Source organism: Pseudopipra pipra, chromosome 3 (assembly GCF_036250125.1).
Source record: "Pseudopipra pipra isolate bDixPip1 chromosome 3, bDixPip1.hap1, whole genome shotgun sequence".
Taxonomy (NCBI): Eukaryota; Metazoa; Chordata; class Aves; order Passeriformes; family Pipridae; genus Pseudopipra; species Pseudopipra pipra.
In genome coordinates, this window is record NC_087551.1 from 67,119,948 (window position 1) to 67,408,305 (window position 288,358).

The 288,358-nt window shown below is 37.5% G+C and overlaps 3 protein-coding genes and 1 long non-coding RNA gene across 5 annotated transcripts; 3 read left to right on the top strand and 1 right to left on the bottom strand.

Annotated features, from left to right (window-relative positions):
- Nucleotides 1-444: 444 nt before the first annotated feature.
- Nucleotides 445-129,327, bottom strand: NT5DC1 (5'-nucleotidase domain containing 1). Of its 2 annotated transcripts, XM_064649717.1 has the most exons (12): nt 129,056-129,325; nt 126,999-127,090; nt 125,291-125,362; nt 123,644-123,750; nt 121,913-121,992; nt 118,211-118,292; nt 48,930-49,104; nt 43,893-43,990; nt 20,390-20,508; nt 19,403-19,561; nt 13,186-13,354; nt 445-688 (listed from the first exon to the last, which is right to left on the bottom strand). In XM_064649717.1, exons 1-12 carry the CDS (start codon nt 129,146-129,148, stop codon nt 570-572), a joined length of 1,365 nt encoding a protein of 454 aa, XP_064505787.1. In that variant the 5' UTR covers nt 129,149-129,325; the 3' UTR covers nt 445-569. The 2 variants fall into 2 exon arrangements, with proteins under 2 accessions (XP_064505787.1, XP_064505788.1); XM_064649718.1 differs by lacking the exons at nt 118,211-118,292; nt 121,913-121,992 and having other exon boundaries at nt 129,056-129,327.
- On the top strand, nt 57,146-71,432 carry LOC135411729 (uncharacterized). The gene is made up of 2 exons (XR_010429269.1): nt 57,146-57,427; nt 65,945-71,432. It is a non-coding gene; the product is annotated as an uncharacterized LOC135411729 (long non-coding RNA).
- On the top strand, nt 105,300-111,988 carry COL10A1 (collagen type X alpha 1 chain). The gene is made up of 2 exons (XM_064649719.1): nt 105,300-105,438; nt 109,837-111,988. Exons 1-2 carry the CDS (start codon nt 105,300-105,302, stop codon nt 111,729-111,731), a joined length of 2,034 nt encoding a protein of 677 aa, XP_064505789.1. The 3' UTR covers nt 111,732-111,988.
- Nucleotides 129,328-144,011: 14,684 nt separating the features above from the next.
- On the top strand, nt 144,012-189,700 carry FRK (fyn related Src family tyrosine kinase). Its single transcript, XM_064649720.1, has 8 exons — nt 144,012-145,759; nt 163,914-164,035; nt 169,379-169,542; nt 170,168-170,336; nt 179,436-179,594; nt 184,921-185,102; nt 187,298-187,463; nt 189,350-189,700. Exons 1-8 carry the CDS (start codon nt 145,329-145,331, stop codon nt 189,541-189,543), a joined length of 1,587 nt encoding a protein of 528 aa, XP_064505790.1. The 5' UTR covers nt 144,012-145,328; the 3' UTR covers nt 189,544-189,700.
- The last annotated feature ends 98,658 nt before the right edge of the window (nt 189,701-288,358 follow it).

The following is a 288,358-nucleotide window of genomic DNA, read 5'->3' on the forward strand; positions in this document are numbered from 1 at the left end:
GTGAGGAGGAGAATGGCACTTTCATTTTCATTCCTCATCCACCTTGTTTTAAAGAAAGTTTTTATCAATTTTGTTCCAATTTGCTTTATGTTTCCCTTTCAATAAATCAATTCTTAATGTTAATTTGGAAATGTTGCATATTACTTACAAGATAACTCTTCATGAAATATGGCTGAGGGTTTGGTTTGTGTCTTTCCTGGGGTTTATGGTAGCAACAGCATCACCTTACATAGGGATAGTACCTAAAATGTCCTCAAAAATGTAGAATGTAACTTGGCATGAGCTAGTACTACTACATTTCTCTTGAAGGCTGTGGGCAGTGCATGAAAAAAGCCAATAGCCTATAGCACTTTGCAAAAGGTAGTGGTGGTTCGGAGATTTAAAGAGAAGAATGCATTGCTTATCTGTTTCAGCTGAACTAGAGAAAAAAGTGAAACACAAGTCTACACAGGAATCTGCTTTAATCCATCACTCTATTTTATGAAGCATCACACAGCATTTTCACCAATTAGCATTTGATAGCAGTTTAAGTAAGGGCCACAGGGTTATTTAAGGAAAAAGCCAACAACCTATTTCATAGTCACTGACTCCTCATTTGGCAGCAGTGCTCTTGGAGGGCTTGGATAGTACCCGGCAGTTGCAGAGCTATTTGAGGAAAATCGTGTAAATCTATAATCCAGCGGTAAATCTGCAAGACAGAAACATACCACATCTGATTAGCAGCACAGACTGTGTCACATAAAAAAAAAAAAGCCTGTGGTGAATAGCAGTACTTCTTAAAACCTTGAGCTGTTTGCTCACCAGCATTAGAATTCAATCAGAGTGCATGATTACACATTTATTTGATGGCTTCAGCTGTCCAAGGGATTGACTTTCAGAGTTTCAACTGCAGTAAAGCGTATTCGGTTCCTTGATTGCTGAAATAATGCTAATCAGATAAAATAATTTAATCTAATGCTTAAATACTAATCAAAAATCTTCATTGAGCCTAGATAGAATTTTCCTCCATGTACACCTTCAAGTCCATTCTTCAATTTGTCACCTTTCTCTTTTATCTCAGCAATCTACTCATAAGAGGGCTATGTTTAAAACAAAGAATCAGTTCCTCTTTTTTGTTTTTCATAGCTATTAAAGCAAGATTCTCCAAAGGCACCCACTCTTAGACCTTCTCACAATCCAGTGTTAACAACATAATTTTGTATCAAGCCCTCTTAGAAATCTGCACTTGTAACTTGGTGTACTCATCACTTCCAGTCTGTAAAGAATGCTGAATGCATTAAAATAGTTCTGAACAGTAGAAGCTTTCTTTTCTGTAGCTTTTTAAAAAAAGTCTTTGCTGCCAGCAGTGTTCCGCCCACCCTCACAGCCAGAAAACAGATACTTCCCGTTCTCACCTCTCAAAGTTCAAGAAACCAAATTAAAAAAACACATAAATAAAACTTCATTCAAGAAACAATTACCTTCACAATAAATGAAAAAAAAAATACATAAAACCCAACAAAAAAGGGTTAGCTCCTTTCCGGGTTGTCTGCTCAGAACCAAAGCAAAACACAAAAACTATTACTCAGCTCATCTGGATAGTAAGTTACTAATTACAACTTTTTTTTTTTTTTAATTTGGAGTGACTCTGGAGAGATGATATCCTGTCACTATATGCTACGTTGTTTTTTTTTTTTTCCACTCAGCAAGTTTTATGAAACAGAAAAATATAATTTTAGCAGTTCTGGCACAAACAACAGGAAATCCATTTCTGTTTCACAAGCGATTCCCAGGCAAGCACCAGTACAGCATACAGGTATAGAGAAACCATATTAAACATAAGTGTAGTGAGCAAATGAGTATTTAGATCAAGCTGAAAAATCAGAGATAGGCTGGAATAAAGTAGGAATAGGAGGTAACTTGATTGGAAGAGAATTATGCTTTATCAAGTGGGTTATTTTAGCTCAAAGAAGTGCATTTTCTCATTTTGTCCAAGTCAGGGGAATCTCTGGAGTTCGTTCTCAGCATGGAAGAACAGGCAGATGTTTTTTTATCATGCAGAGGGCCCAATGGATTTACAGGCTGCTGAGTCTATTTATGACAGCTCTGTTTAAAACAAAGGTTTCAAAAATAACAAATAATAACAAAAAAGAAAGCAAATATTTCTGAATATCTTTATAAGCTATAAAAATCAAATGCCATACAGCTACTTTTATATAAAAGCTTTTACTAGCTTTTTAGTCTAGCAGTCTGGAGTCTCCCAAGAGTAGTTTAATCAAAGAGCAACACAAATGGGGCAGACTTGCTGCAGAGTTGATTATTGCTGAAGAAAAGAACCAGTTGAATCAAAATGGTAATTTTATTGATATTTCCTGGTAAACTAGCTTTACACAATCAGCTTAAACACCAAAACCATTCTATATGCAATGCACAAGACTTCAAGAGAGAATAATCACATATTTACATATTCACCCCCCAATTCTATTAATTTAAATATTGCTTTTGTCTCAGCAAGCTGACTTTGAAAGATGACCAGAAGATATCCATATTTAAAAATGTTGCCCAAGGCATCACTAAAAATTGCATGAAGCATGAGACACATACTATTCTTCACCTATGAAGCAGATTTTATGTATCACATAGGAGAAAGCTTCCTGTATTTCAAATTTGTTTCCATCAGTGATTTTACGTCCTGCATCTGTTGTGTCTGCTTTGCCTAGAATATGTAACCTTTTATATATTAGTGTTTGATTTCAGTTTGATATATTTATGAGAAAGCTCTGGCCTGATCCAGAAAGGCATACTCGGAATCTTAGTGGCTATAAATAAATACACAGCAAGAAAGAAGGGCAAGTATACAGGGAAATAAAGATAGATTTTTTTAATTGCAAAATTTAAAATAAGTTCTTTGAAAACTCTTCAATTTAAAATAAATCACAGCTGCCCTAGATCAAAGAAGTATTATGTGAATTGTACAGCTTCTTATGTAAAAGGCAATGGTATCACTAGGTCCAGCAATACTGGCTCATCAACAAAGAACAACAATACAGGTCTGGAGTCTGTCTCCTGCACATACAAGCAATTAATTTCATGTCTATTCTTATTCCATGTTATCACTGATGATACAGGTGAGAAATAAGCGGCTTTAGGGGAAGCCATACGAGGAGTGGCTGATGTCACTTGGTCTGTTCAGCCTGGAGAAGACTGAGGGGAGACTTCACTGCAGTCTACAACTTCCTTGTGAGGGTAAGTGGAGGGCCAGGCTTCAATCTCTTCACTCTTGTGACCAGAGATAGGACCTGATGGAATGGCATGAAGGTGTGTCAGGAGAACTTTAGATTGGATATTAGAAAGAGATACTTCACCCAGAGGGTGGTTGAGCACTGTAGCAGGGCCTCAGGGAAGTGATCACTGCATCAAAGCTGACAGAGCTCAAGAATTGTTTGGACAATGCTCTCAGGCACATTTTCTGACTCTTGGAGCTGTCCCGTGCATGGCCAGGAGCTGGACATGATGATCGTAATGGGTCCCTTCCAACTCAGGATATTCTATAATTCTACGAGCTCCATTTTGCTAAAATGAAATGCTTGCACACACCATGGCTTGACGCAAAAGCATGCAAAAAATATGACACAGTATTTGATAATAAAGCCAGTCTCAGGAAAAGAATAGTTTCTTATTTCCAAGTTGTTGTTTTCCTAGTGTTTTTGCCAGTAAATTCTTCAGGTTTTGCTGCTATGCATGCTCACAGCTGCTGCTGTTGTGGCAGACCTTTGCATCTTGGCATCCATTTCTCATCTAACCCTGATGAAGAGTCATAAATTAGGCAGGGGGCAGACAACTAGTCCTCTCTGAGATATAATTTGACAGTGAGGCTTTAATCAGTCCTAACCTACACTGAAAATGAATTCAGCATTCATCCAATATTTCCATTATCATAAAAACAAACAAACAAACAAACAAACAAACAAACTTAAACAAACTAAATAGCTTGAGGCTGGAAGAATGAACTATCTGGCTGTACCCAATTGCTTCAGAATCACAGTCCCAGAGTTTTTCTATCATTCTTAGGTAATTTCATCCAAATTAATTTTTTTCCAAGACAAATAGGATATTCTCTTTTAGAGCCAAAGACTCCTAGAAGTCAGACATAGAGGGTCTCAAGGTTCCTTTTTAGATCTTCCAGAAATGCCAGTTATTAGATGCATAACCCTGCATTTCTGTCCCATTCCTTTCTTTCCTCCCACATCAGCCTGAGTGCAAGTGAGTGATGAAAACTGGTTTCCTTTACAGTGATCATTCAGTGTTACTAGCATTTCCCAGTGGCTTGGGCAACTCTCCCAGGTTATATGCCTTAGCCTCAGCTCAGAAGCAGAACTCCTGCCCTGTCCTACCTCCTTTACAGGACTCCAGCAGCCCTGGTGTAAACAAAATAACAGTGATGATATTTAAACAGTAACCACTGTCACTTACTGTGTTCCAGTTATCCAGAACCAGGTATTAAGTCACATTAATTACAACGTTATGTTCTGATGCTTATGTATACCCATATCCATGCATATACTTAGGTGTTACAGATGGATTTATATCATAGTTATAAGGTTGACAATACCTCAGTGTCTGTGTGCTGTGCAATTAGTGTAAGCCAACTAAATGAAAGCCACAAGCTTTTATCAGAGGAAGACTTGGAGTTCCACCCACAAGGGAGGAAAAGAAACCACACGAAGAAGGAAAAACGTAATATTCTTGATGAGTGATCAGGAAAATATTTGAGAAACTGAATGGAAGACAATTATAATCTAATCCAGACACAGGCCTGGTCAATAAACTTAATACTCTTGGCTAATCCGTGTGTTTTTTTTTTTTTTTTTTTTTTGGGATTCATTTGGGTTTTTTTGAGATTTTTTTTTAACAAACCAATACACTAAACAAATAAAATCTTAACTAAATGCTTTAGATGGAAAGCATTTTTTTTCAATTAAAAGCACAGTCCAAGACTGAAATGGATTTCTCCCAAAATACACAGCAGAAATGTCAGGAATCATTTTTCAGTATTGACCAACAAAAGCAAAGCCAACATTTTTATATCGTGACACCACAGCAGCATCTCCATGACGAGTGAGAAGCTCTACAGAAAGCTGAACTCCCCTCCCCTCTCTGAGGTCTGTTCCCTGCCAGTCAGCAGGGCTGAAGCCAGATGCTGCAAAAGCCGCCTAATAAACAGCAGAGATGTGTTCTTAAGTGAATCCAAATATATCCTCCTGATTATCAACAAGAAAAAGACCCAGGGAGGAAAATGAAAACCTTGTTAGTGATACCCAAGTTTGAAAAAATTCTTTCAACTGCTTAATTGTGTCAAATCTCAAAAACCAGAGTCAAAGCTCTGTCTTACATCCATCTCATCATCCAGATGGTGTAAACTGTAGGGGCAGACCATCAGCCAGTATAAATTCTTTTGCTTTTACAGGATTTTCCGTAATTTACACTGACTTAGAAACTTTATCATAAGTCTTTTACTGCACTTCAAAGTTGCTGTTGAAAGCAAATATTAATTTCTTAATGATAACAACTTCTAATAACAATTTTTTAACAGTGGGGTAAGAACAACTTCTGCAGGGGAATCCATCAGTTTGGATGTGCCATCAAGTGATCTGACTTGCCAGTCTGCAGGTAAATTGTAAAAGGCATTATTTTTTCTTAAATACTAAATGTTTTTATCTCCTGAGACATTCTATTTTGTAACAGGCAAAGTAGTGTTTGCACTAAAAGCTCAGGATATGAGGGAGCATACTAATGGCAAGAAGAAAAAAAAGCAAGGTTACAAGTAGATTTATCTGATAGCAGTTATTTTTAGAAAAATTTCTAAGGCTGATTTTCCTAAACAGGAGGTCAGATGTTTGCTGTACTAAAACAAAGCTCCTGAAAGAGTGAAGTCAGCACAAGAAAAGCTTTCCTTCTGTCAATAACATGAAAGTAATTGCTGCTGTCTGCATATTCTATGACTCAAAAGTTGGAGAGGAGGAGGGTATCCGTGCGGTGTTGTATGGGAAAGGGAGGACTCTTCAGTATAGCAACTCTCTATATATACACTCTATAGGAGAAAGATTCTGAGTTTAGATATAGTTGGCAATGTGCGCCACTGCAGTTTATTCCCGGACATGCATGAATAAAGATTAAAACTAGACTAAGTCAAAGGGCAGGTTTGCTGCTTTAATTGCACTTAAATAAGAGCTTTTGCCAACACAGGTGTATTGGTCAGAGATCATGCCTGTGGCACTGCCAGCAGACATATGAGGCAGGAGCTTGGCCTGAGCAAGAGCTTCACTGCCACTGAGGTTTTATCGCTGGTTACTCTTCTGTGGTATCTAACAAAAAAGACAGTGACATTGAAGAAAATCCAAGTGGCAAACTGCAGGCAGATGTGCAGCAGCAGCACCTTCACCACCAGAGTTTTGCAGAGGGATGGGTGCCTGGGGGGATGGAATGACCATCCCATCGTGGCTGTTGTGATTGCTCATGGTGTGCAGTTTCACTACCATTATCTTGGGAATAACATTCCCAAGAGATTGCTGACCCCTTCTTGAACAAAACAGCTGTGCACTAGGCGTGCACTGAACTCACAGCTGAGCCTGATAAGAGTCTGAAGTGAAGGAAAGCCTTAGAAATGCCTTTGCTGTTTTGGGTTAAGTGAGAAAACTCATTATTTGTATGGCAGGAAAATTTATCTCATTTTTGTTTTAGTTTAAATGGTGACTTTTAGAGATCTTTTAAGAAAATAGCCTTTTGTGGTTCTTTGCTTGATCTGGAACTGATCACAAGAAAATATCAGACTATGATATTTTTAAATATTTAGATGAAGTCTTAATCTAAAAAAATCCTAAGGGAATGCAAAGATCCTACTAGGAAGTGCTACTCTTTCAGGGATCTGTTAATTCATTTCTATGTGAATGACTCCATCTGGATCTTAGGGCAGTAGAAAGGGTTTTTGAGGTAAATCGAAGAACTTAGCCTGGAAACAAGCAATGGTTTGAACTGACATTTCTGACTGGTAAGAAAAGAAATAAGTTGCATTTTGACACTGTGAAGGAGCTATATTAAGACAAATGCAGAGATGATACACCCCTTTACTTTCATTTTGAGGTAAACTCACCAAGATCAGCCTTCCTCTCCAAATTTGGGTTAACCTCATCATGTTCTTGTAAAACAAATGTTTTCTTTCCCTTTCCATGATTTTTCCTCTGGATGGGTGACAAACACTGTTTACCATAAAGCAAAAATCCACACACAGACACACATGAAGACGAGGCCTATGTTGGTTTTTTATATGTGTATTACCATCTTAATCCAGAGGGCGCATATTAGGTGCCAATCCAGAGTACATAAATGCTTTTTCTTGCACATGAGAGGTTGCAGATTGTGTAAAATTTCAACCTAGTCAAAGTATTATTTCCAATACTTTCTGACTTACCTATTTTCACACTGAAAAATTAACAAAGTTTGTATTACAACCAGGTTTTTTAAAGCAGCAATCTAAACCCACCCCATAAGCCTGCAATCCAGTCAAAACCCAATTATAGCTTTAATTACAGCCTGCAAATGAAATTATGCTGCCTGAGTTGAAGGATAGCTTTAAAGCAGAAATGACTGAGTGGTTCTCCCTTTCTTAATGAGTTGCTCATGAGTTCTCCCTTTAATCTTTTAGAGGTGGTTGTACTTTGACATCTCACAGAGCCGGATAATGATGGCAGGAACATTTCTCTCAGCTATTGGCAAGGAAGTAATCTTTTGGGTTCTGCATGATTTGACATGGCCTTCAGGGGCACAAGTCAATACACCTTTCTGGAAGAAGGAAAGGCTGAACAAATTGTAATACACTGAATATTGTCCTTTCTACACAGAAAATTACTCTCAAGTAGTCAAATCCTGAAGTAAAGTTGGGGTCTCAAACCCTTAGGGCAATAGCTGGGTCCTGAAGACTTCTTAGAAGATAATTCTGATTTACTGAACAATAATTTGTTATGGTTAAAATGTAACTTGTTGTTGGTTTCAGTTGTATTTTGCAGCTTATATTTGTTGGTTGTGTTGGACATGTTTTTCTTTCTCTTAAAAGAAGAACATTGAATCTAGTTTCCTGGAACAGATGAATCTGATTTACATTATCTGATGCCTCTCAACTGACATATAAAGCAAGATGCTGTTCATATATACAGAACATGTATCTTCTCCCTAGTCAGTTATCTTTATCTGTTTTTTTTCCTTGCATGAAACCTCCGAACCAGAAAACCCCAGAAATGTTGCTGTTGTGTATATACACCAATTTTTCACCAGACATAAAAATATGTTTTTTAAATAAAAGGTTTAATTATAAAAATGACCTCTTTGGCCTTGTAGTAGCAACTATTATTTATAGCAGTTAAGACCCAAAGCAGTTTAAATTCCCAAAGCATTTTGATAAATTTAATCTTTAGATGTTATTGTATAGATACATTCTTACACTGGTAAGTAAAAGCACGGTTGTAAGAAAAGGCATTAAAGGTTACTTCTAATTAGCAATGTATAATATATATAGTTCTATATGTTTAAAGAAATTATTGTATTATTTGAATAAGAGTACATAATTATCAATCTAGTTACAGGACAGACCAATAGGAGCTGGATTTGACCTTGAATGATGTAATGTCAATGAAAAAAACATAGAACTTATGTGTTAAAATTTGGGGGATTTTTTGGTTTTACTTCAGCAACAATTATGAATGATGCTGTTCAGGATATAGAAATGAGTATATGGCTACATGCTTAGTGAAGTTCATGATTTCTGTGGTAATAGTTGATTCCTTAAGGGCATCCACCTTTAAAATACATATAGAAGATGGTGTGTGAAGTTTGCAATTCATAGTTGATCTGTGATGGGCAGACCTGTGTATTTGCAACCTACACACTGCCAGTTCTGGAGCCCCAGCCACGTCTGCCTTGGGCTTTCCATTGTGCAGATAATTTGCAACTCTAAGCAGAAACATGAACTTCTTTGTCATGGTTCACTGACAATTTTATCATTATTTTTATACAGCAAGCAGGATGATGACTCAAACTCCCGCAGAAAGTGGCAGGGTGCAGGCATCTTTAAAGAGACAGATTTGATAAATTATAATGGAGATTTTTCTCTTGTTCTAGCTAACTGAAATAACAATAATGCATGAAGAAAAACTTTTGCAGCCATATGGGCAAACCCTGATAAGATTTCATATGGCATGCAAGATTTAAAAAAATGTATTATCCTCATGCATGACACAAGCTTGATTATCAAACCTCCAAAGTGTGAAATGAACTCTGCCTCCATAAAACATTTTACATTTTACTTGCACTAATTCTTATCTGAAATGAAACTCTCTTGAGCCGCAACATCACTCAATCTCATATTCTTGCTTGCGGTAATTTTTAATCCTATAACAAGCCTCATCATTCAGTGGTTATGAGACAAGTTCAGGAGATTAGGTTAACAATCATGAAATTAAAAAAAAAAAGTTTTTTGCGTTTTTCTTATTAGGATTTAGAGCCCCCTTTCTTTAGCTTTTCTTTGCAATGAAGAACAAAAAAACCTTCCAAAATTCCCTCTAAGCTCTAAAACTCCTCCTGCAATTTTTTGAAGTGGGACTTTTATAAAACTACCAACGGTAATGAGATCAAAAGGGAAAGCATTAACTTGAAATATGCGTATCATTTTTGGTATTGAAGAACTGTTAATCAAATAACCATCTGAAATGGTACTTTTGAAATTATTGAAATTATTGTTGGGTTTTATTATGAGTATCTGGAAATTTGATCAAATGATCAAAGAGTAGTGGACACCTTCCTTGAAGTTAAAGTTCAGATTATTCAAGTAGGATAAAAAAGAACAATCCACCTCTACTTGGCTCATACCTAACTTTCTGAAGTGGAGAAGGACGTCTTAGAAACTGTGGTTTATGCAAAATGCTGTTTTCAGAGAGACCCTTACACCTTTTAATTTTCCTGTGGGAACTCTAATGTAACATTCCCACAGTAATGGATCCTGGTATGGAAAATCTGTTTTATGATATCATTGTGCTTGAAAATGGTCAAAATCTGTAAGGGAGCTGTAAATGAGGAGAGATTCAATAGCAGAAAAGTGGAGAAACAGATGGATTTGTGAATGAGACATGTGGAATAGGAGTAGGGGCATTGGTTTCTACTATTTTATTAACCATGTACTGTCAATATAGTCTGTATCTGATTTGGACCCTAAACTGAGAAATACACACAGAAGATCTCCTTTGGGCAATTTTAGCAATAAGCAAAATATACTTTCTCATGCACAAGGAAAATGCCAATTTCTTTCTCTCCAGGGACTCTCAAGGGTGTTTAGATGACAAACTGTGATGCAGTAATATGTAATCCCACTAATACTTTCCTTGAGAAGGTGAGGATAAGTTCAGCATTTCTGATGCATCTTTGAATGCAAACCCCTTTTTAGTCAGATACTGAATTTCCAATTTGTGTACATGCTTTGTTATTTTATACTTTGGATGGACAAGAACGCCAGCAGCAGCATTCCTTATAATACTCTTTTCTACAATGCCCTTTGGTAACATTGAGATTGTACACTTTAGTTACATGCATAAATTCTTCAGGTGAAATTATCAGAGGCCACCTGTACCAAACTTACAACATGCTGCTGAAAAAACAGGATGGTCAAAGTTTCTTCTATCCCGATTTCTCAATTCAGATCTATAGCTTATTTTTATTTTTTTGCATATTTCCCCTCTTTAAAAAAGAGGGAAACAGGTGGGAAGGGCTTTATTACCCAAAATTAATTTCTGATAACTCTCTGAATTCTCATATTAATTTTGATGAAAACTGAGTTATTTTTGTAAAACATTGCTAGTATTCAATAATGTTGAATACTTTTTGGAATAATCTTTTTTAATGAAAAATGCGCCTTGAGAAGTAAACCAAGTTATTCTATATGAACAAGATACATGTTGCACCCAAACAACAAGAACCAATTTTGAAGTTACCACTGCAGCAATTGTCTGCATTTCACCAAATATTTTTGAGGATCGCAAGCTGTTGGGATACTTACTTGTATGTGGCTATTACACTTGCTCACATAGATGTACAAAAGCCAGGTCAGACATTGCTGATAGAGAAGCTCTGGTCAAGCCCCAGCTCATAGGAGGCTGCAGCACATCTCCAGTGAGATGGCAGCTTGTTTGGAGGGGTCAGGTTGAGGCAGGTGCTGCCAAGGCTGAGCCAGCTGGTGGCCTGGAGCTGAGCTTGCCGTCAGCGCACCACGGGCTGGGAGCTGGGCTCATATGGGCAGCATCCAGATAACTAGGAGCTGGACTTGCATGGCCAGCATGTGGGTGACTGGGAGCTGGACTTGCATGGCCAGCATGCCAGCAGCCTGGCTGCATGTTTGGGCTGAGGGAATCTTAAGGAAAGGCTTGCGTTTTTGCAGCTTGGCAGTGGAAACTCCTCTGCTGGCAATTAAAGTAGATGAATAGAAAAGAGAAAGCTGGAGCACATCAAACTCACATAACCTGTTTCAATCTCTTCTAACTAGCTATTCCCAAATAGCTGCAGCTAAGCTATGAACTTACAACTGCAGCCAAAAACTTCAGGGCTTGGCAAAGCAGGGTCTTTCACAGCTTGCTGTGACAGGAGTCAGACAAGGTATTCAAGAGGAGTCAGAAATTCCTCAGCATCCATAATAACAAACATCTGCTCTTCCACACAAACAAACAAGAAATACCTCTCTCTGTAAGAAAGCAGCAATGTTCTTGTACCTGCAGCTTTGAGTCTGCTTTCGAGCACACAGCTGCAAGTTAAAAACGTTATTTCTCCCATGTCCTTTAGCACTGGGGTTTAACTTTCACAGACATCAGCCCCTGCCCCAGCAGTGGTTCAGCGCAGAGACAGACAGCACCCAGTGTCCCTCCTAATGGAGGAACAGGCTTTGCAAGAGCTCCGCTGCCGATGACAGGCAGCTGTCCTACTCACTAACTACCCGGATAAGCCCTTCTGGTTCTCACCCCTTCATCTGTAGCTGGAAAGGTGGTGGTACCTTTGTGGTTGAGAGCCCTTGCTAGTCCTGCAAACTGAGCTGTGTTTACAGGGAGCTGGTTGGGAGGCAGAGTTTCAGAGTGTGACTGACCAATGTGTTTTATCTTGGCCAACACTTCCAAAGCAAGCCACAGGATAGCCATGGAAAAGTATTAGATGGGAGTTTTACAGAAGTTATCCCTCTGTTGCCAATTTCGCTCGGTATATTTTGGCTTTGTACCTTTAGGCTGAAACACAGACTGCAAAATGGCAAATTATCAGAAGCATAAATAAATTGTACTCTGTATGGCTGCTCTGTTTTGAGATATCCTTAAAATGTAAGTGCATGTGTAAAATATGGTTGCAAAGAACAGGTCTATCATGTGTCCTGTTGTAGAAATAACTGCTGGGCAAGTCTGAAATGCTCTCTTGCAACAAACCTTTTACTCCTTGGTCTTATGCATGAAGTAGGCAACAGATGCTGAACAGAGGGGTTAGTAAACTAAATGCTTGCTGTGTTCTTCATACAGCTAAGCACCTCATTCATGTAATAATTTGTTTATCTCTTTAGGTACAGGTATCGACAAAATTCAGTACTGCAAAATGACGGACTGAGGATATATAGATAGAGGATATATAGATAGAGGGTTTTCACCACCCCTTCATGATCCACTGACATGTATGGCAGTTGAAAAGTTATAGTGAGCTGACTGAGGAAGTATAACAAGGCAGATTAGAGGGAAACATATTTGGAAGTATAAAAACCTCAAGTGACTTTGTATGTGTTTGTTTCCTAATCTAATTCACCATTGAAAGTAGAAACAGTAAGATACTTGGTCAGATGAAATCCTGACCAAGTTCAGGAACTCATCTACCATCTGTTAAATGTTGCATCCTATTTCTAACAGGACATAAATTAAACATCTAATATTCACAGAGACAAACAAAAAAACTGCGTGTATCGGACAACAATTAAAAGCACAAACATCAAAGTAATCAGTGGCCACTTGCACTGTTTCAAGATATGAACAAAGTATTTCCAATGTATTTTAGATACATGTAATCTCAAAATCAGATCTACAGCATTACCAATTTCCTATGAATACTACATGTTCATTAGGAAAAAAACCCCACCATCTTCCTTACCTGCTATTGCTTCAAGACTAGGGATTGCAATAGTGCTGTAAGTGCTAATACATTTACAGGACCATGTGTGAACTAAGGTTTCCTCTGCATTTTCCAGGCCTGGTACTCTGTCCATGAAGAAAGAGCCCCACTGTTTAGATACGAAGTAAGGAGCTTTGAGCTGATCTCCCTGAAAGAAAAATAAATAAATATGTAAGCTCAAAAAAACCCCCCCAAATAAAAAACAACCAAAAAACTTCTTTATCCATCCACAAGCATTAGTTTAAGGAACTCTAGTTTCTAGGAAACCTGTATTGTATCTCAGGAGCAATTTGACTTTAAAATGTAATGAAAGACAGTAACAGTCTTCCTCTTAAAAGTCCCCAAGCTTCTCTTTATGCAATTAATGGATTCCTTAGGACACAAAAAGTTAACTTTAAATATTTTTCCCTTAAAAAAAACTTCCATTTTCCCTGTTTTTCTCTTTTAGATAGTGTGAATTGCCTGCTGCCCTTCTCCGCTGGAGAGGCTGGGTAGCTGCGGCACAGACTGTAACACATCCTGGATGTCCTCCTCGGGGAAAAGGAGCTTCCTGGTGCTGGATGGAGTAACTGTGATGAATGGCATCTGTGTTATCTGTTTCTGAGCTGAAGAAAGAGTGAAAATAGAGCCACAGAACTCATGGAGAGCCACTCAGTTGCCTAGCAAATTCTGAAAAATTGATTTTTTTTCATGTATATTTTCAGAAAACAACATCTAGACTAATTATGTTTTAAAGAAAGCACTAACACAACATTGAGAAAACTGATTTTTTACCAGTTCCTCCTGCAACCTGTTATATACTGTCATGAGGAATCAGAGAAAAAAATCCAGGAGACATCTACAGAAAGATGAAAAACTGGAAAAAACCCCTGTGAACTACGCTACAGAAAATCTGTTAAAGTCATTTGAGTGCAAAGTAACTTCTCAGACCTTCAAAGCATAGAAGAACAAGTATCGTAGTGTGCCTCCAGATTTGTAAACTTTTGTACTTATTTTCCATTTAACCCCTTTCTTAATAGTTTTGAGAATCTGCTGGAATCATTTGTGTTTATAACAGAGGCCTGTATCTTTTGATGACAAGAAAGCTGTTGATCCACCCAAACAGACCATGTCAGCAAACACAGAACCATTCTTTTGTGAGTCTGTGTAACAGTTTTTCCTCTGAGCATAGCTGGGGGTGGGGAGGAAGTATGATTTCAACAAATATAGATATTAGTTTCTGTCTTCTGATGTAAATAAGTTGAAAAAAAACTTCTGTCTTTTGTTTCAAAGCAAGAATTTAATTTAAGTCCCAGGCTTTTTGTGTTTTTTTTTTTTCTTTTCCCCTTACACAAAGGGACAGCATCTCACTTTTTCTTTTTTTGCCAAATCTCATCTTTCCATGCAAATTCCAGGTCTCTACATCAGTTATAATTAAATGTAGATGCTGTGCTGACTTAAAATCCATTTGCCAGCTGGATGACATATGCAGAAAACTCTTCAGCTGTTCAGGTGATTAATCGAAACAGCAATCCCAATACTGGTCCGTACAAGCCTTTGCACAAAAAACAGGGCCTTGTTTATTGACAAGAGAAAAAATGTGAGGGTCTTGCTTTTTGAAATGCATGGTTGGTTCAGCAGGCAATTAAAAATGCAACCTTAGGACATGAACTGATTTTTTCAGAGGTTTGAATCTCACCATGGGAATTTCTTCCTTACTAAGGGGGGGAATTACGCCTTGGATTTGCAACCCAAGCCCTTAGTAAAATCAAATCCAATTAGATATAAGACTTGTTATCAAGTCACGTGGTAGAGAGCTCCCATCATCATAAGCCATTGCTACTGGCTTGTCTCCACATTACAGGGCAGGTTTGGCAGGCTAAATCTTGATTTCAAATCTGAAAAGAGCTGTCAAAACTTTGCCCACACCATTAGGAAGCATCAGACATCACTCCCACTGCCATCCCTACTTGAAGTCCATAAAGTACCCGTATCTCATGGGCAGCTCACATAGCCTGCAATAAGGACAGACCACATATTATGAATCTCTACATCTGTGAAATGAGGCAAAAGTCTACTCTCAACACGTCTACTCCTCACATGCCTGGAGGCACATGCTCAACAGTGGGGCTGAGCATCTCTGGAAGATGCACCAGCCACTCCTGCAGCCCCCAGACATGAGATTTGCTCTCACAGCAAGACAGTGGATCCTGGGAAGTGCTGAGCAAACCCTCTTTCTCATGTAAATCTCCCAGGCATATGGGTTTGCTCCCAAGTATATTGGTCAGACAGTAGTAGGTCAAACACTGATTGTATCAGTTGAGGGTACAAAGCCTCAAAGAAAAGTCTAGACTTCAAGCAAATGGTACCAGGCTTCCCCAAGTTGCAGGATCTTCCACTAAATCAAAACACCTGGAATACTTACTGTCACCTTTGCTTTACTAACTGCAGACAAATAGGGCCTGTTAACAGAGCAGACAGAATCTGTTAATAGGACCCTTGGGTAACACTAATTTGTCAACTTACAAATGATCTTTCTAAAATACAAGTAGGCAGGGAGCTGAGCTCCGAAGCTTTTGTACATCTGGTAAAGAGATGAAAAAAAGAAAGATGTAAGGGAGACAGGAGTGAAAAGTCAAGCTGTTTTTTTTAGTATTTTTTAAAGGCTTTATTTAGATGGAGATTTGCCATCTATACCATCAGCTTTGTACCAAGCACAGAGCATGAGGAATACTTCACGGCATCCAATATGATGGATGGTACTGATGGCTGCATGCTTTGTGCCAAGGTAGTAACACCATCACCGACTCCTGCTAGAAAAAAATCAATGCTCAAAATACAGTTTTACTGGTATAACGATAAGTATGTGAAATGTTGCTGCCAGCACAGCTGTGCTAGTCACAACAACCAGGTGTTCCTAAATAACACACCTATGCTGGGTATGCAAATGGACAAGTCAGCCACTGATCTGTTGCACAGAACCTGCACACTTACAAGTCATGTGCAAATATAAGACATTTCACCAATGATTATTGTACCTAAACTACCATATGGATCACTATAAGCAGACTTAAAATAAAATGCATTGCACTTCAGCATATTGCCTTAAGAACATTGCTTTAACTCACCAGGCTCCACAACAGCACATCAGGTTATTCCTGAAAGTACCGTTGGATTTGTGTTAAACAGGAATAAAGAGACAAACAGAGCCAAAAGGCACAAAGTAAATAGCCTTGTCTATGCTCACAACAAGAGAGTCATGGAAATTCAGAGGAATAAGGGCCCTGACCCCTACAACCAACCAGCCACTAGGCAATACTGTAAAAATTAAATTCTCCCTTCCAACTGCAAAAATGTCATCTATATCCACTAACAAATTCTTTGATTTCTGCTCCATTCATTCCTATAGCCCAAGATTCTTACAGCTCCTCTGCAACAATTTCCCTCAAAATCCTGGGACAAATTCCAGGTTTTCTTTGAGTTTTCATTGATGGAATTGATCACACATTTAAAGAACAGAAGGCAAAACCAAAGCCTCCAGTCAAGCAAACAAACCCCCGATTCCGGGAAGGGGGGGAAATCTTGTTTCAACACAATGCTTCATATTTTTTTTCCCCCTGCATGCTGCAATTCACTTAGGAGCCAAGTAATTGCATGAATAGTTTTTAATTTGCTATTCTCTTGCTTATTTGGTTACGACTCATACACTTAAAAGAATTGTAGTTGTTACCATAATTTCACAGTTATGTGTATCTGGCTTATATCATGCATGTAATTGAAGGGAAAAGACAAAAACTGCCAATAAAAATGGAAATTACAAGTCCCAATTTGTGTGTGAGAAGGTTGTTTTCTTCCCCTCCCTCTTTTAGTGATGAAACACCAGTCAAACAACTGGAAACAGATTTTTATAATTTCCTTTTGAAAGATGCAATTGCAAATTAAAGTAATACTTTATTTCTTTAATAGCATTTTATAAAGAGTGATAGAATTGAGGATTGTGTCATGTATTAAGTTTTCAGTCCCTCTCTGCACACACAGAGCAGTGTATTTTTTTTTATTGCCAACGCTAAGGCTGATGGATCAGATGAAATCTAATCTGTTTGTGACTAATTTGCCAAAAACACTTGACTTTGTACACTCATTTGAATTGGCTTTTCTCCCTTCCTAACCAAAGGGTTAATGGGAGAAGTTGCTTGGGGGAATGAAAATAAAACTTCCATAGGATTGTAAAGGGAGACCCTTTGAACTAGTCCTGTTAAGTTAGTGGTGTCCAGTCAACTGCAGAGATATGGATGTGACCTGTTGTTCAGACTCCAGTGAGCAGCGTGGTAATGAAATAACACCACTGACCTGCCATGGCCCCCCTGGTTCAGGTTCCTTTAATCAACACAATTCATTTCTCCCTTGCTTACTTGCTGTCACTGGTAGCGGATGTACACTGAACAGGGGTTGTGTGTGGCAGGGGTGGTGTCTCCCGAGACAGGAATACTATAGCATCAGTGAAATGTCAAGCACATGTCTAAAAGTCTCAATTTCCTGCTTGATAACTGATGTGATAGAGAAGATGGATCTTGTGAGCAGTTGACCAGAGCTGTTTCAATATGAGAAAACCAAATCATCATCATGGGCTTAGAAACACATTGCTCAATTACTCTTTCTTTGTACTTCCAGGAAAAGAAACATTTTCTGGCTGTCCATTTAAATGCTTAAGAAACCACGGTTGAATAAAATCCCACAAACCTTACAAAAATGCAGCAATGTAGCAGAATCTCCAGTCAGAGAATGAACAAAGTTATGGAGGAGAGTGAGTTATTTTTAAAGCATTAATTCCTCAAATCAAATTATATTGACCCATGTAGTGCTACTAATAACTCTTCCTTCCCCCCACCTGCCTCCGACCTTTCTTACCAAGAAACACATTTTTCTTGATAAGAGATTGAGTTTCTTTGTCTTAATTTTTGTTTTTCTGCAACCTAGGAAAAAGCCTAAACATCAATGATTACATTTCCTTATTTCAGTGACTGAACTGTCCTTGTCTGACCTTAGTTTAGAAATCAGGATAATAGGTGAAAATATAAGATATGTCTATTAAAAGTAGAGCAATAGGTATCATATCTATATTGTTTTAGTCCCACTGAAGATATCCTTTTCTCCATTGAAAACTGGCTTTTACAACACTTCTTAGTCAGATTAAAAACATAACTAGTATAAAACTACCTCCACAAATTTTTTTCTATCAGTAAGTTAACTTTTTAATCATAAAGAGTACTTATTTTAACAGAAAAATCAAGCCTAGTGCTTTACAAAGCAAAGTGCAAAAAGCACATACATCTCTCTGCAACTAGAAGAAAATGACCTATTTATTTAGCAGCATATGAAATTAAAACGCTCCAAACAGAGAGTGAAGCTGCACTGCAGTTCCTACCTACAGTGCTGGAGGTACAATGCTGCCACATCATCCATATGAGCGCTGTTCCCTATCTACTTTGTTCTTTGCCAGTGGAGAGGAGGATAAACCATAGTAACTTTTCAAGTTCTGTAGGAGAATTAAAGGGTGGCAGTAATGCTAAGGCCCTGCTTTCCATCTGCGATCAACCTCACAGTCACATAATTTATCTGAAGTAACTATCAGCAGTTTGCACTGGAACAATTTTGAAACAGTCCCTCTTATCTGAGTGCAGCTGTCACCAAAATAAACAACCTATGAGGTAAGCTGCAAATTAGAAGTTCTTTGTATACAAGGAAAGCACAAGCAAGCTGTATTTCACAGAGAAAGAAAGCAAGCTTTAAAACAATCTAATAAAAATTCCCCTGTGTTTACAGTTGGCCACAACACACAGGGAAATGTCATGAACTCAGCAGAATTCAGGTGCTGGACTTGTGATAAGTGTCCATGAAATTTCTCCTTGTAGGATAGAAGGCAGGTTCTTGTTACTAAAAAGGAGAAGACTATGCGTTGTTGCTAAGGGAGAGCACACACAGCTCTTTTGCTGAGATCCATGACTTAGGTCCAAGTAGAAGCTCCGTGTCACTCATGCAAGGCCTAAGCTGGGACAGAACAGCATCTTCCTGGTAAGGCAAGAAGGATATGTCTGTGGGGGATGCTGATGCTGCCAGCATGGTGAGATAAGCAGGTTCATTCTCAGTGCAGGTGGCATGAGGCTTTTTTGTAACTTACTTTATTCTGTTCCAGGAAACATCTGCAAGGAACCCTTACCTCATATTTTCCTTTCTTCTCCAAGGGCTCAGATTCAGCCTTTGCAGGCACTGTAACTTTGTCCCCTAGAAGCTCCTCTAAGATGAAGACAGTTTCCCAGTTGCTATAGTGACGAGCTGGGAAAATATCTGAGTGCATGCTGTCACCAAAATAAACAACCTACAAGGGAAGAAGCAAATTAAAAGTTCATTGTATATGAGGAAAACATAAGCAAACTGTATTTCACAGAGAGAGAAAAAGAGGTTTAAAATAACCTAATAAAAATTCCCCCACCTTTACAGCTGGTCATGACACAAAGAGATTTTATTAATATCAAGTTTGGGGTTTTATCTTCTACCATCTCCATAAGGGAAAGGCTGGCCTCATAACACCCTCCTCACTTCTGCCCTCCAGGGGCACTGAACAGGGATGCCTGACTGGTACTGGGACAAGGGACATCACTGAGTTTTTTGACTGACAGAAATAGCCTGACAGGAAGCAGGTGAATGACTACCAAGAAAATACACTAAACAGGAACGAGTTTTGGACTACATTGGAAACAAGAGAGAACATGGAGCATCTCTTGGTGACACAGAACTCTTCTGTGTCCAGAGAGGAGTTTACTCACTAGAGAAAATGTGGTCACACCATCTTCAATCGCATTTTCACCCATCCAGACCTATACTTAAACAACATAATCCTAGTTTTCACCTTTTAATCTATTTAATCTCTTTCCCCGGGGAGATTACCTGATTATAATCCAATTCTTCCTAAAGCTGCCAAAATGCATGATCATTCATACAGAATGAAACATTCAGAAAGTTTACATATTCTACTGATAAGAAGACTAATATGCTACTTCCAGTTCTGGGCTGCAGTCTGCTAGACAGCAGTAAGCTTAGCCAGAACAAGAGTTTGTGACCAATCACATCAAAAACCTTAATGAAAGCTTGTCTGGTGAATTCTTGACTGAAACAGTATTTACAGAAAGATTTACTCTAAATATACCTTGGGATCCAGCTTGCCAGTCATCTTCTTCAGCAGATCAAAGAGCTGGATAGAATTACCTTGGGAATACCAGCCGGGCTTGTCCAGTGACAGCAGAGCCTCCTGCTCCTCGTCATTCTCTGAAATCACCAAATTGCATGCTCTTAGTGAGACCAGCCCATCCTCCTGTATTTGTGACATGTGTGAGAAGTTGCCTGCGCACGACTGGTCTATTTTGACATTAAACCAGCTCCAATATCTGCCTCAAGTTCTGGTACTGACTGCAGATTCAGTCAAGGTGTTTGGTAGCTGGGAGTAGGTAGACATTTGTGAGAAAAGAAGCAGCTGAGCCTTGTCTGCATGGACTACAGAAGAGCTAAGGAATCAAGGTAATGAGCTTGGCCTCCCAAACACTACAGCATGAAGGTAGGAAGCCATATGGACTGTACAAATGGAGGAGCTGCTAAAAATGTAAGGTGAAACCGTGAGAGAAAACAGATCGTAAGAGACAACATGTACCTCGTCACACAGACAAATGACCTATGGTTTTTAAACACTGACATGAAAACAACAAAACAGACTGAAGTAGCTCTTAAGGGCATTCACCAGCCTTAGATAAGCAAAAACAATGAGCAGTTCCACTTGTCATACAGTTTTGAAGAAATGATGAGTGGACAATACTGCTGGTGGTGGTGTAATCCACACTGACATACATTGACACTGGCAGTGTCAGTGATTCAGAAAAATCAGCAGAAGCTGAAACTCCCTTGTCATCACCCAACCATGCCATAGGCTTCGTTTCTAGCTAGTCCCAAAGCAGATGGATCTGTCCTGTAACCTTGTCGCTTTTTCAGATCCATGTGCTATTGACAGATGAACTCTTTAGCTTCTTGCTGGAGCCTTAGTGAACCAATAAACTAGAATTTCATCAGAAATATTACTATTAATGTATTTTGTCTACTGAATTGGTGCAATAAACGGTTGATTTTGTTATTCAGTCTCAATCAAACATGTCTTAATTTTATACTAGAGACAGATGGGTTAGAAGCCAATATAGTGTTGAGATCTGACTTAGGTGTAACATCAGGACTTCAGTTTTTCTCCTGCTTTACAGAATTCTTCAAAGTACTCAAAATGTGTTAGGAATAAGAGTAAGACATAGAAAATTCACTTGATTAGAGAGTGCTGGAAGCTGGAATGCAAATTCTGGAGAACAGTGAAATGATAAGACAACTTTTTGTTTAAGAGCACTGAAGATGTACATGAAGCAGTACATTGGTCCTTGAAAGAAATTAGAAAAAGAAGCAAAAAGGGGGAAATAGGTATGTGGAGAGAGGAAGTAAATAATTATTTAATACTATGAATCTAAGTATTTGAATAAACACAGGATTTATTCTCAGACAAAACAATTCTATATTAAGAATGTTTTATAAACTAGGAAAAAACAAGGAAATTCAAAGTTGACATTAACAATTCATGTAGAACTTGTGTGGCAATGTCTTTTCCTTTGTTCTTCTTCAGGAACCTAACAATAATAATAATAAATATGATAGCATCCATTAAAAATATCTTCATTTCCTGACTTTTAAAATACATTTGACCAAACAACTTTTGATCAAACAGAAGTTGTCAAACTTCAGTAAATTTGTTTCATTTTCTCTGTATTTTTAGACATATTTGCATGGCTGGCTGAACGAGCAGACACAATCTTCAAATGACACAGACATAGAAAAAGAAACTTATGAAAACTCTTTTGAGCTGCTATCAAAAGTTTCTTTGACATTTGTGAAGGTTAGTGTAGTTATTGTCTCTCCATTGGGAGATAATTCAATCAGGAAAATACTGGAGAAAAATAGAGCTATTATGAGAGGTATTTTCACAATAAAAACATTGCATTTGAAAACAGGAGTCCTGTGTATTACAGCAACACCAGAAGGCTCCAGCAAAGAGCAAGACTCTGCTTTGCTACTTCTATGGAAAGGCATAAATGGCAGTCCTGACTGAAACAATTCACTCAATTAGAGTGTAGAAGACCTCTCACTCTGTGAGAGCTATTACTGTCACCCCTAGCAATGGGGTTCATCTCACTTAACCCAATGCATCCGGAATTTAGGCTTCTAATTTATGGTTACAATCTGAACTAATTGGCCAGGATCCCATGGTAGGTAAAGGAGAGTGCAAGAAGCACTTTCTAGAGGTGCCAGCTCTGGAGAAGGAAAGGATTTAATTAAGTTAGGAACTTTGCTTTTAGGCAGTGAAATGAAGGGAAATTAATTTCCCCTTAAGAAGGAGGCAGCTAACAGCATTGAGATGTCTAGTTCATTATGGGAACATTTCAATTTTGGAAGGAGCTTCAGAAATTTGAGAAATTAGGATAGGTCCTTTAAAATATTTGAGTTGTAGGGTCGTAGGAAGAAGACTGTGAACGGGCAAACCTTGCCTTGAAGCATTTCATGTGGCTGCTTGTGCTCACACATCTAGGGGTGACTGTGTCAATTTTATTTCTGCAATCTGGAGCAGGACTAAATGAACGGTGTTTCAATTGCAGTAAGCCATTAACGAGAACAGTTTCTAATTCACTTACATTTGCCCTGTGGCAAAATTTTAGCTAAAAAAATTATTAAACTGTCTCTTAAGGTTTCTTGTAGAAGTTCTGCCATGTAAAAATTGATACACAGCAACTTAGAAATCATCAATGACACCACTGGCTTTGATCTTGTATTGTATCTTTGAGATGGCAAGTCCAAAACAGTGCTGAAAAAATCTTAAAATTTCCTGAAAAAATGCTGCATAAATGTGGTTATGGTAGTTTCTAATATAGTTCCTAATATATCTTAGATATTCCAAGCCTAACACTGGCAACACTTGGTCAAGAGGAAAACTGCTGACCGTCTTTCCACTTTGCTGTTATTGATTCGTAGAAGTTCATTCAAAGGTCAGAAATGCTATAAATATTCTTTCAGCAGGAAGCAACATATATGTGTGGGGATGCTAATGCTTCAGGTCTATAAGCTCGGAGGAAAAGGAGATGTCCTGACAATTTCAAACAGACTGGAAAACAAAAAAGAATTTCTCAGATGATTTAGATAGAGTGACTTGCTTCCTTCTGAAGACTAATATATCACTGCAACCCAGATTCCTGGCTGTAGATTGAAAACGTGTCACAACAAGAAATGTAAAGGTAGCAAGCAAGTAAAATTAAAATAATTAAAGCCAGAAAATTGTTCTATTAAAACACTCACCCAAACCTAACAGTGATTCAGAGCAGTTTTCCTGAGGGGAAGTTACTGTTGCTGTTTAAAAACAACAACCAAAGCTTGACTCATGCTGGGACAACTTTAATATTACTGGAATGGCAATTTGCATATGGCTATGTCTAACAGCTTGGGAAATGGTTTCTGATTCAGAAATATACTCTCGTTACCATTACCAGATATGTTTTTTCAGATAAACTAATTCACTAACAAGACTTGCCTACCTTTAAATGTGCATTGCAGCTTTAAACACGGGCTGAAGAACATCTGTTTTCATTCTGAATGATTATGCAAAAAGTAATCAGTGAAGCTTATTCTCATTTAAATGACAACTGAAGGTAATTTACTTTGGCAAAGGGTCACTGGCTGGGAAAGACTCTGCACATGCTTGCTTATCGCTGCCTGCTTGGCTGTCTGTTTATGGGTTATACCTGCTGAGGCAGAAACCTGAACACATGCAGTTCGAGTGCTGAGGTGGTGTCCACACAGCATGTTCAGCCCAAGGTCTAAACCTGGGGATCCACCCCTAACCTGGCTAGCATTTACACTGTTAAAGCCCAGCCCATGGGACAGGGCTCATGCTTGGGAAGCACAAGGTTAAGAGAGAAGCTAAGAGATGAGCATGAATTTTTGCTTCAACAGTTACATATACTAAGCCATACCTACACCAGCTTAATTTTCATCAGCTCACCACCCTGAGGCACCACCCTGCACTGCTCCTCTGGCTGGGTGCCCTGCACTGAGTGTTGGTTACACGCTGGGCCAGGACCTGCAGGTGACTCACCAGAGAGCCCGAGGACACCTCGTATCTACTTGACTGGGCAGACACCAGGGTAAGAAAGAAATTCCAGGTGGCCAGAGGCCATGCCAAGCCAAAGATGTGCTAGGTTTAACTACAGTGTTCCTACAGTTCCCCAACAGACCCTCCTCCTGCCTTTCTGCCTTTCTCTTGACAGCCTTTTACTCGTTTCCATACAGACCTAGTCAGACAGCCTACTAGAGTTACTGATAGTTTTTTTCCTTTGAGCTGCACAGTAGAATGATAAACATGCGCCAACTCTGTCGCTGCTCATGCCTGTACCTGCTCCTGCCTTTTCTTGCCCATGGGCAGCTCTGGTGGGCTCCCACTGCCTGCAGGCACCTAGCACAGATGGGCTTGTGTTCAGCACACTGAAGCTCTGGTTATGACTATGGGGGTTATTGTAAAACAAGTCCATTCTGCAATCCACAACTATCATACTGATACACCTCTCTGCAGTTTAAAATAATGCCATTTCAGCCCCCAAGGGCATTAATATAAAAGATGGGTTATGTTCTGGTCTCCATTGCAAGCACAGTCTGATTCTGGATAGCATTTTGGGCTCACTTAAGAAAAGAAAACAAACTCTCCTTTCCTTAAGTGAAATCAGGGCAGGAAAACACAAGACAGAGGGACCTGCACAGGTAAAATCCTTCTGGTGGGTTCTACTTGTAAAAGTAATGAGATGGGATGATATAAGCTGTAGAGTTTCCCTGTGGGCATATTCTCCATGAAGAAAGCAAGTACTTACAAGTTTCCTGGAGGTAAAACTTCATACCCTATGGGCACCCTTCTTAGGGTACCACCCAAAATTCCTGTGTATAGACCAACCAACTTTGCTGCATGGTTTCCAGGATTTGCTCAGGTATTACTGTGTGTTTTGCCATCCCTGAATTCCTTCTGTGTCCTGGAAGCAGCTGTGAAATCCATCTGCCCAACATGTGCACCAGCACTTGCCAGTCCCTTATCTGACTGCATGACTACAGGGAAGTGATAAGGAATGAATTATTTCCATAGAGTGATATCCTGAAATAAAAGCTTAAGGCTTCCCAAAGTGACTGGTGATTTTGGCCATCTCCATTCTTGGCTGTCCAGTCTCTAGTGGGTCTTCGGTGGTGTGGGTGGGGTTTTTTGTTTGTTTGGTTTGGTTTTGTGTTTTTGTGTGTTTTTTTTTCTTTGTTTGGTTGGTTTGTTGGAATTTTTCTTTTTCTTATGTGTGTGTTCCCCCCACTCCTGTCCCCCCAAAAAACTGAAGTTCACTTCCCCTTCCTGCCTTTGCATCGTTCTGCATTTTTTTGTTTTACTTCTTTGTAAGAAAATCAGTAGTTCCTTTAGAGAAGTCAGCAAGTAAGTTTCTTTAGGAGTTTTGACTGTTGGGTTATAGGAACTGAAAATAACAGCTCGCTACAGATTTAGTAATTTGTTTTCAAATCTGTCAAACCGCTAACTTCATAACTTCCCCAAACAGTCTAGCTAATGAAGTATTTCTATTTCAAACATTGATATGATGAAATACAAGCAAGGTAATTTCTTCTTGGAAAAGGACAACTTTTTGGAAAACAATTAATCTACAAGTTCATTTTTAATTGTGATTCATATGCAAATTTTGTGAGTTTTTTTCTATATGTTTATTTAATTGTATTTATAAATCAGAAAACTTCTACTTTGAAAGGGTAAGAGGGACATATATATATGATTTCACTTCTTCATTGCACATATTTTTTTAAGGGTATTTTTGTTTTGCTTTGTTTTTTTGGGATCTTGGAGAAGTACAAAATGGCAATAAAGGAAATTCCCTCTCTAGAACAGTTTTATTCTGGACCTCATTAGTTTTGTAGGAAGTTCCTTATAAATGAGGAGCTCCCAATATTCAGATAAATGTTCCCATTTAACCATGTAAATATTAATATCATAGTCAACCTAGAGATCCCTATATAATTATGGAGAGAGACAGACCTTCCCAGAAAGCATTTTCACTTCAAATAAGTTAGGAAAGGTAAGGTAATTGAGGAAAAAAAATTGACATAAACATTCCAGAAATATGCAAGTCTGTTCAACCATTTGTCTCGAGCCTCTCTTACTATGGTGTACTTCACTGGTGTACAAAAATTTGAAGAGTGGATGGAAGTAGAAGATGGAGGGAAGCACAGAAGATGAGATGAAGGCCCAGTCAGTTCTGACCTAACCTATCACTTCAGAAAAATGTCTCAATTTCTGAATTAAAATAAAGTTGAGACACACAAAGCATCTTCTTTGTGCTGTGTAGTCTGTAATCTTTCAGTTTATCTGAATCCTCTCGGCCCCTCTAGTAATATCTACTGAAATAAAACATATTGAAATTTGCTCTTGGACCATCCTCTTCTCCACTGAAAATTGACACTGAAATGTAATGGGGAAAAACTTACTGCCATCATTTACTTTGGCTTCAGATATTAAATAAAAAAAAAAAAGAAAAAAAAAGGACAAAAGTTTTTTAATTCTCTGTTACTGAAAGGCTAAGAATTGTTTCCCCTGCATCTTAATACTTCAGGTATGAAATATATATGTAAACTGGAATAGACAATTTGATTCTGAAAAAATGTATCCCCATAAAGCAATATATGGACCCTGCTGCAAGGGGCCTTTGCTTTTTTTTTTTTTTTTTTAATGCCCTAAAATATGTTATTTCAAAGGGAATAATAATTGCAGAAGAGAAATGAGCATGCATAGCTATTGCATATACTCATTTGCCTGAAATACACAAGACATTTTCATTAACTTTTATATGAAAACTATTTATACAACCAAGTTGATTTATGATTTATAAGTAGTTCCATTCCTTTTTCCTGACCTATTACACTATATCAAATCCCTACTTTATTTTTATTGATTTACTCTGTCTGAAGTTCCAGCTCCAAATATTGGCTCCCTCTGAAAGGGGGAAGGTTTACATCAGCCTTAAAAGACTAACTTAAGATTTACAATTCCACAGACAAAGAAAGAAATTTGGGAATTAAAAATAAAAAAATAAATAAGCCCACACAGCTTTTTGCCTCTTGATAACTGTACAAGTATTCCATAGCTGCAGTTACTGGTTATTAAAACCTTGCTCAGCCTTAGTAATTAAAAAGAAGAACTTCAACCCAACCCAGTATTTCTAAGGAAAACTGGATGCCTTAGAATAATCTTTCTTTTTTTCTGGAAATAAAAGCTAACATCTGAGACTACTGAGAGAGGGGTTCTGACCTAAGACTTCTTTTTATCACATAGTAGCAGAGAAGCATTACATTACACATTTAAAAATCATACTGATTTTAAACCCATTTGAATATGGCTGTCAGGGAAGAGACTACCTTGGCATTGCTTCCTATATGTACTAAATTGTGAGCATTTTTATAGGTTATTAATAATACTTCAATTATTCAAGTAACAATAAAATAAAAACCATTTAATTATAATATAATGGCATTAAATAGTAATGGGCCTTTCTATTAGAAAATATGGAAACTGCCACTAATAGTTTAAAATTATAGATATGACAGAATATCAAACATACCCACAATCACAGTGGGCGGTCTTCTTCAGCAGCAAATAGACTTTTTTTCCTGACACATTTTTTGCCTTATATTCTGTTTCCCTTTGCTTATGAAAATGTTCAAGAAGCACCAAAAGACAGTTTGGGACCTAACACTGATTCTAGCTTCAGAGACTCTCCCCTTGGAATCATCATGTTCATGTATCATCAATGAATCCCAATGGGAATTTTGCAATTTTTTGCAACAAGGATGACCCTTATATGATTTCAGTACAGTCTCTACTGCATTTTATATTACCACTATTCCTTCTAGATAAAAAAAACATTACAAAACCTGGGGTTATGCAGTGCACCCTTGCCATGAGCAATGTGCACATTAGGGTCTATCACTAGCTCTAGATTTCTTATCTGACCTCGGGTGCTCCATACTTAAATAGAACTGTTAAAGCTCCCAGACCTCAGAAGTCTTATGAGTAAATATACTAAGGTTCATGAAGTATTTTAGCACAGTGGCAACAACAGCCATTTAAATGGCTTAGGGGGGCAAAGCGAGATGAGAGGGGTAGAACTGGATTTATATAGACTGGATAAAGGAACAAATAACTGCATTGTGACATTGCTCAGGCCGAGAATGTGGAGATGAGAGACAGCAGGAAAACTTCTTCTGGGGACCAGAGACACTAAAACATTTTCTTCTTCTTTCCAATTTTTTGTGCCATTTCTGCCCCCGTCTATGTAGGGTGTGCACACTGAGTTCCACATTGAAACCTGCGACGAACAGGGAGCAGAAGGGAAGGAGATAGTTTGTGCATGTGATATAGCACTTTTTGTCACGTCTCTGTCTTCTTTCTTGAGGTCTGGGGAAAATTTCATGGCCATGTGGATCACAGTCAGGGACGAATTCAAAGGAGGGACAAAGAGTATGACAGGGTTAGAACAACTGGCAGAGACTTTAGATGCTGTTTAAGGTCTGCTATGGACCCAGGTGTGCCAGGGAAAACCAGAATGAAAATCAAGAAGAAACTCTTCCTGTTCATATTTAATAAACAAAATGAAAAATGTTAGGAAATTAATGTTCTAACAAAGAGGAAGAGTTTCTATGTGAGAAACAGTCACTGTAAATCACAGAACAATGTAATTGGGCTGGAGATGGCAAGGAAAAATGGAAACTACTCCTTTCTGGCAAAATATGTTTGGTTATTCTTAGATGGGAAGATCAACATGAAAGATTCGTAGTAATGAGTTTTCTGAAGAAGTAAAAGAGAAATGGTCCCTATGACACTTCCTACAATAATTCCTAAGGCACATGGAGGACAAGGAGGTGATTCGAGACAGCCAGCACAGCTTCACCAAGGAAAAAACCCATCTGATCAACATAGTGGCTTTGTATGATGGAGCAACTACATCAGTGGGTAAGGAGAGGGCTACACGTGTCATTTACCTGTATTCTTGTAAAGCCTTTGACACAGTCCCCCACAACATCCTTCTCTTCAAATAGGAGAGTGATGGATTTGATAGGTGGACTGCTAGGTGGGTTAGGAATTGGTTGGATGGTCACATCTGGAGGGTAGAGGTCAATGGCTCAGAGTCCCAGTGGACATCAGGGACAAGTGGTGTCCCTCATGGGTCCGTATTTGGACCAGTGTTATTTAGTATCTTCATTAATTACGTAGATGAAGGGATCAAATGCACCCTCTGCAAATTTGCAGATGACACTAAGGTGAGTGGTGTGGTTTATACACTTGAAGGATAGGATGCCTTCCAGAGGGACCTATCCAGGCTGAAGAATTGGGCCCATGGGAATCTCATGTGGTTTAACAAGACCAAGTGTAAGGTGCTGCACCTGGGTCAAGGCAATCCCCGGTATCAGTACAGGCTGCAGGGTGAACAGATCAAGGGCAGCCCTGCCAATAAGGAACTGAGGGTGCTGTGGGATGAGAAGTTGGACATGACCCAGCAACGTGCACTCATAGCCCAGAAAGCCAGTGGTAACCTGGGCTGTATCAAAAGCAGAGTGGTCAGCAGAGTGGTTAGCAGGTCGAGGGAGGTGATTCTGCCCCTCTACTCTGCTCTGGTGAGACTCCACCTGGAGTACTGCAACCAGCTCTGGGGTCCTGAGCACAGGAAAGACATCAAGCTGTTGGAGTGACTCCATAGGAGGATCACAAAGTTGATCAGAGGGATGGAGCACCTCTTCTATGAGGAAAGGCAGAAAGAATTGGGATTGTTCAGCCTGGAAAAGAAAAGGTTTTGGGGTGACTTAATTGCAGCCTTCCAATATCTGAAGGGAACTTACAGGAAAGACAGGCAAAGACTACTTACAAGGGCATGTATTGACAGGACAAGGGAGAATGGGTTTAAATTGAAAGAGAGTAGGCTTAGATCAGATATTAGGAAAAAATTCTTTACTGTGTGGGTGGTGAGGCACTGGAACAGGTTACCCAGGGAAATTGTGGATACCTCATCCCTAGAAGTGTTCAAGGTCAGGTTGGATGGGGCTCTGAGCAACCTGGTCTAGTAGAAGATGTCCCTGCCCACAGCAGTGGGGTTGGAAATAGATGATCTTCGAGGTTCCCTTCAAACCCAAACCGTTCTATGATTTTAAGATTATATGAATACCTTTCCCATTTCTTATCTGTGCTACTCGTATGATTTGCAAAATCACTCAGTATCTACATGAAAATATGCTTTACCTTATTTCTCAGAACCAAGAGCATTGTGCCAGATCTCACTATTCAGGAATTTCATAGATAAAATCTTTTGCTACTATTAGTCCACATAAAATAATAATCTTGGAGCATTCAGCCTTAGTCTGGCAGTATCACAGAGGCAGCAATAATACATCTGTGGACAGCAATAATACATAAAGTGGTTTTACAGCAGATAAGAATCCGGATAGAATCAACATGTTTACTAAAGAAGAGAAAAAGTCCTGGGGTTGCTAACTCTACCTAGAAAAAACATGCAAGATACATATTGAAGTTTAAGACATGTGGAGCCAAATATGAATAATAAAGAAAGATTGAAGAACAAAGATAGTGAGGAAAAAGTTGGTACATTACTTTAACCTTTTTTGGAGCTTTCAGCTTGCAAGAACTAATTCCTTTCTGAACATTAGCTACAGAGGACTATATACTTACCTAAACACTGCAATGTCCCAATAAATGTCCATTTTTGTATTCCCTGACCTTTAATTTACTTGTACTAGCTGAGGAAGGCAGAGCTGCTTCTGAACAAGGCAATACTGTACACAACTGAGATTTCCCCCATATGCAATAAATCCACACCTGCTATTTGTTGCCGCTCTCCTCTGCGACTGATCACTTTGCAGTTCTCTTGGGTGGTTCATAAACACTGGGTAAGCTGTAGTATTCAGAAACTGGGAAACTGAAGCAGAGATTAGCTGTCATATAAAACTCAAGCAGATCTCAGCTCAAGCTTTGGTCAGGATTCTTCTTCATGTTCTCAGCTCATTTTTACGTCTTCCTAACCAGCTCCTTTCACTGCTTGCTTCCAATAGCAATTTGATGCCTGCAGTACAAAGATTAAAATGTGCTTTCTGCAAAAAACAATTCTACAGGCTAACCTTAATAAAAGCTTGACATTTTGGAAGAACACACAAGAGAATAAAGCTCCTTAATGAAAACCAGCACATAGAGATTCATGGAAACTATGCTGAAGGGAAGCTTTCTGCACTGGTTGCCAGCTCTTGCTCTGCTAGGAATGTACCATACACGACTCTATTTTTGCTCTACTACAAACTGCCTCAATTCCAATTTCCAAATTAATTACAAATCAAATCACAAGGTAACTCCTTATGAAGTTCTCTGTCTAATCATCTACTTCTTTTTGAATTCTACAGATGAAAACAATTAAGGAGAACAGAGATGAACACACCCCCCATCATCTATCATGTATTTTTTGTGAACATGTGATGTATGTCAAAGAATGTTTTTTCCCTGCAAAGTCATAATGGTAAGTCCCCTATGACACAGGTAATCTTTCTTTCTTCCAGCAATTCCCTTTGTATTTTGACAGCTGTTTAAGAACTATAATGTGTAGTTATTTCTCACAGGTTTGCACCAAATCTTAGTGGACCGGTGAAGTTTACAAACTTGTATTGACCTATCCCCCAGGCATCCTAGCTTCCATAGGTCCTATGCCACTTTCTGCAAGACCTGTGTTTGAGTTCCTTGGGGCTCTTGATTAGCCCGTAATTAGGTCCGTAATTATCCGAGGAGTACAACGTGGCTGGGATTCAGATCCAGGTGTAGAAACACAGAAGGTTCTACAACAGGAAGCAAAGCCACCGCAGAGCGCAGCACCGAGTCAATGGGGCCAATGTTTCTGTGCAGTATAGGCACTGCTGTTTGGGCACTGTACCGTGTCTGCTAGCTCTTCACTGCCTACAATGGGAGTTGGCTGAAGATAAACAATAGATAGCCAGAGTAGATTCTATTCAATGTGGTTTCTGTATCTATTCCTGGTACTTATTTGTTTCAAAACTGACCTCTGTGATTTTCAACATATGGCATAACCCTTACAATGTAATTCTGAGTCAATTTTTGTTTGAGGGAGTGTGCTGGTTTTGGCTGGGGTAGAGTTAATTTTCTTACCAGTGGCTAGTATGGGGCTGTGTTTCGGATTTGTGCTGAACACAGCAATGATAATAGAAATGTTTCTGCTGAGCAGGGCTTACACAGAGACAAGGCCCTCTCTGCTTTTCATACAGCCATGCTGGCAAGAAAGTTGGAGATGCATGCGAATTTGGGAGGAGGCACAGCTGGGACAAGTGACTCAAAATGGCTAAAGGGATATTCCATATTATATGGCATCACATTCGGTACATAAAGCAGGAGAAAGAAGGAGGAAGCGGGGGATATTTGGAGTGATAGTGTTTATTTTACCAAGTAACCACTATGCATTATGGGGCCCTGCTCTCCTGGAGGTGGCTGAACACCTGCCTGAGCATGGGAAGCAGTGAATTAATTCCCTGCTTTTCTTAAGTGTGCAGCTTTTGCTTTCCCTATTAAAAACTGTCTTTATCTCAACCTACGAGTTTTCTGGCTTTTATCCTCCTGACTCTCTCCCCAGTCCCAATGGTGGGGAGTGAACGAATGGCTGCGTGGGGCTTGGTCACTGTCTGCAGTTAAATCAAAACAGGGAGAGGCTTGTAAATTCATGTAAAAAAATAGCTTCTGAAAACTATCAAGTTCTCTGATAAAGGTTTAGCAAGAAGAAAAGCCAGGTTTTGAATAATCTACCAAGGGTGTAACATCTACTTAGAAACAGCAGTAGAGTCTCGTAATGATCTACATGAATGTTTAAGTTTTCCAGTGGGACCTTTATTATTCAATGGACAAAATAAAATGTATCTGTTCAACAATATAATAGTAAAAATACACAAATCAAAAGGAAGCATGTATTCTCTTAGTGACAGAACAGCTGTTGGGTTGTGCATAGTCTGTTTCCCTACTGTTTCTTTCAAACTTTTGAAATTTCCAGTTTAGTTCTTCCCTCCCAGTCATGGACACTCTTGATGGGCATTCTTATGTGTCCTGGGAGATAGAATGAAGGTGAAATAACATTAATAACCAGAAGCAATATTAAAACCCCCACACCCTTCTAGTCTAGAATTCCAGATATTGAATCGAATTATCTGTATAAATAATTGCTGGACATTCTTCAGTTATTATACTGGTGAGAGCTACCATGTATCCAATGCAAAGAAGCCACAAACTACTTGATCATTAAGACATCTTAACACAGAGAATATGGAGGAAAAAATCATCTCCTCTTAATAATATTTTCATGTGTTGGAGGAGAATTCCCTTAAGTCAAACAATCTATTTGATGAACACAGTCTTCTCTGGAATATAAAAGGGGCATTTAGGCATTTAGGCTTTGGTTTTGAAAACACAGACTCAGATATGGCAATTCATGTTCTCTAGGGACTTACTGCAGAGAGAGGATGGGGTTGACAGGCCCTTAGCAGCTCATTCTGCTGTAAAAAGAAGCTGCATATCTTGATTAATTTGGCTTCCTAAATGTGGAGGTTTTTTGCCTTATCTCTCTGTCTTATCATCTCCTGATTAGACTGTATCACAGTTCCATTCTCTGCCAACATCCTGAAATAAAAGACAATAAAGTAGCAACACTGGAAGGTGATCACAAAACTATGATTGAGGATTTTTTGTAGATGTTGACTTCTGATGACCTCACAATCACATAGCATATGTGTTTAAAGGCATTTGACATGCTTCTCTATGAAGAAGTTTCTTCCATTAAAATGAAACATAAACATGGTCTGATGCACTGGTATGCAACTGTCTTCCAAAACAAACAATTAATCTAGTATATTACTTCCAATATTTTGAAATAATTATTGAATAACCATTGAATAATTTGAATAATTTCAGTATAAAAGACATTAAGCTCAAAGGTCCAGTTCCTTGAATTTATATAGGATACGTCACTGAACCGTAAAAAGTAAATCCAGCAGAATTAATTGCAATTATGTTATCTTAATTTTCCCATTATGCTAAATCTTTGAAAAGGGCTAAAAGGATTTTCACAATTAAGACTGATGGAGTCCTTATGCAAACTCAGTTTACAGTTCTTTATTGCTTCTGGATTAGGACATTAGATATCTTAGGTGAATATGCTGATCTGCCAGAGATACGATTATAGGTTAAGTCATTCATTATCTTGGTTCCTTGGCTCTAACAGAAAAGCAGGTGTTTTTGTTTTTCTACCATTTTTTTATCTGGTCTGCCTGTGGGTTCCTCAAAGACAGAGACTGATTCTTATCATGTCCTTGCACAATACCTTAAAGAAATGGGGTTTTAGTTTTATCCAGGCTTCGAATATAACTTGATATAATCAGTAACTTTGCAGTAGTGGTACTGCAGTAGTTACTGTAACTCCTTTTGAAAAGGAAAATGAACTCTCCATACACAAAGAATTCTGGGTTTAGAGTACTTAGCAATTATGCTAAACATGTTTTCCAGTTTTAACAAAAGGAATATTGTTGATACCATGCTTTTGAAAACAGCAGTTTTAGCTTTCTTTGAACTAGCTTTCTTATCAGCTTTGTGCCAAACATGCTATTTAATATCAAAGGTAATCAGCTGAAGCAAACCGTGCTGTCTTTATGCCGAAGAAAGTTACAGTTTTTCACTGTTTTGATTTTAGGATGAAAAACTTCTTATTCCTTTTATCCTCTGAGGTACTTTGAACACTATGCAAACATATAAAGACCTTGGCCTGACACATTTACTATAATTTTTTCTTTTAAAGAAGGATGGGCATTGGAAAATGCATCTGCAGCTCAGCATTAATCTCAATACTCAGCAACAAAGAGATGACATACTTCAAAGACAGTATTTTTCTGTTTAAAAAAAAATAATTAAATTAAAAAAAAAAAATAGACAAGGAATTGTTTATGAACAACAGTGGAAATAATAGGGCCCATCTTCCTATGAAGTTATGTCTTGCAGTTTCACTGGATTCACTGAGTGTCTAATAGGGTAGAAAGTCTCATGGGTGCTTTTCCAGTAGCAGGTCATTTGTGGCTAGGCTCTTGTGGACTGATACTCCAGTATCTAATCAAGGGTAAGTTTATAATTCAGCCTTTCTTTGCACTGGCAGTGACAGAACAATTTTTTTTCCTCTGCAGCCTGCTGAGGCTGCAGTATCTCTGAGAATACTGGGCCACACTCAAATGTGGTTGAAATTGCATTATTGATAGAGATTTGCAGTAGGGGATGGACAGAAATTCCTACTCACATATGCCACGTGATTGTATAAACCTCAACGCTTAGGTAAACAGACTAAATGTTAAAGAATTATCCCTGTGTCCTGGTAGCTCCTCTGACTAATATGGTTAAGGCATACACCAGAGGAGCTCAAGAAGGAGCACTCAACCCAATTTCCAACGGTCAACTCAGCTGATAACCAGATATCTCCCATACCAGTTAGGAGGGGCCATCAGTTGAAACCCCAGCACCTGACCCATGCTCCAGGTTTCCAGTGAATTGCCATAGTCAGGCCAACACTGTGCCCTCCTGATAGAAACAGAGACAGCTTGGCTGCTTGAGTTCTAGCTCCTGATGTGTTGTAAAATGCCTGAGTGAAACCTGTCATTGGTGAGAATTTGTATAAATGATGTGATGACAATCTGGCCTCACAGCACTTCTGAAGTAAATACTAGTAAAGCACATTAAAAAAAAAATCATCCAGATAAACAAAAAACCCCACACTCATTCCATTCCTCCTCCTAGGAGAAAGGAATGGCTACCCTGCTCAGTTTGCTAAGAGGGATGTACTGTAAGGGAAAGTTGTCCTTTGGCTACTGCATGGTCTAACTACTACAGAGTCACAACTTGGAGAAATTATACCAGTTTAACTGTGTCACTGGATACACATACCATCAGTGCAAACTGTGGAGTGTCTCCTTGCATTATTTTACAAAAGGGTTGTAAATTATATACTGCCAATTAGTAAACAAACACGTCCTCAATTTCTAATTCATTATCTCCGTAATAGAACATAAATGTACAAAGCATTTGTTTTTTTATGAGGTAATGACCATCAAATATGGCAGTCAAGGACTTTGAAAGCTATCAGAAAAAATGACGCTTTATGTCAATGTTTTGCAATCACCTGTTAAAAATGTTTTGTGTCTGCCTGTGACTTTAACAGTCTGCTCTGCAAAAGGATGTTTGTGCTGGCCCAACTTTATTTTGCTTTTTACACCTGTTTTAAATACTTTCACATAGACCAATTTACGTAAAACCCAAAATCCAGACTGTTACTGTCAAGTAATCCTATGTTTATCAAACATGAAATAAAATTTACTGTTAGAAAAGAGATCCTTAACCACAGTCTCCCATCCTCCCTATTCCATGGCTTAATTACAATTGAAGACATTTATTCTTAAATGATTCCCGAAGTGTTGATTTCAAACTACACACAGGTACTGTCTAGCAAACTTTAAAATGACTAAATGGTAAATCCCTTTGATTACAAGGTAACATGTATTGATTTTTTGATGTTTGTCTACAAACAACTGTCTACAGTGCCTTATAATACTGGGAAACCAGAAGTCCCTAAAACAGCTGTTTACACTGTCATAAAAAAAATCTGTGGCATACTGATGCAAGGTATCAGTGCAAAGGCAATACACAAAGTGGAATAGTTTTAGACTAAGATCATTTAAACCAAGGGTGGGAGGGGAAAGAGTTGTCCAGGGAGCTTGACACTGTAAATTTTAGGAAACACTCTCTGAGCTTCTTCACTGGATTATGAAAACAAAACCTGCTTCATAAGATGAAATTTCTTTGTAAGTGTTTCCCACTGTCAGCCCTACTGGCCTACCCTACCCTGCTTTTCAGAAAGTGGAGTCAGACATTGATCATGCTGCCAAAGAGGGTGTCAGATGAAGGAATCACCTCTATAAGGCACTTCCATAATCCTTATGGTTTTTCATAATAAAAATTAAAAATGGTCAGATTCTATCATGAAGATCTCTCTATATAATCATCCACATGGAATATTTGCTTAAAAAGAAACTCCTCTTTCTCCAGAAATGATGGATAAAATGAAAATCCTTGGCTGAGGTAAGAGTAGGAAATTATTTCTCAATGGTGACTTGTGTACAGAATAAGGTATTATATGCCTTCAAACAATGGACCTCCTACTGCCAGCTTAATACAGAACCTGTTTCTGATATTAAAGCATTAAGAGACTCCTGATATTAATGTCATGATCCCTGGAGCTACAAAAAGTTCTAGTTTTGAAAGCTAGAGTACAAAATACCACTATTTATTAGTAAAAATATTTCTTTTTCTTTTTCTTTTTCTTTCCTAAATAGCCACGGAAAACAGTGCCAATACACTTTAAAGAATCACTAAACAGCATTTCCCTTATAAAGGATAACATTGCTTTTCAAGGCTATGGGGCACTGTGAGATATTACAATATGAGGGCAGTCACTTCAGAAGACATATGGGAAACAGTTACGGACTTTATACCTCTTGAATAATGCAGTCTGCAGCCAGGGCAATCTTTATATGTCACTCTCTCATAAGCTCTGAGCAAAAATGCATTATTTTGTGGCCTCATGTTATAAAATATTTTCAGGCAGACTGATATGAAGAGTCACGCAGACTGATATGAAGAGTCACCATCTCTAGAATAATGGCAAAAAGCACAGCTGTATTACATAAAGGAACACTCTGAGTCACTAGAGGAGAAGATTACATAGATTGTCCTTTGCCGGTGCTGTTATTATTCTGTTTGTGCCTACTGAGAGATGTGAGAAGAGGCCCCTTGTGGGCTTCCTCACAAAAGGCTTCCTGAGCCCTCCGAAGACAGTGCTGCCTCCCCTGCTGTAGCTGCAGGGCCAGCTGGGAGGCCCAGTTAATGCAGGACACGGGTACATAATTTTAAGCTATGTGTTTGACACATAAGCCTTATTTCTAAAGTCCTCCTTGAGGCAACAGAAGAGACAGAAAGCAAAGACCTGAAATTCAGAAAACCCCATCAGAGTGAAATCCCTCTTCTCTGTATGTTTCCTTGTGCTGCTCTGCTCTGCTCTCCCTTCCCATCCCCTGGCTCTCCTAGACCCTCTCTGATTCATCTTTGTCTCACATACCTGCCCTTGTGCACCTCTACATTTAGGTCAGGAGATTTTTCTTCCCCTCATCTCCTCTGCTGCTCCTGGAAGGAGCAGTGGGCATCTGATCTTCAGCGTTCAAGGATAAAGATGTACTGGGAATCCACATCAAACAACAAAAGAAAAAGTCTTTTTTAATCCCTGCAGTGACCTGTGGCTGGAGGAGTTCAGCACAGATCAAATCTGTGGAAAATACGACAGCTTTTGCAGACTGAGGACCACAACCCATCTATTTGAGTAAGGACTCACAGGTGCAGCAAAAGACCAGGTTCCTCTTGGTAGAGTGAGCTCTTCATCAGATATCAAGTCGATGTATGAAAATACCAAAAACTGTGCTGTCATGAGCTAAAGGATAAATCTAAAACTATTTTAAATTTAAATTTGAATCTACATTTAAATATGAAGATCTGATGATATAATGCAAGGCAAGATTGGTTAGAAGACATGATGGGAACAATTTAACATAGTCAAAAAGAGTAGCTATGCTTTCATGTTTTAACCTCACAGTTTGATGTAAAAAAAAATAATTCTTTTCTTATCAAGGTAACCTTCACTGGGAGAGGTCGTAACTGAAATACCTAGTATACAGCAGTTATAGCGATTGTATTGTAGATTGAATTCAATGTATTTTGGTCAAAAATTTAATCAGAATTTTCTAGAGTGGCATTTATGTTCTTCAACGAGTGAATAAGGCAAGACTATTTAAATTATATATATAATAGTGCAATGCAATCTGTTTCAAAATTTCCCCATTTTTAATATATATTCTACAGTTTTACTAAAGGTCTTATAAAATATAAAAATAAAATATTTTTATAAAATATAAAACTGGGTAGTATTTTGGTATTCTTCCGGTGGTAAAGACAGAAATCTCAAATAAAAAGAAGTTATATGCCTTACACATGAAGGAAGGCACTGCCTTCCTGATACCACTCCTCAGGCCTAAGAAGCCTTAGAATATAAATTAAAAAAAATAGTTATATAGGATCAGCCCTCATTCTCCACTCAGTTCTGCAGCCCATCTCGGCAGTAGTCAAGCCCAGATGTCACAAAGGATGACAGAAGAAAACTCAAAGAGAACAGACATGGGATCACCAACTTCTGAAGACTTGCAATCCCTAGTAATCAAAGATGGTCTTCAGTCTAGAAGTATATCGTTTTATATCCTGTCCCTTTATTTTCTTTTCTAATTGGTCCTTTCAGCTTATAGAATTTTCCTGTATTCTTGGAAGGCTAGAGAAAAATGACTGAAGGAGGTAAAAAGCTTCTGCAGAGAACTGTTAAAATGTCAGAAACGTCAGTTACCAGAAAATCATAAAAAATTGGAGGACTGAAAGAGTTTCTTAAATTGAAAGCTACATGATGCAGCAGAGGCACCATAAGCTGGACAGAAATTCAAGTTCAGGAATAAGGCAGACAGCCTGGGAATGCAACTGAAAGCAGGCTTTGAAAACCTGAGACTCTCTGCAGGAGAAGGAGAGTGGGTTTGTTTCTCTGGGCATAGGATAAAGGCACCACAATCTCACAGAAATGTGGCATCCACTGACATTCCATCTATAGGATTGTTTTCAGTCTGTACATACATACACACATATACACAAGGATATACATGTGTTTTTAAATATGTTGTAAATTCAGAAACTGAAACAATCTGCAACACATTTTCAATTTATTAAAAAAAAAAAACAGATCAGAAAAGACAGTAACTGCGCCCGAGTTGGAAATAAAATATATATAAGTCTTATTAAAGACCAAGCAGAGTTCCCTGTGCATACAGACTTATAGAAGGCTTTCAGGGAATTAAAGGTTATCTTTAGCATTTCAATTGTTATTTTGGATTGTAAAAAAATGTATTTGACAATGATCAGAGCTGGCAGTCACACTAGTAATTTGATATACATTAACAAGTGATGTGTTAAAGGGAAAGCTCTGACGTAAAATTTTACAGAAATCTTCATGTGTTGCAGATTATCATATAAGTCACAACTGTATTTTCTGTTTATATTACTTCAAGTCCTTACATTTATCCTGGAATGATAAATTAAGCTGGATGTAGCTGTTGAAAGCAAAGAAAATCCTTCATTGTCAACAAAGGATTTACACAAACATTTTCAACTTGATCCTTAGATCCTGTAGTTCAAGATATTATTAGTACTTTCAAGAACCATGTGAAGGATTTTCCTTTGTAAAAGAAAATGTAACCTTGTGAATAACAAGTAAATTATGGGATATTTGTATTATGGTAGTAAAGTCTTGGGGTTTTTTATGTATAGCACTGTTCTCACAAATTATGTGCTTTGCTACATAAGTTCCTCCTAATTATAAAAATGGTTTTTCCAGGTAAAAATAAGTGCAGCTCTTCTAAAATCTGTAAAGATACACATAAACTGTTCCTCCACTTAACAGAATAATACTTTGAAAGACAATAATGAAAAATTAAATAATTAACTATTGTGCTTTTCAGTGTCCCAGTTCAATAAAAAGCAGTCATACAAATCTTTCAGGATTTCAGAGTGTTTTGATTGCTTTAAATGATGCACATCTTGAAATTCAAATGAAGTAGTGATGCAATTTTAATTGAGCAATTAAAATAATTTTTCATGGTTTCTAAATGGATTAGCTCTAAAATTACTTGTCTACTGAAAAAACACTTCTGCAGAGCAGTTACCAGATATCACATTTCCAGACAATGCCTCCTTTGTCATCTTGTCCTGTTTCTCGTTCTCCTTCAAATGTTTACTGAACACAGCTGCCTTTTGAACTCATTTACTGAAAAGAATTTATACGTCTGTTTAGTACTGTTCAAAACCTTTCCTTTAGTAAATCTGCAACAGAATTCCTGTTACAGATAAATAACATTTAACCCCAGTACACAATGCAACACTTGGGGTGTTTGAAATTAACAACACATTCCATATTTTGTGCCTTATCCTTAAGCCCATTTATAACAGAATTCCCTTGGAATAGAAGGAATTACAGTATCATTAGGAATTTACTGCAGCTCAGAACTACCGATGGAGAACATGGCTGAAACTCAGACTTGGAGAAATGGATAGCAATGATAAGCAGTTACTTCACTTTCTGCAACGCATTTCTTCAGGGAAGAAGTTTTCTTTCACCTACTGAAGCTTTTTTCCCCCTAAATTATACTAGCAAAAGCTTGTGCTTAAAGAAAATATTTACTATGATGTTCACCTCTAGATCTTTCCTTATTCAAAGTAAAAATAAGGAAATTTTCTCTCCCTGATGTGAAGCACAGTGGCCAAACTCTTCTGCTGGAAATATTGGCAAAAGGAGGATAGAAACTAGAAACTGAAATTCTGAATTTTCAGTGGTTCTGATATGAAAGAAAGCCTTAAAAAAATTCTGGAAACTGGAAAACTGCTCCCCCTCAATGTATTAGAAGCTTCACTGTTTCCTGTTTCAGAAATTAAATGTGTTCCTAGCTATCTGGGGTGACTGGGTGAAACTATCAGTGACTACTCTGAAGTTATATGGTTGTATACATTATTCCATGCATTTTCTCATACAAATGCTCCTATTTTTGTGGTTTAAACTTCACATACTCTTAAACAAGCTCTTAACTACTTCAAAACATGTCTCTAAAAGCCTGTCCTATGTGCATAATTCTTTCCTTTGCATGTTCTGGTTGGTCTTTCAGAAGAAACTAGTTACTGTCAATTGAATATAATTATATTAAAAAATATCCACTCTGAGGCTAGTTGTTTCAACAAATTATTTATCTGATGATTCCTTTAGTCATGTTTGTGTCCCTTATCTGTTTAGATAGTGAGGTGTCCAGAACTACATTTTATTTTGCATTTATAAGGTGTTCATGTAATGAGTGATCAACTGCTATGTGAGCCTCTTTGCAGTGCCAAGACATAAAGTGAGTGAAAAGCACTAAGTTAATAGGAGGACTCCAGAGAATGCTATTCCTGTTTAAAAGCATGAGAAAGAGACAGCTTCATGAAAACTGGTCCTTACAATCTAATATGGTGATTAAGCCAATGCTACACAAAATGGAGACAGTAACTTGGTCTCCTTCCTCTATTCTGCCCTTATTTGCACGAAAAACCCAAATGTATTTTGGAGCTTTCTCACTGTCTATTAAATTTATTGAAACTAGCCAACGGTTTTAAAAGTTGCTGGCTGGATTACTGACAGAGGGACACAGCAGGATTTCCTCAGGAAGTCAGGCTTATCAGACTGTTTAAAATAATCAAAAATGAACTACATTTAATTTTCAATTTGCATTGTATGAAACTAAATAAAATGGTTGCAGAACTGACCCTTTTTCACTCTTTATGATTTTACTCCCCTCCCTCCTTTCACATGAATAGTTTCAATTTCCCTTCTGAGATTATTTTTTCTCAGATTGTCAGCTTGGCAACTATTTGAACTAATTCTTTAAAAATCACACTTAAGATATTTCTTACTTATTTTCCTATATAAATATGTGAAACATTAAAATGTAGTTTCAGTATATATTTCTGTGGCTTGTTTTAGTTTTACTGTAAAAGTTCCACAAAGAGAATTTCTTTTGGGCTGGAATGCTGACTTTCCTGGCATAAAATGATAAAATATGGTTCAATATATGCTGCCTTATGCTATTTTGGATATAAGGTTAATTTTCAGGTAACACTTAATCATACAGGTATTTACCAAAATATGGAAAAATTAACTATCTTCAGCCACATTACTATTGTTATTTGTGGTTCAACAAACACTGTTCTTATAAAACTCTTATGTTACAACCGTAATTACCTAATGGACAACATTACCAAATGTGTCGGATTGTTTTAATTAAATTGAGTATAGGGGTACTTCCTTTTCACCTACTCTGTCATTATTTAGCCAAAGAAAACACATTTAATACTGTCGGATTTCCATCATAAATCCTTTCCTTCAGTTTTGTAATTTTATTTGTACCATTCTCTGAATTTCCTTTAAATCTTTAAATATTTCTGCTATATTTTTTCTGAGAACAAAATTTAATTTTAGGTGCATGATCTTGTCATCACAATAAAGAAGAGGATTCTTTTTCATAAATATGCAATATCTGAGCACCAATGTAATTTTAATTACTGTCACAGCTCTGCCTTTTAAATGTGTTCAGCACTGTAATTCTTAATTTCTCAGTGCTCTTCAGTCTTAACAGAATGCTAAGAGTGTAGAGTTCACTTTCCACCTCCATGCCAGCGTTCAGTTGCCTTATTTCTCTTTTCTTTTTTTTTCATAAAGGTAAGCAGATGAGAAGAGGGTCATGGCTGAACTTACCAAGAGTTCGGAAAGGTCTTTGGTTTGGTGTATGGGAGAAGAAACCAGGTTTCAAAGCATTCGTGATTAAAATGTCAAAATACTCTTCGAAATCATTCCTAGAAAGTAAAGGAAATTTGATTAGTTAAACTAATGAATTAGCTAATTACTAAATACTCTTTAAGACTTAAGAAAATATCAAAGCACTTCTTTAAGGCACTTGCTTCTATCACATTTTTTTCCCCAATACTTGTTCCATGTCACTATTGCCCAGCTTTTCCTGAGGTTGTCAAAAGGGAGTCAAACCCACAGTGATCTTTGAGATCACTCATTATTAGTAAAAAGACATTCCTCGATCTCAGGAGAACATGTAATAAATGACATATCTTCATTTCAGATGGCAATATATGCATAGATATACACAGAAAGATATAAATGAGGGACTTTCTTGACAAAGAATATACGAAGTGAAGCGATGGGATAGGAAGCAACTGAAGTCACTTAAACACAGGTGCTTATATGGTTGGTATCCATAATGTAGGTATGCACAGGTCTAATGGGTATCTAAGATGCCACTGGCAGACAACAGAGATCTAATTAACCAAGTCAATGAAGTGTGGTTTCACATACCCTAAAGTTGAAATGCCATTTTGATAGCTGAACTCCTTCTTCAGGCTCCACTGGCTGCTCTCACTAAATCCCTGCTGGTTACAGGGAAGTTAGACGTGTTAGGTGTTACAAATAAACACCTACCAAGTTTGAGTCTTAATCTGCCAGTTGAATCCCACTACTAAATTCAGGTTTTTCAAAGCTCATTAGATCCCTATAAACAAATTGGTATTTGAATGTTTCAGCATGGTATGTAAGAAAATGTAAACATCTCTCCTCTATGATGTATTTTATTTTATTAGAATTGTTTCATTGCTTAGGTGACTTTATTGCATATAACATACAAAAATGATGGATACTCTTGCACGGAACAAAGAAATCACAGACAGCAAGTTGAGGATGGCCATAGGCACTGACATGCTGCATTGGGTCTAGCTGAGCTGGAGTTCATTTCCTCATAGTAGCCCTCACAGTTCTGTGCTTTGCATTGGTAGCTAGAAGGGCATTAATAACACACCAGTGTTTTGGCTACTGCTGAGCACAGCATCAGCACTGTAATATTCCTTCCTCAATAGAGGGCAAGACCCCGGGAGGGGACACAAGTAGGCCAGCTGACCCAAACTGACCAAAGGGGTATTCCAGACCACGTGACATCAGCTCAGATATTAAAGCTAAGGCAAGGAGCAGGAAGGGGGGCATTAATTGTCTCCAGTGGCTGCCTGCTGAAGAACTGTTACCCGTGCTGAAGCCCTGCTGCTCGGGAGTGGCCAACCATCGCTGCTCATGGGAAGTAGAGAATAACCGTGTTATCCTTCACTTTTGCTTTAAATAAACTGCCTTATCCCAACCCACAAATTGCTTTCCACCTTACTCTCTCCCCTGTCTGGCTGGGAAGGGGAGTGATAGAGTGGCAGGGTGGGCACCCGGCTTCCAGCCAAGGTCAACCTGCCACACATGCTATCAGCAGCAGAGGAAGTAAACTATAACTGTGTCACTTCCAAAAAATCCACAATCCTACATGGGACTGAGATATCTTAACTCAAAAACTGAATGCTCTCCCTATGAGCTTATCTTCAACCTTTTGTTTTGTGCTCAAAATTACATTCCACCCTTAAAATAAAAGTCCTTTAAATTTCCTTCCTCTAATTAAATTTTAGCTTTGTCTGTTTTTCTACATTTGTGACCATATGCAAACCTTTACCTTTTTGAAAGAAGCAACATCAAATATGACAATGTTGTGTTTTAAAAATGTGCTTCAGTGTGGAAAATTCCAGAAGCTGAGCAAACAGGCAAGGCTCTTCTGTCCTTAGGTGAAAAGTATTGACGGAGATAAACTTTTCAAATTAGCATACAGTGCAAATAATGCTTCCATAGGGATGTTAAGCTTGAACTTGTAAAATAAAGCAAACACTTCAGGAGCACAATGGAGAACAAGTAGCAAGTGAGAAGATGAGAGGAAATAGCCTCAAGTTACATCAGAGGAGGTTTAGATTAGGTATTAGGAAAAATTTCTTCACAGAAAGGGTGGTCAGACATTGGAACAGGCTGCCCATGCAAGTGATGGAACCACCGTCCCTGGAAGTGTTCAGATAATGTGTAGATGTGCCACTTGGTGATACGGCTTAGCTGTCAACACAGAATTGCTTGGTTAACACTTGAACTCAATGATCTTATAGGTCTTTTCCAACTTAAATGACTCTATGATTCTATGATTTGTGGGAACAGTGGCAAGTGCTTTGTATAAAAAAAATTGAAACAGAACAAACCGCGTTTTCAAAAGATTTCTTAACTTTTTATTGCTCTGTTGTAGAAAAACGTTTGTATGTTTTGTGTTAGGAGATGTGTTATCTGTGGCCTTTTTTGAAACATATTAAATCTCATGTACAAAGCTACTAGTTTTATGAAAGACATGTTACATTACTGTGTAACAATACACATAAATCAAATCTGTTCCAGTTACTACCTGGTAGAGTGGCCTGTGGTTACCGCAAACAGCTAAGACAAAGGGTAGGATGTATCTCACATAACTTTAACCATCTAAAAATTGCACACTGAATTCACAGATAGTGATTGACACCACAGACAGAGCCAATGGAGAAACAGTCACATTCTTAGAAGGTAATTCATCCCACTCGTTTCAGACATAATTCTACCATACAGAATGAATTGCCAAGGATATGCCCAGTGTTTTCTCTCCAGTAACCACAGAGGGAAATGAAATGACCAGCTTCGAAAAATTTTCAGCTTTTAGATGGCTAACATTCCTGAAAAGTGAAATGACTCCTGACTTCAGTGACTATGTGATGATTGACTCGTCTTTAGGTGTGCTCCTGCCAACACTTAAACATTCAGTTAAGCAGACAAGCATTCTCATGACAGGTAAGACTGAAAAGTCACACCGTGATGCTCCTTGTGTGAATGAACTGGCACTTGCTTCTGTAGGTTTACATGCCTTATGCACTGGTCCCAGCAGTATGTGTGTGCTCTGGCTGGAAAACAGTTCTAATTTTATTTCAAAATGAAATTTTCTCTTACACTTCCTCTCCCTACCAAAATATCTTTTAGCTAAGGACAATTTGGCCAGACGAACACAACTGGGATATTTTGATTATTAAATGGGTAAATGATACACTTAAGCATGAATTTCCCAGCACAGATTTTATGAAGACAATAATTTCTTAGCCAAAAAGGAACTTAAAAAAGTGCAAAAAAGTAAACAGCTACAAAGTAAGGATATTAGGAGTAGGAGGCTAAAATTTTACATGCATCTCTGTTTATCATTAGGATTTTTTATTTATTACTATACAGTTTTGGACTTCTCAGTATCACATTGCTTAACTGAAAGAACAAGGGTAGAAACTAATAAAGGACTATGTAGATGCAATTAGTAAGGGCTAATGTGAAGAATAAAATGCAGTTAGCCTGGTCAAATTAAAGTTAAGGGCAGAGATAATAGGTGTGAACCTAAACTATATTCCAGTACAGCAAAAAGCAGCACAGGTAAGTAGAGTCTTTTTGTCCGATACAAGAGGCATGGAACAAACAAAACTAATAAAAGCTTAGATTTTTAGGAAAAAACTCCACTTCAGTAATGTCTAATGGACAGTGGAGTACTCCAGAAAACACTTGGAAGCCACACTGCATAAGTCACTGGAAAACACGATTGTAATAAATACCACAGAACATCCTACACTTATGTGGAAAGAGAGAGTGATGCAATATCCTTCTAGTAGAACATCTCTTTCTGTCTTTTGAAAGGCAATTGATCAGCTCTGATACCTTACTTACTGTGTTCCAGCAGGATTTTTACAGCTGCCTGAAACAGCTGAAACACTATTCACCAAGGAAAAGAAAGTCAAAATCAGTATATGAGGCCAAGAAGTTACTTTTATACTGAATTTTCATTTAGAAAACAGCTAGACCGGTCTACACAAAAGAGTTAATTCACAGGCATCTTACTCATAAGGAGAACTGCTTTTTGTGAGGACGTAGATTTACCCTTCAAACAAGTAAGTATAATGTTCATGTGAGGCAGTGAGAACTGGCACAGCGAATGCTTCATTTAGCATTTAGCCTAGAGACTACAAAAGGAAAGTGATACTGGCAGGACTGGTTTTGGAGGATAGCTCTGTTTTTTACCTCACCACTTGTTTTCTTACTATGTTGCCATATTCACTATGCTGATCCCTGGCATATCCTGTGTTAGCCAATGTTGGCTCACATTGAAATACTTTGTTTCTTAGATTAATAATAAATTAATAGTCTCACCCTGTCACCCATCTAACTACTTGCATCACTGATTAATTTTTTTCTAGGTGTGTAAGTGATGGTTCTATTGAATTTCACTGAATTTGACTTGAGCAGTCATGTTCTTTACCTTACACTAAAAACAGCTGTTGTGATCAGCAACTACAATTTCAATTAGTTGCCAAGTGCAAAGAACTGCCTGTTTTATCTTTTCTGCTGTGATCTGTAAATGCACATTTCTCACGCACAGCCATCTTTTGGAAACCACCAATAGAAGAAGTATTTGTAAGCTTTTCCTGCGAATTTGCTACATGGAAATGAAATAGTACTACTAGCTGCACTTGCTGCTAGAGAAGCACAGAAAGGAAGTGGCTTAAATAAGACAGTCTAGCAAAAGTTTATGATAAAACTGGGATTCAGATGATGTACTGCGTGTTGGCCTGACATATTCAATCCCATAGTGATGCCCTCAAAAAGATGCAGCATATAAGTGTGCTGTGGGTCAGACACAGCTCACAGGCTCAGAGATGCACGATTTTGTCTTGACTACCCTGTCACACTTTACCAGAGAGGGGCCCACCAGAAATCTCAGAACCAAATAATTCACAATACTTTAAGAAACTCCAATTAGCTTCCCAATAGCTCAGGCTTATCTCCAGTTGCTGTCTGGCAGATATAATTTGAAATGGACCTTGCACTTACCCAAGAACATGTTCACACAGGAGCCTGCAATAGTCACTGTGAGAACTTGTAATTAATAGCAGAATCTTCCCAGCATTTTTCAGTTGTTTCAGCCACTTTTTTACAGACTCTGGACATCTCTGTAAATATTTGTCTGGATGATTTTTCACTTCTGGGAAATATGTCCCACAGTCTTCTAAAAAAATTAAAACATAATTATGTTATCCAATCCTGCTCACAAACCACTTAATCCACACAACAAATATCCTTTTATGTGCAGACAACAAATTTAAAAAAGGTAAAGAAAAGTTTAATATTTTCCCTGGGCTGTAACGCAATACTAACCAAAAAAATCCAATCGAACCAAGAGGACATGCTGTAGCACAAATAAATTTGCATGACTTTTCTCTTTTATTATGGAATTGTCATAGTTACTTTGTTTGATGTTCTTTTGCTCATAACAGTTAATAATACAGAATTTACAGATTATAGTTTTATGCAGGAAATAATTATTTCTTGTTGTCTTTGCTCAATTTTTGGATCCTCAATTTGTGATTGTAAAATGAGTTTACTGTTTAGACAGTGGTAAGGACCTGAAATTCCCAAGAACACCTTTCAGTTACTTCTGACACTTTAGTTTAGCACTGTCTGATCAATAACATTCATTTTGTAATTTTTGCATGTTTCACTAATAGCACTTTATCTATGAAAGATTGATAAAACTGGCAAAGATTCATAAGTATTTCGAATACTAGGAACAGACGCAAAAACCCCCTTAGTTCCAATTCCAGCTTCAATAATGTTCTTTTTGCCAAATAAAGCTGTAATAGAATTTTGCAAATACACTTGGAATGTAAGATTTCTACAAGTGTACAAGAACACTAACTTGGCAGTAAAAGTTACCTATTCATTTAAGTCATCAATAAATATTTATCTTATTATAGCCCATAGTTGCTTTACCAAGATTTCAAATGAAACTTACCTATGTATTTCCTCTCAAACCCTCTATAACCAAAACTGTCAAGCTAGTTAAAGGTTTAAAAAGAAATATAATAATTGCAGAGACAGAAATGATACCAAGTATTTGGCTCTCAGTCTGTCTGTGTTATAGTATAATGAACATCATCACAGATTATTTTTCTTCCAGCACTTGTTCTATATGCAACTGTCTGTGGTCAACTTTGCTGAATGATTTAATAAATCCCAGACATTACTTAGCCTTCTGGTATGTGAGTAATGCTGTTCTGTAGTTTGAAAAAATAAGATTTAAACCACTTGAACTTTAGCTATTTAATGAAAGAGAACATGTATGTTTGAACCAGTAGTATCAAAGAAAGACTGAAAGATGCTAAACATAACACTCTTTCATATATTACACAATCAAACATCTACAGATGGCAGGGAACAAAAGTCTTCCAAAAGAAGTTTCAAATTGGCTGTTATCCCTGCAACTAGATAGAAGCAAAAATGTATTATTCTGCACTACGACTTGACAGATTTCTTCCAAAAAAGTGGACTACTATATCTGAGTAAAGTTCTCAAACAAAATCTCCCAACTCACAACCATGTCACTATTCCAGTTCTTCATTGTATTTAGGTCAGGCTGTGTAACAGCATGTACTAGTGGAATATGAGCCTGTTCCTGCAGCCGGCATTATGGGATGCCATGACATTTGCCTTGAGAGCTAGCCAAGAACGATGATTTTTTTGATTAAAGAAAGCAGGTTGACAAAGGAAGGTTTCCTGTTGTGTTTTCCCTCCTTCTTTCCTGAGGCATGAATATTGTTTGGGATGAGCAATAGAGTTTCTAGGAGCAGAAACTGCATTTTTTTTCAGTATTATCCTTAGTAATTATATTTTATATGCTATGCTATGACAATTTTTCTTCTTTGGTGTTTTGGAAAGCACATAACATTAGATGAGAAAGAAGGGGGACACAAACAAAGCAGGTTTGGCATTAACTCTCACAAGTTCAAACAATTAAAAGAAAGATGGCAAGGTTCATTTATATAACCAGTGACCTACACCCTTTTTACTCTCAAACAAAAAGATCTGTTTTATATGGATTTTACTCTTGGACACTCTGTTTTTCTTTCCTTATGAAGTGCCTTCCATCCTCCATAACCATTCTTTGATGCACAATTTAAAGACTTTCAGTTAATTTAATCAACACTGTCTTCTTTGTCCAAAATCCGTGCAATATCGTCTATGTGATAAATTTATTATATTTGGCCTTTGAATACCATCTGCACTGGAAAAGGCCAACAACTCTGGATTCAACACATGAGCTGAAAGAGAGTCTTATTCTGGCTTTCTATCCAGGCCCTGAAGCCCAGCTGTTAATTGAAGACAAGCAATGAATCAGTTCTTGACACTGGGATCTGAAGTTTGCCTCTGGGCTGTTTGCCATATTAGGCAGAGGTAGCTCAGAAGAACCCTCATTAAAGCATACTCTACTGTAATTAGGCAAGCATGGCCCAGGAAAGTAGAGTTTGACTTAATTCCTAACATACCTACTGCATCTGGTGAAGACAGTTGGTGGAATACGTACTCATATCTGTAAATCAGTTTAACCACCAAAACCTGCAAGATTTGATTGAAAGCCAAATAAAAGCTGAAAAACTTGCTGGTTTTGAGGAGTACAGAAGAGCCATAGGCATCTTGTTGGCAAAAAATGTTGTGAAAGCTTTAACATGTGATGGAGAAATAGCATCATGTCAAGACTTCAAAATAAATGGAATGATTTGCTAATGACAAAGTAAGCATTGTTTTCCCAGTATGCCATATGCTGCACTTTGTTTTTCTATATCAGGCAAACCATAAAAATCAGAAGAAAACTCTATCAAGCAAAGCATCAGTGAGAAATTAGAAAAGGATTAATTGTAACAGAGCCAACAGAGGAAAGGCAAAAGTGAGTTAATAGTAATGACTTCTATGCAACCTGCATACAGCTTCACTCTTGAAAAAGGAAACAGTAATTCTTCAGAAAAACACCATTCTTGAGAAATAAGAAATTTCTCTAGGTTGCAATATTTCCCTTATAATGCTTATGGGCCATCCAAATGGCAAAATACTCTTAAAAATGAAACTATAAGCACGCTTCAGAAGTTTGGTTGGTCCACAAATTCACTGTATCAAAATGAGGGATTGTTGTCACCACCAGATATACAACTGACAGTTTGCTATCAGTATAGTGCCTAAAATAAAATCTCTACATTTTTGTCTCTCTGTTTTGTAAATATCACTTAACATACACCTTTATGGACATTGACATGTATTAATGCATACCCCCAAATCGGTGAAAACAAAACAGTAACAAAACAACTGTCTCAACTTTCACCTCAAAGTCTTTTGTTTGCAGTTACCTTCAAGCATGTCAAAGCCTACACGAGTAACCTCTGGCTCTTTAGCAATGTGAACACTTACTATATGAGAAAGTATTTAATAAATAAAATCGAAACAAGAAGACCATGACAATTAACATAACAATCAACATATTTACACCCTGTGATTTTATGATAAAATCCAATGACGTGGATCTAAGCATTTTATGCACAGCTTTGGAATTTATTACATATATAGATGCTGCCACGGAGCAAATGCAATTTTTTTCAATTTCCATTCTTGTTACTAAACAACTTGGAGTTTATCTGAAATCTCTGAAATAGAGCCTGGGATAGCAAATTATCAACTAGCCTCCATAGGCACTTATAATCATCTTCCAAATACACTTTCAAAAATAATAATTGCCTTTGCAGTCCATCGAGTATCCTTTCAGAAAAATATATTTCCTTTTTAAGCAGAAGATAGAAATATAAGCAATTAAAATGAGTTGTCTAGAACTGCTATATATTAAAGTCCTGCCAAAACCTCTAATCAGGTTGACATCCTGTTGTATTTTCAAAGCAATATAATTTATTTCTTCTATGTATATTATCAGAGACTCCCTTAATGTCCAGTTTGGAGTTTATTTTTTCTTGTATCATCTGACATTATAATTTAATCAGAATGTTCTTTGCATAGTCTTGCCTTGCAGTTTAATTGCACCTAACATAGTTGTGATGGTGTGATGGGGATTATATATAGCTGGAAATGCAGAACCCCCAGACCAAACTCAAAAAGAGCCTGTTCAATGCTTCTCGTGACTTCCAGCACAGACAATAATCCAGTCCTTAATCCAACCGCCCTATTCTATTACAGTTGCAAAATTACTTTATTGAAGTATGCAGTTCGATGTTTTAATATAATATCTGTATTTGTGGAAAAAATAATTGTGGATTTCTCTTGTGCTCTGTATTATACCACTTCTCCTTGGCAGGATCAGTTTACACCTACTGGCTCTGGACTCCTTTGGACTCAATGTTTGTAAATGCGCACTGCCAGGACACTACAGTTTTCATCCCTTAACTATTATCTGGATTATAAAATGGGCAAATGTTCAAGAGGCATGTTTCTGGCAAGATTTCAGTCCAGAACTAAAACACAGGAACACAGCGAATTTTTTAATATTGTCACTGCTTCTAAGGGGCACCTACTTGATTGAATTAAAAGTAATTTATCCGCTACTTACACGATTTAGCTAAGCAGAGAGGTATGAGGCTGAAAAAAAGTCCCTAGAATTCAGCCAAGAAAAATAAACTTTCAGCTGCCAATTAGTAGCTTGTATTTAGTGGCTTTAACAATCTCTTACAATGGAAGTATTATTTGAGAATGACTTTCTTTCTTTTAAACTCCAAGGCAATATGATAGCTTAGCTATCAATACCCATAGCCAGATTCTCTGCAGCTCTGACACCAGCAGGAAGCTCTTCTCTAATTTTTATCTGAATGCAGGCTTGTCAGTAACAGTTATCGATTTGACTAACAGAGTAAAGCTGCAATAATGTGTTACAATCAGCAATGATACAGACAACTATATTCACTGTATATTGCTATACCCCCCATCTTACTGTACTTCAGGTTTTTAGAGTGAAGAGACACCTTTTTGACCATTGTTGCTGTCTTTTTCTCTTGTCCAAATAAACAAATCTAACAAGTATCATGAGCATTCAACAGAAACACAAGAAAAATATCTTAATCACAGAAGGTTCTGCAAAAGAATTTAAATTTAATCTAATGCAGGCAAGTAGAGGAGAAAGGGGTGATGGTTAAAATTACATTAGACAAGTGGTCTTTCTTTTCCTTTCATTTCACCTTAGTGTGTATTCTAGTAGGAGCAGCAGAAGCAAAATGAGAGACAGAGGGAAGAAAATGTTAACATAAGATAAGAAAACCAAGTGAAGTATGAAGCAGGGATGACTGGACAAAATATGGTTACATTCTTGAGGCCTGGTATGAGGCAGATATCAGGAACAGGGAGCAGCAGGAAGAGATAAATCATCCCTCTCCTTCCTCCAGGAGATAAACATTTAAAAACAGAATAAAGGGATGACAGTCTAGGAAGATAAGAGGTTGGGAAGAGGCAAATGTCATAGGAGCAAAAATGTAATGTGACGGATGCAAAAAATTCTGTACTTTTCTGTTTTCTGCAATTGCCTCAATTCTTTACTGTACAGTTTCTTAACAGACCAAAGGGTTCAGGATCCTGATCCAGTTCAGGCTGTAAGAATACCAGCTATTTGCACCTCTTTGTTAAGTAGGAGCAAACATAAAAAGAGGATACCAAGCTTGGAGACAAAGATGATGTTAGTATTAGGGTACCAAATCCGAAAAAAGAGATAAGCAGTATTCCTATGAGAAGGGGGGGGGGGGGGAAAGGAGTATGGGTGGGTTGGCCAGTGAAGAGCAGAAATTCAGAACTGACATGTCTCTGAGTTGCTGCTGGTGATGAGATGGAACTTGGCATCATGATGAACCTCTCTGCTTGTTGTAGCTAAGAATTATCTTATGTGCCCAGATATATGAGTAGCTGTTTACAAAACAGAGTATCTTTCAAGCTTCTCTTGTATGTATAAATGAAACAGAATGGGAAACAAAACGGGAAAAAAAATACAAAAATCATTGTATCTATTAATAACGCATAGCCATAAATAGGGAACATGTATCAGTATGTCAAATCAAATTAAAGAAAAAAAATTTCCTCCTATGTTCTCAGAAAAGTTTGGATTTTTATGATCAGAAACAAAGTGCTTTGCACATGGCGCTTCAATACCATCAGAAATACAAGATTAACTGATCTCTGTTCACCTCTTTTGCCTGTGCATCAGTTAAAGAAGAGGTTTACCACTCATGTAACATTAACCTTCTCAATATTTTTAGCAACATCCAGCTCTGGTTGGGCAGAAACAGATTGTGTTTTCTAAAATAATAAACTATTTTCCAGTGATGACAAATCTATTGTCACCTTGATTAATTTCAAGGGGGTGACCATAAGGTAAAAGTCTATGGTGGGCTGGGAAAAACATGACTACTTGGATTAATAGTGACTGCGGGGCTATATAAACATTTAATGTACTGAGGAAAACACTTCAGCAGAACACACACACAAAACATGACCTCCACAAATATTTAATGGGTCACTTCCTATTCTACTAGTTTTCTACTCCTGTGGCCTATGAGAAATTTACTGCAAAATTTAAAAATCAGTGGGAAATTACCATAACTATTCTGCAAATCTTCACCTATACTCAGACTGCATATATTTGTCATACATGCTTGCCATAGAAGTATATTCGAGATTATTCTTCTAAATACATTACAACTATTTGCACTGAACACCTACTTTCTCCAAGAAACTTTCCACACTTACACGCCTGTTAAACTCTACATGGGGTTAATTCACATAGCCTTAAAATACATCGCCCGGTAAACATCTTAAAATCCCTGTAAAACAATTCAGGACAGAAGGAGGAAATTGTTTTGTTCAACTGAATACAGCTAAGTAGGTGGGAAATGGGATCTGTTCAGGATGCTGCTGCAATTTAATAGAAATGCTGGCACCTAATTTGACAAGAAATAAAATATTAGAGTACGTTTTCATTTATACATCTGATGAGAGTTACTTGAATCCATTGGCTTGCAGGAAATGTGCTGTTATGTTTGGTGTGGAAATGAAATGCATAATGAGGAAATAAAATGCAGTCCATAGGTATTTTATAACACCCAGACCACACTTTGCTGATAAACTAAATATCCTGCTCAACTTAAATGCTCAACTAAGAAGACATTACAGGTAATCCCTGCTTCTGAGATCTCAAATTATCTCTGGGGAAGAGCTATTTGAAGCTTTGACTCTTTTTGAAGCTTTGAATGTGCCAGCTGCTTTGAGAAACTTGTTGCAGTAAGCATGAAGTTAAAGTTCTCAGATATATTTTTCCTGGAAGCAGCAGCATCCTATACCTCATATATTCACATGTACATACTAATACACACAAAGGTATGTGTATAAATATATATAGTAAAGAAAACCCCTATTTTTAATAAAATCAGAAATAAATCTTTTTCTGTCTCCCAAGGAACTGTGCATGGACAGTTGGTGTTAATTCTAGCCTCTGGGTCTACAGTTGCAAATTTGCCAAATGGGTTCAGATGGATCAAGAGCTGTAAGTACACTCCAGTTTTACCTGCTACCCAACATTCCCCCACATATGCCACATCCACACTTTAACAACAATCTGATGGGCAATGGGAAACTTCAAGCAACAAGAACCACAAGATCGGGGTAGGGGGAAAGAACTATGTTTAAAATGAGGTATTTTAAATTGCATCAGAAAAACATATCAGAAAATAAAAGACAATGCCTAAGAGTGTGACAATAGAGGAGTTCTGCAACAGGCAGATATTTATGATCAGCCTGCATATACAGAAAGTTACAAGTCATGCGCTTTCTGTAATCTCATTATTTTTGTAACTTACAAGTAGTGTTCATACACCACTGTAGGTGGTGTATGACTGTCTGTTACATTTACCATCACACTTGAATATATACAACGAAAGCTTTACTCTTTTTGCATTCTAGCTATCCTGTTAATACAGCTCTCAAATCACACATATATCAACAATTTTTCATGGTTCTGGCCTGCAGAGCTTCATAAATCTTGCTAAGGCTGCAGAAGGGTCCATTTCCAGTGCCCATATATAGAAGAAATATTAACAGGAAGAGGTACCATCAGGAAGGGCCATCAGGATAAGATTCAAAGAGCTTAAATGACAAAGAATCAGGGTACATTCAGACCCCGCAGTGAGACGCAGTATAAAAGGCGTTCCCTGATCTCTAAGAAGGCTGGAGGAAACAAGGCTTCCGTGTGTGTGTATTTGTTTACCATACGGACAGTTCAGCCATACGGCACTGGAAAGAGAGAGAGAGAGAGCAACTTCCCTGGGCGGGAGTTCATCCTTCCAGGCGCTATTTCCCTCTCCGGTCCATCGGGCGGGTGGTGCCATCTAGTGAAAGGGAGGGAACCGCGGCCCCGCCGACACCGGCATTGCCAGCGCCCGGAGGAGGATGCTTTCGGTGGGGTCTTCACCCTCAGCTCGACGCACCTCAGCCTCCTTGTTATCAGGAACCATCAAAGCATGGGTGTAAGCAGTACAAATCCCTGATATTTTCTGGACTGTTCCTTTTTGTGGTTTTGTTGTGTTTGTGGTGTTTTGGCTTCCCCCCTCCCCCCATTTTTTTTCCTTTTCTCTATTTATTCGCCTCCATGAAGGCAGATGGGACTTGGGAAACCTTCTTAAATTTCTAGAAAAAACTTTTAAAAGACAGAACAGAACTGAAACATACAGTTCCACAGAAATGACCTCAAACAGCAAGCATCAGAAGTCAGGTGTGGGTATGGGGGGAAGGCTTGATGGAAAAGAGTAGCTGACTTGACAGCTTAAAGATTATTTCCATACAAAGGAAATAATAACAACAGTCTTCAAACATGTAGAAAGCTCATGCTTCTGGCAAAAAAAAAAAAAAAAAAAAAATTGTGTTGTCTGAGACCAAGGTCAATGAGCCAAGAAACAGCGATCTTACACTTCTGTAAACCCAGATTAGAAATGATATGAAAGTTTCTGATTTTAATGGTATTGATGCACTGGAAAAGCTGCCAAGGAGGTTGTATGATCTTTGTTAGTGTAGGTCTTCAAAAAGAGGCCAGAAAATTATCTGTTAGGAACAGCTAACCCATCCCTTTGGCAGTGCAAAATGCAAGATATCTTCCATCGTTCTTTGATGTACTGTGATTACATATTACTGATGGATATGCACCTCCATCTCCATCCATTGCTTTAATGAGTGATCCTAGTGTTCATATTTGTCAGCATCACCTATGAATAATGATGCCTATGGTCACATCAAAAAATTTCCTAGTAGGCAGTAAAAGGAATGCATTCAGCCAGGAGAAGCAGCACAGCTCTGTTAATAACATATTTTTTGCCAGTCTGAACAATACACAAACAAGGGATCTGAAATTTCATCCAGACAAAGTGACTGCTGACTGCTGACTTCATGCTACTTTCATTGCAGACCATTCCTCTCCCATTTATACCAGCTTATTTGCCATAGGAAGGCTGAGAGAGGAACATTCAATTTCTAATGCTGTTCTTACAAGCACAAAGACCTGTTTATTTTATAGAAGAGTGATCAGCTTGAGAACAAAGAAAAAAAAGCTGCTTTCCAGAAATTAAACAAGGTGTGCAGTCTCCATTAAGAATGTTCAAAAAATCGCAAAAACTGTGCAAAGCCTATGTGTTGAGTTCACCACTCTCTTATGGAGAATGGAAAGGAAGAAATTAGTTAAAATTACACCTAAAGCACTGTTGGAAAGGTCCTTGCTGGTCAATCTGTCAACAAGAAAATTTGAGTTTAGAGTCCAGAGAGATCTATTTAAAAGTTATGAAGAAAATTTTTCTGAGTGATCATTTGTGATTCTGTATTCTTTTCTCTCCTGGTTTGATTCTTCATCTGTTTAAACATTATCCAAACAAGGGCAAACAGATGAAAAGTAAACTCAATGTAAAACAGAACCCAAATGAACAGTGAGGAACCCAAAATAATTCCAGGAGTGAGCATGAGGAGAAAATTGAGTTTCTGTAAGCATAATTGTGCAAGAAACAATTATTTTTTAGCTTACAAATTTCTGTGGGATTCTAGATTTTTCTCCCATCCTGTATCAGGATTAAACTGAAGCCTTTAAAAAAAGAAAAAGAAATAAGGGAGAAACACTCATGCATATGGACTGGCACGTGCTTACTGTGCACAAGTCCATTTTGCAAGGCAGGCAGAATGAATGAATTTTGCAAGGCAGTCTGATGAATCCTACTGCTGACACAATTTTGGTTTTGTGCTTTAATCTCACTTCTCTGACCCTCTCCACTTCATATGGCAATAGAGACTCAATCTTTACAATACCTTTCTGCGTGTGAGTGTCCTAATCATCAAACCTGGAACTAGTCTCTGGCTCTGTATTTTAAACTCATCCTTAGGAAATCTCCGTTAGTCTGAAACTGCAAACTAAATATGCCAAAAAAGGAATGATGTGAACACAGGCCCTCTTACATATCACATGACTATCTAAGGATACCTGATATGCTTGATGTCTTCTTTATTTTTTTTTTCTCATTCTGATTGGAAATATATTAACTGTTAATCTGAGATCATGTACCTCACAGGCATTCCATTCATTTTTGTTTCTATGCCAGAGTCACAGAAAGATGCCAGCAGGGGCAGTTCAAGGTGACCACAATCTTTCATACATCCTTGAAGAAACTTGCATGTTAAAGAAGCTACATTTACAATTAGGACAGGGGAGTCCAAACTTTTTTGGAGATAAATTTGGACACACATCTAAGGGTGCTCTAGCTTTAAAAGAGCAAGCAGATGATACTCTAGAGAGTTTGTATGTATTTGGACAGAGCACTTTGCCATTTCAGGTCATCTATATGCTCTATAATAAAGTGAGAACTCTTGGCTTTCTGGGGCCATTTTTTTATAGATCTTTGCAGCTACTAGCAGGAAATTCTGGAAATTAAAGGCAATCTGTATACCTGGTATAAAATCATAGAATCATAGAATGGTTTGGGTTAGAAGGGACCTTAAAGATCATCTAGTTCCAAATCTCCCCCAAAATATTCAAGTGACTACAGAATCTCTCTTACATTTGCAGTGTATTGACAGAATATCTCCTAAAGGCAAAAGGCTGTTGCTGTTTCTGTTAATACAAACCTTACAGGGCTCAGTCTCTCAGGTTTCTTGCAGTGGCTGGCAGACCTGGCAGTGGGTGGCTGGGAACCCACACTGCTCATTGCAGCAGTGGACACTACTGGCCACCTTCATGATGTTCTTATTGGAGGGTGGGCTGTGGAGTAGGAGTATTTCCACCACCAACAGCCCTGCTCCAATTCTCTTCCCCTCTCACTACAACCTCAATTACACACTTTGAAGAGAAAAAGCAGAAAGGGAGAGCCTGGTTACCACTCGAACCCTTGTTAGGCTGCAAGGAAGGAAGTCCTGCCATTCAAATCTCACTTACATGGGGATTAGCCAAACTCCAGATGGAGTATTTATGAGAACAAAGACTGCATGAAAAATCCATATTTATATATTTAAAATGTTTGTAGAGGCAGCTTCCATGGATCAACAAAAGTCTTCCCTGAATATTTATGAAGAAACCAGATGACACACAAACAGCTCTTTTGTTTTCCAGACTGCAGGACTGGTTATGAAGTTCCAAGAAAACAGACATGTAAGGAGTTGCCCTTCTACTTTAGGCTTTAAATTACCATTCTTGCCAAAGGCAGTGATATATGCACAGCATGTTTGCATTCTGCAACTTACGTTCTGTGATAATGAGACAACATTTTAATCCTCATTCACTTATTTTTTGGACTGACATCTGAACATTTATGTCAGATTCGTGTGTTAATATCATGTGGTGTATGGGCTTTATTTTATTACCTCCTTTCTGCTAGAAGAAATGAATTGAGTATGGAAAATGTATCTATCATTAATGCTGGTTTTAAACTGTTTGTAGTAATATAGGACACAAAGTAGAGCTCTGTTTTTAACATTAAAACACTCCTATCAGGACCACTATTTAATTATATCAGCAACTGTAGCTAAATCACAAGTGCTTTTTAAGAGGAATTTCTCTGCGGTATAAGGACTCAAGCAAAAAGAAACAGAAGTAAAAATAATATTTTCTTTTTCCTTTTTAAATGGAATTTTCAGGCATCAGAAACCATTTGAGTATCAAGGACATAAATGTCTGATAATAGTATACTAGATATATGCAGATCTTTCAAGAATTTACCCATCTGTATTCACTGCTAAAAGTTGCTATAAAACAAAATGAGTGTAAGATGTATTTGTACAGAAAGATGTATTTGCACAGAAAATATGCTTCTATGGAAAATGCCATTATTACCATTATAATTACAAGTTTATGGGGTAGTGGATAGAATAAAACAGTAACTATACTTAAAGAAATTTTAAGTTATACATAAAGACTTCAAGAATCTTTAGAGAAAGGACAATACAATCTTAAGTGCTCATTCAATTGTTAGGCATTTGAATTACTTATGAATTTTCCACATTGTAGAATCATTCATCTACAGAAATGCATTGTTAGAAAGTATGAGGACAGCATCACATGCTGTTATGAACAGAAGAGTATAGAAAGGTTATAATAAAAATTTTCTTAGAATTCTTATTTAACCTCATGCTCTTTCATGATTAGCTCATCAGAAACATTGTGGTAATAAAAGTCTATCTTTGTTTATCTAGGATCTCTGGTTACATTCTTCCATAAATGTTTTCGTCCAAAGAATGGGCCCAAAGGTATCATGCCATAGGTTGTCTAAACAACTTCTATTTGATTCTTTCTAGAATTATACACTTTGATATGTGTGTAGCTGTTGGTATTTGATCATAATAAAAACTGTGCACTACAGTAAGATATTTTACAGATTGATAGAAGTATACCTCTTAAGGATTTGTTCACAGTCACATGACAAAATTCATACTAACTTCAATGGCGTAAGGGTCTTCAAGCATTTTATTCTCCTCAATATAAGAGATTGAGAATCAGTTAACAAAGTTTTATACACTCAAAAGACACAAGCTGATTTTGCTCCTACTCCTGCTCTCATTTTAATTTTTTTGTTGCAGATGATTACAAGAGATCAAACAAGCAAACCTAAGCAGTTGCCATCTGGCAGATGAGGACCTGTACCTGCTTTCTTTACTCCCTTGTTTGGGCAGACGTTTTATTTCACTGTGGGGACAGGTTTAATGCAAACATATACAACCAGTCACTCCATCTCACCTGACAGGCAATAACTTTTTATGCCATTTACAAGTGCAGCAACACGCCCCATGTAACATGCCAATCTAAAAACACCTTTCACAATGCTCACCTGGAAAGTTTAAACTCTTCCTTTCCAGGTTGTTTAAAATATCCTTTACTTGAGCCAAATAAAATGACTGCAGGAGTCGAAGACTGGCAAAAGTACTCTGGATTATTAAGCACGGAGAACTAAAACAAACAGGTGACAGTATTTCCCCACAGTGCAGTAAAAACCTTGTCTGAGTGACTTACCATCTCAGGCATGCAAAAAACACTTCAATTGCTATGTACAAATTTTATCTACATGATCCATGATTTTATCCAGTCAGTCTTATTTGAGTTGTAAGAACATGTCCAAACTCTGATGTAGCAGAACTGGGAATGATTTAACTTAGAAACATGCTTACATGCCATTTTTTTCTAGCTTCACAGATACAAATAGCTTTACATTATAAACAAAAACAAGTAACAAGTGGTTTATACATGAAGGTTCCAAAATTAGACAGACAAATTATTTTTCTTTAATGCCTTAAACATACAACTTGGGAACACAATTAAATAATATAACAAAATGAAAGGATTATATATAGCGAAGATGGCATTCAGACCAATGTGGGAAGGTATTGTGTGGTTCTTTGCATTCACTGCAATGACACCTTGGTGTCTCTGTGAAAACACCAACTGAAAGAAATCTTTTTTTTTACAGTAAGATACAGGAAGGTTTTGTAATATTTTTACAGATCTTATAAAGAAAAAAATTCCTCATTATTATGATGTAATTAAAGCACTGGCTCTGCTGAAACACCAGAGGGAGCAAGTTTCACAGAGGAGTGAAGACTTTTATTGAAAACTCTCCTGGCTACTAACCCTGTTCCATCATTTAGTAGGATGCAAAAGAATTTAGTCAGATTACCTGGAATGGTTGGGAATATGCCCCTGAAGCAAAGCCCTTCAACTTGTGATGAAACATGGAACAAGGAGCCACTAAAGAGAAGAAAAAGTGAGGATGTGCATAATTTGGACAACTGCAGGGTTTTATTCACAAAGCTGAAAAATCTGTTACTGACTATGGGATGAAAAATTGACAGCCTTGACATCTTTGCCTAATGCAGATTACTTTGATACTGGCTGTTTTTTTAAAAATTGACTCACACTCCTTGTTTACAGCACAAAGACACAGACTCAGTTCTGAAGTAACAACTACTCTGAAAGAAGACTAAAACAAGAACCATAGATATGACCAAAGTCAAGCCCACCCATGTAATGAACTGAATTACTTGGAAAAAACACATTCTCTTTGTTCCTTCACTAGGGACAAAATCTAGGCAAGGCTCAAAGAAAAAGACCCAGAAATCAGTTGTCTCTATCATGATTCACATCTGAAAAACCTAGACCTGACTCAGAAAGGACCTTGCTGCTGAGTTTTAATTGAGAACTGAAACTTTTCAGCTGCTCCTAAGGACTGACAAAGTGAAAATGTATGCCTGCATTGTTAATACAGTGTAAAATTTAGCAGTGATAAAAATCCTCCTATGTCATTACACTGGGCCCAGGCTTGGTCAAAAGACACTGCCACCCACTACATGGTGAGATTCCAAGGGATTCTCATCCCAGATGCTGCCCTGTTGCTGGTGGTGCCCTGCTGCAGGAGAGACCTCTAAAGTCAGGGGCAGTCTTTACATTACCGTTACTGCAATTTCTCCTCATAAAGACTTTTTCATCATTCACATCATCTTATTCCTTCCTGCTCTCTCCAGTGAATGGTGCTTGATCCAAACTGTTAGCCAGTCACTCAATATACACAGTATGCACAGGAAGGGCTGTTTCAAACCAAAGAAAACGGTTGTGTTTTTGGAGTCTGCGTTCAACCTAAGAAAAATGAGTTTCAGAAAAGAGGGAGGAGGAGGAGGAGAGGAGAAAGTCATAGGGGTAAGCCAGGGAACGGGAGGGAGAAGGGAAAAAGCTGCCTTTTGAGTGAGTAAGGTTTCTGGTCAGGGAGCAGCAACAGCAGCAGAAAGTAGAAATCACAACAGGTACTTTTGGAGCTGGTCTGATTGGTACTGTAGTGGCAAACCAACTCTTTCACTCCAAATGCATTATGATCCCATGAGGGAAAAGCATCCCAGGGATTGATCACCACAATTATTACAAGAAGCAAAGATCTGGGTACAGGAGCAAGCAAAAAGAATGCCTAAAAGACAGTACTTTGCAACATGTCCTGTAGCTATATTTAAGTCAGTTAAAAGTCTGCCTAAAAAAAAGTAACAGAATGCTTTATTGCCCCAGCCACCTCTAGGCAGCATTAGGAGGATTTCTAATGCCTAGGCACAAAGTACTTTTCTGCTTCCAAAGTACATGCTGAAAAAAGGAAAACTGTCAGTATCTGTCAACATGAAGGCTGCTGGGGTGCAAGGACAGCCTTGTGACTGGGGCAGTACAGGAGACAGATGCATGCATGAAGAAGGTCACACACTGCCAGGCCTGCCCTCTGTAATGGAGATTTTTAGAAGGTCATTGTCCATCTCTCACTGCATGATTTCTCTGTTCAGGGTACATCACCCCTACACCACCCACATGACTCTTTAGAAATCTTGGAGGTCACGAAATGAGATTTAAGGAACGCAAAGTGAACACAAACCATGGCTTCTTGGACTCTGTTCACAAGCTACATCCTTGTATCTCCTTCCCATTATTTTGTGACTTGAAGGCCTGTTGTTGAGGTAATAATAAGCTGTGAAAAACTGTGTTGAACTTCTTAGACTTGCCTTCATAACTAGTTTGAAGTTCTGAGCTTTACTTCACAGCATGCAAAAAGGATATAGGGCTCTTGTAACCCAGTGACCATTGCATTTTTTCAGCTCTGACAAACAACATGGAAGCCCTTCATTCTGGATGTACCTTTTTATACCAAACTCAGAGATTCAGTGAAGATATGTGAGTTTAAAGCTTTTATGAGAAGCCACTTGAGTTCTCTTTGAATCATTGATGTCTACCTTGTCTGACTGGAGCTCCTATGTTTGCTGATGGATCTGACAAAGTGGCAGGTTGTGGTGAGAGGGCTCCAGGCCAGTACTGTTAGCAGCCCTCATCCAAAGAATGACCACTGATCCCATGACAGCCACCTCTGGGTGGGACAGCCTTGCAAAACAACTTTTTCTAATGCATCTTTTCCTCAGAGAAATGCTATTGTAACTATAGTTTCCAACTTGTACAGCTCCATCACAAAATTGGTATACCAGCTCTATGGAAGAACGATGAGTTTTTAAAGATTAGAGGGTAGATTCAAAAGAAAGAAATGTAACTCTGATTCCGCAAACTCCACAGAGTGTATTCCCCTCCTTGTGGTAAGCAGAGAGGTAACTGCAATTAGGAAGTTTGTACTTCACCTGACCCTAATGGATAAACTTACTAGCTGTTGGATCACTTCACTTGTCCTTTTTAAACTCCACAGAAGAAGCCGTCTGGCACTTCAGCAGGCTACTGAGATCCGGCAGCACTGTCACCGCCTCCCAACTTAAAACAATCTTTTCCAGCACTTTCACATACCACACAGGTCTCGTAGTTCAACTCTCAAGCTCCCAGAGACCACAAAATATTTGGCAGTGCAAGAGGTCTAAGAACTTTCCTGTTTGGTTTTGCTCAGAGCTCTATAAGGCATAGTTGGTGCAAATGCACAGAAGACTTAAAAGGATTTCAGCAGTGGTGTTGTCCCTTGGGTTTTGATTTCTCTCTCTCTCTCTCTCTCTCTCTCTCTCTCTCCTTGCAGGCAGTTGGCTGGTATCCTTCAGCTGTTTGGAGGTTAGTTTGCCTCTGAAATATGCATTAATGCCACAAAATGGCTCTCATACTGGAAGGTGGATTCATGCCATATGCCCAGTGATTGGATGTATTTCACACTGTTTTCAAATTTATCAGCAAGATAGTTCCAATCACCTAAGATTGATGTAAGTTACCACAGTGATAATTTTGTGTTAGAGTAATTATGAGGCTTCCTGACAGATATGACACAATTCTCCAAAACCAGCACATGATCATTATCTTGTTTGTTTGTTTGTTTGTTTTGTCAGAAAATCAGTTTCCACCATGATCCATATTTAGCAGACACTTATCTGCTTTAAATGGAAAATGATTTAAAACCATTCTTCAGCCTACTGAAACTGCACACATAATTTATGGTTCCTTTTCCTCTCCTAAATATTTAGATTTTTTTCAACTTCTTTTTAAAAAGAATTTGATCTCTTTTTCCTAAGTTTGATAGCAGTCACAAAGTAGCTGGCATTGCAGAGAGTCAGATCCCATACAGTTAGATATGGTATCCCATCAGCATTCTTTCTTTTGTTTTTTATCCTCATTAAAAAGTAGTACAATAACAACATTATACATCCAATTTCAAATAACTTTATACATTTGGCTGTAAGAATTCAGGTTTATATTTAGCAAGAAAATTTATATTTAGCAGGCAAGTTTTTATTTAGCAAATCTCTGCTTCAGACTTATAAAGCAGTTTTAGTAACTTCAAGCTAGGTAAATGCAAAAATAAATGTACCTTAAAGCATCTATTTGATAGAAAAAATGTATGCAAATAACATATTATTTTATTTTTTTTTGTTTTATGAGGGGAGTTGTTTATATTGTCTAACTTTTCCAAACCAGTTTTCCTACTTTATTAATGCAGAAACTGAGACAGATACAGGTGGGTGTTTTAGAACAAAAATTTAATGCCAGTGCTAGCTCGGTAGAGAGACTATCACAGAAAGCTTACTACTAATATTCTGCTGGCAGCTAATTGCTTCTGCTTGGGCTATATAATTAGCAAGCTGAAGTACACTGAATAAATAAATGTTTTAAAATCTAAACAAGTCACCTTTTAAGTTACTTCGTACATCCCAAGAAATCCTGAAACAATTCACTGACAAGACTTATCCAAAGACAACAGAAAATATTTTCCAGTTCATGAGGTCAGGCGTAAGTCGTTAGCGATCAAACAGACTTTTCATTACTAGTTTGTGGGATCTAGTAATCATATTTTTCTTGAGTGGTTTTCTTTTCCAGAACTGAGAAGTATTGGTTTCCTTCTCTCCTCTGCTAATGACTAAGATGTAGTGGCTCTGCTAGGATGGTCAGAGGCAGGGAAACAGGAAAAAAGTTTGTTGTCTCCCACAGAGACTCTTTTCTCCAGACAATTTCAATGTGGCATGAAAGCAAGCCCTGTCCAGGTCAGCTTTAATAGGAAAGAAAATTCTCACCAGGGATTGTGGCTACCCTCAAGACTTCATTTAAATCTCTTGGGAGAACAAATATAAATTCCATTAACAGTTTGCTATACTTTTTCTTTCAAAACCAAAGCCCTAGTGTGCTTTGTAATGTAGACAAATAGCTAGGATGTTGAGATTACTACTGTATTTTTAATTAATGAAATCTAAACAAGCAAAAAAATAGAATATTATTTTAGCTGCAAAGAGGTACTAAAACTCAGCATCTCTACTTCTCCATTATTCTTTTCCTACTAGGAAATCTAGAAATAAAAATTAATAAATCAAACACTAACACTGTTACTTTATTAAAATGAATGGTTTTTTCTTTTTAATTACAATGAGAATGTCCGCTTGTTGTCATTCCTTCCAGGAACCAGAATATTACTCACTTTTCCTTAGGGGAAGAGAATACTACTGCAGTTGCAATACAAGCACCTTTGTCATCCTAATACCTTCACTAGGTGCTTTCTCTATTATCACTATCTATTCTCCTTAGAATAGGCAGGTAAGTTCATGTAAGTGTAACAGGATAAAATCTAAACTTCACAGACAATTACATCAGATCTGTCCTCTGGCAGATCACCCAATATAATTCAATTTTGCACCAGGTCAGGTGTGGACATAATCACATCACTTTCACATTTCACAAAGCACGCTATAATAAGCTCTTTATGGTGACATTATGATTTTGTGCTGGTTTTATGCTAAATGCAGATCAAATACCTGATACTTTATAAAGCCGAGGTGATGGAAGCCTTAAAGAAACCCTGCTGGGACAAAGCTAACCTGCTGATGTTTCTGGAGAGAAATCTTATATTCAATCTGATGTTCTGGATCAGGCACTAGGAGCCTTAAAGCAGCATCAGTTCATCACTGAACATGACAGCACACACATTTAGGTTCGACTTAAAAGAAAGTATTTGAAGATGTTCAGACTACGGATGTTCCTAACTGCTCCCTTCTACAGTTGTTCACAATTACACCAGTTTTGGAACATCTACAGTGGTTTCTATTGACTGCAAACACTGTTTCTGTGAAAGCTTTGCTTTGTTTGAGTTTCCATACTGATTATCCCAATTTTTTTCTCTTTGCCGAGGGAACATTTGCAGGTGCAAACAGAATGCTGGTAAAGTCCTGTATCTATAGGAGACCACAGAGAAGAGCAATGCCAAGAACTCCTGTCTGTCACCCAGATCTTCCAGGACAGGTTTTCGTTGTCTTCATCCCAGTGTCATGAAGAAGAATCAGAACTTCCCAAGGCAGTTAATGCCACTTACAGGTCACTTCTGGGATTAGTCTTAAACAAGAGCTTTCCCCTGAGTTACATAACCAGTCCCACATACGTTATGTGTGGCTACACCGTAATTGCTGGGTAAGCGAAGAAGGAGAATGAGAAGTTTTTCTCTGGGACATGGAAATTTCCCAGCTCTGCAAGATGAGGAGAGGACTTACTCATGAGTCACTGCTTTGGTAAAAACCTAGCCTAGTAAAAGAACACTCCTTAAGGATGGGAATCACCCCACCTAAGGCTGACAATCCCTAAATCTGTGCAGGATGGCAAGGCTTCTTTTATAGTCGGTGGAGACAAACGCATGTCTCTAGCATGCCGCTCCTCCCACCCTCATGTACACAAATGTCTAAAATAGATCATGAGTCACACACCACAAATGCCTGTTTCTTTCCTTTGGTTCAAAAAAGGAATTTAGACAACAAATGCCTAACTGTTGATGTCCATCCAGTGTTCAGATGCATGAAAGCCAGTCTGGCTGGAAGGATGCCATTTGTTTAGCTGGGCTAATTAAATATGAATATCTCTAAAACAGGACATAGCAAACAATGACCAGGCAGGAATGAATTGGATTGATGAATATTGAAGAACTAGAGGCATCAGACTGTCTGAATATGAATTATTTTCTTTTCTGTCCTCTTCTTCCTCTCTTTCACAAGAGATGAACATTGACTATGCACATAAAAAGGACATGCCCCAAATCTTGACTGTCTTCTGCAAATACCCATAATTTGGGCAAAATGAGATGTTGTAGCCTGAATACAGCCGTGGGAGAGGTCATGGAGACGAAAGAAAGCTTTGAACTAATATTTATGCTAAGCAAAGTTATGTGGGCTTACTCCTTTTACTAGCACTCATTTTTCTCATTAAACATTGCAACTATGCCCTTTATTTCAAATTCTGAAAATAATTTTCTTTTAGATAAAATTAAAATCTCTTTTAGATTATGTTAAGCTGAATGAAAACAAAACAAAACAGGGTAACCAGCTGATCCCAGTCCTAAACATCAGGATATCTCAGCAGGTAACAGCTGTTTCTGCTTCATTCCATAATCTTGATTAAGAAACTGATGACCTCTGACTGGCATGCAAAGCCTTTTGCATTCAGCAAATGGTGCAGCATATTTCCAGTGGGGCTTATAACAGCCTCTTTTCACATTTGCAAAAGGGAACATTGGCTTCTCTACTTCATTAGCAACTTTCTAAATGTAGACAGCAAAAGTGTTTCTCATGGGAGAGTCAATGTTGTGGGGAACGTGTCTACAGGCATTTGCTCTTTCCTTTCCACATCCATCTGGAGAACTTAGAGTACAATAATTCTGTAATTGTTACTGAGCAACGTGATGCCACTGCAGTGTTTTCTTATATTTCCTATGCAAAATGCCTTTTAGTCAACTACTGTTAATGACTTAAAATAGTGTTTTGAAAAGTTGCTTGGTCACTAATATCAAGACCTTTTTCTTTCTACCTAAGCAATGATACAGTCACTGAAAACAAGCTTTGATTAACCAGAAACTCTCTTAAAAGTGTGCAAGTAATATAAGCTTAATTTTACTATTAAAAGCGCAGAGCTATTTATTTTACCAGTAAAATAAACTACTTCACAGAGAGGACATACTTTAAAACACCTTTTCAAGAGCTCCCTTGAGATTTACTTGAAAATATTAGTCCCGTCAGACAAAAAAAAAAAAATGGGCACCTGAATTTCTTTATATCAAATATTTAAATATTAATTAGAACTTGCACCTCAAGGAAAGGGAAATCCCTGTACAGGTCTCCAGATCCAAATCGAAAAATAACAATATTTGAAAAAGCAGAAAGCCTAAAACGACGGGATAAAAAAACACCCTAAAACTTTAAATGGCAAAATTTTCCTTGGAAAAAAAGACATTCAGGGAAATGCCAAAAACTTTTTCATCTGCTGGGGAAAAAAAAGTAGCTCTATCAAAGAAGATGAAATACTATAGTAGAGATCAATATGTGATCCCCAAATTAAAGGGAAATCTTCAGTGAAGTCAGTGTGGTGAGACAAATATATGCCAATAATCATAGTCAAGGGATAAGCAAAGCTTAAAGAGCTTAATGCACTTGAGTCTACTCACAAGCCCACTTTCACCTAAGAACCCTGAAAAATGGCTATGTATTACCAGATTCAATAGAAAGATTTTTAACAAAGATGTTACCTAGGTAGAGCTGCAAAATATGCTCAAATCATAACTGGATTTGTGCCAATATCAGAGAATAAAAGGTGACTTAGAATTCTTTATCCTTTTACACCTCAGGCTCTATGTTAATCCTATCATAAAATTTGAAGGAAAGAATAATTAATGGCTTGAAGGTAAATGGACAATAGAATAAAATGTAACATGGCTTTAGTAAAGGTAGGTCATGTCAGAGTAGCCTGATAGGATACCTTTTTTCAGACAAAAGAACTGCACAGAGAGATTAGATTTTATCTGAACTTCAGCAGAACATTTGGTAAGGTGTCACAATGGAGATTACCTGATAAACTGGTAAAAAAGAAGGCTACAATAAGACTATGAAGGTGCTGACTAAAGTGACTCTTGCAGAGGAAATGCCAAGGAAGTGTGCTGAAATAGGAACTTCTGGGCTAAAACAGATTACTCCAGTAGGGCTTCTCCTGAAGCAGTCTTGGCATTCATTTTGTTTACAATTTTACTTTTGTGATTTCATCCCTAAAATAAGAACAAATGCAAGAAGTCCAAAAAAAAAAAAAGAAAAAAGAGTAGCACTGCCACCATGAAGGGGGAAGAGCACCATACAAAGGAAAAATGGACTGGAATAGTAAACGGGATGAAAGAACAGAGTACAGTGTCCCCCAGTTAAAATGGGATTCATCTCATCCAATCCATCTAAAACCTTTTTATCTTCACAGCTGTTGAGTCTCCTTGTATAATCACTAGAAAGATGTGAACAAATCCGCTGGTAATTTTATATTATTTACTTTAGACATGTCTAAATGGGATAAATGGAGATTCTTTGGAGATTCTTCCATCTTTCTATAGTCATGCATAAAGGATATTTGGAAGACTTCCTTAGGTGCCTAACTTTTAAACTTCTCAAATTTGATGTGAAGAATCTCCCTAAGGACTGTTGCAAAACTACTTTTCAGCAGCTCATCAGCCAGAAATCAGGCAGGAGGTAAACATGCCTTTTTTTCTGACACAGAACTCTTTAAAACTTCAGACATACTACACAAGGTAAATTCAATTGAAGCAGCAAAGAGTAAAAACAACAACAAAAAAAAGAGTAAAAAAAAAAAAGCAAAGTGTAAAAACACTAGTGAGATCTCATCTGAGTCAATATCTGTCTGTCCATATTCTCCATGAGTCTTTGAGAATACAGCTTGTCTTGCAAGAAAACACTGCAAGAGCAAGAACTGTATGAATATTAAATACATCATATCATCAGACCCTACCCTGCAAGGGAGGACAATTTAATCTTAAAAAGCACAAGAGCAACAGGCGAGAAGCTTGCCATGAACAGATTTAGCCTCGGAACTTTCTAAACCATGAGAACAGTGAGGTTATGGGACTGCCTTCCAGAAAAGCTGCTGAAGGCCAGAAGCCTGAAGAGTTTTAAATGAGCTGGACTGTTTCATGAAATAGATTATATGATGCAGAGCCTGAGAAGAGGTTTGCCAGGAGAATCTTGCTAGCTTTATGTTTGCTTGAAAGAAGACTCAAAAAGCTAAATTCCCAACTATAATTTGGAAATGGGATGAAATGCCCTGGAAAACCTTTATTTTATACTTTAACAGTACCAAAAAGACACCTTCCAAGCTCTTAAAATATTTTTCCAGTGTACCTTAGTATATTTATACAGATTTTCAAAAGGAAATAACAGATTTGTCAATTCTGATGACAGTAACAGAACCAAATGCCTGAATTCAAACCTAACATTTTTCTTTATGGGGGCATGTTAATCTAATCATATAAAACATTTGGTTGTTGGTTTGATTTATTTATTTAGTTAGTTTTTTAGGAAAGAAACAAACATAAATAAGCCTTCCATTGAAACATGTTCAAATGCACTATTTCTTTACAAGTTTTTTTTTCATTTGGACAGATCAAGCATATTGACTTTTTATGAAAGAACTTTTTTTCACTTTTTTTCCCTGAGTGTCTGTAATATATCCACATTCTTAATCAAATTAGGTAACTAGTGAAATAATATATCATAATTAAAATAAATTTTTTAATGATTTTTTTCAGTAACTGTCTTTTTGCAATTTCCCATTAAATAGAAGGTTCATTAGAAATTCATTATGAGATAAAACGACTTAATTTCTGATGTCCTAATCCAAATTTGAAAGAGAGTTTGAAGAATTTAATTAAAAAAATTATTTAAAAAGCCTACTACATGTAGGCTAAACCTGCTGATGGTTTTGTAGCACGTCCAGTTTGAATCATCACAGTGTAAGTAAAGAGTTAACAACTGTGAATAATCAGATTTTATTTCTTCCCCTAGGAATTCAAATCTCACTTTGTCATTTTGCCATATGTCTGTCACAACTGTAGCTGTATCAACTGGTTATGGACTGAATCTACTCTTCTCTTATAAATGCATCTTCTTGTAGTACAGATCTGGGGAAGCACATGCTGAAACAAGCACTTAATGACAAAAATATCGGAACTGTAAAATAAATGTATGATAAAAAAGAAAATTGTTAGTCTTCAATTCCCAACTTTACATTACCTCACCCAAGAAAAAGCACATAGTTAATAAAAAGATATCAATAATATGTTACACTTGATATATTACCTACTCTTTCATGCATCTTTGAAAAGTTATTTGAAGCAAACATACATTAACTTGAATTTATAAGGGAAATGGGAAAATGGAAAGTTTAAGTGGCTTATCCAAATAACCCTTCCACAAAACCAAAAATACAGGTAAAATCAAGATATCTCTTGACTTTTCTGTGCTGTCCTAACAAACAGAAAAAGTCCAAAAAACTCAGGATTATCAATTACATTATTCACAGGATATGTACACCTTAAAATTAATTATTTTAGCTGCATCATTCTGCAAACTATTCCAATCTGGCATAAAACTCCCAAACTGTTAATTTCTGTCTTTATCAAGGATCTTGCTCGTACTCTGCTGAGACACACTATGTAGTCAGAGGTATATGGATGCTGTAGGCACATGGCCTATTCAGCTCAAACTATAGCCTGAAGTATTGCTCTCATGCAATAAAGCTTTCTCTATTCTCAGAGCATTGTGGCTGTGTATCCCTTACGTGCTTATCCCCACCCTGCTCCATACATATGGTGGAATTTTGCACAAGGGTAACTGATGACCCTGTGGGTTTCTGTTGCACAGGCTGACTCTCACTTTTAGCTGAAGCTCACATCGTCTCTGCCTTATGTGGATTTCCTAGAGCTTTCTAGAAAATGAGCTTACATTAAAAGGTAATGAACCAGATCTCTTTCTTTCCTTTGGTTGTCAATTCTAACAAAGCTTTTTAGGAACTTATTTGAAATTTTCCAAAGGTCTTCAGTTTACCCTGTGACACCAACACAAGCTACCCTTTTGTGCTCACACAGACTCCAGATGTGTTTTCTTAGAAAGTCAAGCTAAACATTTAAAGATAGGAAATTGTAATCCTTGGATTTTAGTTCATGACAAGACTCATAAATCATTCTGTTTGTCACAAATTGTGGAATACGATTTTCATTCTTTCCTTGAGCTAAGTTTTCAGTATTAGAAAAAAATCTCATCTAGACATCTTTTGAAATTTGTATTTAAATATTTTTTAAAAGCAAATTGTAATGATCAAATGCCTTTCTAAACAAAAGAGAGAGGCTAAACTCTATGAGATGCCAAAACTGTAAGGAACTTCGCAAGCACGTCTTTTTATTTCCTGATTTTTAATTCTTAGTTCCTGTAATACTTATTGGCAGTCCAGGCTAGGAAAAATTAAAAGTAAAAACTGAAAACTATCAGTTTCACCTTTCCAAGTAGACTTGTATTCAAAGCTTTCTTAGGCAGATCTTAAGGCAAACAGACTGATCTCTAATGAAAGATGAAAACTAAATTATGAAAGAGAATTTGTACACATTTAAAATTTCCCAAAGGAACATGTTTTGGATTAAATGTATTTATCATCATAATTAACAGTTGCATTAAGAAAAAAAAGAACATTGAGAAGGCTTTTGAAGACAGGAAAAAGAAAATGCATAAACTCTAACTCGGAAAAAGTGAAAAAACCCTCTTCTTACAAAGGCAATGTCTATCTATTTAAACTAAAACATTTTTTAGATCAATGGTACCCAGTGTCACTGTTTTTTTGGCCACCATCTACTTGTTTTCCATGATGATTTAATTTTAACAGCAATTTTGCTGCCTCCAGAAACTGTGCAGAAAAATTCGCAGAAACACATGTGGGACCAAACAAAAAAGATTCTGTTTAAACAGAGTAAGATCTTCAGTGATCACTTCTCTGCCTCCATCAGAATTATACACTCAATGGCAAAAGGAAGATAAAGGAATGAAAAATTTGTACTTCAGTTAAGCATCTGGCCTAGGGTTCTTATTCCTTAGCAACTGAAAATCCCAAGCATTGTGATTATTTGTTTGTTCCACTACAGTAGAATTGGATCCTACGTACTCATGCTTAGCTGGGGAAAAAATCCACTCCAACTCTAAATATACTAACGTTATTGAAAACTGGGATGCAGTCACATGCAATTTAGTGCAATTAACAAAGAATAATAAGCAATCTATCTAGGAACAAAACATGTCAAAAGTCAACTCAAGTATTTTATACTGTCTATTGGTTTGCACAGCAAGGTTTTGGTAGCAGGGTGTTACAGGGATGGCTTCTCTGAAGTGCTGCTAGAAGCTTTCCCTGAGTCTGACAAAGCCAATGCCAGCCGGCTCCAGGACAGACTTGCTGTTTGCCAAGGCTGAGCTCTGGGATAACAGATTTAAGAAGGGGCAAAACTGCTGTGCAACAGGAATTGCAGCCAGAGAAGAGGAGTGAGAATATGTGACAGCAACAGCTCTGCTGATCCCAAGGTCGTTGAAGAAGGAGGAGTAAGAGGTGCTCCATACACTAGACCAGAGATTCCCCTGCACCCTGTGGTAAGACTATGGTGAAGCAGGCTGTCCCTCTGCAGCCCATGGAGGTCCACTCTGGAGCCAAGATCCACCTGCAGCCCCTAGAGGACCCCCACATCGGAGCAAGTGGATGTTGCAACTGAGGGAGGTTGTGACCCCGTGGGAAGTCAATGTTGGAGCAGGCTCCTGGCAGGACTTGTTGCCCTGTGGAGAGAGAAGCCCATGCTGGAGCAGGTTTGCTGACAGGACTTGTGACCCCACAGAGGACCCACACCAGAGTAGCCTGTTCTTGAAAGACTGCACCTCGTGGAAGGGACCCATGTTGGAGCAGTTCGGGAAGAACTGCAGCCCGTGGGAAGGACTCACACTGGAGTTCACAGAGGACTGTCTATCATGGGAGGGACCTCACACTGGAGCAGGTGAAGAGTGTGAGGAGTCCTCCCTCTGATGAGGATGGAGCGGCAGAGAATGTGTGATAAATCACAGATTCCCAGTCCTTCTGTGCCACCGGTGGAGAGGAGGTAGAGAATTTGGGAGTGAAACTGAGCCCAGGAAGAATATAGGAGTGGAGGAATGTGCTTCTAAGATTTGGATTTATTTCCTGTTATCCTACTCTGATTTGACTGGTAACAAATTAAACTAATTTCCCCAAACTGAGTCTGTTTTGTCCATGACAGTAATCTCACTTAGAATGCAAAGTTCATTGTCCAAAGCAGACCAGCATGACTCAGACAATATACAGAATTTTACAGTGTGGAGCAGAATCCAACTTCTTTACATCTCTTAGAGAAAAAAAGCTAACAGGCATTAAATTCATTATAATAGGGTTAGTAACTAGGTATTGAGAATAAAGAAACAATGTCCTATTAGAATTGAACGGTGATTGTGTGTGTGTTTTATGCCACTGACTTCACATGGAGGGGGTATGTGTGTGTTTGTTTTATGGAACTATTTCCTGTTGATCAAGAGATCTAATGATATATAAAAAATAAAGCAAAAAAAGAAAATGTGTAGTTAAATGTCAAGTAGACTATGGGCTGAGAAATGAAATATGCTACTACTACAATGTTTATGACAACATGATTTGATTTAAGATAAATAAAAGCTTATTAAGAAGTTATGTATCTGTGATTGTTAAAATACATTTTGCTGTATGCAGGATTTACTGCAATGAAGTCAGCTTGTATCAATGATTTGACTTTGGAAGCCTTCTCTAGTATTACAGGTATTACAATGACAAGTAATTTAAGACAAGAACCCAGATCTGGTTTATATTCAGAACAAGATCTGTAAACAGGATTAAAAATATTTGTTCAAGGATTTCCTTTGTTGTGCAAAATGCATCAAAAGAATGAATCTACAGATAAAGCACCGTTCTTACAAGCTAGGGTGGTTTGGCATTTTCACTCCTAAACTGAGTGACTGCTAAATTTCTACCAGTGAGTCAGGATTTTCCACACCAGATGGCTGCATCACAATCAATGTCTTTATCTTTTAAAAAAATTTATTTGTATGGAGTTTCAGGAAAATAGTTTGGCTACTGCCACGAATGCAAAGAACAAGTTGTCTCACTCACACATAATAACATGAGCAGCAATAACTATCACCAGCACCTAAAAATCATTTTATAATATAAGTCCTTGAAATTTATATAATGGCACAAACTATCTCCTGGTGTTAAAGTGCTCTGGTTTTACACTTCAGCAACAATCTAAAATACATGCTTCTGAAATTTGCATTATAGATTTAGGTAGTAAAATTCTTCAAAGATTCCATCCTTCCTATGCATTTTCTATTCCCACATAATGCTGCTGTGCCAGTAGGATTACATAATTCAGTATTCTTGCCTAGAAACTCAATGCAAGCTGTTCCAAGTCTCCTTAGCATGAAGAGGACCTCGTCTGCAAGTTCTTCCCCCAGGGGAGAAGCAGCAACAGTTGAAATCAATGAGCTTATCAGTTCTTAGCTACCTTGAGGAACAGAAGAGTCTCCCAAGAAATGACAAATCTTGCACAGAACAAGGGTGGAAATTTCTAAGAAACTAACATGAGACAGTGGGACTAGGAAAACATGAAGGGAGAGGGGAAGAAGCAATGATTTACTGCAAAGGAATGATGGTTTATCCTGTCCTTATCCAAGCTGTATTAACTACCCAGCAGTAGTATCTTGCTCTCTTGAATTCCAGGAAACACTGATACTTTAGACTCACCTCTCATTCCTTAATATGGAAAAAAATCAGAGGTATTGCTGTCTGATCTTTGCATTAAGAAGTAGAAAAATGGGTGAAAGACATAAAGGCATTTGTGTAAGATCTTCCAGGAAGCTTGTCTCCCCCTTCTGAAATCTGAATTTTGCTATAAGAATATGAATAGAGCAACAAACACAGGAAAATGCTGTAACATTTTCTCCTAAGAAGCAATTTTTATTGGTTACAGAACTTCAAGGAATTTATTCTCTACTCTCCAAAAAAGCCCATCCCATTAGACAGACATGTCAAGTGAATTTCACACTCCTCTTTAACAGAGAAAAATAAGAACACAGAGGTCAAACAAGAAGAATCCCCAGTCCCCTTCCACCTCTCTTATGGAGTCATTTTCTGCTAGGAAACAAAAAATTATTCTCTCCTGGAACTGAATCAGAAGGCAGACCCGTCAGTCAGTAGCCAACATATGATTCAGCTCAGCTTTTCAATAAGTTAAAAAGTCCAAAAGCCACCAAAAAAGGGTTTTTGAATGAGAGGGCTGTCTCCTTCTAACTCTTTTGAAATGTCTGCTGAGCACTCCTGTGAATCATGCCTGCTGCAAGAGGAGCACATCTGAGTTAACAAAGCAGGGATTTTTGGTGACAGCTGGCAAGGAGACACTCCCTCTATCGAGGGACAGCTTTCATTCAACTGAAAGGTAGGACAAACACCAATTCCTCTAGATGGACACTGAAAAGAAACTAGATTGATGATTAAAATACATAGAACTACAACTTTCCCTCAACAATAGTGTTTTTAAAGGAAAAAATCTAACATAGTGTTTTCTAAAAAAAAAAAAAGTTGATTATAGATGCCTCACAAGATATGCTAATTTTTGCTTATATTTTATGATTATACTAGCAAGTGTTGAATAATTGAGTAATAAACACTGTTACAAGTAGGAAAAAGACATTCCATTCAAGTCTTGGGAAATGATATAAAATGTTAAAACAGCACTAAATATTCCACTCATGTTAAATTCAGTGCTTGAATTGCAGAATGATTTAGCTGTGCCTTCAAATGTTTTCAGTATTCCTTCATGCAATGTACACAATCAGAAAACTATTTCTGCCGTAATTCACTCGCATTTCCAAGAGGATGCACTTTGAATAGGGGTTTTGTCCTACTTGTTAAGCCAATTGAAAGAAATACTACTTGGCTCCCAGATTTATCATATGTTATATTTTTACTGGCCTGATCACTTAGCAAATTACTGACAATGAATATTTCCTGTGTGTTCAAAAGACTTCAGTTTAAATTATTTCAGAGCAGCCTTATTACACAATAGCAGCAGGCAAAATTGCTTGAACTTTACAAAAATGTGTGAGTTGCACAAGAACACTGTAAAATTAGATTGAAAACAAATACTTAATTTTCTTTAATCTGTTTTGATGTCTGCTCTTCTTGTTTTAATTTCTTGGAAATGTATCTACATGAAAAAGTGTAAAAATAGTGTTACAAAAATGATCATTTTTGGGGGGGGAAGCAGCTTTAAAACTGAGGCTGCATTGAAAACTGTCTCTAATATTTTTAATACTTTCCAAGAAACAGAATTAGAGCTATTTATTTTTGCATTAAATAACTTTCTGGGTCAAGTTCAAAGCATAAGTGTATTTCGTGATTCTGCCCCAAGATTATGAAAAGTTTAAGAAATTTGTCTTACTTTGCCTAATTTAAAATAGATTAAGGTTGTAATTAATTGTTAATTATTTGAGAGAGGAGATGCTTACTAAACCAATTCAGATAATCTAAATGATTCTGTGATTGCTTTCCTCACTGATTGATCAGTGATTTTTCTTACACTTTTAATAATCTTAAAGCAGTCACTGTCTTGCTGTCCCCCATAGCTTACAAAAGCTTAATTACTCTTCCCAAACATTTCATTTTCATTCTAAATAGTCCACTAATGTTCATTCACTACACAGTTCTGGGAAAGGTTACTTCCCAAACTTTTATAAATACTATTCCCCTTGAATGACAAAATGTAATTTTAAAGATTCCTTTCACTGGAGTACATTTTGTGTGCTTTGACTGTAGGGGTAGGAGAAGTGACATTACTGAAAAACTGACCATAGCCTGGAAAATTGTTATAGAAAGGAAAAATAATTCCAGTAGCAAATACTACAGTGCTACCTTATATTTACAACTTGCAGTATTATCTGCTCCCTTGCAGTCTGGGTGGCATGGCTGGTCCACATCAGCCATGATACAGTCCTCCACTCTTATCTCTGGACTGCATCACCATGATTACCACACACACATATTGGCCCAGCAATGGTGATGTTATGAAATTTAACTTTACATTAAAGAAAGAAATAAATCAGTGAACAGAGTTCAGTCAAGAATAAATATGAAATCGCACTTAAGGTCTTCCATGGAAAAATCAGCCATGTAGATTGTGGCAGTGGTATCTAGGAGACAACTCAACTCCAGCAATGATAAGATCACCAAATATGTTTGATGAAACATGGGAAAAGACAAATACCACACAATTCAGATAAAGAATAAATCTACCGAAAATAACTTCTGAATATGAAACCAAGGAACAAGAATTTGGCTAAATCATACTCAGGTTATCTTTTAGCTCAGTACTTATCTTTCTCTAACACCTAATACTTACAGGGACTGTAGATACTTGCTTCAGAAGAAAGTAGTATCAAAAAATCAAACCCAAAGAACTCTACTCAGCAATTTACACCAAGGAAAAAAGTAATGCTAGGGGAAACATCTAGATCTTAAACTAAGAACATCTGCCTTTTGCAAAGACAACCTTTAAACCTGTACTAAATGATCCATTAGAACATAATCTAATTAAGTCTCAGGATATAACTAGGTAGTAATTTTGGGGGGTAATGTTTCAGAAGTGCCACTGCTCACAGCTCCCTACCCCAGCATCAAAGGATACAAAGATTCTCTGAATAATAGAGGTTGTCATCCCTCGTAATGTGGCAAATAGGTGAAAAGAAAAAGGCTGTACGTATTGGATTCTTTTAACGACAGAACAGGCCACAGAGAGCACAACTGCATGCCATAATCAACACTTAAGCAGTCAGAACCAAAATGAGCATAATGTGACTCACTTGTATTTTAGATAATAGCTTGGTGTTTATAAGGAAGTACAGTAGGCAGTCGTTGCAGTCAATATGCTTGAGGCATTACCTTGAGTAGCATTATCTGGTTATTTTTAGAACAGCCACCCAGATGGGTGGTATTAAGGAGCATCATAATCCTCTGTTAGGCCACTCTGCAGATGGCAGTATATGTGCAAATATAACACACAGTAATTGGCAGGTGCTCTTATATCGAGCAAGGAAGGAAACAACAAGCCATTAGGTCAAGGTTGTCTAGGTATAATCTACATAACTAAAATAAGATTATTAAATCCTTATTAGAGTATTAGCACTTCAGTTACCCAAGTATCAGATTCCTTTCAAAAAGGTGCCACAGAAAAGATACAATACTGAAGTTAAGCTGGTTTGCTTTTCTTGTAGAAAAAGTGTCCTTATGTTCAAAATCTAAGACATGGAAAATGCTCAGAGGAGACAATATTTATTATCTAAAAATTGTCTTTAAAGCTTTTCTTCCTAACAAAATCAAGACACAATAAGAAACTAAATTTTTATAAGGAAATAGAAAGGTGATAGGTGTACTTAGACACAGAAGTATCGTCATCTTTAAGTATTCAAACAGGAAATGACCAATTGAACAGCCTTTTGACCTTCTCATCTTTTAGGATGTCTACCTTGTTCCTCCTCTACCCAAGCATCTGCTCAGGGCTACTGTAAGTCAGCACACTGGGCTGCAGGGACATTTGCTTGACAAAGTACCTCACTGCATTCTGACAGGTTCTTTGTAGTACCATCTACAGCTATCATTGTTTTAAATACAGACTAAAACAGTGAATACACAGATGCTGACCTTCCCCTGTTGTTGGGGTATGGTGTTATCCTGTTTGAACAACGGGAATTCATTTTCAGCTTTCCCCTTTGCCCTCTTTTCTTCTTGCACACTCTTCTGATGCCATATGCTTCCTTCTACTCTCAGCTATTGCCAATAGCTAAAAATTTTCTTTCTATAACTTTTATGCTCCATTTTTACCCTCCTTCTATAATGTTTATTATATGGCAAACAGTTCCATAAAGTGACCGCACTCCATTTCCCTTGGAACAGCACAGACCGTCTCTGTTGTTAGCAGTCGTTAGCGCGGGATAAGGGTACAGCTTGTCCTACCCTGCTGAAGCAGGAGCCACACACAAGAGAAGTTCAGCCTCAGTGCTACTTGGCTGCTGTGTGGCTGCATCCAGTGGAACCCACCAGCGTGGTCCACCTGCAGCTGCCTGCAAGTACTTCTGATGAACCTGTAGGCATGGGCAGGAACATGATCACATCCCAGACTTCTGCACATCTACACTGTGGTCTGCTTTGCTCAGATGCTACTGTGGTGGCTGTAGGTAGTCATGGTTGTACGGGGGAAAGAGAAACTGGACCAGCCAAGCACTGGACCCCTTCCTACAACACACGCTTCTCTCCAGTCTTGTTTTCCAGTATGGAACAGCTTGAAGCTAACTGGCCGTCATAAATCTGAACCCAGACTGGTTTGATTTCGTGCAGAACATCACATTTTAACTCCAGATGCCTCAAACTATTAAGTAATCCAAAAGGATCTCAAATATCTAGAGTGCACTGATATAAACAACCTTTTAAAGTTATAAAAGATAAATTGCTACACAGCTCATTTTCAGGATTTCAGTTTACTTCTAACTACATAAGAAAACAAATGGCTCAGTTTCGTATATAAGGTGCAGGTTTAAAAAAAAAAAAGGCTTCATGGCTAGAGTCAAAGACCTGAATTAAAAATATGGGCTATGGAACATGCTAAGTGATTTATGGCCCTGCTCCTCCTCTGATCACTCTTTCAACCCAGTGCTGATGAAACAACCCTGTAACACTCTTTCAATTTTCTAAAATGGAAGAAAACTAAACCAGTAAATAGGTTTGATTAGTTTTAGCTATCTCAGTTAAAGCAGATCCCAGAAAAACCTGCCAATAGCCACATATGGTGGAAGGAAATTAGGAGAGCACAGAAGGGTGAGTAGAGGACAGAGCTAGGGCAGAGAAGCTGATCTTTTTGGGCAAGCAGTGCAATAGATGGGCTCAGCTATAAAACTGTGGCTTAGCCCATACAGATAAAGACTCTAAATAATTATGATCATAATTTCACATTTACCATAGACTACTAAGCACATAAACACACACTTCTGTTTTGATGCAAGGTAATCAAAACATGGCATGTCCCAGAGTTAAAGCACAGAAACAGGTGCATGACAATCATTTCTGTGATTTGGACTTTATCCACATGCTGGTGGCTTATCCTGCCTCCAAATTACTTTGAATTAACATACCGCAGTAGCACATATTACACATAAAACATGAACCTCCAAGTTCATGGCAATGCACACAAACCATTCCAATGGTTATGACACTTTTGGGGTGAAAAAAATAGGGTTATCGAGTAAGAAAGAAGAACATATCTTGCAGAGATGCTGGGGATACAATTTAGGAGGTATAAAAACATGAACTCGATAAAAATGTTATGTAACGTGTGAAATTACTTAAAGCTGTTGCTAAAAAAATAAAAGACAGATGTCAAAATTGGAAGAAAGCTCTCCTCTTGGTATTTTAGATGTTAAGGTTAACTTTTTCAAATATGTCTTAGTGTTACAGTTTTCTTAGGTTTATTTCAGTAATTTTTAGGCCAAAGATTGTCTCAAAACTTATTAAGTTAGGAAGCAGCATTATATTACAAAGAAAAAGAGATGAAACACTTTTGAAATGTGGAAAGTAACTTGCAAATGCCACATATGCTGAAGATATTAGCTCCTTTGGCTTCTGTTTTTTTCTTATTAAATATCTTTTTTTGTGAAACAAATTATACTACTACAGTTTAAACAGCGAGCCCCCTTTGCTAGGGGTTAGGCTAGTACAACTTAAAAAAATAGGCATAATTAAAAATAAAAACAAATTTTCTATATACAGTCTCTCTTGTCCCATGTAGATGACCTTTTCTGTGCTAGACTGAACACTTAAGCTCTTGTAGTAAAACACATATGAAATTGTAGGTTGAGTTATTAAAGGTAGTCATAATGTCATGTCTGTGGAAATTGCTCAGAGACACCTTTGGTTTTAAATAGAAATATTAGAATACTTTTAGCACTCAAGTATGCATTATTTTTGTTCTTTACAAACAGTTTTTCCTTTAAGAGAGATTTCTAGTCTGGAGACAGGAAGATAAACCCTGTGTTTGTCTCCTGTGCTGACCTGTGTATGAACAGGTCTTCTCTGCTCATTTCTCTTACTATAATGAGGAAGCATAATGCAAAGGAATATAAGGAATAATTTGTATGTTGAATATGAATATATGAATGCTACTGGACAGTGCTGAAGCTACTTTGACATGATGTCAAGGGTGTGTTGCCACAAGCAAAAAACCTTTATCAACCATGGAGATCTTGGTTCACTACATACTTTTGTGCAGCTCCTGAGTCCTATTAAAATAGGGAATTGGATATAAGGTGTTCAAAAAGTCAAGCAGAGACATTTTATTGTTATGATGAACCAACTTAAAGCAAAATTTCATATCTCTCACAACCACATTTCTCTTCCAGGTCTGGAAAAGGGTTAATGCCTCTGCTTTCATCAAAATATAATGTCTCTTGTCCACTGCACATAAACCTTTGACAATTAAAACAAATGGGCAAATATAAAAGTGCTCAACAAACAAATCCAACAAGGTGCTACTTTTATTTAGTTCTACATAGCCAAATGGATCACAAGAGATAGGCTTTGTTTCCATTTTTAACTTCAGCACACAAACAGACAATGCAGTAATTACATAAGTAATTATGCGATACCATATAGAAATATTATATACATTATATATATTATATAGGAAATCAGAAAAGCAAATGTAGACTTTAAGAAAAGGCTATAATAAATTATGTTGCTGATAATAGAAATTCTAATCTGAACAAAATTAGGAAAACCAGAAGGAAAAAAGATTAACAAGAGGTGAAAGGTACATAATGGTGACAAAAATGTGCAAAAGAAGGATAAAGAGGGCAACCTTGTTATTCAGTTTTAGACACAATGCCTTGTTTCTTTTTATGATGCGCCTTCTGGAAATCATTCTTTTCTGTATTTCATCACATCATTTTTTAAAATTTAAGTGGAAACTCAAAATTCAATGAAAAAAACACCAATTTATGCATTAAGAATTATAAATTAAAAGCTATTTGCAGATCAGTCGACCTGCAATAATTTGTGGACTCAGTCCTCAGGCAAACAAAAGAAAAAACAACTGCATTCCAGCTTCAGAAAAACCAGTATCTTCCTAGGCTAAACTCAAACCACTGTTAATAATGTCAACATTTTCTCCATCCTCAGTGGTAATATGAATTTTACTCTTTCTTTAACTGCAAAATAAAGAAAATAGATCTATAGAAGAGGAGAAGAAGGCAATGATTTCTTTTAAGTCTACAAATAATCAACAGCCATCTGCCAATGTTATATTGCATTCTCTACTACCACAGAAAGAACTTCCATATTTTAATACTTAAAGTTCAAATAAATAAGTAGCATTGTTCCTCCGTGGCCACTTTCAAATGTTTTAATAGACCTTTCAACTGACTTGGCACTGTCTGCCTTTCATACCATGTCTGCCTAAAGGTCCTGCAGCCAAAGTCAATACGTTGTGTTTAATTAGCAAAGGCCAGTTTGGAAAGAAAAATTTACTAGTTGACCATAAGTTGGAATGGCTAAATTAGTGATGGGAAAATATTTCTTAGTCTTCTGTCACCTTTTCCAGGTTGAACGTTGCCCTCTTTTCTCTCTCTCACTATAAATATGCATACACATGCATACATATGTGCAAAATTTAATCTGGTTTTACTAAAAGAAAATGGAGAATGTGAAACTAAGCCACAAAATTCCCAGCCTTTCACAACAGTATTTAGAAGAAAAAGGGTTTCATGGAAAAACATATTGAAGTTTTTCAACAAAAGTATTATTAAACAAAAAGTACTTTTTAAAAAGAAACTCAGATTTTTAAAACATTCTTGAGTATTATTGAGACTTCTTTCCATTTGTGGGAGACAGAGGGAATTCAGTTACTGAGGAATATAATGACATTTTTCAACAATTCACTTCATCAATCATATCAATTTTATCTCCATTCACACAAAACCAACCAAATCTTGCATATAACTACAGCTTGTTTCTACCATTGCATCAGAAGCACTGTAAATCAGTGTTTCACATTTCCCTTAGGCTAATTTGGAAGCTTTAACTAATCCATGACAGGGTGAAAATTATGCATAGATGAACCAGAAATTTATAGATCGAACTTGGTATTTAGTTGTAGCAGTACTAAACAATTTGGACACTTCCTTTTTTTTCTTTTTTAATCAATACCTACTTTGGGCAAATCTAAACTCCACTGAATTAAGCTGAGCTAATATAAAACCCCTAGCCATAGTAAATGTCAAAAGTATCAAAGCTGTGACTGGTCATCCAACAAGGCACATTTACAGTGTTTTCTGATCCTCCATGTTTTTTTATACATAACCATGCCTGTGTATTTTACTGCAACAGCTAGAAAAAGTAAAAAAGCCTTCAGGATCAATTAGCTTAGGTTTATTTTTTACATAATCCTCATAAAATTCAATTCTGAATCCCAAAATTTGTCTTTTAAAATATCTCTGTTTGATATAGCAGACAGTATTCCTAACCCATGTTTAGAGGCTCCTCCTGCCATAAATCAGCCCCCAATTATTTCTTGTATCAGTAGATCACCAAACATCTTTTGAAGATAAATTAAAACTGTCTCCTGTGACTCTTGACCTTCTTCATGGAGGGAAAAAAAAGCGCACCATCATACTAGTCAAAAAGATAATTGTTTTCTCAACCATGTGAGCACTCTGTGCAATTCCATGAGGCTGTTTGTGTGCTGTAAGCAGAACTTGTTCAGCTGAATCAGTAGTTAAAAGCATGAGTCAGCTTTTGAGCTAAAAAGGTGGCTCTTATACTATTATCTGGACTAGCCTTTTTAGGAGACAAAGACTAATACTACCTAATGTCACACAAATATTGAGCTTTTCACATTGTGTACTGTGTAAAGCTGGGCTTTTGATATATCTACATTTCCAGAATACTAACCCAAACTACATCTGTTAAAAATGAGGAAAGACAACAGCTCTAGAGTTCTTTGTGGGAATGAGGCTGTGGGGTCTTATTTTGTTGTTGTTATGGTTTTTTCTCTCTTTTTTTTTTCTTTAAATTTATGTGACTCAGAGATTAAGGATACAGCAACTTCATGTTACCTTAACATATGGGGTTAAGGTAAAATTTCTCTTGATACAAAGGAAGCATTTATTTTCTATATAGAAGAGGACCTTTATTACATAAGAACTCTTGTAATCTCTTCAGTCTTTATAGTTTGTAAAAACTGCAGTAGCTCTGATTTCTCAGAAAAAAAGTATTTAATATATAAGTTTAACTACAACAGATGTTCCCTGCTAAAAGGAAAAATATCTGTTTTTCCAATGGGTGTGGAAGGATTTATCTTTTGCTTTCTTTAAAATCACTCAATACCAAGAGAAGTTCTAGGAACGCACTGTAACAGACACCAAAGCTGTTCCCTCTGGATGCACTGCTTCATAGTATAGTACATAATTGGTTATGCATATTTGTTACAAACCTGACCATATACCAAACAACCATATTTTGCAGTTCAGAAGGAAGAACTTCTGTTCAAAATCATAAGCACACACAATAGGATTTCCAGCCTCCTCACTCATCCAGCTCCAAAGCCACTTTCCTCATAGCATCCAACAGAGAACTGCTGCGTGGAATAGACTCCTGCCAAATCCTAGTTTTGTGTGCTCTGGCATTTTGATGGAATAGTTTGGTGTAAAAAAAAAAACTTCTTTTCCCTTTTCAGCAGCATTCTTTTTTCCACTGTCCTTGTATTCTGCAATGGTACAACTACTTCTTTTTGCTGTAATTTGAAAATTTATTTTTAGGTGACCAGAACTGGCAGTTCTACACAATCTGTTGGACACTGCAGGTGCAAACAGACTCTGCTTACACCCTGGGCTGGCTGCACACAAGGCTGCATTAGCATGGATGTCCCCTTGCTAATACATGTATTGTGCTGCACCATTCTAGGACAATCACATAGCTTCCAGTCAAGGCCTGCTTCCCATCCGGCTGGCTTCTGCAGGATTGCAAGAGTCTGGTGCCAGCTGTATAAATATGTCCAATGTGCTCAGAGGATCAAATATAAAAAAGCAGAATTTGCTTTGTGTAGCTGGCCAGAGGCTTGAAATATGCTGATGAGCATCTTTTTGTAAAGCTGCAGCTGCTAGAGAAAAGACAACCTCCCAACAACTCCAACGGAAGTACAACAAAATTCACAGGTCAACTAGACATTAGCAACGGAAGATGTAATGTAGCGCTTGTGAAGAGTTAATAAATGACAGTCAGAGGAAAAGTACAACCTGCTACCATGGACTCAAATAGAAACTGGCATCTCAAATTTATTTGTGTACATTTGGAAAGTCACGGAAAGGGTTTTATATCCACTCTTCTGGTCAAAAGAAAGGAGCTGCTTCGCTGTCTCTCAGCAGGACTTGCCAGATGCAAGTTCAGTCATGCATCTGTCAACAGAAACACTCTGAAGTGCTTCACGTAGGTCATGTAGGCTCTGGTCCTGCCAGGCTTGACAGCATTCCTTTGTTGATTCATATTTGCTGTCACAACCTTATTTCTACTTTAGCCTTTCCTGTTTAAAGCCATCTTCCAGCTTGAAAGATACACTTCAGACTAATTTAACAGACTATCCCAAAAGAAAACCTTTGTCAAGGGCAGGACTTTTGTCAATATGGACGAAGTTAGGATCCAAAAGACTCTACTTACAGATGCAGGGGATCAGTCTAGACATTTGCTCTGGTGAACAGTACAGTCTGTCATTCTGGTCCCCATAATTTCCAAAGGAGATGGATGCTGTTCTAAAGCATAACATACAAGTTAACTGAGCTATAGACATAAAAGCATTAATTAATATTTTTCAAAAGATGATTACAGTATTTAAAACTATTTTGGAAAACAGGAAATTAAAGACACTTGAAAAAGCAAAGATTTTGATGCATCTAAGGGTAAAGTCTTGAGAATAGTTCAAGGAATGTTCCTCCTTTGATAAGGAAAAAATGCTTGCCTTTCTTTCAAATTTGCAGAGAAATATATTAAATAGAATTTTTACGAAGCTTTGCCATAACTTTATATACTTTACAGGTGTCAATTAGCATAAAAGTTGAATTTTTAAGTCAGGAACTAGCTTAATTAAGAGATTAGAAAAAAATGGTTATAGAGTTTCTATGCAATGTCATCATTTTGCCTGGGTTATTTTTTACACTACTTTCCAAAACTAATTAATATTTTGTAATTAAAACTTAATTTCTGATTTTATGTATGACCTGAAAATGGTGTTGGAATCAAATACTGAAAATAAGTTGACGCTAGATAACTTTTCATCTCCATATATACGAAAGATGTCTTATATAAAAAAGCATATTTTTAAACTTTATTTGTGCAAATCTGTTATCCAGTTAGTCTGCCTAAATATATATTCATAGGAACATATGTGTTGTATTCAAAAGACAGAATACATATCACAGCCAAACAAGCAGGAAGATAACAGGATACAAAATTGATCAAGACAAAAAGAAAGATGAAAATAGAACCATTGAACTAATTTTTAAAGCAGCATGAGAGAGAAAGTAAGTGTTCTCAAAATATGAAACTAAGAAAAATCAAGCTCCTTTGGAGATATAGGAGATATTGTGTGTCTGAAGTAGCCATCTATGATAGTTCCTAATGCTTAGATTCTCTCAAATCAAAGCAAGTTCATACAGCTCCCTGCACATTAAAATGGTACTGCACAATATTCTAATGCAGAAAAAAAATTAAAAAACAAAAAAATAAAACCAAGGAAAAGAAACTCCAATATTTGAAAGATGTGATAACAAAGGGAGCTCTATGTGGTGTGAAGTAGGAATTCTGCTCCTGAGGATCAGAAGCAGTTTTTGAAGCAACCATAGTAAGTCACAGGTAAATAAAGGCTAGGATGGTATGTCATTAAAGATATACTTTGGGCAGAAACAGAAGCTACTGGGCAAGCTTCTTTGGCTTGTATTATGACAGTCGGAATGAATTATTGTAATGACCCAGTTTGGCTTTAGTCACTGAAAATATTTAAAATTATGTTTTGCTCAAGGGAGAATAAGCTGTAGACACATGTCAAGGATCCAGAGAATTATTGGGAAACCTGGTAGTGATTTCTGAGACAGAAAGAAGACTCTTCAGTCTCACAGAGTTTAAATAAACTTGAAGAAAACAAGTGACTGAGCAACTACAAGAAGAAACTTGAAACAAGTGGCATATCATAAAAATATCCATATTTGTTTCCTGCTGGAAGAAGTTCCTTTCAAGTTCACAGACATAAGCAAATACAAGTACCAAACAAATTCCAAAGCTGACCTGATTGAGCAGACAGCATTCTTGGGCTGTCAGCACAGCAGAAACATTTCATCACCAGCCTGACTCACTCTGCAGCTTCTCGTAGCTAAGAACCAAGAAGCAGGTTTTTCATTTTGCATGCATACATGCAAAATGAATGGGAAATTTAAAACTTATTTTTTATTCAGTATATCCAGGCTAGTGCTCAAACTCAGATGGTCTTCAGTTCTGCTGAATGAAAAATATGCTATTTATGATGGGACAGATTGAAAATTCTGCTCTTGGACAGGATGACAGAAATTATAATAACAAAATTAGAAAATCCAAAGTCTTCACCAAGAGTAGGTGATGATTCTCTCAGAAGTTTCAGGATTGCTGATTTTTGTCTCAGGTTGCATTTTTAGAGGAATACATTTTAAAGTGAGTCAATAGACAGATCAGCATCTTTGGTGGTCTGATACTAAATATCAAGTTTCGTATATAGTGCTTTTAAAAAGATGTAAATTATGATTTCAGCTATGTTCTAGTGAAATTTTTCCATTTGAAAGCAGTGATTCTATGTGAACATTGTCAGACACTTTGCAGCAAGAATATACTATACAGTGCAGCATTTTTTTGCTCCCTAAAGTCTCTATTCTAGCCAGTTTCAAAAATGTACTTCCTTTTCTGTTTGGGTCTCATTTTTCAAAAAAGGACTCTCATCCTATTTATGTTGCTTGGCTCCACGGAACCCCTGCTTGATAATGTACTAAGAGATGATATAAAGAGCAGCAACAAATTCTCCCAGCCATGCCATGTTGAATGGTATAGATAGAACACAATAAATACTATGAGGAAGCATCAAATACACAGAGAAGCAGACAGAAAAGCTAAAGGATGAGACTGGATGTGGCACTTAGTGCCATGGTCTAGTAACTGTGGTGGTGTTGGATCAAGGGTTGGACTTGATGATCTCAGAGGCCTTTTCCAACACGGCTTATTCTATGTTTCTATGATTCTATGAAATTAGAAGGAAGTGCATAGAACGAATCACTGAAATACAGAGATAAGCCTTCAATTCTAAATGCATTGCTTGCATGTTTTATGTGTGAAATGTGCAGTGTTCACATTTCTAGTTAAAAGATAACTATTTTCTCCCTATACACCCACTTCCACCAGCCCAGAGAGTCTTCAGGAGAAGAAATCCTGCAGCTCTAAAGGGAGTGAAAACACTTCCCGATGTGCTCTTGGAAAGAGGATAGCCTGAAAGCAAAACAGGTTTCCTTTGTTATTTCCTTATGGTTTGCCATTTGCAAACTTTGGAAAGCAACTTTCAAGAACCGACAAGCTGAGAAAAAAGTTAGCTGCATTAGGAGTAAAGGGAAAGAGGGATATTCTTAAAATGTATTATTTTAATATTAATTATATTCTACTAAAAATGCCAAAACTACAAAATTGCTACCCAACATAATGCTGAAGTCCAAAAGAATAAAATTAGCCCCTCTAGCTTTCACTGCCTGTTTTAAATATGAACTATAATACAAATGTGGTCAGCTGTATGATCTCATTATCCTCCATCAATGAAGGTAGTTAATAACAGCTTCTGAGAAAAGTTTGACTAACATGTGGACAGCACTTGGCATGATTTAGTCCTTTTGGCTGGTTCTACCTACAGGAAGTGGATGCCATTTATATTCAGCAGACAGTAATGTCCAGATGCAAAGAGAGATGCAGGCATTACAGAGCATTCAGTACTCAATATTAATACATACAATAAGTACATAAATAATGGACACAATGAGATACTTAAGAATGGATTTCTGACTGACAGTATATTTAGTGTCAGAATACATCAGTCAGTCACTGGAGAAAGGCATCTGAAATCTTATCTCCAGCCTCATTTAAGGACAACAGTTTGTTGCCTCTATAGAAGTGGCATTCAGAGGATGAACCTGACTCCATCATTTAGGATTGAGGCTATCTGGGTCATGGGCTTCAATGTCTCACTGCCTAAATGGATGTAATTTTGTGAGTACTTCAAGCACCTACAAAACTTAAGTCAAAGAGTGTAGTGCCTAACAAGGCAGCAGTTTCTAAATGAATCAGTTTTACTGATGTGAGACAGCACTCTTTGCAATAGCCTTTCAGTGTTATAGTTTCCGCTAGAAAATAATCCTCACTTTTTTTTCAGAATTAAGAACTTCAATGCTTAGAGAAAATCATTAACACCTATACAGTGGGTTTATTTTTATGAATATGGGGCTAAGAATTCTCTTTTCTTACCTTCTCATAACCTGATCAAAATAGAGTAAATTTTCTCTTTCATTTCTCTTCTGCTTCTACCATTTATTGCTAAGTAGCCAAGACTCCTGCCCTTGGAGTGACACCCATTCTGCTGTACTGTGACCCTCGGCACTGGCTCCTTCATGACTGGAAGGGGAAGTAAAACATATCCCTAATTTTCTGAATTACAGATCCTGTCTGACAAATCAGACTTCCAGATGACTGTATCACACAGTAATGTCAAGGCCTGTAAGAAAGGATCTGCACTGAAAGTGTCGTGTTTACTGCACACGAGCACCATGAGTTCACAGTGCACAGTAGGCAGGCTGCAAGGCCAAATCTCTTTGGATAGCACTGGACCTGTGGGCTATGTCTAAGTAAACTAAAAGTTGACAGTAGTAACTGAGCACACTGATGTATGATATATCTGTACTTACCATTTTAGCTACTGCTAATAAAACAGCAGTGGCCATACACACACACATATACATATATATACATATATACATTGTATAACCACAATATCCAGGAGGAAAAAAAGAGCAGGGGGGGAAAAATTAAAAAAGCCACAAAAATAACCAAAAAAAGTCTATCTAGTAGTTATATTCTGATTACTTTGAGAAACGAAGCCAAAGAGGAATCACCTACACACATGTGCAGTGTTTTAAAACTGTCTCTCTGTACCTACATGTTGTAATGATCAACGAGTTTAAGAAAGCATCCCCAAGGGATGCACTCCAAAACATGTATTGATATTCCTAACCATTTTTATAGTCCTCTACAGATTATTTTGATATACAGGAGGATACAAAACTAACAGTCCAATCAACTTCAAAACATAGAGAATACAGAAAGCTTTTATAAGTCCTTGTATTTAATAAGACAGTAACTGAAATTCAGAATAAACATTTTCTGTACTAGACTAGCAAAAACAAATGCCAAAGCTTGGGAAAACAGAATTTAAAAAAACCCAGTTTTTGTCAACTTTGTTGCTGGTTTTTATACTTCAAAAGGAAAAAAAACACTGTTCTTCAAAAAGAGCCAGGAACATTGCAATATTCATCTTTAAAAGCTTTTCCAAATGCAAACTTCATAATTGACTGAGATGAAGAAGAAGAAATCCCGTTGGGAAGAAATGGCAAACCTGAAGCTCATTTGGTTGTGAGTTTAAACTTTTCCAAAGCACTAGTTTCTTACTCTTAGAAACTATTTGGCAAGAGGATCTCAGAGGGATGCAGTTACCAGTAAGGAGAGAGAACATAGAGATAAAAAGTGATCATGCTTTAAATTACAGTACTATAAAGGACACATATGAACATTTGTATTCCTGGCTTTTTTTTTTTCTTCTGAAGATTTCATTTGAATTCATAATAATTGAGTGTTAATACAGAGAATTTTCAACATCAGTTTTTGTAGATCAAACAGCTTTTAATAAATTAAATACTACATTTTTAATAATAAAAAGTAAAGACTGTGAAACTAGTTTTCCTTAAAACAAAACATGGATACGCTGAATTGTAAAAGCACAAGAGAGAAGAGCTTAACCATTAAAATAATTACCTGATGTTATAATGAGGTTTGCTTCATCTTCAGTGGAAAGTGTGATGTTTCATCAAGATGAGGTTTTCAGACAAAACGTTGCCAAATTTTCACCATTTCAATTGCAATTTCTTATACTTCAGAAAGATTTGTTTAAAACTGTCTGTTCATTATTTAATAAAAATATTAGGAAAAAAGGTCTCTACGGTAGTTCTATACATCCATCTTGCAAAGCAGCTTTCAGTCATTCATTCTTTCCATAGGTCCAAGTGGTGCAATGTGCAAAATATCCAATCTGCCACTGCCATGAACTTTTATACAATTATTACAAATTTCTGATTGCATTTGCACAATAAAGGCTTACTAGAGTTTGGCAGCTAAATGCTCCAAAACCTTATCTATACCTTCAGCCTCAGGATCTCACACTTAGCTGCTTAACAGACCACTATCCAAAAGAAATAGATTGTGTTCCTTTTGGAAGAGGCAGTAGCAGTATATAACCACGTCTGTTTTGCCCTCTAAACACAAGAACTGAAACTTGAGATGCTTCTTATGTGCCTTCCAGACATGTGACATAAATGTAGAGGCAGAAGAAAAGTGCTGTGCTGTAAGGTACAGGGAGCTGTTTAAGCTTTGATGAGCCATCAGCTTGACTGCAGAAACTCAGAACCTGGTTCTCAGACCCTGTTTATAGATTCATTTTCAGTTAAATACAGATTTTGGGGCATATATATCCTTGAAAAAACATCAGAGGCCTGATCCACATTTGCATAAGCTAGCGTAGACCTCTGCCAAAAATATTTTACCTCACAGGCCATTGTGCTGTCATCTTAAATGTAACTAGGTGCTATCAGTCCTTGAGTATAAGATGTTTGCTGAGACTTGGACAGCACTGAAGTACTTTCCTAAACATTAGTATAACTGTGGACAAAACATAATTCCTTTCAGTAGACATTTTAGATACAGGCTCAAAAATAACTGCAAACCCCAAATGTAGTCGTCTCAATCATCATCTTTTTTTGCAGTTGTATGCATGTAAGTATTCAAACTAACTTCCCACAACTACTAGACACAAAAAAGCACATGCATTTGTACATCTGAGGTGTCATACTAGTCCTTCAGGTAACCTAGGAATGAAGGACTCCAAGGACATCATTTTAACAACTTAGGAGAGAGGCTTCTCCCAGGGCTTTGAACAAACAGTGTAAGTCTTCCATCAGAACTGCTGGATGGTAATGTGGCCCATACTATCTTTTCCAGAGAAGAACGGTTTAAAAATACTGGAATTTTAACTTGCTCTCTACTCTTGAATTTGCCAAGTCTCAACAGAAACAGATCCTTTACCTCTATGATTGTTTTCGACTTTTCATTTGCAAAGACCAAGATCCCGAGTTCCCATGAGACCATTTAGCCCTAATTGGAAGATTCATAGGTACTATCACTGTGACAGCTTATAATAAAATTCTCTAGAAACTTTGTTTTCTTAGAGAATATGATCTGAAAGATGATCCAGTAGAAGTTTAAATATTCCAAAGCAGTTTTAGAAAGAATATGACAAAACCATGTCCACTATCCCCATTAAGTTTGTAAAATAGATCTTCCTTTGTCAATGCAAAGGTTTGTCTTATCTTTATTTGGCATTTTTGATCTTTAGAAACTGGTAAAGGTATTAAAATTATCCTATACCATTACTAAATAGCTTTTAAGGTTGACCAGAGATTATTTCACACGTCAAATAAATTCTGTTCATGCTCCTGCCAGGTCTGTTTTCCAGCAGTGTTGACAATTCCTATGTGACTAGCCTAAATATATTTTCCCTTAAAGTGCCTGCAAACTACTGGGGCACAAACAAACAAAACCCCCTGTTCTAAACAACATGAGTGTCTCAAGGATATAGAATTGCATGAAGGCCTCAGAAGGAGAAGTCTGCCAGGAACTTAGCATAGTTCACATAAACATCCTGTGGTCATCAGCACAGCCAAAGGTGGAATCCAACTCTGAAACCCAATACAAATTATGTACACAGAACATACCAGAAAAGATCTGGATTTAGACAGGTTTAAAAAGGAACCAGGAGGCAAATATTCTAGTATGTTAATTTTACTTTCACGTACTAATACGTAGGCAAGCAAATACATCCCACCACAGGTCTATAGACATAGGAAGTCTATTTTCTGAAACAATAAGCTCTCTCTGAATGACCGAATATGCATTCTTGGTGACCTAATATTTCAACAGACAAATAGTGTTATGTTTATGTTCTGAAAAAAGGACAGTGTTTAAAGATGCTCAGCTTTATATAGAAATATTCCAATCTGGTAAATGAAAGGAATTCAATCAAAAAAATAAAATTCCAAATCTCATTCCTCTAACTTCTACTGAATCTGCAGATAAGATCTTCTGTATATAAGGCTTCTTTTTGATTCTACTACATCTAAATCTAGTACTGAAGTTTATGTTCATTCTTTGCAAAAACATGAAGTACCTTTAAAAAAAAGCTAGCATGCAGAATGAGATTGAAAATATAAAGATAGATTTTTGCCTTGTTTACAGTGCAGAAGTAGGTAACCAGATACTAATTGGATAAGTCATGCAATGGCAATAGAGTGATTGAATTGACTCTACCAGATTTAATGTTAAATGTGATGAAATTAGCATAGATACCATATCAAGTAACAGCATTCATTTCAGCTATAGCTTCCCAGATTCTACAATTTTTTTCTTTTTGAAAACTGATTTAGAGCAATCTTTATTCCATAATGTTAAAAAGTCCTCACCTAGTCATCACATATTTTTTTCCTCTGCAGACAAATAGTTATACTAGCTCTCAAATTGGAATCGACAGCTTGTTGGTGGACAACCCAGAGGTTCTACAAGAATTCATCAAGGGAGAGGTTGCATGAGATACCATATAAGTGAGACTCCACATCACAATTTGGACTATGTAACACAGAAAATTACTCTTTCCCTCCTTATTCCATTTTCTATTCCACTTTTACTTTTGTATGCAGCAGAAATACATTAGGCTCTTATCCATTAACTCTGTGGAGATTCTTGCTTCTTTCTCACCATCAGTGGCTGCAGAAGTCACCTATCATCACCTCCAGCAGGAGTTCAGTTTTCAGTTTTGTTTTTTTACCATTTACTGCAGTAACAGTAGGGTCAGCGAGTATCCTCATTGGAGACAGAATGAAGTTTGGTCAGGTCATCTATCATGAGTTTAGGAGTCCCTATCCTTCCAGCTATCTGCATATTTTTTTGTATCAGTAGTTTGGGAAGTATCTATCTGCTCCACTCCATATGAGCCACTTTTATATAACTAACTTTCAATTTTCAAAGCTTTGAACGTGAAAGCTTAATAGTTAAAGTACATAAAAAAAGATCACACTTCACATTCATGTGATTTTCCTCCTACGAAATGCAGGAGGCATTGAGGCTTGTGTTTTGAGTCAGGTAATATGGCAAGTGTCACCTATAAAACTTTGTATCCCAGATGCATTTTCTGTAATAGGAAAAGCTGCCACTGCATTAGCACTTTATTAAAAGGAAGTAATTATGAGTAACTGAAATGAAAACTAGTCCTGTTAATAATCCTCAGGAACAATTAGGCTCCATAGACTCAAGCTTATTTTGCATAAGTGAGAGAGTATAAAAAATCTATATAGACTCATAGAATTGTTTAGGTTTCAAAAGACTTCTAAGATCATTGAGTCCAACCATTAACTCAGCTCTGCCAAGTCCACCACTAAACCTAAGCACCATGTCCATACATCTTTTAAATACCTCCAGGAGTGGTGACTCAACCCCTTCCCTGGGCAGCCTGTTCCAATGCTTGACAACCCTTTCAATTAAGAAATTTTTCCTAATATCTGATCTAAATCTCCTTTGGTTCAACTTGAGGCCATTTCCTCTAGTTGTATAACTTTTTACTTGGGAAGACACTGGAACCCGCTTCAGTGCAACTTCTTTTCAGGTAGTTGTAGGGAGCAATAGGATCCCCCTGAGCCTCCTTTTCTCCAGGCTAAACAACTCCAGTTTCCTCAGCTACTCCTCACAGGACTTGCACCCACCATATGCACATGCACCCACCAAAAGAATTTTCCTAATTTTCAATTTAAATAAATTAAAACAAACCAGCAATATTTAAAATGCCAGACTTAATAAAACAAACAAATATCTTCTTTTTAAAGTGAACTCAGACAACTTTTATTTGTTCTGGTTGTAAAAGTCTGGATTTTTTCCCCCTCCACCTTTGGCACCTGTTTTTAAACATGGTCATTTAAAAACAACTCTTGTGCCAATTGTCCAAACCACAGCAGGTAGTACAGTCGATGAATGAGACTATTCAGTAGGCTGACTACACGCTCCAGTGGGTACACTTGAAAAAGCAGCTCAATTACATCTATTTTTCACCAGCTGTTTGGAAGATTCCCCTAATTATGGGATACTGAAGGAAGCTGCATGAACTTTTTCACCTTTGGGAAAGTAGGAGTGGTTCCCACCCTTATTTTACCCATAGTTTCTACTTTATTCACTGTGGTCCAGGAGAGTCTGACAGAAACCTTGAGTTCAGCAGGCACAGAGGTAGAACAAGATATTAAATAATCTAATAAAAATCAGAGGAAAAAAAGAAACAAGAATTAAAAAAAAAAACAAACACATAAAAATAGTCCTCCCTGAGAAAACATGACTATTAAGCATTTTTACGTTTTTATGTGAATGTTCTTTTTAAACAAGAACATCAAAAACTTATTAAAATAGAGAGAACACTTGCAGTAATTTTTAAAGACAAATTATCTGTTTCATGTGGTTAAAAATCATTTAACACATCCTGTGAAATGATATGGACCTACAGAAAACAAGCCTCCCTCCTTCCATCAATCCCAGGAATGTCTAATTGCATTTTAATCCAAATCGAATTCTTACAGAAAAGCTTCATAAACCATTGTATTGATACAACTGGGAGTACAGTCAATATCAGTCAAAAGGCTGCAAATGAGCAATTCCAGCTAGTTTAAGGCCCCTTAAAATTTTATTTTCCTAAATTCTGCAGAAAGTTAACTGAATACTTCCGCTTTTCCTCCCCATGCAAGTCCTGCCAGATGCAAGTCCTGCTGTCACCTGCATGTTTAAACTTTTATATAGAACTAGTGAAAACACAAAACTTTATATATTTAAACACACTACTTAATCAGAAAAGCATTTGTGGGAGAAAAGATGAATATTATTATATAAAACCAGCTTTGTGTTTTCACTGTCTTGAAACTGATCAGCTTTCAATTAAAGCCACACATCTGACACGAGTTTCAAAACTAAGGCATTCATTTGAACAATACTTGTTGGTTTTACTTTCAGGAGCAAGGGGGGGAGGAATAAAAATACAGGAGAAATAAGGCCAGGCCAGCAGCATACCCAAGGTACTGGAAAATATCTTTTTTAACACCAATACTTCTGTTTGGTATCTTTTACCCTATTACCAGAAATTCTCTAAGACAGGTGAAGATAATCCTAGCTTTATACAAGCATAATGAATGTGGCATAAACAACGCAATGTTGTTAGAAAGCATTCATCAATAATGCTATCTGACTGAGGATTATATCACCAGAAATTCACGTCAGTGTCAAAGCTTTCTCTATGAACTATGTGGAACACATCTCCTTTTGAGGTTTCAGCATGGTTATTCAGTGTCTCTGCAAATTAACTCAGCCAGAATACAACTACAAATATTTAACTGGGTGTCATCTATTTAAATATACTGCTATACTAAATAGAGCTTTTGTGATCAACAGTTACCTGAGCTGAACAGAACAAACTGGTCAGCAGTCAGTTTTGCAGTGCCAGAATAAATACAGACCATCTTTCCATTACTACTTTAAAGGAGGACATTTATTCAACCACAATTACAAGTGTTAAAAGTATAAGGACTTTAAATCTATAAAAAGACTAGTACAGGACTGCAGGAGTAACAGAGTTTGTTTTGGTTTAAAGAGAATTCTTTATTATATCTCAAAATACGTAGGACTGCACAGCCCTGCAGATTATGTCAACAAGCCTCTTAATTACAAAAGACAACATGCATTCTGAAACTCAAAAGAAATCTTATTTATTTTTCAATTAGCAAGGTAAATATTTTCTTCATCAAGATGTTTTCTAGTCCTGTGCAGTCTGAGCAGCTAGTGTTGGAACAGAAAGTACCCTCCATGTAAATACAAAGTTATAATATATAAAAAACAAACAACAACAAAAAACAAACAAACAAAAACCCACCCAGATTTCCCACAGCTATGGAGTTAACAAATTTTCCTGCTTCCAATTCCTTTGGCTTCAGTCAACTGCGAGCAGTAAGAAGCTGAAACCCCTTTGTATTAGTTTTCCCCATCAGGTACAGTGGAAGACTTTGTTCCTCTGTACTTCCATTGAGGGCTTACCTGGCTGCTATCGTGGGAGCATGAAAAGACTTCACTATTGTGTGACAGAAAGGGAGAGAGGACAGTTTTAAATCATGGAGTTGAAATGATTTAGGAGGTTCCAGAGTGTCATAGAGCACACCACAAACTAGGAAACCCAATTATTCCTTTAATTTCATGGCAGGCTTTCAAACTTCTCGTGGAAATTCTTAAGCACCTTTCTTTGAAAGCTTAAAATTGGAGACCGGATAATTCATTTACCAGAGATGGTGCTAGAAGCAACTACTGCAAGGACCTAGCCTAACCTTTTCTGGAGTTTTGCTTCTCAGCTTTCTTTTTTTCTGAGGGGTGCATGAGAAGGACTGGTGCTTGTTTTATTACAATTTATGTTTAATTAAGATGTTCCTCACTTCTCCCTTGTAAGCAGTTGCTCATCATTGGACTCATTCAAGTCACTTTTGAGTAACTTGCAGGATTGTGGTGAAAGTCAGTTCCCATTTCCCAAGCCATGGTGTCACTTCCATGGCACACATGTTTTCACTGACTGTGAGAGTAAGACACTGAAGCAACAAGGGGTTTTGGAAAGCATGTGTAAGTGCATGCTTTCCAACAACATTCAACAACAATCTGAATATCCATTCATCGAATAAGATAAAACACTGCAGACTGCTGCCAATGGCATTAGAGGCTTTGACTTCAGTACCTAATTCATGTGATCCAGAGAGACTCAAAATGGATCATTTTATTGCAGTTAGGCTTAGGGCTTCAGCTATATCTCATCGCCATAACATGTACCATGACTACCTTCACATGGAAAGATGCAGCCAATACACAACTAAAAAGCAAGTTCTGGAGTAGTGGAACGGATTAAATTTTATTCCTGACTATTATGGTTGTGGGACAGGAGGGAGCTAAGACACCTCAATGTGTAAGCAAAGACAACTTTCTAAATGCATAGCTATAAAACAAAAGCATCTGAAGGTTTGTATTTTGAAAACAGGTTTGCAAATAACCTTGTTTAAAATGTGCTATTACTGTAAATAGACACACACAAGTATGTCTATTGCATGTATTTTTGCATGTGCAAATATATACCGAAGCACACCTTTCATATGCACAGTTAGAGCTAAATGCATGTTAGTGCTCTGCCAGTAGGAAATATCCACAGCAACAAGGAAAACATACAAAATCAGTGAACTCCAATTCTGCCTCAGTTTCCCGCACCCACAAAAAACAAAACCTCAAACCAAAGAAGTGGCATAAGATAGCACAATAGGGTGGAGCTCAGGTTAATCACAAGGACAACGGGTTTGCCTGTATATACCTTTTGACCCCACAATCATCCCTATTTATGCAGGGACACACAGAGATTATTCACCTTCCTGCCCAGAAGGAGCCAAGCAGGAAGCGAGGCTGTTGGTCAAATATCAGTGCACATTATTGATGCTTTTGTAACATAAGTGTGCCTGCTTTGGGGGTATTTATGAATTAGGTGACAAATTAGCATGAAACTGTGTGTGCATAAAACTGTTGCCTGCTGTTCTTAACTTTCTTAACCAAATATTGTCAAATTAGCAACAACCACACTTCCCACTGAGGGCTGTATATTTAAATGCTTTAAAAAAATCAAAAGCTATTTTTGGATTTATATGAACCAAAAAAGGGTCTGTAGTTGCGTTTCTTCAAGGAGGAAATAAACTTTATGCCCATATATTTGCTACTTCTGTCAAAAGATAGCAATCCAGTCATTACTGGACTCTTGTTTGAGTTTATAGAGACTAATTTTTTAAATAAAGCAACTTGAAAAGTTACACAAAAAACCTGAGGACAGAGCTTCCTTGTCCAGAAGACCAAAAGGAACTGAATGAACATATGGGGAGTAGAAACGCCATCTCAGACACATGCAAACATTCTCTGAAAATCACTGACTAGGTGATCAGGCATGCAAGCTTATTGGAGAAACCAGGCTTCAGTTGGAAGACCCCTGCAGCAGAAAGGGTTTATTTACAAAAATAGAACATAATGTTGTTTAGAGGATGGCTAGGAAGAAGAATAGAAGAAAAGAACCGTTCAACAATACATTAAATAAATGACTGCAACAGTCTAAGTTAAAACATTAATCCAGTCCTCTAGTAAGCAAAGGTATTAGCACAATTGTAAGCAGAACAGACTTGATGGTCCATTGGTCTCTTTCAGTACAGTAACCTGTGTTCTAGGATATTTGCCATAATACATAAAAGCCAAAAAAGTTGAAGAGTGTGGAATTAAACAAAGACACAAAGCAGGTAAAAATCAGCCCACGTTAACCTGCCATTCCACAGGGTGGCCACATAGTTCAGGGCCACCAGCTCAGTCTTTTGGTTGGAATGGTAACAGGTGTCCCTTCTGTACCTACCTTGCATGAGAACTGACAGTAGTAACTCAAGTTATTTATTAGCATTCCTATAACTCCTACAAGACTGAATATCATATATCAATATAAAAGAAGTCTGCAATTGGCAAAGGAGTTTTAATACACAGATAATTCACATGGAAGTATTTTTGCTGAAAGCAAAGTGCACTATATATTGAGTTCTACAGTTTCATCCTAAATCAGAAAAGTTTGTTTTTGTCTCTTACTTTGTCCTTCAATTTTAAATGACATTTCAGAGTCACAAATAATTCAAGGACTGAAAGTTACTGCCTATTTAGTACTGAACATTAATAAAGTGATGCAGAAACACTGTAAGATTTATTCAAAATCTGTAAGATTTATTCAAAATAAGAAGTCACAATCTGTGGATACAGTCCATTAAGCAAGACTGGTTTAACAAAATTTCTTGACTGCTAAAACTATTATCAAGTTTGAACCTCCAACAGTAAAAACAGCAGTAGTTTAAATTTACTAAACTGAAACTCCCAAACATCAGCCTATATAACGCTTGCAAATTTAAGCAGTATGGATTTCAGTACATTCATCACAACTGGACACAATGAAGCTCTCATTGTGTAAGGTAAGTTTGCGTTTCAAGATTTCATAATATAGAAACATTACATGCATTATCTATGTAGTACTGTACTTCCAGCATCGAAACAGAAGTCTAGAAATATAATGTGAAGATAACAGTCTTCTAAAATAAAAACTACTTAAAAGTAATCAGGTTCTCACACAACACCCTTAGTAACATCTTAATTGATTTTTAGTTCTCCACTAGTATCCCAGTGAACAATTACTCACATAAGTAATCTCCACAGACTTTAGTAGGGTTACTCCTGAAAGTAACAGCTCACCAAAGTTCAAAATGTATAGGTCTTTCCTTAAAACATTTACAGAGAAATTTAAATGATGCACTTCAAATTACCAGCCGTACTTACTAGTTCATGACTTTTCCCAATCACCTTTTCCAAATTACCTTTATCAATTCTAAAAACAGAGGGGCCACAAAATTTTTGAAAAAAACAAGCTATGAGCAATACAATATCATAAACAATAAGAATCCAAGGAAAGAAGAAGAAGAAGGAAAAACCTAACAAAAACCCCCCCTTTACAGAATCTAGGATGACTGCCCAAAATAGCTCCCCCCCACCCCTAAAAAACACACTTATACACACACAGGTAATTACTGCTTACTGATTTTTGGGGAGGAGCTTATGCCCTGCAGTCACCCAACGAAGGGGAAAACCATATAAATACTCAAGGGTGACACTTGAAATTATCAGCTTCTGCTCACTCACCGGTGGCAGAAGAACTCCTCAAAAGAGGAGGATTGACTGCTCTCTCTTACCACTCTGCATTGGAGCTCCACAGCATTTTGGTATGTTATGATTTCATTTCATTCTCTTTGGTTTTAAAGGTAACTTCTACAGGATACCTGCTTTCTGCCTAGGGAGGGAAGAGGATGCTATTTAAGGGCCAGTGACAGCATCCTCACTGCCACTAGGGCTATTTGGAAGGCTACAGATGAGACCCTGGTTTCAAGCAAGACATTGTGGGATTTTTGCCACTGCTGCTGAAGGACCCAGAACTTCATCCTTCATTTGCAATAGCATTAGATAGAGGCAGTAACGTCATGGTAGAGTGTCTATGTATTGGCACTGAAAACTTTCTTCATTTCAGGAGTTTTTGATATATGCAACTCCTTGACTTACTTCTGGAGCTCTAATTTAAATAATCACTGTTTCTGCAGACAGTTGTCTTGAATAGACTGGCATTCATGTAAAATTATTCTTTTCCTAAGAGTGAGACTTGCCTGTAAGCTATCTATACAAGGACTCTATCATTCAAAGTGATACAATACTGATTCCCTTTTTCTTAGAGGATTTTTCACAACTAGTGAGAGCAGATGGAAATAAGCACAAAATAATGTTAGTTTTAATACCAGTATTTTTTAAAAAATCATTTATTTATGCACAAGAAACAGAACTGAACAGCTTTTCTTTACAACAAACTTTTTCTACCCTTTCTAACACAGCACAGATTTGGAAACATGCATTTACAAATATCTTTACTGCTGCTGTTTTGTCTGAACATTGTCCATGGTAGTGATGGATATTTTTCTGAGCGATATCAGAAACAATCCAGCATCAAGGGGCCACATTTTCTACCATTCAATGTAAAGAGTCAAGGTAAGTTTACTATTTTTTCATAATAAACTAACATAATCGTTCCTAGAGGGTCAATACATGAACAACAGCTCTTTGTTTATACTACTTGCATTCAACTTTCACTAACAGTTTAGGTTTATTAAAATAAGGTTATCACTGAAGAAAGAATTTGCAATGACTCTGGAGTTGCCTCCTATTGACAAAGATGCACACCTAACAACTAAAGGCATATAGAGCAGAAACAAAATAACAGCTCCAGATATCATCTTCAATAGTGAGAGTAACACAACATGATTGTGTACATAATTATATACAACAGGCTACTCATCTCCTAATTTCTTGATTCAACACTGAAGTTTCTAGCAACAAATCTGTCACCTACAGTATTCAAGAAGAACTTCTACATATTTAATCATGTTATTACTATTTAAAACAGACCTTAGGTGTGAACTTAAGTTTATATATGATACACACGGGCAAATGAAGACCAGTTTGAAGCCTAGAAAGGCAAAATAAAATGATATATAGTTGTAAAAATGTGACATAAACATCTACATAATTTTTTTCACGAGTGATTTAAGCTCATACTATAATTATCAGACTAATCTCATAGTAATATAACAATTCTAGCTTTATTATTGAAAAAAAAATCTCTTCGTTGCATAAGTCAGTCCTGTGGCAGGTTGCATGTAATACATTACTGCAATACTATACATTGTACCATCTTATTTTTGGTTATCCTCTCTGTCCTTTTAAGTCAAATGGGTGGCTATACCTAGTGTTTGAAACTACTTGAGTTCTGTTTCATTTTTCCATGCTTAGGTCAAACTCTTTTTTAAAAACTTGAAATCAAAGCTTCTGATCAGTACTGTCTATTCAGAATTGTCATTACTAAAATTAAGAGAACTAAATCTTCCTTGTAAACATCCTGCTTTACCCTCTCCCCCGAGAACAGCATTATTTTCTTACAGACAGCATAGGCTATTAAGAATAGCTTTCATTTTTGCTGTATCCCATCTACTTTTAGTTGTAATAATCACACTTGGGCAGAAATGAGGAAACTGAATGAAGGACTTGGAAAATACCATTTGCAAATAAGCATCTGTTCATCAGAAAAAGGACACAGAACAAATCTGGAGAGCAGAACAGTTGCTGCTGAGGGTATTGCATTCACATTACCTTCTTTTAGTAGGTTATGTTTCAGAATAACTCTAGTCTAATCCTACGGACTTACTGCTCATGTGCAGCACACACTGAGTCCAAAGAGATTCTGGTCTCATACCAACCAGCTCCAGCCCCCATGGTCCAGGAATCTCTGCAGTAAGAACCAAGTGAAAGCAGCATGGCTGGGAAACTTACCCCCCAAATGTTCTTCTGAGCTGCACCAAAATACTGTCACAGTTTCATCCATTGCCTTCAGCACAAGGACTTTCTGGAATCCTAACAGCACTCCCAGATCAAATTTAGGTATATGTACATAAACAGCTACTCTGGGGACTTATTAACTAGAATTCTCACTGAGTTAGAAGCTGCATTTCCTCCCTCTCCCCTCATTAACTTTTCATAGTGCTTTTCCATGACTTTATTCAGAATAATTTACATATTTATACTATCTTAAAGTGAAGTACAATATTTACTTGGTTATCCTCTATCATACATGTTCATTTACTCCTCCTCATAGAGAGCTTTTTTCCCCTCTATAGAAAACATTTGGAAAGGGGGAAACCAGCAACAAATTAAGGAAGAATCAGGGTAGACAGGAAATGGGGTGAAAGGGGAAATGAATTGTCCTGAACTAAGTTTTCACTTTATACACTAACATAGTGTAAATAATATGAGTCAAAATTCACATTTAGAATGAGAATGATTATATTAATATCTGAGAAGTGTACAGTGCTGTCCATTTAGGAAAGGTAATAAAGACTATATACTATAACTCAAAAGCAGGAACAGCCTACAGATTTACAGATGTGGGAGTCCAGTCATTCAAAAGTTCTTGACAAATTTTCATTTGGTGAACAAACATCAAAATGGAGGACTGCTATTCTTGAGTATGGAAAACAAGCATCCTACACAGAGTTTTTAGAAGAATTCAAAGACGGAAGACGGTTAGAGAGCATCATTACTAATCATGGAACTGAAATTTTAGTCTAGGCCCAAACTGGTGACTCAGGACAACATTTAATAGTTCATAAGATTTCTGTTGGCAACCAAAGCCTACTAAATCTTCATTTAATTTGATGAAATAGTTTTAACAGTTTTAAAAATCTTGTTCTTGACAGCTCTCCAGTCAGTCAGAATACACTTTCCTTTTCTTTAGGCATTTAGTGTTACCATTTTTTAAAATTACCAGAACATAATTTTTTAATCAGTAGTTCTTTGGCTTGAAATATTTGAAAAGTCAAAGCTGAAAATAATAGTTGAATTAGGTCTGACTATTCAGCAGGGTTTAAATAAGCCATTATTGCAGGTTATTTTAAAGTCTACATACTTAATTCAATACATTTATAGTGTTTGACTGCACTTACAGAATGTATAACAATTTTGCATCAAGGTATGTGCTGAGACATACAAAAGAGTAGCCAACCAATACTTCAATTTTCTTGGTAAAAATCCCATTTTATTAATGGGATCAGCAGTCCTTTCCTCAGAGGAAATATAATTGTCTTTAGACAGCACAATTAAAATTACAATTTTAATCTAAAAGCAGTACAGATTTGAAACAATATAGCTCCTCATAGAAAACTTCTATAACAACATGAATGCTGACAAAGCCTTTATAACCTTATGCAAAAAAGGCAGTACCCACCCACTCTGTGAACCTAGGACTGATATAATTTCATACAAAATATGGTAAAATGCAAGAAAGAGATGCACTCTCAAGCTAAAGTCTGAAGCAATTAGCTACAAAAAAAAGCACCTTCTTTGCTTTCTGTGCATAGGATTTTAACAGCTATCTTGCTTTTTATTGCCTTGAGAAGGATGACATAGGAAGGTGTTCAAAATAAGGCGATATGCATTTGTGCTGATTTTATGCATCAGCAAAAAAAAAAAAGGCACTCTGCACTTTCTTGATAAGAACAATTTCCCTGCTGATAGAGGAAGAAGGCAACCTTGTAGGTCCAATAACAAACCAAAATCAAATGTATTTCATATATGTACCACTAGTATTTTTTAAAATACAATATGTACAAGAATAGTTTCCTCTTTCACCTCATTTTTGTTTCAAGACTAGCCACAGATTAGAAAATGCAATTTATTATCTAAGAGACAGCCAAACAGCCATTGCATAAACTTTCATAGATGTGTATATATATACACATATATAATATATATATACACACACATAAACTGCTCTTTTTGTGAGAGATTGAAAGGCAAATTATAGCTGATACAATTTTTGATCAATTAGCAACCTTTTCTAAATAAGCATTAAACAGAATATGTTGCCATTGTAAAAAACAGAATCCAGGCTCTTTTTGTATCCTTCAGTTTTTATTTTAAAATTACTTCTTAAATTAACATTCATCATATGTATGTCATTTTGTTCTATAATGCTGCCAGTTCCTGCAAACTACTAAAGCAGTCTTACAATATCCATATTAAAGTTGTATGTCATGTCCCACAAATCAACATCCTAATTCCAATGTGAAACTGCAGACTCATCCAAAACATGCAGAAAACTAAGCAGTGAGCTTGTTTGTTTATTTCTGTTTGTGACATTTGGTTAAGTGGCTCCACCTGCTGTTTTGATAACTAAGAAAATGAAGTATTATTAAAAATCAAACCAGTGCCAGAATTCTGACAGCAGTAAAAGAAATTATCAGTTGCGACATTGCCATTGTGTAAAATTTTTTGACAGACATAAGTTTTTCAGACAATATTTGAAAACACAACATTACATATTTACAAAAGAACTAGAATCATAGCCCACTTTTGGAAGTAGGGGGCAGAGAAGGACAAAAATCTCACTACTTAAATGTAGCACTAAGTAGTTTCAGAAAAGCTGCTACACCTGCACAGAAAGCTTTCCGTGGTTTCATTCATGATGACAAAAGTCTGGTGACCCGCTACACCTGTTCCCTGGTTGATTTTTTTTTCCCCTTACTTAATAGTTTGCATCTACTTGCACAGCATTTTTTAAGCTCTCTATCTACCCTAAACGTATTTAAGCAAAAAAATAAAAAAATAAAAAAAATTCTAGAGGCTTTGTAGCTCACATTTCCAACAAATTTGCAGTCGTTACTTTTAAGAGCTCTGAAACACTTTTCCTCTGAATGTCAGGTTCTCAATGACCAACACTAGTTGAAACTCGACTTCTACAAAGTTCAAGTTAACCTTTCATGCATTTCACTAGTGCTCCATGCCTGCAAATATGTTACAGATGCCCTGCTTGATCTGCTTTCCTCTCTCTCACAGGTGTGCAGGTAAGGGGGGAACAAGGACCCCCTGGTCCCCCAGGCCCTGTTGGACCAAGAGGACAACCAGGTCCTGCAGGAAAGCCAGGATTTGGAAGTCCGGGTCCCCAAGGCCCCCCTGGTCCCCCAGGACCACCTGGATTCTCTGCAGTCGGAAAGCCAGGTGTGCCAGGTCTACCAGGAAAGCAAGGAGACAGAGGACTAAACGGTGAGAAAGGAGAACCTGGACCTGTTGGACTCCCAGGAGCAAGAGGACCACAAGGACCCCCCGGCACTCCTGGCCCCGCAGGACTGTCTGTTCCTGGCAAGCCAGGACCACAAGGCCCTCCAGGTGCTCAGGGGCCAAGGGGCCTCCCTGGTGAGAAGGGAGAGCCAGGTATCCCTGGTATAAATGGACAAAAGGGAGAAAATGGATTTGGCATTCCAGGCCGCCCAGGTAGCAGGGGTCTTCCAGGCCCACAGGGACCCCGGGGCCCCCCTGGTCCTACTGGAGTAGGGAAGCCTGGTGAAAATGGTCTTCCAGGTCAGCCAGGTCTGAAAGGTGACCGAGGTTTTCCAGGTGCACCTGGGGCGGCTGGTCTCCCTGGTCCCCAGGGTCTCCCAGGTGAACCTGGAGAAGCTGGCATTGGCAAGCCTGGGCCAATGGGACCACCAGGAGCAGCAGGCATCCCTGGAGCCAAGGGACATCCTGGACCTGCAGGCTTGCCTGGATCCCCAGGTCTTCCAGGTTTTGGAAAGCCAGGATTACCAGGGATGAAGGGACACAGAGGGCCTGAAGGTCCTCCTGGCCTTCCAGGACTTAAAGGAGACCAAGGCCCAGCTGGTGTGCCAGGAGAACCAGGGCCAGCTGGGCCACCAGGGAACATGGGCCCTCATGGACTCAAGGGTTTGCCCGGTGAGAATGGCCTCCCTGGGCCCAAAGGTGACATGGGCCCTGCAGGCCTCCCAGGATTCCCAGGGGCCAAGGGGGAACGAGGCTCACCAGGAGCAGAGGGAAAACCAGGATATCCAGGTGAGCAGGGTCTTGCTGGTCCTAAGGGACAGCCAGGTCTCCCAGGTCCAAAAGGTGACATTGGCCATGCCGGGCTACCTGGATTGCCTGGTCCAATGGGTCCACAAGGAGCCAAGGGAGTGCCAGGGATCAATGGAGAACCAGGCCCCAGAGGGCCTTCAGGAATACCTGGGATCAGAGGTCCCATTGGCCCCCCTGGTCTTCCAGGAACCCCTGGTGCGAAGGGTGAGCCAGGAGCACCAGGACTGCCAGGCCCAGCAGGTATTTCCACAAAAGGCTTAAGCGGACCCATGGGACCACCTGGACCCCCTGGGCCTAAAGGCAGCACTGGCGAGCCTGGCTTGCCAGGCCCCCCAGGGCCTCCCGGTCCCCCCGGCCAAGCTGTAATCCCACAGATGCCCGAAGGCTACGTTAAAGCAGGAGAGTCTCGGGAGCTATCAGGAATATCTTTCATAAAGGGAGGAGTGAACCAAGCTCTTACAGGGATGCCAGTGTCTGCTTTCAGTGTCATCCTCTCAAAAGCCTACCCCGCAGCAACAGTCCCCATCAAATTTGATAAAATCTTGTACAATAGGCAGCAACACTATGACCCCAGAACAGGAATCTTCACCTGCAGGACCCCTGGACTGTACTATTTCTCCTACCATGTACATGCAAAGGGAACAAACGTTTGGGTCGCACTCTACAAAAATGGTTCCCCCATCATGTACACCTATGATGAGTACAAGAAAGGATACCTTGACCAAGCTTCTGGCAGTGCTGTCATTGATCTCATGGAGAACGATCAAGTATGGCTCCAACTGCCCAATTCAGAATCCAATGGTCTCTACTCCTCTGACTATGTTCACTCTTCTTTCTCAGGTTTCCTGTTTGCTCATATCTAAAAACATACCACTTAGCCTGTCCTGACACACTCCCCTTCAGACCATTGTAACTGGGTGCCGATTTGATTTATCGTTAGCACTTTGTTGCAGCTTCAATGTTGCAACAGTAATAGAGGAGGCAGTGAGGAGGTGGAGAGTGGTTCAAACTTGGTAGAATAATATTGTATGTTTTTAGACATTTGTCATAAAAAATTTGTTTCAAATGATGATCAATTGTCTGACTAAATGCAACATTAAAATTTTATGAATTAATATAATGCACTAGCCTCTCTCTTTTTTTTTAAAAGGAAAATCAGAATTTGTAACTATCACTTCTCATAACACATAAAGGATTCTAGATCATACTTCACTACGCTTGAATTAACTGAAGGTATTTTATTCAAAGTAAACGGTCTCAAATACACTGCAGTCATCACAACAGCTGAATAATATACTTCAGGAACATTCTGTGGCCAGCTTCATCTTTAAGCTATCAAACGGGACTCAAGAATAACAACTCTAATACAGTGCACATCATGTCACAGTTTTCATTTAGTTACACTGTTCTTATTAATGAATAAGTACCTCGGGGAAAGGTAGATTTACAAATTATTGCATATTACTGGAGATCTAAGACTTTCACAATACGAAAAAGCAACCAAATTGAAACCTTGAAATCCACTTAACTTTCTTTGATACACATTGCTGCAACAAACTAGTTCAATATTTTTATATCTCCTAATATTCTGCAAAAATAGAATATTCAGAGTACTGTAAAATAACTCTCACAAAATCCAAATATTAAGAACATATCTTCACAAGCATGCAGACACTTACAATATCAAAGCAGATTTACCACTTCAAAACTGGAGATAATCCTTGCCCTGAATTTCCCTGAACTGTTAATTCCTTTAAAAAACAATAGGGTGGGGAATATATTTTACTTATTTGGCAAATTTATCAGACGATGGCAGTAATTAGCCAGCAGACATAACCATATTTACCATATCTACATACACTCATGTCTCATAAACATTAGACAGTTCATTAATGTGTTATGGTACTTCATAAAGAGTATATGGCATAAAGTAAGTTGGTTTATAATTATGAAACCATTATAATTTGGTCGCACATTTCTTCCAATTACCAATTACCATTCATGTGCTTTAAAAGTATCATATACATCAAAACCTTATGAACTCTTAAAACTACTATAGTTAGCTTTGTTTTTTTTAAACAGAAGCTTTTAATCACCTGCACTAACAGTATGTAGGCCTGTGTTTAAAAATTTTGTGATATTACTATTTCTCCATGAAAGCAGAACCTGAAGCTTGTTATGTTGTGTACATTTGAAATCAGCAATTTCCTAAGTACTTGATAATATGCTGGGATTAATAAAAAAAAGTTAAGATAACTTTTGCTTGATCCGTCATTAGCAAAGCTATGTAATGTTTTGGAAATTCTAAAGACCTACCAAAAAAGTAACTTGAAGAATTTTTTTTTCTCCTCTTATTAAATACTGCTGGATAAGGAAGACTGTGGTTTAGGCTATACTTCAGTAAAATAATAAATGCTTGAATAAAGAATGCAACATGACATTTTAGCAGTCAAGGGGGCGTAGGCAAGCAAATTAGTCCTACTATTATAAACACTACACACAAACGTTTGTGTGGAAATAATACAAAGAACAGTATCACAGTTTATAAATTGCAACCATGTAACACTTTTCTTTCAAGCCAAAATAAAGCTCCAGACACTCAAGTCTGAATAGTCTATTCCCACTTTTCTAGCTTAATGTTTTAGGCCAAATATTAATTACAGATCTCTTAAGAATAACCTGTTTTTTGCACTAAAAATGTTTTCCTGTACAGCCACTCACATTAGTTCAACAGCCCTTTCCAGTATTTTAACAGAGCATGTGTTACTGCCCATACATTCAACCAATGTGGAACTTTTGTTTCAGAAACAAATAGAGGGACGGGGTACAGCAGCTGGAAAATACGACTTAGTAGTTGTGAGTTTTCTGGTTAATTACTTTACATATGAAACATATGCCAATGAACATGTTTGAAATTGCTGGGAGATGTTTAGTGCTCATCATTACATTACTGTCCTGTGATTCCAACTGACTAACAAGAAACTGGGCCCAGACAATATTCTTAAAAGCACAGTTTACTAACCCTTATCATCCATCCACTTTAAATCAGGTTTTGTCCTTTAACATCTTTGTTCCTTGAACACATAGGATTTCAAATAAGTCTACAGTTTGGTACCATATGCCCGTTCTTTTTAAGTCTTTTCATAATTGCTCAGATGTTGGGTCATTAAGATAGCAATTGTTAAAACTGAAAAGCTAGAGACTATACAGCAAATTGTGGCGCAAGCAGAACTTATACTTTGATTTTAGATTTGTATTCTCAATTTAGAGGGTTCCTTGAGAAGGTCTGTAAGATCTCTTCTCTGTGGTGATCAGTGACAGCACCGGAGGGTATGGCCTGAAGTTGTGTTAGGGGAGGTTTAGGTTGAATATTAGAAAAGGGTTATTTACCCAGAGGCTGTTTGGGCACTGGAACAAGCTCCCCAGGGAAGTGGTTACAGCACCAAGCCTCACAGTGTTCAAGAAGCATTTGGACAATTCTCTCAGACACATGGTGTGAGTCTTGGGGATGGTCCTGTGCAGGGCCAGGAGTTGGACTCAATGATCCTTGTGGGTCCCTTCCAACATGGCAGATTCTGTGAAGACTTTTCAGTTTGAGTTTAATATTTTCTCCACATGAAGATCAGCAATCTACCTAAAGATAAAGCCCTTCCAGAAACCTCATCTCTTCTGGATCATGGGCAGTGGAGGAAAGAAAATCCAACATGAGATTAAAACGAAGACATAAGAGCCTGTAATAGTACAAAAATCACTTCCAAAGTAGTACTGAAATTCCTGAAGCCTTAAGTTGTCGAAAACATGAAGCAACCAAACAATCCCTTCTGTATTTAGCTGGAAAGCACAGCAAAGAAATGCAATAAGTTTACTTGCTTCTTTGCTACAGTTTTCACAATTAAGACAAATAATCACTGCTATACCAACATTAGGAATTACTAATGTTTTGCAGAATTTTTTGAGGATTCTTTCATTCTGGCCAGAAAGGCACCTTTGTTTTTTGTTTTTCATATTTGAAGTTGTATATAAAAGATAAAACACACATATCACAGACATCTAGATTCATTACCTTCTGCCAAGACCATAAATTTGTGATCAAAAATATGTGTATCCCATCAAGCCTTCTTATGCACAATTTATGAAGTCTGCTGCTATATCAGTCAAGATCTTTTTACTTCCCAAATGAAATAAATCTTAAGAACTGATTGAAAATATTACAAATACATAATTTTAACTATATAACCACAGACGCTACAGTTTTCAGAAGTGTCAGGAAAATTATAGGGAAAGACAACTATGCAGGAGAGAAAAAGTAGCCTTTAAGATAAGAAATTTAAAAGAATCTGCTTTAAGAAGTTGTATGAGGCGACATTTGCCTAAAAAAGCTATTGATTTTTCTGTCAAAAAAAATCATCAAATCTGAAATTTTTCACGAGGAAATAATTCTACAGTACTTCAAGCTCTCATCAGTCCTCTGAAGAACAAACTTTGTCTCCATAACATGTTGAGGACCTCAGTCCACATATCTTACTAGTACAAAACACATTGCCTCAAGACATTTCCTTTAAAATTGCTCTTTACTAATGTCTATGGAACATGCTCTAAATAAAACACATACAAGGTAACAGTAATCACCTTACAGTTGCAAAACATTCCAGTAATAAATTAAAGATTTATGAAACAGGTTCTCAAGTCAACTGGGATATCAATTGCAGAGGGCATTCTTGCAGGTATTATTAGGTAAGAAATGACCACACTGCAAATATGAATATCTGTGTTCATTGCTATCTGACATCACACTTTTCTGACAGTATTGTTCCATAGATTTTCTTTTTTTTTCTTTTGAGTTATTTTTCAAAAAGGAATGTCTGAATAACACAAGATTATTTTGAAACCCTCTTAGTTTCCTTTTGCAAGCCTCAGCTCTTCACTTCTTTACAAGTAGAAGAGTGGGTTAATACACTTCATCAAGCTGAGTCAGCACAATCATGCCTATCTGAAAGAGCCATCCAAAAAAAATATCATAGGGCAATTATCTAAGGCAATTACCATAGCTAAGACAATGAAAAGCAAAATCTATCAAACACCTGATTATGATCAAAAAAATCATATGAAAAAGAGAAGGGACATAGAGAAACAAGGGCATACTGACAACAAATCAAAGTGAATTGCAAACACTTAGTGGATTTCAAAAAATAAAATGGTCAGTCGTTCTGCTCTGTCACTGACAATGGCACCACTGAGACGGCATTTCAAGCTGGGAACTTTGCGTCTCCTCAACTGACCACTTAATAAGTTTGCTTTTGAAATTTTACCTTGACTAAGTGTTAATGAGCACTGCTTTTCTCCCAGGGGTTAAACCCTCTACAAAACATGGAGTTAAGGCAAAAGCCTATGATTTTCAGGCCAGGCTCTGGACTATAAAAGACAGTGGGGCTTCCTGGTATGTAGATCTTGGAGCTAGGTTTAGGCATTTCCTCAAGAAGTTATGTTAGGTATGCGATTGAGAAAAATAAAATCTCTTTTGCAGAAGCTTGTGATAGAAGATCAGTATGGTTATTCTCATTTCACAGAGAGGCCTGAAGCAAAAAAAGATGCTCCATGGGAATATCAGTGCTAAGTGATACAGGAAGAAATTATCTCTGGTTCTTCTGACTCCTTGTTCAGTGCTTTATCTACTGGTCCATGCTATTAAAAGGAAAATAAAACCACTGTAAAGCCTTTCAAAGCGATGCATGACAGAGTGTATCACTTTCTTATATTACAATATTTGAATAGTGTATATAATCTGCATAGTTTCACTTCTTTATAGAGCTTTATCCAATAAAACTTGTGCCCATCAGTCACTATACTTTCCCATATTTTTAACACACTCATGCATGTGCCTCTGACAGGAGCTAGAAAGGATTCAGTCATATCACACATCTGTTTGTAGATTCCAGGCTTACATATACAAATAGGTACCTTATAGGTAGATATAAGCATAAACACTCACGTGTATGCACAGTCAGACACTTTCATATAAATAAAACTGAGCTGTTATTTGTATGATTTCAAAATTAAACTTTAACTTTTTTTGAATCTTGTTAGTTTCCAAAGAACACTTTTAAAAATTATTCTTTTTGCCAAATGGTACACGATCCACACTGTTTAAAACAAAGAGTTGTCATGATTTGAAAAAAGAATTAACAAAAATGCTAAAAAAATAATTAGAGCTGTTTACAGTTAGTTTCATATCAGCAGAAAACAAAGGACACATTTATTTCCTGTATGAATGAGATCCTAGGCAAATTCGTAACCACCGATCCCAGTCTGTGCTTCAATGGAAACACAGTAACAACTATCAAAACACTTTAAGAATATCTTGCTGTCTTTTACAATATGCATCCTGACATCAACTTCTATATTTGTTTGAAATCTCTCTGAAACAATTTTGTCAATTACATTTGAAAGGAATACAGCAAGCAGGACATCTCAGGTGAGCAAAAAGTAAGTTTTAGGAACTAAAATTACATTCATGCCTAATGAATGTTGCATCAACCAAGGTAATTCTAATACTAGTTCAGAATTCAGAATTGAGCTGCATATAATTGTTTTACAAAAAAAAATTGTTAAATATAATTTTAATTAACTGCGTGTACACTCAATGGTTAGCCTTTATTATTGACTTAGTATTTCATATGCCTAACAGAAACTCTGAAGTTATGTCTGTGAAAGAAGGAAAATAATTTCTAGCTGATGGGTATCCAAGATGTTTTCCAATTCTAATTTATATTACAGTATTATAAGGTTGGCCTTAGATGAAGGAAGGTTATTACAAAAAAAAACGTTCTCTGCAACTGTTAGGAAATTTATAGCAAAATAAAAATCTCACTATTGTGTGAATAGTATGTGAGGAATTCTAGTCAAAACTAGAGTGCTACAGAAAAATCATAAAGTTCTAGTTAGTACTTGAATTTTTCTAATTTTCCCAATGCATTTCTAATTGTATTTCTGATTTTAGATATGATTAAAAGACCATAAAGGAACAGATTCAAAATACAGTTCAAGGATGTCCACATCACCATACTAATCATGATAAAAAACCATTTTTCCTCTAAATTGAGTGAAATAGCACATCACAAATGTTATTAAAGATGGCAAAACACTTTCAGCTAAATGAAATAGAAATAGTAATGATAAAGATGTTCTATTCCAGGAAAACATGTGCCTACTATACAACTATTTGTAAACTTGAAAAGTAAATGCTGTGTTGAGTAGCCCATAGCTTACTTGCAAATGTATTTGCTCTGGCAAGTGCATGTGATATTTTCAGCTATTACAGTGAGTCTTCAGCGAACCCACTTACCTTTAAAAGCTGATATTTTATAATTGTGTTGGATAGCTGCCACCATGTCCTTCCAGAAGTCATATTTTTTCTGACCATCATGCTGTAAGTGTCAAAAGCAACCTAGTCATTATATCAAGTATCAGCTATTACAAGTATTCATACTGAAACAGTGACAGGAATGCCAATGAATAAACAAAATCACATGGAGTAAAATAGTCTTAAGACAGTAGGACATCAGGACTGTACTGGTAGTACCCAGCTTAACTTTGGGTAACTGCAGACAAGTTATCTCCCTATTAAGAGTTATAGTGGGGAGAGGAAGGGAAAAGGAGAAACAATTTGTAGTTGTAAGGAACTCTAAAACACTACAGCAAAGGGGGGCATTAGATAGAACAGGAGCTTACAAAATGAGCAATCCCACTGACATTTGGGAAAAAGAAGTGCCTATACTGAACTTAATTAGCCGGCTGACTTCGTCTACAGCCTGGCACTCGAATCACCTTCCACCCTGAGAACTGGCAAATCCCTTTGCTGTAATTTAGAGGTAATGCCCTTCTGCCAACAACCCCAGCCCAAACACCATAGAAATACTCATCCAGAAGCCCAGCTGAGCAGCACTTCATTGCATTGTACTCTGAAGACTGCCAAACCCCAGCTCTGGCAGAAGGACATGGGAAGGTGATCTGTGCTTATGAACAGCCTCTCGCTGTTCCTAGAAAGCTTCCCAAGCAGAGCAGAGAGCCAGCTGCCCCTTCAGCACCTCACAAGGGAGAGGAAAAGCTTTTCAACCAGCTGAGCCCCACAGCACTATCAAACTCCACAAATTTTAAGAGAGATGAATTAAAAAGATGCAATTACACAGCCATCCAGTGTTACAGAGGATTAGCTACGGAGCCTGTAAGAGGTGCTCAGAGTTACACAGTAGCCCAGCAGCAGTGGTATCCTCTTTGAGTTTATACGTCATGGAAAGTTACTCTGCAGTGCCATTAGAGGATTTCCACACCTACATTAGTATAAATTTCAAAGCAACTGTTACCAGACTTCAGGGCACCACTGCCCTCTCTGTATTGACCTCACTGATGCCTGAATAATGACCCATTTTGCAAGAATAAAGCATTTTCTAGAGAAAGAAACATTCAGAAACTAAAAAAACCCAAACAACAACAAACCAACAAATAAACCCTTAACATCAACAAACAAAAACATGTAGTTTATATACACTGAAGCAAACTTCCATTTCAGGCCTAATCTGCCATGGAGGCTTCCAGAGAAACAGTCTGTCCTTAATTTTACAACCAGCAAGTCACACAAACAAGGTCTTTCATGCACAGCTAACAAGCACTATGGCAGTCTGCTTATCATCCACCAGCTCTATAGGTCAAGAGCAGGAAAGATACAGTGCTGTGGCTTTGAGACTTTTTTTAATCCATTCCTATAGAAAACTGCCACAGAAATACATTAAAGAACTAATAAAGAGAAAAGGTTTCATATGTCAGACTTCGGTTAGCTGCTAACCAAGGTTTATTATTCAAGGTTGTGTACAGGAGATACTGGGGATCATCTGTCTAGTGGCAATGGAACTAGCCTATCACTAACCTTAAGACAGACAGATTCAACTGTCTACTCCCCTCATACTCTACGTGGCTGATTAACTCCTTAGTTTGGGGTTTTGTCTTTTTGCTTGCTTCTCTTAAAAGAATCGGTTCCTCAGAGTGCTGTTTTGAGGACAGATGGACAGTAGTTTAAAAGTGGGTTAGGGTTAGGGTTACTTCCTGGGTTAGGGTTAGGGTCACTTCCTTCAAAACATTTGAACTCAGAGAAGACTAAAATAACCGTCAAACTAATTCCTTGCAAATCTTCAGTCGTTGCATACAAGACATAAAGGAAAACTGACTGATTCCCAAAAAGCAGAGTGAAAACATGCATGCCCGTGTAGTCCACCATGATTTTGGTGTGATTACCAAATGTGATTTCACTGGTTGAACTATCAAGACAAAGCAATATTTTGTATAGCTTTTCAGTGTGAAGATCAAAAACACCAAGAAGCTCCCCTGCTTTGTCTGGAAATACATAAGAGTTCTGGCTCTGGACATAGCAAAAGCAGGTATATTTTAAACAGTGCAGGGCAGTCCAGCATCCAACTCATGTCGAAACCTATTCTGAATCCAAACTTAGTACTTCTCTCATCTGCTTCCAGTAGAAAGCTTGCCTGACCCTAGAGCATTGTCTGGAAAAGGTAAGGAAATAGCACTTACTAAACAGTGTCAGAGAACAGGAAACAGAAGACTCTACTTTCTTTTAGAAATGTGGAAGAGAAAAATATGATGGTTTCGAACCCTTAGGATGCCGCATTTTGCAGGCATGAGTACTGGGCTGCAGAGGCTGACCACCTCCTGCCTTGTATTTTTCTCATCCGGCTGATGCTAACCTTCAAGGAAATTACTGTAGCCCTCCTATTGAAACTGGGCCAACATCCAGTAAAATACACAAGAACTTCTAGCTGATAAAGAGAGTGCATGACCCACTTCTGGTAGCTTTCTGGAGAAACGGCATGGGTTTAATTCTCTCTGGCTGAAGATGGCACTGGCCCTGGGTCAGTGCTCCAGCTTGTGAACTAGTAACTGGATGTGAACACACACACAAAGACCTACTTTCTCTCTCAGTAAGCAGGTGATTTGTGCTGAGTTTAAATTAAATATAAAATAAATTCAATATAGGTGTTACAACTGGGAGAGGGTTCTAAGCTGTGAACAGCTTAGAGGAAGGAGATTAATCAGGGAGAAAAGAGTCTTATGGAGCATCTGTCCTCCATGCTTCTCTGGTAAGGTAGTTTTAGCTAATTCTTCATGCAGCACGCAGGCAGCAATCTACTCAGCAAGCTATTTTGGAGTACAGGCTAAAGCATCAAATCAGTTAATATCCAAAGGGACCCCAGCTACTCATCTCATGGCTCTGACTTTCATTCTGCACACAAAGTTTAGTATTGGAAATTTTCAGAGCTGCAGCACGTTGGTACCTTTAGCCAGAAGATTACATCAGTACTCTTTGACACCAATATAGTTACTGTATGAGAAGAACCCTCTCCTACCTCCAGCTGCAAGTTAAAGATTCAAACATTCTTTTACACAAAAAAACAATTATCATCAAACTTCTAAGGTAGAATTTAGGACATTCTATCCAAAAAGCATTGAAAGAGGTTAAAGTAATTGTATTTTCCACATTGAGAATTTAACTTATTGTTTAGCAGAGAAAAAAATAAAAAGAAACTATCCAAGAGGTGTAATTACATCTGCGTACACAGACCAATATATTTAGGACAAAAACAAACTTAAAAATGATGGAAGTTTTCAACCTATTAACGACTTGCAAATTAGCAAATCATGTCATTCAGAAGACTTACATCATATTTAATTAGAGTACCATCAAGTATAATTAAAGGAGACTTTAAGAACTATATTCTGCATATAACTAGTATCCTAGTTATTTGTGCCCTCTGGTGGAAGTACTTTTATTTTGAACATGCCATATAGCTCACAATTATCTTCAGAGACAACTTTAATACACTAAGTGCAACAAGAAAACTTTCATATGAGAAAAAAGCTAAAGACCTTGATGTCATTCAATATATTATTTGTATGCATTTAATAATGCATGCAAGAAGGTTGGTGGTAGAAGAAATAGATAATGCACTACTTGATTTTTAAACAATCCAGTTCTTACCTGATCTAAGCTGTCCACAACCCTTGCACACAAGAGAGCTCCTGGCAGGTCAAAATAATTATCATACAAATAATACTTGGCTGGAAAAAATAATTTAAAAATATACTTTTTAAAAATCATATGCTTTAATCACAAATAACAACTACATTTAAAATAACATAAGCTCTTATTTTGATTTTACTGGTAATGAGCATTATCTGTTTCCCAATCTTTTTTAGTCTTTATTACCACTTCTGGTTCTCAAAATTGGCAACTAAAAGTTGTTTACCTATATCAAGGCACTGAGATTTTAAAAATACATTTTAAGGTTCTAAAAGTTAAGGTGAAAGAAAAGGGGAGAACCTTGAGTTTTAAGAGTCAGGACAGTATCACTCAACTCTTCTAAAATATCTGTTTCCCTAGCAGTGGAAACACAGACAAAGCATTTGAGAAGTTGTTTAAGAGACAATTGGACAGGTCTTACATATAGTGATGTCCTTTGAGCACAGATGCTGCAGACAGCACCTTAGCCCAAGGAGAGCCATGCTCACATTATTACATGAGTACCCAAAACAGAATGATATGAGGAGAGCGCAAATATCTCCCCAGATTAAGGTCACGTTCAACAACTCTCTCCTAGGAGTGAAATGACTTAACCAGTGATTTTTTTTTCATGATCTTATCTGTGCTGTCTCTCAGGTATATTAAAGAACAAGCCAGAAAAATGAGGATTAACAGTCACAAGAGAGATCAAGCACATGCTTCAAGGAAAAAGAAAGGCACATTTCCCATATGACCAAAAGAAACCTTTCTCTTCCTCCCTATTGCAAAAGATTACCTGCAAGTTAGAATAAGCATATCAGCAAAATCTCAAGGTAAGTATCTCCTCTACATACACAAAAGGCAAGTTATCAGAGCATTTTCTGTGTGCTACTCACAACAGTCAAGACCAAAGTAAAACAGAGAGGAAACAGAGAGCAAGAATGCAATCATAGCCACAGTGCCCTCAAAGTGACTCCTATCTCAAAATCAATAAACTTCAACTGCAAGGGGAGAAATTTTGTTTCCAGACCCACTCTTTTCTTTGCACCTGTACCTATGCCTCCAGTAACAGCACTGATGTTAATATGTCAACAGTTAACAAAAATTTAATATTTGCCAAATGTGTCCTAAATAAGACAGGATATCAATGAGCAGGTGGTGAGCTATTGTATCGTGCATCACTTGTTTCCCCCTGGGCTCTGTTGCTCTCTCTCTCTCCTTATCATTACAATAATAATTATAATAATTAATATGCTAATAATACTAATAACATTTTATTTCAATTATTAAACTATTCTTATCTCAACCCACGAGGTTCATTGTTCTTTCTGATTCTCCTGCCCACTTGGCCTGGGCGGGGAGGGAGCGAGCAAGCAGCTGTATGCTACTTAGTTGCTGGCTGGGGTTAAATTGTGATACTACTAGTGTCAGTCTACTTCAACAAGGGACAATGCGCCCATGACTGTAACCAAATGCCTATACTGTCAGCTCATTTGTCTTATCATTGGTGAAATAAATTTAAGGTGAACTCTAGAATTAGAAGTTGAAAATACACAAAAATCAAGTCTCTCCCAATACATTTACCTTTACGTTTATATTCCAGTAATTCTCAGCTCAAGTATTTTTACAATTTTGTGGTAACTACTAAGTATGATGCACTGAAGGGCCCAGAGCAATTTCAAAGAAGAGGACATGCTAAAGTATACCTACCTGTGCGTGAAACCATTCCACTGACTGTATTAAAATGCTTCCACTCCCTCCTTCCATATATTTCCAGGATCTCTTCGAATGTCATGCTCTTTGTACCATGGCTTGCCCTATTAGATGCATTAAGTTATTCATTAAAAAAAAAAAAAAAAGGGAAAAAAGAAAAAGAAAATGGTTGAAAACATCCAAATTACTACTTCTGCAAAGTAACACACTGCAACAGAATACTGCAGTGCATGCAAGTTGATCAAAACTGACTCTCTTTATAGCTCAGAAGTTTCCCAGGACCTAAGCTTTTACCATATACATTACAGTTTTTGATAAAAGCCTTACTACACAAAGGTTTGGTTGGCTGGGGGCACAGCTACTGTGCCTCACCTGCTAACACAATCACTCTGTATTGCTCGAATGTTTTCAATTGTGTGAGGACACTCGCTATACTTGAGCTATCAATATACACTGCACAATAAAGCACAGTGCAGAAAGCCTATACATCATTCTGAAGCCCCGTAACATTCACAGAATGCAGGGCAGAACTATGGAAAAGTGCTAGTTTGAGCCCTGCAAGCAGCTCTTTAATACAGAAGTACAGACAAACCTTTTTAGGTATTAAAAATTAATGAGTTTGACCATCAAATTGGGCCCCATTTTGAAGCAAATGTAGGCAATGCCAGGCAAAGTAATCCTGTACCACTCTTGCCTTTAATGAGGCACACACTTTAATCTTGAATTCTGTATTTAGTACTCCAAAATTCATGCTATTAAATGAATTTTGGGATACACAGAAATGACTCAAAGGTATTTCTTTCTTCTTTTAATGAATTCTGATTTTCCCTAGCATCTTCAAGCTCCTTCTCCCACATGCTATCAGAAAAAATAAAAAGTAGAGTCTGTCCTGCATACTAAATTACGCAGTTTTTCATTCTAGAACAAAATAAGGGAGAAATGGGGCTGGGACTGATATCCTTTAGGTATATTTATTTTTCAGATTTTTGACTCAAAATATCAGTCTACTATGTTTAAAAACAAACAAAAAAAAAGGAGTGAAAGAGGAGCTAAGGATGTACCAAAATGATGACTGAAAGCAAAATATAGCTTTAAAGAGGAAAACCCACAGAATTCTGAAAGTGAATGTGTCAGTTTCTGTGTTTAATTTATCTCAAGCTATTTAAATTATACATTGTAAGCCTGCAGAATTTTGAATGTATATGGTACAAAGATAATAGTGTTCCCATCATTAGCATTAGTCATTAGCACTGCCTCCAAGTCAGGTTACTCACAATCCAAAGAAAAACCTTACTCCAGATTTTAGTAGAACTGGACAAAGAGTACATTGTTAGCCACCAAAACAGTGAATTTACTTGCAAGATCAATGGGCTCTAAGAGTCTCTGATGTTTTTTAAAAATGAGATAACAGGGAAACATTACAAAAAGACTGCATATGTAACATTAAGAGAAACTGAGCACTGCATTACTAAAGATTATTTCAACTTCTACATCTAATAAATGAATGCCTACTGAAATTAGTATTTTAAATATTTATAAAATTGAAGATGGCATTTAGAAAAGGGATAAAATTTTGGCGTTGTTAACAATACAATCTAACATACAATTTATGTTTAATAATATAGACCTTACTGTAAATATTACCTTAAAACTGTTCCATCTTCTGCAAGTTTCACGAAGTTTCCTTCTTCAATGTCCAACACCAAGCCTTTGCAACTAAGAATAATTTGATTTTAAGGAAGAAACTAACAGTTAATGGTTTCAGAGGAATGCCCTCTTATCTATCAGTGATGTGCAGTTACAGAAGCTATGGTGCTTCTGTAACTATGCTACTGTAACTATGCTACACAAAACCGTGGAAGTCACAACCTTTCAAATACTTTCATGTTTGAACAATGCTCTATATAAGCAAATACATATTATCACAATGAGGACTGGATTTTACTTACATAGCAAAATTCTACTGAACAAATCTAATTCCACCGTTCAGTGACTATTCATATAGATTGGTTGGAGGATTAAGATTCAAACATATACAATTAAGTCACTTCTATTAAAGGAATTTTTTTTTGGTGGCAACTCCTCTAGTTATTATTACTAGACTGATAACACCAGTTACTATGGGAAAGAGGGGTAGAACATTGCTTTAAATGAGGCAACTGAATAACCAAAGAACATATGAAGTAGAAGCATTGCCATGCTAGCCAGCACTAACAAGGGCAAGAGTTGACACATAGGAGAGGCACTCAGAAAGAGTTTCTAACTCTCCCTAATCAATTTGTATCTCCCAAATAATTGAATCTACATTTACTTAGGTTGTTTGAAAAATTAGTTCAGAGTTCAATGGTTAGAATGCAAATGAATAAACAAGACTGAAAAAGTAATGACGCCTTCATCCTCCGTTATAAGGCATCCAAAAGAAAGAATATATGACATGAAGGCAGCAAGCAGATCCCAACCTTTCATGAATGACACCTGGGCAAGTAGCATCGACACACAGCTACCAGCACTGTGGGCTTCTAGGTCCACATTAATGAGCCTCCTGCTTCAATAAGAGACCAAGCCCAACACACCTAGATCTTAACAAAGGATGTCTTGCATCAGGCCTCAAAATGTGAGAAATTGCTTGTCTCATGGATGTTGAAATCAATCTCATTGGAAACTGTCCAGTCAAATATTGTAAAAACCATTACACAAGAATACATGCGTTATTTAATTAAAAAAATCTCTGTTTTTCCTAAAAAAATCTAGTGATTACCTGGCTTTAAAGTCCCCACCGCCATGGCCTAGATAATAAACTATGAAAGTTTGAAGATCAAAGATTTGAGTTCAAGGTCCTGCTCAGAGACCACTGAGTTCAGAGCAGAAGCTTGCATTTCAGTCTTTTGCATCACAGCTTTGTGCCTGACATGCCACCAAAGAGCTACCTACTCACACATCACCTTTCCTTGGTTTCTCAGAAGGCTGTTGGGATTATTATGCCTTAAACAAATGAAACCACATCTGTCAAGATAAAAATTACTAAATTCTGATGGTTACTGGATTTACCAGTTGAGTAGAAGGTAGAAGACAAAGAAGCTACATAAAATAAGACAGTAAGTCAGACTAAAAGGTTTGTGTCCAGAAAGCTAGAAGCACAGACGAAGTTCATGCTCAGTTCTCTCTTCAGAATATCCCATTAGAAGTATCTCATGAAGAACAAGTATTTGAAACTGTAATTTTGGATTTATCAATTGGGTTTGACACTCCAAACAACAACTGCCTAGTAAGAGAAGCTGTTTTCCAAGCTTTGTAGAAGTTATAGCATAAAGGAAGTTATGAAAAAAGTTTCTATTATCTTCAATGTACTCACCAGAAGTCTAAGCTGTCTGGAGCTAGAATCAGCAAGTCTTCGTCATAACCCTTCTCCGTTACCAGATACTTGGCAAAACTATCATATATTAGCTACAAATGAAAAAATGCATGCATTAATTATATTGATTTAGTGAGATCAAATATACTGCTTCCTTGGAAAGTGACAAGATGCAAGTATTAGCGCCTCCTAAGTGAAATCAAACCAGGGGCCCTGGCCTACTGCCTCCACTGGGAAATAGTGCCTGAGGTTATTTCTGTCATGGCTGGAAAACACACAAGAGTTCTGGTGTACCGTGTCCAGCACAATTAAGTTTGCAACATTCTACCTTGTGGTCCCTGTGCTTCAAGACTGTTGGGAAACCAAGATGGTAAGTTCTTAAAGACTAGTCACTATTTCCCCCTCCTCAATCTTTCTTGTTTTTCAATTTTAAATGTCATGTTTACTGAGATTCAACAAGCAGCTTCCAAACTAATAAATATTTAACCTTAGGGGACATTTTAAAAGTATTTGAAGGAATACATTTTGAAAGAAACAGGCAGCTACTAAACAAACAGTCGTTATCTCTAAGTTCAGAAAGAACACTGTAAAGGCTTAGTATGACTGTCACCAATTTATTAATGTACTGTGCTAGTAAAGCCGTACAAGAAGATCTAAGGAGACGCTGCCATGTCCTTAAAGACCATCCAAAAATAGTTATTGCTCCCTTTTTGTCATAGTTCTTTCATTAAAGCTGTTCCCTGGCCTTTTTTCTTTAATTACAAAAGCTGCTCTTGGAATTAATGAGTAATGTCTGAGAAAGACAAATACGAAGACCAATGCTGAAAGAGTAAGAATTAACTACATCTTCAGCTGTGCTTGTCAGCCTTTAAAAGTATTTTTTAATTCTAAGAAATAAGGGGGTATGCAAAAGGCATGTGTCAGTCTGCTTCTGTGTCCTGTGAAAAAATGAAGACCAAATCAAGTCTAATAAACATTTTTGTTTTTTTTTCTCTATTTTGTTCATTGGTTGGTTAGGGGTTTTAAAAACTCTTATAGTTATCAATAGTCTAATGTTTGCCTTCATCAGACAACATTCTCATCAGCAAGAACACGCTTGTGTAAGACGTGATGTGGTGTTGTGTGGCATAACAGAAAGAACATGGAAGGTAAGCCTAGAATTGTATAGTTTCCAGCTAGAAATGTATAGGCTTATACATTTTCTTGCTTCTATTGAACCGTCTTTTGTAAGGAAGATGCCTTTTCATGGAATTTCACTCAGACTTAAAGGAAGCAATGTACTTTTTCAACACAAGATACTCTTCACAATGCCTATTAATAAATGAGGCAGCTCATAAACATTTGTTTCTATACCAAATTCTGAAATATCTTACAATTAGCATAGGAGTCCTATGCTAAATAAAAATGTACTGTAGGTGAATGGAGGCAAATTATCACGAGCGTACATTACACAAGATAGCTCCGGGGCAGAGTCCTGACATCAACAAAGAAGGACGAGCCAATGAAAGAGTACCAGGGAGTTTAAAAAAAAAAGTGCCAAGGGCGGGAAGGCAAAGCACATGACAACAGTTCCTCTCCGAAAAGCACAACAGAGCTAAGTCAGAGGTGCTGAGTTCCTCTAAGTTCCGCGTTTTATTATAAGCACCAGAAAGTTTGCAAAGATCGCCTGTCCAAAGTGCTGCGGACTCCTCACTGCAGCATCTCTGGATTTGGCGTGGGGGGTGGGGGGACTCTACCTTTATTCTCAGCGCCGCTACAGCTGGGAAAGCAGCACCTTTTTCAAGGAGGAAGATATGGCTGTCCTCTTCGCTCGGGCACAGGCCTGCTGAGGAAGTGCCCGGCGAGAGATGCACTTGTGTTTCTCTTATCGTCCTAGGTTTCTCCGTGGATATTTGAGACAGCCGGCCCAAGGCTCGCTGCCCCCGCCGCGGGGGTCCCGGCCCCAGACCCCTGGGAACCAGCACTTTCCCTTTCGCTTGGGCATGCGGCGGGGAGTGCAGCGGGGTCCCTCTCCCGCGGCTCCCCCTGGCCAGCCCGTGCCGCCGGCCCGCACTCACCCGTGCGCTCTGCGGGAGGTGGTACCGGCAGAGCGTGTGGTCCAGGTCGAAGCCCACCACGTCGCAGTCAGCCAGGGAAAAGTGCTGCTGCATCGCCGAGCCGCCGCCGCCGCGCCGCCGCAGGCGGGCGGAGGAGAAGAAGGAGGAGAAGGAGGAGAAAGAGGAGGAAGGAGCTCAGGCGGCGCTTCCTGCGGCGCGGGCGGTGCGGGGTTGAGCGGAGCGGTGTCCGCAGAACAACCTCGCCCCGCCCCGGCGGGGCCGCCCTCACCTGCGGCACAGCCCGCCCGCGAACCCGGCGTTCGCAGAGGCGGGCGCAGGGCGGACGGCCGGAGGCGTGCCCAAGCGCTCCGATTTGAAAAGCACGTTTCCCGCCGAGGCTTTGTGTGCTGGGGAGCAGGCGTGGGAATGGAGGGCTCCAGATCTTCTGACTTTAAGTGGCTGCCTCCCACACGCGGGTCATCGAGAGAGCTTTTGCAAGACGCAGGCGGAAAACAGGAGTCAGCCTTGGTTAGTGATTGGACGGCCAGTGCCACGCTGCAAGGGCCCTACCGGAGACAATTATCTTATTTAGGTGGACAAATAGTACTACGACTTCATTGTGCACCCTCAGCACGTTCGCGATGGCATGAAGGTGAGTGGTGCCGTCGGCACTCTGGAGGAAAGGCATGCCATCCCGAGGGACTTCGACATACGTGAGAGGTGGGACTGTGCAAACCTTATTGTGGCAATGGATTTGCCATATGCAGGATGGAAAAAGTCCTGTCAGAGATGGACTGGTGAGGAAAACAGCCCAAATGTTATGGAGACAGAAGGTTTTACTGTGGTTTAAACATGTTTCAAAATGGCTTTTTGTTATTTTCTGCAGTGTCACTGTCTCCCTCTCCCTGACACCCCCTGTGAAGCTATTGTCTCACACAAGGTGTCCTGGGAAGGTGTCCTGAGGTGTTTCTCATTGGTCCTTGGTTAACCCCTTCCTATTGGCTGTTGACCCTTTACCTGATAGTTTTTTCTGTGTGACCCTGAACTTGTGATTGGTCCCCTTTGACCCTCCTAAAAGCCTTATAAACCCCAACCCCACAATAAACTTCCTCTTTCGTCCGTCCCTCCCAGGTGGTCTGTGTGTGCTCTTTGCGGGGTCACCGGGCCACGTGCAGGGGTGGGGGGAAGGGCATTCACCTCACAGGTAATGGGGCAAGCAGCCTAAGGCCTGGAGGTCTCCCCCATTCTCCCTAATCCGCCGTACCTTATGAAATTTAACAAGGCCAAATCCAAGGTCCTGCACTTGCCTCGGGGCAATCGTGAGCACAAAAGCAGGCTGGGAAGACAGTGGACAGAGGGCAGCCGTGAGGAGAAGGACTTGGGGGTTTTGGTGGACGAGAAACTCAACATGACTGCACTGGCAGCCCAGAAAGACAACTGTGCCCTGGGATGCATCAAAAGAAGCATAGCCAGCAGGTCGAGAGAGGAGATTCTGCCCCTTCTATGCTGCTCTTGCTGTGTCCAGTTATAGGGCCCTCAACAAAAGAAGGATGTGCAACAAAAGAAGGATGTGCTGGAGCAAGTCCAGTGCAGGGCCATGAAGATGATTGGAAGGCTGGAGCACCTCTCCTATGAAGGCAGGCTGAGAGAGATGGGGATGTTCAGCCTGGAGAAGAGAAGGCTTCGGAGAGACCTTACAGCAGCCTTCCAGTACCTAAAAGGGGCTTATAAAAGAGCTGTAGTGGGACTTTTCACAAGGGCACATAGTGACAGAAAAAGGGGTAATGGCTTTAAACTGAAGGTAGGTTTAGATTAGATAAAAGGAAGAAATTCTTTCCTATGAGGGTGGTGAGGCAGTGAAACAGATCACCCAAAGAAGTTATGGATGCCCTCTGCCATGAAGTGTGGAAGGCCAAGTTGGATGGGAACCTGAGCAGCCTGGTCTAGTGGAAGGTATCCCTGCTCATGGCATTGTGGTTGGAACCAGATGATCTTTAAGGTCCCTTCCAATCCGAACCATTTTGATTCTGTGATTATCAAACTCCCTGCAGGGTATAAGCAACTCTATACAGTAAACACGCTTTGTTGTACGTTTAGCTGTGGGAAAACCAAACCCCACAAGTAACCAGCTACCTTTTTATTTATTGACAGCTTTGGTAATCAAAAAAAGAATAACACTAAGAACAGTACAGTCTGTATCCAGAATACATAATCAAATAAATTTTTGGTCAATAAGTAATGCCATAGTGCAATTAGTAAGAAAGTGCTGTCTGAAAGAAAGTACTGTTTGGAGAAAAGCAAATAGATGAGAGTTACATTGATGTAGTCCTGTTCTCTGTGGTTGAACTTCAGTATAGTGTCCTGTTAAGGCTGAGCTCAGGATGCTAAAACAGCTGGACTTGACAGCATTCTTTGCAGGACCTCCTTATTCTTCTCTTATTCTTTTCTCTCTATAGACCAGTGACACCATCAAAACTTTGCTTTGACTAGCAAAACATGAAAAACTCTAGTTGAATATATTCAAGTAAATATATTTTCTTTTAAAATTCTTGTATGGCTATAAGTAGAATATAAAACGTATTTGAATTGAAAACAATTGTTATAAAACTTTTAGTACAAGTTGTCTTTCCATGTTGCTTACCTATACACAGCTGTGTTGTGCTTCGTAGATTGATAAGTTGGAGTGCATAACCATAGCAGCAGTCTGCAGCAGTAATTTTGATTATATAAAATTATTATTTGAATTTTGCTGGATGACTCAATGATAATTTGGTATTATGGAGTGAAATGCTTTTGAAAATACATTCAAATAGTTTAATGAGATACAAAATACTTATATAAGTTTCGTTAGACACAGAGGAGAGAAATTTAAATAACATGACCTATCACATACATTTAAAAATTGTACAGAGAAATTCGGTGTCAGATTAGAAAGTGGGTAGCACAGGAAAATACATGAAAATTTGGAATGAAATTCACAAATGCCAATAGAAGGACAGGATGGGCACTTAAGAGCAAGAAAGAAATGGATTGCATAATTTTACCTTAGCCCACTGTATAGCAGCTTCTTTCAAAGGTTGTCAGTATCTTCCAAAAACATTAATATACTTCCTAATGTGTGTGTACATACTTGCATACCATGTATTATATATACATTGTATATTATATGCACACCATACATTATGTATGTATGAACATTATAAATTATGTAAACATACTTATAGATACATATGTTTTAGATACATGTTAAAGAAACAAATATATGCCTAAATACATAAAAACTAATATATGTGAAATCTGAACATACTAAATGATACATCTGTGACATCACACACAACAGGGATCATAACTACCAAGATAAGGCAGCAGCCTGGGAATGCAGAGCACAAGACAATTTACCTTTCTAAAGCTGCTCACTTTAGAAAACTGAGAACAAATTCCTGCACCACCGAAGGCAATGGCCACAATTTTGATTGACTTCAGTAGGTGCAAGAGTTCACCCACAGCTGGTGTTTATGCTATCCTCACATGAAGTTTGTCTGCCTTGCAAATTATACCCATACAGCTGTCTTATTCCAGAGTTACTTTGCCCCCACCCGCAAAAGGATTCATGTAGCTTCCAAAGTGGTGTTTAGATTATGGCATTTAAACAGTATAACTTTTTTTTACAGGCTAAGCCTGTAAAATATTTTATACAAAAACCACAACCGCAACTTAACACACTGAAGTATTGAAACATCTGGAGAGATACTGAAAATCATACATTCATTGTCATAGGATGGTTTGGGTTAGGAGATAATCTCATCAAACCCTCTGGTCACTGTATTCACTGTCAACTGAAGATAATCTTGAAAATCCAGATTTTGTGAATGCTGCACAATTATATTGACAGTAATGACAAGCTGTCATAGAATTTAGAACACAAAAGTACTAATCATATTTAATCTTTAACCACTTTGTGTAGGGAACAATATTCACCTAGGGAGAGATTCAGCAAGTTAAATTTCGGGTACATGAAGCTGAAGATTAAATTAGAAGTCTGACAACAAGAAATAGAGAAAATACTGATGAAGAGAATTGATTTTCAGTTCTGGGGAAAGAGAAGATAAATGAGAGAATAAGCGTTACCTTCAGTATTTGTAGTACAAACCTGGTAAAAGGAAAGCCTGGGCAATTTACTTTCAGCACACAACCCCCCCCATTTTATTTATTTTTCTTTTGTCTTAGAAGTGTTTTGTGCCTCAGTTTCTTCCTTTCGGATGAATCCTTTAAACATACTGACATCCCATAATAGAGCCTTTCTCAGAAAGGAGCTGCCTTTAACAGAAATTATCTGCAACAACTGAACTACCTTTATGTGTTAACAGCACCCTTTCAGGTCTATTATTCAAGTTTGATGGCACCATGAGCCACTCAGATATCCACATAACTGAGGTTGAACTGTTGGCCTATCAGGTCCTGACTGAGATTTTTTTAGGTTTCCCTGTGGTTAATTTATGCATCAAAGTAATTGCTTTTATGTTGTAAATACATGGTAATTGGGAAAAAAATCATAAATCCTGTCCTAGTAGGGGAAACTTCTAATTGGTAGAATTGTTTGTGGTATGGCTTACCTGCAGCTGCAGCATTCCTCAGACTGGGGCTGCAAGGCCAGCCCAAGGGAGATTCCCCTTTCAGCCCACAGGCCCTGGGGCACAGATACCAATGGAGCTGGCAGGATAGGGCAGCAGCTGCTGCCCACCCTCAGCACCCTCACGGTTTAGCAACCTGCAGGAAACGTGTGAAGTGGGAGATCTGATATGTCAAAGCCTTTTATAGATATGCAAAGGGGCCTTTTTGTTTCTGTCATAGAATTATAGAATCAACCGGGTTGGAAAAGACCTCCGAGATCATCAAGTCCAACCGTTGATCCAAGACCACTGCTGTGGTTACTAGACCATGGCACTAAGTGCCACATCCAGTCTCATCTTAAAAACCTCCAGGGATGGAAAATCCACCACTTCCCTGGGCAGCCCATTCCAATGTCTGATCACCCTCTCTGTAAAGAATTTCTTCCAAGTATCCAACCTAAACCTCCCCTGGCACAGCTTAGGACCATGTCTATCTTACTGATAGTTGCCTGGGAGAAGAGACCAACCCCCACCTGGCTACAACCTCCTTTCAGGCAATTGTAGAGTGATGAGGTCTCCCCTGAGCCTCCTCTTCTCCAGGCTGAACAACCCCAGCTCCCTCAGCCTCTCCTCATAGGACTTGTAATCTAGTCCCTTCACCAGCCTTGTTGCTCTTCTCTGGACCTGCTCCAGCACCTCAATATCCTTCCTGAACTGAGGGGCCCAGAACATCATTCCTGATGCCTGCTTTCCACACAGAACAGGCTCCTAACACCATGTAGGTTTAGAGCACAGGAGTGCACTAACACGTCCAGGAGAGCAAAAGAAGCATAACAGAGTGTGGTAACATACATAAAGACATAAGAACCGTGTCAAAATACCTCACCCTAGCTGCCACACCGAAGTTGCAGGCAGGCCTCTGAGCGAGACAGTTATTCCAGCTCCTTTCTTTTTTCGTCCTTAAGAGGGCAGCAGTACGACACATTGGAGCATCCCTCTGAGTTAGCTTTGAATCGTCTGCACCCTAGTCTGTTTTACTGTCCTTAAACTTCGTGTGTATTGTCCTGAGACGGTGTAAGTTGGCTTTGTCGGTTGTGTTTTGTCCCAGCTATACAGTTGTAGCCGTTTGTCTATCTTGGCAAAGGTTATAAGAGTTTAGTTAAAAAAAGGGAAAAGGCCCTCATATTACTATGGCAGAGTATGCTAAAAATAAGACAAGAATTTGAACAAACATGAAGTGTTTTCATTTTAGACAAGGAACACCTTCATACAGAGAAGTCGGGTCAAAACGTTTTTTGCTGTTTGTTTTTAAAAACATATGAGAATACTTCTGGAGTAGCATTAGTCAAACCAAAAAGTGTTGGGTTGGGTTTTTTTTATACATTTTATTTTAGCACACTGGTAAAAGATGGACCTCAGGTTTGCACTTGATTTAGCTTTTAACCCATGAAATTGTTCAGTGCACAGGTAGAAGAATGCCTCACAACCCAGCATTCCCATCGTGTACCAACAGAGTACCTCCATCCCCCCTGAAGCATGATGCCCACTCTCCCTGCTGGGATAACTCCTTGCTCTTCACAGCACAAACTCCCCATCTGATAACTGTTACTTTCATCCCAGACTGACAGGAGGACAGAGCTCACATCTCAGGCTCACCCAACTGGCCCAGCTCAGCGAGCTCTGTATACGTGTCTCCTGAGATCTCCCCTCACACTGGGGTAGCCCCCAGAGAAATATTTCTGTCGCTCTAACTTCACTCCTGTCTCGGGCAGATCGTTGTAGCACCTTTTGGTGCTGCCACAGCAGACAACCACCCTTAACAGCTCCTGAAAAGCCATGACACAGGTCCCATACTACAGACACTTACTAGCAATACACCACACCCATTCTGCTTCCTCTCTTAATGCTGGACCAATAACCAGATTCAAATACAATGCAATTGATTTGGCATAATGACACCATGCCTATTTGCACCGAAAGGGCCTAAGGAGCATAAAGCTATCTTCATTTCTGACCCCACAATCACAGCCTGAAGAAAAACTCAGTAGTGGGTGGTAGTCAAACAGGTACAACACATTTCTAGGTTTTGGCATGAAATTGTACTTTCAATGGGGTTCTTCGCATGTTTAAAGTTAAACAGGATTGATGGATTTGGTTTCTTGATTTTAAGTGTAGGACATTAAGAAGGAAACACATTTGTTTGGGAACCATCAGAGAAATAAGCTAAGAATATACAGAAGCAGGCCTATGACTTGTTAAAGACTAATGCTTTAGGTGACATAGATCTATCAACATTAACTCATTTTAAGGATAACCTGGTTCTCTGCGAGAGAATGAAAGCTGTCAGGAATATATTTTCTTTGAAAAACAGTCACCTGTACTCCCTGTTTCTTTAGGAGACCATTAAAAGTTGAGCAAAATACTACATAATCTGTGACAGACAGGGTACCTTGTTACTAGGTACAGCAGCCTGCTGAATATACTTAACTATTGACCAGATTTGATTAAATTCTAGCAATTTCAGAAGTTTTACTGTTTATTGGGTTGTTTAGTAGCCTTTTTATATGGTAAAAAATATGGACACATCAACTTTTTCAGTGGAATCACATATGTAAAATTTATAGAATCTTGCTGGAAGTAGGATATCTGATTACATCTGGCATCTCATATTCCTTACATTCTGTCTCACCAGCATAGAAATGAGACTCAGGCTGTTAAAAAAGACAAGATTCTTGAAACTAAACCCAATAGTTCATCAAAAGGTTAAACAGACAGTAATCCACTAGGTGCTCAGAATCTCTCAAAAGCCTGCTTATTGTCTTTATCATCTCTCTCAGATCTTGTAATCTACCTCAGACTGTTCCCACACAACATGAAAGAAGGAAATGAAAATCAATTATTTTGTCAGAATGATTAATAGCCAAGACTTATTGCTGGACCCCTAGTGAATATATATTTTGAAACTCTTCATAGTTGTTTAAATGCACTTTGAAAGATTTTTCTTTTCTAGCTGGATGGATGTTACATTTAGCTAAAAGAAATTGTACTAGAAATATGGACTTTTGGGGAAGCTATACTTCCAAAGTAGACCATTTTGTATTTTATAGTGAGAGAACTGTGCAATTTCTATTATTTCTCCTATGTTTAGTTTTTTGGTTTTTTTTTTTTTTGTTCTTTTGGACATACCGTTATTTTATGTTTACAGTGTTAAACATAAAATCCAGAGGAGGACTACTCATTCCTCGGTCCTCGTTTCTCTTTCATTCACGGTGTATTCATGGACAGATAACTTTAATTGCTTATGGCTTCAATGTCTTCATAAGCAAAACTGAAATATGTCTAATTCAGACCTTCTAATGATTTCTGAGTTGGTCAAGTAGGTTGCAGACTTGCATTTCAAGCCTGACGCTAGTAATTGAAAAAAAAAAATCTGATGTATTTCAATGCACAGTCTGCACAAAAGAACAGAGCTACTGAAGAGCTGATGGGAAATGTCACAATTATGAAACTGCAGACTTGAAGATAACAGAACTAGGAAAGACCTAAAGACGGTCATCTTCTGCCCTGGACAGGATCAATCCAAGCAAACAGTCTTAAAAGTCAATTGTCTAACTACTTAAAATGTACCACAGAGCCACTGAGGCAGTTTCTAACAGTCCTTACAAGAGAACATTGAGCTTTTTTCCTCCCTCCATTTCTAAACAGTCTCTGTTGCTCTAATGCATCTTTTTTTCTTATGTTGTCTCCTATTCCTAGAAGATGTGAGAACCTCATCACTGTGCACCAGACTTCTATCTGTTTGAAGGCTGCTACTATGTTTTCCCACAGATGCTTTTTGTTTAATTATTTAAGGTCTTTCCTTAAAGGCTGAGGGGTTTTGAGCCTGTTTACCTTTCATTCTCAATCTGGATGATATTCATTCATCACTCTTTCATTATCATATAAATCATTATCAAATTTTCTGGAATACAGGATCAAAAACTGGGCACATTGCTCTAGTTTTGGTCTTACTAGAACTGAGTACAGAAATAATTAACGCACTGTAATGTAACATAGAAATCTGCTTTTAATGTAACAAACAAGTTAATTAATTACAATCATTACCATGTTAGGATTTTCAAGATCAAATTCTATTCTATCACTATGATGAGTAGAGAGCTCAATTTTTTCCTTCTTTAACAATAAGCCATCTTTCTTAAGGAGCATTTGATCTTCTATTCAAGAAATACTTTCTTCTGTATGTGTTCATTGCTGAATATAAAGGACAATGAGAGTGATATTCCTTGGAGCTGCAATAATAAAAAGCTAATATTAATGCTTATGAATCTAAAATATAAGAGCTTATTTTGAATATAAATTGCATTTGATATTTGCTGTTCTGCTTCTGCCTCTTAGGAGTGACTAGTAATGATCTGATGAAAAGATAAAAAAAAATATGCTGGATTTTGACAAGAAAGAAGTGATGTAGAGGTATATATCCTAAAACTGTAAGTATGTATTAAGTCTCAAGAAGATTCCATCATGCTGATGTAACTCTTTAAAGATCTGTATTCTTTTTCTATGTAAGTCTGCAAAGAAGATCAGAGCCACCTCTTCTACTTTTAGGAAAGCAGTATGTTTGCGTTAACCTATATTGTTGTGTTGTGCCTCATGCTCTTGACAGAGAGAGGGAATTCTGATAACTTTTAAAGCTGTGGAATACAAATTTGAGAAAATTTTTCCAGATAAGGAATTAAATTATTTTGTCTACATTAACTGAAATCTGTATCAGAAGTGCTCACTGTGAGTATCACTAAAGCTGCTGGCTTCTTATCCCCTTTCCCTATGTTTATAAAGATAATTTCTTGCATGTTGGGTAATGTTCTAGAAATTTTCTATATCTCTAGAGGGAGAGAAGAATACAGAAACAAAAGGAAACAAAGAAGATTATGAGTATACATATTTTCAGGACAAGTTGCATCCTTTTCATTTGTGAAACTTTGGATTTTGCACACATAGAAACAGATCAGACTGATGCTGAAACACAGTAAAGAAATAACTTCACATACTGCATCTTTACTTATACATTAATATTATTCTAAATATAAGTCAAAATTTGATAAAAAAATGATACATGAACTAAGGGTAAAAAAGTAATCTTGCTCTCAGTTAAACCAGTGAGTATATTGTCACTGACTTCAGAATAAGACAAACATGATTTTAAGACCTTTTAAACTGAATCAAATATAGAAATTAGTCATTTAAGTACTGGTATTTGTTGACCCTCAGATTATATCTAGGGATCTGAAGATGGGTAGGTAAGATAATGGTTTTTAAATCAGCTAGGCCATGGCTACATTATGGTGTTTAAGAGTTTCCAGAGTTTAAGGCATAACATGGCTGCTCCTTCCCAACATAATTTTGAAGTAACCCCCTGTTTTGTAGCTTCCTTTTCTGCCTATCCTTTCCTTTTCGTATGAAAAATATGTAAGTGCACATCCTGAGGTTGCTGTCGGGCACTTCTAATCCTCTTTTCTCTGGCTTATAGAGTATCTTACGTTTTGGGTAATGTTCTATTCTATTCTATTCTATTCTATTCTATTCTATTCTATTCTATTCTATTCTTAATAGCTAGCATTTTTCTACTGGTTTTGCATGTAATATTTTAGCAATTTAAAGTAATTAATAAGTATGTTCCTTTATATGGTATATCAGTATATTCTAATTGTGAATTTTATCTTCCTGTGAGATGTTGCCTTTCCCAGGCACAGTAAAGGTCAGGAGAGAGTGATGATTTTATTTTTTAAAAAAACCCCACGCTTGCACTCACAGTTGAAACAATGAGTATAGTTCTTTGATGCACTATCCCTTTCCATCTATCTCTCTTTGGACTTCTTTTGATGCAATTCCAGCTTAAGATAAAAATGGTAAATCATGTTCACAAGCCATCCACGGCATAGCATGCAGACTTTGATAGTGTTATGTGAGAAATAATCTTTACCCATCATAAAATCTTCATAAATACATACAATTTCTAAATTTAAAAACTATTTATAATAGGGTCAGATTTGGTATGTATTTTCTTAAAAGAATTGCAAAGTCATGTTTGGTGATAACATGCCATCTTTGTCATCCTTTTGCCATATTTTTTCCCACACAGAGATAGATTCAATTAGAAGTATTTTTTATGCCTTAGAGAGCTGCAGCTCTCTGGTTTTATTCAGAGGCTACTTCATAGAAAGCAAATTAACTCACAATTTCTAACAGTGTGGGCTGTATATCATTTAGAATAATGTACAAGGAAATGAAAAATAATGGCTGAGGTCTGGTCCCGTTGCCGATAATGGCAAAACTTGCATTAAATTTGAGCAGAGTGAGATTTGTTTGTTTGAACAAATAGCAAAATCTCTATTCTGTCAGTCCTTGACAGAGCCTTATTCCTCTCTGTTACTTTGTTGTCGGATGTAGCCTGTTTCGGGCTTGAATTTGGTTAATAAATAAGCAGCCCTCATCACCAAAGCACTTGAAAGTGTACTTTTAATGCTTTCTAGAGTAGAGATGGATTACTGGATTAGCCTTATGGAAATAAATAGCCATAGTTTTCTCATTACAAATGCAAAAGATTTCAAATTGGAAAATGACGAATCAAATATAACTCTACATCTTTGTGGATTTATGGTTTAAGATAATAGACAAAACCAGGACAGTGATTAATCAATAAGAGTAAATAATTTTGTCAAGAGTAAAATTAAGCACATAATTTATTTTCACTGAAAAGAATAGCAATTTGTAAATTACAGAAACAAAATGGAAGTGCTGATTAAAAGGATTATAAAAAAGCTACAAAGTGGTGGTATTGTGTTCCATTTTAATGTGCAAATGAAAAGAGATATAGCTGAAAAGACAGCTGTAATAAAAAAACCTCACTGTGCTTTATTTCAATTTGTTACCTTAAAAAACCTACATGACTTTAAAATCTTTAATCATTTAAATAGTTTCCCAAGCACAGATTCAAAGCAATATGCTTTTGGTTTTCTTCTAATTTCTTTAAAGATCCTATTACTTGAACATTTTACTTTGCTAAAACATTTGACTTGCTTTATCATAATGTATTAAGAAGTTTTTCTAAGAGAGGTGTATAATGCCAAATATTTAAACTAGCATACATTAATGCAACAGTATAGCTCCTAACTTGAAAAAGATTATGCAATACAGAAAGTTATGATATAGGCAGCAGTCTCATACATTATTTAATTACAATTCTTGTATTTTATATCCTAATTTCTCATTTTCCTACATGAAGTTTTTTACTGTTTACAGAATTGAAAGCAATTATGAAGGAAAATGCTTGTTTCTGTTTTGATCTCGTCTTATTAAGGAAAAGTATTCTCTTTTTTAATTTCCAGTTTGAATGGACTCATATTTCTTAACAAAACTGTTGGTGGATATTGTCTTGGAATATTCTTTTTTCCCCAGCAGAGCACTGTTCAAACTGTAATTCTTCTCTGCATGGCATAGGGGAATTGTTCCAAACATCGTGTATCATCAGTACCAAAGACTGATGCTCAGTGATGTTCACTCCTTGTCTCTGAAATATGGATGAGCATATTTATGTGTTGAAGAAGGGTTCATTTTTTTCTGAAACTCTAAGGTTTTATGTATTTATACCAAGAGTTCCATACAGAGCACATACAAATCAATACTCATAGGAAATATCTGTAATTAAAAGTCATACAAAATCATTTTTGAAAGCACGGAACACAAATAAAATATATCAAAACAAGACTTTTGAAGTATTATGGATTCAAATCTTATCTGTACTTATTTAATACAACTCAGTCTGATAACTTACTTCATGCAGAGCAGGATCTCATTACAAGAGCACTTCAATTAATATCAGTACTGTAGATTAGGTTTGTACTAAGCTTACTAAAACATATAATATTAACACATATTATTAACAATATTAACACTCTCCATTCAGACAACTAAGAGAAATATGTTTCATTACCATGTTTAAACATGATTATTTTGTAGAATAAACAAGGCCTAAAGAATATTGACTCTAAGTTAATTAGAATTTGATTTAATGGACTTAGAGGAGTACAAATTAATCCTGTAAGCAGGCAGAAGGCTCCTTGCAAGAGTCTTGCTTACTGGACTTTGTAAGCAACATGTAGAATATAAAAAGGAATTTCAGATATCTATCATCCATTTTTTTCATTATGGAACCAGGAAGTATACATTAAAAGCAATGGGGAATTACCTAGTTTGAAGGAGGAAAGTACTGCTTGACTGAATAGATTTGTTCCCTTTTCTAAAATCTAAGTTTATATGGTCCTGTCAGACACAGCTTTTAAATGATCCATCTTTGTTTTAAGGTGTTGCATATTTCAAGAAACTACTTGCAATATTAATGGGTGTTTTTTTATAACATAGAAACCAGAATACTAAATTTCAGTATCCATACTGTAAATGTGCCATTCTGGTTATAATAAATTAATCTTTCTCACTAGCTAGTGCTGGCTGTAAGAATGAGGTGACACTCTTGTGTCCTTCTCAAAGCATTTTTGCTAATAAAATTCATCAATATATCTGATTAAGTCTTTACAGTCACTTTACCCACAGTAGCTTATTTATTTGAACAATTTCTGCTTTGTATTCAGCCACCCAAACAAATTAAATAAAGATGCAAAAGGCCAATAAGCAATGCAGAACTGTTTGGCCTCCCCTTGCAAACAAGGAAGATATAGCGGGATGCAAGGCAAAATAATTAAATTAAGCTGAGAAATAGGTGTTGCAAAGATTATCCTATTAAATTACATGTAATAGCAATGCAGAGGACTCAGACAATAGTTTATATTGAAAAGCCCCTGAATATGCATGATTATCTTAATTTGTTCCAAACAGTGAATATGAAAATTAGGATTATGGGATTTATCAGACTTTATTTTTTTTCAGTAAAACCAGTAAGAACACTTTTATTACATGCTATTTTTTTTTCTTGCCTGTGATAAAATTATATAGTCTCTAAACCATAAAGAGTACTGCTTTATTTTCAGATATGCAGCAAATCTTCTGTAAAGTCACCAGGATGGGAACAAAGACCCTTGCGAAGGCACTGCGGCAGTGTGGCCACCACACCTCACTTACTGACCCATCCTACATGGGCTAGGGAATCTGCTCATCAGATCTCAGTAACCCCACTTCTCTCTCTTTTTGAGGAGAGTTTTAAATCTGACTAATGAATTTAATGGCTGTTTGTTAAAGTCTACTTCTTTAATGCACAGAACTGGTCCTGAAGACCTGTACGAAAGCAATCTGGTTTATAGTTATTTATCATTTCCAGCAAAATTCTTTCTGCTCTTGTAAAGCTGAGCAGGGGCATGAATTTAGAGAGAAGATGAATTTAATTCCTGGAGCTCTTTGAAATAAGGTAGTCATATACACAAGGCTTAAGCCCAGTTCTATAGTTATAAATACTTAGCTGAATGGTCTCAGTAAATATAGTGTGATTTCTAATGAGTTTGTATTTTGGTACCTCAGTGTAAATATGGGCCTTGATCCTTAAAGAACTGTGCAGGAAATTGATTCTGTATGATGCAAATGACTCCGTTGTCATGATAAATCTATTCTGTTCAGGAAACGTGTATGCAAATCTTTGCCAGATTAATGCCCAAGTTGCCAGAAACACAAAACATTACAGGGAAAATCAATCAAATATGCAAACTGAAAATCCCCAGATTACTTAATAGTAGTTTCTAATATTCTGTGCTTTCAGTAAATGTAGATAATTCTTTAAACAAGACTAATGAAGATAGCTTTTTTATCACCTTTCCTGCCTTTGGATATTGTCTATCACACGTAAGAAAAGTAAATATGTGTTCGCGTCATGGTGTAACTAATAATTGCTGTGGTGAAAAATCTTCTCCAGTGGTGCTTCAGAAGCTAAATATGATTTTCATAATCTGCAAAATCAGCATGCCAGTTTTTTATCAGATCCAAAGGGTTCACTACAAATCATGAGGTTTAGTGATCACTTAATGTGTATAGTACTTCCTCCTTCATTTAACTTCTTTTGCAGCATTGCAGAAGAGGAGTGTGTGAGCAGTTCCCCATCATTCTCCAGTGGAGATGCACCTGATAGTAATACACTTGCAGTGGAGATTTTTTTCAGTCATCCCACAGTCCCTAGTTCATCAGTAGGCCTCTGCCACTGGTCTCCTTATTCAAATGAATGAGAGACTTGATGAAAACAAGTGACTTGTTTCTGTTATTTGGTTGTTTTCTTTCTAGTAAAGTAAAGCAAGAAAAGTCAGCAACTCTAAATGAATCTGAGGGATGTGTAAACGTTTTAGGAAAACAGTACCATGTTCCTGACAAAAAAAAAAAAAAAAAAAAAAGAAAAGAAAAGAAAATCACGGAAGTCAGGTTTTCTTAATCACCAGGAAGCCATAGATCCATGTGTGAGTTTTGATTGACCTCAATAAATAGACTCTCATCTGTAAGAGTTTACCTCTTACTGAAATGCCACCACAAAATGCAGACAGGCTATCTGCTTATTTCCTGTGCTTCTTGCTCCTGCTCCAAGCATTGCATGTCCTGCAGGCTGTGGTGATTTCCAGCAGCTGTAAAGCTTGGCTTGCACTGCTGTGATATGGCAGCCAGCTCCTTAACCTGCTTTGCCATAGCAGTATCTAGACACCCGTGCTTGGTCTGTATACCAGGTTATAAGTGCTTTAGAAATGGAAATATACTGGTCAATGCAGTTTCATTGGTTTACATGGTGACTGGAAGACAGCCATTATTTCTATATGGGCTTGATATAATTAGACAACCACCTAGAGCTATTTTTTTGGCTGATGTCTTTGTTTTCTTAAAATGCAGAATAAGGAATGCATTAAAATGTACTGCTTTATTACTGTAAGCTGTATATATTTGTTTTTCCTTGTAAGAAGTGCCAAACCCAGCTGAATAAAAAAAAAACCAAGGGGTTGTTGTAAAGGGCGGGCACTTGGTAGGGAATGCACCCAGGTGTGAGTGAAGGCAGGAGCCACAAGTGCACTCCGGGTGAGGGCGTCTGCCAGTCTCAGGTGAGCAAAGGTTTCCCACTGCGAACTGAAACCAGCAGAAACCAGGAAACAAAAAGAAATATTCAGTTAAGCTGTCCACGTCAGAGACTACTGAGGAAACAGGCAGTTCAGCTTGGCTAATGATTACCAAGACAGACTTTGCCTACGTTAACTGCTGATCATATGACCGGACCCCACCTGAGCTAAGAAAACACCCATCCCAAGCAGTAGGAGTTGAGAAGCCTCCCTTGCTTAGATGTTCTGACATTACTGTTTTACTGTAGCAGAAGAGGCTCCACACTTTTCCATTGTTCTCAGAGCTCAGCCCAGCACAGCCGTTGTGTTGCTTTCCTGTTCCAAAAAGGAAGTGAGAAATTTCTTCCACGTGTGCGCTGGCACTTGAATGCTCAGGTTTCACTCCCTAACTGGGAGCTGCCTGTAATGAGCTCTCAGTGGGGTTTGGAGAGGAGCTTCCAGCTGTGCCAAGAGTTGTTTCATTTTGTGCCAAAGGAGGAGGGGGAGAAGAAATCTGCAAAAAGGTGAAATGTTGATGGTGGAAAAACTGGTCTAAGGGTCTTGCAGCTGGGAAAAGCAAAAGAAAAGCAGAAGCAGAGGAAGGAACAAGAAGCCAGGATGGGAAACTTTTGCCAGAAGCACTGCCCCTGTTTGGAACCTTACATCCCCTGCTTATTCTTGGGGACAAATGATGAGCAGGATGACAAAGTGGGCCAAGTCTTCGCCAACCTTGCTATGGTAAGGCCTGACTTCCAAGCAGGACAGAAAGACCAAGAGCATAAGATAAAAGAGAAACCTTTACCTCCGCTGCCGGGCCAGCATCTAGCGAACATTTGCACCTTTGTGGCACTGTTTGACTACGACGCTCGCACTGAGGAGGACTTGAGCTTTCGAGCTGGGGATAAGCTGGAAGTACTGAATGCATCCCATGAGGGCTGGTGGTATGCTAGGCTCCTCCTGTCAATGGGGTCAGTCTGTCCTGGACGCAAGCTCGAGGGCTACATCCCTGCTAACTACATAGCTGCTGACCAGAGCATTGAAGCTGAGCCGTGAGTAACCCACATAATGTGCACTGCAGACTGTTTTCTGTTGTGTTGAATGGGGTTGGGACAGGAAGTTACAGCCTTTTCCCTTGCTGAGTAGTGCCCTGCCACAGTCAACCTCTGGTGATCCCAGTGGTGGTAGCGCTGGGCATGTGGAAGGAAAAGGCACTGTGGTCACAAGAAAATAAATTACAAAAGGCAGAATATGGAGAGGTTTTATTTTGGTTAAAATAATTTCCCTTTCTGATATACCCTAATCACTTGTTTAAGAACCATCTGGGAAGATCAGTGCGCTTTGCTACTGTGATAGTTCATTATTTTTATTGGTGTAACAGTAAGTGTGTGTTAGATGCTATGCAGAGGGTGAAAATGTATGACTCCTGCCCTGAACAGCGTTCAGCCTAACAAGCTGCAAAGTTACCAATTAATCAGAGTTACAGGAAGCTACCTTTACACCTTTCGGTCTTCTTACAAATGATGGGTGAGTCTCTAACAGATAAGTTTCTCATGGTTTCTTCTACATTATTTGCTTCTTCTTTGGATGCAAATCTCTACTCTCAGGACAAACTTAACTGGAGGAAGTACTGCAGGGGGCAAAAGAGTAGATATAGCAACGGAGTACAAATGGAAGTTGTTAAACTTTCACTGAATTTAATTGTGCATCCCATGTTTTTCTGCCCTTTCAAAACATGCCCAATCTTATTTAATATTCTGATACAGAGCAGAAATCACAAGGAATCAGTCACTTGGCTCCCTAGTGAGGATGAGTAAGGTCTGAGTCAGCTTGGGCTTCACAGTTACTTCTGCATGTTGCAGTCAGAGGCAGCATTTGCTGAAATTCATCTGACTTCAGTTTCAGAGATATTTTTTGGCAAAAATTATCAGTGGATAAAGAAACAGCAGAAAAGGCATTCAGTATTAGTCTCAGAATTAATGTTGCAAGAGGGATGATGTTGCAACTTTTCAGTTAAATCTCATTTGGACCTGAAACATCATCTCTGACCTGATCAGCTCACTGTATTGCCAAGGGCTAGGAAAATTGGCTCAGAGATGATTATGCTAGTCTTTTATCATCTGTAGGATTTGTGCTAGAGGCATTTTAGGGCAGGTATAGGATTCTTCTCTAACATGAAGACTTTAATTTCCAGAGTCTGACCAGCTGTTGCTATATTTCTGTATTCAAACAGACAACACTTTCAATAGTCATGCTCAAAAAAATTCTTCCAATTGCAGAAATTAATCTGCAGGGAAGGCATTTTCTGAATCACTAGAGAAATGGTGGTAGGCTTTAATTCAGCTCAGTTTGGCCTTTGCTCCCTTTCTAGAGCTAGCTTTATTAGAAGTCATCTAGGATTTCTTCATGCTGTTAATACTTAGAAAGTAATTTTGCTCAGTTTTAAAACAATGTCTCAGCTCTTAAGGTCCTTCTTATATTTCTATACCTATAGCTTCAAATACAAAGTTAAGTTTGCCAAAGTGTGTTGTTGTGTAACCTCTGGTTTTTTCACTTGTTACTGAAAAAAATTTTTTTTACTCTTCTTATATACTTTTCTCTCTTTAATAATAAAGACTAAGTTACAGCAAAACATTCTTCTTTATCGATTGGTAGAATACTGGAGAGGAAAAAATGGAGAGCTTTTACAGCTCTCGGAGTAATTTCTCAAAGATGAGTTTTTAATTTCACAGCAAGACTAATCTGGCTAAACATATTGTCTTTTCTCAGATTTCTTTATAAGTTAGTTGGCTTTAGCAATCTTCATATATATATAAGACTGTTTGCTGTCAGCCCACACACATACAGCCATAGACTTACTCAGGTTAGGAAGGGCCTCCAAATGACATTTGAACCAGTCATCCCAACTCATACCTGGCCAAAATAAATATAGACTGTTTGCTTTGTTGAGCATTTCCAGTTGAGCTTTTTAACCTCACAGTGAGGATTTTTTTGCCTTGTATCAAAATGTAATATCCCTTGGTACGATTTCCTCCAAGAATTGCCTTTCACCCACCTCCTGTATTTCACACCTCTGTTATCCTAATGAAACAGTAAGAGCAAGAGTAATGCTCGTTTAAAGAACTAACCTTTGTTTTCCCTAAAATGAAGACTGCAAGTAGCAAAAGAAGTTGTTCTAGTGTCTCTAATTAAAATTCAATGTTTTAATCATACTCTCTGCCCAAACTTAAGTTTATCTTCTCTTATCTTTCCATTTTGATTTTAATTCCTATTGGTGCTTGCCAGTTGTTCATGGACATGATATAGACATTTCTGGAAACAGGCAAAGTTTCTAATGCATCCTTGCATCCTGTGTAGCAGTCCTTTATGGTACCAGCACAGAACTGACAAAGAATGAAAGACTTACAATCTCATGCTCACCTGCCAAAATGCATATGTACCATATACTTGCAGTGTATACTTGACCTAATCAAATGCACATTTTGTAGCATCAGACAGCTACTGTATATCTGCAGAGACAAGGTGAATTTTAGCTTTTTTCTAGACTGCATCTTCAACTTAATAGACCAAGACAAACTGGCTATACTGTTCTGAGAAAAAGACTTGATTTATGGTGTAACTCTCAGGAAGCTTGTGAAGAAAACCAAATTGATCATATTTTTTAGCAGCTGATTTCAGCATGTTTGTGTAGAAACTATTAACAAAATTACATTCCAATGCATGCATGGCTACTCCATAAATTCGCTTGAACAAAGGGATGAAGGAAGGAAATGTTGTATAGTGACTGAGAGATGATAGAACAACTCTCTAAGTTTAGCCAATACATGCTTGAAAGCTGCATGCAGAGCAGCGACATTTCTTTTACTAATCATTTCAGTTTTGCCTGTGATCTTCAAGATTTTTAACAACAAAATATTATCTGGCCCTCTCTTATCAACATTTTGACCTGGTCTTTATTATAGAGAAATTAGAGATCAGGTAGTCCATCTGGGTCTGTGTTGTCCATTCTGGCAGAGAATAATGCTAAGTCATTGCTTGTTCTTAGCAAGTGCTGCAGCAGACCAGTTTGTCTCCTTGCTGAAGTGTGTGTGAGTTTTTATCAAGGAGAAAAGCTTTTTCTTAACTTTTCCTTGGTAGGAAAGAGAATGAAGTAAAGTAAGAAAGAAAGTGAGAAACTTCTTTAGATAACAGATTTTCTTCCTGGAAGTCTCTGACTATGCCCAATGTGATTGAAGTAGTGCTGATAAGGTGGATCAATAACTGGATGAAAGGGCAAAAATGATGTGCAATATCTCCAGTCTGGGAAAAACAAAACATAAACACTATTCATATCAAAGGGAATTTTCAAGTATCCATGGCTATCAGAATGCTCAAGCAGAACTGAGAAAGAATGAGATTTCTTTACTGTGTTGCTCTCCTCAGACCAACAGTCATTGGTAGAAGTTGTATGCTAAAATTGCAGGGTCACTTTTTTTATATTAAATTTTGCTGATATATTTATATAATAGAACTAACTTATGGCAAAAGTCAAACACTTCTTACTTGTGCATGATATCTTGTTAAAAAAAGTTTATTTTGCTTCCTTCCTTTGGCTTGAGCTATCCCTTCCTGGTTGAATGACTTGGATGAAATCAGTAACAATCTGTGTGAATAGATAAGGTAAAATCTATGGCTTGGGTCCTGCCTGCTGCAGCATTGCAGTCCAAACATGTGCTGCATAAGAGTAATTACATCCAAGAAGTGTACACCTGCTACCATGAAGTCTGTTTTGGACAGACTGGGGAAACAAGGCCCTTCATTTTTATATTTACCAGTAAAGCATTTTTTATTGCTGATCTCTTCTAGCACCTGCAGTACTCCTTATACCAACAACAACCTGTCAGGTGGGGGGACTGTGAAGGAACTGTGCCTAGTGCTTCTTGAGACAGATGAGTTCTCCTGGCCCCACTTGCAGTAGGTGGGACAAAGCAGTCAGGGAGTGGAAGCATTCAACCGTAGTCATGTACTGAACTTTCTCTTCATAAGGAAATAACAAAAACATTATTTTAAATAATATCTGACCAAAAAGAGACACAAACTACGCTAATGATAAATTAGCAACTGTAAGAGCACTTGGTGTTTTCTTCTCTCTGCGTCACAGGCAGCAGTCAAAACCACGAGCCAGAGAGATTTTTCATTTCTAAGGTAGTTCGAGGGAGGTTAAATCTGCTGCATCCCATGAATTTGGAATACTCTTCTTTCTGTTTCTAGACACATAAGATTTAGAAAAAGGAAAACAAAAAAGGCAATTGGAGATACAATCATATAATTTAACTTGCACATCCAGCAAAGGATGATTAGAAAGAACAATTTGACTAACACCAAAATCAGAATTAAAAGATAAATTTCCTTGGCATAGAATATGACCTTCCTGTCTCTGTGCTCTTTCTGTGCCTGTTGTTCTGCACTACAAACAGGAACCATAGTAACACATTCACCTGCCCTTGTTTTATTACTGCCAATTGTTTAAACTAAACAAGAAAATGACATAGGGCAAATGTTATTTGTTGTGGACAAAAAATACAGCCCAGCTGTAAAGTTAATTTTAATGAAGCAAAATTAAAAGAAAACACCTCACTGTTGCAGTGACACAAATTCTTTTTTTTTCTAGAGGAGGGATAGAGTGAACTTAGAGAGGGCTCTTGCCTGCCATCCTGATGGAGCTGTTGGCTATTTATTGAAAGTCAGTTTACAACCATAAAATCACAGAATCATTGAGGTTGAAGGAGACCTCTAAAATCATTGAGGGCAATCGTTAATCCAGCACTGCTGTGTTCACCGCTAAACATCCGCATGCCTTTTGAACCCTTCCAGGCATGGTGAGTCCACCAGTTCCTCAGACAGCTTGTTCCAATGTTTGACAACCCTTTCCCTGAAGAAATTTTTTCTAACATCCAATCTAAGCCTTCAATTGCACAACTTTTCCTCCTGTCCTGTTACTTGTTATCTGGAAGAGACCAACCCCCACCTCACTACAACCTCCTTTCAGGTAGTTGTAGAGAGAAATAAGGTCCCCCCTGAGCCTTCTTTTCTCCAGACTAAACAACCCCAGCTCCCTCAGCTGCTTCTTCTCCTTGTCCTCCAGACCCTTCCCCAGCTACATTGCCCTTCTCTGGACATGCTCCAACACCTGAATGTCTTTCTTGTAGTGCGGGGCCCAGAACTGAACACAGGAATAGAGGTGTGGCCTCACCAGTGCTGAGTACAGGGGGACAGTCACTGTCCTAGTCCTTCTGGCCACACTATTTCTGATACAAGTCAGGATGCCATTGACCATCACTCATTCCATATGTTCATGGAACACAAGATTGCTCTGCTGAGGGAAGTAAATCCATACAAATTCCTAGTAGATTAGGTCAAATAATATCACAGCAATTACTTTTAACTTTTGTCAGTTTTAGAAACATTTCTTATCTCTTATAAGAAATCTTGTAAGATTTCTTATGTAGGTATTTCCTAGCTGGTGGAAACCAAGCCCCAGACCTAATCAATGAAACCTCACCAGTCAATTCCACAATGAGTTTTTTAAACAACCCTTTGAAAGCACAAATGACTTGTAGGTTATTTTTGTCAATTTCCATAATTCCTTCACCTTCTGTGAACCGACTCAGCTTTAACTATTTCATACATTAACTGAATCCGAGTTACTGTATGTGAACAATAAAGTGTTCCCTGAGCTGACTTGTTTCAGATTTTTTGCAGTCAGTCTTATGGGGTTTCATTAGTTCATGTGGGTCATTTTTTAAAGTGATATTTACAGTTAAAATGTTTAGAGGCTTTTTAAAAAACGAACTTTTAGATTCTATTGAATATCTCAGAAAACTGAGTGTAATCCACTGTGGTTTCTGTATGCTCCTTCTCTCTTGCTCTTATAGTTCCCCTCTCTGTTACAGTACAAACTCCTGAGGACACCAACAGAATTAGCACTAACCTTTGTACTGAAATAAACTTGTAAAAACTGTTCATTGCTAACAGACTACAAAAAGTACTAGTAGGTTGTTCACATATTCTTGGAATCTGTTAAGTACAAAAGTTATTCTTATATATTTTTTGGTAGAAATGGTCTCTTTATTGCCAAAATACATATTTATTATAAAACATTGGAAAGGCTGTATATGAAATTGCATCTTTTCTTTCAATTGATATACTTTATGTGTGGTTTTTCTGTGTGCATACTTGTGTACACACGCACAACATAAAGTTTATAAAACCAATATTTTTAAGATCATGTAGCACAGCCCTGTGCGATGAGATATGTATTGGAAAGCTAGATCATACTTTTGATGTTTTTTGACCTTGTGTTTACAGTATCTAAAATACTCAACATTTGAAACTACCATGTGTGTTGTGGAGTGTCTCTCTTGAACTTAAACGATTGAATACTGCAAGAAGACCATGAATTTAATCACTTCTTCAATTGTTGTTCAGCACTCCAGTGCTTTCTTCAAGCACATCTCAAACGTTGACTTAATTTCTGCTCATTTCTTAAATAGAGTACACTGAAAGCAAAAGGAAATGGTTTACAGAACTGTGAAATGTCAGGTTTTGTCAAGTGCCAACACTATTTAAACATCCGTGTGTATACCCATGTTCAGAAAATGTGTGTCTCTGCTCAGAAAGGTGGAAGGAATTATGGCATTGTAGATGAGCATTTCATGCAAACTTGTCTAATTCAGGCCACCTATTCTCTGGCAATGTGTTTTTCTAAAGTATATAACTTTATCTATTCAAATTCTGAGAAATTAAGAAATTTCCTCCTACCTTGTCTTTGTTTGAAATTAGTGTTAACATTATATATTATAATCATTAAATACTAGTTTCCATTACCCTGTTTTAAAAGATTTAGCAATGAATCATGCGAAGACCAGAAACAATATCCTTAAAACATATGCTGCAAACATAGCCAGTTAGCATTTCCTACAGCTTGGTGAAACCCCAGTGTCCTTTACAATGCATTTTAGGGAAAAAAAAGTAAATAGAGAAAGACCATGTACTGGTCATAATAACTCAATAGTCCTGTTTAGTGGTTTGTTTTTTTTTCAGAGCCAGTAGGAATAAGTATAACGCATGCTAGCATAGATTAGTTGGTTTTGAATAATGTTGTTGGCAAAAACGTTCACCAGGTATTGTATAAAGTTTCCTCAACAGCTGTCTTTGATGGCTCTCTGTGCAGGACAATACAGAGCTATGCAGAGCTGAGTGATCTCTGAGCAGGTTTGGAACTGAGAAATAGTAACCAACAGTTCATCCAGGCTAAGAAGTCCTAAAGATGAAGTCAGGTATCTGTGTGAAGAATTATTTTGTAACATGTGAAAAGCACTGTTGGTTATAGAAGACTTTCTTTGTGTAGGATCCTGTCTGTACTGAAGAGATTAAGTCATTAAAACATAAGAGATGCCCTACAAGGTCAATCCAATAGCCTGCTCTAGCCCCATTTCTTTGTTGCAAAAAGGATTTTGTGAAAAGTGAACAAGCCTATCTCCTTTCTTTGGTCTCTTACCTTTGTACTTCACCAAAGGCTGGAACTGTTGTATAAGCAATGTCAGAGGGTACATCACTGTCATGTTTAATTACAGACCTATTCTCAAGTCTGTTTAGCAAAACCATAGGTGCTGACACTGCACAATTCTTTATTTCTGTTAGTGGGCAAAGACCAAACTCTTAGGACAAAAAACCAAAAACCAAATCCCACAAAAACCCCTCTCCTCTCTGCAGAAAGTTTTATATTCCTAAACAAGTGTTCTGGGTTTTTTTTCTAGATTGTTGATTGCTTAGTCATGAGTGATGCAAAAAAGGACACACTTAAAATAAATAGTCACAGCAAGAAATGGTAGCACTGCATAGGTCCCCACGACATTCAGGGACTGGTCCTTTACAGACCACACCTATCTGCCCCATCTGCACTAATGTACCAGAGTCAGCTGGGCTGCAGGCATCAATGACTTTACTCTCACAGGTTTACCCATCAATTAATTTTGCTTCCTACCAAAGATGCAGTACTAAACTTAGGATGTGAACTGTTAATATCCTGCAGGATATTATAATACATCGTATTATGTTCTAAGATGAGGCTATAGCAGATCTTGCAAACATTATGATATTGAGCAGCCTTCCATTAACGTAGTTTAGACAACACAAAATTTGCCTGCACTTTAATTTTAAAACAGTTTAGTAGAGAAAATACGATTAATCAGATTCAGATGTTTTTCTGTAGTATAATGTTTTGGGTTTTCTCAAGCAAAGTATGTAAGCAAAGTATGCATAGTAGAGAAAGAATATAATTTATTAGGTGACATTTAAAAGAGAGACAAAATGTTATTTATTACTCTATGTAAGAGGAAAAAACAATTTTCAGTTATTTTTAAATAGTACTATATGAGATATATTTGAAGGCCTTTCTTGTGTTAGAACTTTAAGAGATTAAACTTCTTTAGTTAATAAGTTTATCCTTCATCACAATTTTCTTAAGTGTTGGCATTCAGGTTTTCACCTTATAACTTTGTGAAGAAAACCATAAGTGTTATAAGAAATTAGAATGGAAATCTACATCTTTGCAGTTTTCAGTTCTCCAAACATGCCTAGAATTCATCTGGAAATAGCTCTTAGAAGATCAAACAAAATATTGATCATGAAGGTATTCCTTTTCCTTGTCACTTAAATCACATAGAAATACATAATTTTTTTTCATGCTGGTACACTAATCTTAGCCAATGAAAACTGGAAGAACAAAGCAGTGAATTAAATAATAAGTGATGGCTCCATAAAGGATTGCACTAATTGACATTTTCATTACTTCTATGCAGAATATTTTATTACATTTTACCTTATAAATTTATCTTCAGTAATATTGGTAAGGATTTTTTCCTAGCCCTCTCTCACTAATACAGATATATATCTAGTTTAATTAATATTATTCGTCCGTATTTATAGCACAAACAATTTTGCAGCACACTTTTTCAAACCTCACTGCAAAAGAAGATAAAAAAGAAATCTAAGACTCACATATGGGAATGAATATGTAACATGAATTTCAGAAATTATGAGAAATCACCAACTTCAGTTTTCCTTTTGAAATTACTGATCTTTTCAGTTAGTGGAAGTCTCTGTAAAGAAATATGGACGGGGTCTTTGCTCCTCTAAGGGTATGTAGTGAAAGGATTCATACACAAGAACATGCAGAGAGAAAACCTGTGGGGCACATGAGGAGGGAGGTGGTGATGAGAACAAGCCTGCTCAGTTGCGCTGACAAAGAAGGGTATGCAGTGTGGGAATGTTTCTTTTTCAGGATTATCTGAGCACCTTGCCAATAAGGAAAGGGAGGGAAACAAACATGCAGACCTCAGACCTGACCAGTTTATGTTGACAAAGACAATAATCAAAAATAAACTCAGTTACACTAGTTGATGACCTATCAAGAAAAAACAGGCAAATCAGACTATGCAATAAATAAGGATGTAAACCTGGGGGTCCAGGATGTTGCAGAGGTGTCTGTATGGCTCTGTCAAGTGATGAAGTAAGGTTTAGGGAAAAGGGATCAGGAAGGAAAAAAGTGAGGGGTAGACTCTCTGCCCCATGTTGAGTACTGCAAGGACTGAGTGCCAGCTACTGGGGGGACTGGTGAGACTACTAGACCAGCAACTGGAGTCAGAGCTGGGGTGTAGGTGTCTCTGGCCTGTGATGTCAGCTGCTGGAGCAGGTGGGGTCTTGGTGCCAGATGCTGAGGGTGAGTGGGGGTCTTGACTACCAACCACTGGGTTATGTCTTGAAAAGAGATGCTGGGGAGACTGGTGTGTGTGAGGCAAATGTGGGTATGAGGGGCTGGGATCAAGGCGGGGGTTTTGGATAAAGAGATGGGCTGTTCTGGTTGTTCGAGGGAAGATCTGCAAGTGTGCATGTTCTTGTGAATCTAGAGAGTGAGTGTGTGCATGTGTGCATGTGTGCACATCATCACTAGTGATCTTCTGTCTGTGCCAGTGAAGAGGATGAGCCTGGCTTATGAAGAGATCTGCTCTGCCACCAGTGTCCTGGGCAGGCGAAGGGGGTTTTTTGCTCCTAAGCATTTCTGTATTATTTCTGTACTGAGGTGAGTTTCCCTGTGAGGAAAGAAAATAATTTCTCTGGAATGATTTTCTCAAGAAAATCAATTGAGTGCTTTTGGAAGCTGTAATGGTTTAAGTGAATGTATGATTGAAAATTTTCTTGTCTATTTGAGTTTCCCTTAATGTTAAATCAATTCATGTTATTTGTGTTCTCTGTACCCTGTTAACAATAAGGCTACCTCAAGGTTTCCACTTTGTTCCTCAGTTGTTATGAATACCAGTTATTGCCTCTTTTATTGTATATTATGTCAGTATTTCAGTATTTTTGTTCATGTTTCTGTTAACAAATACAGGTACTACTAGCATTGATGCAAGATTTTACAGTGCTATTTGGTAGACTACACACCAGAAATAGGCTCTCCAGAACACATTTTAAGTTTGGATTTTTTAAAGAGGTGATTATATGGCTATATTTCACACCTAAAGTCCCAAAGACAACGGTAGCCTTTCATTGATTCCAAATACAAGCTGTTGTTTTAGAACAAGCTTTAAATGCAATGGGACCCTTATCCAGGTACCAAAAGCACTACAGGAAACAAACTTTGATGATTGACTTTAGGCTTTTAAATTGGAGAAATACCAGGGACTTGTGTAAATAAAACACCATAAAAAAAGTAATATGTTATCACTTTCATCTGCTATTTATTTTTTCATATAGAAAAACTTCAGAACAGGTTAAATAGTACAGCATGCAGATGACCAATATTGTGGAAAATTAACATAAATATTGAAATCAGTTCCACAATAGCTAAGCGGGGACTCACAAGATGAGATCAATTTATGGATATTTCCACAAATTAACTCTATCAGACTGTGATTTCATTGCTGCTTTATTATCTTTTGTTCCTATTGTACAGTGAACCTAGTATTGGGTGGGCTATGTTAATTAACAGAGCTCATGCACTTGGCTTTGTAATACTGTAGAAAAATAGTCACTTCCAGCCACCACAGAGTGCAAGCGTAGCCAAAGGAGCAATGGTTTGTCATCCTGCAGCAGACTCAGAGCAAATCAATTTCCATGTTTGCAGCACAGTCAGCTGCTATTATCAACTATTGAAAAATTAATGGAGTATTATGCATAATCCCTTACAACAGAAACAGATGACGGTATGGTTATGACCTACCAAAGTCATTACTGGAAAGGTTTATACACAATGTGTCACAGACTTTTAGACTAACGGACAAGTAATATTTGTGTTTACGTTTATGAGACAGTAAATTTGTACTGGACTGTAAGAGGAAATTCCTACCCTTGTGGTGGGTTTAAACCAATTTACTCACTATTGAATTTTCCCTTATCGAAACAATCTCAAGCAGTTACTTAAACTTACTGTAAAAGGCTGCGAAGCCCTGGCAGCCCTTTCTTTTTGGTAGAGCTTAGTATTTCTAACAAAAACAATGGGGTAACATGAAACAAAGATATTTTTTAGACCGAAACAGACCTTGTAAGCTCAGAGTCCTTTTTGACACCTGTTGCCCTCTTCTCATGAGATCTGTTATTTTCCAAAACTGTATATTTCACACTGTAATGATTATTCAAAGAAAAATCACACTGTTGATCTCAAAGTATGGAAAATACAGTGAAACTATAGACAGCCACTTTCAAACATACAGACAGATTTTTAAAAACATACATAACATAAACCAGTGCTGCTCTGTTGCTTTGATAGATTTCTGCTGCTAACATAGCATAGAAATGAGCCTTTTAATTTTTCACAATTATTCACATGTTCTATGTTTTTCTCAGTGGAAAGAAAAGCAAACTTATTTCACCCACTGTCATTGTGAAAAGACTCAGAAACTCCAAGTCCTGCACATGATGCGTGCAAGATAGTCTTCATTTTAGTTTGTGAGAAGTTATTCAACAACAAGGAGCTGAGTAATATACATGACTCAGATTTTTACAAAGCAAATTTATTGTAGTTGCCAAAGGTTAAGTGTGCTGCCTGACTTAACCATTCCTGAAAACCTGAATTTCTAGTTTCGCTTGGAGGAAACTAGATTGTGATTATGGTAAATAAGTAATCAGGACTGAGCTGTGTCACTATATATATACAATTAAAATTACTTTTTATTTTAAGTCCAAGTCAGTTACTTTCTGCAGTGTGTTAGGATTTCAGATAATTTACTTATGCAGATAGAGAAGGCTGTTGTTACCTAAACATTTAAGAACTCCCCCTGACTCACTTTTTGCTGATGGTGCTTTGGTGAATGAGGTTTAAAGCAGTGATATCTGGACAATAAATATGTGATGAAAATTAATATTAAAGTATTCTCTTGACAAGTACAAAAAGTAAGTGGTGTAATGAACTAAGAAAGGGAAAGCGAAAAGAACTATATAGCACAATCCTCACAGTGGATATTCTGTGAAATTTTTTCCCCAAGTAGGGCTGAAATAGCTACCAAAAGCACATGCCCTGTGGGAGCAGGGTAAGACAAAACCCAGCGTTTTCTGAGCAGTGCAGCAGCTCAGGCAGCAGCAGGTTATTGCCCTTGGGCACTCAATGCAGTCCTCAGCTTGGTCTTGTCTTTATTTTCTCATTGTTGCCTATTAACTCTGGTTTCCTGTCTTTGCTCCATCCATCCACATGCATATCCTGTGGTCCTCTCAGCTTTGAATTTTTACTGTCCTGTTTTCTCCCTTCCTCCTTGTGTGTCCTATCCATTCCTTTATCATTAGCTTTAAATTCCTTCCTCTTAAATTTTGTGTTCAGTATCTGATAAAAAATGACAATGAGAGACAGACAACATTCTAAATGATCCCAGGCTTGCCTGTAGAAGGAGGTAAGGAGGAAGGGCTCTGTTTTCAGAGGACCTAAACCGCAATCTTAGGTTTTCTAGCCTCTGCACAATGAAAATCTACAAGCCCTAGAGTAATCCCTAACTTTTCGCTATGTAGATTCTTGTGCCATATCTGAGAAGGCTTGTGTTTTTGAAATGCCCATGAAAGGAATCTTGCTTGCTAGTGTTCATCTTCATGGTTTAGCCTGACTACAGATTTTGTTTCTTCTCTTTTTTTTTTTCTTTCAAAAGCTGTCATCAGGTTCACTGTAGATTATAAAGGGAAAATTGAAGCAGCCAGCACTCATCTCCCACGCTTTTTCATGAACGCAGCTCATCATTTGTAAAGCACATCTGTTTCTTAACTATGTTATATCTGGAAGGCTTTCATCTTTGCAGTAATATTTCCTAATTTCTTGAAATATCAGCTCTTGAAGAAATGCTATTACTTCATTAGTCTTATAATTAAGACAGCCTAATATTTTCTATCAGAAGAGCTTGTTTAGTTGCTTTTTCCAGGCTTTACCTGATTGGGTGTGAATTTTCCAGGGACATACCAGGCACAGGCTGCGTCTTTCTCTCCCTGAAAGCAAAAAACATGGCTCAGAACAATATAAGAAATCCTTTGTGCGTGTACTTTGGAGAAGTAGGAGAGATTGATATTTAGGAAGGGAGATTCCTGTACTAAAAGTGTGTGCTTTTCTGCCATCTGAGAAAACTTTGTTTTAATCAAACCAAGGCTTTGGAAATACAATTACACTTTATAGGTGATAACCAAACATATTCATTAGAATTTGACAGCTGCATTCTATGTTTTTGATATTTTGGAAAAACCCAGCAAGTGCTTGGAGCCTTCCTCTCAGTACAGAGAGGACTTGCTGGTGGTTCCCTTGGTAACTTCTGCCCCTGCTTCTGCACTCTTCTACTCACAGCAGACTGCAAACCTGTCATGGATTAAAAGCTGGTTCAGCAGCCCTTTGTCCTGCACGGATGACAGTAGTGAAGAGCGGTACACACAAGCCTGTTCAGGTTTCCCTGTGCTGAGTAAGGGCACAGTATGGTCATACGATGAAAGTAATTGAATAAGACCCTGGAGGATCTCTCTGTCTCTTCAGCTTTCCATGCATCTCCCCTTGTCTTCTCTGGCACAGAAGTTATCGCCTATTGCTGTCCAAATAAATTACTATATACTGTACATCATTAAATTCCCTGAAAGATAGGCCCTGAACTTTTCAAGCTGGACATTCAAAATTAGTGGAAAATGTTTGTAATAGTTTCTTATTGTCTGTGCTGTTTCTCCACTGCAGAAAAATTTTATAATCAGAAGTGCCACGAAAAGAATGTAACAAATGTTTGTAAAACATTGTGATATTACAGACATGAACATTATAATAGAGGATGTTAGGAAATAAACCATTCATGTAATTTTGTAACTGGCATTAAGACCAGAGGCTAAACAATGTAGAGTAAATAAACTCTATCTACACAATGACGAAACTAGAGGGCAACTATTGATTGAACAGCATTTGTATTAACACTGTAGGGAGCACTGGATATGACCATGTAATTAAAGATGGTATCATCCTGGATTTTCCTGAAAAAGGCTGAGTGGGTGCCTTGAAAACAATATTAATATTGTCATCTCCTAACTTTGGAGTTCTTGAGTTTGCAGTTACAGCTTTCTATGACAGTAGATTTTGAGGCATTTAAAATGTAAACTTCATGTACTGCTGTAGCTTTTCTTTATTTGTTTTAGCTATTACACAAGCTTTTTGCATTCCAGAAGAAAGTGGGATATAGGTTGTTTCAGTATATAAAACATTTTTTTTTGTCTTCACCCAAGTCTTTTGCTCTAGTTACAGTCTCTTTGCTCTTCTCAGTCTAAGAAACCTCTTCTTCTCCTCAGCCTAGTACTACAGACACAGTTAACACACTCCAGTTAATCTTCTGGAGGGCCAACTAACCTGTTTGTTATTGACAGTTGTTCTATAATTGAGACTTCTGGTTGAGAACCACAGGAAACTCAACAAACCCTCTCAGCTGCTGACATTTAGCAGTCTCGTGAGATGTACCCTAACATGAGAACGTAAATCCCAGCTGAAAGCACTTATGAAAAATGAGACGCAAGATGCCTGTAATGCCACAAAATGCTGATCCAGGGATAGGATCATGCTGTCTAATTTAACATCTTCAGTCATTTTTGAAAATAAATTTCATGTGAATGATTTTCTGCTATTTATTCTGTTATGCCTCCAAGCTGTTTCTCAGCATTTTTTCTCCCGTTTCCTCCCTCTTCATTCCTATTGTAATGATCATGACTTCTGTATGTGGCTGTATCTTACTGCTGACTCAGTCCTCAGGATTTTCCCTTTTAACTGAACATTCACAAAATTAAGAGTATGTCAGAGACCTCTGCTTCTAGCCTTGTCTTACCTCCAGTGTCCTGCAGCTTGCATGAGAAACTGAAATAATCCCCCCTTATCACATTTACAGCTAGTTATTAAAGCAAATTCAGTGACTTCAGATATGACATTGTGGAGTTGATTCTGATTTTACTCCTGTACATATTAAATCTAAATAATGGTAGAGGATAAAATGGGAAGCTGTGCTCTGGTGAACCCTAATGGAAATGGGTGAAACAGTCAGAACTTCTACATCATTTTCTCTGTTGATCTTCAGTGTAGACAACAAAAGAGCAGTGAGAGATCTGCTGAATTTCCAAGGAAGTCAAAGACTGTAGCTGTTACTTCAGAGCTGGTGTTTAGCTTGGTCATGAGGATCTTACCCACACCCCAAAAGGCTGTACTTAAATTCAGATGTGCTTTTGTTAAAAAAAAAAAAGTGAGTAACCAATTAAATTATTTGCTTTGAAGTTAAAGGGTTGTTTTTTCACAATAATTTTGCTTTTGGTACTCTACTATTATTATTGTTAACTTATTTCAATGATTTTGAACTAAGAATCAGATTTTGAAGTGCTATCAAAAGTAATTTTCCCTGTATTTTTCTGAAACATTTTAATCAGATCATATAAAGTCAGGCAAATGAGGTAATATACAATATGTGTCCACTTTTCACTCTCCATAATAACTGCTTCAGTTACACTTACCTTCCCAAGTACTGTTGCTCTAATTATCTCATTTGGCAAGTTAGGATCTTTTTAAACTGCTAATTTATCTGGAGTCAGAACCTACATATTATATATCCTCCATATAAACTTTAATGTAATTTAATATTGATTTAATGAAGTTTTTCCAACCAAGTAAAAATAAGCATCTAATTTGAAAGGGTTTGAAGTCAAAGAAACAGATACTTGTGCCTAAATATGATGTACTTATGTGTTGCTTTCCAAAATCATGATCTATATCATAGACACGACTTTACATACACAGCACAATACTATTTTAATTTGTATTTCCCAAATAAACCAATAATTTCCCCTTATTGCATACACTGTATTTTTGCTCATATTTTCAGCACTGGTAATTTGAGTTACTAACAGTGTATGTTCAAATGTTGAGTCATGTAAAGACTACATTTTGACTGTCCCTAAAATTCAACTTTGCTATTAATGGATTAGAAGGTCTTTTGGGTTTGGTACAAAATTAAATTCTTTTGAAAAGATGTTCTCTTCTTAGCCCATGAAACCCCCAAAATTAAACACCTCTTCTTATACATTCTTATGAGAATCAGTCACTTTGAACACTACTAAGTGATATCTTATAGTTCAAGGAGAAAAATATTAGGTTGGTTTTTTTTTTCAGATCATATATTATTTTTAAGATGTTACTCCCAGAGCAGGTATATTTAGAAATTTCAGAGATATTCTAATTCAAATCAGGGTAGACAGGTTTTCTTTGGGACTGGAATAGAGTTGAACTTGTCCTCTTATTCCTTTGACAAGAACCTCAGTCAAGGATTTGAATATTTATTGATTACTTAGTTTTCTACAGTCTAAATAATGAATTAATTAAATTAATTGGTTAAATTAATGAACACAGTTGACTAATTAAAATTACCACTAACATATTCCAGCTTTCTAATGAGATGACTTTCCTGCCAAATATGTCCAAATCATCTTAAAGTCAGAGGACAGGAACAAGGTCTGGAATATCTGTCTTTCATTTTCTTTTATTAACAAAACATATTCAGTGTGGGTTAGTGCCGTCTGTATTTCCCTCTTCTTGTTTCCTCTTTATTAATACAAAACCATTTATCAGTTCTCATGCTTGCTCAGCCAAGGTGTCACCTAATGTTCTCATTTATTTCCACCATTCCTCTTGATGATTACAAGCCTTGCAGGTACTAAAGTAGTCTGTTGATGACTCCTTCAGTACTTTTCACAGTAATTGACAAAGCAAGTAGTTAACTGAATAGGCAACTTACTTGTGGTGTGATACACTGATTTATATTTAAAGTTTGCGTAATAGGTTTAGCTATGATACCTATTTATCACCATTTACTTCAAATAAGGGGTGGAGCTAATCTTGGAAAAAGCTTTGGAAGGAAGCTGAATGACTTCTCAGTTGAAAATGCTGACTCATCTCTGTCTTATTTACATTTAATTTAAACTCAGTGCAAAACATCAAAAGAGCTACCTGCAGAGGAGGAAACTAAAACTATTGCTTAAACAAGCCTTTGTGAACTACAGGTTTTAGTGAGAGAGGAAAAATATGCTTTAAAAGGCATACATAGGAGAAGATTTTCACAAAACATGGATGTTGAGATGTTTGCAGTGACATGAGGGACATATTGGTTTTGTTTGTCAAACAGCAGTAGAGCTGAAAAATTACCAGTAACTTATTTGTAGCAGTGGAATAGGAAAGGCTGCAGGGTGATTTACACCTTGGAACCTGAGAGCCCTTTGCAGTTTCAGAGATTTTTGGCTTTTAAGATGTTGGAATGTTAGCACATACCTGCACCTCTACATAGTTCAAGTGCCATCAATGGACTTGGTATCAATTTCTGCTAGTGCAGCCTTGGCAAAATTTCTTGGTGATTTTTTTCTGGGACAAAACCAGTTTGTTACTTCTGAATAGTTTTTCCCTTGAAATCAGTAAGACCTTCCATTAGCAGTAAAATCCAGATTTCACTCAAATGTGTAAGCAACATTTTCTAGCAATAATTTGTTGTATAGTTCTGACTGTTTCCCCCCCCCCCCCCACTATTGATATTTAATTGGCAGAGCACAGATTATCTCATAGTAAATGAGCAGCATGTTTATAAAAGCTAAACTGTCTTCCTGGTATGTTTCACTGAATGGTAAAATTAATTGTTTTTATTTGTTCAGATGGTTCTTTGGCCCAATCAAACGAGCAGATGCTGAGAGACAACTGTCATACCCTGGAAACCAGGCAGGAGCCTTCCTAATCCGAGAAAGTGAAAGTCTAAAAGGGGAATACTCACTCTCAGGTATATCCTAGCTTTTCATCTAAAGTAATGTTTTAAAAATTTCTTGGGTGATCTGGGCTTTTTAATTTTTGAGAACCATAAACTGTGGGCATGAAAATGAAACTAAGTTTGTAACAATATTTATTTCCTGGGAGATATTTAAAGAAAACTTGGCAAGAGTAGTTTGAGTTTATATTTTATAGACTTTGTTTATCAATATGCTCAGAACAGAAATTAACTTTTTTATGCTTAGTACTTCCAGTGTTCCAGCTGCCTTAAAATAGATAGTATTTTCACAATCAAAGCACAAAAATATACATTGCAGTTGTACCCTACTGTTCTGATTAGCACACAAAATAAAAATAAAAGCATGTTGGCAGATATCTGCAGTTTAAGAAAAAAAATTTCTCCTATAGCTCACACTTAGGTTCATATTTATTTGTCTTCATGGGTAAAATCATAGATCTTCAAAGCTGTACTTTAGAATCCGTCATGTTTCATTGAAAAATGTGTTGTAAATATCAGTAAAAAATTAGATTTACGATGATGATGCATTTTGAAATTTATTTAAGTCCTTTATTTGAATCTGAGAGATTGTCTAATAAGGACACTTGTTAATAATTTTACTCACTCGCATATAAGTACATAATTTTTTTTCATGCTGTAGATATTTGCCATTTTAAGTAGTAAATGTGGTTGTTCATTAGTTGTTTTTTGTGAAAATTTTCCATGAAACTTGTCGTACAACTATGAGTCCAAGAGCATAGTGTTGTCCCTGAGACAATGAGGATCTACATCCAAGCTACCTAATGTGCTCTACCTATATTAATTTCAGACACCAGCAAAGACTCTTGATGTTTGTGAATAAACTATAAGTAGTCACATGCAGAATTATGTCAGTAAAATGAGAGGCACCCTGTGCATAACCAGATTATTTCATAATGACTCCTCTTTTGCCTGGATACTTGTGTCATTCAAATGTTCTGAACATTACACAGAAACACAGCTTAATGAACTTTTGACACATTCTTGCTTTCTCCTTCCCACTTATAAGGAAAGGGGATATACCTGCAATATCTTGTGGTAATGGAAGGATTGCTTTTCGTTGCCAAGACAAAGAAATGTGAAGTGAAAGACAGGGAGTTTTATGAGATAAATGTGATATTTACAGTTCTGGGAGAGTTCACTCCATAGTTTTCAGTTTACCCTCAAGGAAGCTGGTTCTTGACATAAAGTGCCGAAAGGAAAACTACCATCAGTGAGGAATCAGACTACTCCTCAGCTGTGACAGAACTGACCCCTGTGCATGCACACTTTCATCCAAGGACTATATTATAGCCAAAGACTTTGCAAAATGCTTTCTCTTCGTGTACCAACTTATTGATGTGTTACATGGTTTCAGTTTCCTTCAAGTTTTCTTCATCAGTGAACTGATTTCATCCAAGGGCTGGGCTAGACCAATAACAGTGTGGTGTTATGCAGGGAAGGACAAATAGGCCTGTATTATCTTTTTAATGCTGGCATTTGAATATATGACACCTTACTAAAAATCAATGAAAAATCTTCTGTTTATGCATCTAGGAGTGGAAATGCAATTTCTTTTTATTATTCTCCAACTACAGGCGTCTAGGAAAGGTTCAAAATCTTAATTATTTATCCTGCATCCTAACCACTTCTCTAACAGGAAGGCAGCAGTACTTTAGTTAAACTATGAGATACTCCAGAGAAAAATCCAAGACAATGAAAATAAATATTAGGCCAGCATTTTTGGTACGATGAGATTATCTTTTGATGCTGCTGTTTAGTTTTTCCACAGAAATTTTGGATAGAAAGTTTATTCTATCTGATTTAGTATATTTGATTAAATTATAAAAGCCTGTGGTAGCAATTTTTCTGGTTTCTGTATAAGCTTATTCAGGAACAGGAGATTTGATGATGACTGATAGCAGCAAGATATGAAACCATCAGTGTGGATTTCTTTCTTACATTCTAAAGCAAATGATGAAGAGGTTTGTGTTGTGGAAAGTATTAATTGGAAAGAAGTTTGTTTAGTTCATCAGATGCTATGGAGAAGGCAGTTTTCCTGCATCTCTCCTCTTTATGCCATCAGAAGGAATTATGAGACACTAAAGTTGAAGCAGAAGGATAGCTTCTATCTCCATGGTAGCTGATACACTGACAGGGGAGAAGTCAAAACCTGGTATTTTGGAATATGCCCTAATTTCTGTTTCCAGTTTTTTCAGTGCAGACTCCCAAAGTCCCATCCTCTGTAGGTCTGGTTGGTTTGCTGTTTTGGTTTCATTTCAGAGTAGATTATAATGGCTAGAAGAGTGATAACCTGGCATTCAGAATCAAGGTCTTTAAGGAAATGTTTTAATTCTCTATCCAGCCTAATATTTAGGTGCAATAAAGGTAAAAAAAATAAGAGATATTGAAAGGGAAGAGAGATTTTTACTCAAGAACCCATGAACTTACTTTATGACTTTCATGCTTGATTTCATACTCATATGGGCAATGTTTAAAAGACTTGATGTTAATTAGGGAAAAAAATGATCTCCTTAAGAAAAAAAAAAGCAAACCCTACTTTTCATGAAAATGGTACTTTTCACCTCTAACTTGGGAAAACTCTGAATTTGTAAGATTTAGATAGTAAGTAACTATTTAAATTAAAAATAAAAAGTCATATTCAGAAAGGCTTTTCTCATCTGTGAATGGTTAAATAGAAAACTCATCAAACCAGATAGGCCACTGAGATGTGTCGCTATAAATTAAAGTGTTTGACATTTTAAAAATAGGTTTTCCCATTTTAAAAATGCACATGTTGTCAACAGATTTTTATGTTGATGACTCCAGCATCTGGTGTGAAATGTATTAAATTTTAAACACGTTGGTGGCATCTTAGACATTGCTTCTTTTTAATTAAAAGCCATAATTTAGATGTGCTCAGCTTAATTGAGTGTCATTGCCAATGATAGCAGGAAGCTCTTTACTTAGCCCGTCACTGAATAATGGTATCTAAAAGACTTATTGCATTAAATAACAATGTAAATGGTTTGTGTTTTCTTCAAATTTTTTTTCCATGCTCCTAAAAAATATTGTGTGGTTTCCTCTAAGCCAGACTGGGGTTTAGCATAAGAAAAAATAGCTAACTGTTTAAAGAAGCAGACTCATAGGACTGGCAAAATCATGGCCACAGTAAGAGAATGATATTGGATCTGCCTCTGCACTTGGTCTGTGCTGATGAGGGTGATCTCAGGGGTCAGTCTCCTCCCACATCCACCTGGGGCATGGAGATTGAGCAAAGCTCGTGCTGGCAGTGCTGCATGGGCAGTGCTGGGGGAGCACAGCTGACAGGAGTGATGTGGGGACACAGCGTTGCTGGCGGTAGTGGTGCCTTAGTGTCTCCACGATTCATTTGGTGAAGATGTTGACTCTGCGGATGCCACCATATGTTTTTCTGCCCTGAAAAAGAGTAGTAGGTTATTTTATTCTCTTTCTTCAGGTGGCAAAATCTACTTCTGCTTAGTCCAATCATATGCAGATGGATTGCAGGGAGAGGAGAATCCTTCTGTTAAACTGAAACCATGTAGAAATCTAATGGGGAACTGTGATTCTTCTGGAAAGGGCAAGTTGAATTAAAAAACAGTCTTCAAACCCAGCTACTGTCAAGCTGTGTGAAGCTGAAGTCATAATCCTATCCTGATAAGAAGTCTGATATGGGTGTAGGGATGACTGGAAGGGGTTATGACTAGCTCTTCCCTGGGTGACATGTGCTTTGTATCACCTCAGCAGAGGAGCCACACCATGTCACAGAGCTGCAAATGTGTGGTGCAGGAGTTGTACAGCCAGACTCAGCCCTGGGATACAAGTAAACAACTCCCTGTCAAATACTGCACTAATCTCAGCTACTTATCACAAGAAGAGATGGTATCAGTGCAGAAATTTTCTCCAGCTTCTCCACACACATCACCACCTGACCTAGATGCTGTCAATTATAAGGCTTCATAGAAGTCTCATTTAAGAAATTAGAGCACATCCTTCAAAACAGCTCTTGCATGTTAGGTGCTTCACAAGTAATAGTTATAATACTTCTAATAAACAAAGCAGGTAGTCAAACTACTATTACTTGTGATGTACAACTGAGACTGAATTAACAGTCATCCTGTTGTCCTTTTACTCAATGCATCATAAAGACTTATTAGTTTGTCCAGATCAATTTTCCTGTGAACTTGGGAAAAGTCAGCAAATTTTCAATCTTTTGTTACCTAATTACTCTTTACTTCATTTTGCTTCAGCCCAATTTCCAAATGATACAGCACAAAAATATGCATGTATTTTATAATTATAAAAAACTACTTATGGGTGTTAATTTAAAATGAAGTGGCATTTGAAAAGTGTGATGTATTTATCTTTATCATCTCGATTTCATTTACAAATATTCTTATTCCCGGTCCTCATGATTGGAAATTCTCAGGTCCCTAAAAATGCTGCCTGGGGAGGAGTATTTTGAACAGCTCCTCTCTGCCCTCTGGTGGTCTTGGATGACAATCTCACAGTACAACGCAAAACATATTTGATTATCCACGATAGTTCTTAAGGAAGAAGAGATTTTCCTTTTTAACTTGATCACTTAAATAGTGAGAGAAATTATTCTTTATATGAGCTTTGTTAATTGCACGCAACCAATAAATTTCTACATACAATATGCAACTTAACAATCTTCTATTATAACCAAAGTGTTTGCCAAAATCCACGCAAAAAGGATGAGACAAAGATTAAATAAACTACTTAAAAATTTTATTTTATTTTATTTATTAATGGTACAAAAACCAGAGCATTATTCACCTGATTTTTACATATTCCAAACACACACAAAACTCAAAAGATGGGAAGATGTGAGTGCTTTTCAGGGAATTATGGCCATGTGAAGAGTATATCTGTTTCCTTTAAAATGCCTACCAGCCCAGCAGCTGCTATTTGAAATGTTGACATTGATAAAGGAAATATTAAAAACTGATTAAATGATTACTGTGAATAAGATGCTTCTAGTTTTGGTGTCTTCAGAGATGGTAAACATGAGCTACCTCACATAAGATGCATTTATGTACTTCTACTTCGGTTATTATGGTGCAAGCAAGAATCTCCAAACCTGAATGGCTGAAGATTGATAGACTCAGTATTAAGATATCTAAACAGTGGGCTTTGGCTTGAAAGAGGCTTTTTATAGTTGCCCTATTCAAAACTAAAATAATTTATTTTAAAGTCCTCATAAATATATTTAGGAACCTTATGATGGCTTGGTCATAAATTATGTTGTACCACTGCAATAATTCCTAGAAATTTAATATATTTAAATCTTTTTAGTTTTTGATGGTGCATCTGTGAAGCACTACAGGATCAGAAAGCTGGATGAAGGAGGCTTTTTTCTAAGCAGAAGGAAAACTTTCAAAACTCTGAATGACTTGGTTGACTATTATAGCAAGAACAGTGATGGCCTCTGCGTGTTGCTCGGAAAGCCATGCCTAAAGGTAAGAGCGGATGCTATGCTGTGCAAAATATTTATTGTAAGCTCACTCAAGTATCTGTCAGGAAATGTTGACTCCATATCTGCTTCTACCATTTCAAAATGTTGATGATCTGCTTGTTTTCCGTAAGTTCTGGATACTGTAACTGTTTCATTCTTGAGGCTGACAAGTTAATAATAGAATACCCCACCATTTTTAACAAATCATCGAGTGGCTGGGGGAGAAAACATGCCAAATCAGGATTTATGAATGCCTTTATATATATATGGAGATGAAATCTCCAACTTCATAACTCTAGCTGTCCATAAGTAATTACTGAGACAAAACCACAAGATTCAGGCAAGCAATAAGTCACTGTTCAAAAAGCTTGCTTAGAGGAATGAGTTCTAATTTTTACTTTTAATGAAAGTATATTTTCTTTATCGTATTTCTTATTTCTAAAAAAAGTACCCTGTATATGTGTTGTATTTTATGTTCTCGGCTCATTTTATTATGCATGTGTACTCTAAGGAAGCATTATTTATATTCTGTTTCAACTTTACATGATATAGTTAAAAATGATTTGTATAAGCTGTTGAAAAAAATATTAAAAGCCTCAATTATTGTATTATTTATTTTCTTTTACCAGGTTCAAATTCCTGCTACTTTTGATTTGTCATATAAAACTGTTGATCAGTGGGAGATAGACCGACAATCTCTGAAGTTGGTGAAAAAATTAGGGTCTGGTCAGTTTGGTGAGGTATGGGAAGGACGGTGGAATAATACCACCCCCGTGGCAATCAAAACATTAAAACCAGGTATGTGAATTACTCTTAAATGCTAATAATGTGAAATGTTAGCAAGGGTGCTCCTTTACTTTTTAAATGCTACTGAAAAGAGAGCCTAATCATATATGCAATCATTCTTAAAATCCACACACTTAAACATGAAGATTAGTAATACTGAAGGTCTAGGTATTCTTTGGTATTTTGAATTACAATTTTATACAGTTTTTGGTTTCTAGATGATTGCATAAAAAGGCAACCCCAGCAAGGGTTGTACGTCTTCTTGTACAATGTTGCTTGTATGGAGCTGAATAACTACATTTTATCTAGAGGTGAAATAATTGATTGACTACAGGTTTGTAACCTAGAGAATTTTTCTAGTGATTAGATGCTATATTATAATTATTTCTTAGGTAATACAGAATATGTACTATGATAAGTTTGTACTTAAGAAGTGCTTTAATCTTAGTATTGATTGAATAAAATTTTTCGAAGTTTTTGATACAAAACATTAATACCCAATATTTGCATGTAGTATAAGATTTTGACTAATACAGCTTTTAGCATTTTTCTTACTTATATTTCATTAACTTCAAGTAATTTGTGGATTTTAAATTGACAACGTAAAATATCTGCCAGCAGATGGCAAGAACCACATAGATAAGAAAGTAGCCTGGATGATATACGTGTTTTTTAAAAGGAGATAACATGAGTTGTGGTTAATTGAAAAAGCTTGTGTTGGGCACTAATGAACATGGTTCAGGAAGCAGAACAGATTCAAATCTTTGATTCAGAATAATAGCAATATACTTGAGCCCTGCTTGAATGGTCTCCTGAACAGGGAGGAATTTAAGCATGTGTTTTAATGCTCTCTTGTATCAGGATATTGTTTGTGTTTTGAGACTTGCAAATTGAAAGAAAATAAGCATTTTTTTTTTCTCTGCTTAACTGGAAATATAAAAACTGCTCAGGCTAAAGACCATCTATAATTTATATGAAAGACAATACTTTTTTCAGTGAACAGGTGCATCTTCCTTTCCTAGTGACCTAGTAAACACAGAACCTGTCTTGAAATCTCTTTCTCACTGGAATAAACATAAGACTCACTACAAACTCATTATTACATACAGACTAGCACAGTATAGTGGAAGAAACTCCTTCAACTGTGATTCTTTTTATAGTATCATAGTTCATCTGGGAAAAGGGGCTCGATTAATCAATACTTTTTCTATCTCTGTTTTTTTCACTCTAGTCTGACTCCTGTTCAGGTCAACAGTAGTAGTCTCATTGATTTCATGGTGGGTTATATTGAGTTAGGGCAGACACAAGCCCCACCTGGATGTTGTGCTTGGATAGCAGAGAGTTTGTGATCTAATAATGTGATAAGGAAGTTGTACATTGCACAGTGTTGCTCAGAATGAAGACTTTGATTCTCAAAGCCATCTTGATAAATTATATAGTTAATATTGAATTTCTTATCACTGTACTTTGTGAACTATCTCGTTCTACCAAGACAATTCAAACAGTGTGAAATGTAAGCATTTAACCTTGTAGTGCACTTCTCTAGGGAATTATTCTCTTCCAATACAGTGTTTTTCAGCATTTGGAGTGCCTTACTGTAATCAGTTAGCACATTGGTTTTCCACGCTTGTTCTCATTGTTACTCAAGAGAAATAACACTTCACTAATTAAAGAAAAGTCCCAATACCCTCATCTTAATCTGAGTAATAAATGCTTATCTTGGTAGTAATAAAATTTCAGCAAAGGGCAGGTCTGGTAATTTCATTCACCATAATATAAAGAAGATAAATTAATGGAAAACATATTAGTGCATGAGTAATCAAGAAATACATTGTGTTATATGTTGATATTTGAAGATTCCAATATTCACATAGGCATTATTTCAGGCTTCAAGTGTTTTTGAAGTGTTTTTGATCCTCTGTTGTTGCTTGGTTCAAAGATCTAAATCGTCTGTCTTTATGCTGGGACAGGAGGGGGCATGTTTTAAACTAAAGGCTTTCCACTAAGCTGTTTTGCAGTGTAGACCCTCTGGAAAAGGAATTCATCAGAACAATAGAGGAGTGTGTTAAACTCAAAACGATAGGGATCTGAGATGGAGTGGGTTTTGTTAAAAAGGCTTTAGCACCAGAGAAATTGTAACATGGAACAATGCTCTCATTACTAAGCAGGAACAGGTTGATCAAATAGGGTAATCACATATTGAACAGTATAGAAGAGCATAATGCAATCAGTATGTCATAGATTTATAGGCCTGAAGGGCAGAAAGGATTTCTGTTACTTTGAGTTTTTCTGTTGAGCATTGTTTTGCAGTGTACATCTGTTTTAGATTATATATAGTCTTAATACTTTGCTGTTCTAAGCCATTGCACATCATTCCTCTGCCGATTAGTATTTATATTTAATCAAAACATAGCTAGTTCTTGACTAGATAATAATTAGAAATGTTCTCATCCCAAGATGAAGGCACTGTAAGAATGTGGGCCTAATTTCGCATCTGAATTTACTTGATGTCTTCTCTCTAACCCTTGTTATGTCTTCTTGTAACAAAATAAAAGCCTCTTTGTAGGCATTAGTTTTTCTTTCCATTTTGCAGGTATGTACAGAGTGAGTTACACCAATTTTAATTGTCTTTAGAAAGGCTAAATATAATTTCTTGTTATATAATATTCTCCTCATTTCTCAAACACTTTTTTCTGCACTTAAACTAATTTCTAGCCCTTGCTGCTAAAAGGCTTAAAACTAAGAAGGCCAATGGCATCCTGCCCTGTATGAGAAATGGTGTGGCCAGCAGGAGTAGGAAAGTGATTGCACTGCTGTACTCAGCACTGGTGAGGCCACACCTTGAATCCTGTGTTCAGTTCTGGGCCCCTCACTACAAGAGAGACATTGAGGTACTGGAGTGTGTCCAGAGAAGGTCAATGAAGCTGGTGAAGGGTCTAGAGAGTAAGTCATATGAGGAGCTGCTGAGGGAGCTGGGGTTGTTTAGCCTGGAGAAGAGGAGGCTCAGGGAAGACCTTATTGCTCTCTACAGCTGCCTGAAAGGAGGTTGTAGTGAGGTGGGAGTCTCTTCTCCCAGGTAACAAGTGACAGGACAGTTGTGCCAGGGGAGGTTTAGATTGGATATTGGGAAATTTTTTTTTTATGGAAAGGGTTGTCAAGCACTGGGACAAGCTGTCTGGGGAACTGATGGACTCACCATGCCTGGAAGTGTTCGAAAGATGTATGGATGTGGCACTTGAGGTCAAGGTTTAGTCATAAACATCACAGTGCTGCATTAATGGTTGGACTTGATGATCTTAGAGATCTTTTCCAACCTTAATGATTCTATGATTCTGTGACTCTGTGACCTTCCAACCTGTAGGAAAAACTAATGTCCCAGAATTCTGGTGAGATGGCAGTGATGGGTTTTTCCCAGAGCCAGCTCTCTTGTGACGCAAATGTGTGATTCCTGATTTGAGAGTAATTAGGGTATTCAGAAATCTGTTTCTTTTCCAATTTGGAACAAGACCCAATTTTTCAAATGTTGTACACAAATCGGAAATTTCACAACTGCTTCAGAAATATTGATGTGCAGCATACTAACTACATTTTTCCTGTTTTTAGGCATCTAACATCTTAGATGTATCAGCTTTTTTAATAATTAGCAGAAAGAAATAAACACATATCAGATAAATCATATTATAGATTAAAAATGCACATTACAATGAGAAATAAATAACATAAAATAAAAGCACATTTCTTTCCATTGATTGTAAAATCTGGGTGTCAGGAAGCCAAAAATCTCAAAACATTTTCCCCCCACCCATCTCTTCTTCCCTGGCTTAACTTCACTTCCGAATTCTCTACCTCTTCTCTTGCAGTGGTGCAGGGAGACAGGGAATGGAGGTATTGGTCAGTATATCACACACTGTCTCTGCCGCTCCTTCCTCCTCAGAGGGAAGGGCTCCTCACACTCTTCCCCCGCTCCAACATGGGGGCCCTCCCACAGCAGAGTTCTCCACAACCTTCTCCAACTTGAGTCCTACCCATGGGCCACAGTTCTTCTCAAACTGCTCCAGCATGAATCCCTTCCACAGGGTGCAGTCCTTCAGGAACAGATTGCTCCAGTGAGGGTCACATATTCCCACTCCTCTCTCCTCTGGCTGTTGCTAGTGTTGCACAAGTTTTCTTTTCCCCCTTCTTAAATCTGTTATCTCAGAGACACTACCACCATAGCTGATGAGTTCAGCCTTGACCAGGAGTGGGTCTATCTAGAAGCCAATTGGAATTGGATCTATCAGCATGAGGGAAGTTTCTGGCAGCTTCTCACAGAAGCCACCACTGTAGCCCCCCACTACCAACCTTGCCACATAAACCCAATATATTCTACACCTCAGCTCTGTGTATTTAAGAATTAATATTTAAGGATGTAATATTTAAGAGTTATCATTCAAGTCCACATTCATCACACACACTTCACAAGCTTCACTCACATCAAGAAAAAGAGTTCTCCACATCAAAATACCATAAACATAACACCAAAGAAAAGTGAACAGTTTACACACAATCCACCCTTTGTCCCTTCAGCACAATTACAACAACTGAAATTAGCCATGATCATTCCACCCTTTGCTGTCAAATATTGTTTAGTCCGTGGCTTTCCTGTTACCTCTCCTTATCTATATTACAATCTGTTGGTCACTATGACTATAAACAAAAAGCAGGAGTAATATGATGCCTTCATTCAGATAATTCTCCTATTTGTTTACTGGTGTTTGACTCTGCTTTGAAAACATCTGTGGCATTTTACCAGGCAAAACAATAGTGATGGATATGTGAATGAAAAAACAAAACACAAGAACATCTTTGCTTTAAGAAACATCTCTGACTTTTTGAGTTATCAAAGTTATCAAAGAGGTGTAGGGATCAATAGATAGGAAAATAATCTAGAAGCCAGCAGTTGCTATTTCTGTTCTTGGCTCTGCATAACACTGTCCTGATGCAGATCTCTGAACATGTCATATCACATTTCTGTTTTTATTTCCTCACTGAGACATTGTTTTTTCTATTTAAGTGGAAGTCATTGCAGCAGGGATTTGCACTTCATCCTATGCTGACTGTGATGGATATCCTAGAACCCTTTGTCTGGGCTAGCTTGCTTCTCCAACTATCAGCATGTGAAGCAGACATCTATCATCACCAATTAATTGTATCTGATAAAGTTCCTTATGCCTGTTCAAGTTGACAGATACATTTGTCATTATCATCTTGTAAAGCTTCTCCCAAGCTTCTCTCTACAGGAAAGCTGCCCAAGCGTGATTTTTATTTTTCAGGAGGCTTTTCCCAAATAGTGCCTGGGTTACTACCATCAGCAGAGTTTTTGATAATATTTTTAGTTCTTAACTATGTAATCTCTTTAGTGCATATGCAATCTAAAAATCTTTGCACTCAGGAAAGTTCCTCAAGTTCCCAGGAAAAAAAGAGATTCTTTTATTCCATTTAATTCACTATATGACCTTACTCTAACCTGTAAGTTTACTTCTGTATAGTGACAAAGCTGCTTGAGAACTGTCAGATACCTATATCACTCACCTGTGAATAGGATTTTTTAGTCTCTTGTGTTGCCAAATTTTTGTTCTTTTTAATGTTATTTCTTTATTACTCATAAATTTCTTCAGAAGATCACAGTTATATGCTTAATGTAGTCTCCGCGTAAGTTCATTTTGTATAAACTAATTCAAAAGACTAGGCTCCCCTGAAGTACAAGGTTACTTTGAAGCAATTTGGGAAGGTTTATTGAAAGTTGCAAACAAAGTATCTCGTGAGAGGCTTATCGAATATGTAAGGGCCACTTATATTTAGGCCAATGGAATCTGGAAAATAACTGACTTCCTCTCTATCTCCTTTCCAAATTATCAGGGTTTGTCTTATAACATGAAGCTTCTTCAAATCTAGAACAAAATATTTTCAAGAAGAAGGTAATCAGAACTGATATACCTGTTTTAAGTAGGCTTAAATTAGAGGTGATTCCTGTCAAAATAGCACATCATCATAGGACATATCAAAGAAATAGATTCCAACATTTTGGTCTTAAGAATTACTTTGACATTTAAAAAAACATGTTTCATTCAAAAAACAAATTATCAAAACTGTATTTTCTCCAGGTACTCATAAACCTACTCCCAAACTGGTGTCTTGCACAAAAGAAGCCTTCAGTTGTTTCAGTAAAGGCTTCTGTAAACTAATTATTTTGTGATCAAGTGGTTTCTACTCACAGTAACCTGCTGTTCATACTGTGTTAACTACTTACAGCTGAAAATGTATGCTTCATTAAAAACACACATATTTAACTACAAACTAAAAAAAACCCCTCAGTTATTTGAAACTCTGTGTGGCATGTGTTTTCTTCCTCAAAGGAATGTATTGTAACTTCTTTACCACTATTGTGACAGGCTTTATCCAAATCATTTGAAACACACATGTTCGCTTTCTTTTAGAGGCAGTTTTTACTTTGCTTATCCAGCTGCTAAAACCTAATCTTAGGCAAAACACTCATAAAGACACTTCTAAATTTTTTTCTGTTGGCATAGAATCCTTTTATTAACTACAATATAAGATCTACAGGGCTCTGGGGGATTTGAGGGACTGTCTGCTACTTGTACTATTTAATGATATAAACTAACTAAAACAGAAAGTTACATATGCTCTTTAAAATATGTATGACATTGATCTTTGTCACTAGTTTGTTATCTATTATTATTTTCTTTCACAATGTAAAGGAAGATTTGCAGCTATTCAACTAATAGAATACTTCTCTCCTGATCAAGTTATTGAAAGTTGTTATATGTGAAAAACATGTTGCTTGGTTTCAGCTTGTTAGAAGAAGTTTATATCATGATTAAACTGACAAATTCCTTGTAGTCAAACTTTGACGATGGGAACAAATCAGATTGTCATATTCTATGGTGTGAAGAAATCCTGTATGATGATCCATAGAGGCTCCATGATTTGGGAGACCCTAAGTGAGCAAATACTTTATCCTTTCTAAGATCAACTTGTCAAATTTTGGCACTGATGCTAAATCATTAGTCATGCTTATGCATTCGCTTTTGGAGGCAGAATGCTTCACACCATGCAGCTTCTCTGTAGGTTTTAGGTTGATTTCTATGACAATGCATATATCTTGAAAAGGGCAAGCTAGTGGGGCACAGTTTTAAATCAGTATCAAAGTGAGTCTAAACCCTATAAAGACAAGACTAGATATTTTTTTTAAAAAATCTAGAGTTGGTGGAAAGTTCAAAAAAATCTGTAAAGATTGTGCTACTCTATACAGGAAAAAGACATAGAGAAGCATAACAGATATTTGGGATTTTCTCTCTGACTGTCATAATTTCTGCTTTATCCAGACCAAGTAAGATCATTTACTTTTCATGCAGGCCTCGACTTTCCTCTGACAGTGTCAAAAGGAAATTAGTATAGCCTGTACCTGTTGAGGATATATATTATTGGCTGCTCTCCATTTATTGATGGCGTTGAAATCCATTAAGTTTCACTATCCCTCCTAATGACATCCTATTGAGTATTGCCAAATTGGACCCTATAGGATTGCCAAGGGAAGTATGAGGACATGGAGGAGAGGAGCACTTGTCCCTTGAAGTAATCTTCACTCTCCCAACTTGCAATGTCAAGAGGCTCTTTTTTCATAGAGTGTATATCAGAAGCATTTCTGAGTCATTCCTCTTGCCTTGATGCAAGGATATGAAATCACACGTCATTAGTATGTTTTGGGAAATAGGTTGGAGCATTTTTCAGGAGGTGGCACTCAAGGTAGGTGTTGGATAAAAGTGGCCCAGGCTGATTTGCTAGTTCTTTTTGTAGAACAGATTTTCTGTTGAAATTTTATTGCTGAGCCATTTAACATACTCCCAGAATTTCACTTAACTTAAACATCTGTGTTTGGAACAGAGACAAACTCTCAAATGAACCTTTTTGGTTACCTAATGTTAAAAAAACACATAAAAACTTATTCTTGCAGCCTTGGCTTCTGAAATGACTCAATCTGCTTACACCAGAAGAAGAGTTTGTTTTCGAACATAGCATAGAGCAGAATAACTTGGATAGATTTTTTTCCTCCCCAATCTTCACTGTAATATTTTCTTAATTAAAGTATTTTGATTTAGGAAGAAAGAGACATTTGAGTAGTTGAATAATTTCGTATTTTTTTGTACAAGCATTTTGAAGTGGATACTATTTACCAACTTCTCAAACATCTGACCATATCTGATCACTACTGAATCATTCATAGAAAAAGCTTTACTTCTTTATTTATGCGTGCTTTTCTAATCGATCCCCTGTTCAGGACATATGAGCTTTAATCCTAAATTTGCCATGATTCCCTGTGCCATTTCTGATTGTTTCTTTGACATAGTTTATACATTGGCTCACTGTGTATGTGAATAGAACTAGAGATGTTACGACCTTATGTAATGCCTAAAAGGTTGGCATAATTTGCTGTTAAGACACTTTAACATTTAAGGGTTTGAAAAATTAATGTTACATCTGTGCATACATTAGTATTTCTAATAATGTTGTTATTACATGAACATTAAAAATATTTATTTTTTACAGATATAAATGCACACATCTACTCTGTATAGGCTAAAGTAATTCCAGTGCCTTCAGGCTTTGATTGGTGAAGCTGAAAATATAGTGCAACAAATTCTTGTTGCAGCACTAGTTGTCTCTCAGAAATTTTATGTTCATTACCTAGACACTCTCACCTCAGTTTCTGGTCCTTTCATTAACTGATTGTTTGCTTAAATTGTATCTGCTAACATTCTAGCCTCACTTTTGTTTCCTGTTTGGGGGAGGCCTGGGGGCAGTTGATTTTAGCCTTTATATTTCTGGTGTCTGGAACACATATGTTCTCTGTCCCTACACAACTGGCATGTTTCACTCATTAACTGTTTGTTTGAGCTGCACTGTCTGTTTTCTGTGGGAACTGTGAAGATTTGAGATGCTAATGTACTTTCAAGACAGAAAACAATCTCAGTTATTCCCTTAAGACTGCCAGGCTGGTAGGAAGGCCTTTGATAACCTCAGCTTATGTTTTATTATATGCTGTTGTTTCAGGTTCAATGGATCCAAAAGACTTTCTGAGGGAAGCACAAATAATGAAGAACTTGAGACATCCAAAGCTTATACAGCTTTATGCTGTCTGTACCTTGGAGGACCCAATTTATATTATTACTGAGCTGATGAGATTTGGAAGTCTTCTAGAATACCTTCAAAGTAAGTAAATGACTATAAATTCATTTTAGGGGTGCTACAGCTGTCAGTTTAGTAAACACACTTACATAAAAAATAGAAGTACAACACCCTATTTTAATATAAAAGCTGCATTATTTATCGCACGTGGGTGTAAGAAAAATGGAAAGAGACGTTTATGGATTTTTGGTGGGCCAAAATATTTGAGAAGTAGGAAAGAATCACATTCACAGTTTGATTCTTGCCTTGTAACGACCCATATTTTTTCACCCAGTTCTATGAGTAGGTGGGAACATACACTAATGGAATAAAAATACAAGCATCCAGAAGGATAGGTCATCATATTTGACGTGAAATAGGAGCACTTCCACAAAATGTACTTAACAGCTTTGAAAACTATTACTAGTCAGGGATAGCTTTTCACTATGAATTTGTCCCTTGCCTATCGCATTAGAGTTTTTATCTCAGCAGTACTTCAAAGTGCTCTTTTGAAGGCAAATAATAATTAAAAATAAAAATGTACAGCCTGGAACAGACTGGCATAATGATTGCACTTTAAGTTCACTCCTGTTATTGAGAAATGCTTGATTCTAGTGTTACCCATTTTCAGTTTAGCAGATGCCTGTGAGATGCTAAATGTAATGATCTCTTGAAGACAAAATGTTTGCTGCGATTGTCATGCTTAATTTCTTCTCTGTTTCCAGCCCATAAAGCAAAGCCCTGTGAAATACCACAGAAAGTATTAACGCGACACATGCCTTCCCCCATCTTCTCTGCAGATCCATTTTTTAAAATGAGGCTCAGTCCACAGACAATTAAAGCTAAAGAAATCTCTGCTAGAGGGACAGCTGCACCAAGGAACTGCGCAGAGAGGGTCTGCCATGAGCTTGGGCCAGATCGTCTACAGTTTTGTAGGCATTTACTCTCCAGAGGTAGCAAGGCACAAATTTCCTTTCAATTCTCATCTTTCATGCCTTTGTGTGCAGAGTGCCGCTTACCTGATTGAAAGAGCCTGGCACATCAGGAAATGATTGCTGTGCATGAAAACACTTGTTGCACTGGACAAATAGCTCTGAGAAAGCCAGGATGAGCCACAGCTATTGCAGAGGTGAAAATTGACCTGTTTGTGCACAGAGCACAATATGTCCAGGGCACATCAACACTGCAGCCTGTGTGTGGATCAGTTGCCAGCACATGCACAGCAGCTGCCCTTGCTGCGTGTAGCACATGTATGCAGCCTGCTCTTTGCTAAGTGTTCACTTCTGTAGCTCTGCATCAGAGACTGTGGAAAGGCAGTTGGTTTTCAGGCAGCCATCAGGATAACAGTAAAAATGTCCAGTTGAAACCCAGCCTAGTGGTATCTCTCCTTCTCTGATGGCCTATACACAGGGAAGTACATAGAACTAAGACGTAGAGGCAGAGATCCAGGTACTTTGATAGGTATTGGTCAGAGAAAGGTCTGCTGTCAGTGAGAGTATTAAGGAAAGATATTTGAATCTTGCATAGAGTTCCATGACTAGAAGTGATATGTATCAGCTGACATGGAGTGGACAGCTCCTGATGAGTGAACAGCTCTTGAGACTCAACCACTCCAGGGAACAGGAAAATATTTCCAGAAGGCTTCTGTCTCTGTGAGGACTATGGGTAAATATGGCAAATTATAGCAGAGGAAAGTCCAAAGATATTTATTCTCTGATTAAGTTTTCCTCCCTAGAACTGCATGGTATGCTTTTCCAACTTTAAAAATCCCTAACATTTTATTCATAGTTACTATCACATTCCACCATGATGACAGCTGCTTAATAATGATGGGCATGTGAATTCCCTGTGCATCCTGCAAATGTACTTTGGAATAGTTCTTGATGAACACTGCTATGCAGAGTTATTGAGCTGCCACCAATATGAGAAAAATGCAACTGAAAACTTTTCTTTGTAATTGGATGTGAATGAAATTGTCATAAATATATGAGTGCTTTTATCAAATCTGATAGACCTGGAGCTTGTTCTGTCGGGGGCACAGTCTTGAAGTTCTGTGAAATATTATGGAGCCAATGCCCTCACCGGAGAAAGTGCTGCTTTATTTCTTTTTCCCTTTTTTTCTTTGTATTGTCCGATATAGGTCAGTGAGAATATTTTCCTGTCTTTTCTGTATGAGATGTTGTGATTGGTAAGAACAGGTTGCAGCCCCCTAGACTTCTTTAATATTTTGTCTAATAAATTTTCCATATAGGGGTGATAGTTTTGTAAAAAAATATTAGTAAAAAGGGACATGGAGGTGCTACATTTTCTTTATTGGTCCATGGGAAGATTTTATAAATTCACCAGTAGTGCCTGAGTTTGATTGTGGAAGTTATATAAACATATACATATATATAAAAATTAGCAGCCTTCCAGATGAAGAGAGGGACTTTTTACAAGGGCACGTAGTGATAGGACAAGGGGGAATGGCTTCACACTGAAAAAGGCTTTACTTAGTTTAGGTAGTTCTTAGAAATTCTTCACTATGAGGGTGGTGAGGCACTGGGACAGGATACCCAGAGTTGTGGGTGCCCCATCCCTGGAAGTGTTCAAGGTTGGGTTGAATGGGGCCCTGAGCAACCTGAGCTAGTGAATAGCATACCTTCCCATGGCAGAGAGATTGGAACTAGAGGATCTTTAAGGTCCCTTCCAACTCAAACCATTCTATGAGTCTATATTAAACTTTGGTTTTGTTGTTTTTATAGTTTTTCATCCCTCAGAACACTTTAAAACAAACTACAGCACATGTATACCTATATGAATACAGCTGTAATATCTTCTGAAGTGCTCTGAATGAAATGGGAGCTGGCTCTGGTTTGGAACCTTACACAGTTGTACTAACATAGTGCTGTGCTTGAACTTGTGTGCTTTGGCTGGTCCAGCCTGGTGTTTTGGAGGTATAGTCAGAAATCTTTATGAGACTGCTATACATGATTTACACTTCAGATCCCAAAGAGACATGTACTTTCATGCTCCATCTTTGTGCACAGTTTGCAGCTCCTGATCAGCTGAGGCTCCTCCTTAAAGCTTTCCCTCCAGGACAGCTGCAGTGCAGAACCAGCTCACAGAGATAAATCATCCAAGAAATACTGTAGCAGCCAGGGTAACAGTGGCCTCTTCCTCTCCCTCAGCCCACAGGCTAAAGGCAGCAGGTCAGCCCAGTCTGATCTGCTACCCCAAACAGGCCTCAACAGAAGAAAAATCTTTCAACTGCAACTCCACTGTTAGAGGTGGATCTCGTCTTTGTCCTTTAGCATGGTGCACCTGAGTGTCCTGCAGGGAATAAGACAGGAAGGGTTTAGCAGCTCTAACTCCTATTCTGCACTGAGGCAGCTCATTAAACACAAGGCTTGTGAGTCATCCGTTTTTCAGTACCTGTCTGTGCTCTGCCTGTTGGAGCAAGCTTGTGTCAGGCTATCCCTGAGCATTCGCAGACCAGTGTGCTCAAGTTTGTCTGAATTCTTGTCTGCTTTCACCAGGAGGTAGTTCACAACCCATGCAGATGAAGAAGCCGTGTGAAAGGGAACATTTAAAGCTGACACACATAAGATAGCTTCCAAAACCCAGGTACTCGTGCAAACTACCTATAGATATTTAGGTATTTTCTGATTAAATACAACATGAGCATAATTTGTGGATTTATATCTTTGTCTAGTAAGACGAATAGTAAATGTTGATGCCTGCCAGTTATCAGAATTGCAAAACTTCAGAACATTATATTAGTCTGTGGCCTGAATGGATTTTCACATAGGCTGATTTTTCTCCCTCTTTCTTTTAAAGGACAATGCAACTATGAAACATGTGTAGGAGAGGAAAAGATGTTCTGAATCAACAATAGAAGTAAATGTTCTGAGTCAACAATAGAAGTAAATAATCTTGGTGCTGGATTATCATGACCGTGAGTTTAGCCCCAAAAGGAAGTAGGGTAATACACATACAGGACAAATTTAATAATTTAATTCTTTTTTTTTCTACCTATTCATCTCAGAACATCTAGATGAGAAGGAAATTCAAGGCCTGGAGATTGCAGAATAGATTAGTAAACAATGGAATTTTACACTTTATTTCATTCTTCATAAAGTGGATTGCAAGGTTATGTCAGATAAAATGCCAGAACTGGAGGAGGCTATGCAAAACAATGCTAAGACACACTATCACTACAAATTATTTAAAAATAAACAACAGAAAACTGCCAGCTACAAATGTTTTATTCCTCTAACACACAGGTAGCAAGTAAAAGTCACCAATCTGATGAGAAAGGAGAACTGCCAATAAGTCTAGCAGCAAACATTCAGCTTTTTGATATTGTTAAGATTCTGAAACAGAAAGTTGAAACTGTTTTGAGTGTTAGAAGCTACAGAGGTAGGCACTCATGCTTCAGTGCTGCAGCATTTGGGTTTGGGTGACAGTGGTGCTTGAATGTAACACTGTTATGCCTTACCCGGATCACTTTGGGGTATAATTCTTTCTTATGAGGAAGTCAGCTGTCCTTAAAAATCCACAAAGGCCCTGAATTTGTATTCTCGTGTGTTATACCTCAATGACTTTTTGGTTACTTGTCTTACAATTTTTGGCTGCAGTTTTTCATGGCCCGAGACTCTTTCCTTCATTTGTGGAGGCAAGTTGCTCTGCTCAAAGTTCTGCTACTACTTTGTTTGAACAGCTTATCTTTGATTGGCAAATCTCAGTTTCTGGAATTTGCTTGTTTTAAAGTGGTGGGAATTACACGTTGCTTCAGAAAGTCCTACTAGAGAAACAGGCAGTTTGAAAACAGCTCAAGGAGTCCTACTGTTGATAGCAATGACAGAGATAACAGTGTGAAACATCAAGTGAACTGGAAAGTGAAAATGAGAGTTAGACTTGACAGCAGATGGTATATTTCCTAGTAAGAATCATTGGAGAACAGGGAAAAATGGTAATTTTGTACCTTTCCATCCTTAGTCAGCTTTGGCTACAGCCAGTGGGTACTGATATTAACTCTTACTCACAGTTTGGAACAGTTTCATGCACCTGCCAGAAAGGTGCATACTATGTTACTATCAGCAGATAAACAAATTTCTCTTTGGACTGTGTCAGAAGCTCCTTCCAGGCCTAGATCAACTCCTGCATTTAGTATCCACTCTTTTAGAGAAGATGGGGCAGGCACTGTTACTCAATTATTGTGAAATAAGGAGTGTCATTTGCTAACCTCTGTCATTTGGTTGGGCTATTACTTTATTGTATTGCGTGGTTTAGTTCATTTGTGTTGGCTATTTGACCCAGGCAGTTTTTCAGTTATTTGTATCTGAAATCTGTAAACATTTGCTGTTCTTGTCACCTTCTTTTTAAACAGAAGATGGAGGCTCTCAAATCTTCCTGACACATCAAGTAGACATGGCTACTCAGGTGGCTTCTGGGATGGCATACCTTGAATCTCAGAACTATATCCATCGGGATCTGGCAGCCAGGAATGTCCTTGTTGGTGAACACAATGTTTACAAAGTGGCAGACTTTGGACTTGCAAGAGTTTTTAAGGTAGGTTGTGGGAGAGTGAATTGTCTCTGCTTTAACTCTGGAGAACAAGGTAGAAGAGGCCAACTCAAGGATTGACTGCAGTCTCCGAGTTGCTGTGTTCAGGCAAAAGGCAAGCCCAGGGAGAAAAGGATCCCTAATGTGTTCACTTATATCCTCTACCTGCATTATCCTATGGAAAGTTAGAAGATGGTCTGTGCCTTTTTGTCAGTCTACAGAAAGCATTCTGGCGTCTGCTTCCCACTTAGCCACCAAGGAAGGAGCCTAGCAAGCAACAGCCTTTGCTGGGCAACCTTTATCCACAATGCTAGTGTCTACCACATGGAGAGAGATCATGGGAATGATGGAAAAATTATATTCTTGAGCCTGTAAGGGAAGTCATATAAAAATGTATTGGCAGCTATTCTCCCCTTGTTCACTGCTCCACTGCCTCCATGATGCTTGCAAACGCAGGTAGTAATCATAAAAGTACCTTATTCCTCTCCACAGCTAACAGCAAAGTTCATAAAGTGAGCTCTCAGAGCTTTAAATCTGATCCAGTTTCAAGTTCTTTGCCACTGCAACGTTTTTTTCCCTCTAGCCCTTGAGGGCAGGGAATGACAAATATCACTGACCAATATGTCCCTAGGAAAGAGCTGCGGTTCAGAAATGAGATTTTCTACCTCTGAAAATGATTTGATCAGATTTGGAAAGATTTGATTTGCCATATTTTATGGATTTCAGTATGTAATCCATAATTTCTGATATCTTTGGTTGTGTTTTGTTTTTTTTTTTTTTTTTTTTCTAATTGATTTATATTCTTGCTCTGAGAAGGAAAAACAGAGAAAAAAGTCCTCTGCTTCTCATTTGTTTTTTTTCATTCAAGCAGCCGAAATTGAAGTTTGTAACAGAGTTGGATTTATTACACACTGAAGTATAGAATAATGGCTTGACAATGGCATCAAGGGACTTTGAAAGTGCTTTTTGCTTAATTTTGATCCTTCTAGATATGCATAAGTTCAGATTGCACATTCTGTAACGTGAAAAAATACGTATTTTTAAATGAATAATGCTCGCAGTGCATATTTCTCCTTTGTTCCCACTAGAAAGGGTAATAATTTACAGCTGTTGACATTTCTTGTTGAAGCTGAGCTTTACTAAGATATTCAGTTGTAGAGTCATTTTGGCATATTTTTCTAGGAATAGTTTGTCTCCTAAGCCAAAGCAATAACATGGTCACATGGAAAGATCACAAAGGATTAGGTGTGAGAAATGAAATCAGTATTTCCATATGGATTAATTAGTGTAATGAAATAATTTCTTACTCCTAGAGATGAGTATTATGGTCAAAATATTTGTATTGGTATATAGATAAAAATCACTACAACCAGTATTTTCAAAACTATATGGCATTGAAGCTGGTAAACATAGATTTTGTATTAAAACAAGGAAAATCTGCTACACGTTTACCAGGATTTGCATGTGAAAAACTTGACCAAGACTTGGATGTTACTTAAGTACACTAAATGACATGTAGGAATTAAAGAGAGAATAAATGCTTGAAAAATTTAGATGTTTGTGCAATAAACCTTTAAGGACATGATTCTACAAATTTGCAAGTTAACAGTTTTTCTATGCGTCTTTCAGCTTCACTTTACATTAATTAATTTGACTGTCTGTAAGCTAATATGTTAATTTGAATCAGTCAGAGTTTATTCTTTGGTCCCAGAAACCTGTGTAAGTGATTGTTATTATATTCAATGGCCCTTCAACACCACAATAAATCACAGAGAAAGGTTCTGAAATTCGTTAGCTCTTGCTCTTGCCTTCTCTGTTTACTGATGATATGATGTGAAGCCATTTGGTCTCTGGTGTCAGCAGGATGCTTATGCTGCCATTCCTGACAGACTTTTGAAATCTTGCATACCAGGACCAGGATTCACAGTAGCAAGTCATAATTAATCAGGAGCTACTCCAATGCTGTGTGCTTGCTCGAAATGATAAATGCTTTAGAAAAGTCTCCGATGAAGCCTCTGCATTTCTCAAATATGAAGCCAAATTCAATGATAGACTTCAGAAAATGTGTACTGTAATGCCATGAAAGACAAGTTCTTGGCTAAAAGATGATAAGATTAAGCACAGGCTGAGCTTAGTCAGGTGCTTAAGTGCTTTGCTGAAGCAGATCTGAAATCAGGCTTGCTTCATTGTATCCATGACAGGTAGAAAATGAAAATGTATATGAAGCTAGGACTGAAACAAAACTACCAGTAAAATGGACAGCCCCGGAGGCGATTCGCTACAACAGATTCAGTATTAAATCAGATGTCTGGTCATTTGGAATACTTCTGTTTGAAATAATCACCTATGGGAAGATGCCTTATGCTGGTAAGTCCTTTTAACCTAAAGAATGATGTCTAATTTTTTCTTGCTCTCAGAATGACACACAAAAAAAAGGTTGAATGCCTGTTCTATGGGCATGTTAAAGGGTTAAAACTGTAAACAGAGAAAGAAGGCTGTTCAGATGAGGTCCATTTAGTGGGTCAGACCTTCTGGCTTCCCCAGGCTCCCTGGAAGCTTTCCAAATGCTGTGATTAGCATACATTTAAGATGCTTCTTGCTGAAGTCAACCTGCACTGCACAGGCACATAAGCCAGCTGGCTATTTTCCTCCAGCATCAGATCAAAGATGCCAATTCTTGGAATATGGAAAAAGGGAAGAAAAAAAAGAAGGTTTTTTTATTCCCCATACTGTTCTTTTCAAATTTTTTTTAGTATATCTCATGGAAGATTAAAATATATGTGGAGCATGGCACGGGCACTTTAGGAAGAAGGTGTCTGAGAAATGAATCAGGGTGTACTTCACCCCTTACCTCATATTTTACTATTGCATTGAAAAGTCTTCATAAAGAGAAGAATCACAAGAATTAAAGAAATAATTAAAAAATGTCACCAACATCAAAAGTAGATATAGTGGTCTGAGAGCAGCTACTGTTCCTAGCACTGTGAAAAATGCTCAAGGAATTGTGGCTCCAATAACATACAATATTAGTGAAATGATTGGCTGTGGCTCATTTAGTGCTGGTGAGGAGAGCACAAGGAAAGAACTAAAGCAAAAAACAGTTATGTTGCACCTGAACAGGCCTGAGGGGTGGTGTGTTCACCATAAACTACACTTCACAGGGTCTCAAACTGATATTTCCTGTAAAAGGCAAAATTGATTTTGCTTTTTGATTCCCACCCTCACCTCCTGTGAAAGTATTCTGAAGAAAAAATAAAAAAAAGAAAAGCAAAGCAAAAAATCCTGAGATCCTGCATAAGCTACAGATGTGTGCGTATGCACACAGACTCACAAATAAAAGATTTTAGTAATAACATGTGTCACCATAGTTCTGTGTATTGTCTGAAAATACATTCAGTGTTATCCCTTTGCAAAGACATATTTTACCTGTATCTTGACAGTAGAAAATGTTCTTTTGCCATGGCTATTTGCTTACTTTGTATTACTTTCAGTAGTCTGTTCTCAGTAATCAGTTAGGAGAAAAGGTTATGTTGATTTGTGGTGGCAGTGGACAATGTGCAGAGGAAACACCATTCAGAGATCTAGGGAAAAGAAGTTAAGATTATACAATTCGAGATTTAATTTAAAGAGTAAAAAATTAAAAGTGAATGGAACAATAGTTTTAGTATATAAAGGTATAGCAAAGGTAGGGGAATGGTTTCTTCTCCATTACTGGTGGTGGCAGAGCAGGCAGGATGTCACTGCACATCTGCCCTCGAAGAAACTTAGGGCTGACTTTACAAAAAAGTTTCTAAATGTGAGGAAAATTCAGTAGCAGTACAGGTTTTCTTGAGAGATTTTGGAGTCATTGAGACTATAGGGATTTAGCAACAATTCAAGTGAAATAGATGTAAGAAAAATGTTTGCAAACCTGGCTGGTGGAAGAAAAGCCTCACACCCAGACAAACCCGTTTGCAGTGCCTTGCAGGTGGCACAGTCAGGATGAGGTGGTTGGGAAGCGTTGGAGCTGGTTTTTAACTGCTAGTAAACAGTAAGAGATGAGGCCCCGTCCCTGGAAGTCTTCAAGGTCTGGGTGGAAGGGACTGTGAGCAACCTGGTTGTCCCTGTTCATGGCAGGGTGGGTGGAACAAGATGGTCTTTAAGGTCCCTTCCAACCCAAACCATTCTACCGTGGTTCTGTGATGAAGACACAGAGATACATGGCATCACTAAGTAGACCCTGAGTAGTCTGATGAACTTATTTTGGCTTGCAGGTATGCCAGGACACCAGGTGATCCAGCTGCTGGATGATGGGTACAGACTTCCTCAGCCAGAGACCTGCCCGGCACCGCTCTATGAGATGATGTTGCAGTGCTGGAGCGCGGAGGTGGATGGGCGGCCCACCTTCGATGCCCTCAGCAAGCAGCTGGAGGGCTACTTTGACACTGAGTCCTATTCCTATGCCTAGGCACAGGCCATGGTGAAAGGAACCCCTCAGTGGGCCCTGAAGGACAGGTGGTAGCCAATATAGATGACAGAGGGCTGTTGAATCAGCCTAACCTCAGGCTTCAAGGTTACTTGGGGGTACTGAGGAATCCTGGTACATTTTCATGCCCACGCTGATCCTCAGAGACTCTTAAAATTTTTTAAAAAATAAAGTGTCTTCTATTTATTTTTAAATAAGAGATTGCAAGAATTAACAAATGAAATGAGTCTAGCTTGATAACTATTGTAAATGTTTTTCATTTCTTTATTGGAATAATTATTTGCTTTTGCTTAGATTTTTCAGTCCTACCAGCCTGTTCTCATGAAGGCGTGTGATGGCTCTGCACAGCAGGATCTGTGCTCCCAGAGTCCTCTTGCTGTAAAAAATAATAAAAGGGATCCTATGACTGTGATGATGGCAGAATCCAAAGTAATTGCCTTGCTTAGGCTCGAGGTACACATGCTTTTACTGTATCAGGAAATAAACAGATGTTCATTGCAGAAAAGGAATTATTTTGTTTTGTGGATACAAAGGTTGATCTTTTTTAGTTTGTCTACTGTTCCTCTATTACAAGAATAAACATTAGTTTCCTGAAGCTGTTTGTTCTTAAGGTTGTTAAATAGTGCCATGAAACCGATAAACTATTGTTCTTTGAACTCTAAGGATTTATTTTATAGCTCTTCATCTTAGGAGTATTGGAGGAAAAGATATTTTAACATGAACTTAAGACTGCCTTAGCCTTTTAGAGTGACACCCTTTCCAATCCTGGTCCCTCAAATCATGCACCGTCTCCAACAGGACAAAACCCAGGGCAAGTCTAGGTAATTTGCAGAGAAACTAGCAATCCATTCTTCTACCTTCTCCAGACATAACTTTAATATAGTAGATTTAAATAATAGATGATCCATTTTATTTTTTTCCACAGGAAAATGGAGCCCAGGTGCTTCTTCTAGCTGTCTTTATAGCTACAGATGTTACATTTTTTTTGTCCTTTTTCTGACTAATAACAATATCAGTTCTGCTAAAATCTGGTTATCACTGTGACAGTTTTATGTTCTCAGTTGTGAGGCTTATAGAACCAAGAATTAATTATTTACTTGTGATTCATCAGCTAATTATTTAACAACATAATTCAGGAATTAAAAACTGTACTGTGTTGGCATAGTGCAAGGTCAGTATAAGTGTGCTACCGTTTCCCTCTAATATCCAGAAAGGGTATAAAAAAATTAAAATATTCATTACTTTAAAGGCTGGGTGGCTTTTATTACACCTTTTTCAAATTCTTTTCTTCTCTTTATACTTCAAATCTATTAATCTTGCTGGCTTGCCTGCTTCTAATTTTTAATTTCCTTTTCCCCTCCTCTATTTTGAAAGGCAGCACACTGCTTGTTTCTTTTATATACATCTCTTATGTACTCATTATTCAAAACCCCTTTCCTTATTTATTGTTTTTCTCTTCTTTCTATCTAACTACAGTGTCTTTATAGCATTGTGTCTCTGTTCATTTTCTGTGAAGTGTTTCTCCCTGCTAACTCTCTTTATAGTAATCAAATTTGTACAGCATAATATAGCTATAATTTATTAGCTGTCATAGCATCCATGTGAGTTTGGAAAGTAATCATCCACTCAGAAAGAAGTGGAAATTTGGCTTCACCAAACCCATCCTAATAAGAATTGGCATGGAAGGACCTGGGAGATTCTCAGGCAAAGTCTCCTGCTGTCCTCTGTCCATGTTTGTTTAGAGACTCATGCTAGCTACTGGCTCATGACCTCAACAAGATGTTATTTATGATTATCAGACCTCCATCAATCCATGTGTATCTCATCTAGCTGGGAGCTGTGTTTAATTCTGTTACAGTACTAGGTTAGCAAATCCCACAGAGTAGGTTTATCTAATAAGAATACGAATGCTGTTATTTGGAAAGATCTTTGTGCCAAAGTTAGGATCTTGATGTTCAAGCAGTATTTCTAACATGATTTTCCAGACTTATAACATTAAGAATATTGCAACTAAAAGTTGAGTTTCCCCATTCAAAAAAAACCCCAAATTGCTGATAAAAGATATAATCTTAAAAAAGTGCAGATGTATGCAGTTCACAGGAGACAAGTTGCCAGGAAAAAAAAAATTGACAGCAGGGAAATAGCAAAGTTTTCAGAATTCCATATTACACCAACTGGTCCAAACTGCTGTGTGCTGGCCTCTGCCCTCAAGTCAGCAACATCTTGCAGGACTCCATGAAGTGACACCAGTAATTCTGAAGAAATCCCACCTGTACAATAAATGTATTCCTAAACCAACATATAGGAAGTAGAAAGTCTACTTGTCTAGGTAACTTGAATTCTTTGTCTCCTTAATTTCTTCTATAGTCAAAGGAGAGAGAGAAAAACTCCTTGAGATGATGAATCAGTGTACCAAAACTTAATTTCTCCTCTGAAGCACCCTTGGTGGTCTTCTTTGTGTTTGCTGCTGTAAAGGTATCTGGCAGAGGTGAGACCCTTTGCTGAAGGGTGTGTGTAATGACCCGCCTGTTGTAAACTGAAATTAGCTGTTTCAAGCTCTGTCTACCAAGTGTGGCCTCATGAGCCACCTTAGGCTAAAAGGAGCAGAAGCTGCAAGTGAGCTGCACCCTGATGAGCCGTGTGAGGAGCAGGCACCTGCATGTGATGGTCTCCAGGTGATACAGCCTGGCATGCCGGGCTACTGCTGGCAGGAATGTTCCCCTGCTGCTGCATCCTGCCACTTCATCCCCTCTGCTTTCACTTTGCATGCTTGCACAGACACAGCTGGTTAATAGAGTTTGGGTCTGCCAGCTGCCTCTCCTATGTGCTGGCCCAGGGTGGGAGACAAGCAGCAGCACTGCCTGAAAGCAGCAGGTAAGTTCACTTTGGTGTGTCTCATTATAAATACTACATCAAATAAATTAATTTTGTGTTCATCTTTGAGACAGCCTATGCATATTTGGCCTCCCCAAGATGTACTGTGGGTGAAGAGGTGTAATCAGTCTTTGTTGTCTAGGCCTGAGCACCGTTTCCACCCCACTGATGTGTGTCCTGAGATTAGTGCACTCTTTTCTTAGCAAAAGTGGAAAGCAAGGAAAGGCAGGAAAGTAGGTTGTTCCTTTTTCTCTTGCTCTGTGTTGCACTGACGAAGTCTGGTGTCTGCAAGAGCACCTTTGACATCATCAACAATCCAGCTGAGGCCAACTTGGAAACCACAAATGTTGATCTGAGATTCATTGGTTCCTTGTTCTGGCATAAATCCATGCACTTGCACTTGCTGCCTTATTTTTACTGTCAGTAAACTGCTGTTATACAAGTGAAATGCTACCACTCTAATATAAGCTCTAATTTTGAGTCTTTGTTTTTCCTTGGGCTGGCAGGGGAACAAAGGAGACAAAAATCACTAATGCAATGGAACCAGCAAAGCTCTGGAAATAAAGAGTGATGTGGAAAATTAATCATTTGTTTTCAGCTCTTTCTTTCCATATTTTTTGCAGTCAAATGGACCCATTATTAACAAATACTGGTGGGAGAAGGTGGCAAAGAGTGATAAACCTTCCCAGAGTCCAATTTGCTGACAGGCGATGCAACAAGCAAAACTATACCTTTCCAAGCCCAATTCCATTTCACAATAATTTTATTTATGTGGTAGATAACAATTACAGTCAGAAGTCTTTGCTATGACTTGATTTAAATTAAACTGCAAGGTTATCATTTCCAGTTACAGTGCACAGCAAGATAGGTTTAACATATCTCATTCTATTCTTGAGGCCTTTTATGTTCAACGTTCTGCTAGAACTATCTATTGCACTTGTTTTTGCATGATGGATCATGGAGGGAAAATAATGGATTCAGTTATGAGAAACAGTAATAGATTTTTTTGAACTGACATAAATTTCTATGTTTAGATAGAATAAAAGGATCAGGAAGAGATAAGTTGAATTTTCTACAATAGACTGGTCCTTGTGAAATTCACTTCACATAAATTGTACTAAGATGTCTTTTATATAATGTTTTATTTATGTAGTTCAGTTATTCTTTGACAACTAAATCATTTTATGTGGTCTTACAAATGATAACTTAAAAATGTCCAACCAGAAAGAAAGAACCTTTCTTTTTCTTAAACCCTCCATTCTTCAGGAAGTTATAGAGCAATGTAATTGAACAGTAAGTATTAGAGAGTCCCTAGTGTTTATATTTTGACTTCTATTAGAGAACTTTGTTCATCTAATCTGCATTCAAGAACATATACAGGGATATTAAATTTGATAGGGCAACAGGGAACTTTCTGTCTCTTGTACTGCTTCTTTTTTTTCTCCATTGTATCTCGTATTTGCTCTCTGAATTACTTGACTATGTGCAGAAATTTTCTTTTTGTAGATTTGTAACTTAGAGCATACAAGGAACTGAACCAGCTGAGTGCATTATTCTATTGTGGTTCACACTCAACGAATTATCAGCATGTAGAAATGGATCACATGACTCATCTGAGTGATTGCACCTTATGTTCTCTCTCCTATGTGCTTCTGTTTCAGTTCTTTAAAAAGTTCTGTAGCAACATGTCCACTTAGTGCCGCTATGGTCATTGCAACTGGTCAGATATTTGTAGCGTATGGATCTTGGAGAAGATAAAAATGCTGCCTGTATGAGCTGTGCCACTGTGCTCAAAGGGATGTAGCTGTATATATGTGTATATTTTTATGGAAAGCTGTGTGGCTTCCATTCTGTTCCAACAACATCTGGGCCAGTGTGTGTCTCAGTCACCTGCTGCAAAAGGTTGCCCAGAAGACCTCTGTGTATGCTTAAATAAAATACTGAGCTGGGGTCTATGAAAGGACTTATTCCATCCATGCTTACTATTATTAGCAGGTCCATTTAATTTATTTTTTCAATCACAGGCTTCTCAGAAAAGACTAATGCAAAAGAAAAAAATCAATGACATGTATAAGCAAGCTGGGAAAATCACTGAAAAGTACTTTGGCATTTTAGGCTTCACAGCTATATTGTACTGAAGAATTCAGTCTGGCCTTGTTTTGGTATAGAGGAAATGAAAATGTACATTTAAAGCACTCAGTATCCTATAAATGAATTTTAGCAAATTTCTGGATCTAAATATCATTAGAGTTGAAAAACATGATTGAAACTGTACTTTGGTTTCCACCACTGTTTTCAGCAAAACTTTCAACTAAGACAGATACACAACTTTTTCATTTCTTTCCCCCTTCCCCATTTTTTTACCAGTATTGTTACAGGGGGATTAGACCTCTCACAGAGTGAAAAGGCTCTAGTTACGCTGGGAGATAGAGAGATTTTTTTCTGCTCTTTTTTAAAATAAAAAAAATAAAAAATTGAGCCTTAAAGATTATTCCTAAAACTATCCTAAACAACAACAACAAAAAAAGATAAAAGAGAGGTTGGAACAGTTTTTCATACTTTCACAATTGTTCATGTATTTAGTAGAAATAATGGTAAACATTTCAGAACAAAGAAATTGTTTCAGAAAGCTGCTGCTGAATTTGTAAAAAAACACTGAATGAGCTGATTATTCTATTTATACTATTAAAGGAAAGAAATGCATATTGCACTGAATTCTTTTTCTTTAATTACTTTGATATAAATATCTGAGTATACTGATTGGACTTCTGTATTTTAATATACTAGAGTATTCAAATATATAGGTAGCAATATCAAAACAGTTTTATTTCCTATCTCTCTTGCTGGACAGTTATATCTTTCTGTTTAAAAGACTATCTAAATATGTTGAAAGTTTCTATTGTTGGTCATGATGGTTTTCATGTTTTCTAACACAATTTTTTTCTCTCACTAATTTTTTCTGTTCTTGGCATTTAAAAACATTTACTTGGATTTTTTGGGCTACGATCTTTTTATTTACATATGCAAACAGAAAAACTCATTCATATTCCAAAGTGCTCCATTATTCTGCCAAATGTTTAAAACGACGAAAAATAGAACACAAAGCATTTGATGAGTTGTTTTTTTTTGTCTGAGGCAGCTTCTTATAAGAAATAACTCTCTGGTCTGTGCCATCACCAGCATCTCAGTTCCACATTCCTCTGAGAAGCCAGAAAAATGCAAACTGAACTTACATGTTTTACTAGAACTCCTTGGCTCTGGGTTCCTTTGCATTAAAATCAAAAGTTTGAAAAATGTGCATTTCCTTTTTCCTTTTACCTCCTCTTCCAAATGTAGGCACCAGTTCTCCAAAGTCAGCAATGTCACCTGAAGCCACACGCTTATCACAACTCTCTGACGATAATTGTCTCCTCTTCCCATTGTTCCACCATCAGCATTGGCTGTCACCTTACCAGGATGGCTCTCATCCAGTCTATCATCTCTTCCAGGTATCAGATCATTTATGGAAAAAGAGACAGGCAATAACAAGTTATAAGCCCAGAGGTCTTCCCTGGTTTGTTTAACTGTCCTTCTGCCACACACACATACATTGGATTATGATAATAATACAGACTCCTATTGCAGTTGACAGACTGCTTTTGGAGCTGATGAGAAATGACTCAATGCAAATCTTTGGGAACCCTCAACTATGAATAAATGAATATATATAATATATATAATTTATTATATAATAAATATATAATTTATAATGATTTATAATATATATAAATAAATAAATAAACAAACAATAAACTAACAATAGTCAGATTAATAAGGTACTGAAATTTGGAAGAAATGAGGTATGAGAGCTGCTACTTCACAAACTTTACAACGGCCTTCCCTAAAATAAAAACATGGGTCTTTTTCTGTAGGAAAGGTGTGATAGGAAGAGTAATTCATTGATGGCAGGGCACAAGAGACTGTGATGGTTCCCTAAATTTCCAATGTCAGGGTCTTAATATTATCTGGCATTTTCCTGTGCAATTAGAAATAGAAAGTGGACTAGACTTTTAGTGGAGGAAAAATCAGCAATACAGGGTGTGACTGTATAAGGTGCTAGTAAGGCAAAAATCTGAAAAATGGCTAAGTCAGAGGGAAGGCTACTAAGCTCTTTTTCTATTTGTACTGTGACTACAGGAGGGTCTGGCTTCTGAGCAGTTTGCCTCAAAAGGCAAACACATATTGGAGAACAAAACTGAGAGGAAATTTCACCGCTGTCAATTACCTTTAGGAAAACTTCTACCTTACAATCCTGTAAAGCAAACACTGGTGATAGACAGTTTGTACACTGTGGATGTGTGTAGGAATACCCCAACCAGCTTCAGCAGTATCTGTGGTAGCTGCTGTCATCTGTCTATGGCATATGAAAACAGCTCTTCCTGATTTGGATCATTCTGACTTTTGAAGTGGATGAGACATCTGATTTCTGAAATGCCACTGGTGCCTGTTGGAGCTCACACACAACCAAGCCAATATTCTTGTCTTGGAAATTCTGCAGGGAAAGGCTTTGTTTTGAAAAGTGTTTATATCCCGTTCAGCTGCTTTCCCATGATCTTTTACAAGACCTAAGGCTGCAGTAGCAGAAGACCCATTCCTACTGCCACTGACTTTCTGTATCAGCAGATGTAGATTATGGACTAAGTAAGTTACCAAATTTTCTCAAGAAAGTGTAAATAAAAGAGATGAATAAGAAAGCAGAGAATTCAGAGCAATAAATGAATTGGTCTTTGGATCAGTTATCCATTTACATCTTCAGGTTTGTGTGAATATTTCATTTTACTCTTTCCATTTGGAAGTTTATAAAGTTATTTTTTCGCCTCTTAGGGAAACCTAGTCCTAAAAGAGTCATTACTAATGCCCAGAAATTCTAGCTAAGTTTAATTTACCTTGGCAAATATAACTTTAAATTTAGGGTCAAGCTGACCAAATTAGATAAATCTAGAAACACTCCTATGCCAAGCTCATTTCCCATCCTGCTTGTAGCATTAGCCCTGTATAGCCCAGTAAAGCCACAGATTGCTGGATAAGGTCACTGGTAAGATGAAACAGCTTCAGGGTGATCCAGCAGCTCTCCCCATCCTGGCACTGCAGTGGTACATGGTTGTATCACCGCATGTTTCCCTCCATTAGCTCCATTTTAGGAGCATGCAGTGTAGTTGTTATTTTCCTCTAATTGATTGTCATGCTAATAAAGGAAGTGTATTTGCTAAACCCTGACTGATACAGTGAAAAGAGATTTCACATACCTGTGGTTTCTGGAGGTCTGATAAGTGCATATCCCATCTTCCTACAGGTCCCAAAACTCTAAAATAATTTTGTGAAGTTTTTCTTAATCACCCTTGCTATAAGAAATGTGGCTACAGCAATCAGTTACCATGTGAAATTATTCTTAAGGGCAGACGTAAAACATCCAGAGTATTAGAGAATAAACATATTTTATTTCCTTAGTTCTTGATATAACTAAATTATGAGTTTTAATGAGATAACACACAAGATTTATTTAGAATGGATTTTGGAATATCATTGTGGAAAACATACTTAGAGTTATGATTTTTTTATTATATTGGTCTTTCTTTAGCCTAATCTGTGGAGTAACTGTATTCTCAACAGTGAATTCTTAAGGTATTTTAGAACAATATAATTTAAATATAGTGCAAGTGTCAGATACTGATTTGGAGTTAACTTATGATTGATATCTAAATCATAATGGTGCTAAGACTACAAACATCTGACTCATTACTTTATTATCTTTTATATTTTATTAGCAAAATTAAACTTCTGTCCTTCTAAAATTAAAATTTGCAGTTGCATAATATCAACATGAACACATTTCTGTGGCTAAGCAAGCAGCTTAGAAACCTTCTGGCACTTCAAAGAGGCTTTTTGAAATTAGGAAATAACAATTTTCTCTATGGAATTTCCCTGTTGCAGGCAAAAGTATAACTTCATTCTGCATGGATATAACAGAGAAAACTTTACATCACAAGATAACTTGGTGCTATTACTAAATAGTTGTAGAAAACTAGAATTTACTACCAGCCTCACAAAGAAAGCTGGAGAAATTTATTTCCAAGGTAGTCTCTGCAGTTTTGTGGTGGTTTGGCACTGTTAGCAACCTCTGCACTAGCTGGTGAAGATATATCAGTTATGCTAGCATAAATTTCAACAACTGCAATGAAGATATATATTCTCCGTAGTATTGAGAAATTGATAATGTGAAGGCTTAATCACCTAGTCATCCAAGTTCAGTATTTTGGTTTCAAAGGTGAAAGATGAAAGTTTAGTAGTCTCCCGAGTGGCAATTTGAGCTAGCTTACCCATCACAGGTAACTCAAAGTTCAGGACTTTGCAGGTGTTCAGCTGGATGCTGTTTATTACCCTGTGTTACTGCAGATGTGCTGCTACTGGGTTCAGTTAACAGATTGGGAATGGCCTGTGCAAACCACAGACTTGCTTTTGATTTACAGTGTAAACCACTGAAAATAATTTATCTGCCCGAAGTGGATGAAGATGAGATTAAAAGACAAACAAAGAGGGAAAATGCCTATGGGGATAGAGTGTTCCTGTCTAAAGACCAGTACTGCAGTCAAGAATGTATGACAGTTAAATACCTGGAGTCCTCTACTGGATGTTTCCAAGATAATGAGGCTAAGAGGCTGGTTCTCCTTGTGATACTCCATGAGTTTAGTAGGATTTAGATGTCCTTTGTTGATTTTAGCCAGAAAAAAATTCTAAGAAACCCCCTCAAGTTTTTTTTCCAAAGGCACAAGTTCCTTTGGCAGTTTGACTGCCTTTCCTAGTGTTGGCATAGGAAGTAGTAGTACTGATATAAACTTTACAGAAGGCTTTTTCAAGGTTTATGCAGTGCATGATATCAGCAAGCCTTCAGTACTCGGTCTCTGTAGTGAGAGCAGCAATGTGCTATGTGGCATTAGGAACAGCCACTTTGTTCTCCAGGCTCTTTGGTACAGGGCAGAGCTGGGGCAGACCCACATCTCTTGGCACCTAGCAGCTTACATTAACCAATTGGTTTCTACTGTAATGAATAGGAAGTTACAAAATGATAATACAGTTCTAGTTTTTGTACTTATGGAAAATGTGGCCAAGCAGTTCATTCCTTCAGAGTAGGGGGTTTCCAGCCTGACCCTCACCCTGATGCCTCCTCTGCTCTTTTCTGTTGCTCTGTGTTTCAGCTTAAAGAAGGGACACTCCAGGAACCCTGCAGTCTTTGCAGGTGGTATTTAATAATTTATTATTTTTTTTAAGATGGTGGGTATGTGATTGTGAGTTTTGTATGCATGTGGCTTGATTTTGCTTTGCTTTGTTTTTAAATTTGTTTCACCAAAAGGCATAAACAATTTAAATTACAGAACAGTTTGGGAGGCAATGTAAAACCTTGTGTGGAGACCCCTACATGGTCGAACTCCCTCTTTACCCCAAATTTCACTAAAACATCTTTCAGTTATGATGCTACAGACAATATTGACACACAGGTATTTACTCAACCAGACTTTACCTGCTGTGATCCTTGTAGCTGTGGAAAGCCTTGCTAAGCTTGAACTTGAATTCAACCTTTAACATTTCTGAGAGAAAAATTTCCTTTCCTGTCTTTCCTGATGATGTGGGGGGATGGGGACGATGTAAAGCAAATGTTGGATGCAGAGGCAGACACTTGCTAGGAGTTACTTGTTTGATTCCTCCTCCCTTTCCTTCATGGAATCTTACTGAAGTCCAAGAAAAAAAAGTAGAGCAGAAGCAGACTGGTATAAATTATTCAAGGATGCTTCTGTTTCTAAGAAGAAGCCGGGAGGAGTCTACTTATAAATTATTAACATGACATTTTTGAATTGTGATGGGTGGGTTGGGAGAAGAAAGCTTAAGAATGAGTAGAACGCTGCTCTGAGGAAACAGCAACTTTTTATTAAACTACAAACAAGCCTGCTTTATCACTGAATTGCACACAAGTTTCCAGTGGTTATGAGTTTGGGAAAAAGGGAGATGGGAGTAGAAGAGGGCATATTAAAATCTTACAGAGTCTTGTCAATAGGTTACAAAAGATCTGTTCAGTGCTGCTGCGGGTAATCAAAAAGAGAGTAGGAGTCAGAGTCTGTCTGGGTTTCTTTGCTATTCTACTCCTTTGGCTAAAACTGGGGAATGATCCACTTGCCCTACTTAAAGTGTTGAAAACTCCTTTTGCTTCTGACTGACAGTTTGGAATCTTAACTCAGTTGTGATCTGCCTGATTTCCCTGGAGACTCCAAAGAACAAAAGGTGCAAAGGTGGTGTAATTTTTTTATTTAGCTTCAGTAGATAGATAGCAACAATACAATGCTGACAAATTCCCTCATCTGATAGAGCATTTTTTCGATTGGGAGGCCCTACGGCAATGTCAGATGCCCTCTATTTAATGACATCCCTGTATCTTAGAACTAGAATACTATTTTGGACAGACTAAAGACAAGTTTGCAGATGAATAAAATATCTCCCGGGACTAGAGACAGTGAACAATGTCTTACGTTGAACGGAGCAACTATGTAGAATTCATGAATTCATCACTGCATTTTTTGGCTTTGTACCTTTAGTTCAATGTTCTAAATCTTTGACTCCTATGATTTAGCCCCATGGCCTTTCTCTTTTCCTCCATAGGTGATTCAAATTTTCTGTTCCTAATGTAGTTTTCTGCAAAAGCGAGGTCTGCTACCTCTACAGAAGGCATAAAAGTAATGCTCACAAAAGGCTAGCCTACAGAAGCAGATTTCTTTCTCTCTTTCTTTCTATATATGATTTGTATATAGTACGATTTCATTTCCCAGCTGAATTTCTTTCTTTACTGTTTTTGTCCCGCTTGGGTTGACTTTTTTCTCCTTTCAATCCTGCAGTGTATGATTTTCTTTTTATCTGCTCACCATTCACTTTCCCCACACATACAATGCCAATAATAGTTGAGGCATATTTTTAACAGATGAATACATTTAAAATGATGCAAAGTTATCCTGCCCACTTTCCTCAGACAGCACAGGAAAATAACACCTTTGCATAGCTAGCCAAAGGTAAGAATCAGAACTGTGTCTTTGATTAAGTTTTCATCAAACAGAGACCCCTAAAATGGAAATACATTGTGTTGTGTAGATCTATTTCAGCTTCCTCTTGTTACTGAGTGCATGGCCAGAAATGCCTGGATGAATGTTTTTAAAAATCCCCTAAAAGGAGACTTCTGACTTTCAGGCCTGCTTACAGCATGGAGGGGCAAATTTGGGGCACTGAATGTCCTTCCTGACAACAGCAGTCAGGCATTCCCCTGCGGACCAGGTCCCTGTTCCCACTTAGGCAGGTCTGTGATCTCCTGTAAAAGCAAACACCCTTGTTTGGAAGTGGGGGTAATATTAATTCCCAGAAAACCAAGGGCTACATCAGCCAGTCCGTGAAATTCCGAGCAGAGAAATATTCTCTGGTGCTTGCTGCTTGTGTTTGTAACAGATTAGAAGATACTATTCGGGCTATGTATTTGTTTTCCATGAAATTTTGTTTCCTCCATACCCTCCAAGGTGTCAGCTTCTGCAGCCGTTCACACATGCAGGTGATGGCTGAGAGCTCTGCACATCAGGTCACCCTGGCACGAGGTAGCATTTGCTGTGCAGCTTTGTGCCAAAACTCTGCTGCTAGAGTGCTCCAACTGTTCACTCTCCATTTTTGTCTTGGCTCAAGGAACAGCCACCTCCTGCCATGTCTGCTACTACAGAGCAAAAAACTGGATTCCCACCATTATCACAGTTCACCAGCCAACTCCTACTACTTCTATCAACTGCAGAACAGGCATGAGCAGTCAGTCACATTTACTCAGTGTGCATGCTTCCCACGTTAACCCAGGCGTGCCTTTGGCTTACCAATTATTTGCTCCTTTGCCATTAGAATAATACATGTAATGCTTCTCTCTCTCTTGGATGGAGGTAAGATTGACAAGATCTCACCTGTAAGCCACATGCTTGGCTTGACAAGCCAGAAAGCTTTCTTCTCTGAATTAAAAACACCAAGTCAAAGTGCTAAGACATCACTTTTGTAAGTTCGGCATGATGTTTGGAGGTGGTAGGCTGAGTAGCCACGTAGGAAATCTGAGAGTCTTCAGGTTTTTTTGTCTCCAAGGACTGGATGTGAGAGAAAGTACACCTCTAACGTGCTGAGTCTTTGGCATGAGCAAGCCAGGCAAAGCAATAAATGATTCTTCATTCCCAGCTGCTGGTTGATTGATGGGAACTGAGTTGGTGATAACTCTAGAGGGAGATGTTTGCCCTGTCTTCCATCTGGAGCTGCTGTGTTATGACTCACAGAGATGCCTACTGAACAGGCTGGGCTGGCAGACCTTCTCCAACAAGTCAGTCTGGAAGCTGTGGAAATAAGCAAGTTATCCAGGGGTGCTTGGAGCGAATGCAGTTTGATGTATCTAATGCTGATGGCTTTCATAAAAACATGAAGTGCTGGGAAAGCAGTGTCTCTCTGTCTTTAAGACAAGGAAACTATTGCAGATGGCATCTACCATCTCTCAAAATTATTCCTTCCTCAGGGCCAGATTCTGTCCTTGGATCTGATTGATGCATCACTGTAAAGTGCTTTAATTTGGCATGTAAGGGGATGCCAGCTGCCGGAATTTAAATTACAGAAACACTTGTGCTTCCTTGAGCCCAGTGTCCTTCTGTGCCTGAGACTTTCCATAAGGTTCTGAACCAAAGGGCTCATTGCAAAACAACGTGTAAGGCAAAGGGAGATGTACTGCTGTCTAAACATGGAATTCTTCAAACAGTGTTCATTAATAGGTATAATGTAGTATTTCTTCATCTGTAGCAGGTGTAATAATAACTGTCTTTGATATTGAAAGCCCAGGAAAAACATAAAGCTCTCAAGAGAGTCCAGGAGAACAGAAAGTATAAACATAAATTGTGCTGTATGGTACAATTAAAGGGATATTACATGTCAAGAATCACAACTGAGGTGTGATATCTGCGGCAAATATGCACGTTGCAAAGTATTTGGAAAACACCATTCAGTTTCTATGGCTTTCTAGCTATACTGAGGAAAAGAAGTGTTTCCAAATAATAATACAGAAGAAAGTCCTAGGAGAGTTGCCCAGAGTCTGGCACCTTTATGCTTAAAATGTACTGAAACCAGTTTACGTACAGAATTTCTGCTGTAGTTCTGGGTGGAAATATGCAGAGAAGAGTCTTTTAACTGTATGCAGAGAAACAAATCCCCACATACAGACCATTGGGGATAGGAGGTTAGACTACGGTAGCTTTTCAACTGCTTCAGTTTTGAGCAAATTATTCATCCATATAGTATGAAAAGAAAAAAGTATATTAATGCTTGGGTCTAGTTATTTTAACGAAAAGTGTGATTCCTTTGCTTTTTTTATGTGGTTTAGGTTTTTTGGGTTTGTTTTTTTTGGGTGGGGGGTTAGGTTTTTTTAAACTTTGTAACCTATGAGCAAATTACTGAAACAATAACAATTTTCACAATGTTTTCTATGTGTTAAAAAGCTTCACTTTCTGTAATTATTGCTTTTAGTGTTCAGTGAGTTCAATAGATAACCACATAATGGTGGAAAAATAATTTTCCTTATTTAATTGTCTATAAATATTTATTTCTGCTTTTTAACTCAATATTTAGTTTCAAATTCTCATTTTACTTCCTGATATTTTTATTTTTTATCTATAATCTAGAATATGGTTTAAATATGCAATTGTATGTAGCCATTCAGATCAGACAGATAAATACAGCTTTACTTCTTTCATGTATAATTTTCTCCATAATATTTGTTTTGGGGGGAAAAAAGAAAAAAAAGGTATCCTAGTGAAAAAAAAAACACCAAAAAACACTTGTGCTGTAACTAATTTTCATTTCATAGAGTAGAAGGGTTCTTAAAAATAAAAATAAAAGAGAGGCTACATATTGGAGTGTCTCAGTTCGAAGAGACTGGAATGTTTGCTAAAGAGGATGAGTTATGAGACAAACCAAACTCCTCTCTCTCAGCAATTGTAAATTCAAAAGTAAGGGGCTTTAATCGAGGAAGTGTGGAAAAAACCAGAAGAAATAACAACCCTTTATTAAAAGATATATGTATCCTGGCAAGAACAGTAACAGAACCCAAAAAAACTAGACGATAGTCCTGTACCCAAAAATCCCCTTCAAACAAAAGAGAAAGTCTGAATACTCCTCTGTCCTTCGGCGCGGTTCTAATCCCGGCCGGCAGGGGCGCTGTTGGATCACTGGAGGTGCAGAGCCTGCAGTGCTCTGTGTTGGCCTGCAGGGGGCGCTGTCGGGCTCTGGTGGTCACAGCCCGGGAAGGGGGGTCTGGGGGGTGTCTCAGGTCACGGGAAAAGCCGAAAAGAGAATGGGGACCCTTCCCCAATGGAAGAAGGGGGAAAGGAAAACAGTTCACCCCCACGGAACTCACTGTTGTCCTCAGACGACGGTGTCCCAAGGCTCCTTCTTTCTTCTCCCAGTGAGCACAAAAACTCTCCAATGAAAATGCAGCAGGTCCGGGCCGGAGACAAAGACAGCCTGCCCGCAAGTCGAGGCCAGCAGTCAGGGCTGACCAGGGTGAGAAGCCAGAAAGACCGGCCTCCAGGCCTTCTCTCCAAAAGCACGCAAGCAAGATCCCTGTCTCCGTCCCAGAGCGAGAGCTCAGCAAAAACTGACCTCTCCCTTTTGAGAAGAGCCAGCAAAACCCCTCCCCCAAAACTCCTCCCCTCTCCCCCAGCCTCTGATAGGTCATCTGTTAGGAATGCGGTTCAGCCAACTGGGTTCTTTTGTAAAGCTAATCGCCCCCCCTTTCCATTCAAACTCTGTCTTTCCTACAGTGGGGGCAGGGGGAAGAAAAATTCCCCCCCTCGGATTTCTAACCTATAACATGGAGGCAAAGGAAGAGCTTAAATGAAAACTCTTCTAATCAAAAATTTATAACCCTTGGTTTCTATCCAAAAGTCCCACCTCTAAGCTCTTTTGCATTCAAAGCAAAGTGCCTAGCATACAGAGAAGAAACATGCTGAGGGGAATGATTGCTGCTCATTTCTTGTCTCTTTAATGTTGTTGGAATTCCTCAACTGGCTCTGCAGTATGCTGTCCTTCCCTGTGCCCTTGAAAATGACATTTTCTCGTTGCTGGTAGGCACAGGTTTCCTGAGCAGGTTGTAGTTAAACCTGAAGATTTTATTAGGTTTCTCAAGTTGAGCATCTCTCAAGTAACTTCTTCTTTCCTCCAGTTGTAGCTAGTTGTCTGGCAAACCTGTAACACCAATAGGATCTAAAATATTTTAATTACTCTGTGTCAAACCTTGAAGAGATTTTTTGTATAATCTGAAGAAGATACTGTGTATCTGGACATCCAAATGGTTAAGGTAGAAAAGCTATCACCACTGAAAAGGCTGTCTATGCAAAGTGCTGTTTGATGCTGCTTGTCCTTGTCTGCTGTAAAAAGACGATGTTAGTTGCTGTTTGTTCCTGAAGGTTAGGTAACAGAACTACTCAAAATTTCTCCTCACACACACAAATCTGAAATACGTATTTCTATGAAAAAGAGACACCAGAAAAATTTCAATTCTGCTATTTTTCCAATTTCTTATTAATCTGTTCAGAGAACTTTTAAAAATAAAAATAAATAAATAAACAAATAAAAACAAATAAACAAATAAAAACAAATAAACAAATAAAAACAAATAAACAAATAAAAATATTTTGTCTTACAGTGTCAATACAATTTGTTAACAATATAGTGAAACAATAAATTCTCTTCAGATGTTAAAATGTTTTATTTCATTAGAAATACAAACATGTTTCACTTCTTTTTATGCTAATGATTTTGGTATTTTCTCTGAACAAAGAGAGAACTTCTGCTTTTCATTTTAATTATGGGCCTACTGGAAAATCTTAATATCTCTATAGAAATAAAATGCCATCTTCCTTTAAACAACTTGATTCACACACATAGTCTGTAAGAGATTTTCCAATTTCCCTGAAAAAATTAGAGCAGTGAACAGAATGTTTAGACACCTAAAAATCATATTTTTATATTATTGGAATCCCATGAAAGATACTGTGGTCAAATGAATTATCTCTAACCTATGCAACCTCTGAACTACCAAATGTTATATTACTTTAGATCCATCAATAAACCCTGGGAAATTAAGATGACATTCCAGTTAATTCTGGTTTTAAAAAATAATGCCTTTAGAACTACTACTAAAGATTTAGAAATTGTCCAACCAAACTGGATAGTTTGACATGAAAATACAACAACAATAACCAACAAATTCCACATTAAAATGCAGCAAAAACCTGTTGAAACGTTCATTTAAGTAAAACAAAAAAGAAACTGAGTGTAATGTTTCACTTATCCCTTAACGAGGTATGTCTCATTTGTCAACTTTTAAAGGCTATAACAGAAAAATACTGAAATCAATGTTGAAATGAAGTACTGTGCAACATAAAAAAAGAAAGATGTGATTTTTTTGACAGAAAGTGTGAAACATGCTAACTTTCTACCATGATTTGTTTTCCATTATAAACCCAAATAAACAAACCAACACAAAGTTAAACAATTAAATGAAACAGGCACACATTTTTAAAATATGTTGCTGTGTATTTGTATTTTGCTCTTTACTTTTCAACCAGGAACACTTATGAAAAAACTAGGATATCACTGGTACTTAATCACATGTTTAATAAGTCATCTAGTTTAGAAGAAGAATTCACTGTTTGTGATTTTTTTGTAGTCATATTTTTGATTTATCATGTTGGAAACTAAAATTATTTTGTCCAAACTCTGTGAGTATTTTGGCAATAATGGACTCAAAGTAGTGAATTTTTAACTTTTTGGCTTTAAAGTACCATGGGAACCTTTTAAAGTAGTTTTACAAGGACATAAAGGTTCATCTACAATTTGTTTTAGGCTTTCACTATCAGATGTAGATTAAAGTGCATGTGCAAAATGAGGTAAAGTCTGTGGATGCAGACAATGCTTTTTATTATGCCAGCTAATATACTAGGAAAAGATAAACAAATTAAGTGACCTTGTAATGGCTGGAGAAAGGGCTTCTGTGCTTTCCTTGTTTTTCTACAGTTGTAGTATTTCTAATTACTCCATCAATAAACCTTTATTTGCATATGTCGAAACACTATTGGTGTCAAAATACACTACAGCTGGATTAGCACTAAACAACCCAAAATCTTACGACACACAACATTATAGCTGCATTTACATTGCATGGCACATCTGGGCTTAAACCCTGTATGCAATGTTAGATAACTTCTTGCTTACTTATTTCAAACCTTTCCTAGGCTTTCTCATCTCTTGATCCCTTTTGGATCAGTATAAAGGAGCTCAAGTTTGGCCAGCTGTTTGGTCAGTTGATCCCGGAGCAGACATGAACACAGAGATGATGATAGCTCCAAACCACATCTGGGCACTTGAGTCACCCTTTCCCAGCTGGGCCACACACCTAACTGTGGTCACAACAGACCCAAGCATGGAGTTCAGATTCTGGCTGAACACACAGTGAGTGTGTATTTTTTCAGTTGAAGTGTTCCTACCAAGGACAAGGTATGCAAAAGAAGGTGGTAAAGAGGCCAGACCTAAAGAGGCTTGTCTCTCCCTTTCCAAAGGGAGCCTGTCCAGGCTGAAGTCGGTGGCAATCTTTTTACTGTCTATATGTTGAAAACTGTCCAAATTGCCTTAAAAGATGTAGGAAAAATGTCACTACCTTCTTTGGGGACTGAATTATCTTTTAATATATATTGGACAATGAGGCACAGAACTGCTTTTTGTGAAAGACATGTGAAAGATTGTTCCGTAGCCACTGCATAGCTCTCATTACCAAGTGAACTATTTGGTGTGGTCTTACCATTTAAAAGTCACAAAATCTGTAAAAGGCAGAAAACCCAAATTTCGAAGTCCCAATGCATATACTTAGACTATGCTCACCATTTCATTTCTGTGATACACAAGCTGTGATATTTGTGTTTTGCAACTGCCTGACTAGCCTCTTATTGCTCTTAATGCTTTCATGGCCTTTTATGTATGGATGTTAAGCATCGCACATCTCTTGAAACATCTGATAGAAACAAGCATATGTAAGCACAAACATGATGAAGGGCTCTCAGAGGAGTGTGTTGTGAAAATGCAGTGCAGTTTATTGTTTGCATGCCTGGGTAAAATGCAGCTGTTTTCCTGCTTCATTCTGTATTTTTCCCTTGGCAGGGGAGGTCTAATTTTATTTCTAGAGTAAGCACAGATAAAAGCTATTCAGCAATAGTAATAATAATAATAATAAAACCATTCATATTTAGCCTCTCTTCAAGTACATTTTAAAATGTAACTGTGGAAAAGAGAAACTTGTAACAGACTCCCTGTTTACTCTAATGAAGTTAGGCTGGTACACCCCCAAAAAGATTTGCTCATTATGACACATGAAGGAAAAATGGTTTTCATCTGTTACACTTCTAAGACTTTTCTTTTTCACTAATTTCTCAACATATATTTTTAGTTCTATGCAAAAAAGAATTGCACTCAATTACTAAAGGCAATAAATTAATTACAGTGAGGTCTGTTAACAATCAAGCTGCATTAAGAGATGAACTAATTTTTTTTGGTCACGATGCAGCAAAATTTAATTATTTGGTGTCCATTCCAATTATTTCAATTGCACCCCTATAATAGTCAAAAACTTGTGAGCTTGGGGATCCTGTAGGATGCAAAAAGATTGAAGTTCTTTAACTGTTCCTTATCTCTGGGTAAAGGTTGAAAGTTAACCTAAGACTAAACAATCTATTACAGGAAGTCATACTGATAGGATGATCTGAATCTACAAGAGATAAAATGCATATTCCCCATCATAGTGGAATGCCTCCATGTCCCAACATCTGTCAAGATTATTATCTTTTAGCCAAAACAGTGAGTGTGCTGGTAGTCCTCGTGTGAATGAGCAGAGGTTTTGACTTATTCATGGAAGTTTTCATGCACAGCAGACTCAGTGAAAACTTTATCCTGCTGTCTTGTCATGATACAATAATTGTTGCCTGACAAAACTTGAGTCTGAAATGCTTTTACTCCAGATTACTGAGACTTTTCCTATTTTTCACAGTTACCTTCCCCTCAGTCCAGAATGTAGTCAAAACTAAAGTAACCAGCACATCCAAGTTGAAGAAGATTTTATTATCGTAATGGCCTCCTGTACTTTCTCTTTCATCAAAGTACATAATGTTGAAGGATGTCTCCCCAAAAGAATCTGTGATTCTACTTCTCTTGCATAACAATCTACAAGAAATATTTATTTAATGTTTAATTGAGTACATGATGTTTTAACACTACTATCTAATTATTATTGAAATTGTTCAGAGTTTTTATTGGTGAACATTGTGACAAAGCATGTAGTGATTTCCTTCCAAAACTTCTAAATATCTATCATGACCTGCACACATATACATTCAAACTGGATTCCTCTGTAATAAGGTGCTAACAGCAGATAAACCGAGGCAGAAAATCATGTGACGAACAAAAACATAGTGAGGTAATGAAAAAGAATCAGAATGAAGCTTGATGCTTAATGTAACAACCATGTCTCAATCTGTTAACTAGAATCATCATTATTCTAAAATACTGGCAAGTTAAAAAAGAAAAAATCTGGTTCAGCTTTGACAGTAGAACATAAAACCAAAAGATAGTCTGTTTATTCTCATTGATTTTCTTATCATGAAGAACAGGTGTGCCTTTTCATTCTCAGCCAGGCAGTGCAGGTGTATTCATCAGAGGCATTGCAGAGTCTTTTGTAACTCAAAGTGTTTGTTCTAAAACAGAAGTGTTTTCAGTTATAAGCTTAGAAACGTGAAGAGTCTGAGGAGTGTTTTCCCCTTGCAGTGTTCTCTGGAGGACGCATGATGGAGCCAGCAAGTTCACAAATGGTAGTTTCTTTCTGCAGAGCCTCTGCAATGAAACCCAGATAACACACGCTGGCTTCTCTGAAATGTGTCCAGGGACAGAGGTGACAAGATGCTTCGTCACCAGTGCCATTCATGAATCTCCACTAGCTCACACAGCAAACAAAGACAACTCTCATCTGAAAAGTACCAGACAGAGTCTAATGCTTCAGTACATTTCTTTGGCAGAAATATCTACACTGGGGAAGGTGACTGAATTGTTCAGATATTGGCCCAGTAGGTCTTTTCTTGCAAGATCCCAGCCCTTCCCCGGTTCTTGCGTTCTTCCCACCTTGTGGGGACCCAGTTTCAAGGAAGGTGGATTTGAACCTTTATCCTCAAAGTATAGAGTTCTCTTTGTTTTGAAGCTTTGAAATACTGTCTTTGTGAGGTTTTCGTGAAAAGGATTTGAAGAAGACATGGTGATGCTGGGTAAACTAGGAGTTGCCAAGAGAGGAGACAAAAGCTGGGATTGTTTACAAGACTGTAGTAGTAAGAATGTCCCAGAGAAGTTAAGAAACTTGTCTCCTCTCCTTCTAGGCCCTTGGGTTTGGTCAGATACTGGAAGCAACCTGAATAGCAGATGCAAAAGCAAACCAGCTGGGGATGGAAATAGATCTTTAACCCTTGCCTCTGCCCCCCTCATGCTTATGGGTGAGCTATTGGCTTACACAATCAGTACAAGCAGTTAAGCACCACTGTGTTTGCCTGGGTCAGTTCTCACCTTTACAGAAACTTGTGTATAAACTTCTATTTCAAGTTTACACTTCAGTGAATCCAGAAGAGCATTCTGTATTTACCATGAAACAACAACAATAAAAAAGTTTTAAATACATTTACACAAAAAATGCCCCTTGTAGAGCAATAGAATAAAACATCCACTCTCCTTTTCTCCTCAACCTCCAATCCTCAAATTAGTGGAAATACAAGCAACTGGTTTGGAAAGTAGATGGGCTACTGCAGCCAGCAGTGCTTTGCAGAAAATATTTCTGCGTTGGTAGAAATAGTAACAAGTTGTCTTCACATACTTTTTTTCACATATAATCTTTGGAATTTTATCATCCTTCTGAGGAAGCTTCAGTTTTTAATTTTAATCTTGATCCGACAAGTTAAATATCACTGAATCTTAAAAGTGTTTCTGGAATACCTGTCTCTGCTCAAGGTCTGTCTGGGTATATTCAGAGGAATTTCTGAATTGCCACACTAAAAAAATCTCATTTCTCCCCCAGAATGTATTCACAGGTCCAAGATGATTCAGAGAAAGTGAACTGGTTCTTTTTATTTCCATTGGTCCATTAGCCAGATTTTATCACAGGAACAGGTTTTACTCTAATCAGTATGACAAATTAATACTGCACCCTTCACGTCCAGTGACTGATCTGAAACATTCAGAATTAGATGGTTCAAACCCATTTTAATGAATCAGGGGGACAATGGGTCTCTCTCTTTTTATATTCTCCAAGTTAAGAACATATATTTGGAACTAAATATTAAAGTTTAAATAAAGCTATGGGTCAGATGTCAAGCATATCCAACTGGTGGAACTCCATATGGGGTGTCAGACAACTCTATTGGTACAGTTCCTTCTGCCTTAAAAGCTAGGAAAATAAGGGAAAAAGAAGTAGAAAAAAAAATACAAACACAGAATCCCAGGAGCCTCGGCAACAGGAGTTTTTCTCTCTTTTTTGCTGTTTGTGTATGTAGCTGCAACAGCTATTCTTGATAAGATATATATAAAAAGAGTGTGTCAAGCAAAGATAGCAGAAGAAAACACTAGTATATACAGATAGTGCTGAGGATTTGCAATGAGGGACATTCTTAATGGAGAATCACATGAAAAGTGCAACTAGTCAAAAGAACACAGGAATAAATTATGCTTATGAGAGAATTTCTCCTGCAGTCCTAGTACTTCACTGTTCAGTCTGGAAAACCTATAAATATGTAGGGGACAACTTCTAAGTTGGGCAATTTCTTTCCCAGTTGGAGCACTCCCAGTTCTCTTTCCCAAGGGAATCAGAGTATAAACATAGGAAGGATTGTGTTGGAATTCTGTTCCATCAGAACCTGGGAACTGCAAAAAGACAGTTTAGGTGTATAGTGATACATTAACAGAATCTGGAGCTGGGAGATATTCCTCTGGCTAAAGAGAAATAAACCAGACCATATCTACATGTCTTAATGATGCTCCATGAAGCTGTTACTGCACAGTCTCACTCTGAACTGTGAACTGAATAAGCACAGCACTAAATCTGAGTAAATATTCATTGTTTTCAAGGTCTAAGCTAATACTGCTTGTGAGCATGGCACTCTGCTGTGCTCTGTTGAAAGATTAACACAGTCAGACTGAGTTTAAGGACCAGGAGAAACATGTTACTCTTGAAGTATTCACCTTGGCTTTAATTGCTGGAGGTTAGGACAATATATTAAGTTACTTGAGTCAATATAGGGGGATTGAAGGGAGTTATTAAAGGTATTTTAATATATGTACAACTGTGTGATAACTGAGTGAAATATTAGAAATAAAATGAACAATAACAAGTAGGTAGAGCAAAAGGATCAGATTAACAAACTTAGCCAATAAATGGTGTTTGTAAAGAAAAGATTTCAGGGGATTCACTGCTATACTATTCAATCCCTTCCTCTCTTAACCTCAAAAAATACACAGTGGCCTGGATACGAAAGAAGGACTTTATTATCAAGATATATTTCTGAGATCAATGATGTGAACAGAGTAGTTCTTTTGATCACTTTTGTTTAAAGCAGGAAGGAATTGCTTCATCAGTAGGAAGTGCAGCAAAATCTATTGCAAAAACAGAGAAAAATTCATTAAGTCCGGCAACAAGATAATTCATCTGATCAATTTATAAATTCCAATTAATAAATTTTTGAGGGAAAGTAACGATTGCAGTGATACTGCAAAGGCAATGGTTTAGCGCTGTGCTATTTAATAAGTATAATTAACAAGTGCTTTTAATTTCCTTTCTATACACTATGACAGACTATGATTATGAGAGATCATATGTTCCTATCACATATCAAGGATCAGAACTCAAATGTCTCTTTTTGCAGGATTAAGTTCATTGAAATTCATCATCAGGATCAGCAAGCAATGACATATTATTTGAAAGAATCTTAAGGTTTATAATAAGGAAACTATACCTTTCACAAAAACAAGAGTATCAAAGCAGATCAGAATATAGGATGAGCACAAAAGCATTTCTATCCTATTTGGGACAAAAATAGAATTATGTGCGTTCCTGTGTTTAAGCTCACTCTCACTGAGAGATTGAGTTGGTATTATTGGATGAATTTCAATCTTCAAACACAGAAGGATGAGGTTCAAGGATACTTGCTATCAGAAGATGCTGAAGTCCAGACACCCAGATTTATTTATCCACTTATTTCTGTTCAAAATGTAGGAGAACCTTCTGAATCAAAGGTCTTGATCTGGCAAATCAAAGGCCTCTACCTTTACAGAACTCAGACTTAGCTATGAAGTGAGTTTTGTGTATTCTGTAATTGTAGTAATTCTTCTCAGTGGTTAAGAATTTGGTGAGAGAAATCAGAGGACAGAGAAAAAAAGAATAGATAAATCATGGCTGATGCAGAGAGACAGGAGTATCTGGGATGGTTTAGTCAAGAGAGAAAGACAGAAAGATATGTAAAAGATGGCTATGACATGGAAGGCAATAGTCTCTTCCTTGATTCGTGGTTGTAGGACAAAGAGAGCTTCATTACAGCAGGGAAGACTTATATTAGACATTGAGGGGAAAAAAATTATTCTCATGGTTAAGATGTAAGCAGGCTGCTGAGAAGTTAGGAATTTCATATTCCTGGGTGTTTTTGAAACAGACTGGACAAGCACTTGTGAGGAATGACATCAGTACAGCTGGTCCCACCTTCGGGCAGGGGGCAAAGGAAACAACCTTTGGATGTTGCTTTCTAGTCTTACTGTCTATAATTGCAATGATTTATGAGGCATAGAGCAGACCAGGTCCTACATTTGTGCCAATTTGCATAGCTGAGAAGTTGGCTTATTGTGTGCCTAATTCTTTACTGGCCATTAATTTGTAGTTAATTATCCTACTGTTCTAACATGTTAGATTGATTTGCTATATAGCAGAGTCTGCGTATCCATTCTGAACAGCATTAGTGGTGTGCCTGGAATGTCCTCCCTGCTTATTTTTGCTGAACTTCAACGTGTTGTGAAATTTGTCAGATTAGGTTTAAATTTAGTCTTAATTGTTAGTTTTCATTTCTTTACCCTAATTAACCTCTCTAACAAAATATTATATTAAAGAGAATGGATTTTTTCCAAGCTTTTAGTAACCAGATTGACCCCTTTTGGTGTAATGACAAAATATTGTTGAAATGGCAGAATTTTTAATGTCCAAAGTGTTTTTATTGACACACCCTATAGCTCTGTTATTTTCCATAATGCATTTGAATGTGGCCTGCATTCTGTATTTTATTCTGTTGAGGAACATTTATTTGGAGAATTACATTAGAATTGGTTCTTTGAGGCTGGTACCACTCACTGTTCTGCAAGGATGTAAGGAATATTACTACATATTTTGTGGTATCCTTAAACCATATGTCTCAGCAGATACAGCACTGTCAATGAGTGATAAAATCCCAGCAGAGGCTGGTGTAAATGCAAGAACTGGGACAATTCAGATCAGGCCCCAAAAGGAATGGAAGTTAATAGTTCAGTTCAAATTGAAGTGGGTTTGAAGGATCCCTTGTCCTTTTATTTGACTGCAGGTTTTATTCTAGTTTGGGTACACCCATCTAATGCTCCTGAGTACTCTATATAATATTAAAGTAGTACAATTCTCTAGACTTCTGTTTCAGTTAATAAGAATTTTATCAGAAAATTTTGAACAGAGCATTGAGGGTTTTCTTCATCTTTAACTTTCAGTACCTAAAGGTTAGAGTCTACTCCAAGTTCGGTGCCAGAGATGAATAACTCAGAAGGACTTCTCTGAACACTGATTTCTGAGGCATCCTATACACCTAACTTAGGTCTGACTTGTAACGTAAAATCACTTAAGTTGAATGGGATAAATCTGGGGATCAGGATACTAATAGAAAATCTTAACCTAATATCACTGTTTCCACCTCTCACAGTGCAATGATTAAGAGGAAACTTGTAGCTGTACCTCGACTGTGCAAAATAATCTGGTACTGGAGAACACACAGCTTTTGTTCCATGTAATTTCTGCTGTGGATACAGTTTGGGGGGTGGCGGTGTTTATGTGTTTTGCTTAATTTTATTTTTATTTTTCTGTTTTCTTAGCATAGGCACAACCTTGCATCTATGGGGCTGCGCTGGAAGTTTGACAGGATTACCTTTGGATCTGGGGGAAAAGTTGGAAGAAGGTGAAAAAGGCTGAAGAAAGCTTTCAGCTACTCAATGGCAGAAACTTCCAACTGGGAAATGTGTAAACAGCAAAGTGAAACCTCTGTATATCAGTAGGCCTTTCATTCACTGGACTCTATCAGTTATAAAAAGTTTCCCAATCCAGCCAGAATGATCATATAGGAGACCCCAGACCACCAGTCGCTAAGTGCACCTACATTATAGTCAACCATCTCCTACAGGTAAGCCTCCATTCCCATCATATAGCAATTAGGCTTCCTTCCCTCATGATGGCCTCTTACAGGCTGACAGCCCCTCTCATGAGTCAGCAAGCTTCCGCTGAAATACTTTCTGAAGTAGCCTGTGTTGACTTACAGGTACATCTCCTGAGAGAGTGGAACCCGAGGAATATTTTCCACCTCTCAACCTGCGAGATAACATCATATGTCATCGCTGGAACCTGTTCCTCACCTCCTGAGATGTCTGTCCTGTTCTGCAGATGGTGGGAGGAAAGCTTGGAAGAGCTCACAATGCACTGCGGCTCTCAAGCACTGCCTAGGTGAGGGGAGGCAGGGGAAGAGGGAAAAATGTGACACACACTTAGGGCCAAGTCTCATCCCCAAAGTCATCTTAATATTCTGTCTTCCCTGAGACTTGAATTTAAGTACATATTCCAGGAGCAAGACCTAGATGTCTATACTTATCATAAACATGAAGATGGCAGAAGCAGTTTGCCAAAATCTCTCTCTCTCAAAAAAAAAGATACAGTATGATAATGATGGCAGATTCTTCTTTACTATACTGGTATAATCACAACTCTCTTCTATTTTAAGGGCTAGGTGAGAGTAATCCCTGTTTTTATATTTCTTGACTTCCTCTTCCACAAGAGGAAGCCACAAGAAAGCCTGTGTGTATATGATTTTATATGATTCCAGGAATGGAGGCCCATCTCATGCCTTTAAAAGCATTGTGGCTAAATTCAGTTTGCCTTGTTAAAATGAGGCGACCTATGTGAATATATTCTCCAGATGCAGGCTCCATTTAATCTCAGTAGGTATGAACAAAGTATCAACAAAGTTTTTCATTCTCAAAAGTACAAAAATCTCATAAGAAATAGACTGCAAGCAGGAGTTCAATGCCTATTCCTTCCTAAAAGCCTTTTAATGCAAGAACATAATTCCTGCTTTCTTTTGACAACAGAAAAGTGTTTGCTTAGTAATGAAAACAGTAATTTTCTTTTACAGTGGATAATATTTATCTGTTAGCTTAAATCAATACCTGTGAAAACCTGCAGAAAGGAAATTCTATCCACGGTACCTAGATGGACATAGCTGCAGGTTTTAGTGGGAGTAGATGGTAAGGTTCACATGCTGGAAGAGAATGGAAGAAGGATTTAAGATAAGGCAGCAGCACTTTACTCATCAGGAAGTAAATACTGAAGTGATATATGAAAATTGCCTAGGCAGGCATTGGTCATGGCCCAATTACTTTGTATGCTATGATATAATAGCAGAATGGTAAGCAAAGGGCAGAAGTATCATTAAGTCCTTGGAAAAGTGTTTTCTTCTTCCCATTATGAACAGAATCAGCTTCCATCAGGGTGAAGCAGAGAGGTGAAGGTAGAATGAGAAATAAAAATGTCTTTTGTTTGGTAGAGTCGTTGGATCCTCAAGTCCTCTGGGTGCATGAGTGCTCTGTGTGTTGTGGTTACAAGTGTTCACTGTGTGGGTACCAGGAGAAAGCAATTACAATTATCTTTCAGGGTCAAGCAAACTTTTCCTCTAGTCAACATGATGAAGCATGCAGTCCTCCTCACAATAGCAGTTTCCATGGAGGACATTGCAAGTGTAGTACAGGGAAAGACCCAAAACCTGAAATATGAGGAGGTTTTGCCTTTGCCCTAGTCCTCTAAAACCAGTCTATCTGTGCACAAAAGACTTATAATGTGATTTTTTTAGTCGGAATACAATCAAAGACTATTTTCAAACCTCCCCAGCAGATATTGTATCAGAATATCTTATCAGAACTCTACTGCAATTGACTTTCCTGCTTTAGGGCTGTGCTGATATTTGGGGTGTTGCATATGACACACAGAAGGAGATCAAGCAGCAGATGGTTTTGTACACCCCACTGCAGTGGACTTGCTGATACACTTGTTGCTCTACAGGTTCTGTTCACATCTGGTATAGATGTCTTCCAAAGACTAATACCTGATCAATTCAGGATTGAATTTAGATGTAGAATTAGGACTACTGCTGTCTCCCTTTGTTTCAGAAGGCAAAGAAATTGACTTTTGATTTTGGACATTTGTAGCCTGCTGCAGCCACGAGCCTGAAGTTGTCAAGATACAAAAGGTTGAGCTGTTGTGGTTTCCCACAACAGTGCCATTATGCAGGAATATAGTTTGGTGTGCTCAGGACAAGGTGAAAGGCTGATGTTTGCACTTAAGAGATAAAGTGATCAGATAATTAAATGGTTATCTGCACAGCACCATGTGGTTTTGTGGGAACTAGCTCTTGCTTTTTTCTCCTACTCTATCTCATATCTTTACCCTGTGTTGCTGATATTGCTAGGCTAAGCCTCCTGGTGCATCAGTGTCAGGGGTGGACAACGGGGTGCACTGGACTGCTTATTACAACGAAGGAAGTTGCAAAGTACAGCATGATGCAGAAGAGCCCAGATGTATGTAATTACCATAAGGGCTTAGATGTGTGTCATATACCTGGGCTTGGGGATCTAGTGTTATCCCTAAAATCTCATCTGTGTAGGGAAATCCCATCAAGGAAGTATGCATGGGATATCCTAGAGCTAAACTGTGAATCCAGGCAACTGCTCCAGGCGGAGTCTCCATCAAACTACTGTCTCAGCAGTGGTCTAGAAGATCAACAGGAATGTGTCCATACAGGCTCTAAGCTGTCAAAGTTGCCTTCAGGAAACACATGTTCAACTCCCATTGGCTTCAAAGTAATTAGGCAGGTGCTTAAGCACTTAGCAGAATTAGAACCTTAAGCTCTTTCCTATTACATATAAAATGTGAGTTCAAAAGTGAATTTACTAAGATTATCCTTAGCTCATTGTTTAATATCCTCCTTTCTTGTGTATTTTGATTGCATCATTGGATTTTATTTTTTTTTTGAGCATCATTAATCATATTTTATTTATGTTTTTCTTGTGCTTATTCATGATTTACTTAGGTGATGTATACCTGTTCAGAGGTGCTTTATCTAAAAAAAAGTATTTACTCTAGTTTTGACATGCTTTTATGTATGTCATATGTATTTACATTATAGAGTTAATATTGGCTCTTGGAAAATAAAGATCAGATAATAGTGGAAAGCTTATATGGTTTCTTTTTCATAATTGTTATTTTTGCACATATAGGTCATTCAACATCCTCTCTACCAATACTTTCATTTTCTATATTGAAAGCATCACATCTTAGTTTAATAGTGGCCAAAAGAAGGATGCAATAATTTTTGTCTAAATGTCGAGTTTTATTTGGGAAGACGAACGTGTTGTTACTTACTTGAATTATCTGTGGAAAACCTATTGTTGTAACAATGCAAGCAAATTAATTGTTAATATTCATATCCTAATATATGATCATCAGACTCATTCTTTTCTAGTAAGTAAGCGTGATAATAACATATGTTACCGTCGATAAAAACAATATAAGTGAACCTGTGCCTTTATTAAAAATGATCAATCTTTATTAATTTTTTGATGATGATAAAATAAAGATTAATTTTAATGAAATTATTAGCTTTTTCCTCTGGATAAAATATTGGTTGTATTATATTGTCTTAATTATAAACAAAAGAAAATAATTACTATTAGCATAATACTTACTTAAACTTTATGGTTTTAATTTCTCTGACTGCATTCATTTTTGGGATACGCAATATGGGCTATAATTCATGACATTAAGACATTCCAACAACTCTGAAAATGTTGTAAATATATGTCAATAATGAAAGCTTCATCAATACCATATAATGAACTTCATTGTAAGAAGAAAGGAAATACATTTTTGGTGTTGGATTTTAAGCGCTAGGACTCCTAGCCTTGAAAGGTATGGTAAGAAAATCAGATTCCTTTCTAGGCAAATAAGTTACTGATTATACTTAGGCTTCTTAAAGGCAGCTATACTCAATTGCTCTTGGATGTGAAAACTTATAAAGACTATTTCACAGACGACATTCTTACACTAGCTACTGGTGACCGAACACTGAAGCAACCTCTGCTGTCATGTCTACTGACATAGATGACTCACTGCACACATGATTTTCAGCGTTTGTGCATCTAGTCCTCCTCCCTGAAGTGACAGGGCTCCTTTGTTGGCATATGGGCAATACCAGTGGGTATTTAATTCCATGGGAGGTAAATAAGAATACTCACCTACTACAGTTCTTTTTCTTATTTGTATTCCTGATAAAGAACCAAATCCAGCATATATTTTATGTAACTGGGTAAGATGTCATCCATTCAAAGGACATAAACATGATTTTAGAAACATCAAAACAAAAGTCCTTCATCCTTTTCTGGTAGGGACCATAAGTGGTTATTCTCAGAATCGCAGAATGGTTGAGGTTGCAAAGGACCTCTGGAGGCTGTCTGGTCCAACCCCCAGCTCAAGTATGGCCACTTAATTGTTGGTTGCCCAGGACTGTGTCCAGGTGGCTTTTGAATACCTCCAAGGAGGGCCACAACTTCTATAGGAAACCTGTGCCAATACTCAATCCCCCTCATATAAAAAAGGTTTGTTTCAGTTTGTGCCCATTGGCTCTGATTCTGTCACTGGGCACCATAGAAATGGCTCCACCCTTTTTCCATACATTAGTAAGGTTCTCTCTGAGCCTCCTCTTCTCCAGACTGAACCGTCCCAATTCTTTCAAACTTTCTCATATGTGAGGTTCTTTCACCATCTTCATGGCCCTTCTCTGGAAAGTCGTCAGTAGCTCTGTATCTCTCTTGTACTGGGAATCCCAGAACTGGACCCAGCACTCCAGGTGTGGACTCACCAGCACTGAATAGAGGGGAAGGATCACTTCTCTTGACCTGTTGGTAATACTTTGTCTAATGCAAACCACAGTACCATTATCTCTTTTTGCAGAAAGAACACTTTGCCAGCTCATAGTCAGCTTGGTGTCAGCCGAGGATTCTCAGGTCCTTTTCTACCAAGCTGCTTCCCATCAGGCTTATGCCCAGTATGTACTGGTGTCTGTTTGTCCCCTGGTACAGGACTTTTTACTTCTCCTGCACGAGATTCCCGTCAACCCTTTTCTTCAGATTGTTGAGGTCCTTCTGGATGGCAGCATGATCCTCTGACATATAACCACTTTTCCCAGTTTTGTATCATCATCAAACTTGCTGATGGTACACTCTGATCTGTCATCTAGACTGTGAATAAAGATGCTGAATGGTACTAAACCCAGTATTGACACCTGGGGTGCATGGCTTGCTACTGGCCTCCAACTAGAGCTGAGGCTGACTGGCCTGTACTTCCCTGGGTCCTTCTTTACATTCTTGAAGATAGGAATGACATTTCCTTTCCCTCAGTTCTTAGGTACCTCTCCCAATTGCAATGATAGATCAAAGATTATCAAGGTAGTGTCATCAGACATCTGCCTCAGCACTTGTGGGTGCATCCTATCAGGGCCCATGCCATTTCGTAGCATTCAGGGCTCTTAAAAGAAACTACAAATATTATTTAACTATCTGTCTGTATATCATCTCCTTCTAGTTTTAAAATGAAATATAGAATTAACCATACTGTATCGCTGTTTTATTTTAAACATCTATGTTATTGTCTCTATCCCAAAACCATAAAAGCTTCCTGACATAATACTGTGTATTGACACACACCAAAGCTCACCATGAATTGAGAAACATAATGAGAACAGTGTAAGCTGTGAAGTTTTGCAGCTTTATCAGCATTAAAAGCTACTATCATTTTCAAGTAGAACTTCAAAAAAAAAAAAAAAAGACATAGAAAGCAGTATGCTTTGATTGTCATGCTTTAAAATATCCTTCTTACCCTTCCCCCAGCTACTAAGAGTTCAATATTTCATCCTAATGTCCCTGTTGCTTACCATAATTATGGATAACGCAGTTGACCTTACAACCTATTTTAGTGATTAAATTTATTTTTAATTATTACTATACAAAATTCTTTCATGGAAAAGGCCACTTTCCCTCTGGCTCTGAACTCTGTCTTTCAGCGTTTTTCATATGTGGACAGAAATTACAGGTACAGAAATGTAGCTATTTTCCACTTTAGACTCACTAAACTATTATAAAAATGTCTGAGTTCAACTAAAATTTCTTAAGGTCACAAAATGATTTATAGTTTTTCTATTTCTGTGGCTCAACATGCTGTTCCTATTACCCAATACAATAAACACTGTGGTCTGGAAACCACGAAAACTGAAAGAACAGTAAATTGTGGATGACCAACTGTACCAGAACCTTTGTGAAGCAAGGCCATAGAAACCTTTCAGAGTTGCCTACAGGCTAGATTTCAGACGTGATAAGGGTTGGTGCAAGAACACAACCTTGTTTCACACCATTGATTATTAGAAAGGGCTCAGAAAGTGCATTACCATATCTGACTTGGCCGTGTTGATCCTCATGAAGTGAGATGATCATTTTAAGGAACTTGGGGGGACATCCTAAACATTCCAAAATCTGCCACAGACCTTTTCTGCTCACAGTACCGAAAGCCTTGGTGAGGTCAACAAAGGTTACATAGAGTCCTTTGTTCTGTTCCCTACACTTCTCTTGCAGTTGTCTGAGCACAAATACCATGTCTCTGGTAATCCTGTTGGCTCTGAAACCACATTGACTTTCAGGAAGAATTCCTTCTGCTATAGCAGGTATTCGTCTGTTCAAAAGTATTCTTGCCAGGATTTTGCCAGCAATGGAGAGCAGAGTAATACCATGGTAATTTGAACAGTCTGATTTATCTCCTTTCTTCTTATACAAAATGTTGATTACTGGACCAGCATGGTGTCTCTATTGCCACAACAAATTAATTGAGCATTTGGATTGCAATAGCCCATGGCTGTGTCTAGTATGGCAGGTTTCACCACTTGGTCTGCCTGCAGTTTTCACCATGCTCACATGGGAATTTTGAACCCGCTCAATCTCCTTTCATCTGTGACTCTATAGATTTTTCAGCATATGTGATCCTTGCCCCAGGGGAGATGGTTCGCTTCAGAAACTTGTCCTGTAGGTAGAAGCAATAGGCCATCCATTACCCTCTTCCTTCCACTCTCAGGTTAATGGCTACATTAAATATTAAACAGGGTTCCATCTCCAGAGTGTCTGTATAAGTGATTTTACATTATCTCATTCAGCCCTTCTCTGATTACTTCTAAAGTGTGTTGCTTCTTTCTAGCATAACTCTAGCAGTGAAAACCATGATTCATTTGACAACCATTAACAGAATGTTTAATATCAAGCTTCCTCATCAGTGAGTGAAGAAGACTGTGAAAGTGAAAAGAAAACAGGGATATGATTTGAAGTTGATTTCCCTTATTTAAAATGTTACTTCATATACAGCTTCTGCAAATTACTACCTAGTAGTCATGGACTTCAGGCTTATTGGAGGGATGAGCGAGAAATAAATTGAACCTTTTCTACCAGTTGGGATTAAATTCATAAGCCAATGGTCATGGTTAGCAAATTATAGAATCATGGAATCCTTCAGGTTGGAAATGACCTTTAAGATCACTGAGTCCAACCACTAACCCTACACTACCAAGTCCACAGAGTGCCACAGGTACGTCTTCTAAATACTTCTAAGGATGGTGACACAACTGCTTCCCTTGGCATCCTGTTCCAATGCTTGACTACCCTTTTGGAGAAAAAAATTCTCCTAATATTTAATTTTAACCTCTCCTGGTGCATCTTGAGGCTGTTCCTGCTTGTCCTATTGCTTGCCACTTTGGAGAAAAGACCAACCCCTAGCCTTGCTCCCACCTCCTTTCAGGTACTTGCAGAGAGCGATAAGGTCCCCCCTGAAATTCCTTTTCTCCAGATTAAACAACCCCAGTTCCTTCAGCTGCTTCTCATCAAACTTGGGCTCCAGACACTTCCTCTACTCCGTTGCTCTTCTATGGACACACTCCAGAACTCAATGTCTTTCTTGTAGTGAGGGGCCCAAAACTGGGCACAGGACTCAAGGTGCAGCCTCAGCAGTGCCGAGTACAGGGGGATAATCACTGCCCTGGTCCTGCTGGCCACACAATTTCTGATAGAAGTCAGGATGCCATTGGCTTTCTTGGCCACCTGGACACACTACCAGCTCATGTCCAGCCATGTGCTGACCAGCACCCCCAGCTCCTTTTCCGCTGGGTATCTTTCCAGCCACTCTTCCGCAAGCCTGTAGCACTGCATGGGATTGTTGTGACCCAAGTGTAGGACCCAACAATTTGCCTTCCTGATCCTCCTACAACTGCCCCCAGCTCATCACTCCAGCCTGCCAAAATTCTCTCTAGAGCCCTCCTGCAGATCAACTCTCCCACTCAGTTTGGTGTTCTCTGCAAACAGACCGAGGGAACACTCAATGCCCTCAACCATATCATTGATATTTAACAGAACAGGACTCAATACAGTGCCCTGGGAAACATCATTTGTGACAAGTGACATAGTACCCATTATCACCCATGCTGCTCCTTTAAATTACTAATGCTTTTATTTGTTCTTGCATGTTTTGCCAAGTGCTACATATGACATTTGAACCAAGACAATTCTGGGCTGTGATTGTGTCCACACAATGCCCTCTGGTGAGGCCACACTTCGAGTATTCTGTCCAGTTCTGGGCCCCTCAGTTCAGGAAGGATATTGAGGTGCTGGAGCAAGTCCAGAGAAGAGCAATGAGGCTGGGGAAGGGACCCGAGCACAAGTCCTATGAGGAGAGGATGAGGAAGCTGGGGTTGATTCTATGATTATATGATTTGTCAAGGTAAAACATAAAATGAGGTAGTAACCAAGACAGTCAAACACTGGAAGTTACATCTGTATGTAAGGAAAAACTTATTTAATTTGAGGCTGACTGAGTACTGGAACAGGCTGTCCAGAGAGGTTGTGGGTGCTGAAGATTTCAAAACCAGCCCGGACATGATGCTTTTTAATTTGCTCTTGATGAACCTGTTTTAGCAGGCCTCCAGAGGACCCTTCCAACCCTGACCATTCTGTTATTCCATGATGTTATGTGCTACTAACCTAGGGTTTGAGCAAATACCAGGAAAAACTGCAGTGTAATATAGCCTAGCCCCTGAGGAAAGCATTGCAATCTCCCACCACAGGAACCAGCATGCATTTTGACCTAGGTTGGGAATTACTACATAAACTTGTGATACTATAGAGATATTATTATTGTTATTATATACGGGGATCCTGGTTTGAATATTAACAACTTTTTTGTTTTATCCAAACCATGAAAAAGGGATCTCAGGTTCTGGTCTAAAAGGTATCCTCTAAATCCTCTAAAGTGTTCATTGAATGTAATAGAAAAAGCAATCCTACTATCTGTAGCTGTAAGAACACTATTAAAGACATCTACTTCCACTAATAATACTGTACAGCGATCATCAATCTGAAAATGAGGACTTCAGTGGGTTTAATCTTGATTTCTAATGTCGGAAAAGGTGAATCAAGAGGGTTGCTTTGGAAGTGCACTAAAATGAAGAGTTGGAGTAAACACTCTGCTTACCAGAAACTAGTTGGTATAATCAGGTTCTTTAAATTACTAGAAAGATACCTCTTGTTGAATTAAGGTGCAAATGAGTCCATCTGCTGAAGTCAATAGTACACATTTTTATTTAACAGTAAATGTAAGGTAGAGAGAGATAGAAAGAAATAGGAAAGATAGAGTGGGAAGAAAGAAAGAGGGTGACAGAAAGACAGATCAAGTGAAAAAAAATCACTACTCTATGGATTCCAGTGGCGTCTTGTTGATCCTCATCTGGTGGTCTTCTTGGTGATGAGAACCCCAGTCTTGTTGAAGTGATGGCTGCAATCTGAATCCGTTGAGGGAAGCCCAGGGTGGTGACGGAAGACCATGTTGGTGAAGGTCCTGTATGGTGAGGGAAGGAGGTTGTGGTAGGGGAAGTCCAAGTGAGTCCTTGTAGCCCAGAGTGGTAAGGAAAATCCTGTACCTTGAGTGAAGTCTGTGCCATCTTTTATTGGGCTTAGGCTAGATGGGAACACCTCTGGTACCTCCCCAGGGGAAGGGAGTTTTGCAATGGATGATGTATACTGGATCCCGGTACATTTCATGAGTCTTTGACATCTTCTAAGATGTTATAGCTGCCTGTTACATCAGCACAGGTGAATCCATTATGGCCCATAAACAGAGATTAATATCTTCAGGCTATGTGTGAAATGTCCTGATGCTTCCCCAGAGGGGAGTTATCACAGCAGAGTTATTTGTACAAGGACAAGGAAACACTACCCTGCCTTGCAGGGTTTGCTTCTTTCCTTTATCTTGTTTAACACCCAGCTTGCAGCCCAAGGCAGTGAGTGTGTGTGAGGCACCGGATTATATTATTGGGTTGGAACCAACTCTAATGTGTGTGTGCATGTGGGTGGGTGGAAAGGCTGAGAGAAGCACACATTGGGCAGCCCTAAAGCAGCTGCCAATCAAAAGGGCAGCCTGGGAGCCACCTTTATCACATCCCATGGGACCCTAACCCAGCCTCTGCTTGCCTATGCCACTCTCACTCTGGCCTGGAGCCACAGAATGGCCAGTGAACTGAAAGTCCTGCCTGGGAAGGCTGGCCACAGAGAGCCGGAGCACATAAAAACAGCACGTGTGGCCTCCATCTTGCTCTTGGGACCTGCCACTTACCTTGTGAAAGCTGGACTTCCACAGGACTCTGGTGGTAGCTATTTTTTTTCTCTTATTCTTCTTTCTAGAATTCTCCTTATTCTCTCTTCTTCTCTGTCTTTTCTCCTTTCTTAATATTTTTGGGTAATTTAAAACTGATGCATTGTATTTTGCTAGGTTGTGTGGGTTAACATATGCTAAGTCATAGCTTTGTGAAATGCTTTATTTTGGTTGTATGTTACCCTTTCAAACTTTTGCCAAGATCCTTATTTTTTCCCTTTTTATCAAGGAAAATGTCTCCTAAGAAAACCTGTGCAGTGTTCTCTATGCTTCCTCGAAGTACTAAAGAACAGAAGGCTCTCAAAACATTTGGTAGGTGAATTTTTGGAGCTTGTATATTTTTAAAAGTAAAACTCCTGGTTGAGCTTGTGGCTCTGGACCTGGGATCTTACAGTGTGCACGCCCTCTGCACCTGGTTGGTTACTTTGCTCATCATCAGTTTGCACCTTGATTGTCTGAGCCTTCAGCATTCCATTCTTTCTCACTTGTGGCTACATTCTTCTCCTAGGGTAATTGGACAATAATACTGCCTGTATACTATCTCAAGGTACCATCACAGTCCAAATTAGTAGGCATATTCAGGGAGGGGCAGACTTCAGTGAGGAGCTGCTTCTGGACGTTTAAAACAGACCCTGATCTAAGAAGCCAAAAAAAGAAAAAAAGGTCAGATAGCTGTGAGGAATCCAAGGAAAAACAAGTTACTTTGATTTCTTTACTTCACTCTCTTGCTGCCCATCAATTCCCGGTGTTGCCCCCAACAGCAGGTTATCTTGGAGCTGGTTGAATCTACAGTCTCTGTGTAGCTCCCAGCACTCTCTGCTGCAGGCTGAACCTCACAGATCAGGAATAAAGTGCAGTGATGGGACAGCTGAACACAAAAACTCCAGGATGGAGCTTCACTGCTTTAAACCTAATAACACAATCTGCAGAAGAAACTTCAGTTTCCTTCCTATTTTCACCACTTAACTGCAGCTAAGTAAAAATGTGTCACATAGTTTTTATTTGTAATCTAGTCTTTAATCTCTGTGATTTTAATGGAATAATTTTGTTTTTTTCTCTCCTCCTTGTTTCTTTCATTTCCCCTCTGGTTTGGTCTACCCACTATTACATCTGCAGTCATCATCCTTACCAAACAAGTTTGCTAAATTATCCTCTGAATGTCAGAAGAAAGCAGTCTAAAATGATGATTTAAAGGAATGATGCTTACTTGGGTCAAGTAAAAGACATAAAACCCAAGGAGGTTTTTCATACTTTCTTTAGCTCCACTTGGATTGCATTTCTCTTTGTCACCTCCCTTGTCATTACTGTCACCCTTCAACGACAAATCTCTGGCAATTAACACCGAGGCAGATTGGTGAGATAACATTTACCATGAGGTTGTCATTATTCTGTGGTTGATACATAGGAAATCATAAGTAAGTGACCAAACAAGCTAAAAGATTAGAATTTAATGGCCAAAATATAAATAAATAAAGGATAATAAAATGCCAGGTATTCAGTAACACCTTGTAAATGGGGCTATTTGTTCTATAGAAGCACCAAACAGATTTTGCTTGGTATTTATCTTCATTTGTTTCTAACTAGAACAGGCTGTGAAAATCACAAAGGACACACACTGTCTATATAAATTTAAAAAGCCATTTTTCCCCTTAAAATCTAAACACCAGTTAAAAAGAGTAAATCAGAACATATTTAATTGGTATTTACACACACCAACATTAGCATTTAGTAAAGCATCAGCAGGGGGAGAAGAACAGTTACTGCAGCCAGTCTAATTGGTCTTTTTGGATGAACTAAAAAAAAGTCAAATTTAACCAGCTGTTTGAAGAAGGAACTTTATTTTCATAAACATGTTTATTTGTATGAAATTAATCTCCATTGGCAATAAGGCAGGATTAGAGTTGTTTTGCTCCTATTAGTTTGTGTATATTGGAGAGTATCAGTTATTGTAAACATCAACAGCTTGCTTGCTTGGCTTAGTGATCACCCAAGTATGATAAAGGATGACAGATTAATAGTACTTTTACTCATGTAAAATAGCATTTGTCCATTTTCTCAGTATGGATTTTCACCTAGTTAGAGAGATTAGGAGAAGGAACTGATTTGCCTCCTTCCTCCTTTCCCTTTAAGACATTATAAGCAAAAGAGTAAAGGATATTTGAATACGAAGATGTCTTTGATCCTTCTGCAAGTCAATGCAACCTAGAGACAGCTCATCTTGCCAACATGCAAATCTCTTCTAGCTGAGAAGGTGAAGTGCTGGATATATTTTAGGAGAATTTGACAAGCTGATGCCCATTCCTGAGTTTACAACTCTGGGTGCTACAGTGATGAATAGCTGACTTGCTGATCTAAGAGCCAGGGCTATGTGATGGGATTTGGACTTAAATCTGAGAAGTCTTTATGAAAAAAGGTGATACTCACTGTTAGAGGCAGAGTTTGGAACAGAAATTTCACCTATGCCTATTTTTTTTTCCATGCGTATTTTATTTGATGTCAATTAGGATTTCTATTTTAGGGTTTTTTTTCCTATAATTTTTTTTGCATGTGATAAGTTTAAAGTAGTAAAGCTTAAAAATGCAAAGAACTAAGGAAACACTTATTCACACCAAAACATTATGTTATCCTCATAGAAAAGGTTGATTCACAGGAGTGATCTAAATGTAGACTTCATAGGCAGGCGGGGAACTAAGACATCCCTGAAATTAATGTTATCGTCTATAATTTCCAAATGAAAGAATATGTTCAGCATGATTCTTTGAGCAAACTCTTATGGCTAACCCATAGGATCACTTTAATATTGGAGTCTTTCTGCATTTTTAAATCTCAGCAAATTTTAGAAAAGGAATGCAAAGACTGTCAAGATTTTATTTTAGAAATAAAGCAATCACATGCCCAAACTCATCATGTGCCAGAAACTCAGCCAACCAGGAAAGCACATGGGGCATCTGCTCAAGCATGCTTAGAAGGGGGCAGCAGCCAAACAGGGAGGAGACAGATGAGGAGATATGTGATGAGATGCGTTGGGAGAGAGGTGAAGAGACAGAGAGAGAGAGAGGAAATATGCAACCAAGGGTGCACACTTTGAAGGAGGCCTGGCAGTCTGAGGGGACTTTGGCCTTTTGGTGGACCCAAACTGGGGTAAGTACACTGCTGAAGACCTGTTACCTGTGGAGTGATAGTAAAATGCACAGAGGAGTAGAGGAAACCCAGTCGGGAGCATGAAGGAACACGGTAAAGCCACTAGGAAAGTAAAAGCAGCAGAAAGAAAACAATACACTCCACTTCAAACTTTAGTCACCTTATTGAAGCAATTAGCAGGGACTGTCTGTAAAGTGTCGCCAAAACAATGGTCGTCAAGACTAGGAAGGTGCAAGAAAGGGTAATTGGCTTAAATTAAGCTCTGAGAAGGTATTTAACTGTTTATTTTTTATGATTTCTTTTTTATTAATGCTTCTGGATTCTTGAAAAGATGCTTTAAGCTTCATAGAAGGCATTTTTTCTTCCAGAAATTTGTTTCTCCTCCATGGTCCTACCAGAAAGAACTGGGTCTCCTGTGTATAATTCTGTTTAGACAGCAGTCAGAACAGCTCTGCTTTATTTTGACTTTTCAATGCTTTTGATAAAACCCAAACCTTCCAGTGTGGTCATTCTCAATTTGTCTCCATTTCTGCTAAGCATTACTTTTCCATTCTGTTCAACTTGTCAACCAGCCACGTCTCTTGGTTAAGACCTGAGGACTGCTGCCAGAAATGATTCATGGAGTCAGGGAAACAAGATTGGAGTCAGGGTGTGTTCAAGGAGAACTGCAGAGATGAGACACTTCCAATGATTGATTATTAATACAATCAAGATCTCCTCTAAGTTGACATGGGACTTAACAGTTCATTATCCAAGGTGCATGACAATGAGGAGAACACTGGTTAATTGCTCATTTCTAGTGACCCTCTCTTCAAAGGGGCTCCTTCTTCCAGGGAACTAGCAAATAGGACAAGAGGACAGTGTTAAGCTGTGCCAGGGGAGGTTTAGGTTGGACATGAGGAAGAAATTCTTCACAGAAAGCATGATTAGACATTGGAATGGGCTGCCTGGGGAGGTGGTGGACTCACCGCCCCTGGGGGTGTTTAAGGAATGACTGGACATGGCACTTAGTACTGAGGTCTAGTTGACATGGTGGTGTTTGGTCATGCATTGGACTCGATCTCAGAGGTCTTTTCCAACCTAATTGATTCTGTGATTAGTGCATTGACGCTAATTATTATGTCAAACTTCACTTTATGTTTCTTCCAGAAAAAAAATTTGCTGGTTTATCATTCTCACATTAATTTACATATTTTTCTCTTATACATATTAAAAAGCAAACCAGCTTTAAAATTTCAGATGCATTAGTTAATGTGTTAATTTTCTTTGAGGAACAGGTCAGCAAGGAAGATGCTGATTACAAGGAAGATTATTAATAAGTCATATATCTTTCTGCGCCACAGCCCTATAGGGCTGGAAATGTTTACATTGACATGTATGCAGATCACAAGTCACCTACCTGTTATTGTATAAAAAAAATTAAAAACATGTACATAAAATAATCACTGGTGAGCCCAAATTTATGAGATTTGTTGGGCTGATATTCCCAGAAAAAGGGATTTATCAACATGCTCAGTCTACTGAACAAAACGTGCCAAGGATTTGTCCTTAGGGTCTCGCAGTGTCTAGGGTCTTTAGTCTTATTCTATAGTTTATTGTTCAATGTCAGTTCTCTGTTCCTCACTGAAAACTGGAGAAACACTACTGCTAGAGTACAGCAGTTGGTTCAAATACCTGGGAAATAAGTGACCTGTTTTGAAGCAGGGCCTGAGTCTGTGGGGACTTGAATTACTGTGGCTGTTCAGCAAATGGTCAATACATAACATAGCTGCCCTCAAATTCTGTTTCGTGTCTCCATCTAGATCCTCTAGACTCTTCTTTTAAAATTACACATTTTCTCTTGTATCTGGAGCTGGTGTTAACTTTTGTCGCTTTTATATTATTTTAACTTTTATGCTTTGAAAGCAGTTGGGACCTGAATTTCTGCCCCTTTCTGTTTCCAAAGTGGACATTTATTCACAAGAGCAGAAATCTAGACTTTTCCAAAAAGGTGTTGTTTGATTAATGGTAATAAAGAAACTGTATCTAAAAACAGGTTTTAACCTCTTGACTGATTTGGAGAAGAGTGCATGACAGTGTACAGGAACCTGACCAAAGGTTGTAGCTGTTACAGTCAGTTAAACAAGAATGTGAAATGGGCAAGATGCAGAGGTAAATTACCCGAATTCAGTGTGTTATGTAAGAATCTTTTGGTCTATTCTCTGGTTTGCTTTATTTTCTAGTTTTATGCTCTGACTTTCTGCTTCCTCTCAGTAATTTTATCTGCAAAATATATTGTTTTACTACTCTTAAAACTGTAATGAGATACTCTTGATTATAAGGATTTTCACACTAAGTGTTGTGAAAGATGCAAATATAGGTAGAACAGTCAGCAAAGCAGTAGGTTTTGATTGAAATTCTTCGTGTTTCTTCTGGATACAGCTTGGTTTGTGAGTGTTGTTTCCTAACACTGATAGTTCATCTATCTTTGTTGTGACAGATGGCCATGTATTCTTTACCAGTTGTAACTGCTCAGTGGTTGGCAGGTCTAGAAGTAGCTACTATGGAAGGCAATTTTTTCCAAAGAATTCAGTACAGTCTTTATCATGAAGGCAATGAGAGATTTGCAGCTTGTTCTTGCAGTGTCCCTTGCCTCCTTTTGAGAAACTGAGTGTCCTTCTCCACTAGTCTCTGACTCTGAAATTTCATTTATTTAGGAAATTATTTCAGAACAGATCCCAAACAGCCCTGCCTAGTAAGTTACATTAAAGATGCCCTGTCTGTACTAATATATAGAGAAAGAAAATCTATACTGATTAAGCCAGATAACTTCTTTTGCTCTTGAGAAATAAATCCACTTCTTAGCAAGACTGAAGTCTTTCCCTATCTGTTCCCACTCATGTTTTCTGGAATAGCAGGCATAAGCCAAGACTGGGAAAGAAGCCCAATGTTTTTGAATTTCGCAGTGGGAACCACGATGGGCTAGTTTGAAGTGAAAGGGACAGAGAATGTTATTTGCTGCATGGCATGAACAGGAACATTTTTAAGGCTGGGAGATGTTCTAGTTCTGGTCAGAACAGGGTTAATTTTGTAGTAGCCATGAAGGGGCATGGCCAGGACCCAAAGGTTATTCTGTACCACCTCACATCATTGCTTGGGCTGGGGGTAGGGGATCTCTTTTGGGCGGAAGGGGTTCCCTCAGGTAGAGTAAATGTGGTGGAGGGAGCTGTCAAGTATTGTGTATTGTCAAGGGGTTTCCATGTGAATTGTTCCTTTCTTTTACCCTCTATCATTAGTATTGTTGCTGCTACTTTTTGTTTTCTTATCTTATTGCTGTTTCCAATAAATTATTCTTACCTCAACCTGTGATCTTTACCTTTTGTGCCTTCAGTTCTCCTCTCCAGCCTGCTGCAAAGGGGCTGGGGCAGTGGAAAACAGGGGAGTGAGCAAATGGCACCTGGTTTGGAGAGTCTTGGTGTGGGTATTGAACTGGGGAGTAGCATTCCTAAACCATGATAAAGATGCCATTGGAATTCTCAAAAAAGAACTAGTTGAAATTTATTTAAGAATTTTGTTGCACCTTTCCACAGATTCCAAATTCTGTACCATCTTTGAACTAATATCAAAGCCAAACAATCCATTGAAAGAGTTGATGTATTAGAAGAAAAATGTTAGGTTTATTCTTCCCTCCAATTATTATATTCACTGTGAAGAATCGGTACTACCTCGTTTAAATCTTTCCTGGAGTGGGTCACACAGGAAAACTGATTGATAAGGAGTTGGAGAATTGAACTTTATGGCTGATCAGCAGACCTCTATCAACTCTGGGCAGAGAGGTGTGCCACAAATAGAGCTGTCACTGCAGCAACTCTGCTATTAAATCTTTAAAACTGCCAAATTTACGGCCTGGAAGAAGGGGCATGGGCTGATCCACACATAGAGATTGAATATGTAAGGAGGATACTTTGGAACTGTGATGAGTTGTTGGTGGGAGATTTGAACTCTAGTGAAAAAACTATCTGAGCTCAGTGGGGAAAAGTGTACAGTTGTGCTGCCTTTCATCAGTTCAGTGACAGGCTGAAAAGCAGGCTAAATCTTCTAATACAGAAGCATTAAATCCAGCCTCTTTTTTTTTTTTTTTTTTTTTTTTGAGAGCATGAAACTGTGAGAACAAAAAGAAGAGATATAAGCTTCTTTTTTTTTTGTGCCAAAAAAAGAAAAAAGTAAAAAGAAAAAAAAGAACATAGGAAAAAAATGTACATAGGATAAAGATACATGCAAATGCAAAGGAATAAAGAGGACTACCTCTTTTCACATCTCATGCCTTCATATACTGGCAAGTGGAGTAGGAACTTTCTGACACTTTTTCTAGGAAAACTGGAGGTGGTTGAGGTGTTGTAAACCTTTGACCTACTTTGAAGAAACCACTTAAATCTCCTGTACACCAGAAGGATGAGGAAATTGTAGATGTACGACTAAGAGATATTGTGATTATCAACAGATGTGGTCAGAATGAGTTTGAATTCATCAACTTTTTGGGACAAGGATATAGCATGATCTCTGCTGACAACGCAATTCAATTGAGTCAGCATAAATATAAATTCTACATCTAACCAAGAAAAAACCAGGTGACTTTAAATTGTGGTAGTAAACAGGGCCTAACAGAATACAATAAGCAAGCTAACACTTTAATTTTGCAGTATGAACTGTCTCGTACATTTCACCTTTTCACCACAGTTTGCTATATCATAAATTTAGGAAGTTAGCTGCATTGAGGTACAAATCATTGTACAACCTCACTGAGTCATGTGCATCATTTCAGTTTTGCTATCTATTTTTGTATTTGCTCAGTGTTATAATATTGGCTATGCCTGAACTGCCAAAGACATTCTGTTCCATGGCTCCCAAGACAACAGAAATGGTGTCTTATTGTAGGAGAGTATCCACATTCTTACCTCACAGATTTTGCCAATAATGTCCCATAGACTCATTGCATAACTCCTGTGATCAGAACCATATCCTTTGTCATGCATCTTTTCTAAGTTAAAATGTATTGACTGATGTCCTTAAGAAACTGAATATAGCTTACATTTCCTTTAGTGTAATTTTTTTATATATATCATTCTGCCATTCTTGTCAATCATTTCTGATCATGACCTGTACTTAAATCCTATTGCAGGATCAAATTAAACCTTTCTGGTTGCTAATTCATTCTTGTCTCTAATTTTGATTCTATCTTTGCAGAAAGTGATATGATCATTCCTGCAAAAGGTTTCAGTTTTAATGAACTTTCTAAATTAAAAAAACAAATAATTTCACTGGAAATTCCTGAACAATTCTGTTTATTAGGAGGTATATACTACTGGTGCAATTATGTAGTTATATTTACACTCAGCTAAACAGATCAAATAAATCACAGATAATTCTCGGGCCCTGAGGCTGCCTGTCATGGAAGAATTTGAATTCATATGGCTGAACTGTACTGTCCTTTTCCACAGTGAACAGGTTTGTTAGCAATGGTTCCCAGTCTGATCAACTCTAGAAATACCCTGAGCATACTCCTAAGGCTAGTACTGATTGACTTGGGCCAAAATTGTACCATTCATTTAACAGTATGGAAAACTACAGGATGGAACTCACTTGTGTTTTCAATTCATGTAGTAGCCTGTGTATATAGCCTGGGTCCTGTTCTGTGCTTAGTGCTGCCAGTGTTAGTTATTGGGTTATATTTTACATCAGTGTGTGGGTAAGCGGTTGTGTGTCAAAAAATCTTATGCTCATTGAGTCTCTTAGCTAAACTTGACTCTTTTTTTGTTGAAAAAATTCCATCAAAATCATAGTGGGTCAGGACAAGTATTCACTGTTTCTATGTCTAATCTGTAGACTGGTGCAGTCTGAAATTTGAGCAAAACTTTTGGTGTTGATGACCAAAAATTTAGGAAAAATTATGAAATATCAAAAAAATAATAAAAAATCCTTCACAATACTGTAGAGTTTGATTAATGCATAAGATAAATATATATGAATTTCTACAGCATTTTGCCTGTGCCACTGTCACAAACAGTAAGAACTATAGGTGACATTTCATATATATTAGAGAATGTTTATGTACTAAAATTAATTTCTGTGAATTAAAGCTCTTTCACAAGAAAGTAGCAGTTACATGGGTAAGAGGGTGATTTGTATACAACTTGTCAGATAATTAGGAAACAAGCTGAAGGACAGTTATCCAGTTGGTTAATGTTGGAAAGAGAACTCACATCTGGAGAGACTGCAAGTGTTCTTCAGTGTTATCTTATGTAATTTTTCTATTAAAGGCTTTGGCACGCAAGTAGGTGTGTACTAATGAAATTTGATAATGACACATGGGTGGATGGCTGACATTTATTCTTTTAATAGTAAAGGTGGAATAAATGATTTTTATTTTATCTCTTGGGGTACATGGGGGAGTATATGTGGGCTCTAGAGAAAGATTTTCTTTGGTTTTTTTCTTTTCTTTTCCTCTCTTTTTGTACAATTAAATTAGGAGACAGAACTACTGAGCTTTGCTGTTGCTGTTGTGAACTGATGCTACCTAAAGAATATATTCTTACTATAATGCAACATTTCTTAATTTATAGTGCTAATTCAGCTTCTCTGAGGACTCATTATTTCAAGTAACATAAGTAACATAAAGGCTGTGGGTTTTTTTGGTTAGGACATTATTTAAAGTACATAAATGCTTTTTTTTGTTACATTTTTATTGTGATGGTGCATTTAACTAATGGTGCTTTATAATGGAACTCTTATTGGAGACTGAAATGAGCGTTACATGAACACAACATTAATACATCATCCTCTGTGCTAATAACAAACCCCTAGCAAATGATTCATAATGGTGCCACTTAATGTGCAACTTTTTCCTCCTTAATTGTATTTAGAAGGTGAGAGAAGTGTTGCAATTCAAAGTAATATTGGAAGTAGTCTGCTGTTAGTGCAGGAGAGCAGGTTTTCAAGAGTGTAATGCCTGTGTATATCTTGTATCTGATCTGTATATATTTGTATAGGCACATATCTATAAACCTACACAGACAAACTTTTGTGTTATTTCATGAAGATCTACGGAAATATATACACATACATCAACATGGTCATGCATATGGCCTAATTCTAAACTAGCCAGCAACACTATTACCTCCTGGGCTGTGATGAGGATCTGTCTTTGAGGAAACCCTGGAAATCCATCAGAGCTGTGCAAAGGGCACAGGGCACATGGCACACTGCCCAGAGTATACTCTCATGGTCTGACACATACTGAACTAAAACTATTTCCATATGATAAGGAGAATCCTGACTTAGGTGTTTCTAGCCACATACTTCCATCCTTGAGTCAAGGATGAGTCTCCATGGTGCTTGTCATCATGTAATTCAGAATCTTTCCTGGTCTGAAAAAAATACCAAAAAATCCTTTTAATTGGACTTAATTTGCTGAATGCATCCTAAAGGTACACTATCCAGAGGCAGCCCAGAAGGAGGAGTGGGAAGATATGCCTGAGAATGGACAAATAAGCCAGGTAATTTCTTTGCTCTCCATCTCAGAGTCAGATCAGATAAAACTTTCTGCAAAATCTTAAGTTCTAAAGTATGGGTATCATCTTTATACCACACTACTTAAGTATGGGAGTTCTCTTTGAGAACTGTATAATCCCTTTTACCAATTCACTTTGTCTTTTTGCCCTGTGCATCATTTATACCTTAATGAACTAAATCAAAGTTCTTTTCCTTAAATCTCACATTTTGCATGTTTCTTGCTCACAATTTTAAGAATAGGGAACTGAATTAGGTTGACTTTTAAATTAAATCATTAGCTAAGTTTCACTAAAAATGATTCTGATCTCAAGCCAGTATAAGTGTAAGTACACTCAAATAAGTAGACATGATGCCAGAATCTTTTCCTTTTTTGCTCAGTTTTTAGGTTTAGGTTTGGAAATAGGAGGAAAAGGAGACATGAGGAAGATATTTTTAACTATTTTTAATTTATTTAATATATTTTTTTTCTTTACCATCTCCCAGAAGGTCAATTTGTGATCAAATGTTTTGTTTTCCAAAAATGAACAGGACTTGGTATTTTAGGGTAATTTGACATCTGTATGCCAAACACTTCTCACTGAAAGCAAAAAGGGGCACTATCCTTACAGCGTAATTTTCTCTGCTCAGCCACAGGACTTCCATGCAAATCTCCACTTGACTATGGACTAGTACCATACCTGCTTTGACTCCATACCCCAAGTGAACCAGGAGCTCACAAGAGCACCTCTTTTGTTTATCTCCTTTTCTTTACTTGATATTAAACTAACATTAGAAAGTAAATATAAATGAGATTAAATATTTGTCTCAGACCTTGATGATCAGGACCGATGATCCAATACCGTACTGATGGAAGCCTATTCAACCTAAGGTGACTGAAGACCCACACTAAGACCTTAAATCATCTTGTCTGGGAGCTGCTTTATGCTGATGACGACACCCTTGTTACACACACAGAAGCAGCTCTGCACCGTTTAACATCCTGCTTTGCAGACACTGCTGAGCTCTTTGGGCTGGAAGTCAGCTTAAAGAAGACAGAAGTTCTCTATCAATCTGCACCTCAGGAAGTCTTCCATCATCCCCATATCACCATTGGCCAATCAGAGCTCAAATCAGTTCAGCAGTTTAATTACCTAGGTAGCTTCATCTCCTTGGATGGTAAGATTGACAGGGAGATAGACAACAGGTTAGCAAAGGCATACAGTGCTTTTGGAAAGCTTCAAAAAAGGGTTTGGAGAAATAAACACCTGAAGAAAAGTACAAAGATCAGTGTTTACAAAGCCATAGTGCTGTCTACTCTCTTATATGGATCTGAATCATGGGTCATCTACCGCCACTACCTGTGTCTCCTAGAACGCTTCCATCAACGCTGCCTCCGTACAATCCTAAACATCCACTGGTCAGATTATGTGACCAATACATGTGTTCTAGAACAAGCAGCAACACTGAGGCCATATTGCTGAGAACACAGCTGCGTTGGGCAGGGTATGTCTCTAGGATGAAGGACCACCGCCTCCCTAAGATCTTGCTTTATGGTGAACTTGCCACCGGCTGCCGCAAGAGAGGAGCCCCGAAGAAAAGATACAAGGACTCCCTGAAACAACATCTCAGCCTTGGCCACCTTGATCACCATAACTGGTTTACTCTGGCCTCCAGTCGGGAGGCCTGGAGACACACCATCTATAACGCTGCGGATGCTTTTGAGAAAGCACGCAGGATCACTCTCGAGGAGAAAAGACAACGCAGAAAGAATCGTGTCTTGCCGAATATACCGCCTAAGGAGTCCTTCTGCTGTGCCTTTTGCAACCAGACTTGTCTATCTCGTATTGGCCCTTTTAGCCACCAATGCACTTGCAACAAACGTTAGTAGAGCCCTTCCCAAATCTTCATTCGCGAAGCCTAACCATGATGATGAAATATTTGTCTTCTGCAATTATTCCTGTTCAATAAAAAGCCCAGCTGAATGTGTGGAATTTTGAGTACATAGTCTGTTCTGCTAGATAACTATCACTCAGGATCTTGTCAGGTGAGGACCATGAGTTGAAGTAATGTAAAATGGCTACAATGCTAAGGAGCCCTTTCCCAGGACAATTTCAAGTGCTGAATGTTGCATTCAGTAAAAAAACCCCTAATATTAAATCTGGTGCCATTTTTCTTAAAGAAATCTTTCTGCAATCAAAATTCTTTCTGCCTTCTACTATAGGCTTCCCAGGGGAAAGAATGAAGGGCTGATGTTGCCCATTTTTCTCTTTTAACTCACAGAAGGATCAGTCTTAGTTTCTCTGATAAAGGAGATGAAGTATGAAGCAAATTTGGAACTGCTGGAAAGCAGCAGAGCACTGCTTCTCAGACCTAGGAAAGGGCTATCTGACAAGGACAATTCTTATGGTTGAAATCCATACAGGGTTAAGGTTACCTTCAGAAAATTGAGTCCTAAAAGATTTGAGAAGATATAGGGTCCTCAGTTTTTCCTCAGTTTATACTGATACTGTTTCTCTTCTGGTGTCCAGAACTTTCCAGAAGAAACTGGCTTTATGTCTTCTCAGTCTCCAGCTGGTCATCCCTGAAATTTTCCTTACTTGAAGTAGTGGGCAAGTAGAATTTTGGAAGGTTGCCTTACTGACTTTCTTTTTCAAATAGATGTGTAGATAGTCTTTTTCTTTTGCTCTGAAGGCACAACAGGGCTTTATTTTAATTAGTTCTGTACTTCTAAAGAGTTAGTTCTGAGGATCTGTGGAGATCTGTCATACACCTTTTCTTTAACCTTCTCGGAAGACAAGTCCGGTACTTCTGGCAGAATATTTATTTGAGAGAAGGATATTACTAGATAAGAAGTGTATGGATTCTAGAATTGATTATTAAAAGTTTTTTAAAATTAAATTAAGAGAATCTGTGTGTTAGCAAACTCTGAAATCCAGTCTATGGTAAATACAAAAGCTGGGCTTTGAGAGGACTTTAATTAATTAAATAATTAATGCAAATGTGGGGAGTTTTTGTGTATTGCTGACCCTCCACACGATGCTTTATTTTCATTTTCTTTGTGAATCTTCAGCTCATCACTTCTTCAGGACTCCTGCTGTCACTGGTGGGTGTAACCTGATCGATGCCAGTTTATAATATCTTCTGGACAGACATCAGTGCACATAGAGGGATGCAGTGTGTCCACGGGAGGAAGTTTTCAGCAGTGAGGACTGGTATTGCAGAGCTGGAGAGACCAACACTCCTCTTTTGAAGACTACCTGAGCCTTGGAACAAGGGGTACTTTTTTGTGCTTTTCAATGCTATTTAGAAACCAAACTCTATAGCAACACCAGAAAACGTTGACTCGCCTTTTTAGTAGCATTTTACCCTTGTTGTTGTACCTCTGCATTTTTAAGCCATGTAATAATACTGCCAAATGATCATTAGTAAGCCTAATCACCATTTAAATGGAAACAAGTAGTGTGAGTAAATGAGAGATATGAAGTTCATTATTTCACTTTGCAAGTCAGTAACTCCAGGGAAATTTCCATTTTAATATGCTGTTTGTTTCAACATAATGACTAAAAGGTTAAGATCACATATATCCTTTATATAATGTAAACAAACATTTTTTCAACCTCTTTTATTTTCTGAACAGAGGCTCATGTGCTGTAAGGTTATTTATTTACTCACTTGCACGCTTACTTTGCCAAGCACTTTGATATCTGTCATCCTACTTTCCTTCCTTCTAATGTCTGTATTCTTAATTCCTGATGAAAATATTTGCTAATAATGGTGTTGTGTGTCAATAAGTTGTTTTAATGCAGAGAAAAGAGGTTGTAGAATATGATTTTTACCCTTTATCTCTGTGTTTTATAGAAACCTGTATTTTCTCTGGACATATGTTATTTATTACACTATTAGGTTTACATCAGAAGATCAGTGATCATGCTCAGGTATTGGTAAATAAATAAGGCTGTGAACTTCAGAGGTGCTTTGTGTGACATTCAAGATTCCCTTTTACCTTAACGTCTCACCCTGCTGTTTTGCCAATGGCTATTGCAGTGATGTTAACATCTTTAGAGAAAGCATACATTGGATTTTTACAATTCAAACCAGAATCTGTTCTTTACATTTTCCCACCTTTTTCTTTCCTTGTATTTTACTGCTTCAGGGTAGAATTTCATTAACTTTACCATGTTGGGAGGAATGAGAATTGTATTAGTTCAGCAAATATCTTCGATGCTTTTGAATAAATAAATAAATAAAGTAAAAAGATTATTTGGAGCACTGGCAGATTGATTTAGCAAAGAGAGGGGGGTCAGAGATTTTTATTTGTCTTAATGGTCTTCATTAGGGAATCAGAGCATCCCATTGAGAAAGACTGGTATCCTCTGGCGTCACCAGTGTCAGACTGCACTATAAACATGCTAGTACCTGAATTATGAATTGCTTGCCCCATAGATGAATGTTTGTCACAGTGTCTGGGAGACAGATGTCACAGCCTAGTGAAGGCCTGCTTATCATTCATGTGGTCACTTCTATTACCTCTGCTTGGACTGTGCTGACCTGCTATTAGTGACTCTAATTTGATTTCCCCCACCAGTGTCATGGGTTATTTCTTCCATTACTTTAGAGATTTAATTTACAGGGTAAACTCCATCACTTGAACGAAAGAATTTTTCATGACATGAAGAACAACTTCTTTTTGAAGATTAACATGGTGCTGGCTATTTATCTTGGTCATCTCTAAGGCATGAGGCTTAAATGTCAGTGAATGCCACTATATTCATCTGTTGATGCTGTTTCCAAAATACATGAAATATTGTATTTTTTCTCACTTAAGCTATATTGCAACATCTAAAAATGATTCTGTGCACAGTGTTATGAAAGACCAGTTACAGCTATAAATAAGCTAGTCTGGAGTTGAGCCTGGGCTCACATTGAAAAGGCTGGCACATAGATATGACAGACACTTGTAACAGTCAAATAAATATGTTAGCACCTGTATCCTAATTTTCCCACATATTATTTGTTCTGAATACTTAAAAACATGAAGAAGAAATCCTAAATATCTGAATATTAATTTCATATTGTTAGTATAATGTTATACATTTCCTGGACTAAAAACCTTACAATCACTAATTGATTATTCAGTGTGTCTGAATTCAAATGAATGTTCCTCCTGGAAAGCAGCAAACCTTGATTGATTATTTAAAATATAGAAATATTTCCTTACATAGTCAGAAGTGTAACTACAAGAGCTTAATATAATTTTATATGCTAGTGAAATAATTTTAACTGTTTGCCAGAAGCTAGTTTTCTTGGGTGGCTAAGACCATTCTTTAGGAAAATATTTACCAGCTTTTTAGTGTTGCATTCTCAAAAATGCCACCTGAATTAATTTCTCATGCCTTGGAGGGTGCAACCAAGGCCCATGAAATATGACTTCATCAGTGAAAGGAATTGGGCAGGGCTTTCCTCTTCCAAACCTAACAGAAAGAAAGAAAAAGAAAGAAAGAAAAAGAAAGAAAGAAAAAGAAAGAAAGAAAAAGAAAGAAAGAAAGAAAGAAAGAAAGAAAGAAAGAAAGAAAGAAAGAAAGAAAGAAAGAAAGAAAGAAAGAAAAAGAAAGAGAAAGAAGGAAAGAAAGAGAAAGAAAGAAAGAAAGAAAGAAAGAAAGAAAGAAAGAAAGAAAGAAAGAAAGAAAGAAAGAAAGAAAGAAAGAAAGAAAGAAAAAGAAAGAAAGAAAGAGAAAGAAAGAAAGAAAGAAAGAAAGAAAGAAAGAAAGAAAGAAAGAAAGAAAAAGAAAGAAAGAAAGAAAAAGAAAGAAAGAAAGAGAAAGAAAGAAAGAAAGAAAGAAAGAAAGAAAGAAAGAAAGAAAGAAAGAAAGAAAGAAAAAGAAAGAAAGAAAGAAAAAGAAAGAAAGAAAGAGAAAGAAAGAAAGAAAGAAAGAAAGAAAGAAAGAAAGAAAGAAAGAAAGAAAGAAAGAAAAAGAAAGAAAGAAAAAGAAAGAAAGAAAAAGAAAGAAAGAAAGAAAGAAAAAGAAAGAAAGAAAAAGAAAGAAAGAAAGAAAAAGAAAGAAAGAAAGAAAGAAAAAGAAAGAAAGAAACAAAAAAGAAAGAAAGAAAGAAAAAAAGAACGAAAGAAAAAGAAAGAATGGGAGAAAGCTGCCTTCTAAGTTCTTCAAGGGCTACATGACTCTGAGGTCATTATATGAGATAGCAAAGGGAAAAGGCATCTGTTGATAGTTTGACTTCCAAGGAGAAGGGACAGCATAGGTAGGTATATGAGAGGGTTAAATAAAATTTATGCCAGGTCATCTGGACACTTGCCATGGTTTCAGCTGAATCAGCCCAAACTTTCCTAGCACAGTGGGACTGTCTGCAAGGAGTGAATTAAATGATCTTGTGCTTGAATGCCTTCACCCAAACTCTGCCAGTCCATTTTATATTAGTTTTCTTAAGACAGAGAAGCAGACAGTGAAGTTTAGGTTTTCTCATTACTAAATTATAATTCAGTAAGATATTAATATATATTTTTATGCACACATGTTCAAGTACATATGTATATGTGACTATGTATGTGTTGTATTTATTTGCTTTCAAGAAAGGCAAATCATTATTAATTTTTCAGATTCTGGCTGGCAGTAAACTTATAAAGAGAGTAAATGATATCCCCAAAGATTTATATGGGACTACTTGTTATTCAAAATGTTTTGACTGGCAAAGTAGGCCATGTTGCTCTTTCTGTTCACACGCAACTCAGAGAGAATCAGGTTTTCGCTGTGAAGACTTGTGATTATTAATTTATATTTTACTCTCTGCAACTGCTGTGTTTTATTCAGTTAGAAATAAAATTGTCTTACAAAGATCTTATTTGGAATTTCAGAGGTTATCTCCTTCTGACATTTCTCCTTGTGTTAGTGCCACCTCTTGAAATTTGGTCCTAATTCAGTTAACAGGGGTGTAAACACGGATTAGAGCAGTAGAATTGCAACACAGAATCTTAATTGCCAAGTGTTTTTTCTCTCAGTGATCCTTGCCTATTTGTCAATAAGGTGGTCTTCTGTTTATATTGTCATATTTGAAGAAGACCATTTCAGCAAGGTACATGCAGTAGGATAGTATTAAATTATAAAGAAAAAAATTCCAATTTTTATGCAAATGAATTTATTTACATAAAAGTACAAGGAAAAAAAGAGTAAATATTCAGAGACATACTCTGTTTGATGTCATAGATCTACACACAGAAATGTAATTGAAGTTTTCAGGAAGCTATTTTTATTTAGGATCAGGGTTTTTTGCTGCTTGTTTTGAGGCACATAAACCACTGGAGAACAGGCAGAAAGCAAAGGATTGAATCTTCCCTTTTCTGGGACTCCTCCCTTATCTCAACATGTGCAATCCATCTTCTGTCATTTCCGAAATGAAGGACCTGGTCCAGAAGGTTCTCCTGGCTGCTGAATGATATAAAGGATGCAAACCCAATTAAAGAATATAGTCCATTAAGTATTTTATATGTTTAACTATTTAAAAAAATATTTTTCAAACTCTTCAAGCAGTTCTTGCATGTATTTAACTGCCAAAATCACTGCTAACTTTACATTCACTTTAAGAGAAATGCATAATCCTTCTACTGGATTGTCTAGTCAAATGCAGCAGTAAACAGTTCTCTTTTGAAGTCGATCTGCAAGTAATTTAGCACAATGAAAGAGCTACTACTCTTCTTGTTTTCTTACTTCAACAGTTCAGGGAATGACATATATCTTGGCGATAGTTTTCCTTTCAAGTGCCTCTGAGAAGAGGTGTCACAGCAAAAGTGATATGAGTAAGGTGAAAGCCAAACTAGCAAAACTAACATTTTCTGAGTTTGCAGCATTTGAGCATCAAGTTGGTATTTCAAGGTAGTCAGGTCCCCAGATTCAAAACCTAAGTGAGAGCTTTACTTCCAGTTTTTGCTGACAGAGCAGCCCAAAGGAATGCTGACTGCAACAAGCTTCTGAGCCTTAGGCGTGACTGAAGCTTACTTGACCAGATCACTTACTAAACCCAGTGTGCCTGATGAGACTCAGTCACAGTGGAATGCGACAACAATGCAGAGTGGTGGAGAAATAGGAAAGGCAGCTGAGTCACTATATTTACAAGTCACTAATCCACTCTGTGTATAATCACTTAACAAACCTTTGGATTTGGACAAAATATGTATTGTGGTTTTTTTTTTTGCCTTTGGACTAATCTTCCAGACTTAATAGTGTCTGTTAAACAGAAATTGAGATTTATAATCAAAAAATGCCAGAGGAGGAAGGGAATGGGTTTATTTTATGGTGTAGAAAATATTTGCAGAGCTAACTGGTTTAGCTGTTATTGACGAAGACCTCAGAAGAATTTATAACTGTATAGATGTAGCCAGTAATATTCCTCATACACATCTTCTAGTACTGACACAAAATACCTCAAAGAAATAAGCAATTAAACCTATGGGTTTTCTAAAAAATACAGGCTATTTTCAAAGAAATATGTTTTAAAGTGCATTATTTTATGAGTTTTTAATGTAAGATGACGTACAGTTGCATCTGGAGACCTGAAGATCATCTAAATTTGCATAAGTTTAAAATTACTATAGATCAATTTGTGGGTTTTTTTGGATGCATTATATTATTCAACTCCTGGAGTCCTGGCTGTGTGTGTTCCTTGTGAGAAGTGTCTATTTGATATTCCTGCTAGAAACATTTGGTTTCTGCAAGAAGGGCCACAGAAGACTTTTGGCTTGGCTTCAGCTGTCACTGATCCTTGGCATCAAACATCAGGATCCTGGGGAATACGGTGAGTGGGAGGTTAGAATGGAATTGCTGGGGAGCTGAACCTGAACAAAGTAACAGGAAGAAGAAGGAGGAAGTTCAAGATAATTTTTAATATAATTTAAAAATAAAATATTTAATAATCCTCTCATTTTAATATTGTAAATCATAAAATTTAGGGTTTTTTTAATGTAAAGGTATGAAGGGGCTTATTAATACACTGGAAATGTAATGAATCTAGGGAGCTGATGAGAAAAAAGAGATACAGTTCACTGGGTGAAATGACTGGGAGTTTTATAGTAGACCAGGGGTGCCTATTCTGACTGGGAAAACCAGCAGATCTGAGGAAGGAGAAATGGGAATCTGGAGCTCTTTGTTTCAGGTTAGGCATGTCAAGGTCTGTCTTGTCTCTGCATATGTCCTCTTTCCTGTCAGAAATGCAGTAGTTCAACACGGACTGAAGATTAGAGGCTAAATGAAATTCTGTAATGATAACAGTTGAATGGAGAAGTCAAAATCGATAGAAGAGTGCCTTGTCCACTGGGCTGTTGTAGGAAAAAAATACCTAACAAGAAAAAATGTTCCCTTGAGTTCTGAAACAGAAACTGGAAACCATAATACAAAGATTAATTCAAGAAAAATCCATTGGATAAGACTGATTCACCCCCTGAAGAACACCTTGTTCCTAGTTGGGATCATACTTGTTGACAGTGTGACCTGCTGGACATAAAGCAGTCCTTGAGAATAGAAAATAAGCAATCATATATATTTTAGTTTTAGCTCACCATTGTATTCCATAAGGAAGACTTACGTAATTGAAAAACAGCCTTGCACAAAGAGGGAAATAATCTGTATATAAACAAGTAGACAATAATTGTGATATCAGGCTATTTTCTTTTAAAGTGTTATTAAAGGCAAAATAATTTACATGTTTAATACTTCCTACTGGCATTGAATTCAGAGGGCACTGTTAAAGGGATAATAAACAGAAAATGAAATTACAATGAGATAAGAAACCAAGGTGCAAAATTTTGAGGCACACTATAGCGGCTAGACAGTTAAATTGGAAAATGATATTTTTCAGGTGCAGGGCAGAGTTACACATTTACTTAGCCAAGGCTGAATATACAGAGAATCATAGAATCATAGAATCATAGAATAGATTGGGTTGGAAAAGACCTCCAAGATCATCAAGTCCAACCCCTGATCCAACTCCAATTACTATATCATGGCACTAAGGGCCACGTCCAATCTCTTTTTAAAAACCTCCAGGGATGGTGAATCCACCACCTCTCTGGGTGGGCCGTTCCAATGCCTGATAACCCTCTCTGTAAAGAATTTCTTCCTAACATCTAACCTAAACCTCCCTTGGCAGAGCTTGAGCCCATGTCCCCTTGTCCTATTGTTGGTTGCCTGGGAGAAAAGACCAACTCTTGCTTCAGAAAGTTCCCAGTAGAAGGGAGGGCACAATGGAGTGACTAACAGGGGCATCTGGAAGGGAGTGTTTGGAAGAAGTAGCAAAGCATTCTCAGCCAAAACTTATATGTAAGTGGGCTGAATGGAAATTACTGAATACGCAAGGCAAGAGTAGGCTTTAGGAGAAGGAAGATACACAAATAGACTATATTTTACTTGGTTTTCTGTGGACTCTACACACTTTTGGGTAAATTGCTATAAAGCACTTTGCCCTGAAGTGGTTGCTTTTGCTCACTTTCAATCCACTGGTGTTCACAGTGGCAAGGGAGGAAAGGGGTCAGTTAGATTAAGAATTGCAGACAGATTTACAGGCACCAGGGAGCTTCCTTCTGGGGATCTAGTCCATGTGCACCCAGTCTGTGATGTTCAATCTTAAAAGAAGTGCTAAAGATCAGGACTCTCACATCTCTGGACTGAAAGGTATTGAAGTACCTTCTTCACTCATAACTCTGAGCGAAGGTGTCTGGCATACCATCAGTATGGGAACTGTCTATATGCTGTAATTAATAAAGATTTTCTCTACCCCTGCTGGCAGGAGAGATGTGGGAATGTACCAGAAATAGCACTGGATATGTTTGTCATTGCCTTACTATAGGGAGATAGGAATCTCCTTTCTGAAATTCCTCCTGATATCAGATGCAAATACAACATGTATTTTGATCTCAAATATTGATAGAGGACTATAAGACTATGATGTTTTATGCAATCTGTATCACTTTTTGATTCTGTTCTCTCAGATTTTAGATCTACACATGGAACAGAAAACTCATTGTTCCCATGGAAATAATTGTCCTTCTCTTGTTAATAAATGTTAATAAACTACTTGCATTTATTTATTTATTTCAGTCTGTTGTTATTCACAGATTCTGCTGGATGCATATAGACTTTTAAATGTATAAATATATAAATATTATTTATAAATAATTATGTGAATGTTTAAATTGATTGTTAGTGTCCCTTTCTCTGTCTTCATTACACTGAAGTATTTAATTTCTCTGCAATACAAAGAACTATAGTTAATCTTGCTTTGATGCCAGAAACCAGACAAAACAGAACTGACACCTGTAACTGAATGATGTGATTGCCAAATGTGACACAATGCAATGTCTGGGCATTATAAGATCACAGGCTTCCTGGCTCTGGAGGTATCAGCTATGGCCAGAAGTGTCTGGTACATTTGGTCAGAAGAGGTTGATGTTACACTTGGACTCCACCACTGCGATCAGTGAATTTCACTGTTAGGTCATTCACATTTTTTCCCTATGGGCTGCATAGTTGGTCTGTTTCTGAACAAATCTAATCTTCACAACTGATGTTTTGTAATATAAGCACATCTGTCATTTACAGAATATTTAGCAGTGGTGTCATGTAACCTATGCCTGCTACCCTTTTAGAAAGCACTTTCCTCTTAAATTAAATGTGTTAACTTTCTGCAGATGCTGAGGTTTAGGCTAGTGAGGTGGATTGAGATCTCTGTTCTTATTAGCATTGATTTGTTAATCTGCATAGTGGTGAAGTTTATCATTGCATGACTGAGGATAAATGAATTGTGAAACTAAATATATTAATTTTAATATCATAAAGTGCTTGTAATACAAATAATATGACACATTATGATTGAAGTATATAGATGGAAAAATTTTGGTGGAAGCAATTTTTGTTTCATACAGCTTGATCTCCTTCATCCATTTTTGTATTCACCAAATAATCATGAAAAGACCTATCTTTGTGGTTGTATTTAAATATACATATATATGAATTAAATTCTGACACAAAATTTCAGCATATTTTTAAATTTGGAGACTGAGAACAATCCTGTTGACTTCCAGAGACCAAAATGGAGCATATGTTTCAATCTTTGCACCTTCTTATACCTTCTTCTGAATAATGTAGTAACAGATTCTCAGATGGAATTTCAGATTAAAGCACTGAACTGGGAGAACAGTCAACTATTTCAGTTTGGAGACTTTTGGGCAAAGAAATTTATTCCATGCATCGTCTAGATGCAAGAATGGAAGAAGGAAGTTTGACAAGAAATAAAAAGATTAATTAGGAAAAGAAAGCTTCTAAGACTTTCCAGTAACAAGACTATTTCAAATGAAGTATGCTATGCAGAGAGTTTGCATGATGCAAGAATAAAATTATTTTATCTCATATTACAGGGGAGAAGAATAATTCAGTACAGCAGGATGAAGCTGGTGGTGCTGATTGTGTGATTGCTGAGTCCTGGATGAGGGAAGGAAACAAAAATAGCGTAGTTTCCTTCCAGTGCTATGAAAAAACAACATTTTCCATTTAATAAATTGCTTTATTCACAAACACGCAAAGTGGAATTTGGAATTTTTGTGAACGGGAAGCTTTTTCTTCTATATTCTTCTCTTATTGCTAAAGGCATACTGCCTCCTTGGTCTTTCCAATTTCACAATAGAAGACAGTAAATCCATGAGGTAGGGTGGCATTAAAATGTAGGAAAACAATCTAATTCCTTACCATGGGAGTTTAAAATTTCATGAGAATATTTTCTTCATTTTAACTCAAGTTTAATCACAAATTCAATACTGCAGCTGGGCATTCAGTAATGTAGCTTGCCTACTGTGTAATGATTTTCAGTTCAAGTCCCACTGAATTCATATCCATAGTGATATTCTTTAGTTACATATTAAAAAAAAAATCCTTGTATTTATTTGCAAGTGGAAGTACACTATATTCAAACTTGGTTTTCAAAGAACTGCTGTACAACTATATACATACAACATTTGTCCTTCTGGTGACCCTTTCTTTTTGTGATTGCAGTTTTGACAGGTGCTTTTGCTTCAGGCCACTCAGAGGCTTTACACTATTAACTGTGGTGACATTTTTCTCTCTTGAATTGTTCCAGGAAAAAAGGTGATGAGAAAGTTCGACTTTCCTTTTGTTTCACTGTGTGTCTTAAGGGCTTAATGTCAGTGCCATGGTGACAACCAAAAAGTTAACATTCACCTCTAATTTCTTCAGAGGGATATGCATCACGGCACAGATATTTCAAAGGGTTATGAAAAATTTGAGAATGTTTGTGTCAACATATGTGGAAATTATCAATAGTAAAGAATCACCAACAGTGGAATGGAATCACAATTAGCATTACAATCCTGATCTAGATCTATAGCTCAAAGAAATCTTCTTTTTATCAGTTTCAAGGGACTCAGAATTCGTTTCTTAGTTTGTGATTAAAGAAACCTAGAGGACTTAGGTCACGATCTCACTGCAATCTTAGGATCATTTGGAAAAGAAACCTTAAAAGCCATTGCCCGTTTATTTAATCAGACATGATACTTGCTTTAGTGGCTTAGGAAGACTTCACAACATATAGAATTTTACCTTTATTTCTTTATTGTCTTTTCTGATTTATTGTCCTCCCTCTTTTTTTTTTTTTTGTTTCCATTTGAGAAGTCTCTTGTCTTATTCTTCACAGGTTAACAACACTGGAATTACTGTAAATAAAAACGTTTCTCTCTGTCACATTCACTTACCTCAAATATGTCATAAAACTTTTGATAGTTGTTGGAGGGTGAGAAAGCAATTGGCTGTCGAAAGCTTGATATACTCTGGAGTTCAGAATCTAAAACTGGGGTTTTTTTGCTATTGGGTTGAGAGAATTGGCTCACATGAATAAATGAATTCAGGAGTCAATAAAAACTACAAAACAAAACAAACCTAAGCATTCTTTTTCAAGTTACATACAGATTTAAATCTACACACATGGAATTTATTAATATTTCTTGGACTCCTGGGGCTAAATCTTATTTTATGTGTACTTTTATGAAGATGAATGTCTCAAAAACATTAGTTACTTCTACGACACCTTTTTTCTTTGAATGAACACATTTTCTTTTTCTTCTGTGTATATATGTGTGTGTTTATGTGTATGTATAGCTGTATAAATAATGCACTTATCCATATTGTCTTGTTTGTATTATTACAAAGCATCTTAGTGATGCTGGTGCTGAATGATCCTGTATTTTTATGCTAGAACTATTCTGGCACTGAAAATAAGTTGCTTGAAACTTCTCTGTGGAAAATAGATAATGTGTAGAGAGGGTGTCTAGTTCAATGTTTATCTCATTAATCTGGCTCCAAGGAGACCTGGATATGATTCTTTGCTCCACCACAGATATCTTATTTGACCCTTGGCAAATTGCTATACCTCTGTGTCTCCATTCTTCAAGCTGCCAAATGACTGAGGATGTGTGTTTATCTCTCTTGAGAGGGGGCAGGGTAGGTAGAGAATAGGAGAAATGAGGAAGATTTTGAGGATAAACATTCAAACATGACAATAATGGGATTATGCAAGACCATCCCCACCACTCAAAAAAAAACCAAAAAAAAAAACCAACAAAAAAAACAAAACAAAGACATAAAAAAAGAAAATAAGAAGAAAATAATCTCTGTGAAATTATCTGGGCTGCTATATTTGCAGGCCAATATTCCACTGTTGATTTCCTTGTACTGATAGTGGTGCTAGTGTAACTGAATAAAATGCCATCACCCCCTTTATATATATACATAAATATATATATATATGGGGGGGGAATATAATATCTGTGAAGGGAGTATAAAAGAACAAATATTAATTCTTAGTCTGTTTTAGATACCATAACTTCATAACTTCAGAGTGAACCTAGTTAAAAATTTTGGCTTTATCCTCCCTATGTTTTCCTGATATTTAATTTGAGTGAGATGTCCTGGACTGCTATGAATCACTCATCATTTCTGTGTTAAACTGAAATATCTGGATATATTGAACAAACCTCCTCCTGGAAATCACAGGCATTCAATAGTCCTGTAAAGCAGCCCTAAGGACGGAAAAAGCATGCTGCATTATAGGTCACTGACAGGAAGTTTATCATCATATCAAATTTATTTTCTATACTTTTTATAAAGACACTTTTGAGAAATAATCTTCATCTGTCAAAACCTACTAAAGGGCAAGGGGTGGAGTTTTAAATGAGTATTCCTGTGACAATAAAGGCAGTTATTTCAAGCTCATATTATGCTAGATTGAAGTAGTATGTTACTAGTTAATGTATGCATGACCCATTATACCTTTCTTTATGTATTTCAGGTAATACTTTCCTCTGTACCAAACAAAAATTTATCAGTATTAGGAATTCATGTTTCCAAAATATCTCAGACAATGTAGCCAGTCACCTACCGTGAGAGAACAATGTTTTGTTTGAACCAATATTTTTAAAAATCTATGCTTGATTTCTGTATTCAGTCCCAAAATCTATATTTAAACACTTTAACAAATAAGGCCTTGTTTACAAAGACACTAATAACCTATTCTATGTATCAGAGCTGTGCTGTTTACACATGTATTAAAATGATAGACAAAGCCAAGTCAGAGGAGAAATCTGTGATGACAAATATCTTTGAAATTTTTCTTTCTGGTGTTTTCTGTGTCTTTTTTTTCTTTTTGTATGTTATCTATGCCTAATAATTTTTTTTCCTTTTCCTCCTGATAATTCTCATCAAAATAATTTATTTTCATAAAAAACATATGAAGAAGGAAATGTTTCCATTCTATTCAAATACCTGAAATTTATTTTTAAAAATAAACTCTTTTCATATAAAACCACTATTTTATATGAAGATTCTCTATTAAAAATGAGATGACAGAAATGTCATTTACAGCAAGTAGGAAAAAAGAATGTTGTAACTTAAGTAGGTCTCAAATTAAAGATCAATAACTTAAGAAGGAAATCTTTTAACTTACCTGTGTCACCCTTGCCTTTCTCATTGGAAGAAATGACTTTAACTCGATGAAATCATAAAATTGGTAGGTTAATAGCAAAAAAACTGGCAAGTTCGTATAACATAACAAAAGGTAAGAATGATTAAGTCACTAGGCTCTTGGATATAAAAGAGATTAATAGGCTTTTTAATCGCTGTGTGAATTAATTTGCATGAATGATACCTGGAACCCGGAGAAGAATGAAAAGCTCTTAATGCCAACATAAATGATCTGTATTCTCTTAAATAATCATACATTGAAAAACAAAAGGGAAAATTCTTTGATGCAAATGTCACCTTTACCGAAATTCCCAAGTTCATAGAAAGTCTAATTAAGGCACTGGCCAAGACAGCCCTGCTAATGATTTTCTAAAAGGTCTCATCTTTCTTTGAGCGATCACAGGATGATTAAGCAAGATTGTTTTAAAACAAATAGTCATTCTCCAGTTTTTGCACTTGATTCTGGTGCCACTATGATTGCTAATTATAAAGAGTCTGTTGCATCTTATTTGCAATCTTGAAAACATATAAGAGTTTCAACATCATAGCATTTGGCTTTTCCCAGATTACCTAGATATCTAATTCAGTTTGTGCTCAAAGCTCACCCCATGTTTTTGTCACAGTAAGACACCTACTTCATCAATTCACTCACAGAGAATATTGACCCCTTCAGAGTTTCAAGGATCTCTTTGTACTTTCAGTCATCTAGTAAGATGTTATGATAATATTGTGATCCACAGGAGGTCTTACTCATTGTCATCTTCACTTGTCATAAGGAGAGAGATAGCTTGAAGGCCGTCACCGGAATACAAGGGTGTATCTCCCTGCTTCCCACATTTTTTTAGAAGAGGTTCATACCTCAGAGTTACTCTACAGATCTACTTAGGATGTGCCACATGATCTACAAAAGAGGAGGATGGGAACTAGTCTCTGTGTGCAAAGTAATTCATCATGGTATGTATGCTGGCTCTGTGGTAGGTAAATTGTATAGAAGCAAGCAGAAAACTCCAAAGGAATGGGAGGACAAAAATGAGGAAAAAAATATCCCAACTAAATTATTCCTTTGCAGTAGCATTTTTCTTTGGGTTTACTTCTGGCAAATGGGTTTCATCTGCAGACATACATCAGAACCAGGTAAATTACAATGTGGCTTTACTTTCCCTTTCCACTGTCTTGAACACAGGCCACAGGGGTACAAGACTAATTCTGTATAGAATTAGAGTAGTGCTGAGAGTAGTGCTGAGAGCCAGAAAGGGTCTTTGTGATATGAGCTGACCTCTTGTGTATAGTAGCACCTTTGCCATTGCTTTTTCCTATAAGTTGCACAGGTGAAATTAGCAGCCCTGAAGCTGGAAATTGTGAATAGAATCATGGCAGCACTAAATTCATATGCAGAATTTCTTAAACTGTTGAGTATGTCTAAGCTTGGCTAAGCTTTTCAGAGGCAGCTAGAGTGTCAAAAAAATGTCTTAAAACCTATTATAAATTTTAAGAACATAAACCCAAAACAGGATTTTGCAAGTTTTCTGAACTCATTATACTGCAAGTTTTCAAATATGATTATAAGAGACAACCTGGTCTCACAAAAGGACTTAGAAGTTGGAGTCCTTGAATATGGGTCTTGACTTGGCACATAGTTTCCTAGGGAGAATAGGGTGGTGTCGTGGTTTAGGAATGGTACCCCTCACTTTAGTTCTCCCACTGAGAATCTCCAAACCATGTGCCACTCGCTCTCCATGTGCCCCATCCCCACCCCTGTGTCAGGTTGGAGTGGAGAATTGGAGGCATAAAAGATGAAAATCATGGGTTGAGATAAGAACAATTTACTGGTGTGGTGGGGGGAAAACACTTTTCCCCCTGAAGCTATAAAATGGTAAAACCCCAGGGGGTGGTGACCCTTGGGGTTTGAACCAATGAGCGCTTTTGCAAAATATAAACATATCATAAGCAGATTGGAAAAGAAGGTTGTAGTGGTAGTTGTTGTTGGAGAGGTGACCACGTTGTGAAACCATGAGCTGAGGGTCCCGCAGCCCCACTGGGGGCTGAGCCCCCCCCCAGCCCCTGGCTGGGGACTACAGGGACTTGGAACAGTGTAAGACTGGGCTAAGTATCTGTAGCTAGAAAGCTGAAAAAGTGGCAGCCATGGTCTGAGACCACGAGGAGACAGGGGGCTAGGAGCCCTGCTGGTTAGTCCCACAGATTTCAATGGGATAAAGAAGTAAAATTATACATGCCCAGGTATAATATTATACAAGTCAAAATCAAAATTCTTTAATGAAGCAAAATTTTTACTGAGGGAATATGGCAGAGAATAGTTTGAAATAGGATTGACTCAAAAGTCAGAAGATGTTAACTCTTTAACAGCATTACTATTCAGACAGGTATGAGGTATGTTTACACAATCTTTTCTTTTAATTCCTTCTGAATTTTATAGCAGGATCAGATTTCCAGCACACATCTCTGCTAAGATATAAAACATGACCATAAATCTTGAGAACTACAGGCTAAAATTGCAATAGGCACTGCAAACTTTTACAACCACAAATATGCTTTGAAAGAAAAGGTTTAGTTACAGTCAATATTGTGTGCCTAAGTAAAGGTCTGGCACAAGTTGTCATCATGAAAACACTTTAATTTTTCATATTTTGGTAATTTTGAACCAATATTAAATTGTTGGGAAAAACATTTTTATGTTTTCTACCACCAGTCTTGCTGTCATAAATGTTGGGTTTGTGTTTTGTGCCATTTTCTGTTTACTCCTAGGTACAATAAAAGAATTATTTGGTTTATCTCTGAATCCCATGCTTTTAATGTCAAGTTTTTACTGCTATGGCTGATTTATATCTCTTAACCAAGTGATCTTATTTACTTTTTTCTTTTTAAAATTACAGTTATCAGGGAAAAAAAAAGCATACTTCTAATTTTTTACTAGAAAACATTGAACACGTTTAAACTGAAAATTTGAAATTCTGCTGAAAATGATCAGGGAAAAAAGAACCATTGCATCTTTGAACAAATCTGAATAATACTTAATGGAAAATGAACCTCAGTGACTTGTGTTGCTCTTCCACTTTGCTGGCCAGAATTTTCATAAACACTTTTTTATCACTGTTTCTTTCTGGTGAAGAAAGAAGCCAAGACCAGAGAATCTTAAGAAACTGAGCAATAATAGTCTTAATCTCAATCCCCAAAATATCTGGTAGGACAATTTGAAAAGAACAATTTGAGATTTAGGTTAAAATTATATTATAATATTGTGGTATATTCTGGACTTAAAAGCATTGCATTTGCTGCAGAATTATGTCTGATATTCAGTGTTATTAATATTTCTGTGTTATGAAATATTGCCAGTTCTTGGGAAGATGTAATGTGAACTTGTTTTAAATTTGTTGCCAGTCTACCTGCTGGAGACGCAAAAATTCATTTTTTGCAAGCTAAGCTTTATCATTTGAATGGCTGTGAAAATCATCACAACTAGAGCATGTCTTTTACCAATACTTTTTTCCCCCCTTATATTATTTTGTGAATGCTCATAAAACACTCGATGATTTTTTTTTCCAGTAGACAGATTACAGTATTAACATTTTTGGTTCATAAAATGTATAAATTTATGAATCTTAAAATTAAACTGATAAGTTTAAGATTAAAAATAGGCTTTAATTATAAAGAGGACTGTTATAGATGAATAATTATACTCCTCTGCATTACCTCCATACTTGGTGTTAAATTCAAGCATCTCTGACTCTGACTAGACATAGGCATATATTTGAAAATTCCCTAATTTACTTAGTGGCCTTCCCTTAGGATGCTTTTCTAGGTCATAAGACTGAGAAAATCAGCTTTTTACCATTCTGTACCCATCTTTTATTTTATTAGACTTCATTCTGACAGCAGATGCATTAATGGAATTCAAATATAGTTGATACATAGATTGAGCTAACAGACTCATAAAAGGTACTTTTACAGTACACTGGTATCTGACCCAGTGTTATATAAAGGTCAGGCAAACTGGATAGCTTTTATGGAGCTCATTATTTAATCTTCATATTAAAGAGAACCTAGCACAGAAGACCCTAATCAAGATTTGTAATTAAATGAGAACATCATTCTTAACCTGATTATAATTGCGGGGTTTTATAGCCCTTTTCCAGATATCAGCTGCTTGTTGAAGTAATGCAAGGGGTTTTATACAAAGCATGTCTTAGATTATTTGCAAGAGGTGAATAAAAGCATTATATGATTTTTTAATCTGTAGTAGTTGTTATAAAATATTGGTACTTCCCAAACCATGGCTTAAGGCAGTAAGAAAAAGAATAAAATAAGTCAAAACAGTAATTGAATTAAATTACAAATGGCTGATACTCAGATTTTATGCTCCTGTCACATGTGATTTTAACTAAAAAATACAAATGTGTAGCTGTCCTTACCATGCTTATACACCTAAAGTCTCCTCTAATACATCTTCACGATATTCCAAGTCAACTTTATGTGAAGAGAATTCGACTGTCATATTAGCTCAAGTGTAAGTCACTCTTTACACTACAATGGCCCTGAATCTGATTAAACTGAATGCTCTTTTTAGCAAACTAGATCATAATGGTTCCCTTGGTACCATTAATATCTAACTTCTCCAGGATCATGATACCTCAAAGATATCTGGTTCATGGGTTACACATCTATTAGGCTGAAACATTTCTACTAATATATTGTGATCATGCATTTATCATGATTCCACCAAGCATATGGTACAGAGTTCATACTGAATCATACTGATTTACAAAAAAAACCCCAAACCAATCCTTGCAAATTAGTTGAAATTAGCTAATGATAAAATGAAAGCTGTAATTGTTCCAGATTGTTTTTTTAAATCAAGAGTGGTGGCTTGGAACATTTTTTGGATGTTTCTGGCATGATGTGGTTAGGTAAGTATTTCCTCTTTTTCATTCCTTCGTGTCCTTGCTTGCTTTTTTCTTTCCTGCTTTGGTGGTTCTGGATGGATGTCAGGCAAAGTTACAATTCTCAAAAGTAATCTGTCATCTTTTCTTAGTTCTTGCTCCACTTCAACCATGTATTCTTTTCATAAAAGCTGTACAAATATACAACTCCAAATCCACAGACATAATGAAGATTACAAGAGAAATATGTGGTGACTGATAGTCTAAAATACACTGAAGTAGTGCTATAAATGCACCTAAATGTGGTGGTACTGTAAGTGTGTTGTGTGAGTATCACTATATTTAAAATTATTAGTATGTTCCTTGGATTATGAAAATGGAATTTTGAGATGTGTAGCAATTTTCTGCATCAAGAAAGTGGACATTTTTATTTAAAAGAGTTAGATTTTGTGAACAAAGACTCATCCCACAGAATCACAGAATTATTCAGGTTGAAAGGGACTTCCTGAGATCTAGTACAATCCCTGCTCAAGGGATGACCATGCCCAGTTGGGTTTTGAATATCTCTGTGGGTAGAGAATCCACAGTCTCTCTGGGAAACTGATTCCAGTGTTTGACTACCTTCACAGTAAAAAAGTGTTTTCATGTGTGCAGATGGAGTCTGTGTCCGATTCCTCTTGTGCTGTCAACAGACAGTACAGAGAATAGTCTGGCTCCTCTTCCTTCCCTCCCAGCAAGTGTTTATACAGACTGGTAAGATTCACCCTGAATCTCCACACCTCCAAGTTGATCAGTCCAAGATTTCTCAGCCTCTCCTGTTCTATAAGAGTTCTTCCAGCCCCTTAATAATTTTTGTGGCCTTTTGTTGGACTCACTTCAGTATGTCCAGTTTTCCTGGATGAGGGACTCTGCATACATGTGTGTGTATGTGTTTGTGTAAGGGGGTCTGAGTGCAGCCACTGGAGAGGGATCAGTTCACAGGGACTTGTGAATGCTGGGTGTATACAGGCCACAGGGACCTGGGACCCAGGGTGCAGCACCCAGGGAGACTGGGGTGTGTGAAAGTTGTTGGAGTGCCAGAGATAGTGTGTGACTGCTGACAGGCATCACATGGGGATTGCCATGAATTAGGGTAAGATGTTTGGGAGCCAAATACTGGAGCAGCCATATGTCTGGTCCAGGTACTGTGGAAAGCAGAGGGCCCAGAATGCCCAAGCTGGATACTGGAGTGACCAAGATATCTAGTGGTCTAAGACTGTGAGTCTGACCTAGCCACTGGACATACCTGTTTGTATGTATGTGTTGCATCAGTGGATGAGAAAATGTAGGTACTTCCCACTACTGGTTTTGACTGGTTTTAACCAGAGAGATGGGAATGGGATGAAGCCATTGCTGATGTTTGCATTTGTGGGAGCACTGAATATTTCCTGTTTTATGCCACTTCTTCACAGAATCTTGCATTGTGTGCATGTGTGCATCAGTGCCTGTTAGCGTCACTACTGTCTGGACCTGGGGACATGGAGCTGTGGCAACCTTACCTCTGTCAGGCTGCTGAATTTGGCAATCCCTAACAAAAAGGAAGAGAATGGTTATTCTTCTCTATTCTAACTTAACCTAACAAATCTGGAGAATGTTGAACTTTTTAAAGTTTTTGTGATTTTTAGACCTAGCAGTGCTAACATCATAATAACAGATACGTGGTGTTTGGTGACATAACGTTGGGTTCCTCAACAAAACTATAAAACACCTTGATGAGAAGTTAGAAGGATGCTTAAAACATAATCTTATAGTGACTTTAAAATTGAAAGATTACAATCATTCTGCAAGAACAGCCAAGATTTACAGTTTCAGATATCCATAGGAACTTTGAAGCCTTTGTGACAATTACTTGAAAACTCAAGGCAATCTGCAAGCTTTCTGGTCTTTCTCAAATATTATTTAACTTCAGAAGCAAGAAATTAAGAGAAAAAAATGCCTCCAAATAAACAAAAAAGAGCAAACACAAAAAACACACCCCAGAAAAAAATCCCACTAAGCAGAATGAAACAGAATAAGATAATATAAAATGTATGTAACATTTTTTTGAACTTAATATCATAGCTTGGAAACTCAACAGAAGTTAAAATGATTTTGACTTACAGTGCTAACAAAATAGAATGCTGTTTGCTTCCTCTGCCTTTCGTGGCAACAGCTTGAAGCATATGTTTTGTTTCAGAAAAAGCAAACAAACATAGCAGTTGAACAAAAGAAGACAGAAAAGAAAGATTATGGCCAAGCTAAATTTTTTAAAAAAAAACAACTTCAGAATCAGTATTGAAATGTAATAAGTGACAAAGGAATATAACTAATCTTAAAAAAAAAAAAGAAAAATCAGTATCTAAATCATCCTTCAAGTGTCATAAAATATTAACAGAATCATCTGTAATGAGTGAGGAATGAAGACTGCTCTTTTAAGTTGAAGTACTGAGTAAAAATTAAGCATTTGTTGAACACCTTAACTTTAAAATGAAGTTCCTTTAACCTTGACAATTGGCAGCTGTGAGGAATTGTAAAAGTCTGTAGTGTCATCTAAAGATTTTATTAAAACCCATCTCAGAGAGTTGCTCAATGCAACAGTAATGGCTGTAATAGAGCTGAGATTTGTCTTCAGGATTTCTGACAAGTCTGACTCTGAAATACCAGCCTTTATTAATGAAATAGTACTACACAGGAAGAGTGAGTGCCACCACTTGCTAGCAGTTGAAATTTATCATTTCTGAAAAGCTGAAATCAAACAGGAACTGCAAGCCTCTTTTGATAACTATGCTAATCTTAGGCTCTGTTTCCTTACAGTCAATTTTTAAATCTAGTATCATTATTCAAAATATAAATGAAAAATAAAAATTGTGTTAATTCTATTTTACTTATATCAGTAATTGTGTTCTTAACTAGTGAACCTATTGTCTTTGCTGATGAACTGAAAATTCTTTCCCTGGTCAGACCCCACTGTGAGAGTTTCTTGCCAGGTTTCAGTGGCGTATGCTTAGCCTTGTCATTCTGTTTCAAGCATCCAGGTTTCCAATTTTAGGCAGAGCGATCTGAGCAGGGAAGGAAGCAGGAGGAGAGGCAGGAAAATTGGTGATCATGCCTAAGGGATCATGCCCTGTGTCTTTTGGTACAGTGTTCATTACCAGTCTTAAGGGTCAAATACCAAAGCTGTCAAAGGAGACTGTATCATGATCAGAGCTCTGCCCAACCTAAGAAAAAAAGGAGACCGGAGGCAGGTGACTCTGCTGAGCTCTGTTGGACTACTCCCTATCCCAGAACTCACAAGTTACCCTGGGGATGAGGAGGTGAGAGTCCTATAAGAATACGTGGAAAGTGAGAGTGATTCATTAAGGTTAGCTGGCCAAGGAAAACCAATTAATTTTAAAGGAGATAATAAGTAAAGGGGCAAATGATAAAAATGTACAGTGACAAAAACCTGGTAGACAGGGGTTAACAGAGGCAATGCCAAAGATCAAAAGTCTCCAGCTGATAGACCATTAAGAAGCTCCAGGCATAGCTTTGGAGATGGCCAAGCTGAGATTTGCAACTGCAAATTTCCCTTTTGTAAAGGAGAAAGGAGAGTGACCTGAGAATTTGGAGTATTTGTAGGCATCTGTGATAGGGGGACGAGCTGGTTCAGCTGCTGAGCTGGGGACCTGTCGAGCTGGTAAGAGGGGCTGGCGTCAGGGCAGGGGTGCCGGGGGGTCAGAGGGGCAGTGGAGTCTGTCAGTGGTGCCTGTGCACCTGGTGAGTGCTGTGCGTGTGCCTGCGCTACCGCCCTTCAGTCTCCGGTCGCTGAAAGGGAGGAGACTCCACTGGCTGTGCTCTTGTGTTACGCGAGCCTTGTACCTGGGTGCTGCTGTAGGCAGAACTTTGTCCAGGTCTAGCAGTCTGTCAGTGTCCTCTGCATGTGTGTCCCTGTGTCCTCTGCACGTATCTGTGTATCTCTGACACAACCGCTCAGCTTTGCTGTTTGATCCTTGAAGCTTGCACCAGCAGTCTGCAGCTGCTGGATTGGGAAACAGCATGTAGGTGAATTTCAAGGCTTTGATCCAAATCTAATCAGATTTGCAGTGTGGAAGAGAATATCTTCCGAGGGAAATAAAGTAGCAACCATTATTTAAAGTATCACCAGTTACTAAAAAACCCATATTGGACCCATGCCTTTGATGTCCAACAACCCACTTTTTGTTTGTTTGTTTGTTTGTTTGTTTGTTTGTGTTGGGTTTTTTTCTCCAGACCATTCTTACCCTTTCCCCTTATTCCATTGTCATGTTCTTAGATTTTTCAAGTGACTTTTACACCAGTAGATCTCCAGGCCATAGACTAGGTCTACTTCATATGTTTGCATGTGAAGTCCCAGGTGCACTTCTTAACTGCTGTTTAAAAACAAACAAATAAGATTTCATATACAAAACCAGATTTAAATAGATTTATTTTAAAATATGTATAACAAATTTAAAAAAATACATTCTAATTCTATAACAATTATATACTTTCACTGTTTACCCTTGAGTAGTTTCTAACTTCAAGGCATTTGAGCCAATGTGCCACAGAAATATTCTTCATAGCTTGATGGGAATCCCTCCAAGATATAAGAAGTCTTTGGAACCTCACCCATAAGAAAGACTAATAGTTTTCATAGCCCCTAAAGCAGGTCCATAGATTAGTTATCAGAAGCTTACTTATGTTGCCTTAGGGTTTTTTTATTTTTTTTTTGATTTTTTTTAATTTTTATGGGTTTTAGAAATAGTTATGTAGTAAATGTAGATTTTAGAAGCAGCTGCATTTATTCCCTCACCCTTTAGCACAGTAGCTACACAGATCCCCAACTCTCTTACCTCATTCCATATTTCCCATATCAAGTTTCTCTAAATTCCAACTAACATATTTAGTCTTTTTTTCAAGATAGATCGTCTTCTGTTTAAGAACATCTGCTCCCTAGCCTGATATAACTGCAAGATATAACCAAGGACTGTGTGCACTGTGTGCTCCGAAGAAGACCAAGATGAGGAAGAAGTGGTCCCAAAACGACCCCAGACCCAATTCCCGAGGGGCGGATCAGGTGGTGGAACGGGGCAAAGGCCGGGGGGTGGACAAACCAGGGATTGGATGGACATTATTATAACATTGTAACACTGGGTTGGGGGCAGCGTGTGCGTAACTTGTAACCCCAATGCCTGAGAGGCATCATTAAAACCTTCCCTTCCCTTACCTCCAAATTAAGTTTCCCTGGAGTTTTTTTCTCTCTGAGTTTTCTTTTAGGTTATAGCTATCAGAATAGCCAAAAGTAACTACAGACTAGACCAGGCACTCACAGATCTGATCTCAGTACCAGACAGTGACAATGGCAAGCCTCTCCTTTTCAAATCCTTGTATGAATCATCTTTGTGGTTTATATAAGAATCTTTTAGCCTTAAGAAATTTCCTTTTCTTAGAGCAGCTAAAAAAAGATTTTAGCACTAAAATTGTGTGTTGTATTGTTCGTCAGTCTTTGTAGAGAGAAAATGAGCAAGAGTGCGAAGATTTAGAAATAAATCTCTGTTTCAATATTCATGATGTTGACCATTTCTTTTTGTCAGAACACTGGGGAGACCACGATGACTTATGGTTTTAGCAATTTGGATATAGCATTTGTTAAAAGCTGTATTTAAAGTTCTCTGTGGGACAGTCACTCCTACTGTCCGATTTTATGATTAGGATTTGCATTTATAAGGATTTTACCACATGAAAGAGGTTTCACTTGATAGAAGAGTTAATTGTTGTGGAAGCTTAGACTCACTTCTCAGCTGATAAAGGACCACCAACCAACTTTCTGTACCATCTGTATTCTCAATTTGCCTTTCCTGTGTTTTTCTCAAATGTAAATGACCAGTACTAATCTAGAAAATAGCATGACATTTAAAATAAAAGCTACTGCAAGGGTTTTGATCTTGGACTGAATAGTTCATGAAAGATATAATGCTTGCTAGGTATATATATTATTTGCCCTCTCCTTACAACACAGTTCTGTTCTACATTCAAATGCTCCATTATCTCCTCTGGTCTCCTCTATTTGTAAAGTTTGAGTTAAGATTCCTTTTCCATTCATATACACTATTAGACATTTTGGATCTAATTTTATTTCACAAGTAAAACTCTTACTGAGCTCTGTACAGGGAGAAACATCTGCCTAGACCATAAAGGTGGAACTCAACTGCAAATTTTTACTTCCTTGCTCCAGTGTTTCATTTATTATTCTCTTTTTATTTTCAAATACTGATATGTAAATTTTAAAGCACTATGGAAACTGTACAGTGACCTTTGTTCAGGTAGTTCCTTTGTTTTTAAATTTAAGGTTAATATTAACTGTGTTATTAGACTGCAGCACAGAAAAGTCTGTGACTACATTAGTAAGCTGGATGGTGCAATACAAAAAGATCCGAAAACAAAACCATTGCTCTTGAGAACCTGACATCCACAATACTTGGGAGCTTTACTGCAGATTTTCTCTAATCCAAGGCTTTGCAGTGAGTATCCATTATTAACTGCACTACTGAGAGTCACCTTCCTGGTCAGTTTCATCAAAAAAGTAAATGAATTCACAAACAGATGATTTTAAAAAAATGCCTCAGAAGCTCAACCCCTCATCTGCTAGCTTGCTGTAAATTAATTTTGTTTATATTTTTTAGAAAAGCCTATATTATTATGAAGTCTGATATGCGTTTTGTACAACATACTCTCTGTCTCGTATTGGCCTCATAAGCCACGAGCGTGCCTGTAACAAATGTGGATAGAGCCTTCCCAAATCTTCGTCCGCGAAGCCTAGCCATGATGGTGACAACATACTCTAAAATTTATGAGATCAGATCCTTGGTCTATGGTTTTGCTCTCATTGTTTCACTGCAATGTCTTGAATGGTCATCTAAGAAGTACCACTTTCACCTCTTCTCTTCCTGTTCCAGGGACAGTTTTAAAAATGGTAAATAAGGAATTGAAGAAAAAAAGAGACTGACTTGTAAGAATGATTTATCTTTATATTATAATGGACTAGTGCATCTGAACTATACCACAGAAAACTATGTCCCATATTGATGAAGAGCCACTAATCCAGAAGATACCTGCAAAGCTGGGCTCTGTCATCCGCCACGCTTATCCCACAATTAGAGGATGCAATTGGAAACCCTTCACGGAATCAACGTGGAAAGGAAGAGCAATTGGGTGATTTAGGAAAAAACAAATGAATCTGTTCTTGACCTTCATTTAGTAAGAAAGGAACGGTTACATTAGCAATTTAGTACAGTAGTTTCTTGCAGAAACTAATACAGATTATAGCACAACATAATTCCATGAGAAAACGTGTAACAGGACAAAATTATTCAGTATCAGGTGGCAATTGCTGCATGAATTGCAGGAAGGGAGAGAGAGCTAATTAAATGGAGAATTTCAAAAAGTAAAAGCTTGTGAGACAGTACTCTCTTAAACGAGAGGATCTCCTGGATGGGCTGTTTAAGAATATGCAGTAGGATTTCCATACATTCTAAGAGGAAAGAGTGATTTTCTCTCTGTGAGTTGACTGAGGTTTTATATCTTTGCTTCTGTTAGTTCAAAAAGAAGTTACCTGTAGGGTTTCTTTTTTCTCTCAGGGTAAAAAGAAATGAAGAAAAAGTTTAAATGATCTTTTCTTTCTTTTTGTTCTAGGCATTAAACAACTGTGTTGCAACTTCTATTCCTTCAACTAGTTGAAACAACTGAGAGAAAATTGGAGAAAGGGAATAAAACAGGGTGCTGGGCAAATTGACTGACTATATTTTCCTTCAAAGAGGCTATCAGATCCCAGCTAGAGGATAAGTATCAGTCAGTCAAATACTTGACATGCAGTATTTGGCTCACATAATCATACACTTTTTTTTTTACTACTCTACAAGATTTGTAGCTTTTAGTCACGTCTCTGTAAGCTGCATAGATAGAATGTGTAATCAAGGTAAGTTGGATGAACAACCAGACTATGAAGGTTTTCAGAACAGTCATTATCAGCGGAGTCCCGAGATATCACAGTGATGTGAAATGGTTTTCTTCTTCTGTCTTCAATGTTTGGAAAAGAAATAATTTTCATTTTGCTTTTCCGTGTTTGGAAAATAAACATTTTCCAGCTCTTCAGGAGCAGCTCTGTTAGGTTACTTACAGACAGTTGCTTCACTCTTTTATCTTGCTGTCAGGCATTCTGGGCCATTAGTGTGGAAAAAAGTTTAGTTTCAGCAGTTTTGTCATTTTCTCATGATAGAGAGGGAATTGCTCACCCTAAACCCACTCCCCTGATACAGCAACAGAGGCTGTGGAAACTCCAAGTAGCCTCGAAGACGGGCTGAGCAAGAAGAAGTTTAAAAGGATGTTTAGAGCATCCTGTTGCTCTTACAGAGTTTTGGGCTACAGCAAGGTGCATGGATGAGGTGGCAAACAGCTGAAGGCAAAGCTGAAGTTTGACAGCCCCTGCAGCATCTGGATGTGTAGAATTGGCTGTTGAGAGAGCTGTTCCTGAAGACATTTGGAGCCCAAGTGCTTCTAGGCAATGAAATTCTTGCACAGGGAAGGGCAGATAATTTTTTTAACTGTGCAACAAAACATCACCTAGTGCATCACTCAGCTCACTCACCTCTTTTCAGAGACCAATCACACCCTTTTTTCATAAGTAGCATCTGCAGTAGCCTCTAACTGGATTTGGAATTGCATGTACTCAAGTGTTGGTAAATTTGGAAAATATCTTGGCCAGGTTTGATTGCTCAGCTTCTTCAGCTGACTGTATTTCATAAAACAATGTGCTTCTTTAGAGCACTTTGAAAAAGCTGTTGTCAGAGAATGACTGGTAATAAAAGTGCAGTGGATATAAAAAGGCACTATAAATCATAGATGTGCAAATAATAAACTACTATACTGAGCAATCATCTCCCTAAGAACTTAATATACCCCGTTCACACTGTGAGAATAAAACCACTAAAATACTAAGTCCTTGAAATATGAGTTTTTGTTTTCTTCCTTCCTACAATTTATTTGAGACAAATCTAGCAGCAGGTGACATGTGTTAATATGACTATTTCTTAGGATGGAAGATCAAACCACACTACAAGAAAAAAAATGGAAAGCACTAAACTAAAGCCAATACAGAGGTTTTGATTGATAGGGAAATAGTCAAGTGGTGATGGTGAATGAAAGAGATGATGGGAGAGAGAAAAGACTCCAAGAAAAATTTAGAAATATGAAAGCCACATACTTATCTGTCATCACACCTGTCATTGCTTTAGTTTTGGTCTGTTTGTTCTACTCCCTCTGTTACAAACACTGCTGTGATGATTTCATCAGGCTCTCATTGAAATGTATCCCAGCCACCATCACCAGTACTTCTTGTGTGAAGCCACACCCTATAGAATTCAAAACTCGACTATGGATCACACAAGTGACAGAGCATAGCATTTCTACCAGAAACAATTCTGTAAGAAATGAGTATTCTGAAATGTTATATTGTGTTTCCACAGTATAGTAATATATTTCTGTATCACTCAATATAATATAAAAAGGGAAATATGCAAGGCACAGCATGCAAAACTACTAAAAAAAATGTCAGAAATTATTTTAAAGAATAAATTTGAAGTTCATAGAATGATTATTCTGGATTTTCACAGAATTATGTGTTTAAATTACTCAGTTGATCTACCAAATATCACATCTATTCTATAAATTACCTATATTTTATCTCTTTTTACTGTTTTTCCATTTGGCTACTGATGTGAATCCCATTTCTGATGTTTTAACATTACAATTTTCCCAATTGCTTGACCTTTTAGAGATTGCTGAAAGAATTGTGAAATCATATCTTATTATCCCCAAAAGAACTGAACTTCATATTCCTTTATGTGAACGGTTTACACCTAACACATCCGGCAATGTCTTTATCATCTGTAAAAGTAAGAAAAATGAAACTGAACAATTCAAAGTGCACCTACCATACAGGCTATTTTCCTTTTAAATGATATCTCATGTCAGTGTGGCTACTGTAGCAATGGCTTTTCTTCCACTGAGAAGGCAGTACAAGGAATTTGCTCAGCAGTGAGGTGCTTGGGAGGTGGGTGTGATAGATTCCGATCTACACCAATGAAATAGAGATCATACTTAACTCAGTGTTTGTAGATATTTTAAACCTATCATACTGAATGCCATAAAAATAGCCTGGCTATTTCCACTGCCTATTACCCTTGCATGATGAAGAAGTTTAACAATGTGACATTAAAAATTAAGATGTACATTAAAGTCTAAATGCCTTTGTCTTACTCAGGGCCATATATTACAGAAAAGAAGGTCTGAGAAATATAAAAATAGGAAAATATCTAATTCCCCTTGTTCTTTCCTTCTGGTTTCTTACTTTGACAATACATTTTTGACAGAGGAAACACAGATTCAGCCTGTTCAGGATGCTTGATGCTTTATAGTGTAAAGCCCCGTGATTACTTTGACTCTGCTAAATTTAAGTTTAAACTCAGGCTGAAATCCTCCATGATTAGTGTCAGTCCAGAACAGAGCTTTTTGGAACTGGTTCTGCAAGTACTCAGGTGTTGGGTATTTTAAGTATGATTAGAAAAGAGTATATTGCTTTGCTTGTTTAATTATTCTTACTTGTTTCATTGAAAATCTTTAGTCACTCCAATGTATTGTATCTGACAGAGGAAATTCAGTGCCTTGCACTCTTGGATGGAGTTTCTGCTGAGTTGGTGAAAATATGCTTGCATATTTTCTAAGTGCATATGACTAAGTTATAAGCTGCTCAGATGAGGCTTCGCAAAATATGTAAATCGATCTTTAGAGACACCATTTCCATGAAGCTCAAACCATCTTTCCACTATGTCTACCCAAGGAACAACCTCTGTATAAATGTGTGTGACTGCCATCTTCTTCACAGTGGTACCTTGGTGCCTCTCTGTGACTGAAACGGGTCTTGCTGCTGGTGCTACCACTGTGCTGGGCACAAGGAACAAGGGTTTGAAAGTGGTCTCACTCTCGGCATACTCACCTTTCAGGCAGACTTAGTGAGATAAAAATCAGACTAAGGATGTGTCTTCAGACTGTAAAGTTAAAAACTTTGTGTCATCAAGCTGGGATTTTGAAAAGGGAGCATTATTCAGTTTATTACTTTTCCAGACTTGCTTATAGTCTTTTTACCTGTATATTAATTTTGATGCAACATGTCTTTGCACAATGGCCATGATATAAACTAGACTTCTGCTCAAACAGGACATCTGTGGTATCAGGGAGGAAGTCTATATCTAATAGGTTATTACAGGATTTGGGTTCAGATTTAATAATGCAATAATGTTGCTGTGACAGATTTGAGAAATATTAAATATAGAGGAGGGTACTCAAAAGCTGTATAAGCTACATATCAGGGTTTTTTTCTGACATTGTTTACATTTCTCTCTCTTTCTATGAGTATTTTACACCTTCAAGCACATATGACTTTTATTAATTTTCAATAATTATGCCTACATCTGTATAGCCCGGGTAGCAACTCTACACTTCTATATTCTACACATCCTTTGTTTTCTTATTGGTGTTTGTTTCACAGAAATGAAGTCAGAAATGAAAAAGCTAACACAAGCTTCTTAGTTTTTCCAGTTTACCTAAATCATCTTGATGTGTACAATGATATAATGTGGGGTTTTCTGATTTTTTTAAAATATGCTTTTTTTGTTGTAGCTTTCTGCAAAAATCACGAAGCCTTGTGATCATTACTAGAATGAAATTCTAGAGAAATTCCTGTGCTGGCTCCCAGCTGTCATTCTTGAGGTAATGTGGCAGAAAGGGTTAACACTGTACAAGAAGAATGTCGCAAGGAACCATGGGAGATGTAGTCTACACAGCCAGCCCCCGGAGAGCGTAATCGACGGAGCATTCCCACTGGACGGACTGGATAAGAACTGTGGGAAATACATGATGTCACGAGAGGTATATAATGACTTGTTAGTGCGTGAATAGTTGATTTAACAGCTGCACATACATCTGTTTGGTCTGTGAATACAAATGCTACAAGCTACAATATTCATTCTGGGTCATTCTGGATCCTTACAGGTGTCTGTAGACATATTCCATATGTAATATGTAACCAAAATCATCATTTACACTTTTTCTTCTGGAAGGGTCACTTTTCTAATAAAAGAAGTGGTTTGGGTTAACCTGAGTGGGTTAGAGGGTTCAAAGCTCCCACTATATAACTAGTCAAGTCTTGGAGTAGTAACTATAAGATACTGAAAATGTATTTTGATTGCTTTCCACCTAGATAACCACATAGTAAGTATTGAAGTAGCTTCATAGGACATGTCTGTGCTATGTGTTGTATGTCAGAGCATTCATAGGGATGTTTATGCTGTGCAATACATGTTAGAACATTTAACCACAGAACTGTCTTTAGAGAAAAAAGGAGAAATAGCAGGCCTGTGTGGTATAGATCATATTGCAGCCATTGCTATCTTTCTTTTCTGTCCTAATTCTTCAGTTTTGGTTCTAATTCTCATGGTTTTTTCCAGTACCATCTAGACAGTCTTTTTGTAGCCTTTGCCAGCACCTATGAGCTCATCCTACCGTGTGAGCCACAGTGAAGTCTCTATCCTGTACCTGCAGTGGGTAACTGATTCACTCCTAGTGTTTATAGCAGAACTGAAAAGACTTCCAGATCAGCATTTCTCAACCTGTTTATTCGTAACCAGAAGTGTGACAAGAATAAATGTCTCTTTTTTTTTTTTTTTTTTTACATTTTATTTTTGATTAAATGTATTTTCTAATTCTTGGCAATACCTCTAGATATATAAGCCAGAGATTTCTTTGAAAGCAAATTTCTTCAGTCTCTCAGAAGTTTGCAAAATATGTCCCTTAATTTCACTCGATTTTTGATAATTATCTGTTTAGGGTCAAGACTGGAACTTAATCAAATTACTGAAAATTTGAAGAAGCATTGCTTTCATCTAGTGGCATAACCTGCAATTCTTTGTCATCTCTGTGGGAGACGGAAGCCAATGGGACTCTTCTCAACAAGAAAACTTTCAAAAGCATTGTGCCTTCTACAGAACACAACACCCATCTTTGTTTACTGTTTTTTAAAAAAGAAGCTTCAATGTGTCTTCACATTACAGAAGACACATTATATACATATATGAATATAGATATAGATGACATATGTAAATAAACTTTGACCCTAAGCTCTGGTGCAAATTTGTGATTCAAGCAGACACCTCAACGACTTTTATTTTTGTTTACTCAAAAGGACACAATGAGACGCAAGTTATGATTGAAAAATGAAGGATTTTTTTCTACAGTAGGGCCCTGCAGCTTGCTGAAGCCAGCTTCTACTTACAGTATAGGGGTTTTTAAAATTTTTATTGCAGGAGCAACAGCTCCATGCATAATGGTGGTTTACACTTGAATAAAGAATAATTGCAGATAATGGGTCTGTCAGCATGAACGAATTAGGGGTCTCAGCAGTGGTTCCATCATCACAGTGAAAATAACTAATTTAAAATCCTGTTTCCTTTCCTTTGACCTTATGCCTCATTGCTTTAATGGCATTAAGAGTTAATTCCTGGCAGAGCAATTTATTTATTTATTTATTTATTTATTTATTGTATAGTTCTCTTGATATATAAAATTACTTATTTTTATAAAGGGGCTTTATATTTCATATGGAATTTGCCATTTTATGGTTTAGTTCTAGGAAAGCTGACTGTTTTTTACCAGTTTGAGGGCTGGCAGTGAGCAGGTGGAAGGTCTGGGTAGTCACTTGAAATGTAAAGAGAATACAAAGACTTGAAATCAAACCAACCTCTTTGCAGGAAGGCAAGGAGGAGAAATTCCTACCCTCACCTACCGCGGTCCTCGACACTCACCTTTTCAGAGTTTGCCTCTTTTATAGGAGCACATTATGAATTGTCCTTTTCAATGTCTATTCCAGTATATATTCAAATTAGTTATTTATAAATATAGTGTGCATATTGTCTTATCACAGTTGCGTAGACTTATATTTTTTCACTTGGAGTCTCCTATTTAAAAATATGAACTACTAATCATGCTTTTAGTTTCATGTATAGTGGCCATTTGAAGACACTTTTGCATAGAAATGAAGGAATTAAAGTATACTCACAGAGATAGGATATTCCACAGCACATCCTACGAGTCCACTTAATGAGTTTCCATAGAGGAGAGGAAATTTCAAGGGAAGTTCTTTACCCTCTGCTGAGAAAAAGACATAGCATTTCACAGTTTGCCTCAGCTGCTGCTATCTCTTTTACTTTCCCTGCAGATTTGCATGGCTGAGTACTGCTACCAGGTAAAGGAACCACTGTGGGAGGAGGTCAGCACACTGTGCAACATGATGAGGAGAAAGAGAGCAGAAGGATCTCCTCTGAGACCCTGTAGTGTCAAGAGTCTGAACCCCCAGCCGTACTGAAGGAGAAAAAGATAGTCTGTGCTTATCGGGTTGGAAAATGGAGACTCCCATGATGGTCAAAGCTGGGAGCTAGTGGCCGCAGGAGGATGGCTCCTGCTCCACCTGCAGATTTGCAACTGCAGAATAGGACCAGACAGAAACCTGGGAGCTGTGTCCAGTGAAGGATCAAATCCAGCTGAGACTGAGCCCTGCAGCAGCACCTTGATCCTGTTATAAGGTTTAATCTGAATTAATTCAAATAGATTGTTCATAAAACAAATTTCGGACAGTTTTCTGACATACAAGAACTTCAGAAAAATTGATCACAGCGTAAAATAGCTAAATGAATATTTGACCAAAAAAGGAAGTTTGGTTTTTAAAAAAAAAACAAATTCAGTTAGCATCTTTAAATTTAGCTTCCTAATGTTAAAATCTATATTGTTTAGAGAGGTTTTTAGCTGTGTATGAACTAAAATATACTGAATAAAATGAAATCTAAGCAGAGTCAAAGAGAATAGAGATGTAACTCGCTGCTTGTAGTAAAAGCGAGCCAAAACAAACATAGGAATTAAAAAATCCTTAATAAAACCAAGCACACAGAACATTTTATTGAGTATTTTACTGGCTGATCTGCTTTTAAAGTTAGAAAGTAAGCAATTTCATTGAAAGAAATTTCTCTATGGCTCTCAATTCTTTCCTGAGCCCAGGCAGTATTTGCCTCTGTCTTTTAGAGTTCCTACCGAAACAAAAGACTGCTTCCTAATTCAGTACTCTTCTCTTACTCTGTCAGTAGGAGAGAAGAGACACAGAAAAACAACAAAGGCTAACGGCAGCAGAAAAGAATTACAGGAATAAAGGAAGCCAGGCCAGAGAAGAAAAGGATTGAATCAAATTTCCAGTCAATGAAACGAAATGGAAAAGAGACGTAAGGAAAAGTGAATAACCACAGGCGAAATTGTGCTGCCTCTGGTGAAGTCAACCAGAGCTGCTTCTGAGAACATGACGAATGCTTAAGAACTGCAGGAATCAGTCCACAGATTGTCAGAACAGTTGAAACAAAGCTCATGGAGAGAAGAGAAAGAAAAAAAACGTTAAGGAGATTGAAAGAAGCCGGAGGGGAACTTGAGGAAAGGTATGTCTAGAGACAGAATCAGTAAAAGATGAAAATAGAAAAAGACAGGCCAGATTCTCAGCAGGGGCTGACAATTTAACCCATCTTATGGGCTGTTCCTGTCAGACCTGTATGTTGAATAGTGGTAAATAAATGATAGAATCGTGACAAATGATAAAATGTGTTACATTTCGCATCAGTAGCAGGGTAAAATCTCTACAACTTTTCTGGAGTATTATTTAATGCCACATTTTATTAGGGGAATTACATTTAGTTTCTGGTGAAAAACATAACAGGTTGGCATTTTTAGGTTTTTTTCCTAGTATTAACTGAAAGTTTTCTTGTAAAAGTACCAGAAAAAATTGAAATAATATTTCTTTTTAATTTATTTCTGATTTACAGGCATGGTTTCTGTCCTCTTTACATGGTATTTCTATGAGTGACTTTTTCCATATTAGATCTGTTCCTATGTGATTATTTACTAATGCCACATGCCCTGATGGTCTTTTTGTAAACATTATATTTTTCATCAGTTGTTTGTTAAGATTAGGTAGACATAAATTACTGTTTAATGTTGTAAACCTGTGTGCTTCTACTAAATCCAATGGCTTCACATGGATCCATTTTACACCTGTCATTCCAAGGATGAGGTATGTTAAATGTTACTTGGTTTATAAGTTTTCTGGAGAGGAAGCCATATAATAAAACCATTCTGTAACAGTAGCTGTGAAAGAAGAAAAACTATCTTAAATGAACAAATGTGTATTGTGAGTTTTAATGGGATTATGAAAAAATAATGATGAACTATTCTAAGTATCCTAATGGAAAAGTCTAAATATGATTTTGGAATTTAACTTAATTCTGGTTATTTGAGGGTGTTCTGAAATCCATTGAAATAAATAATAAAACCATCATCCAATCATTTAGATGCCTTGCATCAAGCATTGTTGCATAGGGACTAATTAGTCATAACTTCTGGAATCCCAGAACCTCTGAAAGTCACTGATTTATCTAGGCAGGAGTAAATACGAATTATTGCATCTAACTTCAGGCATTCAGACATGACAATGATGCCATCCACAAAATATGACTTGTCATGTCAAAGGTCCAGTGCTACACATCTCTACTTCCTACTAAGTGTTCTTGGCTTTTGCCAAAAGCTCTGAATTGAATCCAGGAACTTAAGATACCAGAAGTAGCTGAATTAAGTTTTGTTTTAGAGACTGAGACTTAATTAATCAGTTAGTTAGGATAAATTAGCATAACTCATGTTCATGAAGAAATATTCCATGTTGTCTGTGCATGTGTGTGTGTTATTCATGGAGAGGCTGTTGCATGATAAATGTTACTGTAGAGTGGTAGCTTGCTTGTTAGGTTGACATTCATGTGACAGTACTAAGGTTTCAATTATCTACTTGCATCAATCAATCTTTTTGTTTCCAACACTGTTGCCTGAAGTAATGTCACAGCTTTTCTGTCAGACAGGAGAACTTTGTGGGAAATGTTATTCATTACAGCTGCAAATCTGTCACTGCGCCTGGCATGGCTTGTTAATGACAACATTTATTTCAGAGAGTTGTGTTTTGCTTTGTTGCTGGAGAGTTGACTTTGTGATCACAAAATATAATGAAATGCCAAGAAGATGAAGTGAATGAAGTTTGCCAAAAACGCGGCTAAAGTGATTCAGATCTACTAAAAAAATGCACACACAAATAAACTCTTTATATTTTGTTGAAAACATTTAATCACTTTCTAGGAGCATAAACATGGGCAGAGGAAAAATGTTGGTTAGAATACAGTAAGTAGAGCAAGCATGCACAAGCAGCAAATTTGAGCTTCATTTGGGCTCTTCTGGAAAGAAAAAGACTTTATAATGAATCTTTTAAAACAAATAAACAACTACAGCATCCAGCTCTTCTGCTACTAATATTGAGATGTCATCCCTCTCCCTCATCTCTTCTTAAAGTACTGATGCATCTTTCATATGAAGAGGGGCTGATAGCTAGGACTATTTGGCCTGGAGAAGAGCTGGCTGGGGGGAAGTATCCCTGATGGAAGGGAGTGAATAAGAGGGAGCCAGACACTTCTTGGTAGTGCCCACTGACAGGAAAAAATGCACTGGGTGCTACTAATAACAAAAACAACAGCAACAACAGAAAGAAACAGGAAATGTCATCAGAACACAAGGAAACACATCTTTACTCTAACTATCAAATGCTGGACCAGTGTACCAGGGTGAATTTATGCTGATACTTTTGGTCTGTGTTTGGCCCTGCCACCTGTGAAAGCTTTGCTCTTTGCCTGCCAAGTTATGGGAAAACAAGCACTGATAAATGGGAAAGTTGTCCTTGAAGAGAGCTTCTTGTATAAACTGTTTTAATTGGTACTCTGTGATTGGCTAGTTGTCCTCCAAGGGCATTTGGAGGAGAAAGTGAGGGGGAAGATGAGGAAAGACACCCCCAGACTCAATTAAGAAAGACCCCCAAAACGTACAGCACGTGAGTGCGGGGATTTCCAAAGTTCTCACGCGTGCGCACAAGAGATGCACTTACATAACCAGGAGGTGGGACTGAGGGCCTCGGGCTGGGCGGTGCTGGCCACACCTGGGAGCTTGTGGCCACTCAATTAACTGTATAAAAAAGCAGATAGTGCTTTCTTGAAGGGAGTTAATCTTCACACCAAGGACAATGTTGCCTTCGGAGGGGACGTCTGCCAGTTTGTGAACTTACTGACTCTCCAAGGATGCAGCTTCTGCTATGGGTAATTATAGACATGTTAAGTTGGTAAGATAACTTTATAGGCAACAGCTGGGTAACTGACAAAGTCGTGCTGGGGGCTTATTTCTCTCCTCCCTCCCTCCCTTTTGGGTTTGTTCATTTTGTTGGCCACCTCTTGGTAATAAATATTTGCTTTATTGAGTTCTTACGGTGTCTGGTCTTTCATGTGTCTGTATATCTCGGACACTCCCTAATACAACCAGGTTCTCCAGAGAGGTCGTGGAGTTTCCAACTGTGATGGTACTCAAAACTTAGCAGTTTAAAATTTCAGAACATAGGCCTGTACAACCTTGCCTAGCTGACTGTCCCTGAGCAAAGGCGCTGGACCAGAAGACCTCTGACCTCAACTATTTTGTGATTTATGCCTGTCTGGCAGTTTTCTGGAGGACTTGTCAGAATGAGAAACAGGTCTCGAAGGGGAAAAACTTTAGGTAGTTTTTCTTCCCATGGAAACAGAAATTGTGCCCATTACACATATCCTGAGGTACCAGCTTTCTTGGAGCAGGAAGAACTTTCAGTTTATAATGGGACTTATGAGCCTACCGTGTTTCTGCTACTGCTGTGAAACTGTGGGGAGTACCTGAGATACTGGATCAGTTATCTCTTCTTTTCATAGCAAGTGCTGTACTGACTGCTCCATAGGCATATGCTTAGACTGTAAACATCACAGGTCATCTTTCATTTGCCATATAAAATGCTACTATCTACTGGTGTGATGTAACTAAAACATCCTAATTCTTGAGAGATATGTTGTGTTGGCATCAAGGCAAAACCCATCAAAGCAGGATACACTAGACAGGGGCACAGTACCACCTTTTAATGACAACACAGAACACATGCCAAGAAATACTCACGTTGCTGATGTTGCTACACTTCTGATTTGCTTGTTTTCTTCTCCAGTGGAAGATTTCCCCCCCCCCCCCCCCCGTGGACTGACAGGTGTCTGTGATAAAAATCCAAATCTCTCCCATATTCTGGAAAGTTCAGTTTCTCCATTGATTCAGAATGACAACCATCTCTGCTCCTGTACTGGGTCTGGCTGGGATGGAGCCAACTTCCTTCATAGCAGCCCATATGGTGCTGCTCTTTGCATTTGTGGTTTAAACAGTGCTGCTAACACATCAATGCTTTGGCTAGTGCTGAACAGTGCTTGCACAGCATTAAATCCCTCTCTCTTACCTGTTGGGTCCCAGAGCAAGTAGGCTGGGGGTGGTCAAGAGGTTGAGAGGGGACAGGTCTGGGACACAGCTGACCCCAGATGTATTCCATACCCCATGACACTGTGCTCAGCAAAGAAGGCTCAGGGAAAAGAGGAGGAAGGGGAGACATTCATGATTATAGCATTTGTCTTCCTAAGCAACCATTCTGTGTGCTGAGGCCATGCTTCCCACAAAGTGTCACAACATCCACCTGCAGATGGGAACAGTGAATGAATTTATCCTTTTCCTTTGCTTGTACACACAGCTTCAATTTTTCTTATTAAATTGTCATTATCTTGATCCATTTTCTTGCCTTCTTTCTGTTTTCTTTCCATCCTGTTGGAGAGGAGAGTAGGCCTGGGGCTGGGAAGGTGTTTGGCTGCTGTTCGGGTTCCATCAACTACAGAAAGGGTTTCCCTAATCAGAAAGAAGAACTAAAGTCCTTGTGTCATATCATTGTTCTTTAAAACTTAAATTGACATTACACACAATTAACTTCTGTCCTTTCAAATATCGATTGCAGTCAAAACCAAGTCAGCCACTTACAATTTCATGATTCAGGATGCTGGAGGGTAGTTCTGCTTGGACTGTCTTTACTTTTAGTATCACCACAGTTCCAGCTCCTTGGCTGATCTGTGCCTGTGTCCAACCATTCTTTCTGAGCAGAAACCCTGCAAACCCTAACAGGTTTTTCCTTTTTCAGATCTATGGATCCACACTCAGGGAATGAACACCCTTATGTAAGAAAGTGGCTTTCTAAAAATAAAATATAGTCCCACCTTAGGGTTAAATGTCTATCAACAGTGGGTGGAAAAGCTTCAAATTAAAAACGTGCAAACACTAGTGCTTCTTTTTGTTTGCAGATATATAATGCACACAATGAAAGAGAACACATCTAGTATTTGGAAACAGTAGCTCAGTACTATTAGTAATGATGGTGGATGCAATACAGGTCTAAAGCTACTTGTGAATTTCAATTATTTTTTGAAATTTTCAAGTATATTCTCTTTCAGGGACTTTCAGAAAGATATAATATCCTCACTAGTAAGATCTGAAAGTGACATAGAGCAAAAAGAAAAAGTAAAAGAAAAGAGCTCTACCTCACAAAACATATAATTCTATTCCAGCCAGAAGGAAAATACAAATGTTAGCTATTCGCATACTGTGTTTCAAAACACAAATTAATGCAGGGTCAGTACATGTTAGTTGTAAAACAGTACACCAGCAGAGCATGGATATGGAGTGACTTATTAATTAAATGAATGAGGAAGAGGGAATTATCAGCAAATTGATGATTTTATCAGCACTATGTATGTCCTAGTGCTATAGCAAGGGCATCCCTCCTGCTATTCTTCACACTGTTCTCTTTATAATACCACTGCGGATAGGCGGAAGGACATTTCTCAGGACAAAGAAACTTGTCAAGTGCTCTTAGTGTAAACTTCAGACTTAAATACTCAAAATGTGATCTTGCTCCTTAACTTTATTTTATTTGAATTTACATTTGCTCATCTATTGCATATTCCCAAATCAGGAGAGGGAAAAAACACCACGAAACACACACACACAAAAAAAGCCCACAGATTAAAAAAAAAAAAATAAAATGCAAAGTTTTAGCCATAGACATCTATAAATGTCTTTTGAACTTTTTTCTTAGCATTGTAATGTTAATGAAGTTCAATAAGAAGTAAATGATCCAAGATTTACAATCCAGGACAGTTAGCAAAATCTAGAATATGAGTAACTGCTAGAGGTTTTGTTTCTGCTACTTTGTCATAACCAGTAAAAGAAGCTATTCGATTTTAGAAATAAACTTTCTCTTACATTATATTAGATTGGACTCATTCTATTTCTCTGTGCAAAGCTGTTGTGTGAAGAGCAATCAATAAAATATAATTGTAATTTATGCTAGACCTTGCCCTATGCCTTTACAGAAAAGTGTGAGGGCATCAGAGATAATAAATTTAATACATGAGGAAAAAGAAATATGAAAATATTTCTATTCTGAGTATGTAGAAGGAAATTCTTTAAATGTTCTGTACATGGGATAAGATAATCAGATGCAACCAAACCAATAAAAACTCTTAATAATTACCTTATTGCTTGATTTCTTTTGTCTCCCTGATAGCTCAAAACAATTTAGCATGCAGCATTACTGATCTGTTTGTCATCTGAGAATGCTGTCTCATGAGCTTTTGAGTTCTCAAAGCATTCCTTGTTAAATAAATAAAAAAATATTTATTAAAAATGGACAAGATGAATAATTGTTGCTTGCTAGTTTACTAGAAGATAAACATGAACTTTATCTAGACATGCTGATTGTAATCCATCAAGCAGTGATTAAAGGGTAATACTCTCCATTATTCAGAGAGAATATTAAGAACTTTCTTGAATTACAGTTAGAATTCTCGAAACACAGATCATAAAGAGATGTCATTTTCTATGTCTCTTCACTGAAATAAAAGTTTTGTAGTAAGATGGGTACAAGTGGATGGCCTGTTGCATTCAGCCTCAGAATTCATTATACACATAATTTAAAATAAAAAAATACTCATTCTATTAATATATGTATCCTTAAAGGAAAAGTAAGTGTAATGGTAATCAAGATATAAAACAAAATTTTTGTGAATGAGTCAGTGGAGGTATGCTCATCTTCCCGTGGAGAAAATAGGGAATATTCTACACAGAATGTTGACTGAACAATTTTATGTTTACTTTGGATGTATAATTAATTTTGTAAAGTCTATTTGAGAGGCAGTCCCAATTATTTAAGGTTCAAATAAATACGTGTCTGACTAGATAGAACTTAATCTTGAATGAGAAACTGAATAATCAAGATGATTAAAATGTTAAACACACCAGCGGAAAACATTGGAACTGACTTTTATCTCAACTGTCATTTCGATTCCTTTATTCAATTAAAGTTCAATTTAATATGGAGCTATTTAAAGGATTGTGAACAAATATTATGCAATCCTTTTATTTCAGTAACAACATTGCTTCATAATTCCTTAAAATTTTTTTATTGCATTTCTGAGAAGCAGCTGACTGGTGACCATGAGTTAAGTCCTGTCAAGCCAGTAACAAAGTCTTATGCTTTAAGGTTCCTCTCATGAAGGTACAAATGGGGACATCTGTAAAGTAATGTATTTGGACAATTAACAAATCCATTACTACAATTCATGTGTTCTCTACATCAGGAAATGTGGAGTAGGGGAATGTGAACAGTAACGGTGTTGTTAAATACAGTCCAAACTTCTAATTTAATTGACTATCTCTAGACCAGACTGGCAGCCAGCCTTCGCAGAGAACAAAGACACACTTTGACCATGCCAGACACCTTTAAAAATGCACCATCTTGTCCATTTTTTGTCTCCTTAGAACAGCCAAACTACTTCAACGTATTGTCTACCTCCTCTTCTTCTTTTTCCTGGTGTCCTTGTATTACATGTCATTTCCCACAGAATGGGCAGGATTGATCCCTCTTTGGACTTTTCGAATTCTCTTCTTAACAAGTTAGTGTTTTGTGCCCTTTAGTAAATTGCCCATTTCTCTAGGAAATTTATTACAAATTGATTTCACATCTTGTGGATGAGCTTGCCCCCTTGTTCACAGCTCAAACAAGCTCTTCCATTCTCTACTAGAAAACGCTGAAGGCATTCTGATAACTTCTTAGATGACTTAGACACTGGAATATAAAGTGCTTTGCTGATGCCTATGGTATTTTCACAGACCTGTTCTTTCTTTCTTTCTTTAAAAAGGAAGAGATCTGTTCTTGAAGAAGAACAGATTTCTGTTTGCAAATCTATGAGTCAACATGGATTTATTTCCCAGAAATTAAAAGACCATCCAGCATATCATCTTCATGCTTACTTTCAGTGCCGCCAACCCAAACTTCATTTCCACTCTTGTAGCATGTTAAAATACACATCCAAAAACATAAAGTTATATTTTTCTCTGTGATTGCAAAGAGCGTATTTAGCAAGAGAAACAACTTTTCTGTTAATAACACAAATATATATGAATAAATAATCTACTGACCTGCTATCAGTTTTTCTCAACTCCTAATGAACTTTATGATTCTTTTTTCTTAGATAAACAGGAAACTAAGAAATATATCAAAACGCTGAAACTGTTTCTAGTTATTCTATTTCTAATGTATGCGATTTTCTCTTTTGACATATTAGCCCAAGATATTTCATCTTCTAAAGGGTCACTTTTTCCTCAACCTGACTTTGTGGATGGCATGAAGATGACAATATGGTTAATTTTTCGCTGTGAGGGAATGAGTTACTCCAGTCAAATGAAAACACAGATAAAATGGAAATGAAAGAAAATGGCACACAGTTTACACGTCACCTTGGTCTACCTGGGCTTGTACAAAACATGAGCAGTTCTACAAGTGTGTTCAAGTATGCCTCTGTTTCAGAAACTCTGCCCTTAAACTACTGAGGCGTTCTCTGCACTTTACTGTAGGTGACCCGTATAGCACATTTCCTCAGTATGGTTTTTCACGCACTTTATTGTTCCTCAAAATCATGAACACCCTTCTTCTGCCCCATATATCATTTTTATGGCCTGGAAGATCCCCAGACTATCTTTCTAGTATGCTGTCTACTTGGCATCTTCCTACCTCAGTGTTATACCCCTCTAGTAGAAAAATGTTATTCACCTATATACAAAGCCTTTAGATATTGATTCCCTCCTGGGAGTGTCCTGCTCTGGAATCTGCTGCTCCACTCCAGCCTCCCTTCTTAAGGTAACAGAATCTCTGCTCAACACAAGAGTCTGCTTCTGGCCTATATGTCTGTCCCAAAGAACCTCTCAGTTTTCCTCTAACGAGAGTGAACAAGCACACAGACATCAGGTGTTGCAATTAGTGGAGAAGTCCTCTAATCTGTGATCATATTCAGTGCCATTACTTTGACTCTGCCTATCCAGCCACCTGTATGTGTTGATCAGCTGCATGGTATTTCCAGAGTTGCATAATTATTTTTTTTATAGATTATTGTGAAGGACCAGGAATCAGAATGGGAACAATTTCAGAAGTGGAAAAAGATATACAGAGATTGAAAGGACTTTATGATACAGACTTTACAGTTATTATGTATATACCCATTGTATGCTTCCCCAGAATTTGTATCTCCCAGGCATGTTCAGGCTTGTCCACATCCCTGCTTTCCTGTGGATTGGCTGGAGAAGCTGCCTCCATTCGTCCTTTCTTTCCCTGGTTCCTCCCACGTTCCTCCCTCTTTTGCCTGTGCCCCTATCCCGATTTGCTCCCCCGTTTGTCTGCCTCATGCCCCATCCTGTGTTCTGACCCTTTCCTCACCTGAACTGATAAAGAATCTGGCACACACCTCAATAAACCATTCTACCTGCACCCTACCTTGTGTCCCGGACTCGTGTTGTGCCACAGCCCCATCCCCCCTTCAGACCGCGGCAGATTATGTTATGCAGATCATACAATATGCTATAATTTTCATTAATTGTGTAATGGAGCATACTTTTAGGTTGCTGTTGACCATCTTTACCTAGCAAACATGATTGACATGACAGTCTAATAGCTATGATCTTGGTTTTTTTGTGCATTGCAGCTTTCCATTTCTAAGAGCATGTTGTTTTCACTATGTTTTGAACTGCACTAAATATGGGAGAAAGCCTCAGGAAAAAAAAATAAAAAAAGAGCTAAATTAGAATAACTGTAGTGGAAAAGTATAACTGCTGCTTGCAAATTGAGAGTTTATTAGGAATTCTCATTACAAAAATGAGAGCTAAATAGCCCTAGAATTAGCCACGGAAAGCATAAGAAATGCTGCATAGATCATAGTAGTGCAATGTGCTTTTTCCAGATGGTTAAATCATATCTCCATTCTCTAGAAAAATAGACTTGCTCTTAGAAAATTCTGTTTGCTATAAGAAGTAGTCTTAAGTCTAGTGACTTTTTTTCGTACACTAAAACTGGTTATGCATAAGAAAACATCTTAAATCTCATGAGCCTTATTAGAAGTGCAAGGCAATGAAAGATCAATATGAAGTTGTCTTCCTCAGGTTTTTTTATAAGTAATTACTCAATAGTTCCAAAGTAAGAGATTATTCAATAGTTCCTTGACTATGATTTCATTAATATCATTCAGATCACTGAAGTTTCTTGAATTAATCTGTCTGGAATACTTCATATAATTGATTAAAAAAAAATAGGCTGAATCCAAAAATAGTAATTCACAAAAGTATTCCCCTTTTCACTCCATGCTTCCAACACTCATAAAGTTCTTACTGTTTTATAAAAAAAAAATCTGTTGTTACTAATTTGAATTTCTCTTGTTTTAAACTGTGGACATGAGGTGTTTATATAGCAGATATGGTAAGAGGGAGAAGTAGACAGTGATTTCCTGTCCCCCATCTCTCTATATAGAGAGAGTTATAAAATCTGCTGTTAAATTAGTATTTGAAAAATGAAAGAATCGTGACTAGTTTCTGGTCATTCTGACTTTTCTGACATTTTCTTCTAAAACTTCATTTTATGAACACAACATCTTTAGCTCTGGACATCAAATCTGAAGGCAACCAGAAAACAAGATGTGATGTCAGAAATGGAAGTTGTATAACTTAATTTCTGTTGTTTATGATTCTGTTTACATGTTCAGGTGTTGCATTAGTCTTTTAGATTTTACTCTTTGAAGATTTTTTTGTCTGTTGATGAGAAACATTGAAATTTCTTATCAATTTTCAGAATCCTTTAGGTTAGCAATCTTATTCCTAAGTATATGGCTTGCATTTTCTTATATTGATACATATGCTTAGTAAGAAATTTATTAAGAAATTTCTGTTGTTCAATACCATTGGCATGCCCATAAATGACCATATATGTTACTGTTTGCTAACTTGACCACAGACAAGTGTACAGTTTTTCTCAGATGGCTGAAAAAGAAATTATAATTAATCAATATTTGCTGAAAAGTTATACATTTTCTATCCTTTACATTTATTTTTAAAGATTTGCTGGCCTGTTTTAAATCAATTTACCATTTAATCCTTGCCCCGTTAATTTTATATTATATTAATTTTGGACACCAAGTAAAATTATACAGTTGCTGCCGCATATTAAATTAAAACTAGTATTTTTATCAACCTCTTTATAAATCTAAAAAACCTCCTGTATTATGTTATTTAGACAAGATCTGATTGATATCAATTAAATTATTATCCTACTTTAGTTTTTAAATTAATTGAGCTTCATACCAATTGTTCCATCCTTCTGCCTATAAATGATGCTATATGACAGGATTATAATTACTTGAGTTGCTATGTAGCCTCTTAAAATACTGGGAAAAAATTAGCTTAGTTCAACTCCTCTGGAATTTCCTCAATATTCCAAGATTCACTATGAATCAATATTAGTTTCCAAAGATCGTATCTTTCAGCTCTTTTAAAATCTTAGTTGTAAAAGTTTAAGTTAATTATCTAGTATGTGGGGGTGGGGAAGCACATATGCCCTAGGGAGTCCTTAAACTTTCCAAGAGTTCTTGCATTTCAAAAATCCTGTGCATTAGTTATATATTTTTCCATTGGAGCTTTATTTTTAGAACTATTTCCATAATACTGGTAGTTAGCAAATGATTTCCTAATAAATTAGCCTTGCCTTTTAATTTCCGATTTTCTCCTTAATTTAGAATTTCTACTTAATTTAGTACAGTTCTTAGCCATAAATCAGGGTGTTGGTGCATAATTTAGCTCTAATGTACCACATTGTTCACAGGGCCTTGACTGCTGTAACGAGTGCCCCTACTGAGTGAATAGCAATGAGTTTACAAACTAAGGCTGAGACTTTTGTGGGGTGTGCTTGTCAAATTTCACTGAATGGCCTAGCAGTTTGGTGTAGCTCTTCCTCCATTGCCTTCATTTCCCACCACAGCTAAAAAATAAGTTGAACCTCTAAGGTTGTCATAGGTTGTCTTGCTATGTTCACAAAAATATATATTTCCCACAAGAAGGAATCCATATATTCATTGTCACTTCTTTCTATTTTCTTTTTAGTTCTTTTCTCAGTAGTGGGCATGCATGACAGGGAAGATTCCCAAAACAGGAGCCATGGCATGAGATAAAATATTCCATGGGGCAACATGCTTTCCAGGAAAAGTGGGTGATTTACACCATCTGAAGAATTTTGGTTGAACATCACTGGTAATTATGGTGTTGGAAAGTTACCCAAGGTTTAATTTTAAGAATTTGTAAAGAGAAACAAATCAGAAAACAAGAATTTTCTTGTAAATGAAAGAGAACCATAACAAATGTCTTTTATAAAATCACAGAATGTTTTGTGCTGGAAGGGACCTTAAATCTAGTTCCAACACCCCTGACATGGGAAGGGGCACCTTCCACTAGACCAGGTTGATTGAAGCCCTATTCAAACAATGCAAAAAGAATTAGCATTGCTTTTTCAGTTAGGATATACCTGCTAAGATTTTAGTTTTCATTTTATGCATGTGTTGTTATGTGCTTATTAAAAAAAGGAATTTATGTTTTTCCTTTTGAATTTAGACAATGTGAAATGTTTCTACCATATGTATAACTTAAAAGAAATCTTGTCAGCACATGGAATATTTTCTCTGTTTCGTGCAGACTGACTTGGATTGGTAGGATTAATTACCATAAGGGTGATCATGATAGAATAGTACTATGACCTTAACGATCAGTTTATAAACTCCTCTACACTATGAGCTAAAGAAAGCTTTCATTTTCACAGATGGTATCTTCAGAGCTATTTTAGATGTAAAATAAAATTGCGGAGAATCCCAGCTGATATACATTTATGTTGTTTTTCTTATTCCTGTTTATATATGTGGAAATCCTGACGTTTCTGTTATGCAAGGCATATGCTATTACTACATGTATTTTCAGTAGTAATATTTTATCCCTTGAGTTTGGTATATAGCAGAAGGCTCACCAGTCCAAACAAAGTGAAATTGTTTAACAAAACTCTGTCTGTACCTGTTATAGCTCAGATGATGCTTTCTCTTCAGCATGTCCAACTGCCACTGTATTTCATGACATTTCAGGTTTACAGAACACCCAACACTGTCACTACAAGGTACCTTTTCTCCCTCACGGATCACATCAAATAGCTGTGGTGGAAAAAACCAAATCATGGTGCTGCAAGACTACTAGTGCAGTAATGCACTTGCAGGGATGAAGTGCCTGCTAGATCAAGTGACCTATGATATTAATGTCGCTGGGACAGTGGAACAGATTTATAGATAACTTAACAGTACCCATGGTCCCTTCCTGCCCCCATCTTACCCACCTAAAAACCTAGGTGTAAACTTTCAATTTATAGAAAATCAGTCCATATAGACCATGTTGCCAATTTGTCTGTTAGTTGTTTAAAACTTGTTTAAAAGCTTCCTGTTTTATTCCGTGGATATGAAACATTTAAGATTTTTTGGGACAGAAAATGTTTATATGACTCTTTTGGTGCAGATATGAACAGTTTCTCAGGTGTTTTCAATGTCTGAAATGAGTTTTCTTGGAGATGTAAAAGATAGTAAGAAGATATTAATTTTTCTTTTACCACTGGCCAATAGTGAGAACAAATGTGACAAACCCTAACATTAAATATTTTTGTTGTGGGTAATGAGAAATGTTCCTGTGTAATACATTGGGAAGTGAGTGATGCACCAACAAGAGAGTAAAAAATGTACATAAGGGAGACTTAATTTTCCTGCTCTTACTTAAGACCACCACAAACTAGCCATCTTGCCTTGTCTTGAAAAATCATTTTTTCAGAATAAGGGAAATGAGGGCAAATCTTTTAAATGTAGGTCTCTGAGATCTGTTATTATGCTTAGAACTGGGGGCTTCCAAGGAATATTAAATGTTCTATGCATTTGCCCCTGAAAAGAGCATATCAAGTGTCACACTCAGCCCAAAAGCAGAACATAGCTTCCCCTCCCTAGGTGGGGATCTGTCTAGCACAAACCCACTGTCATATTCTCTTTGAGCAGAGGTAAACAAAAGTCGTGAGGCCTGATCCAAGCAAACCACACCAAACCTGATTAAAAGACTCCACACAGACTTTAGATCAAACCTTTCATCTGCAGAATATGTAGGGTCCATTCAGCAGCACTAAATGCCATTTGAAAAAGAAAATAAGTGTTGGTTTCCATCAGGTAAGGAAAACGTTCTGTTAGTGTTGACCTTGATAGCATCAGTGGTGCCAAATGGGGCTGTACAGATGTATCACTTGGCTTGAACTAGACACAAGTGAGGCAAATAAAGTGTGATCAGTACTGTTACCAGTATAATTTGTTCTCGTGAGAATCGATTGACCATTTTTAGTTTTATTTCTATTTCTCTTTTTTGGTTTTTCTTTTTCTTCTTATGCTGTAAAGTAACTAAACTCATATCATAATCTGATAGTTTAACATATAAAAAGGAAAGACAGTTTTCCTTGGTATATTATCTTTAGATGTGTAGAACTAAAGAAACACCATTAAAACTGAAACAGCTGGAATCCTATTAATTCT

What these genes read in the sequence shown, in the direction of transcription:
- COL10A1 (XM_064649719.1), top strand. Translation starts at nt 105,300, where the DNA reads ATGCATTTACAAATATCTTTACTGCTGCTGTTTTGTCTGAACATTGTC. An exon ending in ATTCAATGTAAAGAGTCAAG is followed by an intron (nt 105,439 to 109,836) that starts GTAAGTTTACTA and finishes TCTCTCTCACAG; the next exon opens with GTGTGCAGGTAAGGGGGGAA.
- NT5DC1 (XM_064649717.1), bottom strand. Translation starts at nt 129,148, where the DNA reads ATGCAGCAGCACTTTTCCCTGGCTGACTGCGACGTGGTGGGCTTCGAC. An exon ending in GAAGATGGAACAGTTTTAAG is followed by an intron (nt 123,751 to 125,290) that starts GTAATATTTACA and finishes TGCATCTAATAG; the next exon opens with GGCAAGCCATGGTACAAAGA. An exon ending in AAGACCTTTCCGAACTCTTG is followed by an intron (nt 20,509 to 43,892) that starts GTAAGTTCAGCC and finishes TGGTGATTTCAG; the next exon opens with AGAATGACGAGGAGCAGGAG.
- FRK (XM_064649720.1), top strand. Translation starts at nt 145,329, where the DNA reads ATGGGAAACTTTTGCCAGAAGCACTGCCCCTGTTTGGAACCTTACATC. An exon ending in AATCAAAACATTAAAACCAG is followed by an intron (nt 170,337 to 179,435) that starts GTATGTGAATTA and finishes CTGTTGTTTCAG; the next exon opens with GTTCAATGGATCCAAAAGAC. An exon ending in TGGGAAGATGCCTTATGCTG is followed by an intron (nt 187,464 to 189,349) that starts GTAAGTCCTTTT and finishes TTTGGCTTGCAG; the next exon opens with GTATGCCAGGACACCAGGTG.